The 239,698-nt window shown below is 38.6% G+C and overlaps 2 protein-coding genes across 3 annotated transcripts; one reads left to right on the forward strand and one right to left on the reverse strand.

Annotated features, from left to right (window-relative positions):
• The first annotated feature begins 13,706 nt into the window (after positions 1-13,706).
• On the forward strand, positions 13,707-111,463 carry LOC114049879 (integral membrane protein GPR137B). Of its 2 annotated transcripts, XM_027871321.1 has the most exons (7): positions 13,707-14,156; positions 69,525-69,574; positions 89,437-89,659; positions 91,983-92,132; positions 101,099-101,227; positions 106,503-106,627; positions 107,575-111,463. In XM_027871321.1, the coding sequence occupies exons 1-7, from the start codon at positions 13,788-13,790 to the stop codon at positions 107,684-107,686; spliced, it is 1,158 nt and encodes a 385-aa protein (XP_027727122.1). In that variant the 5' UTR covers positions 13,707-13,787; the 3' UTR covers positions 107,687-111,463. The 2 variants fall into 2 exon arrangements, with proteins under 2 accessions (XP_027727122.1, XP_027727124.1); XM_027871323.1 differs by lacking the exon at positions 101,099-101,227.
• Positions 111,464-114,578: 3,115 nt separating this feature from the next.
• Positions 114,579-176,233, reverse strand: LOC114049992 (ERO1-like protein beta). The gene is made up of 16 exons (XM_027871487.1): positions 176,135-176,233; positions 170,304-170,423; positions 153,408-153,491; positions 146,991-147,032; positions 142,332-142,414; positions 139,783-139,856; positions 137,770-137,890; positions 137,619-137,665; positions 135,416-135,427; positions 133,747-133,773; positions 132,616-132,708; positions 131,898-132,144; positions 130,638-130,707; positions 124,799-124,885; positions 122,403-122,536; positions 114,579-117,462 (listed from the first exon to the last, which is right to left on the reverse strand). Exons 1-16 carry the CDS (start codon positions 176,231-176,233, stop codon positions 117,402-117,404), a joined length of 1,401 nt encoding a protein of 466 aa, XP_027727288.1. The 3' UTR covers positions 114,579-117,401.
• Positions 176,234-239,698: the final 63,465 nt, after the last annotated feature.

Consider the following 239,698-nt stretch of genomic DNA (forward strand, 5'->3'; position numbering starts at 1 on the left):
ATAATTGTCTTGCATCACTCTCATTTCTTTCCCCAATTTTTCTTCTACCTCTCTTATTTGATTTTTAAAATCCCTTTTTGAGCTTTTCTAGGAATTCTTATTGGGCTTGTATCCAATTCATATTTTTCTTTGTGGCTCTGCTTGTAGTTGTTTAGGCATCGCTGTCATCTTCTGATTTTGTGTCTTGATCTTGCCTGTCACCATAGTAACTTTTAATGGTCAGTTTCATTTTTTTTATTATTGTTTACTCATTTCCCCAGTCTATTTCTTGACTTTTAACTTTATGTTACAGCTGGGCTCTGCTCTCAGGGTGGTGGGGTACTGTCCCAAGCTTCAGGTTTTTTGTGCTGGTGTGTTCAGGGTTAGTTTTGGAGGTCTGTGAGTTTTCAGTGCTTCCAAGGTGGTACCATCTAAGGAAAGGTGTGGTTATTGTTCTCCCGGTCTGTGCTCTGGTTTTTACCCAGGAGGGGACCTTGTTCCTCTGTTGCTATAAGTGCTAACTCCTCTTGGCCTTGGAACTGAGACCAGGTCCCCTGCTCTCCTGTAGCTGCAAGCATTAGTGCTCCTTTCTGCCTTGGAACTGAGACCAGGGCCCTGCTTCCTTGTGAGTGACTGCAAGCACTCTTCTACGTCCTGGAGCTATGACTAGGTCCCCTGCTTCTCTGTGGCCACAAGCATGAGTGTTCCCCTTTGCCCTGGGACTGCAACCAGGAATGGTGTATAGGCAATACAACAGGGTCCTGGACCCAGTGCCAGCAAGGGATCCCCTCCCCAACAATCTTTTTCCGACCAGTTGTCTAACCCCCTTACAATCTGTGGGCTGAGAGCTCCCAAAGTTGCTGCCGCCACTGATGCAGCCACCTGTGAGGCCTGCTGCTGGCGTTGCCTTGGCATGGCCTGAATTTTGCTTGAGGCCCAAACGCCACCCTGGTGTGATAGACCTTTCCTGCCAACCTTCTAAGTTCACTTTGGGCTAGAAAATCGTTTCACCCTAACTCTTTGTTGGTTCTGCAACTCCAGAATTTGATTTGAGGCATTATTTTAAAGTTGTACGGAGGGGAATTTAGGGGAGTTCAAGTCTTTACTCTGCCATCTTTGCTCCACCCCCTAGCCCTTCTAATTCTCTTCTTTTTAAAATTTTTTTTTTATTTTTAGGCAATTGGGGTTAAGTGACTTGCCCAGGGTCACACAGCTAGTAAGTATCAAGTGTTTGGTCTGAAGCCGGATTTGAACTCAGGTCCTCCTGAATCCAGGACCAGTGTTCTATCCACTACACCACCTAGCTGCCCCTAAAAGGACTAGGTCATGAAGGACTTTTTTTTTTAATTTTTAGGCAATTGGGGTTAAGTGACTTGCCCAGGGTCACACAGCTAGTAAGTGTCAACCGTTTGGTCTGAGACTAGATTTGAACTCAGGTCCTCCTGACTTCAGGGCCAGTGCTCTATCCACTGCACCACCTAGCTGCCCCTCTAATTCTCTTTTCATATTTTTCTTGCATCACTCCCATTTCTTTCTCTAGTTTTTCCTCTACCACCCATGTCTTTCTTTAAGTCTTCCAGGAATTTTCGTTGGGCTTGTGTCCAATTAGCATTTTTTTCTTTGAGGCTTTGGATGTAGCTGTCTTCATGTTGTTGTCTTTTGAGTTTGTCTTGCTCTTCCTTGCCACCATAGTAGGTTTTTATGATCTTTTTGTGTTTGCTTATTGTCCCAGGCTATTTGTTCACTTTGAACTCTATGTTAAAGCTGGGCTCTGTTCACCTCAGCATGGGGAGGCACTGTCCCAAGCCTTAAGCTTTCTCACGTTGCTGTTTTCAGAGCTTGTTCTGGGAATCTGGAAGTTTTTGGTTCCAAGCTGGTGTGATAGGGAGAAACGTGGGGTCATTGCTCTCCTGGCTTCACTCTGGTGTTTACCCAGGAAAGGCCCTAGCTCTTCTGCAGCCACAAGTACTAGCACTCCTCTTAGCCCTGGAACATTGACCAAGTCCCCTGCTTTCTTGCAACTGCAAGTGTTAGTGCTCCTCTCTGCTTTGGAACTGCAACACAGAACTAAGCATGAGCAATAGAGTTGTGTCCGTCAGTGCCAGGTCTACCTGGTGCCAACAAAGGTCCCCTGTAATCTCTTTCTGACCAATTGTCCTAGCACCTTAGCATCTCTGGGCTGAGAGCTCCTGAAGATGCTGCTGCCACTGTCGCAGATGCCTCCAAAACTTGTTTCTTGTCCCTGGATTCTGGGTTGGTCCCCACCCCAATGTCACGGATCTCTCCTGCTGACCTTCTACGTTGTCTTAGGCTGGAAAAATGTCTCACCTTGACCTTTTGTTGACTCTGCCAGTCCAAAATTCTACTTGAGGCATTATTTCAAAGTTGTTTAGAGGGGAATTGTTGGGAGAGTTTAGCTGGGTGTTGCTGCCTCCACTCTGACACCTTGGCTCTGCCCTCTAAAGAGTTTTGTTATTTCACAATCATCCTCTCTCTTCTCTCTCTCTCTCGCGCTCCCCTCCATCTCCACCATTGAAAATAGAAAAAGAAAACTAAATCACCTGTGACAAATATGCATAGCTAAATAAAACCAATTCCCATACTGGCCATGTCAAGAAATGTGTGTTTCTCTCTACGTATGTAGTTCATCACCTCTGTATGAGAAAGGCAGCATTCTAAATCATTAGTTCTCTAGAATCCTAACGCAGCACTCCACTGATCAGAGTTCTTATGTCTTTCAAAACTGTTCACTTTTACAGTGTTGTTATACTATAAATTATTCAGCTGGTTCTTCTCACTTCACTCTGCAACAATTCAAAGTAAGATTCAAACGATGCCTGTTCCTCAACCCTTTTTATTTGTTGTTTGTCCTTCGCTCTCGAAGAGGACCATGACATCATGAAGATGATGCCAGGACAGGCTAGCAAATTGGATTTAAGTGAGGGAAGACTCTGCAAAGTCACCAGCCTCACTCTCTCCTCTGGACCCATCTGGTTCCAGTGGCCCGATGCACATCTGGATGACTGGAGATGACCCTGGATGCAGTGGAAAGCCCTGGTCTTTTAAAGCTAAGGTCTTTAGCAAGTCTCAGTTTGACTGAGGCAACACCCAATTCAGTGATTAAAGCTAGATAAAAAATGAGGCAAAGAATGGCCTCTTTAACCTAGTCCAAAAAAATAAAATCAAACTGGGAGGGGAAGCTGCTCTGGGTGTCTGGCCAAAATAGAAACAATTCCTATTTACATTCACTGAGTCAATCAGGGCCCAAACAATGACCAAGTAGGATTTGGCCTGGGACCTAATGTTGGCCAGTCAGTGACAGCCAGAGTAATAAGCTTCTATTAGTACTTCCAATTATTTGAGATAAGTTTCTCCCATTTTTCCCTTTTTGTTCCCTAGAGAATAATTTTTCCACCTCCATTTCCTTTCTTCTTTTAGGATTGCCAGAACAGAGCAAAAATCACTCCCAGGCCCTCTGTCTTATTTGACACCCCCTGTGACCCTAGCGGACAGTATGGTTATCAGGAGATTCATGTATCAGCCCCCCCTCCCCCGCCCCCATCCACATAAGAATGCAAACAATCAATCAATCAATAAGCATTTCTTAAGTGCCTACTTTGTGCCAAGCACTAGGGATAAAAAAAAAAAAGGCAAAAGACATTCCCTGCCCTCGAGGAGCTTACAATCTAATGGAAGAGATAATATGCGAACAAACAAACATATACAAAGCAACGAAGAAAATTCTGGGAAGATGGTAGAGCAGGTCAGAAAACTTTTGGCTCTCGAAATTTCCTTCACAAAAAAGACTTTATCACCTCAGAGGGAACCTGGAGCAGTGGAAATAAGCAAAAGTTAGGGTAAAGCAGCTGTTCTCCTAAGAAAACTTGAAAAGACCCCCCCCAGGAAAGACCCCACCTCCTGGAGCAGAGGTTTGGCTTGAGTGAAGTGCGGACTCTTCTAGGCCAACTCTACAGAATCAAAAAACAACAAGCCCTGGGGGCAACTGGGGTTGGGAGGCAGCCTTAGCCTTAGAAACTTTCATCTCATAGGCAGTGTGGGGGTCTGAGGGCTGAGTAGGAGAAGATCGAAGGACCTTTCACCGTTTAGGGGTCTAGGGACATCAAGCACAGCTGTGCTGACCGGACACAATCTGGACTGGGCTGTTGTTGAGGGAAGAAGGAGCTAGCACACACCTTGTGAGTACAATAGCAGAGGGGCAGGGACTCTGATAGCTATGGGCACTGGCAGAAGAGCAGTCCTTGGTTTCAGTTCCAGGGCAGAGAGGACAGATTAGTTTGAAGTCACTGGAGGGACCACAGAGAGCAAGAGCTTTTGAGGGATAGTGTGGCTGGGGGCCCTAGCCATGGTTTAGGAGTGGAGAGAAGAGTCCAAGGCTGGGCGCCAAGACAGACCTCAGGAAACAACAGTAAGAAGAACCTGAGGCTTGGAGTATCATTCCTTATACCTCGGGACTAGAACTTGATTACACTAATAGCGGCTAAAAACAAAATAAAACAAAGTAATTGAATAAGCAAAGGAGAAAGAACCCATCCACAGATAGCTACTATGGGTATAGTATCTGGGTTTATATTCAGAGGAAGATAATGGAACTAAAAATGCCTTTCCTTTTTCAATGAGAAACATCAAATGGAAATGGTCTCAAGGACAAAAAGAGTTCTTGGAAGAACTTAAATAGGATTTTAAAAATCAGTAAAGGAGATCAAGGAAAAATTAGAAAAAAAACAGCAATCCAAGAAAATCAAGAAAAATATGAAAAGGAAGTCAACCAACTTGAAATAAGGAATCAAAAACTTAAGGAGGAAAATAATTTCTTGAAAACTAGAACTGGGTAAAGGAAAACTAATACCATTCTAAGATATGGAGAAATAATAAAACAAAACCAAAAGAATGAAAAAATAGAAAAGAATGTGAAATATCTCATCAGAAAAACAACTGATCTGGAGAACAGAATGAGGAGAAATAATATAACAATAGTCAGACTACCTGAAAATTATGATAAAAAGTATCTTGATACAATATTATAGGAAATTATTAAGGAAAATTGCCCTGAAGTTTTAAAACAAGAAGGCAAAGCAGAGATAGAAAAAATCCACTGATCACCACCTGAAAGAGATCCCAGGAGGAAAATTTACAGGAATATCATAACCAAGTTTCAAAGTTCCCAGGTTAAGGAGAAAATATTGGAAGCAACAAGAAAAGAAATTTAAATATCATTGTAGAAAATGTGGTTGGGAATGTTGCTTCTGAATATCACTGATCAGGGTGTGGATTAAGTCCTCAAAACCCCTTGATGAATAGCTGTTGGGGCATTGACAGCTGTAGGCTGTTGACTAGGAAATGTGGGGAGTGGGAGATGTAATTAGGGAAATTAGGTGCTTTGGATAGGCTGTAAACCCTGCATTACCCAACCAATGGGGAAACAGGGGAGGGAACTGTGATTCTGGCCTAGGAATAAAAAGCCTTGCTCTCCCTTCTGTAAGGTGTACCCACACTTGGGACATCTGGCCTTGCTAGACCATTAATAAGAGTTTTGGTTTTTTCCTGGTTCACCAATAGCTTCTTGGAACTTTTGCTGCTAACATCATGGAATTACAATAAGAATTAAAAAAGACCTAGCAGCTACCACATTGAAGGACCCTGAGATCCTTGTTTACAACCAAGGGTAACTTACCCAGTAAAGTTAAGCATAATCCTGAATGAAAAAAAAAAAGACACTTATCGAATCGGGTATTTTTGACAAAAACAGTAGCACTTAATGAAAAATTCAACATATAAGATCCAGGAGAAATACAAGGTAAACATTAAAGGCCAATTATTAAGAGACTCAATAAAGTCAAATTGTTTACTTCTTATATGTGAAAATATCAGTACTTTTATGATTGTCAACATTATTTGGGTAGTTTGAAAGAAAGGCTTTGGCTGAACTGAGTGTGAGGAGGTGATTCTAAAAAATAAAACTGTAGGCAGATACAAAAAGGAGTAATTATCTCATACAAATGAAGCATAAAAGGAAAAATTGGTGCAGAAGAAGCTAGTAGGGGGAGAGCAGATAGTGCTGGATAGTACTCTCATTGGGGATGGGTTAAAGAGGGAACAACATACATATCTAGAAAGATATAAAAGTCTTCTAAATTTAGAAAGAAAGGAGAGGGCAAGAGGATAGGGTAGGGGGAGAGGATAAAGGAGGGACTCTTGGAAGGGTGGATAAGAAGGCAAGGTAGAAGTAAAGTAGAGGAGTGAGGAGGAATAGGTGTAGGGTGAGGATAGTGAGGAAAAATAGGAAGGAGGAAAATACACAGCACGTAATTGTAGCTTAGAATGTGAATGGGATGAATTTACCCATAAAATGAAAGCTGATAGAAGATTAAAAATTTTAATTCAACAATATGTTGCTTTCAGGAAATGTTATGAAAATGAGAGATACACACAAAGATAAAATAAGAGTCAGGAGTAGAATTTATTATGTAAAAAAAGCAGGGGTAGTAATCATCTCAGACATCTCTTTTTTCTCTTTCCACAGGGTATCACACCCTTACAGCCAATGCTTTGCCCAAGGAAATGTAAATTTTAATCTCTGAAACTTTTTTTGTTCTGGTTTGTTCTCTTAAAGACCAGCCTTAACCCCAAATTACTCTGGTCTAGACCAAGTCCTCCTTGGTCACAGTTTGGGCCCAGATTGGCTCAGAATGAATGTAAGTAACAATTTCTGTTTTGGCCAAAAACCCTGAGGGTCTTCCCTTCCCAGATCTTTTCTTTTTTTAAAAAGGCCATTCTTTGCCACTTTTCTTATTAAGCCTTAATCACTGAATCAAACTGAAACCTGTTAAAGACCTGAGCTTGTAACGGCCAAGGTCCCCCATTGCATCTTGTGCCATCTCCAGTTTTCCAGATCCATATCTTGCTACTGGATCTAGATGGATCCAGTGAGGAGGAGAAAGTGAGGCTGGCAACTTTGCACAGCCCTCCATCACTCACTTAAATCCAATTCATTTGAATGTCATGGGATCACCATGTCAGAAGAAACAACAACAACAATTCTCCATATGGATCAGCACCAAGGAGATACTCCCCTGATCCAAAGCCAGTCCTTCCTCCATAAGGAGGAAAAAAAAGGATTATACCTTATACAGTCATCTATGTTATCATTTTAAAATCTCCATTCTTTATTAAACCCATACCTTTTACAAATCACATTTGGGAGGTACATTGTGTGGGATTCTTAGTCTTAGACAGTATTATAAATCATTGATTCACTCCTTATGCTACTTGCTAGCTACCATCTCCCCAGTGGAAGCAGTCTACTTCAACATTCCCCCTGAGGCAAAAAAGACTCCTTAATTTACAAGAAATACAGAAAGATTCAAAACCAATATTGCAGATATCATTTTCCCCCCTTCTCTCAGGTTCCCTACTTTTCAGTTGAAGAGGAAAGATTAAAAAAAATAATAGAACTTTGGCTCTTCAATTCCTAGGAAGCATCTCATTGTAGTTGTGTGTGGGGAGTACATTCTTTTCTTTATAAACAACAAAAGGGTTACTGTGTATGGCAACCAAAGAGGAAAAAAATGCAAATTAGACTCTGGGTGTGATTGACTCCCTAGGCTGCTGCTTAAAGTGCTAACTTGGCTTTTTCTCTTGGGGCCCAATCTCTTGTTTTCTATTGTGCATACCTAGGTAGTAAATGTCATGTCTTCAATAGAAGGGCATTGAAGCAAAGCCCAGAGTCATCCTTAAGTCTGCCATAGCTCATTCCTCTGGGAGAGGCAAAAAGGTAGAGCATTGTTTTCAGAATACCCACTGTTAAGATAATAGCTCCCATTAGATACTGGCAACCTGAGAGGGGAGACATCTCTTCCACAGAGTTACAGAATCTTAGAACTGGAAGAGACCTTTCTTAGAGATTACCTGGTTCAACCTCTGCCTGAACAGAGTTCTTCTATAAAAACCTGCAGTGATGGGGAAACTTTTCTCATGGAAATCTGTCTAAATATAACTTCCATGCATGGTATTTTGTAACAACCTTTGGTACAAAATAGAATATCTCTATGCCCTCTTCCACATAAGGGGAGATAGACAACTGACCAGTGATTTCATTGGTATAGGGAACTCCCAGATGAAGAAATTTTATCTACCAATGCAGACCAGCACTTTCTCTGCAACTTAAAGTCTTAAAAAGTTGCTTAAAGGAGTGGTGTCAAACTGAGATAGAAAGGCAGACACTAAACAATACATAAAGATCCCTTTGGGTAGCATATTGACTTAGAAAACTACACATTAATATTATCTATGTTTTATTATATTTTTATTTTGTTAAATATTTTTCAATTACATTCATTTGCTAAGTCAGTCTATCGACTATGGAGTATAGGCAGTGTAAAGGCTAGCTCATTCTAAGTTTACATTCAACTAAAATTCATACATTTTTAAGTGAAAGTTAACTCCTACTTTCACCAGCCTGCTGGCCCCAGAGGCCAACTACTTCTCCCCTCTGGGTTCTAGGGGTAACACTAAGAAGTTGCAAGACCCCCCCCCAACACACACAGATATGCTTCCCCTGTTCATTATTGAATGATATCAATTAGCTATTCAGAGTTACTTAGCTTTAGATATGAGCACAAGAACAGTTGGTACAAAAACATCCCTTGCAAATCTGGGGCACATTCTCCGGCAAATTTATACAGACGCCAGGGGAAACAGTACTGCACATGTGGCAAAGGGCTAAACTCACAGTGTTTAGTTGCTAGAAATTCTATTCTTCTTTTGTTGAGTCTTTGTGTTTCCCTTAATTATGCAGCTTTTGAGTGGATTTCATGTAGAGGAAAGCTGCCTTTCTTCCGTGTCTAGTTTGTCCTTGGCTCCCTATGTAGACATTACCATTCTTTTTTTGTTTGTTTGTTTGTATTTGTTTTTGTTTTTGTTTTTGCTAGGCAATGAGGTTAAGTGACTTGCCCAGGGTCACACAGCTAGTAAATGTTATGTGTCTGAGGCCGGATTTGAACTCAGGTCCTCCTGACTCCAGGGCCAGTGCTCTATCCACTGTGCCACCTCGCTGCTCCTAGACATTACCGTTCTGGGGAGATGGTTGGGGTCCCTGTAGGAAACCCAAAATTGCCTGACCTTTTGAAGTTCAGAAGACCGTCCTCTGGCCAAAGGGTGGCAGAGAGAGGCTCTTTTCCTGTCCCTCAAGCAACTTCCTCTCAGGGACTTGGCTTGAACTGTTTCCCAATGTACAAGTGAAGAGATAGAAGAAGACATCCCCAACTTATCCCTCTGTGAAAGTTCGAGGTCTGCAGGTGTTACACGCTGCATGTGTTTTCAGACTTTTTTTTTCAAGATAACAATATATAGGTGTTGAGGTTAGAGGTTTAGGGGTACTGGGACCCCAAAATCACGACACGCAGGTCCTGCCCAAATGAATTCGACCCCAGCTTTCTTTCAGCCAAAGGAAGGTTTATTAAAGATCAGCCATATTGGCCAGACTCTTAAGGAATCTAAGCATTTGTATTGCTAATGCAAGCAGGCCAGATCTTAAGAATCTGAGGGCTTGGCTAGATTTTAAGAATCTCAGCACCTTAATGGAGACAAGATGAATCTTATACACAGAAAGACTGTGGGAAGGATCTAGGTCAACTGGTCTGGGGTGACTGGAAGAGGGGTCTACCGGTGAATCAGGATGGGAGTGGTCAGTAAACTGGGGTGAACGGAAGACCAGGGACCTGGATCAGGTGACCAAGGGAAAATGGAGTCTAGATAGGATTAAGGGTGGGAAGTGGCCAGGGGTAATCCGGAGGTAACAGAACAGAATTGGGAGATGGCATGCAGTCACAATGAAAGGCCAGTGGAGTGGATTACAGCCTCAGGCAAATACCAGGGATTTGGGAAAAGTCTAGGGATTTTCTTTTTTGGGGTTCAGATCCCATCCCCAATTATAGGTAGTATAATCAATATATATTTTTCAATATATCAATCAGTTGCACTGACTTTTTTTTTTCCTTTCTAGAAAATACTATTTGTCATATGAGATGACTCTGAGAAAGGGTCAGAGAGGGATACATGGGATACTATAGTGCTATAGGAGAAACAGAAAATATCTACAAAACTTATTAAAAACAACAACAGTTAACTAACTACCTGTGTGACTATTGCTGGCTTTATATCCTTGAGCTTCATCTGTAAAGTGAGGTAGTTAGAACAGATGACCTCTTAGGCCCCTTCCAGATCGAGGTTATTCAGTGAAGCTACCACATTGGTTCAGGGGAGCACAGTTTCCTTGTGCTGGTCATGATGTCAGTGAGCCACCTCGGGGAGGAATTTGGAACTCCTTGTGGCCTGATCCTATATGACCAGGAATCTACATCAACAATTTGAGCAATGAGGTCTCTGTCCTTTCTTAAACTAAGGCGAAGGCCTTAGAAAAAACTAGCCTAATTCACATGGCAGGAACCTAGAAAATATTGCTTTTATCACAGGTAGGGTAGCAAAAGTCTGGAGTGGGAAGTACCGCTTAGTGAGAAGAGGCCTGAATAGAACTCCACATTGTGGTGGGGGTTGTGGGAGTGGGGTATGTATGGATGGAAGTTAAATCAGGAAACTTAGCCAACCCTATTACCCATCAGACAGAGAAGAGCTTCTCTTTCCTCTTCATACCAGTTATATCTTTTCCTATTTCTTCTTCTGACTTCCTATCTCTCAAAGTTACAAAATATAGGAAGGGAATATGCACATATCCTGGAAGATTAAGAATAATGGATAGTTTGTTTTAAAAAAATACAAACTCACAAATGGTTATTCTTGATTTGAAAAGGTTTATTTAAAAAGTATGATTTTAAAATAGAAAAGGAATTCCCAACCCTGTGAAATAGTCACTATAGCATAATTAATATACAGAGAATGGGGACAGTCATGGACATTGTATCACATATTTCATCATTTCGCTTTCTCTCACCTCTATGAGGGAGGGGATTATTGAGGTCAGAACATAGGAGTAGAGTTTGCAAGAAAGAGGGCAAAGAGAGTACGAGAAAAGATGAAGTGGAAGAGAAGGGATGGATCTAGCAGGTATTTTAGATGGTGCTATAGAATATGTCTCTGGTAAATTAATGTTGAAAATAAGAACATATAATTATTTTTCATTAAATTAGAGCTAAAGAGAGAAGATAAAAATAGAGTAGCTAGCAATGGATCGAGCATTGAACCAGATGTCAGTAAAACCCGAGTTTAAATCTAGCCTTTGCTATTTTAGCTGGGTGACCCTGGGCAAATCACTCAGCCCCTGTCTACTTCATTTTCCTCAGTTGCAAAATGGGATTAATAATAGCACCTACTTCCCAGGGCTGTTGAGAGGATAAAATGAGATAATATTTGTAAAGTGCTTTACAAACTATATATATACAAACATATATATATATATACTATATATATATATACACACAAACAGCATTTCACTTCCTAATTTTTTCAGTTGCAAAGTGAGTTAACAAGTCATAATGCTGCTCTGCTGAAGCAGTATTTACCAGTCTGCTGACTCTGCAAGGGACCCAGGCCAAGAGAAAACACAGCTAGTACTGCCAAAGAGGTGATAGTAATAGAAGGAGATGACATTTTTGTGGTGCCTTTAAACTTTACATTCTCTCATTTAATCTTCACAATAAACCAACAAGGTAGGTAATGGATGTTTTATAATTCCCATTTTACTGATGAGAAAACAAAAATTGAGAGGTGACCCAACAGGTAACAGAATCAGAGCTTTAACTCTGGTCCTTTCATTCTAAGACCAATGCTGTTTCCCTACTCTAAATCCCTGTTATCCTAGTGCATTTTGGTTTGTGCTTGGCTCAACCACTGAGGACAAGCTTCTGGTGCTAATTGGTATATCCATCACATATGCTTCCAGGAGTTAAGCAGTACTGCCTAGGACAAAGAGGCAAAGGCAAGAGAGACTGTTTTTCCTATTTCAAATAAACTGAGGCAAAGGCAAGAGAGACTGTTTTTCCTATTTCAAATAAACTAACAGAGGCAGAAATAGAAAACTCTGCCTTTGATATGGCTGAAAAAGCATTTAAAAGTGTTGAGGGAGCAGGTTTCCAGGGAGAAAGGCTAACCAGTTAACTCCTTCCCCAAAGATAAGCAGTTTCTTAAACTCTGCCCTTTTCCCCCTCACTCCTTTTTCCCTCTCCCCCACTGACAGGTTCTCAGTGTTGGAAAGAACCTCAGAAGTCACACAATCCCTTGTGTATCCATAATGGTGATCAAATCTACCCCCTCTTCTACATTCCCAACACAGGGTCATCTAACCTGTACTTGAAGACCTCCAGGGAGAGGAAACCCACTATGGTACGTGATACTATGTTACCATGTAAAGAACATTGCTCTTTCTATTGCTAGAAGACTTGGGTTTGAATCCTACTGCTGCAAATTACTTAACCTCCCCGAGATTTGGTTTTCTCATTTGTAAAATGTGGGCTTTGGGCTCCATGGCTTCTGGGGTCCTTTCTAACTCCATAGCAATGATCTCACAATCTCCCAAAGCAGCCTATTCCATTTCTGGACAGCTGTTTTCTTTTGAATTGAAATGAAATCTGTCTTTCTATAAATTATCATTAGAGCTGGATGGGTTCTAAGAGGTCATCTAGTCCAACTACCTCATTTTGCAGATTGACCTCAAGGAAGTGAAGTCCCCTGAAGTCACACAGGGAGTTGGTTACGTGGAATAAATAACGTTCAAACACCCCATCCTCAGACTTCAAGCCCAGCAAGCTTTTTACTGAACCACACCATTGGCTCCTAGGTTCTGCCTTTCGTGGTCAACCAGAAGTCTATTCCCTCTTTCACATAACACCCCTTAACCTACACTTACATGGTTTTCCAGCCATATCAGGCTTTGATGCCTGCCTTCAATTTGTCACCTCCCCCTTAATCTGTTATCAATAATAGCTAGCATTTACATAGCACTTCACGGTTTGCAAAGCACTTTATAAAGTGTAGGAAAGCTATCTTGTCCTAGGCAAAAGAGAAATTGAGTAGGCAACTAAAACAACAACTGATAGGCCAACAACCCTTCTCCGGGGTTCTCAATTAAGTAAAACCCAAAGCAAATAACCAAGAACGAGAACCCGTTCCCCTTGCTCCCTTGGGCTCTTGAGCAGGAGGGGGCTGTGCTGCTGTTGCCCCTGCTGCTGCTGCCGTGCGCCCCACCTCCCAACCCTTGGCCAGCAAACAGACTGATTGATGGAGAGGGGAAGGAGGACTGGTTTCTCGGTGGCTGCTTCGGGCTCTTGGCAGGAGGAGCCCTTGCTGCTGCTGCTGCTGCTGCTGCTGTCCCCTTCCTCCCTTCCTTGGCCAGCAGACAGTGACGGAGAGGGGAAGAAGGGCTCGTTTCTCGGTGGATGCTTCGGGCTTTTGAGCAGGAGAGAGACGTGCCGCTGCCCCTGCCGCTGCGGCTGCGGTTAAGTTGCCAATCGCTGACAAAGGCAGCGCTAATGAATCACTCAGGCAGCGCCGCGATCATGTGGTGCCGGGGCCGGAGGACCCAGGGCAGCCAAAGAGGAAGTGCGAGCTTGTTTTCTTTCAGTTTCTGAGCTCCTAGCCCAGCAAGATGAAAGGGGGCGGCGGCCGGAGCAGGAGCAGCAGCAGCAGCAGCAGCGGCGGCGGCGGCAGCGGCGGCCGGAGCAGCAGCAGCGGCAGCAGCAGCGGCGGCGGCGCCTGCAGCCTCCGCGGACGCAGCCCAGGGACTCCATGAAGTCCGAGCGGAGCCTGCAGCCCAGTCCGGCCGAGCCCTCGCTTTTCTGATGGAGGTCCCTCAATGGGACCCACTGAGAAATGACTCCCTGCCACCCACCCTCACCCCAGCCGTCCCCCCCTACGTGAAGCTCGGCCTCACCATCGTCTACACCATCTTCTATTCGCTCCTCTTCGTGTTCATCTACGTCCAGCTCTGGCTGGTCTTGCACTACGGGCACAAACGGTTCAGCTACCAGACTGTCTTCCTCTTCCTCTGCCTCTTCTGGGCCTCCCTGCGGACCATCCTCTTCTCCTTCTACTTTAAAGATTTCGTCGCCGCCAACTCGCTGAGCCCCTTCGTCTTCTGGCTGCTCTATTGCTTCCCGGTGTGCCTCCAATTCTTCACCTTGACCTTGATGAACCTGTACTTCACACAGGTGAGGCGTTGGGGTGGGGGGCCCGCAGCCCCCCGGGGGAGGGCGTGCAGAGAGGCGCTGGCTGACTTGTCAGTCAAACGGCATTATTCAGCATCCGTAATGGGCACTGTGCTAAGTGCTGGGGTTACAAAGAAAGGCAAAAAAAAGGAGCTTACAGTCCATTGGGGGCGACGACATGCAGACAGCTATGTGCAAGCAAGATATATACAGGATAAACCTGTCTGTCTGTCTGTCAGCCTGCACCTGTCCACCTTCCCAATACACCCTCACCAACCCAACCTCTCCTGTAAAACAGGAGCAAAGGGCATAAGGATTTCAGTTTCAAGGTTTGGTTTCTAGGACAGAGGAATGAGAATGTGAAAAAGGGATCTGAGAGTGTTGGCATACTATAATTCCACTGGGTAGCCCTTCTCACCTGGCCTCCCAACATTTTTTCTATCACCACTCCTTCCAGTCCTCAAGAAACTGAGGTAAAGGTGTGGAGTAGAGGTCATCACACAATACAGTTTACAGGTATAACCAATATTTTCCCCTTAACCATCACTCTGACAGCTTGGGCTGTTTCCCAGGACTAACCCCAGATTCTGAGCTGGGATAATTCTGGAGCATTTAGGTGCCTTTCCCCTTTTGGGAGAAGAGGAGATTCAAGGGTCGATTGTAGCTTCCAGAAGGCTAGAATCCCTTCTTATAAGTATGTTTTTATATCCCCCATAAACTATTTCTGGTTTCCATTAAGTACAGAATTCCTGCATGAAATCACTGTTGTTGGGGGAGGGGAGGGAAGGGGAGGGGAGGAGAGAAGAGAAGAGAAGAGCTGCTTGGATTTCAGAACCTGAGTAATTCCTGAGCAGGTGATTCCGAATTCTTCTCCTTGGGAGCATTTAAACACGTTTTACCAAAGGAATCTTAATGAATTGAGACCTACAGGCTCATTCCCCAACAATTGTTACACAACCCTCCATAGCAGTAAACACTCATCTCCATACCTAATATGAGGTTAGGCTTGATGCCTGATTAAGGACCTGGCTTTCTCATCTTGGAGGCCCAGGGAAAGAACCATAAAACTTGGTTGAGAAACTTTTATAGGAGCACAGGACCAATTTTTTTTATGAGGCATATTATTAATAGTCCAATTTAAGGACATTCTGGTTGGCTCTGCTACTGCTTTGACATCAATATAGAATTAATAAATGTCATTAAAAAGCATTTTGCAGACAGCATATAAGTTACTGCAGACAGGCTTAAGAGAAGTGACTCCATCATAACCATCTCCTATTATTTCTTTCATCGAAATCAGGCACTAAATTTCCATTTTGATTAAGAACCAGACCAAAGACAATGACCATTGTCTTCTGATGAGTTGTCAGAAGTTATGTTGTCTAGCAGGCTGAGCCTAGTCATGTAAGCAAGCCCTTATTTCGTTTGGGGCCACTAACTTCTTGACCAACTCTGTATCTTTAATGTAAAAACTATGGATGAAAATAGAACTTGTCATACCTGCCTTTTTTCACTGTCCCCTTTTCTCTCAACATCCCTTCCACTCTCCAGGTAGTGAAAACAATACTGTGAATATTTGGATGAAACATTTTTGTATGAAAAGTATAGCATGTTATGAATATTTTCTAGATATTAAAACCAGTGATCAAAATGGAACTCTTCTTGGTGCCTTTCACTAGTCTGTTCATTCATTCAGCCAATTCATTCATTCATTAATCAATCAACTAACATTTAAGTACCTGCTTTGTCAAGCACCCTAATTAGTATTGGGGATGAAAAAAAAAATCCTCGTTCTTCAGGAGTTTACAGTTTTTTTCTGGATATTTTTGGTTTGTTTTTTAATTTTAAATTCAATTTTATTTTCAGCTCCAAATTCAGGAGTTTACATTCTATCAGGGAAAACAACATGTACAAATATAAGTAAATACAGAATAAAGACAAAGGAAATACAAGGAATTTTTATTTTTGGAGGAGGGCCTGGTTGGGAGGCGTCATCTAAGAGCTGGCACGTGAACTGAGCTTTTCAGGAAGCTAGGAATTCTAAGAAGTTTAGGAGAGAGTGCCGAGTGGTGGGGGGGGGGAAACACAGCCTATGTAATGGCATGGAAACGGGAGCTAGAAAGAGTAGAAAGTAGGCCAGGTTGGCAGGACCAGATTATATGAAAGGGAATAAACACAGAGAAGTAAACTGGGCCCAGATTGTGAAGGGTCAAACAAAGGAGTTTGTATTTGATTCTAGAGGTAATAGGGAGTCATTGGCACTCTCAGCAGTGCCCGTCAATTAGATTATTTTTGTTTCTCCAAACGGCAAATACTTATCGAGCATCTGCTGTTTGTAAACTACTGTGATAGGTGCTGGAGAAGATTTTGTTGTTCAGTTGTGTCCAACTCTACATGACCCCATGGACATTTTGCATGGAGTTTTCTTGGCAAAGATACTGGAGTGGTTTGCCATTTCTTTCTCTAGGGCATCCCCATTTTACAGATGAGAAACTGAGGCAAATAGGGGTAAAGTGACTTGTGGAGGGTTACACAGCTTGTAAGTATCTGAGGCCACATTTGAACTCAAATCTTTCTGACTCCAGGCCCCGAGCTCTATCCCGAGCTTGCCATCCCCTACTGGAAAAGATACAAAGACTAATAATAACTAATGTTGATATGGTACTTTAATTTTATACAGTATTTTATATGCATTATTTCATCTGAGCCTTACCACAAACCTCTGAACAGGTACCACAGGTTTTACTGTTCCCAGGCTCAGAGATGTTACCTAACTTGCCCATGGTCGCACAGCTTGTAGAGTCAGGACTTGAACCCAGGTCTTCTTGATTTCAAGTCTAGCACTCTGCAACACTGAGGCCCTCTTGGAGTTCAGTCTAAGAGTGTTATATAATACATACAAAAATGAAAATTGTGCACAAATGAATAAAAGGTACAAACCTAGATGAGTTCCAAGGGTGGTAGGAGGGTCCTTAATGTCAGGGAAGGGGACCCTTAGGGTGGGCTTAGGATCATAGCTTTAGAGCTTAAAGGTCATCTGGTCCAACTCACTCATTTTATAGATGAGGAAACTTAGGCCCGTAGAAGTTAAATGACTTACCCAAGGTCATACAAGTAGTAATCGAGAAAACTGAGATTTAAACTGAGGTTATAGAATTATAGTTTTAGAGGCAGAAGAATACTGAGACGTAATCAAATCTAAAACCCTCATTTTATGGATCAAGACTCCTTTTTCTTGGACCACATAGCCTCCCTTTCATGTTAGAGATAGCATTTGAACTAGAGGAGATGAGTGGGGGAGGGAATTCCAGGTGTTTGAAACATGAGCAAAGGCCAGAAGGTGGAAGAGCAAGGGATCAAGTACACATTTCTGTGTCAACATATGAGTTGTACATTGTCCATTCAAATACTATGCAGTCTATGCAAGTTTGCAAATTAGGGTGTGGGACTTGGTAATCACCAGGGTCCCTTCTAGCTCGAAAATTATGTTTCTATCATAACAACTTTAAATGTTCTTAATATTATAGGCATTATAGACTTCTAGTGGAATTGCAAAATGAATTTAGGAAATATTGAGTTGGGTAAGTAGATGTTACTGCACGGAATGATGTATAGAGTGATATCCTTTCTTATTCATTCATTCAACAAATATACAGTGTTTACTATGTTTATAACACTATGGAAACTTAGGTACTAAGGGAGATGCCACAACTAGAGAGTTGGGGGTCCTAGATGCTAGGCCCTACTCTGTCACTAACAATGTTTGATCATCCTGACACTGGCCCAGTCACTTCAGTTCTCTCTGCCTCAGTTCGTTCCCTTGTCCCTAAAATGAGCAGATTGGATTAGACCAAAGCTTCTTAACCTTCCTTCCTTTCTTTTTTTCTTTCTATGTGTGTGTGTGATGGACCCCCTTGGCTGTCTGGTAAAGTCTATGGGCTCCTTCTGTGAATAATGTTTTTAAATAAATGAAACAAATGCTAAATTTCAATTACAGATTAGTGAAAATAAAGATGTCATTGTTTTTCCCCTCCACATTTATTTGTCCCCTGAACTCTATCAATGGACCCCGGAGCAAGGGAGGAGGTTCTGAGGATTCCAGATGTAATAGGTGATTTCTAAGGGCCCTTTCAACTCAATAAGACAATGACTCCTTTAAAAACACTTTGATTGGTGTAACATTAGACATGTAGTTCTTTATCCCTCAGTTTTTAAGGGAGAAAAAATAGTGGAAGGAAAAAACAGGAAGCTAAGGTTGCTTACTAATGATCACATATGCAAGGAAACCTGAAGCATGATGAGACAGAGCTTACAGGTCTTTGCTGCACCATCTGCTGGTTAATAAGTAAATACCTGGCAAAGGGAAGAGTTCACACCCATACTGTGCTTTCTTTGGCTGAAGATGTAGCTGGGCAACAGCTCTAGCCTGAGAGGGAGGCATGGGGGGCCATGCTTTTGACTCCTCTTCTCCCAGGTCTGCAGAAAGCATTTTGCCCAATAGCAAAGTACTTATCATCCTAAAGCCTAGAGTCCCTCCCAGATTAGAGGAGGCAGCATCTCTGACTTCTTACAAATCAAAGGCATTTCTTAGCTTTTTAAGCAGATAATTCAGATTGCTAGAGAGTTGTTTACAAGTACTAGGAAGAGGGTGGTTGTTGGTTGTGGGGTAGCTTTTCTTTTGATCTCCTAGCCCCAATCCTGGGTAGATTTTTGGGTCTCCACATAAAAGGATCATTATCTTATATTCAGAATAGAATAGAATTTTCAGAGTTTGAAGTGATTGTAGAAATAATCTGGTCTCAATACATACAATACATACCTCACAGTTGAGGAAAGTGAGGCCCAGAGAGATTCATTGCCCAAGGTCATTCAGTTGGTCAGTAGCAGAGCTGAGACTAGTACTGGTAACATTTATATAGTGCTTTGAGATTTGTAAAGCTCTGTATACATGTTATTTCATTTGATTCTTTTAACAACTCTGTGAGGTAGATGCTATGCCCATTTTACAGATGGGAAAATAGGCAGATAGAGGCTGACTTGTTCAGGGTCACACAGCTAATAAGTATCTGAGTCTGGATTTAAATTCTGGTCTTCTTGAATCCAATCCTGAATGCCACCTTATTAAAATATATGTCCATTTCTATAGATATATAGTGTTTTAAGATTTACAGAGTACTTTACAAATATTATCGCATTTTATTTTCACAACAATTTTGAAAGATAGGTGCTATTATTTTCTCTATTTTATAGATGAGGAAATTGAGGCAGATAGCAGTTAGGTGATTTGTCCAGGATCACATGTGGTCTGAGATTAAATCTCTGGGTCCAGCACTCTATCCTCTGTGCCACCTAATTGCCGATAATAGCATTTATGTAACTAGCATTCTTTACAAACATTATCTCACTTTATCCTCACGAATCTATTGTTACCCCCATTTCACAGATGAGGAAACTGAGGCTCAGAAAAATTAAGTGACTTACTTGGGATCACATAGCTAGTAAGTACCTGAGGCTGGATTTGAATTCAGGTCTTCCTAACTTCAGGTCCAATTCTATTCACTGTGCCACCCATTTGCATCAGTTCCTGATCTCCTGACTCTCAAGCTAATTAATGCTCCTTTCCATTATACTTCCTTTGCTTTTACTATCCTGTTTGTTTCCCACAGCTTTTAGAAGGTGAGTGGTGATAAACATTACTACTACTACGCATGGAAAGAAAACACTGAGGAGATGAAAGAAACAAATGAACATAATTTTCATATTCATTCTTTCAGCAAGTACTTACTAGTACCTTATCGTATGACCATCACATGGCAGTAAGTGGGAGATGAGGTCATAGGGGGGAAGAAACTTCGAGGGAGGTCAACAGACCCAGGTTCCAGTTCCAGACTAGCAGTGTGACTCTGGGCAAGTTATTCAAACTCTCCGAGCCGCATTTGTGAAATGAGAAGTGTGGATTAGATAGCCTATAAAGCCTCTTCCAGTGCTAAAAATTAAATTTCATTCTAATTGTATGACCTGATCCCTGGACCCAAAAACTACTTAGGGAGACAAGATCACAGTAAATGTTAAGAAATAATAAATGTTGAACAAGAAATAGTAAATGTTAAACATAGTTGATGCTGCAAGAGTTGGGAGAAAGCTCTATTGAGGTTGGAGCAGCCTCCTGAATCTAATATTCTATGACATTCATGTGCCATAATTTATTTAACTCTTCTTCAGATGATTGGGCATTTACTCTGTTTTCATTTCTTTGGTACCACAAAAAGTATGCTGAGCTTTCTGTCTTGGATTTCTTTGGAGTTATATGCCTAATAGTGGGATCTCTAGGTTAAAAAAAAAATGGGAACTTTGGTTACTTTTTGGATTTAATTCTAAATTGTTTCCCAGGTGTTGGAACGTGCTCCATCAGTAATATATTGATATGCCTATCTTCTTACAGCACCTTTATTTATTTTTTGTGATCTTTTCTAATATTCTTGTTGTAAAATAAAGCCTTGATTTGCATTTCTCTTTAGTTATTCAGAGCAATTTTTCATTTAGTAGCTAGTACTTTATAGCTCTTTTGAGAACTATCCATTTCATTTAACCACTTATCTGTTAGTGAATGGATCTTGGATTTATTTATGGATTTATGATTACCTCCTTATCTTGGGTATAAGACTGTTATCGGAGATTTTTGTTGCAGATTTTTTTCCTAGTTGACAGTTTCACTTTTTATGCTAGCTTGATTAATTTTGTTCATGCAAAATATTTTCAATTTCATGTAATCAAAATGATAAGTTTTATGTTTAGTGAGCTCCTCTGTCCCTTGCTGGGTAAAGAATTTTCCCCTTAGTCATAGTTGTGAAAGATAACTCTATCCATTTTCTTTGTTGTTATTGTTTTTTTCCCCGTGATTTGACCTTTTATGTTTAGGTAAAGTATTAATTTAGAATTCCTTGTTGTTGAATGTATGGTGTTAGGTGCTGTTCTAAACCATCTTTTTTCCAAACTGTTTTCCAGTTTTCACAGATGTTAGCAAATAGAAAATTGTTTACCAAATAGTTTGTTTTGGAGTTTAACAAATACTAAGTTACTTAGATCAGTTGTTTCTGGTTCTTACTTCATTGATCTAGTTTTCTATTTGTTAACTAGTACTCCTAAATTTTGATCATTACTGCTTTACAATATAACTTAAAGCCTGAAAGTGCTTTCCCTTCTATTTCTTCTTGTTTTATTTATTTTCCATGACAGTCAGGCCTTTTTCCCCCCTCCACATAAATTTTGTTTTTTTTTAATCTAGTTCAGTAAAATATCCCCTTAGTACTTTGATTGACTTACAATAAATTTGCAAATTAATTTAGATTTATTAGTCATTTTTAATTACATTGGCTTGACTTAACAATGAGCAGTGAATAGCCTTCAAATTATTTAAGTCATTATTTCTTTAAAGAGTGTTTCTGTGATTGTAGTCATAGAAGTCTTGAGTATGTCTTGATAGACTGAATCCCAGACATTTTCTGGATTTTGTAGTTTTCTGTTATTTCCTCCTGAATTTTGTTATTACTATATATAAATGTAAACAATTTTTGTGGATTTATTTTACCTCCAGGTACATAACTGAAGCTATTGTCCCATTTAGTTTTTTTGATAATCTCTGGGATTATGTGTATTTAAATACAAAATGACCAGTGAGTGCCCTGGGCATCCACATCAGTCTTTAGATAGCTCCTGATTTTCTTCTTCTTCATTGGGAGAGATTTTGTGTGTATCTTAAAAATTTCATTCTCAAGAGGTTCCTTTTCTTTTTTGTATACTTCTCCTGTAGCATTTTCTATCACAGCCTAAATACAAACCTTTACTAATACCTGTCTTGTCCAAAACAGGCTGTCACAGTAATGCCTTTAACTACTATTTAAACTGCCTTACAGGCAACTGACTATATGGTCTCCAACATGGCTTCACCTCAGGTTTTGGTTATGTTCTGAGAATGACTCAGACCAATATTTTTATCAAGTGGAAATTTTTTTTTTTTTTTATCATTCCTGTGGGGCAACCATTGTGGAAAGGACTCTGATGCAAACTTTAGCAGTCACTGGTTTGTTTCTTCAATGGCTACAAGTGAACCTTCTCCCCAACCCTTCAGACATAGTGAGTGTTTGTGAGACTGGATACAGCAAATATAAGTTGTGAGTCAAAGGAATGTGGTCGGCTTCCCTAAAGTCGGACTTGCCTTTAGCTTCAGGCCAAGTATGACAAGTTCTTGCCATTATAGGTAGTACTTTTTGAAAACAGTGAAAAGCTGAAAAATCTTAGTACAGAATGTGGAAGTGGCTAAATGTGCTAAGAGTGAGGAGAGTGAGTTATTTTGTTTTAGAATTTATTATCTATACACAGTTGCTGTTAACTGTTTATTTATGCCCCAGTGAGGTAATTCTAGTATTCTAACCTCTTTTTTTACAGATGAAATCACCAAAACAAGTTAAGGAAGGAAAAGTTAATTGTCTTTAGCTGCACAACAAGTCCATGTCTTATACCTGGGGTTAGAACTTGATTCCACCCTGAAGCCCAGTTCATTGTTTAGCCAGAGGTATCAAACTTAAATTCCCAATGGGGGGGGGGAACCTGCCCAAGTTCTTCAAAACTCCCGAGTGTTATCAAAATCAGATTAAAATTTAATTGGGAAATGTTTAACAAAATAACCATACAGCAAAGATGATGTTAATTTGTGGTTTTCTAAGTCAACATTCTGGCCAGCAGGGATCTAGGAATCACTTCTCATTGTTTGACACCTTTGGCTTAGATCACTAAGTCAAAATCTTTTGTCCAGATTCTAATTTCTGATTTAGCTTGTATCCAAACTTTTTTTTTTTAAACATAGTAAGCCTCAACTTGTACATCTATAAAAAAATAAAGCGGTAATTCTACTCTCATTCTTTTGGGAGGGTTTGACTAGTCCTCAGTTAAGAACATCTTCAGCCCTTGAATTCTAGTGCTGGTAAGGACTTGGAGATCACCTATTTTAGTTCCCTTATTTCAAATGAGGAAGCTGACGTCCTCAGAGCTTAAGCAATTTACCCAAATTCACACAGCTAACTGGTAGTAAATTTGAGATTAGAACCTATGTTTTCTGATTCTTATTTCAGCAATCTTATTATATCATGTTTCATCCAAAGGACTTCAAAGTAAAAGCTGAGTCATCCAGGCTATGTTATTTCTCACTAGAAGGAGTACAAACTAGGATTTGGAATTGACCTTAGAGATTATGTAATCTAACCAATCACCATTAGTTGTGTGAATACAGACCAGGAGTGGGGAGACTTCGGCCTCCTAGCCCTCTAGCTCCTCAAGTTCAGTCAAAGGGCTAAACTTGAGGACCTAGAGGGCCCCACCTGGCCTCGAGGTCGAAGATTCCACACCTCTGATACGGACCATATCTATTCTCATCTTTTGTTATCTTTGCCAATTTGCAGATGTGAGGTAAAACTTCAGGGTTGGTTTGATTTGCCTCTTATTATTAGTGATTTGGAGCCTTTTTTCATATGAATGTTAATAGTTTGCAGTTCTTTTTTTGGGAACTGTTCATATCCTTTGACCTGGCTTTTGGTGCATGTGTGTATGGGGATATGTATTGTGTGTGTACGTGTATATGTGTACACTATGTACTTACATGTATGTGAGTACATACATCTGTATACATATATTGTGTGTATATGTATGTATGACTATATGTGTATATACATATATGTGTATAGAAAAAATACATAGGTAAGTGTGTAATATATATCTATACCTACATACACACACATATATGTATATACACACATTGTTTATATATATTGGATACCAAACCTTTAGCAGATAAATATGATGTAATGATTTTTTCCCCCATTCAACCATTTTCCTTCTTATCTTAGGTTCTTTAATTGAATTCTACCCATATCAGCCTAAGCAAGTGGTCAACTTGAAAACCACTCTTTCACACAGGTGATAACCAATTTTGTTTCTTATCGTTAACTGATATCTTCAGCCTCTTTCAGCAGGTGTCTATGATACTGGCCTTCAGAAGGGTATCTATGAACCTTCTTTTTCCTTACACCAGGAAAAGGGAAACTCATGACCATAATAATAAAAGGTCTCTAGTCTACTACTCTTAGATAGCAGGAAGGATTATATTTAGGGCTCTTGGAAATTTTTGAACAATAGATAGAAAGAAGGTTTGGAAACAAACCACACCATGTTTCTCACCAAACTCACATTTTCAAATTTTCAAAGTGTAAGACTTCATAGGAACAAGGGAGTATCTTTCTACCTGCTACTGCCCACATTCTGTCTAATCCTCTGATGTGGGCCTTACCTACTCTCATTTGTACCAGTAATACAGAATAGGAAGGAGTAGGATTGCATTATGGAACTCCCATGGAAATTCTAGTTTAGATCCATCATCTTAACATCCACTTCCCTGACTTATTAGAAGCATTTTTAGCAATGCATCTCCTATCTTATTCTAGTTTCAGTGCTTGGTCCTCTGCAGGTTCTTTATACTCTACAGATTCTTGTGGCTTCACTGGGAATATACTCCCAGCAGCCTCACAGGAAAGGAAATTTAGCTGATACCTTCCGCATTCCTTGGAATACTCAAATTTCTTACTGTACCACCCAGAAACAAATCTCATTTCCCATTACAAATCCATTAAGTAAAAGCAAAGACTGAGAGCTGCCAATCTAATCACTGAAGGAAAACAACTAAGCCTGAGGAATTTATGCAGACCTTCATAGCTCATTCTCACTAGTGCTTACCTGTCTGCCCACCAATCAGGAGGTTTTTGTGCCTACATACCATGACAATTGAGGTGGAATTCTTTTTCCCTTTACTATGTTCTCCTGCTTCTCCACAGTGCAGACAAGTAAGAATCATTGTGTAGGATTGAAAGAGAGTCTTGTTTTGGGTTAACTATCTCAAAAGAGCTATGGCAGACCAATTTTTGCTTAATGTTAAAGTTCTGCCATCTGGCAGACTCTTTCCCTCCACCGTAACAAATAAGATTATTATGTTATTTTAAATTTTCCATTAGTCTGATCTTGATAAATGTCAGCAAACACAAGCATTTCAGTATACAAAGAACAGAAAAAAGAAGATTGTATACAAAACTGCAAATCTCCATTATGGACAGGGTTTTGTAAGTATAAACTAAATTCAGCATATTCATTCCCAATCTGTCCTGCTTACTTGTTTTTTTTTTCCCTCTCCTTCTGTTCTCTCCATTTCTAAAAATACTTCATTGATACTTTTTTCTTTCTCTCTTTTCCTTTTTGGCATCACTATCATTAACCCTCCCTTCCTAACCTCCCCGCAAAAACCCTCCTTTGTGATGCAGCTCGGTCGCGCAGGGTATGGAGTACCAACTCTGAAGTCAGGAGGACCTGAGTTCAAACCGGCCTCAAACCAAACACTTGACACTTACTAGCTGTGTGACCCTGGGCAAGTCACTTAACTCCAGTTGCCTTAAAAACAAACAAACAAACAAAAAAACCTCCTTTGTAATAGATCAAGCAAAACAAATCCACACATTGGCCATGTCTGAAAATGTGCATCTTATTCTGTACCTCTAATCCATTACCTCTTTGTTAAGAGGTGGTAAGGATGCTTCATCATTTGTCTTCTGAGTTATAGTTTACCTACATTAATCAGAATTCTTAAATCTTTCAAAGTTGCCTTTTTTTTTCTTTACAATTTTGTAGTCATTGTATAAATTGTTCTTTTGGTTCTGTTCATTCTTCCTGTAAAAACTGCTTATTCAGACCCAAGGACGGATACTGGCTTACATCAAAACCTATCCCTACGCTTCATTCCTCCTGCTTTCCATTGCCGTAGAGACCCCAGCTCCAGGTTTGTGGAAGTTTCTTCAGGTCTCCATAGCCAGCTTGGCCATAGCCCTGCAGGAGCAAAAGCCTGCTGAGGGCTGCAACCTAGAAGTACCAGTGCTGAGGAAAGCAGGCCCTGAACTGCTAGCTCCAGGTCAGAGAACTGAGAAACAGAGGGAGTGGGACAGATCACCAGGACAGGAAATCATATGTATGGGGACCTGCAGCACTCCACCAAGCCTGAGGTCAGGAGTACTGCATCCAGCTGGAGCCAGTTCTGACCACCCAGAAGTCCTGGGGCAGAGATCAAGGCTGATGAACCATGAATTGCCCGGTGGGAGGGAAGCTGAGACACTTTGAGATTCAGTCTCCATGGCTGCAAACTCAAGTAGTTAAATTTAACAATTCAATTCAGAAACAACAAGTTCTGCAAGCCTTCTGGAGAAAGATCTTCAAATACAAAGAAAAGGACATTTGAGTAATGCAAATCTATTCCATATTCACTAGAAAAAGGAAGAAGGAAAGGAATAATGTGTTCTGAAGAGCTGTAGAGCTCAGGATGCTGCCCAGGGTGACTTATCCTGAAAGTTTGAGCTTAACTATACAGGATGAAAGATGGACATTCAGTAATAAAGAAGACTTTGAAACATTTTTAGAAAGAAAATCAGAACAGAAGACATCATTCACCTCTTGAACATTCCAAACAACAGAAATGCAAGAGGAGTGAATGAATACAGCAGTTAAGGACAGTAATAGCAACAGAGTGACAATAGAGAGGCCAAGAAGAGACTTCTTTCTAAATGTACACAAGGAGACTGGTGAAGGTGGAAATCTGGCACAGAAGAGGCAGATGGGGTATTACAGGTAGAGCCTAGCAATATCCTGCCTACAGGTGAATCATTGCTTCTTTTGTGAGACTAGAACAGATTATAACATGGGAAGGTATATAAACATTGGGAAGGGGAGTAAGGCAATATAAGGAGTGAGTGATGCTCTGGGATCCAATCAAGGACTAATAATAAGAGGAGGGTGACCTCTGTGATCCCAGAAGGAGAAGAGCCTATGGGAATGAGTGAGGAGGAAAGGGAAAAGATTGAGAAGGAGGGCGAAAGGAAGGAGGCCTTGCTTTGGAGGTGGAAAGAGGTTCCACTGATGAATGTTCCTATGAGTGAAGAGAGATGGGTAATAAAAGGATATGAGGATTTTACGCTAGATGAAGTCTGGTAGATTTGGTACTTGAAAAGTCTACTTGTCCTGGGGGAGGGGTAGATAGAATTGGAACCTCTGGGGGCAACTGGCACCTGGAGGAGTGGGAAAACATGGAGGAAATTTCTAAGCAAATGTAGAAAGGAAAAAAAAGGTCAATAAGAGACAGTATAGAACCGTGGTGGACTTTATAATCCAGGATATGGCATTGAGGAGCCGTACCATGTGGCACCACTAGGTAGTGCAGTAGACAGAGTGCCAGGCCTGGAGTCAGGAAGATGTGAGGTCAAATCTAGTCTCAGACCTATACCAGCCCTGTGACCCCTGGCAAGTCAGTCTGTTTGCCTCCGTTTCCTCATCTGTAAAATGGAGATAATCATAGCCCCTACTTCCCAGGGTTGTTGTGAGAATCAAATGAGATAATGATTATAAAGCTCTTAGCACAGTGCCTAGCACATAGTAAGCATTATTGAAATGTTAGCTGCTGTTAATATTATTATTATTATTATTGTTAGACATTGTTCTGGAAATGGGGCACAATGGAAAAAGAGAATCCATGGAATGGGCCCTGAAAGGCAGTGACAGAAAGCGCCAGAGGCTCAGATTCTTATAATCTAGCCAACAGCTCACTAATGTTCAGATTCCTTAAGAGTCTGGCCAACATGACAGATGTTCTAATAAGCCTTATCTTTGGCTGAAAAAAAAAGCGCCTAGAAGGGAGACCCTAGAATGGATATCTTGGAAACTTTGATAGTATAAAGAATACAGAAGAATATCTCCAAATAATTATAGGAGTCATTAATCAAGAATAAAGGTCTAGAGTAAACAGAAAGAGAAGATGGATAATGAAGAGAATGAGAGAAATTCTTTTTGGGAAGGGGTATAAAAAACAAGAAATTTAAGAACTAAGGAACAGGATTAGCAGAAGGGGAGGAAAGAAGGGGATGTATCAGATGAGAAGGGGTGGGAAAAGGCCCATCTTAAAAAAAAGGATTAAAGTAAAGTAATTAATGGAACATAATATGGCATAATTGCATCCAGAATAAGAAAGGAAGTGCTCAAATGGGAAAAAAAAAATCTTTGTGTCAGATTTCTCTGATAAGGGCTTGATATACAAGGTATATTATTTATGTATGACTAATAGCCATTTCCCAATAGATAAATGGTCAAATGACATAACAGTTCTCAAAAGAACTGCAAAGTATTTACAACCACATGATAAAATTCCCCAAATCACTAATAATAAGAGAAATGCAAATTAAAACAACCCGGAGGCTTCAAGCATTATACCCTGCAAACTAAAAAAAATGGCAACACTCAATATTGGAGGGGTTGTGGAAGGACAGGCACACTAATACGTTGTTGGTGGAACTGTGAAATAGTGTGGCCATTTTGGAGAGCATTTGGAATTATTCAAATAAAGTGACTAAAATGCCCATACCCATTGAACCAGAGATTCCATTACTGAGTTTACACCCTAAGGAAGCCATTGATAAGAAAAATGTACCCACATACTCCAAAACATTCACAGCAGCATTTTTTGTGATAGCTAAAAATTGGAAACAAAGTAAATGCCCATCAGTTGAGGAATGACTACACAAATTGTGATACATGAATGTAATAGAATATCACTGTGCTGTCAGAAATGTTGTGTGTTATGAATACATAGAAACAGAAAGATCCATATGAACTAATGCAGAGTGAAGTGAGCAGGGCCGAAACCAAGCAAAACAATATACACAGTCACTACAACAATTTCAATGGAAAGAACAACATGCCAAAAAAAAAATCAAGGAACTATAAAGAATTCTAAAACTCAAGTGGGACTTGAGAGATATAAAGAGATATGAGAAGACATCCCCAATCCACCCCTTTGTGGAAGTGAGAGGTCCAGAGTTGTTGAATATTGCACATGTTTTCAGATTTTTTTAATGTATCAGTCAGTTGTGCTGACTTTTCCCTACTCTTCTTCTTCTTTAGAAAATCCTACTTGTCATATGGGATGGCTCTCTGGGACGGGGAGAGAGAGGGAAACATGGGATACTATGGTAGTGTAAGAAACAGAAAATATCAATAAGAACATTTAAAAAAAAGAGATGATTGGTAACTTTGGAAGCACTTCAGCTGAATGATGAGATCAGAAGCCATATTACAGAAGGTATACTCCATTATGATCATACACCAAAATTTGTTCAGCCAAACTCCCCAGCTGATGGATACCCCCTTCATTTACACTTCTTTACTAAAATAAAAAAAAAATTCCACTATGGATACTTTTGTATATATAGGTCCTTTCCCTCTTTCTTTGTTCTATTCCTTTGCTTTGGGATACATGTCTCAAACTAGTATCACTGTGTCAAAGGGTATGGCAGTTTAGTGACATTTTGGATATAACTTCAAATTGCTTTCCAGTGTAGCTGTGACAATTTTTAGCTCTACCAAAGCTGCATTGGTGTGCTTGTAAGGCAATTTAGGTAGTATTTTATCATATTGGCATGATTAAATCACAAATGATTAATTAATATCTTTCCTAATATTTAGGGCTATCTTTATTTTTATGAAGAGTATCTTGTAGTTGTATTCATATGATTACTGTGCATGTCTTGGTAGGTGGACTGCCAAATATTTTATATATTCTATAGTTATTATAAATAGAACTTTTCTTTCCGTCAATTCTGGTTGGGTTTTATTGGGAATATACAGAAAATTTTATTTGTGTTGATATATTTTATAACCTGCTACTTTGCCAAAGTTAATGTTTGAATTAATTTTAATTGATTCTCTAGGGTTCTTTAAGTGGAACATCATATCATTTGCATAAAGTAATAATTGTTTTTAATTTTTTCATATGTTTATTACAATTCTCATTTTTTTTCTTGTCTTATTACTATAGCTGGTATTTCTAGAACTATATCAAGTAATAGTGTTGATAATGGTCATCCTTGCTTTACTTCTGATATTACTGGAAGGGCCTCTAATGTTTTTTACACGTAATACTGACTCATTGCTTTAGATAATTACTAGTCAACATATTAAGGAAAGATTTATTGATGCCTGTGCTTTTTAATATTTTTAATAGAAATAGATGTGTTTTATTTAAAATTTTTCCTTTTGATATAATCATGTGATTTAAAAATTATTTTTGTTATTATTATGGACTATGTCTGTAGTCTTCCTAAATATATTGAATCATGGCAGCTAGATGGAACAATGGATAAAGCATCAGACCTAGAGTCAGGAAGACCTGAGTTCAAATGTGGCCTTAGACACTTACTAGCTGTGTGACCTATGGCAAGTCATTTAACCCTGTTTGCCTCAGTTTCCTCATCTGTAAAGTGAACTGGAGAAGAAAAGGGCAAACCACTCTAGTATCTTTGCCAAGAAAACCCCAAATGGGGTCATGAAGAGTCAGACATGACTGAAATAGCTGAACAACAATATTGAACCATCTATTCATTCCTGATATAAATCCAATCTGATCATAATACACAACCTGTTTAACATTTTGATCATTAGTAATATTTTATTCAGTATTTTTACATCACTGCTCATTAAGGTTATTGCTCTATAGTTTTTCTTCTTTAATTTGTCTCTCCATGGTTTGGGTATCATGACTGTATTTATATCCTAGAAGGGAGTTGGTAGGATCCCTTCTTTTTCTGTTTTTGCAAATAGTTTATGTAATGTTAGAAGCAATTGTTCTTTAAATATTTGATAGAATTAACTTGAAAACCCATCTATTCTTGGAAGTTTTCTCCTTGATTATTCATTTAGGCTTTTTTTAGTTTCTTCTTCTGAAATTAGGTTATTTAAATGGTTGTCTTTTTATACCAGAAAACATAGGAGTTTAAATTGCCTGAAAGAAATGAGGAGGTGGACAAGATAGGAAAATAAGAATATTGAAGGATATTTGTGAATATGATATTACTAAGATATTCTTGGACATTCAGAAATAGCAAAAAAGGTTGATTGTATGATCTTGTGATGGAGTTTCTTAGTTAAGTTTCTGATTAAAACTGAAAGGGTCTCTCCTTGTTTATGTAATCATCTTTAATGTTTGTGTTTCTAATATATTTATCAATTTTAACCAGTAATCATTTATTAAATACCTACTATGTGCTAGGCACTATGGTAGGCATTGAGGAAAAAAGACAAAAATGAAACAGTTCATACTATTAAAGAACTTGTATTTTAAAGAGGATATACGGTATATTCACTGATAAATCCATGTGTACATGTGTATTGTATACACACACACACACACATATGCAATGTATATGAAGTTTACAAAGTGAGTTAGGAGTTGAACATTAATAAGTGAGGGAATTATATAAGAATTGTTGAAGGAGTAGGCACTTGACCTTAGCATTGAAAGGAAGAAAAGGTATTTCAGAGGGAGGAGAGAGAGCATTTCTAGAAGGGAGGACAGACTGCAAAGATGCAGTACAGAAAGAAGAAATATTACATGCGGGGAACAGTAAATAGGCAAGTTTAACTAGAGCAGAGTATGTAATGGAGAGTAATGTGTAATTAACTTGTAAAGATAAGCTAAAGGCAGATTGTGAAGGGCTTTAAATGCCCTTCACAGAACGGCAGAATTTTGTGTTTTGACCTAGAGCCAATAAGGAACCACTTGAGTTTTTTGAACAGATTAAGTGACCTGGTCAGGAGAAGAGAATGGTTGGAGGGAGACCAATTAGGAGACTGTTACAACACTACAGGCAAGAAATGTTGAGGGTTTGATGTAGGGCAATGGCCATGGGAGTAGAGAGAAGAGAACAGATGTGGAAGATATTGAGTAGATAGAATCACCAAGACTTGGTGATGTACTAGAATATAAGGGATGAAAGTGGTAAAGAGTTGAGGATGACTGTGGAGTTGAGATCCTGAATGATTGTCAGGGGCCTTTCATAGAGAATGGATTTTATCTTAGACTTGTTGAGTTTGAGATGCTGAGGGGACATCCAGTTGGACATGTCCAGCAGGCACTTGGTGATACATGACTGAATGGAGCTCAGGAGAGAGGTGGTTTTGAGAAATATCTAAATAGAGGTGAGAATTGAATCCATTGGAGCTGATGAAACCACTAAGAGGGAGGTAACAGAAATAGATATAGAAACAGAACTCAGACCTGAGAAATGACCCTGGGAAGCAGCTTAAGTATTTCATGAAATAGGTTAACAGACAACACTGAAGTGACTTGCTAACCTTTCACTTTTCTTTTATTCTGTGACTATAATTCAAAACCATGTCACCTACAAGGAAGGATATAACCTGAGGGATATTTATCCTGCCAAAAAGGTGGTTTCCTAAGATTGCCTTCTGAGGGAAAAGGGATGGAGCAACACGCATATGTATCTGCATATACACACACACATACACACTTAGCTCCCATACCTAACCTGTCCTAGCCCAAAATGTCAAAAGGATCTCTGACCTAAGTTTCTTTCAGAGCTTTCAAACAAAGAGCATTATTTTTGTCTGTATCCCCAGTGAGTAGAGATTCAGCATGGATAGAAGGCAGTCCTCAGAGCCAGGAAGGCCTGGGTTCAAGACATGCCACCAAACCATGTAACATTGTGTAACACTGGACAAGTCACTTAACTTCTCAGTGATCTAGGTCAGTGGTGTCAAACTCAAATAGGAAAGGATCCCTGTGGGTGGCATATTGAGTCACATATTGATTTAGAAAACCACAAATTAACATTGTCTATACTTTATTTTATTTTAATTTATTTTGTTAAACATTTCCCAATTGTATTTTGCTCTGCTTCTGCTGCACCTGGGAGCTTTGTGGCCTGAGCCTGACCCGTCTCATTTTTTTTTTCATTTTTTTTATTAATTAATTTATTTTGAATTATCAACAATCACTTTCATAAGCTTCTGAGCTTCAAATTTTTCTCCCTCTCCTTGCTCATCTCCCTCGCAATCTGATATAGGCTATACATATACATTCCTATTAAACATTTTCACATTAGTGATGTAAGTAAGAATTAGAGCCAATAGGAGGAACTGCCAGAAAGATGAAAAAAAAACAGCAAATAGTATGCTTCGATCTGCATTCAAACTCCATAGTTCTTTCTTTGGATATGGATAGCATTTTCCATCATGAGGCCTTTGGAGATGTCTTAGATCCCTGTATTGCTGAGAAGGGCTAAGTCTATCAATGTTAGTCATTGTACTACGTGGCTGCTACTGTGTACAACATTCTCCTGGTTCTCCTCACTTCACTCAGCATGAGATCATACAAATCTTTCCAGGTTTTTCTGAAGCCAGCCTGTTCATCATTTCTTACAGCACAATAGTATTCCATTACATTCCTATACCACAACTTGTTCAGTCATTCTCCAATTGATGGGCATCCCCTCAATTTCCAATTCTTTGCCACCACAAAAAGAGCTGCTATAAATATTTTTATACATGTGGGTCCTTTTCCCATTTGTATGATCTCTTTGGGATACAGCCCTAGAAGTGCTATTGCTGTTGACCCCTCTCATCTTGACAAGTTTCTAAGACTGTGAGTTGCAGAAAAGTTACTGACCCACACTGGTAGACAGAGTTTCCTCATGGGGAATTCGCTATACCAATGAAATCTCAGGTCTAGTCCCTGCCTCTACCTTCCTCCATAGGTAGTACAGTTCCTAGCACATAGCAGCTACTTAATAACTATTTGTTTACTTGAATTGTGTGAAAAATTGGGCTCAGGAATTCATGATATAAAGAATATTTTCTACCAAATCATATAATGATCACAAAGCCTGCCACCGGTTTCATTCAGAGACACAATCCTGTTGCATTGGAAGAGGGACAAGGTAGCAGGAATGGGTGAAATGAACTCCAGGTTCCAGAATGGTGGCCCTGCATCAGGAAATGATACTTAAGGAAGACAGGGATTTCTGAGTGTTGAAGGAAAGGGTAAGGTATCAACCCACTATTTGTTTTTTCCTCTTTAAAGCAGCCCATACTTGACAGGGCATGCTATCTATATAACACAAAAAGCATATTGTAGGAAGCAATCCTCTTAATCAATTAATCCATCACTATAAACTGTTACTGCCCCTGACTTTGCAGGTGAATGACTCCGTATCCTGGTATGCGACACTGGGTTCTCACACTCAACAGCTGTCAGCTGATACGGCCTCCTATAAATGGCCATGCCCTATAATGTGTGACTGGCACCAGACAACTGAGGGAAGTGGGTTGTCTTGTGATCAACACTCACTCCCTTGAGCTATATGGCTGAAGGTCATACCCCAACTATCTTTTTATTCTGAAACCTAGATTTGTTTTCCCCTTGATTTGATAACTTATATCCATTCTAGGTCCATTCTAGGATTTCTTGGCTTTCTCAAATCATATTCCAAAATATTTTATTGCCTTTAAAATAAAATGAATGATGAAATAATGAAGTCTAGCAAATATACCAAGAAGGAGCAAAATTACTCAATTGAAAATATCAAAAGGATGACTGCACAGATAGTAAAGAGGTTAGGGTAGGAAGGGATCATTGGGTTCATCTTTTTTGGCCCGTTCAATATGAAAATGAATAAACTGAAGCCCAGAGTAATAAAGAATATTGCCCAAGGTCAGAACAGAGTCAGGATGTAAAGCCCAATCTTATAACTCAAGTTGAATTTCCTTCCTCTCTCCCTCCCTGGTACCTTCCAGAGTAAATATATTATTGATGTTATTTTTTAAAAAACAAAACCCAAACCTTTCATTTCCCAGTATTTCTGTCTCCCTTCATCCAACAGAGCTCTTCCTTGTAACAAACACAATTAAGCAAAACAAATTAACACCTTGACCACGTCTAACAACAAATGCCAAGTTTTGCACTTATGATCCACCACACCTTTGCTGAGAGGAGAGAGGTATGCTTTGCTGCCAGTCCTTTCAAGATACAATTGGTCACTGCGTTGATTAAGAGTCCTGATGATTTTTAGGGTTGTTTTCCTTTGCATTATTATAGTTATTGTGTAATTGTTCTCTGGTTCTGCTTCCTTTGCTCTGTTAGTTTGTGCAATCTTTGCCGAGTTTCCCTAAACTCTTTATATTCATCACGACTTATCATCCAATAACATTCTATTTCATTCCATAGGCCACAGTTCTTCAGCCATTTCCTAATCAATGGGAATCCACTTTGGTCCCAGTTTCTTAACTCTGAAAATAAACCACTGCTATAAATATTTTTTGTACATAGCTCATTTCCACAGGAAGTGCTTCAATCCAGCTCCCTCTTCCTCCCACATGTATATATGGGATCTTCTTCTCTGACTTTAACTTCCTTGGGGAAGTTTCCACTGTCTGGAAAGTTTTCAGTGGAAAGTCAAAGAAATGAATTTACTTCTTCAGCCAAATGCTGTCTCCTCTGGAACACTTTTTCATTTGGAAGCAAATGGTTTTTATACCTTTTAAAGTATGTCAAAGCCAGTTATAATGACTCCTACTTTATTTTCATTTCTGCATTGAAAATATCACTTTAGTATAATGAATACATTTCCAAATTTCAACCAATGATCCATATTTCAACCAGTATCCACTGCAAAGAATTTCTAATATTGCTCAATGGAATAATTCATATACCTCTGAGGTTCATTGTAGCAGGATCTAATGTGTACTTTTATGGAACAAAATGGAGAATTGTTGAGGTAGAGGATCAGAAGACAAGACTAGATGTTTGTTGGTTATTCCCAGCCATCTCTTCTGCAATTGCAGAATGTTTTTCTCCTTATGAACTCCAACTTCTATCTACTTTTATCTATGGTGAAGGCAAACTAGGTTATCTTTTGCCTCAATTTTTACCTAGCCTTTAACTACTGAATGGGTGTTACCTCAGATAAACCCAGACCTGGGAAAGACCTTAGCTTAAGAAGGCCAAGATCTCACACTGCATCCGGGGCCATCACTAGTTGTCCTGAACTATGTTTTGCTACTGGACTCTGTCATCTGACTCTGGAGAAGAGAGTGAGGCTGATGACTTTGCACAGCTCTGCCTCACTTAAATCCAATTCACTTGTAAGAGAAGACATCACTCTCCTAGTGTCATCGGTCCTCTTCAAGAATGAACAACCAAAACAACTTTTATCTATACAGCACCAATCTGATTCTAGGAAAACCTTGGGAATGTAAATTCAAATCGGGATTAGTAAATTGGGGATTGGGGAGGCGAAAGAGCACTCTCTTCTGGTCCAGAGCAGCCACAGGAATATTGAAATATCCCCAGCATCTGGGTAATTTTCCTGCCAGTGGGAGTGAAAGAAAGGAAAGGAGACACTATACTAAGTCTCTGCTTTAGGATTATCAGTCTTTGAGATTAGATCACGGATGGCTTAGGACCAGACCCAGCCTTGTGGGTATGCTTTAGATGATATTTCACTCTCTAGTCTACTGTGATGCAAAATGATGCCCTTGGAGTTGGCTACATCAGCAAAGATGTGGTGGATCATAAGTACAAAACTTGGCATTTGTTGTTAGATGTGATCAAAGGTGTTGATTTGTTTTGCTTAACTGTGTTTGTTACAAGGAAGAGCTCCCTTGGATGAAGGGAGACAGAAATACTGCGAAATGAAAAGTTTGGGTTTTGTTTTTTTTTTAATAGCACCAATAATCTACTTACTTTGTAAGGTACAAGGGAGGGAGAGAGGAAGGAAATTCAACTTGAGTTATAAGATTGGGCTTTGGAGTAAGGGAAGCAGAGTGATGCCCCATTAAATCTGATTTCTTGCTAACCTACCTTATCATTGACTAGCCTATGGCTCTAAGGTGACCATCTCACCTCTCATTGCCTGCTTATCTTCTTCTGTAATATTCAGACTAATGATTAACACCAACCTCTGAAACAGTGTTAAGTGAAGGTGGTAGCCTCTCTCTTATTGTGTCATGGATGAGAGATTGCATAGCCATGCATGGTACTGTTGGTATCATTGTATGGCTCACTGCTATTGCCACAATCTCAGTTATTAATTTATTCCCTTGTTACTTTTCTGGCTGGGCCCTACCCATTATTGTTCTTTCAAACTCAGAGGTAAAGGGCAGTGCTATCTTATTTAGGAAAGGGGGAAGGAAATAAGTGCCAGAAACTGTGCTAAGCATTTTCACAGATATCTTATGTGCTGTTATTATCCTTTGTGCCGGCCGCGCCGTACACTCTCCTCCTATAATGAGCAGGCTGCTAGAGTCATACTACTTACCAGTCTTCGGTGCCTACCCGGATAAACACACAGAGACGGAACCTACCAGGAGGTGCCAACACCCGAGCTTTATTCAGAGGCCATCACAGCAAGGCCAATCAGGAAGGCCATAGCAACAGAGCAGGAGCAAAGAGAGAGCATGCTCCCACCGACCGTTCCTAAATACCTACTTAGCCCCTCCTCCTCAGCCCGCCTGCTAGTCAATGATTGTAGGGTCAGATACCGGAAGGGGATGTCTGAGTTTAGCGCACCAAGGGAGAGGAAGTGACGCAGGAGGCTAGGACCGGATACAGGAAGGAGGCATCTGGGATTAGTGCATAGACAAAGAGTACGTGACCTAGGAAGTCAGGCCTAGATACCAGGCGGAGGCGTCTGGGGTCAGTGCTACACAAAGGGAAGGTACGTGACCCAGGAAATCAGGAAGGACACAGGAAGGAGGCGTCTGGGTTTGACATTGCATTTAGGGAGGGGACTAAGCAAAGGGAACTCGTCCTCTGCCGTCCCACTCCCACGTGGCACCGCCCCTAGCCTCAGGAGCACATGCTCCGGCTACTTCCTTGCACCCAGCTTATCTCACATAGCACTGCCCACTGCCTCAGGACTTCTCCGTATCCAGCCCATCCCAGTTCACCACAACTCCGCCTACCACAGCCCCTGCCTCAGGAGCGTGAGCTCCGGTTACTTCCAAATGCCCAGTTCCTACCCCAATCTTGCCACAACCCCCACTTGGCAGTAGCCAACATCAGACCAGTCCCTCACAATCCTTGTTTTACACTTGGGGAAACTGGGGCAAATAGGGTCACCTAGCTAGTAAGTTCTGAGGCTAGATTTGAACTCAGGTCTTCCTGAATCCAGGCCCAGCACTCTGGTCATTGCACCACCTAGTTTCCTATTTAAGACTTTCCTCTAACAATCACCTCCTTTGCCCTTCACCTCCATTTTCCAATGACCTGATGAATGGCCTCTGATCCTTAGTATATTAGAATCTAAAAGATAATTAGTAGAAGCTTCATGGAGGAGGTAGGATGATATGGAGAATGCACTAACCTAACAGGAGAATCGGGTTCTATTTCCATCTCTGCAACCAACTTGCGTCTGTGAATACTTCATCTCACATTGCTCATCTGTATAATGAAGGGGCTAAATAATCTCTAAAGTCCCTGATAACTGCCACTTTGTGACTTCTCAGATCCGCCCCATTTGAGACCTGGAAGATCTTAGTTTCCTCTGCCTCCCTTTTTTTAAATTTTTCCAAAAAGCAGAAAAATGATTGCTTTTTCAATTTTGATTATCTCTTAAACTTTTTCTTTCAATTAACAAACATTTATTTTCTCTCCCTTCTACCCCTCACCCCAATCCAATTGTAACAAATATAGTCAAGCAAAACAAATTTCTGCCTTTGCCGTGTCCACAAATGTATGTCTCCTTTTGAGTCTCATCTTGAGTCTGTCATGTCTCTATTAGGAGGTGAGTAGTGTATTTTCTCATTGGTCCTCTGAAATTAGGGCTGGTCATTCCATTGATCAGAATTTTTACAAAGTTCTGCTCACTTCACTCTGTATCAGTTCATATAAGTCTTTTTTTTTTTTTTTGGTTTTTTTTAGACAATTGGGGTTAAGTGACTTGCCCAGGGTCACACAGCTAGTAAATATCAAGTGTTGGTCTGAGGTCGGATTTGAACTCAGGTCCTCCTGACTTCAGGGCCAGTGCTCTATCCACTGCCCCACCTAGCTGCCTCGAGTTCATATAGTCTTCCCAGGTTTTTCTGGAATCATCTTTGTCTTCATATCTTAGAGCAAAATTGTATTCCATTACAATCTGATGCCATAATTTTCTCAGCCATTCTCCAATTAATGGCACCCCCTTTGTTTCCAGTTCTTTGTCACTCCAAAAAAAAAAAAAAAAGGTGATATGAGACAGAGGGAGAAACAGCTATTTAGAAACAAAGAAGAAAAAATGTGTGTGTGTGTGTGTGTGTGTGTGTGTGTACACACCCATCATTTTCTTCTTTGTTTATGGTATAGGCCTAGTTCTAGTATCACTGGGTCAAAGAATATACACAGTTTAGTTACTCTATGGGCACAGTTACAAACTTTTCCAGAATGACTAGACTATTCAGAGCCCCACCAATAATGCATTAATCTGCCTAGTTTCTCATAGCCCCTCCAGAATTTGTCATTTTCCATTTTTGTCATCTTCATTAGTTTTATTGGCATGAGTTGAAACCTTAGTTACTGAGAATTAGAGAAATATGTATTTATTAGTGATTTTGAACATTTTTTATGTATTTATTGATAGCTTGGATTTCTTCCTTGAAAATTACCTATTTACATGTTTAGATCTTTTTGTCACTTGGGAAATGGCGCTTCTTACAAATTTAAATCCAGATCTTTTATGTATTAGAAAGCAGACCTTTATCAGTGAAATGTGCAGCAAGATTAGAAGTAAGTCTTGGATGAATGAGAACATAGAATGATGACTTGGGGGCACTGTATTAATTATTTAGGGCAGAGAATAAAGAAAGTATGTGAACCATAGTCTACTTAATAGTATTTCTTTAGTTCTTTCATGTAATGATCCATCCTTTTTTTTTTTTTTTTTGGTAAGTCAATTGGGATTAAGTGACTTGCCCAAGGTCACACAGCTAGTACGTGTCAAGTGTTTGGTCTGAGGCCGGATTTGAACTCAGGTCCTCCGGACTTCAGGGCTGGTGCTCTATCCACCGTGCCACCTAGCTGCCCCCTGATCTATCCTTTTTTAAAGGCCTTCCTTCCCCATGTGATATGCTGGCAGAACTCTAATAATTTAGGCAGTTCTGTAAATTATTAACCAGTTCTTAACTGTCTGTTCTAAGGAAGGACTGCATTGCTATAGATCCTCTCCAAAGCTTTTCTAGTTTATTTTGTTGTTCTTTTCTAGTTTATTTTGACCCTCCTAGTTCGTCTTACTTAATTTCATGTCATTCCCCTTGGTGGAATCCGTGGTATAATAGAAGGAGTGCTGGATTTGGAATTGGGCATCCTGAGTTCAAATTAGCGCTCTGTCACTTGCTTCCTGTTGACTTTGGATAAATTATATGTATATAATATAAATATATAAATTATAATATATAATATTAATATGTATAATGTATAACCTCATTGGACCTTGGTTTCCTCCTTTCTAAAATGAAAACATTAGGCACACAATTTAGGGGTTCTGAATCATGGGTCCAGGAACTCATTTTTTAAATAAATATTTTGATAATTATATTTCTATACCATGGCTTGGTCCTGGGCCTTCTTCTCTTCTCTCTCTAGACTTTTTCATTTGGTGAACTCATCAGCTCCTATTGGATTTAATGACCCTTTCTATGATGATGATTATCAGATCTACTTATTTAGCCTTAACCTCCAGATTCACATCTCTAGCCCTATTGGAAATCTCAAACTGGATGCCCAGAAGAGAGAGGGATGAGAGAGGAAATATGCATTTCATAGCACCTACTATATGCCAGGAACTGTGCTAAATGCTTTTTAAAAATTATTATCTCATTTGGTCCTCACAAGAACTCTGGGAGCTTGGTGTTATTATTAACTCTATTTTACTGTTAAGAAAATTGAGGAAAACAGAGGTTAAATGACTTGCCTGAGGTTGCACAGCTATTAAGTGTCTAAGGCTGGATTTGGACTTTGGATTGCTGGTTATTCTTTCTAACTTAAATCTCTCCTCACTCCAGTCAGTCCTCCACTCAACTATCAAATTAATCTTTCGAGAGTTCAATTCTAACTATGTCAGGCCCCTCTATTCAATAAACTCCAGTGGCTCCTTATCACCTCCAGGATCAGGCCCTTTTCTACCTTCCTAGTCTTCTTATACCTCACTCACCCCCATGGGCTCTGTATTCTAATGACATTGGCCTTTGCTGTTCCTTGCACAAGACACTCTGTTTCTCAACTCTGAGCATTTTTGCTTACTGTTTCTGAGGCCTGGAATGCTCCCCTTCTCATTTCTGCTTCCTGGCTTCCTTGGCTTCCTTCAGGACCCAGTTAAAATCCTACCTTCTACACAAGAAACCTTTCTCAATCACCTTAATGCCAGTGCCTTCCTCCTATTGATTATTTCCAACTTTTTCTGTATATATCTTCTTTGTACCTGGCACATAGTAGGTACTTAATAAGTGTTTATTGACTGACATTGTAGATGGTTAATAAATGCTTGTTGACTAACTTAGTGATTTCAAAGTAATTGGTTTCTTTTGTAATCCTAGGTATTTTATGTATGCCATTTAAAAACTGAGAGAAGGTCTATAGACTTCACCAAATTGCCAAAGGGGTCCATTACCCAAAAACAGGTTAAGAAGCTCTGGCATAGATGGCCTCCAAGGTCCCTTCCATCTACAAATCTGAAAATATTTCACACCTTTAGGGTTTCTGGACACCAGTGACTGATCAGAGGAGATGGCCCTGGAGCCAGTTGAGTTAAAGGAAAAAAATCCCCTTGATATTAAAAATATGTCCTTCAAAGTGGAAAACCCACAGATGGCAAATTGAAAGTTGACTCTGTAACATCTATATATGTGTGTCTCTCTATATGTGCATAGATTTGGTTCCATGGTTCTTTGTGAACACCTCTCTGCTTAGAGGACGGACAGCAAGAAGAGGCATATTGCTTTCTATTCTTTAAAGCTTTCACAGAGATTTTTATTTGATCTTCACAACCACCCGGCAAGGCAGGCAGGACAACAATTATTTTGCTTGTTTTACAAATAATAATAGCTAACATTTATAGAACTTGAAAAATGTGAAAGCATTTTGTCTTATTATTTTATTTGATGAACCCATGAACCCTGTGAGGAGGGTGATACTATCCTCATTTTAAATATAGGAAACCAAGGCTCCGAGGGTCACACAGCTGATTAGTGTCTGAGATGTACCCAAATCTTCCTGACTCCCAAAGCTACAATTTAATCCAATAAACCAGACTGCCTCTCAGGTGAAAGAACTGAGGCCTCAAAATCCTAAGTCTCCTCTGAGGTCACAGGGCTAGCAAGTAGCAGAGCTCAGATTAAAACCCAGGATTTCTGACACCAAGTCAGGTGTACTTTCCATTTATGGGAAAACATATTTCAAAGTTCCAAGCAACCTGATTTGCAATAAGCTTTTGAAGCAAGACTCATTGGTAAATTGAGGACTGTTTATACATGGAGTCAGCATTATTTACTAGTGTGTACTTGCATATATCACCCATCTGCTTTTCCATAGTTTTTTTTGCAAGTGGCTCTGTAACCCAAAAGGCTGAGTAAGAATAAGGAGAGAGGGGAAAAAATATGTTGGTGGGCACCACAAAGTCCTAGAATGGAGAATTTGGGAAGACAGAATCTCTTGTATAAAGAAATTCTCTAAAATGGCCAGAGCTAGAAACATAAGGACATCAGGGAACTGCATATATCTGAGGAAGGAAGTGAAAAAGGAACCTTCCGTATGATTGAACCAGTTGAGCTCATCTCAGAGAGAAGCCACTCTTAGTTTATCTTCTAAATCAGGACAATCCTAGTGCCCATTCAGGTTTCTCTGGTTTAAAAATGGACTGAGGCTGAAACACCAGCCTTGTCTTCTATACTAGGTAGGTAGGTATGTCTGGCAAGTTGAGGATGAGGCTGTTCATAGAAAGGGCTGCTGGGACCAGCTGTCATTTGCTGAGTAGAGTGAGACAAGGAATGGAAGCTTATCAGGCTGAAATGCTTCGGGCATCCCACCTCTCATTACCATATCTAGCTGATGTCAGTAGATAGGACTTCACCGACTATAGAAAAAATGGCATCCTTTGGTTGTTGTTGAGTTGTTTCGGTCACGTCTGATTCTCCCCTGACTCTCCCCTGACTCTGTTTGGGGGTTTTCTTGGCAAAAATACCAGAGTGGTTTGTCATTTCCATTTTCAGCTCATTTTATAGATGAGAAACTGAGGCAAACAGGGTTATGGGACTTGCCTGGGGTTATACAGGTACTAAGTGTCTGAGGCCAAATTTGAACTCATGAGGCTGAGTCTTCCTGATTCCAGACCCAGTGCTCTATCCATTGCACCACCTAGCTACCCCTTTGGTATGGTTCCTTAAATTACAGAAACAAGTAATTTTATTTCATTTCTATACCACCCTCATTTCCAAATATATCTTAGGGTCCTTAAAAAACCTACCTTTGCAGTTTTCCAAAGACAATTCAACTTTGTCTCCTCCTGTTCAATCCAGGGCCCAGCTCATCATATATTTGCAATGTATGCCCAAGATACATGCACTGATGAACCCCTCTCTAGGTTGTCCAGCTGAATGTCATAATAGATAGACAGATTGATAGATAGGTAGGTAGAGCACGTATTAAGCATTTATTTTGAGCTAAGCACTGGGGATATAAATATAAGCAATCAAGGTAGTTCTTTTGCTTATATTCTTATGGGGGAAGACAATACATAAAAGGGATCCGGGAAGTGAGGGAATGGCGGAGTGGAAGACTGCTGGCAAAGAGGTAGAGGTGGATGGAAAGTGGATGGAACCAGATGGGAAATGATAGTAATCTATATAGTGTCTACAGTCTAAACAATACAGTCTTCATCCACTTGCTTTTTCCTGTGTGTATAGTTAGGCCCAATTATTATGTGATTATAGATATTATTTCAATTCTGTAATATTCTGGGTCTTGATGCAAGCAGCTCAGTATCATCTGGAAACAAAAGTATCTGGAGAACTTTGACCCCAAACCAATACACAGATAGTACAATAAAGGTTGTTTATAGTTACTTGCTATTACAAATAAAAATAGCAAATGAATATTTTTGTACAGCTATGAGCATTTTTATGTAAATAAGTTATAGTAATGGGGTTAATTACAAAAGGCATGATCAGTTTTATGACTCTTTTAGATCTTTCCAGATTGATCTCCAAATTATTTGTAGTAGTCTGCAGTTCTATCAACAATGTACAAATGCTTGTCATCTTGTAGCCCTGATAATGTTGTTTTATTACTTTTTGCTATTTTTGCTATTCTTGTGAGTATAAAGTGATATTTTAATGTAGTTTTGATATTCATTTCTCTGATTATTAGGAAACATGTCATTTTATGTGTGTTTTTTTAATAGTTTGTATTTTCTCTATAGAAAATTATCTGTTTATGTTCTTTGTTCCATTGTGGAGTGTCTTACTGTACTGTTCATTGTAGAGTTCCTCAGAGGCTCTGGATGTCAGAGCTTTAATTGATATATTTACTGAAAATATATTTACCTCAGTCTGTTTCTTTCCTTTTAACTTTATATTTATTGCTTTTTGTTGTGTAAAATCCTTTGTACAACATAATAATCTCTGAAGATTTCTTCCTCTTTGTTTGACTTATAAGTATATTCTTCTCTAAAATTGGAACAAATGTTATTCTAGTTTTTTTTTCCATTTTATTGGATAATTCAGTCCCTTACATTTAACATCACAATTCACTCATTTCAAAGGAAGAGCATGCATACTTTTGTACTATTTTTGTTATTAATTTAAACTTAACAAATCCACTATAAACAGAATTCTTCAGTCAAATTAATAACTATGTAGGTTTCTTTAACGTGGACTTCCTCTTATCCAAAGATAGGAACTTAGTTTGGGGATTACCCCCATCTTGTTCCCCTTCTGTTTCCCCACTTTATTCTCTTTTCTTGAAACACTTTTCTGTAAGTCTTATTAGATTTAGCGATTTAGCCAGTGCCATTCTATGAGTGTTCTTGCATTGTTTGCAACTGGTTTATCTTGATTTTAATTGCTTTGAGTACTTGTCTTTTTGGCTGGTAGATGCATGTTGGAATACTTACTTGAAGAGCTCCATTTGGCTTTTTGCAAACTTTTCATATGTCTATTTCTTGCTTTGAAACAATACAGTGTTTTTGCTTGGGTTGTTAATTATTGGCTTCCGGTATGATTCTTAATATTTTGTATGTAGTCTTGTTTTCCCCATTTGTCCCTTGTCTTCCTTGAGAAGTCATCTGTGATCCTGATTAATATTCCCAGGTGAGTAGTTCCTGTCTTTTCCTGGGAGCTTGATATATTTTCCCCTTAATCATATAACATTAAAGTTTAACTATAATGTGTCTAGGAATGTTGATTTTTGTGGTATCTCTTTTTCCTACTTCAGAATCCTGTGGATCCTTTATTTAATATATGACAGCTTGCTTTTGCTAATTTTAGGAAATTTTTTCTTTGATGTCAAGGAATATAGGTATTCTTTTCTTTTTTTAAATTAGTTGGGATGACAGAAATACTGACTTTTTGGCATTTTGACTGATCCTCCAGGTCTGTCATTTGATTCTGCATGTTTTCCAAATCTTTGTGTAATTCATTGATTTTCTGCACCCAGGTTATCTTCATTGACTAGAACTCTTTCTTCATACTACTTAGTCTGTGACTGGTTGATTCTGTTGATTCTTGAAATTTTCCTATCATATTGGCCATTTTCATACTTATCTTCTATCTTTTATCTTTTTTTTGGCTAGGCAATGGGGTTAAGTTACTTGCCCAGGGTCACATAGCTTGTAAGTGTCAAGTGTCTGGTCTGAGGTCACATTTGAACTCAGGTCCTCCTGACTCCAGGCCTGGTGCTCTATCCACCACGCCACCTAGCTGCCCCTACCACTGTTTTTTTTAAAGCATCTTTTAGTTCTAGTTTGTTTATCTCATGATTGTTAAACTTTCTTTTCAGTTTTTTTTAATTCAATTTAATAAACATTTAATAAGTCAACCTTCAAGGAGCTTATATTCTCTTGGGAAGAGTTTTGGTCTTGTTTTCTTGCCAGTGTAAATTATGGTTTGACTTTCAAAAAAAGGGTCATGCTTTACTTAGAGATCTCTCAGAATTTCTTCTATTGTTCCCTTTTACATCTGTGTTTGGTTCTAGCATTTTAGGTAATTTAACTGCTTTGTAGTTTTTGTGGTCTTTAAAATTGTGTTAAAATTCTCTTTGCTCATTTTCTATTTTGTATTTTTTTAAATATTTAGCTGCTCTTCTGTTTGTTGTTTTCTAGTAATTACTGTTTGAAAGCAATCTTTATGTCTCCAGGTCTTAGCACAGTGCCTTGCATAGGCCCCTAATAAATATTAACCTTTTTTTGAGGGGTATGTGAAGAACCTGGCTAACTTCAGAGCTCTCATTCTGTCATCTTATTACTATTTCTAGGAAAGGGGTATTATCTAAGATGAGACTTGAAAGAAGAGTGTGCTTTCAAAGGAAAGGTGGGGACTGATAGAAACATGCCTTAATCCCAAATCTGACTGAGATGGCTTAGGTATATTCTGCTTAAAGATTGGAAGATAGATTAGATGACCTTTTGGAGACAGCAAATGAATCGATGAAGTTATGCCTCTAGGATAAACTGAAAATTCTCAGTCTGGCATTTAAAGCCATCCATAATCTGTTTCTGACCTAATTTTCCAGTCTTATTTCATGTTTCTCCCCTTTATGTACTCCTCATTCCAGTTAAACTGGCCTACTAGCCTTTCTCTGTAACCAGTGTGCCATCTCCCAACTTTGTTTGTACCTTTGTACATTTCATACCTGGAATGATGAAATCTATGTCTTCTCTCTTCTGTCTCATAAGCTCAGCTCAGGTGCTACCTTTTCCTACATAAGGCCTTTCCTGATCCTCCAATAATTAGCAGTATCTCACTCAACATTATTTTGCATATAGTTCATGTTTACATATGCTGCATGTATATGTTGCATTCCCCTAGTACAATGTAAGCTTCTTGAGGACAGGAGCTATTTTTTTGTCTTTGTGTACTTAGCAGCATCCAGCACAATGACTTAAACAATGTAGGCACTTAATATATGTTTCTTAAATTTAATTAAGTTGTGGGGCAGCTAGGTGGCACAGTAGATAGAGTACCGGCCCTGTAGTTGGTAGGACCTGAGTTCAAATGTGACCTCAGACCAAATACTTGACACTTACTAGCTCTGTGACCCTGGGCAAGTCACTTAACCCCAATTGCCTAAAAAAAAAACAAAAAAAAAACCCCCAAAATTTAATTAAGTTGAGGTTTGGAAAATAAATGTTTGTTTCTCTTTCTTTTTTCCCTCCGTCCCTCTTTTCCTTCCCTTCTTCCTTTCTTCCTTACTTCTTCCTTCCTTCCTTCCTCTATCTTTTTTCTCCCTTTCTTTCACCTTTTCTCTTTATTTCTTTTTCTCTTTGTCCCCAAAATTTGTGATTTGATTGCCATTTCATTAGCATTTTATTTGATTCCTCTATTGAGGAAGATCTCACAACCTATATAGATCAGTACCTTCTCTATAATTTATTCTAAGATTCTTAAACTAAGGTCCATAGACTCCCAAGGGGTCCACATATAAATATCAGGAAGTCCATGGATTTGGATGAGAAAAAATTTACATCTTCTTATCAGTATAATTGATTTCCTTTGTAATCCTATGTATTTTATTTTATTTAAAACTATGATTCTGATAAGCAGTTCATAGGCTTCATCAGATTACCTACCAAAGGGGTTCATCACACATGTTGGACACTTCTGTCTTTGAGAATTGCCTGGAGCACTGAGAAGTTAAGTGATTTGCTCACAGTTGCTCAGCCAGTGCCTGTCTAAGGAGAGCCTTGAACAGTGGTCTTCTTGAGACCAGGCCAGTTCTCTCTTCATTATGCAATACTGCCTGTCTAATGAATTCCTTTTATAAGTATTATCAGCAAAGCTACAATTGAAGACCAAATAATCCAGCAGAAAGTTGTTGGACTTAGAGTGTAGAAAGTTACTTTCATAACATTCTTCATCAGTGTTCTTACTGTAAGAAGCCACATGATATAGTAAAGAGATCTACAAATTTGGAGACAGAGAACCCGTGTTTGTTCCCAGCCCTGTCACCTGTGAGACCTTAGGAAAGATGTTGGACACATCCTCTGTAAAATGAGGAAGTTGGATATTTAATATCTCCTCCAGCTTTAGAAGTCTTTCTATAGCATCCTGGGCTATAAATTTGAGAAGAGGGTCAATGAAAAAGATATATAACAATATGCTGACATCCTATAGTTACACAGTTCTGCTTTTGGTTAGACAGAGATAAGAGGTTCCCCCAAGATTTCCTCTTTTCGGAAAAAAAGAAAGAAAGAAAGAAATATCTTGTTCTACCTCTTAGATAGGGAAGGTGTGGAGGAGGGGGAAGGGAGAACTAATCAGAAATCATTCCTGTATACTAGCAACAGACATTTATTAAGCACCTACTATGTGCAGAGTATTTTGCTAGGTGTATATGTGTGTAGGGGGAGCTGCTCCAAAGATTAAATAAGACTATGTTCTTGTCCTCATTGAGGTTACAGTTTACTATATAGCGTGACATCAAAACAGATAGCTACAGCTGTTCTGTGCCTTAGGACATGGCAAATACATGAAAGAGTTGCTGAGTAAGGAATGAGGAATGCTACTGATTGAGGGTAGGCATCAGAATGGGCGTAACTATCGGAACCAGGGAAGGCTTTATGGAAGAGATGACATTTAGGCTTTAAAGGATGGGTAGAAATTCAGATGTTTAAGAGGGAAGAAGGAAGGAAGATATTTGAGGCATAGTGAATATTTTAAAAATATATATTATTAATGTTTTGTTTTTATATCATAGTCATTTCTGAAACACATACATACATACTTACATCCATACATACATATCTTAAATTGACCTCTACCTTATAAAGCAAAGACACATGATAGGTGACCTCATTGGATAGTGTACACACCCTTCTGCCCCCAAATTCCTTTTCATCCTTTATTCTCTAGGACCATTGCTGCTTTTCAGTCACTCGAAGTTCAACTTCTTTTTAGTGATCTTTTCATTATATCTCTATAGGCATTGTGCATATTTTCAGGGAATAGTTTGAACAGAAGCATGAAAGTACAGGTTGTGTTTGAATAGGTGTCAGCCTGTTTCATGAAAAGTCATAGAGGAAAGTAATACAAGATAAAGTAGGAAACATATCCTGCCTTTTTCCAAAAAAAGTTAATTTATATCTTTTTTTTGTATCCGTATCCCCTTCGTCTCCAAATGTATCTATCTCCCCTCCCTAGAAAGCCATCCCTTGTAACAAAGAAGAAAGAAGAAAGAAAAGTAGGTCAAACTAACCAAACACATGAGGCACATCTGTATATGTATGTATGCATGTATGTATATGTGTGCGTGTGTATATATGTGCATGTGTATATATATGCATACATATATACACATACATACATATATACATACACACATATACATACATACATACATACATACATACATATATATATTTCCATAACCACAATCCCCTACCACTACTAGGAAGGAATGTGCATTTTTTTTTCATCTCTTCATTGTGACTAAGCTTGGTCATTAATTGAATGGTTTTCAGTTTCTTGGTGATTTTTGTCCCTGTTCTTTCCATTTACACTGCTGCAGTCAGCCAGTATGACACCTCACTTTTCATTCTTTATTTTCGTGTCCCTCCTTCCTTTCTTGGACTGAGGGCAGAGTTGTTGGTGCTCCCACTGCATCTGCAACCCCATGGGAAGGAAGAACAATGAATTACTTCTATAGCAATCACCTGGTCTCGATGAACCTAGACTCTGACTTGAAAAGAGGGCAAAATGCACAGCAGAGAGCAAAAAAAAAAAAACAACAACAAAGAAGGAGAGAAAAGATGGACAGCTCTCAACACAACACAAAGTATTTATATATAGGCTTTCTTGAAATGGAAGTTTATTGCCATATATTTTGAATCCTCTCTTACAGTCTGCTGTACACATGACATGCTTCTTTTTTCTTATTTCATATTTAAGTTTCAACATGTAAGTTTATAATTAAAAGAGAGAAAAAAAGGGGAAAATGTAATGGTTAACCAAAACTTCCAGTCTTTGCAAGTTAGCTCCTTGTTGTTGCCTCATCACTTTTCTTCATAAACACGTATCCAGATTCTTAAAGAAGTCCTGTGCTTCAAACACCAAGGTACTGCTAAAAGAAGGAAGAAGTACTAGATTTAGATGAACTTTACCACTGACTGCTTTCTTACTCATTGTTCCTTAGTAAATGAAGATGAGAATCTCAAAGATTAAATGTTAGGTACGTATTGTGCTTAGGAAGTACTTGCTGATAGATGAAAATTGCCAGGATTGGCAGGTAAACTTTGACCTAGATGCTTATAAAATTCTCTTGAGACCAATCTTGTTTTAGAAGGAAGAAAACAACAATAATAATATTAATAATAACAACTACTATTTAAATAGTCAATAAACGTTTATTAAGTGCCCACTATGTACCAGACATTGTGCTAATGACTGGGAATGCAAAGAAAGGTAAAAGATAGCCTTTGCTCTTAAGGAGCTCACAATCTAATGGGAGAGACAACATGCCAACAACTATGTACAAACAAGCTATAAATGGGATAAATTGGAATGAATAAACAGAGAGAAGACACTAAAATTAAGGGAATTTGGGAAAGGCCTCTTGTGGATGGGGAGATTTTAGCTGGGTCATGAAAGAAGCCAAGGAAGCCAGGAGGCAGAGGTGAGGAAAGAGTATTCCAAGTGTGGGAGGAAGCCAGTGAAAATTTCCAGAGTTGGGAGATGGAGCATCTCATTTGAGGAACAGCAGAGGCCAGTGTCACTGGATTGCAGAGATGGAGGAATGGGGGTACAGTATAAGCATAAGAAGACTGGAAGGTTTATGTAGTATTTTGAATGTCAGAGGATTTTATATTTGGTCCTGGAGGTGATAGGGAGTCACGAGGTTAGTGAGCGAGCTGAGTCTTGATGGGAACCAGAGATTCTAAGAGGCAGAGGTGAGGAGGATGGCTCTCTGAGTATGGGAGAAATCTTGTGCAAAGAAACAGAGATAGGAGATGGGAAATTGTGTATGGGGAACCACTTCTAAGTCAGTTTGGTTTGAACACAAAGTACCCGGGGAGAGATAGTGTATATTATCCTAGAAAGATAGTTTGGGGCCAGATTGTGAAGGGCTCTAAATGCCAGGGAGAGAGGTTTGTTTTTGGTAGAGATAAGAAATCTTTTTAAACAGAGGAGTGACATGATCAAAGACCTGTGCTTTAGGAATATCAGTTTGGCAGCTGGTTGGAAGATGGGTCAGAGAAGAAAGACATAAGGCAGGGAGACCAATTAGGATCCTATTGCAAGAATCTAGGTGAGAGGTTAATGAAAGACTGATTAGGCTGGTATAAAATAGAGATGATGATGGTAATGATGATGGGCAACATTTATATAGCACTTACTACGTGCCAGACACTACGCTAAGAACTTTACAAACATTATGTCATTTGATCTTCACAACAACCCTGGGAGGTAGGTGCTGCTATTATCTCCATTTTACAGATGAGAAAACTGAGGCAGACAGATGTTGAGTGACTTACCCAGGGTCATACAGCTAAGCTCAGATTTGAACCCAAGTCTTCCTGACTCTAGGTCTAGTGCTCTACCCACTACACCACCTAGCTGCCATATGTAAGGAGAAAGACATGTCAGATGTGGAGGTAGAATAGGCAAGACTTGGCAAGTGTTTGAAAATGGGGAAAGGTGAAGGAAACTGAAGAATCGATGAATGAAAAAGCTTACTATGTACTGAGCACTGAGGTAAGCACTGGATAGATATACAAATACAAGCTAGTGAGATTATTCCTGCCCTCAGGGAGTTTATATTCTAATGGACACAGGTTACACACAAAAGGGAGCTAGAAAGCTGTGAGTGGTATTGGTAAGGCAACATGATTTGGAAATGGGCAGGAAATGATGTGTTGATCTAGTTCCAGACAAGAAGAAGCAAAAACTCACCTCCAGGGGCCCAGGGGCATAAGGTCAGAGTTCAGGTGCCAGTGGGAAGGGAATGAGGGAAGTCAGCCAGAGAGGGCAGGCAGCATGATTTGAAAGTAGTTAGGAAGTGACATGGAAGTCTAGATTTGGGCAAGAAGAGTTGAGGATGACTGAGTTTGTGTACCTGGGCAGCTGGAAGGATGTGGAGTTCACAAGAAATATAGGAAAGTGCCTATGATTTGCCAGATTCCGGCAAAAACTTGTGTTTAAGTCCTGCTTCAGACATATACTAACAGTGTGATCATGGGTAAGTCATTTAAAGTTTCATTTCCCCAGGTAGTTCAGTAAGCCAAAATGTCACCCATGATCTGGTGATCTGCATCTGTGAAGGGAGTTCCCACACCTTAGATAGTCTACCCTTATAAATGTACAAGTCCAGTTTCCTCCCCCTCCCAACCATGAGTGAAATGAATGTATTATGCTAGGGTTGGAGGAGATATAGAGATAATCAAATCATGGCCCCTGCCCTCAAGGAGTTAGCAAAGATTTTTGAGATTTCTAAAGCAAAATGAATAAGGTCCATAATTTAGAAACACTGTACTTCTTATTGAAACATTATCCACCTTTTAAAGTACTGACATGACTTCTAGAGACAGGAGAAAGTGCTTACATTTTCCTCAACACACAAAAGTTTTTCTTCACATCCTATAATAATGGCATCAGCTTTCATCAGAAATAGCCAAATGGCATATGTGTGTATGTGTGTTTGTATGAGTGTCTATGTATACATATACATATATATACACACAGATATCTATATAGACATGTATGTATGTATGTATAATTATATACATATAGCCAAAAGGAAATTAGCAGCTTAAAGTAAAGGGGGTGGGGTGGGTGAGGAGGGCAGGGAATGGGGAGGAAAAAGTACCAAGTGTGGATGAAATCAGTGAGTGACGTAGTGAACAGATAATTTGTTAGGTAAAAGAATGCCCAGCTCAGCAGTGTCTCTAAGTATCTTGACTTCTTTTCATGAAGCATTTAAGCAAGTCCCTCACGTAGAGATTTCTTAAGTCCATTTTCACTATCTTAAATACTGCAAGGATTTTGGATTACCAAAAGGATACCAAGCTGGTCCATGGTGAGAGAAGAGGAGAAGCTTGGCTGTTATGTTTATTTTGAAAGGGGTTTCATGGTTTAAGGTAGAAAAAAGAATAACATTACTTCAACCTTGTTCCCCATTACTCTAGACGCACATAGCCCAGTTAGGGGGACATCCACCAGCCCTGTCTTCAGTTCAACAAACAAGGAACTGTGAAACCCAAAATTAAATTTTAAATGATAATTAAAATGGATCTAGTCACTACAAAAGTCATCCAGTCTCCTTATCATTAACAGTAATTATGATTGGGCTTTTCTAAGAAAGACTCTGAAATCAAAGGGAACTTGCTGGTTCCCAGGGCTTAGCACAGTGCCTTACTCATGGGAGGCACTTAATAAATGCTTGTTCACTGACTGGTGGAGAAGATGAACTCCTCCTTTTCATAGGTATTTGAGGCCCTCCCACAAGGAGAGTTGTTAGGATTTTGCTTAATTTCTTTTAGCCTTAATATCCTCTGTGGAAAGCATAATGGCTGTGGAATCTGAGGGCCTGAGTTCAAATATTGCTTTTGATACTAACCATATGTGACTTTGGGCAAGTCACTCCTCATTTCCTCAAATGTAAAATGAAGCTGTTGGATTAGATTGTGTCTTGTGGTCCCCTTCCAGTTCTAGATGCTGGATGGGAGAGGGACATGTCTGTTGTGGAGTTGCTTTATCCCAAATAACTACAAAAACTCCAGGATACATCAGTGGCCATTTCTGACCTAAGGCCTTGTTGCCATAGCCATGGGAGCCATCATGAAAAATTTGGAGCCTTTTTTTGGGAGCAATTTGTAGGTTCTGAGGTTGAGAAAGGAAGAAGCTACTCACAATTAGGCTCTTATTGCTTTTGGGCAATCTTTTTTATTCATTTCTTAATTAAATTCCTGTTGCATTCACCACTGCAACTATATCAAACCTTCTCTACTCTCCCAAACTCTAGCTCATCCCTCAGCCTCATTTGTAGCAGATGACTTCACCTCCTGCTTTACTGAGATCAAGGCCATCCAATGGAAACTTTCTTAATATCCTGTCTCCCTAATTGGAAATTTCTCTGTAGTTCCACAATCCTCTCCTCCTTGCATATCTCAAAGGATAAGATGTAACTAATTCCTCTACCTGTGTCCTTGGTTCCATCCCTCCCACCTCCTCCAGAAACTTGTCCTATTATGTTTTTCTCTTGTTTCTTCATTTGTAACCCTCTCTACTGGAAGGGCATCTAGGTGGCACAGTAGATACAGCACTAGGCTTGGAATCAGGAAGACTCATCTTCCTGAGTTCAAATGTGCCCTCAGATACTTACTGTGTGACTCTGGGAAAGTCACTTAACCTTGTTTGCTTCAGTTTCCTCATCTGTAAAATGAACTGGGGAAGAAAATGGTAAACCACTTCAGAACTTAGCCCACACACATACAATGATCTCTTCAACGTCTAAGTAATATTACTTGCTAGGCATTCACTTTATGTGTCACCTCTACCTTTTTGTAGGCTGAGCTACCCTGGGTCTCACTCCTCCTTTGGTGTATGGCTTTCTCTCTATGACCTCCCTCAACCACTTTCTCCTGGGGGAGTCGTTTCCTTTCAAACTGGCCTCCCGGAAAAGAGATAATGACTGCTGAGCTCACCGGGCTGTTGCTCCTTCAGCGTCACTGACTCATTTTGATGCCAAAAATAACCGTGGTGAATTTTTCTCTTTGCTTTGAGAAGTTGTTAAAAATAAATCAATAACTCTCTCAGTATATGCTTTGAAGAAAAAGCCCCCAGCCAGAAATTTCTTTCTGGAAGATAAAGCAGTTTTCAATCTTTCTCCCCCTCTCAGCTCTGCCCTTATCCTTCCTGCTGAAGGCAACATTCAACAATACAACAAAAGCAGTTTAACATATTGGTTGATCTATAGCTTTATCACATTTACCTGGCTTAAGAAGTAAAGTAAACCCTTAAAAAAAAAAAGGTAAATACCTCTCAAGCCAATTACACTTAAAACAAAAATAATTCTCCTATCACCTTATTCTCCTTTCCTTTACCTCCAAATTGCTGGAAAGGATGATCTAAATTCCTTTGTTTTATTTGCTCATCATCCACTCATTCCTCATTTCCTTGAAATTTGGCTTTGTCCCTGTACTCCCACGAACCTTCTCTCTCTCTCTCAATTTCTCTCTCTCTCTCTCTCTCTCTCTATTTATTTATTTATTTATTTATATGTATAAACACATATGTGTATATATTTATACATATATACATGTACGATATAGATATAAATAGATATATATTCTTTCCTTGGTATTCATCAATCTGAGAAATGTCAGGAGGTTTTAGTGGATTATAAGTTCTTTGTGAGTCATGCAGCAACCAAGAAAGCTAATGCTATTGTAGGCTGCAAGGAGAGGCAATGCCCGTGACTTAGGAAAGTAGTAGTGCCATTGTATTCTGCCCTGGTCAGACCACATATGAATTGTGTCCAGTTCTGGGTGCCATATTTTAGAAAGAGCATAGCTAAGCTTCAGAGTGTCCAGAGGAAGGCAACCAGGACTGTGAAGAGCCTGGAGACTGGGTCATATGGGGATCACTTGAAGAAATGGGATATTTAGCCTGGAGTAGACTTGTGGTGTGAAAGGAGCATGTGATAGCTGTCCTCAAGTATTTGAAAGGCTGTTTCTTATGGAAAAGGATCAGTTTGTCCCCATAGGACATAATTAGGGGCAGTAGAATTTAGAGAGGCCTATTTAAGCTTGATATCAGGAGAAACTTATTAACTCAGAGAGTTTAGCAAAAGTGGAATGAACTGCCTTTGGAGGTAGTGAGTTCTTCTACCCTGGGTCTCACTTCTCCTTTGTTGTATAGCTTTCTCTCTAGGACCTTCCTCAACCCCCTTTCTCCTGGGGGAGTCATTTCCTTTCAAACTGGCCTCCCAGAAAAGAGTTACACTGAGGTCTGTAAACAAAGGCTAGGTGACTACTGGTCATGTGTGTTAGAGAAATCTTATTCAGGAATAGGTTGGATTTGATAGCCACTGAGGTCACTTCCAAGAGCACTGGGCCTGGAGTCAGGAAAATCTGAGTTCAAATTCAGCTTCAGACACTTACTAGCTATGTGACCCTGGGCAAGTTATTCAATACCTATTTGCTTCAGTTCCTCATTTGTAAAATGGGAAAACACTAGACAAAGAAACAGCAAACCACTCCTGTATCTTTGCCAAGAAAACCCCATCAGGTTATGTAGAGTCTGACACGGCTGAATGACGTCTCTCTATCGTCAATCTTTCCTATTTCAATTCCTCCTTTACATTGAAGGCAATGCAACCTTTCTAACAGTCCCCAGCACAGACTCTCAAGCAAGGATGGGCTAGCCTGCCCATGTGGTGGCTTGCCTTCTCAAAAAAAACTCTTTCCCTCCACAATGCCTGAATTTTTCTACTTGATTTTATTTGACTTCCTATAATTGCGGCAATAAGATTAATTTGTGTTAAATACTCAGGGCCTCCACTTCCTCTTTTCTCACTCTCTTCTGAATCCTATTCAGACTGGCTTCTTGCCTCATCACTGGACTAAAACTCATCTCTCCAAATTGAAAAACCAAATGGCTTCTTCTCCGTCCTTCTTCTTGACCTCTCTGCCGCATTTGACAATCATGACTATCCTCTCTTTCTAGATATCTCCCCTCCATGGGTTTTCTGAATGCTGTTTCCTCTTGGTTTTCCTTCCTGTCTGATAACTTCTTCTCAGTCTCATTTGCTGATTTATGATCCATGTCATACTCACTAACTTATGGATGTACTCCGTGGCTCTGTCCTGGGCTCTCCTCTCTTTTTCCTCTGCACTATTTCACTTAGTGACTTCATTAGGATTCAAATTTGAATACATAATCTATATACCTAAAACAGATCTATATATCCAGCCCTAGTCGCTCACCAGAGCTCCAGTCCCACATTACCACCAGCCTATTAGACATTTTGAATCAGATTTCCTATAGGCATCTAATATTCAACATGTCCAAAACAGAACTTAGTATCTTTCTCCCCACACCTATCCTTTTTCTAAATTTCCCAAATACCACTGAGGACACCATCATCCTTATAGTCACTTAAGTCCCCAACTTCATTGTTTTCCTTAGGATGCCTCTCTTGAACTCACTATACACACATCCTCACATAGCCACCACATCAACCTAATATAGACTCTTATCACCTCTCACCTGGACAGTTGCGATAGCTTCCTATTCATTCTCTTTGCCTCAACCTTCTCTCTACTCCAGTCCCTCCTACGCACAACTGCCAAAGTGATTTTCCTAAAATGCATGTATGATCTTACCCAACAAACTCCACTGGCTCCCTATTGCCTCACAGATGAAAAATAAACTTTTGTTTCATTATCTAAAGCTCTTTAAAACCTGGCCTCTTCCCAATCTGAACATTAACCCCTTTTTAGTCTGAACACTTTACTTCTCTCCTCACTCTCTGCAGTCTAGCCATACTGGCTTGTTTACTGGTCCATCACACTATGCTCTATCTTTTGTCTCAGTTCCTTTGCACTCGTGGAAATGTACTCCCTCCTTACCTTTCTTTGCCTCTTGAAATTCCTAGTTTCCTTCAAGGCACAGTTCAAGAGCCAACTTCTTCAGGAGACCTTTTCTGGTCTCACTCCATGCCACTACCCTCTCCCCAAACCACTTTGGATTCATTCTTTATAAATTCTGTTGTTGCATGTGCATATATTATTTCTTCTCTTAGAATCTAATCTCCTTGAGGGCAAGGATTGTTTCACTTCTGTTTTATCACCAGTGTTTAGCCGAGCACCTGCAACAGACTAAATAATAAATGTGTAATGGTTTTGAAACTTCAAAGACCTCTGGGAGGAGTATACTTATTTTAAATGTGTATGTTGTCTGTTGTCTCCCCCTATAAAATGTATTCTCCTTGGGAGTAGGGATTACTTCATTTCTTGTCTGTATCCCCAGAATCTAGCACACAGTAGGTTCTTAATAAATACTTGCTGATTGATTGACCTAATTCTTTTTTTTATTATTTTGATTTATCAATAATCACTTCCATATGCTTTTGAGTTTAAAATTTTTCTCCCCCTTCCTCCCCACCACCCTCCCCAAGAAGGTATACAATCTGATATAGGCTATGCATTTACATTCCTATTAAACATATTTTCACATTAGTGATGTTGTAAGGAAAAATTAAAACCAATAGGAGGAACCATCAGAAAGAGGAAACAAAATTCAACAGAAGAGAAAAAAAATAGCAATTCAACTTCCATAGTTCTTTCTTTGGATATGGATAGTATTTTCCATCACAAGGCCTCTGGAGATGTCTTAGATCCTTGTATTGCCAGGAAGGGTTAAGTTTATCAATATTAGTCATCACACAACATGGTTGTTATTGTGTACAGCGTTCTCTTGGTTCTGCTCACTTCACTCAGCATCAGACCATACAAGTCTTTCCAGGTTTTTCTGAAGTCAGCCTGTTTATCATTTCTTATAGCACAGTAGTATTCCATCACATTCATATACCACAACTTGCTCTGCCATTCCCCAGTTGATGGACATCCTCTCAATTTCCAATTCTTTGCCACTACAAAAAGAGCTGCTATGAATATTTTTGTACATGTAGGTCCTTTTCCCATTTGTGTGATCTCTTTGGGGACCTAATCCTTACTATTGTGTTTTTCTTAATCAGATTTCTTTCTAGTACCCAAATGAGAGAGGATCTGCATTGAGAAAATTAGGGGTTTTTATATAGGGTGAGGGAAGGAGGTGATTTTTGAGTGACCTGGGTAGGGTGCCTACCACAGCAGGGCTTAGTGCTGTAGCATTATGAGTACTCTGGTTTAGTTACAAGTTAAATAAGTTTTGTGCACTAGTCTGGGAATCCTAACCACCTCCATAGAACACTATTTCTATGAGTAAATGCATTTGGAGTTCCAAGCAACCTACATACAAACTAACTTTTGGAACACAACTGGTTTAGAAGTTGGAGGTTGCTTGTATTTGTATCTGGCCTCATTTGACCTTTAGTCACTTAGAAGGACTGTGTTACCTTCTTCAGTATTGCTGGATTTTTGTTTTTCTCGTGTGTGTGTGTGTGTGTGTGTGTGTGTGTGTGTGTGTGTGTGTGTAACATTTTATATTGATTGAAAAAGAAATTTAAACTAAATACTGAAAACAGCTGTTGGAACAGTATAAAATATTAAAAAGTAATTCTCTTTGTCTAACTCACTCTTTCCCTCAGAGGTGGGGCTCCACTCTTTCCTCTTGTTTTGGAATTCTTGCTGATGTCAATGAGGGGCAAATGCCGAGTATTCAAGAGAGATCTGGGAGTCTGATAAGAGATTGCCTGGCAGGCCCAGAGAGAAATTAAAATTAGTCCCAAGAGACTCAAAAGAACTAATCAATCTTTAATGAGGTCACTGGGAATCCAGTCAATCCACCAAGTGAAAAGAACACTATATTTTAAAAGATTCACTCCAAAACTTTGATGCCCTTTTATTTTCAAAGGCCAAAATGGCACAGAAATAAAGGGATTTGATTTTGTTGATACTGTGATTGGACAGTTCAGGAATTTTAAATAGACCTGCTAATAAACAAAAGCAGAATTCCTAAGACATTTTGAGTAGGTAGTTGAATGGATGAAATACTAGTGAAAAATTGTAACTATTAGAAGTGAATAATGATCAGCATGAGGAAGGGTTTTTTTTTCTTTTTTGAAAGAACAGTTATTCTTTTTTATTCTGAAACTTTCATCTCATTTCTCCACCCTGTAGCTGAGATAAAGCAAATTTAATATTAGGCTACCACCTTATCTGGAGACTTCATCTTTTCCCAGAAAAGGGATATGACCTTGAGATAGAATCAGCTGGGGCTTGGTTTGGGTTCTGATGTTAACTTCTAGCCCTTTACTTTGTCAGAGCCTTTCACAGGGTGGTGGGAACACAGCTCCTTTGCAATGAAATCACAGAATAAATTTGGAGGTTGCACATAATTCTCATTCAATTTTATCTATATGTATCCAGCTTCTCTTAAGACATTTTTTTCCATGTCAAGGGTTGAAGCTCATAGAAACAGTCCCTAGTAGCTGCTTTTCAGTACTAGATATTTGTTGGCTGGGGAGAAGAATCTTCTTCAGTTTCCCAGGATGACTTATTGAGGTGTCCAGTCTGGACTTTAAAGGAGCCCTGATCCTAACCCAGCTCATCAACTGCTGAACATGTTAGAGTGGAACAGTGAGAGTAGAAGTAGCTCTCAAAAAGGAATTGTAGGAGGGTTTTTTTCTTTTTTTCCAATGGTAGGGGAGAGATGGGAAAGAGAAAAAAATGAAGACTCAATAGGGTTTAAAAATTTAATTAAAAATAAGAAAAAAATAAAAAATAATTATGCAAAAGAATTGTAAGAACTAATTAAGATACAGATCTCTTTCTGAAGTATTGTTGTTGAGTCATTTCAATCATGTCTGACTCTTCATGACCCTGTTTAGGATTTTCTTGACAAAGATACTGTAGTGCTTTGCCATTTTATTCTCCAGCTCATTTTACAGATGAGGAAACTGAGGCAAACAAGGTTAAGTGACTTGGCCAGGGTCACACAGCTAGTAAGTATCTGAGGTCATATTTGAATTCAGGTCTTCCTGACTGCAGGCCAAGCACTCTTATCTACTGTACCACCTAGCAGCCTTTGACTTTGATAATTTTATTTTTTAATTTAATGATTTTTTTCTTGATAATTTAAAAAATTAATTAATTTATTTTTAGTTTTCAACTATCACTTCCAAAAGCTTTTGAGTTTTAAATTTTCTCCCCTTCCCTCCTCACCTCCCTCTTCATGATGGCATGAAATCTGATACAGGCTCTACATGTACATTCCTATTAAACATATTTTCACATTAGTAATGTTGTAAAGAAGAATTAGAACCCATAAGAGGAACCGCAAGAAAGAAGAAACAAAACAAAACAGAAGAAAAAAAAAGAGCAAATAATATGCTTTGATCTGCATTCAGACTCCAAAATTCTTTCTCTGGATGTGGACAGCGTTTTCCATCATGAGACTTCTAGAGATATCTAGATAAGTCTATCAAATTTAGTCATAGCACGACATGGCTGTTACTGTGTACAACGTTCTTCTGGTTCTCCTCACTTCACTCAACATCAATCCATACAAGTCTTTTCAGGTTTTTCTGAAATCGGCCTGCTCATCATTTCTTATAGCACAATAGTATTCCATTACATTCATATACCACAACTTCTCCAATTGATGGGCATCCCCTCAATTTCCAATTCTTTGCCACCACAGAAAGAGCTGCTATAAATATTTTTGTACGTGTGGGTCCTTTTCCCATTTTTGTGATCTCTTTGGGATACAGCCCTAGAAGTGCTATTGCTGGGTCAAAGGGTATGCACATTTTTATAGCCCTTTGGGCACAGTTCCAATTGCTCTCCAAAATGGTTGGATCATTTCACAACTCCACCAACAATGCATTAATGTTCCGATTTTCCCACATCTCCAACATTTATCATTTTCCTGTTTTGTCATATTAGCCAATCTGATAGGTGTGATGTGGTACCTCAAGCTGTTTTTATTTGCATTTCTCTAAACAGTAATGATTTAGAGAATTTTTCATATGACTATAGATAGTTTTAATTTCTTCATCTGAAAACTGCCTGTTCATATCCTTTGACCATTTATCAATTGGGGAATGACTTGTATTCTTATAAATTTGACTTAGTTCTCTATATAGTTTAGAAATGAGTCTCTTATCAGAGACACTGGTTGTAAAAATTCTTTCCCAGTTTTCTGCTTCTCTCCTAATCTTGGTTGCATTGGCTTTGTTTGTGTAAAAACTTTTCAATTTAAATGTAATCAAAATTATCCATTTTGCATTTCTTGATAATTTTTAAAAATTCTATTTATTTCCAAATATATCCTCTCCTATATTGTTCACTACTCAGCAAGCCCTGAAGCATTTTTTTAACCCAAATATCCATGACCTTTCATCATCACAGCTTTACTTCCAGTAGGCATTAGCAATCGTAGGATCAAAAATTTTACAACAAAGATTTAAAAAGAAAGGTAGGATAAAAAGCAGAACAGCAGAACTAACCAACATGTCAACAGTGTCTGACAGCATTTGCAGAATAAATATCTATAGCCCCCCCATCACTGAAGAGCGATAAGAGCGCATTTTGTCATGAAATAATATATTTTTAAGTTTTCTACTTTATTTTTATAGGAAGATTTTAAACTTGACATGCTCATTTCAGTTTGCAATGAGCTTTTTACAGATCATGTAATAATGGTGTCTTTTATATCCCAAGAAGACACACCCCACTGACATACTATTGTTAGTAGAGTGTGGGACTTGAGGTATTTTTTTCCTATGGGATTTGCACTGATGACTCAGTGCCTCCCATATGACCAAGAGCATTTGCAAGATGGGTGGCTAAGTTAGGGTTGTAATTTAGGACCATAGAACAGAGAGAAGCTATTTGGCCTGCTTTGGGACAGAACCGTCCGAACCTGAAGTTTTCTTTACCATCGTGTTCTAACCAGCTGAGCTAATTTAATTTATTCATTCTGCTTAAGTCCCACTCTTGGTAGTACTTGGTGTTCTGAGTTCCTGAAGGCTATGGCAGCAGAGCACTTGCCCAGACAGGTCCGACCAAGCAGGAAGGTGCCGCCATGCTGACTGTGTGTCGTTTGTCCCTGGACTCACCTAACTAAGTTTAGAGAGGACTTATTGACAGAATGATAGACTTGACTAAGTAATGGATTGTGTTTGTCTTTGACCATGAAGATTTATGAAGACTAAGGTGTGAAGAGTTATAATGTGATAGAGCATCAACATCCTTGAAATCATAGACATACGAAAATATTTATTCATCTACTTAGTAGCCTATACCATGTGTTTTGGAATTTGAATATTTCCAGCATTGCATTTGTGTGACACACACACACACACAAAAACCTAATGTTGAGGTGGTTAAATTTTAAATGTATTCTACATGCTTGACCCCATGTCATCTTCACAAATGCCTTTGAGATAAGTACTAGCGGTATTATAATTCCCTTTTAATAGATGAGGAAACTGAGGCTCAGAGAGGTTAGTTGACTTGACCATTGTCACACAGGTGGCAAATAAGATTTTTCAGCTGTAAAGTACCTTAGAGATCACCTAGTCAACGACTGTCGTTTTGAAGATGAGGAAAATGAGTTTTAGAGAAGATGAATGATTTGTCCAAGATCACATACATAGAAAGTAGCAGAAATAAGATGCAAGCCAAGATCATCTAACTCCCGATTGAACACTTTTTCTCCCATTCCATTTTGCCTTTGTGGTTCTATAAATGCCAAACTTATCTCTTCAACAAGATCGTAAGCCCTTTAAGAGTGGATATTGTGCCATATAGATTTCTTTTAGTTTCCGCATATATGTAGCATAATACTGGGCACATAGCAGACACTAAATTCAATTCAGTTCAGCAAGTACATACTAAGTGTCTGCTATGTGCCAGTTACCTTGCTAGGTGATTTGGAATGTAAAGACAAAATGAAATAGCCCCTGCCCTCAAGGAACTTAAATTCTCGGTCTAGGAAGGGAGTGGGAATGGGGAATGAATGGCATGTACAGAGTTGATACAAAATGTTATTGTTGACCCTGGGCAAGTCACTTAACCCCAATTGCCCCCCAAAAAAATGTTGTTGTTTAGTTGTGTCCCACTCTTCATGACCCCATTTGGAGTTTTCTTGGCAAAGATACTTGGAGTGGTTTTGTCATTTCCTTCTCCAGCTCATTTTACAGATGAGGAAACTGAAGGCTAAGTGACTTGTCCAGGGTCACACACTTAAGAAGTATCTGAGGCCAGATTTGAACTCAGGAAGGTGATTCTTCCTGACTCTAGGCCTGGTCCTCATGAGCTACCCCTAATACAAAATACTACAAAGTAAATACAAAGAATACTAAACTTAGAGCTATAGGACCTGAAATCTCTCTCATTATCTGTGTGACCTGGTCCAAATCATTTAACCTCTCCGAGCCTCACTTTCCTCATCTGCAAAATAAAGGGGTTGGACTAGATGACCTGTAAATGTTTCTATCATCCCTAATTTCACGGGGCTGAAATGAGTCTACTATGAAGACTTGAAGTAACTGAGCTCAGTTGCGGCTGATGGGGCCTATGAGTCATGGTAGAAACTTTCCAAGAGATAGTATGTGTTTCACTGGCAAAGGTAAAAGATATATCGTGTTTTGGGTTTTTTTTGTTGTTGTTGTTACTGCTCTCTGTCTCTTTTTGTCTGTCTCTGTCTCTGTTTTCTTTTGTTTTGGGCTAGGCAGTGAGGTTAAGTGACTTGCCAAGGGTCACACAGCTATTAGGTGTTATGTGGCTGAGGCTGGATTTGAACTTAGGTCCTCCTGACTTCAGGGCTAGTGCTCTATCCACTGTGCCACCTAACTGTCCCTTGTCTCTGTCTCCCTGACTCTTGTCTCTGTCTCTCTCTGTGTCTCTTTCTGTCTCCTCTCTGTCTCTTTCTCTCTCTTCTCTCTCTCCCTGTGTCTCTATCTCTTTTTGTCTGTCTCTGTCTCTCTCTGTCTCTTGTCTCTGTCTCTCTCAGTCTGTCTGTCTCTCTGTCACCTATGAACCTGTGGAATATTATTTCAGGCATCAAAAGCACCCAGCTGTTTAGCTTGTAAAGCTCACTTTGATATTTCCACAAGTTCATGTTACATTTCAGTAGCACAACTTTGCAGTCGCATATATTAATACGTTTAGGTTCAGTTGCTTGGTAAATTGACTCCATTTTTACAGGCAGCAAAGGAAACACCAAGGGATGAAATAATTTTCTTCACGCTGTGTGGTTTGTGGGGGGGCAGATGGAATTGAACTTAGCTTCTACACCAAAAGCCTTTCGATCACGTCATCTATCACTAGTAACAAAATTAGTCTGTCAGCAACAACATTGTTTCCTCAGAATGACTCAGTGTTAGGTGGGCAGCATATCGGAGCAGATTGAATACTAGACTAAAAGTTGTTGTTCAGTTGTTTTTCAGTAGTGTTCAGCTCTTAATGACTGCATCTGGGATTTTCTTGGCAAAGATACTAGAGTGGTTTGTCATTTCCTTCTCCAGCTCATTTTACAGATGAAGAAACCAAGGCAAACAGGGTTAAGTGACTTGCCCAGGGTTGCACAGCTAAGTGGCTAAGGCTAGATTTGAACTCAGGTCTTTCTGACTCCAGGGTGGGCAGTCTATCTTGCACCACATACCTGCCCAAGTCAGGAAGTCCGGGATTCAAATCCCACATCAGATACTTGCTGATAAGGGCAAGTCCTTAATCTTTCTGGGCCTTCATTTCCTCAGCAGCTAAATAAAGTTGGATTTCATAACTTCTAAGGTCCCTTCCAGATATAAATCTATGATCCTATGATCCCTAATGCCTACTGGAGGTAAAGCTCTGATGGTGATGAAAGGTCATGAATATCTGGGTTAAAAAAAGATATTTCAGGGCACTATTTTTTATTCCTAAAAATAAAAAAAAACAACACCCTAGTATTTGCCAAATGACCCAGGGGAAGACAACTCAAAGGCATTTCCTTCTTGTTCTGGTTCCCTCCTGCAAATCTATTTTTTTTTCATTCAGCAGACATTTGTGGAGCCCCTACTCTGTCTAGGACCCTGTCCTGGATGCTCCCCTGAACTGGTGTATGACACTGTACAAGGAATGACTGTACCCTAGTTTCCCCCATTAAGAATGTCATGATAAAAATACTCATCTTCCATCATGCCTGGAATTTCCCTTTGTCTAGGATTTTCTCCCCCTCCTTATGCCCTCAGTGCCCATTCTTCCCTCGTCTGAAGAGTTCTTGAAATTCCACATTCTCAGTGAAGCCTTCCTTAACAAGCTGATGGTCGTATGGCAATGACCCTTCCCTGTTACTGAACTCTGATATATGGCCCATCCCCAGCAGACAAAGCCCTTTTGTACTTTCAGCCCAGTATAAAGCTCACATATATCTTGTGGTCAGTGGGAGCTTGGGTCTCACATGTGGGTTTCTTCAAAGCTTGTGTGGTAGACTTGGTGACAAGAAGAGGGGAAGGAATGGGAACAGGGGTTGGGGGAGGGGCTTCTCTTACTCTCAGGCTTAGTGACTTTGGGCAAGTCATTTCACTCCAGGCCTTAGTGTTCCTTATCTGTAAAATGAGGGGTTTGGATTAAATGGGATCTTAAGTGCCTTCTGGCTTTGAAACTCTCAGCCTGTGGAATATGACTTTTACTGCACCAGAAAACCTAATACATGTGGGTGTGCACTTATAGCTAACTCTGATTCAGGGGCCAATTAATTAGTCCAGTATTCATGTGTACTTTACTTTTCTGCAAAATACTTGCAGGGCTCATTATTAACACCACTGAAAGTCAATTTTGCTGTTTGTTAATAGGTTTAGGGTTTTTTTTTCTCTTTCTTCTAAGGATTCATTGGGGGAGAAGGAGTGTTAAGTAGCTAGAACTCCAAATCTCTTTAGATCTTTTATCTGTCATTATCAGCTGTAAATTAACCCTGAATAATATCTGATAATGATCTAACATCCTAAGGGTATTAGTGATTGCAAAACACTTCAGAACTTTGGGTCTGATATTCATTCTTTCTAGATATAAGACTCTCTGGACCTCAGGCTTATCTCTAAAAACACATACTAACAAAATAGAGAAGGGTCAGCGAACTGACAATGCATTTAGAAAAAATTAGAAAATATAAAAAATGTCCACAGCTGCTATTGCCTCCATAAAAAAAAATCACCTTGTATTTCTTTTGAATATACTTGTATGTGTATGTGTTGTCTATCCTGATAGAATAAGAGCTCTTTAAAGACAGGGACTATTTCATTTTTTACATTTTATCACCAGAACCTAGCACAGTGCCTGGCACATAGTAGGAATGTACTAAGTACTTGTTGGTTGGTTGATTGATTAATCAATTGGCTCTCCTACTTGCTATCTGTGTGATATTGAGCAAGACACTTAAACTTTCAGGACATCAGTTTCCTGACATCTATAAAATTCTCATTTGGATTGGATTAAATAGCCTTTAAGCTTTCTTTTGGATCTAAATCTATGGTCCTAATGCAGTTTAAGGGCTCAGGGGTACTGGGACCCCAAAATCACAACACAGGGATCCTGCCCGAAAGAATTTGACCTAAGCCTTCTTTCAGCCAAAGACAAGGTTTATTAGAACATCCGTCATATTGAGTAGACTCTTAAGGAGTCTGAACTTGAATAAGCAGTGGCTAGATTATAAGAATCTAAGCATCTTAATGGAGACAAGATGGACTTTATATACAGAAAGACTATGGGAGGGATCTAGGAGTGGCCAAGTAGTCTATGAGGTAATAGAATTCCAGGGACCTGGACCACCTGGGCAAGGGAGAATGGAGAAATGACCTGGGGCCATAGGGAGGTCCACAATGAAAGACCAATTGTTGGGATTATAGCCTCCGGGGAACGCCAGAAATTTGGCCTTGTGGGAAAGTCCAGGGTTTTTCCTTTCTGGGACCCAGATCCCAACCCCATCACTTTGGTCCTAAGTACTATGCTAAGTGATGGGAATACAAAGATAAATATGAAATCATCCCCCCTCACAATGAATTTAAAGTCAGTCCTGTGATTCTGTACATGTAATAAGTATAAAAGTATCCAAGGCAAGGTGCTTTTGGGAAATTTTAGACTAGAGAAGTTGAAAGGGGTTTCAGGAAAGACCTCATAAAGTAGGTATTTGAGTTGGGCTTAGAAGGAAGGGAGAGATATAAACAGATGGTGGCTAGGAGTCCATTCCAATCTTGGAAATCTCTGTGATCCACAGAGACAGGAGAGAGCAGGATGAGAAGGAATGGGGGTACAAGATGGGTTGGAACACAAAGAATATGAAGGGGAATAGAGAGGCAAGCTGGAAGTTAATTGAGGAGAGCTATGAATACTGGGGTCAGGAGTTGGTACTTTATTCAGCAGTAAATGGGGAGTTGCTGAAGGTTTTTGACTAGAGTGAAATAGCAGATCATTATGAGGGTTGCTCAGGCAGGATTACGGAAAATATATTGGAGGCAAGAAGACCAATTAAGAGCTTATTGCCATAGTCTGGTTGAGAAGAGATGAGGATTAAAGTGGGTACATTGAGAGTGGAGAGGGGGGAGCTTATAAGGGAGAGACTATAGAGGTAGAAATGACATTACTTAGCATTTGATTGGCTTTGTGGCTTAGAAGAATTCTTGCTCAGGTATAAGTTGGCCTAGATGGCTCCTGAGGACCCTTTTAGTTTTGTGATTCATGACGGGGAAGAGTTAATGATGATTCCAAGTTTCAGACCTAGTGATATATTGAGGACTTGATTCCAAGTTTCACACCTGGGTGATTGGGAAGGTGACCCTTACTAGCTGTGTGACCCTGAGCAATTCTTTTAATCTCTCTTAGCCTCAGTCTCCTTCTCTGTAATATAGGAATAATAATAGCTCCTACTGAACAGAGTTGTTGTGAAGATCAAATGAGATAATATATGTAAAGTGTTTTGCAAATGTTAAAGCAACACATTAATTAATAAAAATTAATTTAATTGATACAACAATTATTATTACTATTATTTTTATAGATTTGCCATATGCAAATGCAATCTTAGCTTAAGAACCAGGCAGAGCTTACATTTCTCCCAAAGAAAATAATCTGCTTTAAGGGCACTGAAGTCAGGAAGGTTTTTGTTATTTCAAAATGTGCTATGAGGGATGAAGAATGGGCTGACAGTTAAATCACACTGAAATAACAACAGCCTGAAATTCCCACATTGGTTTGGTGACCGCTGTTGCACCCACTTAGGTCAGTGAGAATTTTGAGTTCAGGTCAGTGGTAGAATTTGCCTCTACAGAAAGCACACAATAAATTTGGAATCCTAAAATGAAAGAGAAGTTGGCAACCTATAGTTTACTCGAAATATTGCTTTTACAGTTTTCACCCTGTATAAAATGTTTAGCCTGAAATACTCAAGAGTCACCTCACAAAATTTGAGACATTGTCTTTTTGGCTATACAAGCCATGGGTTTCTCAGTGCCTCAAGATCCATGTTAAAAAAAAAAATGTACAGGAAATTTCAATTGATGCCATAGTTTCTGCTGCTGTGGGCCTCCTGCACACTCAATGATGTCATTTTTCTCTGTCGTTACAGGTGATTTTCAAAGCCAAATCAAAATACTCTCCAGAATTACTTAAATACCGGTAAGTACTTTTCTGAAGCTTCTCAATAGCACAAAGTAAAATCAGGCATTTTTTTTCTTTCAATAAACATTAAAAAAATTGTTGACGTCTTTAATTTTTTATTATTTTTAATTCCAAATATGTCCCTCTCACTCCCTTTCCTAGTGAGGCTATTGGTATCACAAGGAACAAAAAAGGAAGAAAAAAAGTTCAGAAAAATGACTACTACTACTAATACATATATATTTGTATATTTTTATAGTATTATTTATGTAGTATATATATATATTATATAGCATTTATATATTACTTGAGGGTTTTCAAAGTGCTTTACATATATTATCTTGTTTGACCCTCACAATAATCCTATGAAGTAAGCGCAATTCATGCCCTCCTTTTACAGATGAAGAAAATGAGGCTGAGAGTGATAAGTGACTGGCTCAAGGTCATGCAAATACAAAGTATCTGAGACTAGATTTACGTTATTATGTCTATAGTTTTCCTGATTCTGCTTACTCTATTTGTATCAATTCAAATAAGTCTTCCTCTGTTGCTCTGTCATTATCATATTCGTTATTAGTTCTTGTGATTGATCTTATGGCATAGTAATGTTCATCTATGTGGCACAATGTATAAAGCTCCTGACCTGAAGTTTGAACTTGAGTTCAAACCTGGCCTTAGAAGCTTACTAACTGTGTGACCCTGGGCAAATCACATAACCACTATCTGCCTCAATTTCCTCACCTGTAAAATGGGAATAATAATAACACCTATTCTTATTACTAGGTCATTATGAGGATAAAATGAGACAACATTTTTAAGACGTTTTGCAAACCTTAAAACACTTTATGAATGCTAACTTTTCTTGTTATTACCATATACCACAATGTTTCCATCCCCCAATTGATAGACATCTGCTTTGTTTCTAGTCTTTGCTCAGACAAAAAAATTGTGCTATAAATACTTTGATGGGGGTGGGAGGTGAGGGGAGCCTTTCTTCCTGTGTTTGATCTTAATTTAGGGGTATGGGTACAGCCATGAGATCCCTGGGTTAAAGAATATGGAGAAAGCAGTCACACATTAACTCTCATGTCTGCATTTCTGGTTAACACTTATCAATCATACACTAATATTAGCTACCAGGAAACAATCCCCACCACATCAATGTTTGACCAAAATTATCAGTGTGCCCATCTTCCAGTAAAAGTCTGCTCATTTACTTATTACTTACTTGGATTTTTGCAACAAGTAAATACTCATAGGGGTATAAAGAACTAGAGAAATAGAGAGCCCAGGTCTTTTCATAGCCCGATGAGCAGGAGAATCATGAGCAAAAGTAGGCAGGCATTGTTAAGCATTATCCACAAGCCTGTCTGGGAGATGCTTTTGGAAAGAGTTGCAGAACCTGCCCACCGAAGACACCATGTGCAGGAATAGATTCTGTCCACGTGCTCTTTTCTTTTCCTCTTTAACTCTTGGTGTATCTGGTACCCATGTTCAGGAAGAGCAGCCTAGCCTCTCATTACACTCTGTTAAACTGGTCTTTCCTTTGTTTCTCAGAATTCCACAGCTTTGCTCTAGTTCTTGAAGCTATGCTTTCCTAAGATCCTCACAACAAACAAAAAAATGAGGGAAACATAATTTTAAAAATGAGATAGTGTGTGTAGAGTGCTTTGCAAACCTTAAAATGGCTTTATGAATATGAGCTATTGTGATTAATTATTATTTTACCCTTTGCTTCATTTTAGCTGACTACCTATCAGCCTATTGGGCATTCATTCATTGATTTGTCAGAGACTTGTTAAACATCTGTGTTGTGCATGGTACTGTGCTAACGATAAAGTGAATTAAGGAGACATTTTAGTCACTCTTCAATCAACTAACAAGCATTTATTATGCACCCACTGTATGCCAGAAACTATGCTATGTGCTGTGCATGCAGAGACAAAAATAAAACAATCTCTGCCCTCAAGGAGTCCACATTCTATCATAGGAGAATACATGTACACATTTAAGTATGAGCAAAATAAAATACAAGTAGTTTGGGGGGACGCACTGGTAGTTGAGGTAGGAAGTGGGAATTACAAAAGATGTTATGTAGAAGGATGCATTTGAGCCAAGCTAACCCTTGTACATACAAAGAGAGTTAATCATTTCATTAATTTCCTTTGGTACTATTTAAAGTATAATATAAGAAGTTATTAAGCAGCTACTGTGTTCAGTTCAATCAGTCAACAAGCATTATTAAGTACTTACAATACGTGTCAAGCATTGTGCTAAGTGCTAGGGAGAAAAAGAAAGGTAAAAGCAAACAAACGAAAAACTTTCTCCTGCCCCCAAGGAGCTCATGTTCTAATGAAGGATACAACATACAGATAACTGTGTACATACAAGATATGTTCAGTGAAAATGGAAGGTAATCTAAGAGAGAAGGCACTAGAGAAGGAAGGAAAGACAGTAGGTAGGACTTGATCTGGATCTTGAAGAAAATCTCTGAAGGAAGAAACAAAGGTGAGGATGGACGGCATTCCAGGCATGCAAAAGCGTGGAGGTGGGAGACGAGTGTCAGGTTAAAAGAGGAGCGAGTAGGCCAGTTGGTGTGGTAGGACTGAGGCTCAGGAGATATCAAGGCTAAATATATAGAATGGGAATCATCAACAGAAAAATCATTGAATTCATGGGAACTAATGAGATTGCCAGGTAAGATAATATAGAGGGAAAAGACGTTAGGACCTAGGATAGAGCCTTGGGGTACATTCATGATTAGTGGGTACGACCAGGATGAAGATCTAGTAAGAGGCAGAGAAGGAACAGTCATACAGTAGGAGGAGAACCAGATGAGAGCAGTGTCAAGAAAACCTAGAGAGAGGAGAGTGTCCCGGAGAAAAGTATGATTGAAAAGGTCAAAGACTACACAGAGGACAAGAAGGAGGAAGGTTCAGAAAAGGCCATTAGGTTTGGCTGTTAAGAAGTCATAACCTAACATAACATAATAGGCTCTGGAATAGGGACTAGACCTTTGATTTCATTGTCATTGGAAACTTCCAGATGAGGTAACTCCTTCTATCTGTGCAGGTACCGACCTGACCTCTGCAATGTCTAGCCTTACAGAGTTGCTTGGGGCACTGAGAGGTTAAGTGTCTTGCCTAGGGTCATAGAGTTAGTATATATGAAAGGTTGTCCTGACTCTAAGACTGGCTCTCTATGTACTATATCACTCTGCCTCATACATTGTTATACAATAATAAATAATGGGGCAAGTAGGTGGTGCACTGGGTAGAGTGGGGCCCTGGATTCAGGAGGACCTGAGTTCAAATTTGGCCTCAGATATTGGCTATGTGACCCTAGGTAAGTCACTTAACTCTATTTGCTTCAGTTTCTCATTTGTAAAATGAGTTGGAGAAGGAAATGGCAAACCACTCCAGTATCTTTGCCAAGAAAACCCCAAACGGGGTCATGAAGAGTCAGACACAACTGAAATGATACAACAATAATAAATAATAATTTTTTTATTTATTTTATTAATTAAATAATTTATTTAATATAAATTACATAATATTTATGTAATGCTTCAAGCCCTTCAAAATACTTTATGTAGATTATCTCATTTGATCCTTACAACAATCTTGTGAAGTAGGTGGTATTATTCACCCCATTTTATAAATGAGGGCACTGAAACTGAGGCTGGAGAGGTTAAGTGACTTGCCCAGGGCCACACAGCTAGCAAGTGTCTGAGGCCAGATTGGAGCTCTGGAAGATGAGTCTTCCTGACTCCAGGCCCAACACTGTATCCACTGTGCCACCCAGCTGCCTACCTTCCTTTTCGTGTACCCACACTAATTTAGGTAGTCCCTGCCGCCTCATCAGGAGGATACGTCTTCTAGGGAATCAGAGTAGAGAAAACAGAGATTCAAGCAAAGAACGAATGGTAGTGGAGAGGGAAATGAAAGGAAGGTATTGCTGATAGCTTGGCTGATTCATGGAAAAGATTTGCTATCTGGCATGAGTTGGATTATAGCTGGGGTAGTTGGTTCCCCTGTAGTAGTGGACTATGCAACAACAAGCCAGTCATAGGAAGATTCTGTCAACTGAGAAGACTCACTCCTGCTTTGATCATAAGCACAGGAGTAAAGGTTTTCCTTTAACTTCAAGGGATAATTAGCTGTGCTAGATTAACTAAAATCCCAGTTGCAGGGAGATCAATCAACTTGTCTTATTTGTGGAAAAGCAAAATGGAGGTGGATGTTAGAATGGGGAGGATTGACCCAGACAAGGTGGGAAGTTTCTAGAAGCCAGGAGACTGGGGTGGAGTTGGGGTGGGGGAAGCTAGGATTGTTATGATCCAGTAACATGGAAGCCAAGTATGAGGACATCTGAGGATTTATTCATGTTCATTCATATCCTTAATCTCATCCATTCAGCTCCCCTACCATTTCATTTAAACTAGGCACCAGGATGGATGTTTTGTCATGATTCACTCCTGGCCATGCTTTGATATGTTACCCTTGAAATAAATACAGTAGCTTATCCAATTCAATCAACATTCAATTTAAATGGAACAAATGCATTAGTCTGGAATGTTTGAAGCTCTCCAAGCTGGCCCTATAGCAATTTCAGTGTTCCTGAAAAGGTAATTTATGTACAGGCCAGCCAGCATATCCTCATTTTTCACTTAATTCCTCTTTTTTTAAATTATTATTATTATTAAGTGCATCTGTTCAGAATGTTGGAGTCTGTGCTAATTTAATTAGGCTTTTCTCCTTTAAATCTTTTCTTTCTAATCTCTTCAGTTTGGAAAAAAAACAAAATTCATGCTCACAGGCGATGGATAGAATTGCCTAACAGAGCTTTGTTTCAGGTGTTTTTGACAATTTTTCAAATGTCTCCTTTTCAGTAAAATCAAAAATTCTTTGGGCCAGGTTCTGCTTTTTCTTTTTCTTTAGGAAAGTCATGTTATTCAGAGAGAAATGTAGCTTGCCTGTTTAGGATTCATCCTTCACACTTCAGCCACAAAGTGTGACTTTGAAAGAGATGCTTTTGATCTCTTTTTCCATAAGTAATTTAAAACTCGAATTTTCTTTCTTTCCAAAAGAAAAAAAGGGTCATTTATCTATCTGTGGTGAGTTGTGATATCCTGCCCCATCTCTCTCAGTAAAATTGTTGAAGAGATGAGCTTACATGTTCCCATTCTTAGAACTAAAATCAGGTTTGGTTTTGTTTTATTTTGTTTTTCTCCCTAAGAATCAGGGTTACTGGCATTCAGAACAAAACACAACCAAAATACTCCCATGCAAATATATTTCATTTGGTTATAAACAAAAGGAATACCCCAAAGATAGTTTTGAAACTGAATAAAGGAATCATAAATGTCTTCTTACTCTTTATGGCTTCACTTGAAGGTATGCTAGCATATCCACACTGAGTTCCTTCAGGTAGGTTAGTTCCCAGATTGGGCCAGTATTGATCAAACCCAAGGGGATGTGTTGACTCTGGATCCAAGTGACTCAACACAAACAAAGAAGGAAGGGCAGTTACTGCTGTTAAAGATTGTCTGGAGTGTGCTTGTTCTGTGTTACAGTGAAGATGGGAGGCTCCCTTTTCTCTCAAATTAAATACCCTTTAGCCATAGGAGTAGGGACCGGACCTGTTGGTATGGGGATCATCCAGGGGAGGAAACTTCCATTTTTTTGAAATTCATTACCTTAGAGAGTTTCCTAGAACACAAGGTTAAGTGACTTGCCCAGGGTCACATAACCAATATGCATCAGAGGCAGGATTTGAACCTACATCTTCCTGACTTTCAGGACAGCTCTCTATCTATCCATTCACTATTCCACGTTGCTTCTCACACCTTTCAATTACAAATCTTTATTTTAATTTTTCTATCACTCTCTTTTGTTTTTATATCAACTTCATTTCTAAATATATTCCTTCCTCCTCTGCTTCCCAGGCAGCACCCAAAGCAAAGAATAAAAAAAGAAAATGAATAAAAACACTTCACCAAGACGAACCAGCACGTCAACCAAGTTTGCCAATTAATGTAATGTTCTGTGCCCATAGTTTTCTACTTTTGCAAAATGATGGTATCAGTGAGGGGGAATGTGTGTGTGTGCCTGAAAGAAAGAGGTAAGGGATGGATGTCTTATATAAGTGGCCTAAGAACTGTCCACAGAGTATGGACATTGGATTGTGGTCACAAGTGCAGAGGAATCTCAGAATCCCAGAGCTGGAAGGGACCTCAGAAGCTGCAGAGTCCAAGCTGCGTGAACAGCAACCTACCTTATCCCCAGACAAGTGTTCAGTCACATGGCTTCTGCTTCAAGGCCTGCACTGAGGTAGAATTAGCTCCCCGCTAAGGCAGTCCCTTCTGCTTTTGAACAGCTCTGTTAGGAATCTTCCCCTAGCACAAAGCCTGAAATCTGGCCCTCCACAATTAACTCATTAATGCTAGATGGTCTTCCAAGTAACTAGTGTAATTATCCCGTCTATCAACTCCCCTCTCCCCCAAGGCAGTATATTCTTCTCCTAAACATTTCCAGTTGCTTTAGTTGATCTTTGTAAGGCCTAGCCTTGAAGCCCTTCCTTGTTCTGGTTGCAATTCTTCTGGATATGCTCCAGCTGCTCCTTCCTAAACTGTGGTGCTTCAGACCAAACATAGCATTCCAGTTGTGGTCTGACCAGTCAGCATACAATGGCATTACCAACTAGCTCGTTCTAGACAATATACCTCTGTTAATGCAGATCGCATTTGTCCCCTTGGTCGCCATGTCACACAGTGTTGGCTCATTCAGATTGCGGTCAGAATCGTTTTCACTTATCTAGCCACACAGCCCCAATCCTGTTCTTGTGAAGAGGATTCTTTAAAATACAAATAAAGGCCTTCAGTTTCTCCCCATTTTTATCTTATTATATTGAAATAGGAGCTAATATCTTACCTGTTGTAGACAGTCTATGTCTGGAAACCCTAATCCCTAGTCATTTTATGGGATTATTAAATAGATATGTTTAACTTTACAACCTATACCTAGGAATGTTATAGCTTAGCATTTTAAAACCAAGAAGCAGGTTGTGAAAGAGATATTCCCAGATATGTGTGTGTGTGTGTGTGTGTGCATGTGTGTGTGTGTGTGTATGCATGCATATGTATGTGTATGTGTATATACACACACACAAGGTATACTTATATATTATATGTATATCTCATGTATAGCATTGGTATATAATATATACTATATATTATATATGCACATATACATATATATGGGTTTTTGGAAACACTTTTATTACCATTGTCCTTCTAAGTAGGTAGCTTATGTATTATTGTTCTCATTTCACAGTTAAGGAAATTGAGGCTCAGACCTGACTTGCCCCAAAGCACACAGTTGGCAAGGTAGCAAAGTTAGAATTCAGGCCCTGGTCTACAGAGTCCATGTCCCAGCCTCTTTCCCCTATGCTTGATTGACAGCTCTTTGAAATAGGAAATTGTGATTCTATTCCCAGAGATATTTTACAGCTCCTCTTTTATTCCTGGGCTATCACTCTTGCTCTGACTTCATTTTGTCTCTCAACTATGGCTAAACCCATTTCAACACTACTCAATTCCCATCCTTCAATCTCTCACAACCCTATGATTTTTATTGTTCCTATCTTACTAAATAAGCCCCCGCCCTGGAAAACCAGTTATCTGCCTTTTCTGCTTCAACTCCCAAGTCGGCAAACACTGCTAGAAAAATTCAGGAGATCATAGTGTTGGGTGCCTGAGAACTTAATAATATCTTCCCTCATCTAGATGCCACTACTGTAAACCAATTCTTTTCTGCTCCTATTATCAACTCTCCATCACATCTTCCCATAGCAACTGGTTCAGACTTTTTTGACCTTTCTCAAGTGCCCACCTCCACTTCCTTCCCCTTCACTCATAGGCAATAACCTGTCTTCTGCTTAACTTCTACTTCTACTTAAAAAAGATACAGGTCATTCAGTCTAAACTTCTTCCCTCCTTTGTCCATTGAAGTATCTTTGTCTTGGCCAGATTTCCTATCTTCTTGTCTCAGTGGAAGAGATAACCTCTCCAATTTCTACCTGTCTCCTGGCCATCTCTATGCTTTTACCCCAATTATTCCCCCTTTTCTCTACATCTTCAATCTTTTTCTCTCTGTTGGTTCTGCCCCCTCTTCCTATAAACATACTCTAGTCTCCTGTGTGTTGGGACTTGGGGTGGGGAGTGAGGTGGAGGAAGAAAAAGGTAAGGGAGGAAAAAAAATAAAAAGTGCACAGCGGAGAACAAAGCCTAGCAGGAAGCACAGAAAAGCTAGGTTGCTTTGAAAACAACATGTAGGATTTATTATATAGGTTTTCATGAAGTGGAAATTTGTTTTATATTAACTCCTCTCATGTTCTGCTATGTACATGGAAATGTTCTTTTTTTTTCTTTTCTTATTTTGTATTTAAGTTAAAAATGAATAAAAAATATTTTTAAAAGATAAAAAAGAAAAAGGGACGGGATGGAGTTATAAAACTCTTTAAAAACTTTTACCCTGTTGACATCTTAAATTATAATAGCCAGAATTGTCTGTGCTGGCTGCCACTCTCTACCCACCACAGTGCAGATCTCGTTTCCATCACTTCACTCAAGTCCATCTCTGAAAGGTCTCCATCTTGTGGCCCTTTTCAGTCTTCACCCTGCTTGACTCCGCGAAGCGTCTGATGCTGCTGGTCCTTTGCCTCGTCTTATGCTTTGTCCCCCCTCAGCTTCTGAGTCACTGTACTGCCCCGATTTTCCTTTTACCTCTCTGAGTGCTCCTTCTGTGTCTTCACTAGCTTATCTTGCTCCTTCTCCCACCTGAGGATGAGCATCGCCTGAGACTGTTGCCTTTGCCTTTTTTTGTTCTCCCTCTGCACTCTTTTCCTTTTTTCTTTTCTTTTCTTTTTTTTTGGTGAGGCAATTGGGGTTAAGTGACTTACGCAGAGTCACACAGCTAGTGAATGTTACGTGTCTAAGGCCGGATTTGAATTCAGGTCCTCCTGACTCCAGGACTGGTGCTCTATCCACTGTGCCACCCAGCTGCCCCTGCACTCTCTTTCTTGAGGATCTCATCCTCTCCCACAGTTTGTTTTCTCCTCTGCAGTGATAACTTGGAGAACTGGATCTCCAGTCTGACATTTCTCAGGGTTCCAAACTTGAATTTTTAAAATTTTCTTTTTTTTTATTATGATCTTAACAATCATAAATAAACGTGAGCACTTCAGCTTGCAGAGAATGAAAAGGCGGATTATATAAGAAAAGAATCCAAAGAAAATGAGAATGAGTAAACCTGTTACATACACTTTTTAAAAAGTTTATGTTAAAGTTACCATAGAAATAACAAAATTACCCTTGTTTGTTTCCTCTTCAAACTTTGTTTTAGTTTCTTCTGCCTATTTTCTAGACCTATTTTCAACTGCCTTGTTAACCTCTCTCCCTGGATGTCCTGTCAGCACATTCAACCCGGCATGTCCAAAACCAAACTTAATCTCCTTTCCCTCCTCGCTTCCCTTCTCCGTTAAAGGCTTGTCCCAATCGTATAGTCTGGAAACGAACGCCATCTTTGATTCCTCCTGCTTCTTCACCTTCTCATATCCAATAAGTTGCCAGATCCTGAGTGTTTTAACTCTTCAGCCTTCTCCTTTCTGCTCCTAGTCCAGGCTCTCATTATTTCTGACTTGGATTATAACTGTAGCTTCCTAATGGCTTCCAGGCTCTCCTGGGTCCAATTCTACAGTCAGAGATATAATAGGAATTCTGGCACCTAGAGTGCCATAGTGGATGACTGGGTAGGGAGGAACCCTTGGGGAAGGACAACAAGGCTGTTTGTTGCCAGAGGAGAGAGCAAGGTAGGGTTAGGCTAAGGAGGAACACAGCTGGAGTTAATAACTCCTTTAGAGCAATTCTCAGTCTGGCGACTGTTGACCTTCAAGGGTCTGTGAACTTGAATGGGAAAAAAATATATTATTATTTTCACTAACCTCTAACTGAACATAGCACTGACTTCACTTATGAATGTCATGCCCTTTTTTAAGTGTACTTTTTGTCTTTTGCTTTGAGGAAAATCCTAAATTAGCCAGATTTTAGGGCTAAATAGCAGTTTCTCCCAGTCTTACCCCTATCCCATAGTATAACTTATTTGCATTGCAGGCAGGATGACTGGAAGTGTTGGAAAGCCATGGAAAGTAGTGTTAATTGCAAACCAGACATGCTGTAGCTAGCTCGTAGCTCATGCTCATTTAATTGATTTTTAAATAGCATTCATGATGAGACTTATCCTTAAAGGATAAAAAGCCCAGATTATTCTATTTCCAAAGGCCAGTTTGGGTTACAATGGGCTACATAAAAGCATTTGTGCAGGCAGTGAGCTAGCTTTTTGTATGGAGACAATGAGGTTGATTCATAAGCTCGACCCATGGCTTCTGGATGTTTCCAGCTTGCATTCTTTACTAAAGTGTACTGTGTCACTAAAACTCATTAGTAAATAGTGCTTTCAGGACATGGACTTTCAACACGTCTCCAAAAGCACTGTGTTCCTGATCCTACTACTGGCATGGACTTCAGTGTATATGTTTCAGTTATGTTAGATTATTCATCCACCATCAGTGTCTGCTGCATAAGAGGCACTTAATAAATTATTGTGGAATAATTGACTGATCTTGTCATTATACCTTTGATCACATATTAGGCACTGGGGAACCAAATGCAATGAGTAAAGCCATTTCTACTTGCAAGAAGCTTACATTCTAACTGAGGATAATTAGAGGAAAGTACATGTATGAATAGATGCAGAATAACTATAAAGAGGATAAATACAAAGTAGTTAGATATAAGGTAGTTTGGGAAGGAGGGCACAGTTGGGGGGATCAGGAAAGGTTTTATTCCTATGTGCACTCATACCTGCCTTCTCTGCTTGCTAAAATCCTTCCCATCCTGGAAGGCTGAGTTGAATTGGCATCTCCTCCATGAAACTTTCTCTGAGCAGTAATGCTGAGTTAAGAGTCAGAGGACCTGATTCTACCATTTACTAACTCTTGGCCTTTCAGCAAGTCACTTAATAGGTCTGAGCCTCAGTTTCCCCAACTGTAAAATGAGGGAATTGAACTCAATGATCTTGAAGGTCCCTTTATCCCTAAATCTGAGATCCGATCATCTCCCTAATGTCTCTCTCCCTGACTCATTGATTGTACTTTGTGTACAATTACCTTCCCTTACTAACTATATGACCATGGCAAGTCACTTAAAATACAGATAATAATAACACCTACTTCATAGGGTTGTTGTGAAAGTCAAATGAGATGATATCTGTGAATCATTTTGAAAACCTCGAAGAACTCTAAAAATGCTAATTATTATTGTTGATGTTGTTGTTTTATTTTAGCTATTATTCCTAATATGTGATCTTGTACACAGTAGGAGCTTAATTCATGTTTGTTGAATTACATGCATTAAAGTTGGGATGCTAGGGCTGGATGGAGGGAGTGAAAATAATAGGATCCAAGTACTGACAACGCATAGCAGCAACCAGAGAGAGCATGGCACAGTCTGGGTCCAAGGAACATAACAGCAATACAGGGAGCCGTACAGATGTTGAACAAACATAAATACTTTATTTGTATTAAACATAAACAAAGGGCAAATTATTTTGTGGGTTGATGGGGAAAGAGAAAATTGTGATTTTGACTAGGCAATCAACCATTCAATCAATGGGAACTTATTAAATATCTACTATGAACCAGGCACTGGGATACAAAGAAAAAATGAAATATTCTCCTCCCTCTAAGAATTTATATTCTGTTGGGAGAAATGACATGCATATTTAAGCATATATAAAGAAAAATGCAAGATAATTTTGAGAGGAGGAGGCCCAGGGATCTTAGGAAGATTAGGAAAGCCTTCAAATAGAAGGAAGAACTTGCACTAAGTATTGAATGAAAGTAAGAAGGAAAGGATTCAGAGGCAGGTAGGTGGTGCAGTGGATGGAGCACCAGTCCTGGAGTCAGGAGGACCTGAGTTCAAATCTGGTCTTAGCCACTTGACACTTACTAGCTGTGTGACCCTGGGCAAGTCACTTAACCCTGATTGCCTTGAAAAAGAAAAAAGAAAAAAAAGAAAAGTCAAGAGGAGATAGAGGAGACTATTGGGAGCAGTCAGGGTAGGTCTGTGCTGAGAGCTGGGGATACAAAGAAAGATAAAAGAGAGTCCCTGCCCTCAAGGAGCTCACAATCTAATGAGGGAGAGAACATGCAAATAACTATGTACAGACAAGCTATGTACAGGCAATATATAAAAAAGGAACCAAAAAAAGCATTTATTAAGTACCTGCTGTGTGCCAGGTACTGTGCTAAATAAATTCTTTACAAATATTATCTTATATGATCCTCACAACAACCCTGGAAAGAAAGGGCTATTATCATCCCTATCTTACAGTTGAGGGAACAGAGGCAGGCAAAAGTTAAGTGACTTACCTAGGGTCACACAGCTAAGCAAATATCTGAGGCTGTATTTGAACTCAGATCTTTCTGACTTGAGGCCCAGAGCTCTCTCCACTGCTCCACTTAGCTGCCTCTAGATATATGCCTCTATAAATACATGACTGACTATAAGCGTGGGGCATGGAAGTTTCTAGTATGGAAATATCTAGGTGTAGACAGTTTCAGCAAAGGACAGAAAACATTCAAGAGGATTAAGGGGCAACTCCAGAGCAGAGGTAACCTGCCACAAGAGAGGCAAGGTCTCCCAAATCAGGAAGTTCTATGGACCATAATACAAGGTCAATGATTAGGTCTCAGTGCCCACTGATGTGAGCACTAGGAAGACAGAAGAATGATACACCCAGAGATACAGAGTTGGAAAGGACCTCAGGGGCCATTTTTGTTTTGAAGCATTAAAACCATTCTCTAAGAGTAGGTTACTCCAATAAAGTCCTACTCCAGTGTCTCAGCTTGTCACTATCCAAATGTGACCCTGAGCTCTCAAAAATTATACCAACGGAGCACAAGCTTTCACAGGTTCTACCAAAACATGAAGGATTCAAACTGAAGTCCCAAGTTTTGCCTTATTTTTTAAATGGAGCCCACAATCCTACTTCCTAACTTTTAGTTCCTCAATTTTGGGTTGCTTCCTCACAAGAAAGGAGATTTCCTTGGTTTGATGCAATGCGTATCTAGCAAACAAAAGCACTGTTTGAGCCCGTGGCTAGGTGAATCAAGTAATCTCTTTAGGATCTGAGTCACAGGTGCCTGAAAAGCCTCTAATTCTTTTCAATCTCTCCAGTTTATGATAGTTTTATATCCAGGCATGATTCTTCAGTTCTATCCTTTGCCACTGAGGAAGACCAGCTCTTGGATTTCTGCCCATGCTACTCCATTTGATGACACAGCATACAATTTTTTTCAGGAATAGAAATCCTTAAGAATTCAATCTGAAGCCATTTATTAAGTATTAAATATTATCAAAATGTTAATTTGATATAATAATTAATTTGTAATATTAATGTTAATTTTTAAAGAATCTCCAAGATAATTTTGCTGCTCAAGTATGGATGTATAGTTGACCAGCAAGATGCTTTAATTGACTGTGCATCCATCAATCAAGTAATGTATTAAATTATGATTTTTTAAAAAGTATGTTTACAAGAAGGAAAATACAATCCCTTTTTTGTACTTGTTATCTAGAAGTAAACAGCTTGCTCTCCTTGTTAATTTATTTGTCATCAAGAGAGTGTTTGACCTATATGAGAGCTGACAGATGTGCAAAATATTTATTTGGTGAAATTATAGTTGGTCATATTTGTATCTAAGTCACCCTTATAAAATATCTGTACTTTTAGAGTTGCATGCCATATAGATTTGTGGCTATGAATTTGCAACTGAAATTTATTTTACTGATTATCAAATCTATGGCTTCTAATTGACAAATTATAAAACCACTGTATGTTTGTGTTAAAAACACTTTTTACTAAAAACACAACACTAGGAGTGTTGTGCACTTACTTAACCTATTTACATGAGATCAATCAATTAACAAGTAATTTGTTGAACATCTATTGTGTGCCAGACTCTGTGCGAGTTAGGCAGTAGGGTTTCAAAGACAAAAAAGAAACAGTTCCTGCCCTCAAGGAACTTCTATCAGAGAGATTAGCATCAAAGTAATTGGCAAAAGGTCTAGATTCCTCATTTGTACTTATAACAACCTGCCTTGTATTATATTTTTTTTCTGCATGCCTTATTTTCAAAAAAGAGGCAAAAGACAGTCCCTGCCTTCAAGGAGTTCACAATCTAATGGGAGCAAATACAGATGTACAAACAAGCCCCTCCACCCCATAAAAGCAGTGTGTGGATCATTTCATCTTTGTAACCCCTAGGCCTCGCACATAGTAGGTGCTTAATCAATGTTTGCCAAATTGAAATTGAATTACATAAAAGAAAAATATGCTGTTATAGAGTGCTTTTATCTTGAACTGTCTGAGACTTTAGAATCCTCATCTAGTGATGGGCATTAGCTATTAGCTTTATCCTTTGAAAATGGAAAAAGTGAGACCCAGAAAAATTGGTTAAAATTTTATTTTGTTAGAGCCACTGTTTTCAATCAGCCTATTAGTGGGCTCACATTCTCAGCTTTATAAGGAACTCCTGTTGCAGCTGTATAGATGTGTTACCTTTCAAGCTTGCCCACTGCTCTATGAAGTCATTACCTGGAAAGTCAAATTTATAGATTAAACCCTGGCTAGTGTAAGTGCATCATTCTTTATACTCAACTACTACTGTCTATTTACAAGAACTGAAAGTGAAAAATGAAAAACTTCAAAAGAAGCTATGCTTCCCAGGAGCTATTTGAAAAACTTTCACAGGCTTTGATTTTCTAGGCATCTAAGAACAAAATAGAACCCAACCCTTCAGAGCAGCTGCAGAAATTCCCTAGAGGAGAGAATCCAACATGGCAGCCCCTACCTTCTGGTAAAAGGCCAATAGGCACCACAGAGTCCTTTTTGTTTGACCTGGGGATTTTTATTAGATGTGGCCAGTGATAATTTTAGGCTCTGAATTTACCCACTGACTTTCTTTAAAGTGCTCAGAGAACGTTGTCTAATTCCTCCTAGAAAGAATAAACTCCAGTGACACCCTATCCCTCTGGGATCAAATACAAAATGCTCTGTTTGGTGTTCAAAGCTCTTCATAATCTAACCCCCAACACACATACTTTTCCAGCCTTCGTACACCTTAATCCCCATCATGTACTCTTTAATCCAGTGACATTGACCTCCTTGCTGTTCCATGAACAAGACACTCCATTTCTCAGCTCTGGCCATTTTCTCTGACTCTCCCCATGTCAAAAACACTCTCCCTCTTCATCTCCCCTTACTGGCTTTTCTGACTTCTTTCAAGTGCCAGCTAAAATCCCATCTTTAACAGGAAACCTTTCCCAACCCCTCTTAACTCTAGTGCCTTTCCTCCTCTAATCATTTCCTATTCATCCTGTATGTAGCTCATTTGTACATCTGTGTTTGCTTGTTGTATCTCCCATTGGATTGTGAACTCCTTGAAGGCAGGGACTGTCTTTTGCCTCTTTCTTGTATACCCTGGGTGGTTAGCACAATGCCTGGCACGTAGTAGGCAGTCAATAATTGTTTATTGACTGACTGACTGAAATCCTGGCTCTGCTACTTATTTATGTGACTGTGAGCAAGTCATTTAATATGTTTTCTCATTTATAAAGTGGGTATATTGGACTCAAAGTTCCCTGTGAGCTCCTTTCCAGCTCTCAATCTGTGAACCCATAATCACATGACCAAAATTCAGCTTATTACCTTTCCCCCAAAACCTCTGTATCCTTTGGACTCCATGTTCTTTTTCAGTGCTAAAACATTCATTCAGTCTCCCTCTTTGGTGTTGTTTTTGACTGCTTGAGGGAGTGAATTGTTTTCTGTTTTGTCTTTGTACCCACAATACCTGGCACAGTTCTTGGCATATAGCATGACTTATTGGACTATTATCTCTTCCTTACTTTATTTTATATTTATTTTTAATTGTTTGGAGGAGTTAACATGGTGCAGTGGAATGGTTGATGAACTTGGACCTCAGTTCAAATCCCACTTATTCGTGGTATGACCTTGGACTACTGACTTAACCAATCTGGGTCTCATTTTCATCAGTTATGAAATGAAGGGACTGGACTAGGGGACCTCTAGGGCTACTTCCATAGCTCTAGTGCCATAGTTCTATGAATCTATTGGCAATTAGGTTGTTGGCACCAGACTTGGAGTCAGGAAAGCCTGAGTTCAAACACTGCCTCAGATTTCCAACTGTGTGACCTCTCAGCCCCAGTTTCCTCATCTGTAAAGTGGGGATAATAATCATACCTTACCTCCCAGGGCTGTTGTGAGGATCTAACAAGAAAATGTACATAAAGCATTTTGCTAACCATAAAGAACTCTATAAGTATTAGCTATTATTGATTCTATCTCCTCAATATCTCTTACACCTATCCTGACCTTTCCATTCCACTGCCACACCCCTAGTATAGGCTGTCATTATGACCTTACTGGACTATTTTAATAACCTAACAAACTATACTCCCTCCTTCCACCTTCCCCCATGATATTTGCTTTCCTTTCCAGTCCATGCTTTACTGTCGATCTTCCTTAAACATAGGTCTGATCATTTTACTCCTTTCCTCAAAAATCTTCAATGCCTCCTATTATCTGTTGAATAAAGTTCACTCTCTTCAGCTTAGTCTTCAAGTCTTTCTGCAATCTGGTGCCTCTCTATTTTCTAATCTTATGTAATAGTAAGGGCAGCTAGGTGGCACCACAGTGCATAGAGTGCCAGGCATGGAGTAGAGAAGACTCATCTTCCTGAGTTCAAATGTGGCCTTCGACACTTACTAGCTGTGTGACCCTGAACAAGTCATTTAACCCTGTTTGCCTCAGCTTCCTCATCTGTAAAATGAGCTGGAGAAGGAAATGGCAAACTACTTCATTATCTTTGCCAAGAAAACCCCAAATGGGGTCACAAAGAGTCAGACACAACTGAAAAATGACCAAATAACAACAAAAACATAATAATAAAATACAATAATAACATATGAAGATGAGAATGCTGATAGTAGCTAGCATTTATGTAGAGTTTTAAAGTTTGCAAAGCATTTTACAAATGTATTTAATCATTTGGTATTTGGTATTACTGCCTTCTACACATTCTTCACTACAACCAAAATGGATGATTTTTCTCCTTAATTGTCCCATGCTACTCTATTCCTGTGCCTCTGTTCTTGATGCTTCCCATACTTGGGAATTTTTTTTTTCCCGGAAAGGCTTTGTGATGTAGTGACTTGGAGTCAGGAAGATTTGGATTCAAATCCCACCCACCTGAAACACTGAGTAGCTGTAAGACTCAAGGAAAGCTATTTAATCTCTCTAAGCCTCAATTTATTCATTTGTCAAAGGGAAATAATAATAATAGCACTTATAGGGATTTTGTAAGACTCAAATGAGATAACATATATAAAGTACTAACCTAACATACTGTGTAATTGTGAATTTTTATTATCCTCCTTCCCTTCCATACCTGTCGAATTTCTTTTTCCCATCCTTTTTTTTTGTACTCAATAGTTTTTTATTTTTTCCAATTACATATAAATACAGTTTTCAACATTCACTTTTGTAAGATTTTGAGTTCCAAATTTTCCTTCCCTCCGTCCCCCCCATCCCCCAGACAGTAATCTGATGTAGGTTATACATGTACAATCATGTTAAACATATTTCCATATTAGTCATGTTGTGAAAGAAGAATAAGAACAAAAAGGAAAAACCATAAGAAAGAAAAAAAGTAAAAATAGTATGTTTTGATCTGTATTCAGACTCCATAGTTCTTTCTCTGGGTGTGGATAGCATTTTCCATCACGAGTCTTTTGGAATTGTCTTGAATCATTGTATTGCTAAGAAGAGCTAAGTCAATCATAGTTATTCACTGTATAATGTTGCTGTGACTGTGTACAATATTTTCTTGATTCTGCTCATTTCACTTTGCGTCAGTTCATGTAAGTCTTTCCAGGTTTTTCTGAAGTCTTCCTGCTCATCATTATAGCACAGTAGTATTTCATTACATTCATATACCACAACTTGTTTAACCATTACCCAATTGATGGGCAACCCCTCAATTTCCAATTCTTTGCTACCATGAAAAGAGCTACTATAAATATTTTTATACATATGGGTTCTTTTCCCATTTTTATGATCTCTTTCAGACACAGATCTGGAAGTGGTATTGCTAGGTCAAAGGGTATGCGCAGTTTGATTGCCCTTTGGGCATTTTAGCCATCCTTTAAAGCCCATCCCAAATGCCACCTCATCAGTACTACCTTCCTTGATTCCTCTTATCACTAAGGACCTTTCATCCTTTGGATCTTATATAACACTTTATAATATGGTACCATTATCTCATACGAAATTGTATTAAATCTCATTTGTGTGTCTGTCATAACCTGCCAGTAGATTAGCAGTTAGTTGGCATAGTGGATAGGTTAAAATCCTGCCTTCAGACACTTACTATCTGTTTGACTTTGAGCAAGTCCCTTAATCTCTCTCAGCCTCAATTTCCTCATTTATAAAATGGGGACAATAACAACATCTACTTCCCAGGGTTGTTGTAAGAATCACATGAGATAATAATATGGGTAAAGCATTTTAAAGTCCTTAAAGCACTTCATGGGGTGTCCCAAAAGTCTTAGTTTAAGTTTAAACTATCAATGCTTAAAATTGCACTAAGACTTTTGGGACATCCTATATAAATAAATATTAGTTGTTATTGCTGTTGTATTGAGCTTCATGAGGACAGGGTCTAAACCTTTTCTCTTTCCCAGTGCAATGTTCTTTACTTAGTAGTCACTTAATAAATGCTTGTCGAATTAAATTATTGGAATTTAATTGATCCCTTCTGGGCAGCTTTTAATTGTAGTCATTACCTTCTCAGGGATGTATTGTAGGTTACTGATGTTTGTTTTCATGAACCCAGTGGATTCCCTATTAACTTCATGCATGGTGCTCCAATTTTTTTTTTGAGGCAATTGGGGGTTAAGTGACTTGCCCAGGGTCACACATCTAATAAGTGTCAAGTATCTGGTCTGAGACCGGATTTGAACTCAGGTCCTTCTGACTCCAGGGCCAGTGCTCTATCCACTGCGTCACCTAGCTGCCCCCATGATGCTCCATTCTTATCACTGTGATTTTACCTAGGAGGTTTCCCATGCCTGGAATGTACAACCTCTTCCCCAGCCTCATAGAATTCTTCTCTTCCTGACACAATTAAAATTCTAGCTTCTACACGAAGCTATTTGTGATTTCCCGTACACAACAGTCAGTGCCCTCCCTCCTAATTACATTCTATTGAACTATTTTCTAGCTGGTTTGCATTTTTTCTGTACATATATACATACACATACATATACATATGTATACATACATGCATGTGTGTATATATATATATATGTATGTATTTATATTGTCAGCACTTGGCACGGTGACTGGCACATAGATAAATGTTTACTGATTAAGATTGAGTGACCAAACAGCCCCCATAGCAACTCTGTATTCTCTATAACATACTTGTATAAAATTTCAGGGAGAATAAACAGTGGGAATCTTTCCAGCTCCTGGGAGGGTCTATAACAGATTTTTTTTTTTAAGCCCATCAAACTGTGGTGCTTACAGCTATAAAATAAGCAGGTACCAAATAACTACTTCCCAATCTTGCTGTGTCTGTTGTAAGTAGTTAGCTAGAAAAACTTTCATTATTTAGCTGAACATTTATGTAACATGGAGAAGACAGTGCTTTAAATTTTTCTCATTCTTTTTTTTCAGACTTCCTCTCTACTTGGCTTCCCTCTTCATCAGTCTTCTTTTCCTGTTGGTGAATTTAACCTGTGCAGTGCTCGTGAAAACAGAAAATTGGGAGAGAAAAGTTATCGTCTCAGTTCGGGTCGCCATTAATGACACACTCTTTGTTCTCTGTGCCATCTCACTTTCCATCTGCCTCTACAAGATTTCCAAGATGTCCTTAGCCAATATATACTTGGAATCTAAGGTAGGGTGGGAAGCATTTCCAACATGTACTCAACTCCTTCCAAAAAGCTCATGCCAGAAATAACAGATTGACTGGGAAACAAAAAATACCAAAATGTTTCTCATGCCTAACCTTTCAGTGAAAGTTAGTAAAGCTGTTGTTTAAAACAAAAGACTGAGGCATAAGTTCAGACCACCAATACCCCATCCACTTGTGTTCCTGAGATGTCCTTGTGGCCAGACAGCTAAAAGTACATTAACTAATGTTCAGGGTAGAGTCTGAAGAGAATAATTTATCTGCTTGAAGAAAGAGAATTGATTTTGCCTCCATACTATCACTGTGTATGACAGTATGACTTGGAATCATACAGACTCAGGCTCATATCTTGCCTGTGACTCTGAGGTAGCCTTATGGTCCTAGATAAGTCTCTTCTCTGTGCCTCAGGCCAGTCATTTACTAGGAGGAATCTGCTAAATCAGAGGCAGATTTTAATCTATCTTGATGGAGTATTTCCCCCACTGGTAGTTCCTACGTGGTTAAAGTCACACATCCTTCCTGTATTCTCATATTTAGATTTTTTAAAGGGGCATTGGGAGTTTTTTGGAGGTCATTTGGTGAGTCATGGGGAATTCAGGGTGATCTAGCTTCCAAGCCCACATTTTTCCCCTTGATCTGCTAGGTGATTAGGGCCTTTCTGCTCCTTAGGGCCGAGTGCCCACAGAATCACCCTTCTGCCTATCTTTTAGCCACATGGTGATTTCTTTTCATAGGGAAGAGATCAGAATTAAAGTCAGGGAGGAAGTTATAAACCCAATCAATTCTCTGCTACTGTCTTCCACCCTAAAATTATCAATCCTTGCCACTTTGGGTACCTGGGAGAAAAAATATAAGCATGTTTAAGACCACAGGACTAAATTTGCCTAAACAGCTGGTATAGTTCTTTCATAAAGCAGATTACTGAGCAAAGGAGGGTTGTGTAACTCCTGGCAGGATGGAGTATTAACATCAGAGGAAGAGGGCCAGGGCCCTACTCTCTCGTCTGCTACTGATTTGCTAAGTGCTCTTAAAACCCATTTGTTTAATCTCTTTATTCTGAACACTGGGGCCAGGCGATGGGGTTTGTGTGGCACTGTGTGCCAATCTGCCAGTGCTCAGAAAGCACCCAGTCATGACAAATTGAAGAATAGCTGCCAACCCTGAGGGCCTAGGGTGGAAGATTCCTTATAAATCCAAATCTTTGCCACCAAGCACCATTTTGTTTGCTGACATTACCCTGGAGAATCGAGGCCTGCAGTTAGTATGCTCGGGCAACTTTTCATTCACATGCTTTGCAGGGAAATGTCAAACTTGATTTTGTCTGAATTCCCTTGAACATAATCTCTCCTCTATGCGAGGCAGTTGGGGATTTTAAAAACAGGGAGAGGAAGGATTAAATTGTAGCTTTCTACTGAAACACTTTTCAGACCTCCCACAGGGAAAATAATAAGCATAATTAACAGCCATTGAAACAATTTAATAACACCTTGGATTTATTTGATAACTCCTTCCTGAAAAAAATATCAAAGCACTCTCCAGATGTTCAGGTACATTAGCTAATATCCTGTTTATCCCGTGGTTTTCTGATTGGTTAGAAAAACCGATCATTTATTAACAAGAGAATTTTCATAGCTATTGACAAGTACCAAGTCCAGGCAACAAGTATTTATTAAACACCAAATGTGTTACTGGTTCCAAAAATCCTCCAGCAACTGAGCTCTGTCCACAAAACAACCCCTTGCTGCGTGCTTAATCATCTCACTGGGCAGAGTGGCCGAAGCAAACAGAGACTGAGGGGGAGTTGGTGGCCCCTGGGACTGTTTACCACTGAGCTGGCCAGTAGTGTTCAGGGAGAATTAAAACAAAGGTCCACGTCACTTGTATACTCCTACCCAAGGGGCCCTAAAACAGCACAGCATACAGGTTTTGGTCTCTGTCTCTGGTTTGGACTGCATGGAAGTATTTCCAAACTAATATTGCTGCTGTCTCCTGTGCTAGAATTTTCATGTCCCTTCTTTTTTAGATGCTTGGAAGGAAAAATAAATGCAAGCAGATTTGGGACTGTATGACTAGATTCTTAAAATTGAATATACATTTAGAGGGTTACTAATATCTTGAGATGTCTGACTCTTTCCAATAGGGCATTCAGATGGGGTTTTGGAGCATGTGAAGGGCTTACCTAGCCAGATACAGCTAAGCAATGATGGATGCTGAGGAGGGACTGAGGGATGACGGTTGATGGGGATGGCATGGCGTTGATCCTTCCTGGAAGTTGGATTGGACTAAAGCAAATTTTCCTCTTTTCCAGGGCTCATCCGTGTGTCAAGTGACCACCATTGGGGTGACAGTTATCCTGCTTTATGCATCCAGAGCCTGTTACAACTTGTTCATATTAACCTTTTCTCACAATAAGAATGTCCATTCCTTTGATTACGACTGGTACAATGTATCAGACCAGGCAAGTGAGGAGTTCTTCAACAAGGGATGTTTAGCTGAGAGAATTTGCTTTGAAAACTGAAGGGCCTGTGAATTAGAACCAAGGATGTCCAGATTTTTCAGTATCTCAGAACGAGCTCTGCTTATGAGAGACATGGTAGTATACTAGGCCGAGCTCTGTGCAAGAAAGTAAAAGCCTGAGTACTTCCAGTCTGGCTTGGTTCTGTTGACTCACTAGTCTTATGACCTTGGGCAAATCGTTTTACTTTTCTCTTCCAGGGGCCTCACGTGCCACGTGTGGTGATAAGCCCTGCCTATTTGACATGCTTGTCATGAACAATTCCTTTCTTCCCAGAAAGCCAACAAGAATGAAATAATCAGACTGATATGGCCAAAGCCTTTTCAGATATTTTGGAAATGTTAAAGTGTTATTAAGAGTTGAGGTTTGTGATGAAAAAAGGAATGAAAGAAGACTTACTCAGATATCAGAAAACACATGCCTGAAGTTTTGTTGAGTGCCAAGGTGTTTTTAAAGGTGTTTTAAAAATTGCTAAATATGTTTAGATGGGTGCATAGTGAATAGAGAACTGGCCTTGGTATCAGGAAGGCATGGGTTCAAGTCCAGCTTCTGACACATATAACTTTGTGACTGTGGGTAAGTCATTTAATCTCTAAGTGCCAGGCAACCCTCTAGACAAAACTGCCAATCTTTCTTTCTTTCTTTTTTTGGCTAGGCAGTGGGGCTAAATGACTTGCCCAGGGTCACACAGCTAGTAAGTGTTATGTGTCTGAGGCCGGATTTGAACTCAGGTCCTCCTGACTCCAAGGCTGGAGCTGTATCCACTGAGCCACCTAGCTGCCCCTAAAGCTTCCAATCTTTATCAATAGAGGAAGTTTCCTTATCAGGATTCATTTCAATCCAATTTAATTCAATAAACATTTATTAAGCACCTACTATGTGCTGGGCAGGGCAATTAGGTGGTGCAGTGGATAGAGCACCAGGCCTGGAGTCAAGAAGACTCATCTTCCTGAGTTCAAATCTGGCCTCTGACAGTTCCTAGCTGTGTGACCCTGGGCAAGTCACTTAGCCCTGTTTGCCTCCGTTTCCTCATGTGTCAAATGAGCTGGAGAAGGAAACAGCAAACCACTCCAGTATCTTTGCCAAAGAAAACAGCAAATGGTCTTACAAAGAGTCAGACAGGACTGAAAAATGACTGAATAACAATGTGCCAATACAAAGAAGAAAAAGAAAAGCAGTCCCTACCCTTGAGCAGCTTACAATCAAATGGGAGAGGACAGCATACAAAAGGAAGCTGGAAAGGAGTTGCCCAAACAGCCACAATAACAAGTCTGACCCTCCCAAGACAAATACTTGGAGCATTTGAAGAAACCTCTATTTAAAAGAGGACAGCTGAGATTTTAGGCTTCAATAGAACTCTCCATTTTCCGCTATGGTCCTAGTCTACTGCCCTTTTGTCAAATCCATTCTTCAGATCACAGGAAATTTTATATATTCCCCCTCCCCCAGGTGATATGTATTGGACTCCAAATATAAACCAAAGCAAGCACAGAAATGGTCAGCAAAGAGGACAACCCTCATCGAACCTCTAGCCCAGGGGTGGGGAGCCTGTGGCCTCGAGGCCACATGTGGCCTGAAACATTCTGTCAAAAGGCCGCACTTGAGGACCTAGAGGGCTAGCCTAATAAGAGCATTACACAGGGTCTCCCAAAAGTCAGTGCAATTTCAGGCTTGAATATCTTAAAGGGAATAATTGAGCATCTTTAGTAGCTTAAATTTTTCAGAACACCTTGTAGAATGCTTTAAGTTTTGGAAAGGTCTTTCGTCACCATATCCCTGTGAAATAGGTGTTGTCATTATTATAATCCCCATTTTGCTGATGGGAAAGCTGAGTCTCATCTCATATAACTAAACAACAGAACAGATGGTGGGACCTGCATATCTGCAGCCTACAGAAGCAGGTCCAGAGACCATGGAACCTGGACCAGGCCAGTGACATGGATAGAAATGTGGCTACAGAAAATGGATATTCAAACCACCCCGGACACTGCATACAGAAAGACTGTTTGATGCTCATTCCCTTGTGACACACTTAGCCTCCCCAAGTCTGAGAGTTACAGAAATTGTGTATTCCTTCCATCTCTTGGGCTTCCTGAATTCATTATGAGATCACATGGTAAGAAAGAAGCTATAGGAGCATTCTGTCTTCTGCAGACCCAGGCTTTCTGTGACCTCTGTCATTCCTTGTGCTGACAGAGAATACTTTTGTTATGGAAAGGCCCAGAAGAGAGAATGATTGAGCTTTTCTTTTTAGCTTTACTGCTGCCTTTTGTTTTTACATCACATTCATTTCTGAGAAGATGCCTCCCTCCCCTTCTACCCAGCCAGCCTTCCCTTATAACAAAGATTTTTTTTTATAATCACATTTCAGCAGAACTGACCCATACATCAACCATGTCTGTCAACATATGTAACATTCTATACCCATAGTTCCCTACCTCTCCAAAGAAAGGAGGGAGGTTGAGTGATTGATGTTAGTTGAGGGAAATCTTAAATTTTATTTCTTGTTTTGGTTAGGTCCAGAGAACCACAGAACTGGTTGAAATTCCACCTGATCATCCAGTCTAACATTCAGTGGATGATACTATTTATGAGCTTATATTTGAGGGGCCAGTTTGGCATAGTGGAAACAGTGCTTGATCTTGAATTAGTAGGAGCTTGGATTCAAATCCTGCTTCCATTATTTACTAGCAGTATGGCCATAGGCAAGTCATTTAATTTCTCTTGGCCATAGTCTCTTCATCTTCCAAATGAGAAGAATAATTCCCATAATATCCTAAATAATAATAATAACTAGCATTTATATAGTATTTTAAGGTTTTCAAAGTCCTTTATATACGTTATCACATGTTATCCTCCCAGCCAACCTGGGAGGTAGGTACGATTATTATCCCCATTTTACAGATGAGGAAATTGAGTCAAATACAGATTAAATGACTTGCTCAGAGTTACACATCTGCTAAATGTCTGAGGCCAGATTTGAACTGCAGGCCTAGCACTATATCCAATGTGCCACCAGCTGCTATGCTTGAAAAGGCTTTTGAGAGGATCAAATGAAATAATGTCTGTAAAGTGCTTTGTAAACCTTTGTTGTTGTTGAGTCATTTCAGTCATGTGCAACTCTTGGTGACCCCATTTGGGGTTTTCTTAGCAGAGATACTGGAGTGGTTTGTCATTTCCTTCTCCAGCTCATTTGACAGATGAGGAAATTGAGGCAAACAGGGGTAAGTGACTTGCCCAGGGTCGCACAGCTAGTAAGTGTCTGAGGCCAGATTTGAACTCAGGAAGACGAGTCTTCCTGACTCCAGGCCCAGCACTCTATCCACTATAGCACTTAGCTGCCCCTTGTAAACTATGAGACACTATATAAATGTCAACAATTGTTTTTACAGAAAGGTAGTATTATAAGGAATCTTAGAAGTCATCTGGTCCAAATCTCTCATGATACATATGAAGAAACTGAGGACCAAAGGGTTCATAGGATCATAGATTTAGAATCGAAAAGCATTTTGTGGTTGTCTAGTCCAGTACCTTCCTTTTTTGCAGCTGAGGTAACAGGCCTAATGAGGTTAAGTGAGCCATCCAAGGCTATCCTCCAGCTCCGTACCTTGTGCTTTCCACTCCACCAGCCTAAGTTGTTCAAGATCACACAGCTGGTTAGTGCAGGAGCCAGGACCCAAATCCAGTTCTTATGACTTCTACTCCTCTTAAAATTTATAAACTATTTTTTTACAACTATAGTGTAAGGCAAGTAGTGAAAGGATTATCTCCATTCTTCTAGATGAGGAAACTGAGGCATAGGTCAATTTTCTCTGTCCCAGAATGGAATGGATAACTTGTCCATGGTCACGTAGTTGGTTAATGTAGGGCCAGGATTTGAACCAAAGTTCTGTGTTTTTTCTTCCAAAATCCACTGACTTTAACCTCGAAAAGGAATAAGGACAGAAAGGAAATGAAAATGAGGACCCCCTCTCCCTCTGCTTCCAAGGTCCCAGGTGACAACTAAAGCATATGAGGTGCAATCTCAGAGCACAAGTGGAAAAACTTTGAGGAACTCAATTATCATTCAGGGGTTCCTTTGCTCAGTGCTGGACTCTCCCAACAGGATTCAGATATGTTCTTTTGTTTGGTGTAGTAATTCTTTGGTTTAAAGAGGCAGTGTGGCACAGTGCATAGAGAACCAACTTCAGAGACAGGATGACCTAGTTTAGAGTTCTCTGACATATCCTGGTTGTATGACCCTAGGCAAGTCACTTAACCTCCTAGTGCTCTGTGAAACCCTCTAAAATTGCAAGTTTCAGAGAAAGTGCCAACTTGCATTGCTAGAAGGAGTTTCCTAGACTACTTTAATCATAGGTCTGGTCCCTATCCCTGTGGGTAAATGGTACTTTATTCTTGAGAGAAAAGGGAGCCTCCTATCTTCTCAGTAACATAGAACAGCACCCTCCAGACTGGCAACTACTAGGAGCAGTAATTGCCCTTCCTTTTTGTTCATTTTGAGAACCTGGGAGCTCCCTATAATCAATAAAATCACAGGGCCAGTGTCTATCCTATCCCTTTCTTTAATGTGGGGTTTATAGTCGTCCTGTTTGTAAATGTGAAATAAGGTTGGTGAATTACACTAATGAAAATAGTTGGAAACACAGAGATAAGGGCAGTACACGCTTAAACAACAAACAGATGTAGAGAAGGTAGGCTAGGCCCGACGTCCTTCATGTCTCAGCTCAAATCTCACCTTCTGCAGGAGGCCTGTCCTAGTCCCGCCAGCTTCTGCTACCTCCCCCTCTGAGATTACTTTCTGCCTACTCCAAATACAGGGCAGGTAGGTGGTGCAGTGGATAGAGTGTCAGACCCGGAGTCAGGGAGACTCATCTTCCTGAGTTCAAATCTGGCCTCGGACACTTATTAGCTGTGTGACCCTAGGCAAGTCATTTAACCTTATTTGCTTCAGTTTCCTCATCTGCAAAATGAACTGGAGAAGAAAATGGTAAACCACTCTAGTATCTTTGCCAAGAAGACCCCAAATGGGGTCATGAAGAGTCAGACGTGACTGAAAAATGACTGAATAACAACTCCATATAACTTATATGTACCTATATTTTATCTCCCCATTAGACTGTGAACTCCTTCAAAACAAGGAGGGGATTTTGCCTTTTTTTGTATCCCCAGCTCTCAGCACAGTGCCTGGTTCATAGCACATGCTTAAGAAATTATTATTGACCAACTGGCTTGCCCCACTTTAAGGAAACCAAACATGAAAATCAAGTTTTGCATTATATGTAAATTGGAACTTGAGTATATTACAAAAAAAGTCTTATTTTTTTTAAAGGATTCAATTTTAGGTGCAATGTATAGATAACAGATAGTTATATAACATTTAAACATATATAGACTGCAGACAGTCTATGTAACATTTAAAATGTAGTCAAGTTTATGAAAAGTTGATAATGTTTAGGGTATATTTATTGTGTAAAGTCAAGTCCACCTGAGAAAAATAGGAGGTAGGTTGGGACGGCAGAGAGAGAGAGACCGACACAATAGTTGACCACAAATTCCCCATGAGTCATTGCCATAATGCAGCTGTGGAAAAAACCAGCAGAACTTTGGGATGGATTCCAAAGAAGCATGACATACAGGGATTGGGAAATTATTCTCAGCAGAGTAATGTAACCAGTTTAGGTAACTATATAATAATAATAGCTAACATATAGATAGTGCTTTAAAGTTTGGAAAACATTTTACATGCATTATCTCATTTGATTCTTACACAACCCTTGTGAGGCAAGATATTATTATCCCCATCTTTAGATGAGGAAACTTAGACATAGAGAAGTTAAGTAATTTTTCCAGAGTCACACAGCTAAAAACTATCTGAGGCTGATTTTGAATTCAGATCTTCCTGATTCCAAATCTAACACTGTATCCATTGTGCCATCTAGTTGCCTCAATATTAGAAAACAAGAAAGAGAAACTGGAAAAGGTCCATAGAAGTTTGATAGAAATTTTAAGAAAAGGAAAATGTGTTTTATGAAGATAGGTTAAAGGAATTGGGGTGTTGATTCTGCAAAAGGAGCTAAGGGGTGACTGTTACATATTGCAATCAAGAGTACAATGGGCTTTAATAGAGAGGATACTAAGTAAGGTTTTGGGCATGTCTCCAGAGTTAAAGAAAAAAAACAGACTGGAAATCAAGCAGGATGATACTAGCTGTGTGACCCTGGGCAAGTCACTTAACCCCATTGTGTCAAAAAGAAAAAAGAAAATCAAGCAGGAAGATTCCACTTGGACAAAAGGAAGAATTACTTTTGAACCACTGGAATTGACAAACTGAGAACAAGGAGTTTCTATTCTTTTTGATAATTTTAGTTACATTTTTTCAATTGCCAAGTTTATTTTTTTTCTCCTTCCTAAGTCCCCTCTTCCCTCCTGGCTGGAGAAAAACAAAACAAAACCTTTGTAACAAATAGGCATAGTCAAGGAAAGCAAATTTCCATATTGGCCAAGTCAAAAAATGCATAATTCATTATGTGTACTGTCTTAGTTCATCCCCTTTCTCTTGGGAAGTAGGTAGCATTCTTCATTATTAGTCCTCTGGAATCATGGTTCTTCAAAATTGCTAGTTTTTGATTGTTGTCATTGTTTTAACTATAGATTGTCCTCCTGGCTCTATTCACTTCATTCTGTATCAGCTTATTCAAGTTTTGCTAGTTTTTTTTCTGAAACCATACCCTTCATCCCTCCTTACAGCACAATTGCATTCTATTACGTTCATATACCATGATTTATTCAGCTGTCCCAATTGATAGACATCCCTCAAAAGAGCTGTTATAAATATTTTTGTACATATAGGTCCTTTTCCTCTTTTTTAAAACAAAATCTCTTTGGGATATAGGACTAGGATCAAAGAGGATAGCTTGGTAATTTTTGGAACATAGTTCCACACTGTTTTGCAGAATGGAAGGACTAGTTTATGGCCTCATTAACAATACATCAATGTACCTGTTTTCCTAGAGCCCACTAGCATTTATCATTTTCCCTTTTATCGTCTTTGCCAAGCTGGTGAGTATGAGGTGGAATCTTAGAGTCTCTTTTATTTTCATTTCTCTAATTATTAGTGAAATGGAGCATTTTTTCCATATGACTATAAATAGCTTGGATTTCTTCCCTTGATAACTCCCTGTTCATATCCTTTGACATTCATCAACTTTTGAATGGTTCTTATTCTTATGGATTTGGATATGTTTCTTCTATATTTTGGAAATGAGATCTTTATCAGAGAAACTTGCTCCAAAGATTTTTTTTTTTTACCAGATACCTATTTCCCTTATAATTTTAACTGCATTGAATTTGTTTGTGCAAAAAATTATTTAATTTTATGTAAACAAAATCATTCATTTTATCTTCTGTTGTCTTCTCTATTGCTTTTTTGGTCATGAACTGTTCCTCTATCCATAGATCTGAAAGGTTGTTCCTTTAAATTGATTATGATATGACTTTATCTAGGGTTATGTATCCATTTGGAGTTTTTCTGTATGGTGTGAGATGTTGAGCTAACCCTAATTCCTGCCAGATTGCTGGTCTGTCCATTTTTCCTGAAGTTTTGTCAAACAGTAAGTCCTTATGCCAGTATCTGGAGTGTTTGGGTTTATCAAACACTAGGCCACTAAGTCATTTGCTTTTGTATATTGTGTACCTATCTGTTCCACTGATTGACCTTTTTTAAATTTTACAACTAGTACCAAATTGTTTTAAAGATTACTGGTCTGTGGTATCATTTGAGATCTAGTTCTGCTAGGCCCACTTTGTTCCCACTTTTTTTTTCATCATTCCCCTTGAGATTCTTGACCTTTTGTTCCTCTAGATGAATTTTGTTACTTTTTCTAGTTCTATAAACTACTTCTTATGGCAGTGGATAAGCATATTAATTTAGGTAGTATTGTCATTTTATTATATTGTCTCAGTCGACCCAAGAGCAATTAATATTTTTCCAGCTGTTTAGGGTTGTCTTTATTTCCATCAGCTATATTTAGAAGTTGTATTCATGTAGTTCTTGTGTGTATTGTGGTAGATAGATTCTCAGGTATTTTCAACTTTCTGTAGTTATTTTAAATAGAGTTTCCCTTTATATCTCTTTCTGCTGGGTTTTATTGATAATTTACAGAAATGCTGATGATTTATGGATATTTACTTTATATCCCAGAATTTCGCTGAAATTATTGTTTCAATTAACTTTTGTTGACTTCCTAGGATTCTCAAATATGCCATCATATCTGCAAAAAGAGATAATGTTGTTTCTTCTTTATGCTTATTTCTATGCTGATTTCTTTTTCTTGTCTTAATGCTACAACTACCATTTGCAGGATTAAATCAAATAGTAGTGGTGACAGTGTACATCTGTGGTTACACTTGATCTTATTAGGAAGAATTCTAATTTATCCCCATTACATACAATGCTGACTTTTAGTTTTACATATATACTATTTACCATATTAAGGTAAGGCCCATTTGATTCCTAAGTTTTCTAGTATTTCAAGGATATTGTATTTTGTCAAAAACTTTTTTTTGGACTTAGTGAAAAAAAAATCATACATTATGTCAATGAATATAGAAAAAACTACACATTTTTTTTGAACACTTGATATTTAAGAAGGATGACCATTGAACATGAAAAGTTCAAATGATCATCAGTGTCCTTTAGGAGGTTGGATAAGATGACTACTTAAGGTCTTTTCTGGCATTATTATAAAAGATCTCATGGTTTAGATGTGTATATTTTGGGGGAAAGAGGTTTAGGAATAGGTTCAGAATTATTATGTAGTACTCACTTCTAATTAAGCACAATCTGCCTTTTCTTCTGTGACTTTATCCGGTATGATCAGGTCCATTTCTCCATTCTTTTGTTGTAACAGGCAGATCTGAAGAGTCAGCTTGGAGATGCTGGATATGTAGTGTTCGGAGTGGTCCTTTTTGTGTGGGAGCTTCTGCCCACCACCTTAGTCGTTTACTTCTTCCGAGTTAGAAATCCTACAAAGGACCTAGTAAGTAAATTGATTTGTATTTCATTGGAGAGAGGGAGGAAGGGAACATTTATAACATAATAGTGAATACTAGAATTTTGTATACTAGTATATACTGGATATATATAATAGTGTAATAGTGAATACTGGAATTTTTGGTTTGGGGTTTGTTTGAGGGTTTTTTGGCTGTTCAGGGTCTCATTTTTAGACTTTGAAATTGTTATAACAGAGAGTAATTCACCATCACTTGGGATGTTAAAAAGTTCTGCCTGCTGGCCATGGTGGATCATGTCTATAATCTCTCCTACTAGGGAGGCTGAGGCTGGTAGAGTACTTGAACACAGGAGTTTTGAGCTAAATTCCATATTAAATCTAGCACTAATGTGGAAAGCCTTTGGAAGCAGGGTGGAGGTGGGGGCAGGACATCAGGATGCCTAAGGAAGTACAAACTGGCCTGGGCCAGAAATGGAGCAAGTCAAAGCTTCCATGTTTATCAGTAGTGGGATTGGCCACTGGCCACCACAGCCAGGGCAAGATAAAGAGTCCCATTCCCAAATAAATAAGAAAACAAATATATATACACACACATGCATGCATACATATTTGAACGAGGCCAGAGAAACTAAGTCAGAAGGGAGAGCATTCTGGTCATTGGGGGACTGTTATTGTCTTCCTTGGGGCAGCTAGGTTGTGCAGTGGATAGAGTGCCAGGCCTAGAGTCAGGAAAACTCATCTTCCTGAGTTCAAATCCAGCCTCAGACACTTACTATCTGTGTAATTCTGGACAAGTCACTTAACCCTGTTTGCCTCACTTCCTCTTTTGTAAAATTAGCTATAGAAGAAAATGGCAAACCACTTAAGTGTCTTTGCCAAGAAAATCCCAAATGGGGTTACGAAGAGTTGGACACAACTGAACAACAACAAATTGTCTTCCTTTCCCCCAATAGCTCTGAAGTGTGCTTTCTTCTCAGGCATTTCATTTTGTTTTGTTTTGCGAAGGCATGAAAACGAGTTTAATTCTGTGAGGACTGAAGAGGAGTGAATGTTTTCCAGTTGGTAGCCACTTCATTGTCATTAGAACACCAGATCTGAGCCGAGAAATCTGAATTTGCCATGTTATCTTCTAGCAAAGCAAACCGTTAAGATGGGAATACAATAGAATTCAACTACCCTTCTACCACCCCCTGTTGGCAATGGTTATAACCACTATTGCAGTGCAAATGTCTTCTGAGAGTAATGGATATAACTTGTCACTGAAAGGGATACAATGCTGAAGTATCTTAAAAGTGTTATGCAGACTCTTTGAGTATGTTTGGGGCCCAGTTGACTTTTGGAGAAACATCCACAGAGATAGGATGGACCAATACAGAACAAGGCCAAGGGGAGGAGAATTTTGGTAGATCAGAGACTTGTTATTTGACTGGAGAGCCAAGGAGCTCAATGTTCTTTCCTAGTTTATATTGACTACCTTCCCAAGTGCTAGGAATTAAGCCACCAATATTTTGTCCCAATTGTAAGGTATCGTTAATGGTCAGTCATCTATGGTAAAGTAGAGATGACAGGGAAATTTCAGATATGATAACCACAAATAATTAAAAGTTGTCATTTCAGCCAAGAGTGTAACTCTTCTCTGAACCAAACTGGAAATCTGTCCCAGCACCAAGGTTTCCTTAAGTTTTACCACTTTTCCCTTCCCTGGGTAATTTGACTAATGACAAAGTTAATGAGAAAAGGCAAGATAGTTGCTAGTTATAGAAGCCAAGGGGCCTTAAAATCTGCAACCTGGGTAGTTAGCCATAGAACTGCACAATACTAAACATTTACCAAGTACCTGTTCTGGGTCAGTATGGTACAGTGGAAAATACATTGAAGTTGGAGTTAGAAAACTTGGGTTTGAATTGATTAATCTTTCTGAACCTCTGTTTGTCTACAAAATGGGTATAATAATTCTTCCACTGTTCCACTAACCTACCTCACATGGTGGTTATAAAGAAAGTACTTTGTAAAGTGATTTCTGTATGTGAGCTATTTCTGTTTTTTGTATGCAGAACATTGTACTTGGTACTGTGGAAAATATAAAAATAAGACATAGTCCTCCCCCCTTAAAAAGTTTGCAATCTAGTGTTTTCCCCTCTCAAATTACCTTTTACCGTCTCTGTATATATTTCATATGTACCTAGTTTTTGCCTTTCATTGTACCCCCAACACTTAGCACAGTGCCCAGAACATAGTAATGTTTTTTAACTGACTGACTAGGAAGAGATAAGACATATATGTAGATAACTATAACACAAGACAGGTGCACATTGTTCTGAGAGATCAGAAGGGTCACTTCAAGATGAGAGGATGGGAGAAGGCTTCATGAAAGCAGAGAATTTGTCCTGAAATTTGAAACACAAGAAGAGATCTAAACAGGTATAGTTTGGAAGGATGGGGAGGATTGGCAGGTTTTTCAGGCCTAGGGAATGATATAAGTAAAGGCATGAAAGCAGGAGAGCACAGGATGGATTTAAGGCCAGGCTTTACAGTTTACTATTTGAGCTATTAATTTCATCTCTTGGGCCTTAGTTTCCTCATCTGTAAAATTACAGATGACCTCTAAGATCCCTCTCAGCTCTAAATCTGTCATCCAAGAATTCTGTGTTGTTGGGGAATAGTGAGTCATATAGTTTGACCACAACAGAGAAAAAATAAAAGGGTGCATTGGGAAGTAAAGACAAAAAGGTTGAGTTCAGTCTGTGGAGAACCTTCAATGCCAGGCTAAGGAGTTTGGACTTTATTTTTTTAGACAATAAGGAGCTACCTTGACATTCTTAGTACTTTGAAGGCAGCTAGTTAAGTTTTCTGGGGAGGCTCTTGGACTGGATCCACAGACAGAGGAGGAGACTTAGTGGGGCAAAACTTTAGCCTCCAGAGGTGGCCTCACTATTGACTGATAACAAATTAATGCTAGTTGATTTGACTCCTGTCAATCATTCAACTGACTTTTATTAAGCTCTTACTACATGCCAGGTACTGTGCTTTGGGAATACAAAAAAAGGCAAAAACAATCCATGCCCTCAAAGAGTTTACATTCTAATGGGGGAGACACACGTATGCAAGATATATGCAGAACAGAGGGGAGGTCATTTGAGAAGGGACTCACTGGGAAAGGCCTGTGGTTGAAGGTTAGACTTGGGCTGAGTCCTGAAAGAAGCCAGAGAAATCAAAAGGTGAAGGGATGGGATGGGGCAGAGCATTCTCTACATGGCAGGGCAGCCGGTGCAAAGATGGGAGATGGAGTCCAAGTACTACAAATTGACTTCTTAGTTTTAAATATCCTTTGCTTCAGTGGGAAGTACCACAAGATTGTTCTGAATATTCCTCTGGACCTCAGGGTGATAATAGCCTTCCTTCTTGGATCACCTCAAATAGGACTTTATTTATTTTTTTTAACTTTCTAATGATTTATCATGCAATATTGTGTGTTACACTTATCTCTGTTGAGGTCTGACACAGGTACTATGGCTTTTTGTTTTGTTTGTTTTTTTTGTTTTTTGGAGTTTGGTTTTTTTTTTGCTTTTTGGTGAGGCAATCAAGGTTAAGTGACTTGCCCAGGGTCACACAGCTAGTAAAGTGTCAAGTGTCTGAGGCCAGATTTGAACTCAGGTCTTCCTGATTCCAAGGCCAGAGTTCTATCCACTGTGCCACCTAGGGACTGTGTTTTATCTAACGTTTTATATCTCCTAGTGCCTAGCATATCGATCTGTTTGTTAAATGAATCTGTGAATATCAAATGAGATAAAGTATGTAAAGCAATTTGCAAACCTTAAAGTACTATATAAGGGCTAGCCACTCTTTATCATTATCATTATTATTAATTATTATATATAAAAGCTATGAAGATTTAGAAGCAAATGCTATATTTAGATATACTTTAGTTCCAAGTCATTTATTAAATATTTGTTGAATGGAATCAAATTGATCAGTTTACACAACCTATACATATTTACAGCTTAATCTGTGCCCCCAAGTTTTGTTACCCAAGAGAAATTGTTGGCCATCTTAATCATATTTCATACAATGTTTGCTTTAATAGCTATGCTATACATTTACCATTGAATGTATTGCCAGTTTCTTAGTGGATTTCTTATAGCAAAACTGTCCCCTAGTGGCCTGAAGGGACATCAGCACCTAATTTATTCACAGCGAGGGGCACAGGTGGAGAGGAAATGTTATTAGATGTCATTTTGTTTGTGCTGCACTCAAGAAGTCATTTGGACACAACTCATTAATGACATTCCACTCTCAGCAACTGGACTTGTATGGCAGAGCACAGGTAGGGCTGTTAAGATACCTCTGAGCAAGGCTACCAGACAATGACTTCCCCTGGGATCATAAAGTTTTAGAGAACAAATTAAATTCCTAAAAATAGAAGGACTTATAGCCTGCTAATGTGGATTTTGCTCAGGGGAAGAACAGAGTCCAATTTCCTTAATTTGTATTAGACTCTGTATGGGAAAGAGTGGTTTGCAGGTTGTCTCATTCTCATTGTCTTTTAAACAACACATTAAAGTCACATAGTAGAGGATTGGGTCTCCCAGTTGGGTCTCACTTGGGTTGGAAGTGCATTGGCCACTCACCCACAGGCCTAATCCCAGTGCTGATTGGCACAGAACATTCAGCCTGTTCATTTTTCAACTCGGGCCAGTTCACCCCTCCTTAGGCAGCCTGGAGTTGTTTAGCTTTAGCCTTCCTGCTGCTCAAAACTGCCAAATTCAAGAGATCTACCAACTTCCCCTTGTACCAGTGATTATAGGCATGGTGCCTTGGTTCATTTTGGCCCTCTTAATGCTCAATGTGATTAACTTGATTGCAGAAACCCCACTCAGTCAGATTCATAAGAAAACCCATTCAGGGGGTAAAAAACAAACAAACAAACAACCTACATATATAATAAGTGTTGGAAAATATTCTACAAGGACTCAAATTTTTATATATAGCAGAAGACAGATCATAGGAATCAGTGAGTTGCATGTAGGAACAGCCCCTATTCAGATAGGAAGGAGGCCTAAAGTCTCTGGTGACTCTCTGTTATTTTTTAAAAAATGATGATACTTTAAAAAGCATAACAATTACTTCCCAATTCTGTCCTTCCATTTCCCCCATTGGAATCTTCCTTTGTTCCAGAGAAAAACAGGTAAGGTCAACAAATAGTTGTTAACCATTTCTGTCAGCTCATACATCATTCTGTGCCTAGCATCCGTTGACACTGCTGAGAGGAGAGAAATGTTTCATCATCTGATTGTTTTTCCAGACGAATCCTGGAATGGTCCCAAGCCATGGATTTAGCCCTAGATCCTATTTCTTTGACAACCCTCGAAGATACGACAGTGATGATGACCTCGCCTGGAACATCGCCCCTCAAGGGCTCCAGGGAAGGTGAGAGGAAGAGAATCTTCTTTAGGCAGGGGGTGAATGAGAAAGAAAAAACCTTCTCTTACTGCATTGAGAGACCCAAATTGGAAATTCAGTTTATACAATCTCTGAGGACTAGGTAGATGTGATACATGAAATGGATATATAGGTATAAGGAGCTAAGTCCTCCAGTGCGGCCCTTTGACTGACTCCAAACTTCACAGAACAAATCCCCTTCACAAAGTTCTCCAGGTTCCAACCATAGCTACCATCCCCAACCTCTCCTTTCTCCCCAAACCACTCTTTCCCATACAGCCAAGAAGATCCTTCTTCTATAAGGCTGCCTTTAAATACTTTAGGGTAGACGTCATGTCCCTTTGTCAGAATGGCTCAGGTGTAACTATTTATAAGTTGAAAACCGTCTACATACACACACATACATACACACACGAATGGAAAGAAGGCACTTTTCTTGAAACTTCATGTTGGGATTCTGCCTTAAGTTTATCTTTGGTCACAACCTTTCTGAGCCTGAGTTTCCCTCATTTGTGAAATGAAGGGATTGATTTGAACGACTTCTAAGTTCCCTTCCAGCTCTAAATTTATGACCCCATGACTATACATATATAGTCAGTAGAAGTGATTGACTAAAAGTACATCTGGCTATGAGATAACCAGATATTGTACCAGGTAAGGCTGAAAAGAAGCCGATATGCCCAATTACTATATTCATACTATTAGGGGAAAATAAATAGGCTTATTTCCTAGTACGGTGGCAAAACCTGAGTGTAAACAACATTTTGGTTTGTGTCTGGGGAAGGGGAGTGGGAAAAAGGGTGGGGGGCAGGGGGTGAGAAGCACAGGGATGTGTGTGCCTTTTAAATATCAGTCCATCTCTAAGTAGCTGCCTACAAACTGATAGGAGAAATGTAAAAGAAATGTTGGAAAAGTATTTTTTTTTTCTTTTTAAGCTTTGCACCAGATTACTATGACTGGGGACAACAGACTAATAGTTTCATGGCACAAATAGGATCACTGCAACAAGACTCGATGTTGGATCCCGACAAATCCAGCAATGGGTAGCCTCTGTTAACAACAGGATTACAGAATTTTACTCTGCAGTGAAAAGTTTCAGAAAAACAAGCTTGGGGACAGCTGGATGTTTAGGGCACTGTCACATGAGAAATAAATAGGATTTGACCTTGTTGATGGCTCCAGTGGGACTAAGCAATAATTTAGATGGATAAAACTTTATTTAGTTAGTACGAAAGAAATGAGCCTGGCTATTTCCCTAGGCATAATTTAATTTTTTTTATTTGTCCTTTTACAGAAGACATATTTTATATAACTTAAATGATAATGCTAAAGTATGTTAAGGTTCTCTCCCAAGAATTTGTTGATGCAATGTATTTTTTAGTTTGCACAGATATTTTTATGTATAATTCACTTTACAAGTATACAATATATAGTTTAATGTGTCCTGTGGCTTGTTATAGATGCATTTCTCAGATGATTAAAATTATTCCAATTTAATTAAAAAGGCATTTGAAAATAGATATCCTTGTTAGATACAGAAACCTTTCTCAGTGCTGCACAGTAGAACCTCACAACTTGATTACCCTGATGTGTAAATGTCTAACTAGTTTCCATTCTCAAAGTTGCAATTGGATAGACTGTTGCAAGCCTTCTGGACAAATGGCTTTTTCCAAGTGTTAAAACCCTGATGGGTGGGTCCTCAAGCAGGATTCAGCTTTTTTTTTTTTTTTTAAGGAAAAAGGCCTTAAATTTTGCCCCAAATTTTGTGCTTTTAATAAGGCAAAATGTGCACAAATTAAATGAGAACAAATTAAAACTTACATTATATGTGCTAATGCACAATCTTGAACTTTCTCTTCGGTAACCATAAGGATTTTTGCAAAGTTTTCATTCAAATTAGAATCTAACATCCATAAATTTAGGACCTGAGCCTCCTAGGGCTCTTCCACACATCTAATGCCTTTTACATTCAATTAGATGCTATAGGTTTCTTAAAGGGGATTTACAACATCCCTAGTACTGTAGCTGAAGTCAAGGACCAATTTACTTTGGGCCCCAAATAGTTTTTTTTCCATCTTAGACCAATGTGGAAAATGTTAATTTATTTGAACTGATTTTAAAAACAACATAATGAAAATTGATTGTCCAGAAGGTAAGTAGAGTTTATACATGTTACAGCATGACACATATGCCTCAGCAAGGGGCACCTTCTAGAGAATTATCTATCTCCGAGGTGGAAAAACATGCTGCAAAACCAGCTTCATTTGGAAAATGCTGCTAACGTTACACACTCCTCGCGTGGGTTTTTTTCATTGTAAAAAATCCCTAGGGGAATGGAAGATTGTCAGGCACATATCTTAGCAACAGGTTAAATGGGCAGGTTTTCTACAGAGCCAAGAGCCAGAGAAAATTCAGATGTCGTATAAAGAGATCATTACTCAGCAAATCCCAAGTCTCAGGGCAATAAAATGGGCAAAATGGAAGGAAATTTTATCTGTACTCTTGTTGAGTAAATCCTACCTGCAATACAAAACTGTTCAATGATCCATGGTTTATAATTTCATTCTCCACAAATATTTTCTGCTTAGCAATCCAGACGATTTAAACCTCTTAAGATTAATTTCACTTCTGTTCTCTTGATGCTATGTAATTGCCCCATTTAACTAGGGCAAAGGTGTCAAACCAGACTGTGATGTGGATTTTTCATGCAATTTGAATCCCTTGACCCCATGAAATCCAACATAATTGTGATTGACTTAGAGCATTCTAAATTGATGAAGGTCTTTGGACAGAAAGGAAACCTCCAATGATTAGTTCTACCATCTCAAAAACATTTGCGATGATGAGATCAAAATCTTAATTTTCCCAATAGCCTTAAAAATGACATGTCACTGTTTTTCTATCTTTGAAGCCAGTTATGTATTCTTCATAGCGGAATATTCTGCAGTAAAAAGGTCTCTAGGCTTCTTTTTCTTTTCTGTAAGGTAAAGGGTCAGGGAGGAGGAATTGGCAAATATAAACTCAAAACTTCTACCAGTCACCCTTTAGGGTTCTAGAAGAACTCTTTTAAATTAAGCTTTCATGTAGGCTCTGTAGAATACTTTCCTTGTCATTAGGACAGCTAAATATGTTCATTCAAACTGGATCTATGATCTCATTGATGTGGCTGATATAGGTTGCAACATGCCTGCCTGTCCTGTAAAATCCCTCTTCATGGCTTCCCGTAAGTTTGTCAAAGAGGGCCCACTCATCATGCCAGACCTTTCTCACATTCTCTTGGTATCATGAGGATACCATGAAGCCCATGGGCCACTTGTCAGTTATCATACTCATCACATGACCGTGCCACCTTCTGTTTTGATCATATATTTCTTTGATGGTATCCTTTGCTCCAGAGTAAATAGATTTAAAATATTTTAATATGAAAAAAATCATATCCAATCATATTACTAAAACCAAGTAATGATCACAGCCTTATGCTATAATCTAAAAACGTTGCTTATACTTCTATGATTTTAGGCAGAGAAGTTTGAAATGCTCATTATCTCACCATTGCAAGCCATAATTTACCTTTATATTAAAGCTGCTAATATTTCATGAAGATGAATTGGGGAAGAGGGGGATAGTGATGCACTTGGTGTCTACTTAATATACTTTGTGTCTTAACTTTTGTTTCTGTAGTAATGTCAAAACAGTGACAAAACCCAAGTCTTGTAAATGCCCACCTGCATATGAAATGTCTTAATTAACTTGGAATCTGTACTTGAATGTACCAAAATGCAATCTTTCTCTGCTAGTAAACGAGTATGCATACATTTCTGAAAGACACAGGGGTGGGAGGAAAAATGCAGTTTTCATTTAGCTTCTTAATTTATTTTTGACTGTTAACTATAATGATGAAGCTGCTTAGTTTATAAAATCCTTTAAAAAATACTAAGGAAATTAAAGGAATAGTTATCACTGGCTCTAAAATATTCCTACAGGCAATATTTGTTTTCTTTGTGTCAAAGCAATATAAAACAAACTCAGAAAATTAAAAGGTAAAGGAAGTGGACAATATTTTAATAAAAGTTCTGAGCCAATACATATCAAAGCCTGATACAATACCAAAAGCATATGCTTACAATGCTGTTTTTATATTAGCATATAGAACATAATTTGCTTAACCATTAAAAAATAATATCTATACAGGCACAATAGTTTTCTTTTTCGTAATTAACCTCAGAAGAATTCTGTTGTACCCATGTGGCAGACATTTTACTATGGCATCTTATAGATAGCCCGTTTAATTGGGCCAGTTTAGAAACAGACACAGACACATGCAATCATAGTGTCTTAACATAGTTATGTCTGAGATGTTGCCAAGAAATTTATGCCATAACAGACAGCATGGACACATGTTGCATTTGAATGAATGAATTTAGGTATTGCTACTTACCTAGTACTTTGCACAGTACCTGGCATATAGTGGGTGCTTACTAAATGATTGTTGACTTATTGGACTTGGGATATATTTAATATCTATGATGGCTATCAGAATTAGCTTCTTTGATCAGTAACTTCTAAGACTGGGACCAAATTGAAAAGCTTCATCTTATGTTAAAATTAAGTTTGCAGAAATTATAACTGTCAAATATTAAAAGTTACTCCCTATAAAGGTAAAAAAACAAACAAGCATTCCCATGTCTAAGAGCTCTGCCAAAAAGGAGTGCTACAAGAAATACAATCTAATTTCTGACAATACAGTCAAATTTATTTTAAATTTATATGGGTCTATGTATTTGAAGTTATATTGAGAATGCCAATAAAAGATACTTGGTAAAAGCCCCGTGCATGTACTCCTTTCTTACTAATCCACCATGAGAAAATAGAAACCTGTAAAAGATACAACTTGAGAAACAAATACATTTGTATTATATTCTTCTAGTCTTTCTACATCATAAATGAAAATAGCATGGGTTTAGAAAAAGTAATAGTACAACTAAGATAACATTTCAATTCTACTATTTGGGATAGTGGAGCTTATGTAAGGACAAATCATCAGTTTCATCTCTTTAGCCTGGGAAGATGAAATCTGAAAAGGAATATGACGCCTTTAGAATGAGGTATGGTTGTATCCACATTTATGAGATTATAGATCAAAGTACTGAAGTAAATACCCCTTCAGTTTGGAAAGATAATTTTCCTTAAGTCTAGGTCTGATTATGTCACTCCCCCAACTCAATAAACTTCAATGGCTTCCTATTACCTCTAGGGACAAATATAAACTTCTTTGTTTGGCCCTTCATAACCTAGCCCCTAGCATTCCCGTCTTATTATACATTACTCTCCTTCTTACACCCTAGAGCAAGGCCAAACCCATTTCTCTCTGTTCCTCCCCTAGAAGTCTCCATCTCCCATCTCCAGATTTTTGCACTGGTCATACCTCATGCCTCTAATGCACTCCCTCCTCACTTTACCACCTCATAGACTCCTTTACTTCCATCAAGAACCACCTCCAGTTCTGCCTTCTACCTTAAGTCTTTCCTGATCCCCTCAGTTGCTTGTGCGTTCCCTTCCCAAATCACCTTATTTTTGTATTTGTACATACTTCTACATTGTCTCCCCTAAGGAATGATTTCTGAAGGGAGGGACTGTGTCATTTTTGCCTTTGCATCACCAGTGCCTAGCACAGTACTTGGCATACATAAGTACTTAATGTTTACTATCTGAAAAAAGAGATGTCCGTAAAATAACAAAGAATGAACTGACACGTTAAATAAAGAGAAAGAAGCCATTTTCTTCCCTCTTTCCATGAAATGTAAACCCTTGCCTTCACTTTCAGACTCAGCTCTGCTTGATCAGTGCTCTGCACTAATCCTAGTTCTGGACACAAGCAGGGAGCCTGTTAGGAACCTAGCCCTGTTAAAGGATCGGGGATTTAGACACAGAAGGGAAGTCAGAGTCCATTCAGTTTGATCTCATGACGACCTAAGGTCACAGAGGTAGTACCTCAGAAATGGGATTTCAATCCAGGTCTTCTGACCTCAGAGCTGGTGTCCGGTCCACATTTTTAAAAAATCCAAAACATTCTAATAGTCCTCTGCCTCTTTACCACGAAGCAAGACATGTTTCATTATCTCTTCAGTAGGACCTTCATCAGTTTTTTATAAATTGACTTGGTGGTCTTTTCCTGTTTTATAAAGAAAAGCATGGGCTTTGGAAATCAGATGACCTGGATTTTAATGCTGATTCTGCTACTTATCATGTCTGTTGTTCAGTCATTTCAGTTGTGTCCGACTTTGTGATCCCATTTGGGTTTTCTTGGCAAAGATACTGAAGTGGTTTGCCATTTTCTTCTCCAGCTCATTTGACAGATGAGGAAACTTGAGGCAAACAGGGTCACACAGCTAGCATCTGAGGCCAAATTTGAACTCAGGAAGATGAGTCTTCCCGACTCCAGGCTCAGCACTCTATCCATTGCTCCACTCAGGTGCCCACTATTACCTCTGTAACATTGGTCAAATTATTTCATTTCCCTGGGTCTGTTTCCCCATCTATAAAATTAAGAGCTTCCAGCTTAAATGTTTTAATCCTGTGCCTGGGTTCTGATTCTGCTCTCCATTACTTAACACTGCCCAGGACCAGGAACCACTACTGATCTGGCAGTACTTTGTACAAGATAGGTGCTCGGTAGATTAGTTGAACCTATGACCAGCACTTGTGTCCAATTTCTTTTTCAAATAGCCAAGTTTCACTGGGTGAAACTTTCATAAGATTTAGATAGGTACTCAATATGCACTCTGACTGTGCTAAGCAGATATATGTCCTCTTGGCAAGCACCATTCCCTTCCACCCATACTCCAAATTTTTCCATTTGGATCTCCACTACTTATTCACCATCTTTACTTGCAAACTCTAAATTCCACACTGAGCAGATATGCCTAGAACTTGTTTATGCTCTCCAACTAGAACCCTTGATAGCACACCGCCCCTCCCCTGCTATTTACCTGACCTTCTAGCCTCTGCAGTACTCACATGTCCTTTTGAGTCCAGAGGATACCCACATTTCTATTGCCTAGAATTTGGATCTCAATCATTTCCATCCATCTACTTTAGCCTCTCCTTTTCCCTCACTTAGGATTACATCTTAGAGCTCATATGAAACAACTCTGGGACAAGTAAAGTACCTGTATTACTTTCCTTCGGGGAATAAATTTGCAACACTTGTTACCTCAAAAGGTGGTAAACAAATTATAAGTAGTCATAAAAAAAAGATCTAATTCATGGAAAACTATACAGCCATACTAAGAGGAAATATGAATATTAAAGATGCGATTAATTTCTGAAGTTTAGGCTCTATCTTGACAATATTGTTACTTTATTCATCAATGTTATAGTTACTCAAGACCTGGAAAACAGAGTTCTTGCCCTCAAAGTCTTTGGATTTATCAAAGAGAAAGGGGCAGCTAGGTGGCGTGGTGGATAGAGCACCGGCCCTGAAGTCAGGAGGACACGAGTTCAAATTCAGCCTCAGACCAAACACTTGACACATACTAGCTGTGTGACCCTGGGCAAGTCACTTAACCCCAATTGCCTTTAAAAAAACAAAACAATATAAGAAGGAGGTTTTATCAGTAGAAATATATATATATATATATTCTGAGACATGGTAGTTCTTATGCCTTTTTAAAAAATGGAAAAATAACTGTTTTAATATCTTTTATATGAAATATTAACTCAATACTCCTCCATGACAATTTTGTTTCTGTGTTGGGTTTAATTTTAATAGACAGAGGTTCAGAATGTTGGAAGTTTTTTTCATTTTTAAATTCCTCCCTCAAAATTTTTATTATACCCATTTAAAAACTGGTGCTAATGTAATATTACCCATTTTCTGGAAGCCATTAAGGGGAAAAAGAATTTGTCTCAAAAAAAGAAAAGTCTTTTAAACACAAGAAACACTGCAGAAACATTTACTTTAATTCAAATTTTACAGAATCAAGTGGAAACAACAGCAAACAATACAGTATCACGTTCAAAATCAAAGGTGTTGTATACTCATGGCAGAATTGTACAAGTTTTGTGATTTATCATACACACAAGTGCAAATTTAGGTACTTCTACGAGGTTTATTGTGAATCTCCTAAATTTTCACATAGACTCAAGTGTTGGTGATGAAATTTAATAAAGACTTTTTTTCATACTCAAAATTATATCCAAAGTTTAAAAATATGGCACAATATTTCATATATGCCCAGCAATCATACATGACTATTAGATAAATCACAATGCTAAATGCCAAAATAAAATGTTTTGATTTATCGAGTTTCTAAACTGCGTAAGATTTTTACTATTTTATTTAATTCACCTCAAAAAATGGTCGAGGATCCCCAAATCTAAAATAGACAGTAATGTTGACATAGACGCCACTCAAAAAAGTAACAAACTCAAGTCAAGGGAAGAGGCCTATTTTCCCTTCCTTTCACATTTTTATTACTTTATCAACTGGTACAATCATTTCTGTCAGTTATACCATCAGGGCAGTGTTTTTTATTGTTATGAAATAAAAGGCTGAACTTAGGCAAGCATATGCTTCTGAAAATGGTATATAATCAACAGTGCTGTTAATTATAGAACTAAGCAACAAAAGGAATTAGACAATTGCCTGACATGTGAGTTGAAAAAAAACACTATGCCATTAGGTTCACAGAATAAAGATTCTCACAGGCAGCATATACCAGTAATACAGTCTCCTAAAAATAAACATGGTCAAGTGAACGCTGTCACCATATTATTTTCCAATGACAAACTACTATGTTTCATGTATTCTTCTGCTAATGAGTAAGATTTAGAAAATAATTTTCTACAACTAGAAGGTGTAAACGCTTTCATTTCCAAAAACTCTAACATATATACCTGTCTCTTTTTAAAATATTGAAACAAACCACAGGAATTAAGAAGGGTAATTGCTCGTAATAAGTAAGGATTCACCCCCAGTTAAGAGTGAAGTAACATTCCTAAAAAAGAAACTGATCTTAAAGATTACTGTACCACAATAAAAATGTGGTATCAGGTTAAATTAGGCTTTGAGCAGTAGCTTACAGAGAACTGATGTTGATTATCTGGCATACTTACGTCAACAAAATTATTAATTCAGTTTTTAAAGAAGCTTGCCTTAAGTTTTCTTTCCATATGCAATATTTTCAGTACTAAAAGAAATGGCTGCAATCAAATCCACCCATTTATAATAAAATTAAATACCACTGTCAGTTGTCAAGGGATTCTATAAAAATTAGAAATTGGGTTTGGAAAAGAAACGAGTCTGGTACAATTTCACCCCTCATGTATAAGGGTACAATGGTGGAGCAAAATTTAAACAATTAGTTCCACTATATCATTATTAAACACATTTCAGACTTTGGCAGGCTAAAGTATGGGCTTAAGGGCACTTGTTATTTACTCGGTAAAAAATTGAAGGTCTAATAAACAAAAACTTTAGGACTCTTACCCACGTTACTACCACACATATACAAACTTCCACATTGAACACCAACATTACAACTACCAAAGTTTTAAAAATTATCAAATAGCTAATCCTGGGCAAGGGTACTTTAATTCTGGATTTAAAAAATGAAAGTTCTTTACTTCTGAGTGGTGTGGTAGCATAATGTCCAAGTTGACCACACAAAGTATCACATATATACAGTGAATTTATATATTCTTATTAGCATGTTTAAATAATCTACCTAAGAAAGTTAGGCTGAGAGTAGTTAGGGGATTGCATAGATAATTTTTTTGAAAAATAAAGTTTTTTAAAATGGTTTTTCTTTTTCTATTTAAAACAAATTTTTGGCCTGTAACATCTGAAAACAATACTGTAGATTTACATAATCCCAACAGAATCTGCTTCAAAAAGTTACCTGCTAGATTTATATTTACTACTCTAATGAAGGATATGCACTATCTTTTTTTCTTTAAGGAAAGGGAAATGTATACATTGGTGTCTTGGTCACAAGTTGGGCACTTTTTCTTTTTTAAGATAATGTTTAGGTTCTAAGAATAAGAAAATTCTTGGACCAACTGAACAGACATAGAAATGGTTGGGAATCAGAGAGAAAGCATCTGTCCAACTCTGCCAGAGGAAGTTCCCTTATATCAATGAAGAGAAAAAGCAAATAGGAGGATCTTGAATACACTTAAGAAATTCCTTGAATTACACATTTGAAAGACTGTTACGTTTATAATTCTGCAGGAGAAACAAATGAATTCACACAAAGCTAGGCACAAGTATAAAGCAAAAGTATGGGGAAAAGACATGGAAAAACTTATCACAGTATCAGCATTTTTCTTTACTAAGTACAATATTTGTTCCCTAGTTCTTTTTCCCAACATACGGGATTATAACAATGCTATTAGATGGTTACATAATTTAAGATTAGACTACTGCCTGGGAATAACAGGACAACAAAATGAGAAAAATAAACTCTAAATAAAAGGTGGCACACTAGAAACATTCAATAGATGAAAAAATACATGAAATTAAACAGAGAATCAATATAATTTACATGTTCCAAAACTATACTTCATTTATAAATAGCTCTAATTGATAATTTCCTATTTTAAGGATCATAAATATTCAAGTTGGTGTCTGAATGTTTCCTTCAAGAGTTCAAATTCTTGAAGGTCAGGAAGATCAGTCTCATTTTGCTGAATGTCCAAGACCAAAAGTCTTTACACAATTATTTTATGGTTACCTTTAACAAGTGTGTGAAAGTCTTTATTATCTACTGTGTTTCAATAAAACTTTAAAATTCTGCAACTCTATTACACTTGTGGAGAGTCTGTAAGAAAAAAGAATATGTGTATTAGTAGAAGTCTGATGGATAGATACTTAAAATTTAAATTTTAATTAGTTAACATATTTAACATAATATTTAACATAATATTAAAATAGGATTATGTCTTTTAGAGACCTATTTAGAAAAGTAAAATTCTTCATGCAGCAATTTAATTTATAGATGAAACTGCCAAGAGTTTTAAAAGAGATTATTCAAAGTTGACAAAAACTCAGAGTTAAATCTCTGTATTTGTTGTTTTCTGGTGGCAAATTAAGAGTCAGCTCAATTATTTATACTATGGGGAGGAAAGCTATAGAAAATACAAAACAGTAGGGAAGCTAAAATCATTTACATTTAACTTTTAAGGCACTGCAGGGTTTTGGGTTTTTTTTAGCCTCCTATTGAAATGATCATTCCTTGAGTAAACACCAATTGGCAGTATGAGAAAGCTGCCTGTGACCATGACACCTGGCAAGGGAAAAGGCAGGCTAGGGCTAAAATCTTGGAACAAATGATGCACAAAAACCAGATAATCACCAAACGGGTTAATTGAATGGGTGCTTGCTCAAAAATTCTGTGGTTCTCTACTGTCTCCTTACTAAGGTACAAACACTTTTGTCATCCAAGACCTTCTAGAACCTGGCCTTTTACCTTTCTGGCCTCATCCCATATTATTCCTTTCCTCACACTCTATGCTCTAAAGGGGTTTTACTCTTTGCTCCCAAACCATAATCTGTGCTCTCCCACCTCTCCTTTGCTCTCACTGTTCCCTACATCTGGAAATATATCCTTCTTGCTAGGCCAATAAGAAAACACGGAGTTGAGAATGGTGGGAAGCCCCTAGTATTTAAATCTCTGGCATAGGGGCTGAACTGGCTACCTGGAGGAGTATGTAGTTGCCTTATTTCCCAAGTTGGCAGGTGAGGGAAGGGAGGTTCAGACCGGGGACGAGGCCTTCAGAGCAGTGGTAATTATGCTGGATGGTGGTGACAGAAGAGAGGAGAGCATTAGACTGTCAACCCACCATCCCAGAATGACCCACCAGGCCTAACTAGCACCTAGTTGGCAAGAATAATTTGTTAAAACAGGAAACTACCTTTCTATATTTCTCCTTCCTTTCAGAGCCAAACTCCAAGAAAAAGCTGCCACATTCTGCTTCCGCTTCTTCTCCGTTTTTTTCCCCAATTCTTTATTATCTGGCTTCTGACCTCACTGCCACATTTAAATTGTTCTCTCCAAAATTACCAACAATATCCTAACTTCCAAATCAGATCAGACTTTAAAAAATTGTTCATCTTCTGGATGAGTTGGTAGTTTTTTACACCAATGATTCTCCTAAAAACTGTGGACTTTGAAGTATCCTGCTACAGTGTTCCCCAGCTTGTTCTTTTACTTGCCTACTTCTCAAGTCTCCTTTGCGAGATTATCATATATGGCTGGCCTGCCCTCTCACTAGAGGTGTCTTTCAAGGCTCTATGTTAGGTCCTCTTTTATATACTTTCTATACACTTTCTTGGTGATCTCATCAAGTTCCATCAGTTCAAAGACCTATTTGCACATGATTCCCAGCTCTCTATATACAGGGACTTCTTTGAGCTCCAGTCTTCCCATCAATCACTGACTGCTGGACATCTCCAAATAGAGGGCCCACTAGGCTCTCAGTCTCAACATGTCAAATTAATCAAGTATTTTTAAGCAGATACTATGTGCTAGGCCCTGTTCTAGTACAAAAAATGAAATAATCCTTATAAAGTTAATACATAAGTATGTATGTATACACAGAAGAGCTAAAATACAAGGTAGTTTGGGAAGGACAGCAAGAGTAATTAGGGTGATAAGGAAAGGCTTCATGCAAAATATGGTGCCTAAACTTCATCTTAAAGGAAGAAAGGGACTCTATGAGGTCGAGGTAAGGTGGGAGTATAGTTCCAGACATAGGAAAGGATGGAAGAAAGAGATTGGTGTGTTATGAAAGGAACAGAGAGAAAATCAATTTAACCAGACCACGTGGCACAGGAAGGTATAACGTCCACTGAAGCTGGAAAGACAAATTGAGGCCAGGTTGTGAAGAGCTTTAAAAGCTCAACAGAGAAGTTTACGTTTTATCCTACACGCAAGAAGAAGCCATTGGAGTTGAATAAGACATGGCTGGATCTGCACCTCAAGAAAATTCTTTGACAGCTGTGTGTAGGACGGACTAAAGTGTGGGAAGCTTGAGATAAGGAGACCAATTGGGAAACTTGCAATAATCTAGGGGAGAGGTAGTGATAAACTAAAGTGTTGGTTGAGTGAAGGGAGAGGAGGGGCTGGACACAAGACACTTTATGACGATAAAAACAGTAAGATTTATCAACTGATTGTATATGTGGGATGAGGGAGAGCGGGACATCCAGGATGATGCCTAGATATGAACCTGAGACACTGAAAAGATTGTGGTACCTTTGACAGAAATAGTGAAGTTTGGAAGAGGGAAGGGTTTAGGCTAGGATTCTTAACCATTTTTGTGTCAAAGACCCCTCTGGATAACTGGTGAAGATTATAGATCCCTTCTTAGAATGTTTTTAAAAGTATAAAATAAAATAAAATAAAATACATAAGATTACAAAGGAATCTAAATACACTGAAATACAGTTATCAGATATTAAAAATAATTCTTGGAACCCAGATTAAGAGCCCCTGAATACAGGGAGAAGAGAGGCCTAGGACAGAACCTTGGAATACACCAAAATCAGGTAGCACAATGTGGATGATGCACTAGCAAAGAGCACTGAGAAAAATCAGACAAGAGAAAGCAAACCAGGAGAGAATATAATATCACAAAAGCCCAGAGAGAAGTGAATATCCATGAGGAAATGGTGGTCAATAGTGTCAAATGCAGCAGATAGTTCTGAGAATGAACTTACCACTTTTCCCTTTAAGCTCACCATTCTTCTCCAAACTTTTCTACTTTTGGTTGAGTGCTTTATCTTTCTTCTAGTCACTCAAGTTTACACTTCTACGTCATTCTCCCCTTCCCTCTCCATAACTAATCAATCTGCCACATCAAAACAATTCTTCCCCACAACATCTCCTGCATTCATCTTCTTCTCTCCATGTGGCCAACATCTTATTTCAGGCCCTTGCCACCTTTTGCCCAGACTACTGCCACAGCCTCTAAACTGGATTCCTGACAAGTCTTACCCTTCTCCAATCTGTCCTCAACAGAGCAGGCAAAATAATTTCCTTAAAGCAGTCTGGCTGTCAAACAGGAAAATGATAAATGTTGGAGAAGATGTGGGAAAATTGGAACACTAATGCATTGTTGGTGGAGTTGTGAAATGATCCAACCATTTTGGAGAGCAATTTGGAACTACGCCCAAAGGGCTATAAAAATGTGCATGCCCTTTGACCCAGCAATAGCATTTCTAGGGTTGTATCCCAAAGAGATCATAAAAATGGGAAAAGGACCCACATGTACAAAAATATTTATAGCAGCTCTTTCTGTGGTGGCAAAGAATTGGAAATTGAGGGGATGCCCATCAATTGGAGAAGTTGTGGTGTATGAATGTAATGGAATACTATTGTGCTATAAGAAATGATGAGCAGGTAGACTTCAGAAAAACCTGGAAAGACTTGTATGGACTGATGCTGAGTGAAGTGAGCAGAACCAGGAGAATGTTGTATACAGTGACAGCCACGTTGTGTGATGACTTAACTTTGATAGACTCAGCCCTTCTCAGCAATACAAGATCTAAGACATCCCCAAAAGTCTCATGATGGAAAATGCCTGTGTATAGACTACTTCCCATGCTAAGAATGCATTTCTTCCTCATCTCAATTTCTGAGGATCTGCAGCTTCTTTTCAGAGGCAATTCATGTGCCACTTTCTACAGGAAGCCTTCCTTGACATTTCCCAAAAGTGCTGATACTCTCTTCCTCCTTAAAATACATATCTGTTTCCATGTTCTGTTGCCCTAGTATAACATAACTTGTTTAAGAGCAGAGATTTATTTTTTATTTCAATTTGTATCCATGATGCTTTACACATAAGGTGTGTTTGACAATAGATGATTTTTGGATTAGATTGGAAGCATCTTCCCCAGTCTACTCTGTCCACTTGACACCTCAGGATTATGTCTCAGGATATCTGTCTCTTCCTCCCCAAATGAAGGAACCTTCTTTCTTGCTTCTTGACCCATATTTTTTTCTATGACTATTAACTATATGTCTATGTGGGGAGGGGGATGGAGGCAGGGTGATCTTTGAAAATGTATATAGGAGGCAGCCTGGGGTAGAGAATAAGCCAGGAAGAACAGGATTCAAATCCAGCCTCAAACACTTGCTAGCTGTGTGATGTTGGGCAAGTCATTTAACCTCGCTAAGACCATTTTGTCATCTCTGTATGAAGGGGTGAGCCTCTAAGCAAAACCTCACTGGGCTCTAAGGCCCTTCTAGCTTTAACTAGAATCCTGTGATATGACTGTGTGGTGCAAACCAGTGGTAGGCCTTTACACACATACACTGTATATCGCATATGTCTCTTGACGTGTGGTGGATCTCTGTTTATGGGGGGACAGCAGGTCTTTGGATTACGGGGCGGGTATACACATGGGGAAGGATTCAGGGCACTTATGTCTCTCTCTGTATTGGTGAGGGAACACAATAAGTGTGGGTATTGCTGCCTTCCATCCTTAGTGTCTGGTGGGTTGAGGCGTCCAGGGTAGTTAGCAAAAGGAAGGCAATCATACAAAATACAATTAGTTTCCACATGTAAAATATACATGCTGAAGTCTGTAATTCCCTTCCATGACCAACTCTTTCTAGCTTCTTGGTGACTCTGATACTGGGTCTAGAAAAAGTGGCTTAGTTTAAGTTACTTTACTAGAAATTATCATCATTTTTGTAGCTCAAACTTATTTAAGTGGTGGTATAAGCAAGATCTGCATTATGAAGAAGATTCTTACCTTCCAAATGCATTTAAAAGAGCAACTATTTCTTCACGAGTGAGTTGAAAACCTTTAGATGGGCTATTCTCTGGAAGATTTTGAATTTCTTTTTCAGAAAACAGTATCTTCAAAGCAGTTCCTAAACCCTGAGTCTAGATGAAATAACATATATTAATTTTATTTTGTACATAGATAAAAAGTATTTACTTAGACTTTTAAGATAAGTTTCAAATCCCCATGATGACATTCAACAAGTTAGTATCTAATGGGATTAATTTTTATTTAATTAACAAGTATAAACTCTACAAAAAGTATACATTTATCCAGCCAACATATTTTAAATTAAATTATAAAAACAAAAAGTGCAAGCCAGCAAAGAGGAAAAAGCCAAAACACTAAAAACTTCACTTTCTACTTTTAATTTATCTACAGGATGAATTTACCAGGGATAAGTTCAATATGAACATATATAAATAATTTAAATATATGAAAACAATTATCCTATACACATGCAAGTATGTATTTGTATATATGGGCATGTGAATGTGTTTATACACACACACACACACTTCAAACAATTAAAAAACTTTCAGCCTAAAATAGAAAACATTTCTTAATGTAGTCTAGGAGATAGGTGAAGAACGATGTACTTGAAAATCATACTTGCTTGCTTTGATGTACAATCTTAAAATTTTATAAGCTAGCTCCCCGGCACAAATGATAATGAAATGCTCACATGAGAGTATTATCTATCTTTAAATTTGTTTCCATTTTAAAATGTTTGTTTTAGTACCTTACTATCTTACATTTGCTCCTACAAAATAAATACCATTAGTTTAGTGTCTAGGAATGACTCAAATTTACACAGTACTCTACTGTTAGCAGAGCATTTTACACATTTCATCTCATTTAATCTTCAAAATAGCCCTGTGATAGCATTGCCATTATACATATTTTACAAATAAAGCCTTGAGTTTAAGTCTCACTTCACCTACTGAACAGCTTGTGTGACCCCAGGCAAGTCACTTACGTATGTATATGTGTGCAGGATAATTTCTCTCAGTCTCAATTTTTTCATCTGTAAAATGGAGATAAGGTCTGCAACCCTTACTTCACAGGGCTTAGGTAAGGTCCAAATGAAATAATGCATGTAAAGCATTTGGCAAACCTTAAAACATTAGATAAATGTCAGATATTATTACTGGTTTTTTTGGGTTGGTTTTTTTTTTTTTTTGCTCCAAACCTGTTAATTCCTGCAGCGTAGAATGTCTTCACTACTGCAGATCAGTAACTTACCTGCAACTCCACAGTGGAGCTGCAGGGGGCACTCAGAGGCTAAGGGACTTACAAAGGATGACAAAGCTAGGAGACATTAGGGGGCTTCCCGAGTACAAGTCTAACCCCCTGTGCACCATCATCATAATTATGGCTTTATTACCCTTTGAAAAAAGTAAAGAAAGAGAGGGCTTGTCATGTTCATAAGGTAATGCTTTGAAACTGGATGAACCTTTTCTCCACTAATACTTGGTTTAAAAAAAATAAAAATAGCAGCTAACATTTATATAGTACCTACTATGTGCCAGGCACTGTGCTAAGCACTTTTACAATTATTAACTCATTTGATCTTCACAACTATGCTGAGAGGTAGATGTTGTTAACATCCCCACTTTACAGTTGAGGAAACTGAGGCAAACAGAGGTTAAATCACTTGCCCAGGGTCACACAGCACAAGTGTCTGAGGCTGGATTTGAACTCCAGGTATTCCTGACTCCAAGCCCAAAACTCTACCCACTGTACCACTTCGCTGCCTAAAAAGGACTGAAATGGAAGGTTTGAATGACTTTTAATATTTATATCAAATATAAGAACAAATTGTATATATTATGCCTATTAAAATGTTTTTATGATTTCACTGAACTGGGTATTACCTATTCCAATCTAGTAGATAGTCTTAATGAATTGCCAGGATCGAAAAACTTCATCTCCTGGTAAGCAACTTCCTTCCCCTAGGGATAATATTCTCCAAAGTTTAGCTAAGGCTTATGCTGGGGTGACAGATTCTTTCTGGACCTACACTCAAAGTCTTTTCCAATTACGAGGACCTGCCAAAACTTACACTTAATTCCCTGGCCCAGACCTTTAAGGCTACTTGCTGTATCACAATGAGGTTGCAGAGTAGGGCTTTAGTGGAGGTATTTAACAAGTAAATATTTTCCTATTTGTATACATATAATGTAATAGTGTATAGATTCTTCACATGTTCAAACAAGGACACTATCATTTTCTTTTGCCTGTATCAAAGCTTTACTTTGAAAAGAATTTTAAAAATTTATAAACAGCTCTGAACTGCTTAGTGGAAGGCATTCAGTATAGTAGTAACAATACCAAAAACAAAGAAACAAAGACATACATACCTGTAGTTTTCCCCATAACCTGCATTTGTCACATCCAACACAGTCCATTATACGTGATATGTTCTTGAAATGCAACCGCAGTTCCTCCTGATAGATAGAAAATACTTCCACTATGGTTAAACTAGACCTTTAACTATATTTAGCTGAAACAATAGTAAATTATCTAAAAAACAATCCTTCAAATAAAATGTATGTTCACCAGAACTATGACGTAACTGCAAAGGGGAAAAAAAACCCCACAAATCAAAACAAACAGTGATCGCAGTCTTCAGAGATAAGGGCTGGGGCTGCACCTCTGATGTCAGTGGTAGGGGAGCTCCCCATCAGGGACAGGTCATTACCATCTCTGCAATTTATTTTCTTAGCTAGCTGCTCAGAGCCCTGAAAAGTTAAATGATTTGCCCAGGGTCACACAGGAAGTATGTATCAGAGGCAGAATCTGAACTCAAATCTTCCTAGTTCCTAGGCCAACTCTATCCACCATGAAATGCTGCCTCAGAATGCAGTCTTAGGTTATATTAACAGAAGTATTGTATCAAGAACCCAGACTAATGTACTGTACTTCAAACAACAAACCTCACTCTAAAATGGTCAAATTATATTTCAAGCATTACTTTTTGTTTAAGGTACCATACTTTCGGAAGGATACTTGACAAATTATGGAGCATAATAGAAGTAGTATGGTTGAAAGGGGTGGGGCTCAACACCAGGGCAATATAAGAAAAGGCTGAAAATAGTGGGACATTTTATTTGAAAGAAAACCTCAAGGAAGAGTATGATAGCTGCCATAAAATATCTCAGGGGCTCTCATGTGAAAAAGGTCATTCTATATGGCTCAAGAAAATATAATCAGAACCAATGGATTAAGTTACAAGAAAGCAACTTTTAGCATATGAGGAAAAGGTTTCCAGCAATTAGTTTTAAAATAGAATAAGCTGCACTATAAGGCAATAAGCTTCCTAATATGTATGCACAGGGTAGCTGACCATCTGTTGGAGAGGTATCTTGGTTAGGTGGAAAATTGGGTTAGATGACCAACCTCTTAGGTTCCTTTCAAATTCCATAACTGAAGGGGTACTAAACTGACAACTTTATACAATCAATTAGCATCACCGCCAACTTATAATATTTACCTGAAGAACCTTTATTGAAGGCAAACTTTGTACAAAGCACTCCATGGGGAACCATGAGAGATTCACAAGTAAATATGTCTTAAGTCCCTGTCTTCAAGAAGCAAGCACAACTATTATAAACATCTTCTGTGTCTGGCAAAGTATCTATGCACTTGTTTTGCACTATAATCTTCTTTATGTTTTGCTATATATGTTTCAGTCAATAGCAGTTCCAGAACACAAATCCTTTGTTCCCTCAAGTTTACATAACTTTTTCATTAGAGAACTCAGATGAATACTTCACTGAAAAATGTGAGGCCATATGCCATAAGCTACCTCTTCTCTTCAACTCTACACTCCAAATTATCTCAATATCAACCCTGATTTTTCTTCTTTGTTCCTGGCTCAGAAGAAGAAATGGCCTTTCTTTGTGCAAACACCAATTCCTCTATTTATATCCTTCATACTAACCTTTCTCCTTTCCTCTGGGAGCTTACCTTTTGATAATTCTCTTTCCTTAATTTTCAATCACTGCTTATTCTATGGTTTCGTATCTAATGCCTATAAACATGCAAAGACCTCTCCCATCCTTGAAAAAAATCTTTACTTTATCCTACTACCACATCAGCTTATCATCCTATAGCTTTCCTCTCTTTCACCGTCAAATACCTAAAAAAAGCCATCTACACTTGTTGCATCCATTTTTCCTCTTCACACTGACTTCTTAGTCACTTGTGACCTGGCTTCTTTCTGACCTCATCACTTAACTAAAACTTCTATCTACAAGGTTACTAATGTTCAATTAATTGCCAGCTCCTTCTTAGTTGCCGCTGCTGGATCACTTCAAATATATGGGGTGCTCATGAGAGTCCTATAGTGAACTCTCTTCTTTCTTTATGCCTTCTTGGTGATTTCATCAGTTCCCCTGGGTTTAATTAACTTCAGATAGCTTCCAGAGCTACCCAGCTTATCTTTCTGAATTCCAGGACTACATCAACAACTGCTTATTGGACATCTCCAACTTGACTGTAGTTACTAAAACATGCCCAAATCAGAACTTATTTCCCCAAAACCTTCCCTTCTGCATAACTTTCCAAAGTTCTCAACCTCAAAGTGATCCGTGATTATTTTTCCTTTCTCTTACCCTTATCAGCTATCAAGTTTTACTGATTCCATCTGCATGATATATCTTGCATTCAAGCCTTTCTTTTAACTCACACAGCTACCACTCTAATTTAGGGTCTTAACACATTTCACCTAGATTACTGCAACAGCCTATCTGGCTGATCTGCCTCAAGGCCCTCCCCTTTCCCAATTATCCTCCAACAAAACTGCCTGAGTGATATTCCTAAGGCACAGGTATGACCGTGACACTCTCCAAACTCGAGAGGCTCTCGCAGCTCCCTCCTGCCTCTAGGATCACACACAAGAAGGCCTCTGTCTGGCTTTTAAAGCCCTTCACAACCCGGCTGTACTCTCCTTTCACACACTGCAATCCAGGCAAACTGGTCTTCTTATTTATCCTGGCCCATGACATTCCACCTCCCTTCTCTGTACCCAGGCTATTCCCCCAAGCCTGGAACAAATGCCCTCCTAACCTCTACTTTACAGAATGCCTAGCAGATTTTAAGGGACATCAAGGCAGCAAAGTAGATAAAGTGTTGTTCCCTGGAGTCAGGAAGATTTGAGTTCAGGCATTTACTATGTGTGACCTTGGGCAAGTCACTTAACACAGTTTGCCACAGTTTCTTCATCTGTAAAATGAGCTGGGGAAGGAGATGGCAAACCACTCCAGTGTCTTTGACAAGAAAATCTAAAATAGGGTCATGAAGAGTCAGACATAACTAATCAACAGCAACAAAAAAATAAACTTCAAAGCTGTTCAATATTACTCCCTGCATGATACTTTTCTTGATCCCACACCCTCCCCATCAGCAATTTAATTTTTTTTTCTTTATATATGTACAGGTCATTTACTCCTAGAAAACGTGAGCTCCTTAAATGCAGGGACTGTTTCATTTTTGCCTCATTATCCTCAGTACCTACAAGTGCCTGGCACATAGCAGGCACTTAATTATTTCTTGTTGATGTACTGATTGGCTACCATCATACTAAGCTTGTGGTACACAAAATCCCCCAGAACTTTCTCAGAAATACTGTTAACCAGGCTTCTTTCATCTTGTACTTGTGGAATACAGTCTCCTGAATCCAAATATAAGACTTTACATTTATCCCTATTAAATTTCACCTTATTCAAACCAGTTCAATGGTCTAGTCTATCAAGATCTTTTTGAATGACTTCATTAGCTATTCCTCCCAGCTTTGTGTCACCTGTAAATGTGATAAGAATGTCATCTATGTCTTTATCCAAATCATTCATGAATGAATGAAATGCATTTATTAAGCACCTACTACTACATGCCAAATACTATTGTAAATCATTGAGAAAAATATGAACGCTCAGGACCAAGCAGATTCTTGAAGCCTTTAATTGGAAACCTTCAAGTTGACACTTACTCATGAGTACTTAGTGTGACCAGTTAACCAGTTCCTAACCCAGTTAATCATCCTATATTGTCTACCTCACATCTCTTTTAACTTGTCCATAAGAATACTACAAAAAATTCTTATCAATTACAATGCTAAAAATCTAGGTAAATGGTAATTATAGCATTCCCCTAGATCTACCATTTTATTAATCCTAGAAAGGTAAAGAAGTTAATCTGGCGTACTCAGAGAATTACCTGAAGCAAAGCTTATTTGATTATTTTTTATACACCCTTGAAAAACAGTAGACAAATTTTACTTTATTCATTCACTTAAAATGTAATTTCAACTTGCATTTAAAAACAAATGCAACAATAATACTAACCTAAAATAAGACTATATCATGACTATTTCCTTACATAAACGCAAAGACACCTACTCCCACCAACATAGACTCAGCAGCCTTTAGCTTCCTTTGTTTAGGAATATCAGAAGCAAATTTTTCCACTCAATTCCAAATATTTTTGTGGTAACATAAAATAGGGGACATATTTACCATCATATATGTTGAGTTAGCAAAGGCAGATGTATCAAAGAACTCTGAATAGCTAAATTAAACTACTTATTACCAAAAACATGCTCTCCTTTTGCTATCACAAATAACAAGTAATTGTCTATTAGTCAATTAGTCAATAAGCAAACAAATTTAGTTTGTTAACCATGTGATAGCTAACAAAAAAATCTAAAAATGACTGGCAGTATGTTTTAAGGAAAGTGAAAGGCCTCATACCTTCCAAAGCTCTCTATCAGTAGCCCACTGCAATACTACATTATCAGGGCCCATGGGTGGCACAGCGAATAGAGCACTGGCCCTGGTTCAGAAGAACCTGAGTTCAAATGCAGACTCAGACACTTACTAGCTGTGTGACCCTGGGGAAGTCACTAAACCCTAACTGCCTCAGGGAAAAAAATACTAGGTTACGGAATTTATAAAAAGGATAGCATCATACCGAGTTAATTGGATGAAATAACCTATTCTTCCCTTACAAGCATGCCATAGAACTCTAGAAATTTAGAAGTGCTATGAATCACAGATATATAGTATTTATATATCCTCTCTTTCTATTTCTAATATTCTTCTAAATGTATGCTCACTTGGAAATAACAGTATTTCCCTACTAGGAAGTAAAAAAGCCATTAGGTGACAGATACTGAACTTGAAATCAGGAAAAATGGGTTCAAATCCTGGCTCTTCCATTTCAGCTATGTAGCCTTGGCCGTTTCTTAACAATTACAAGTCTGAGTTTTTTCATCTGTAACACAGGTGGGGCTGGATTAGATGACCTTTAATATTCCTTCTAATTCAAAGTCTATTCTATCATTCAGTGAATTTTAAAATTGTTGTATATAAGTATATTCTCATGAAAACAAAATGCTTATTTCATCAGTATTTAGGTATGGATTTTTTTAATTGGATGAATATCTGGTTTAATTCCCTTCATTTCCTTCAATGATGTTACAAACTAACACTCATAATTTCCATTTAAACAAAAGGAACATAATAGAAAATTTATCTTTTAGAAATATTAGGTAATAATATTTTACATAATAATTTTTTAAAAGAAAACATAATATCAGTGAACTTGAAAATGGATAACTCAGGTCACAATCTCATAGAACTGCTCAGCTCTTCAAAATCTTCTGATCATTTTAAAAAAACATTTCCACATCACACTCACAGGACAGAATTACCAAAAATCTGGACAAATCAGAAAGTAGAATATAACTAGCAAAAATAGGAAAGGAAATGAATATATTCTCTTCTCTGTTCAGTAATAGTGCCACAATATCCAATCAATGGGAGCAGCTAGGTAGCGCAATGGATAGGGCACCTGAATCAAGAAGACTCATCTTCCTGAGTTCAAATGTGACCTCTGACACTTACTAGCTATGTGATCCTGGGCAAATAACTTAACCTTGTCTGCCTCAGTTTTCTCATCTGTCAAATTAGCTGGAGAAGGAAATGGCAAACCACTCCAGTATCTTTGCCAAGAAAACCCCAAATGGGGTTACAAAGAGTTGGACATGACTGAAAAAAATCCAATCAAACTGATTTCAAAAAGTGAGAAAAATGGTTGAGAATCAAAAGAACAAAGGTCAATAGGAACTGAAATAGGACTAATTTTAAAAATTAATTTAAAGTTTATTTTGAAATGTTAAAGAAATGTTACTGACATTACCTTCAATGATTTAGCCTCCTTTTGGTTTCCTGCAAACATGGATTTCTCATCAAAATGCATAGGGAAGGACCTGATCAAATAACAATTTTATGGTAAAAGAAGGATGAAAATTTATATACTGTGCATTAAAGCTACATAGTTTTTATCACTACAGATATTTTAAAATTCTCAAATGACTTTATGTTACTATCATGACTTAAACCCTGAAGGAAAAATGTCAATTAATGTGGAGACTGCTCAATAAAAAACTAGATCAAAATGACAGATGTATTATTATAACAGATTGAAACAACTAAATGAAATTATACACTAAAAGGTCATCATGAAAAATAAGTGATTAAGTGAAGCATGGTATAAACAAAAGCATCTAAAAATTCAAGAAAAAAAATTAACTTGAAATTTTTCTAACTCTAACTTTTTTCCTGAGTCTATCTGAATATTCAGTTTAAGCTGAGTAAGTTTGAGATTTTCAGGGAGGACACTGTGCCACAATTCTATTTTATGTAGGAGGCAGTATAATGTAACACTGGACTACACATCAGAAGCCCTGATGGGTTAGAGTCCCGGCCCAATCCATTCATTAGTTGTATGACACTGGGCAAGCCAGTAACCTCCCTGAGACTCAATTTCCTTAGCTGTAAAATAGGGATAACAATATTTACATTACCTACCAAGGCGTAGCTGTTGTTACAATCAAATCACTTAACAGATGGAAAGTGTTTTATAATTTTAAAGTACTATATAAATGTTAGTTACATAAAGCACACATCTTTAAGGATTAGTTAGGGTAGTTTATCCTAATTTCAAACAACAAAAATAATGGTAAAAAAAAATACCCTACAAAGTTAAAATGGCAATGGGTTGAGTAGAGATTCAGAAAGTGAGCAAAACCAAAAGCAGACAAAGAATGACAATGTCTTGACAAGCTAGCACATGAAGAATGGCATTCCAGACAGAGAATGTAACAAAAGGCTGCTATGCAAAACTCAAACTTACAGACTTCTATTTTTTGAAATAGAAGTAGTAATAATTTCTTAATTGTGAAGCAGTTTCAGCAACTGAGATGTCTAGAAACATTTTTAAATTTCATTTCCAGAAATATTTTCAAATAATGATATTCTAATGATCCTTTAAAAGTCTAATTCTGCCTTTCTTCACTGACTTTTATATTAATCTCCATTTTTCATTTCAATTTACACAAAGGCTATCTTTTATGCAAAGGTAAGAAATAACTTCAAATCACTGAGATTCAATTCTTACTTTGTATCTCGAAAGATCTCCAACAAAAGGGTTTTTGTCTCAGCATCTTCTTCTGCGTTTCCAGTGTAAAGGTCAACAATTGAACGCTCAAAGTACGGGGCAACCTTTGATAGAGCTCGGAGTTCAATCAAGTACAAAAAGTAGAGGTTCTTTAACCTTCTAGGCCCTTCCCCTTTGGTCTCCACAGGGTCAAAGCGGCGCTTAAACTCTTTGATGTTGGGTCCCCAACTAGGTTTTCCCCAAGTTTCTAAAACAGAAAGAAGTAAAAAAAAAAATTTCCTGTGTATATGGATTACTTATAACATGGGGAACGTGTATTTTCTTTCTTTTTTTCTTTGCTTAAATACTAGGTTTCCATGTCTCACTCAGGCTGAAGTGAAGAGGCTATTCCCAGGCCTAGTCCCACTATTGCCTGGTGCAGATTTGGCCTGCTGTTTCAAACATGTGCTGGTTTGCTCCTCCTTAGGCATTAGGTTTAATACCCACGAACCTCCCCCCACTCCCACCCCAGGGGCTCAAAGTATTGAAGCTAAACTTAGTGCAGATACACAACTGGCATAACCTGATACGATTCAGAATTCCTGAACTTAAAAGATCCTAGCCTCCCCGGAAGCTGGGATTATAGTCTTGCATCGCTATACCCAATCCATGCATTTTCCACAATTATTTTATTGAGTATATACAGAATGTGAAATGTAATATTTAAAAATCTGATTACCTTCCAAAAGATATTTTGCAGACAGATGTAAGTTGATGCTAGCATGAAGCCCAGAAATTAGTTTATAGAATACTCTTTTCTCCAGACACAAACCTATACAGGAAGACATTGTGGGATATATAGATAGATAGATAGATAGATAGATAGACAGACAGACAGACAGACAGACAGACAGACAGACAGATAACAATTGTAAAATTACAAGTCAATGTACAATCCAAAAAACTTTAGGAAGGCATTTTGTCATTCATACTTTGTATATCAGGGGAAAAAAATCACAGCGAAAATCCATTGCCTTTCTTGATTCATACTCTAGCAGAGTGGCCTGAGCCTAGCAAGCAGATATAGAGTTACATCAAAGAACAATCTGTACTGGAGATATATGCTAAGGGTGGTCAATAACAGAAGGCTCTTTTTCTATACTTATATACACACTAAAACACTCATAATAGCGACCCTCATGTTGGTAAAAAGAAAATGGAAATAGCACGAGTTCTCACTGACTGGAGAACACATGATGGTATAAAAATGTAATGGATTATTACTGTACTGTAAGAAATGATAAATAAGGAATTCAGATACACATGGTAAGACTAATTGTATGAAGAGTTGTGGAGTTAAACAAAGGAAATATATGAAATGATTATAATAATATAAACTTGAAAACAATAAAAGTAAGATGAACTCTAAACACAATGACCAATCTAGGTTCTGGAGAACTGAGGATGAAATATACATCCCTTTCTTCAGTAGAGAGATGGGTTTGGGGGTAGGAGAAGAAAGGACAAAATGGTGTATATATTATATGTATAATAATTACAAATATATTATAAAAATATATATATACACACACATAATAGTTGCTTTGTAGGTACAGTTTAGCTTAAATGTTTTCCTGCTGAAGTGGATTATGTAATACTGTAAATTAATGTGATGTTTTTTCAAAAGGCATCAATAAAAAAAAAATGGAGGGGTGGGAAGAATGATACAGACATGGCATCCTTGATCAACTTTTTTTTTTAAACACAAAGTTGCATGCTAGTCAAAAGCAGACCAATTGTAAAGGTAAATACTAAATATATATGAAAATATGCAGAAGCTGCTGATAAATGATGTCATTAAATTATTTACCTTCTAGCCATTTGTAGAATGATTCTCCTGAAAAGAGAGATTTTAGTTAAAACTTTTTAACAGTCAAACAGAAACTAGACTAAATTAAGATGATAGCATTTAGAGATGGAAAGGTCTTAGACTATCCAGTCGAACACCTTTATTTTACAGAAAAGAACTGTGAAGCCCAAATAGTTAAGTGACTTGCCCAAAGTCATACAGATAAGCAAATTGCAGAGATGAGTATTTGAACCCAGGTTCTTTAGACTCTCGATCTAGCGCTTCTACTGAATCCACTAATAAAATTCCAATTTAAAAACTGTCCAATATCTACAGTATGTAGAACACTATGCTAGATATGGCAGCAAACACAAGTAATACTTGTGTGTATTGCCCATAAATAACTTAATTACTTAAATTAGTTAGGAGAATACTTCTAAACAAAAGTCTCCTTGAGCGTATTAAAAAACTGTTAGTAAATCTTCCAAACAATTTGACAACTTAAGTAAAAGTAAGAGTATCCTCTATACACCTTATCTTCTCTAAGCTAAACATCTACAGTTCCTTCACATAATCCTTAGGTGCCTCAGTCTCCAGTCCTCTCATTTTCCTAGTTGACCTCTTCTGGAGATAATCCAGCTTGTCAGCGTCCTTTGGTGTCCAACTAGAAAGCCTCTGGGGAATTACTCAGTTATTACACTCCTATTCATCAAAGAGATGTATACAACAGACTACATATTCCAAATCTAGAAAAGCTAAAGACGTTACAAGGAAAATCGCCTCAGGAAGGTACCTCAATGTTCTCTCTATATGACTATTTCTCAGAATTTCTATCTAGAGAAAATATTGGGGGAGGGGAGGAGTTGCAAGAAACTGAAGGTGGAAGCAATATGATATCATGATTTCTTTAATCAACATAATATATAAAACTAGCCCTTTTTTATAACCCAAATTTAACAGGATAGCTTTATATTGTACTTAGAATCCTGATTTTGTTGTGTTGAAAAAATTCTTTACTTATTAATAAGCAGTTACCTAACAATGAGAGTATAAAAAATATCATGTACATTGATTATACATATAATATATATGCATATACATACATACATGTATGTATGTGTATGCATACACCTATACCTATATCTGTATCTATATTTATATGGATGCTAGGTGGTGCAGTGCATAGCAATGCATAGAGTGTCAGGTTTCATCTTCCTGAATTCAAATCTGGCCTCAGACACTTAGTAGCTGTGTGACCCTGGGCAAGTCACTTAACCCTGTTTGCCTCAGTTCCCCTCATCTGTAAGATAAGCTAGAGAAGAAAATGGCAAACCACTCTAGTATCTTTGCCAAGAAAACCCCAAAAAGGTGGTCATGAAGAGTTGGACATGACTGAAACAACTAAACAACAAATAAATGTGTGTGCATATACATGCATGCATACATATACATTCGCTGACAAAACTAAGAACGTGATTTAGACAGAAAAACTGAAGCTTAGTGTTTGTTAGGCTCTCTTTTATATACAGTCTAATTTCAGAACCAAAAAAATGCTTTAAAAAAAAAGAATATCTTCTCTTAGGTAAAATGTATAAATTAAAAGTTGTCAAAATTTAGCCATTTGAAAGAATTCTCTATCAGCTGTAGCTCCAAATATTTTCATTTCTTAAAATATCAAATTTTAACTTACCATCATCCTTTCCTGGAGAAAAAAATAACAGTAGTTATTTCAAAACATGAAAAGTATTTCAAAATAATTCAAAAAACTCTTTCTATACACATTAAGTATGGGAAACAAAACACATACTATAGTATGCTATGCTAATTACTTTGGATATAGCACAAAGTAAATAAGACACCCTGAACATGAATTGTTTATCCTGAGGTACTATGAGAAGAGTCCAATGAATAAAATTTAATCTATAACATGAATACATTAAGTAAATAGCATTATTAAGGGCATACTATATTCCCTGCTGGGGAACTGCTGGGGATACAAACAAAAATCTAAGAGTCCCTTTCCTCAAAGAGTTTACCCAGTAGGGGGAATACAACATGTATACCAATCATGTGCATGGTCTATATTGTATGAGTAAAAATATTTTGAAGTCATATCGTATGGACTAAATTTTCTTATAGAGTCACCACAACAGGACCTAGCTAGGCAAAGAACAGGATGGTCACTTGAGGAATTCTTTTTTCATGGTATCTCATGAAACAGAGGAAGATAACAAACTACAATTTGGTCCTGTTGTGGCATCTTCTCCATGACCGTGGCAGAGTATTATGAGGAGAAGAAAGTGCTAAGAATCATTCGTTTTAACATATAATAAATACAAAACAGCACTTAGTCTTGTGGTGGCAACTGCTGCTTCTGCAATAGAAGCAACAAGAGAAAAGGAGCAGAAGGTGCTAAGAACTACCCAGTTTGTAGATCATCTATAAAATTTAACAACAGTTGCTATGTTATGTCAGCTATAGGTTACTGGGCCAGGAGTCATGAAGTCCAAGGTTCAAATCTGGCCTCAGACATTTCCTAGATATGTCCCTGAACAGGTCACTCAACCTCTACCTGCCTCAGTTTCTTCATCTGTAAAAATGTAGATAACAGTTCCTACATCCCAGGGTTAAGGATAAAAATATAACATTTGTAAAGCACTTTGCAAACCTTAAGGTGCTATGTAAATGATAGCTATTATTATTTTATTACTATGTGTGAAATCCTTATCCAATCATTGAAGGGCCACAACTATTGGAGAACTGAATCGTATCAATCTTGATACTTTTATCATAAATGAAACCAGGAAACAAAAGTTAAGTTGCAGCTGAATGGAAAAATGACTCATAGGTTCTACATGGAGAGGGAAATAAAGGATTTGGCAGAGCTGCTAACCTTAACTTGCGATAAGCATTTGCCAAAATGAAATAAAACCAAAAACCTTTGCAGGGAGTGAGGAGGTAGAAATATTATAAGGCAACCTTCTAAATTAGATCAACATACTTAACGACTACAATGCAAAGCTTGATATAAAGGAGGGTGGCATTATAGAGAATATAAGGTAGTCTCTATCTATACCTAGGAATCTTTGGTTTAAAGTTCTATTAGAGCTATAAATTCAGTGGAGATAACAAACTCTCAAGAACTAAATTCTGAAGACACAAAAAGAAACAACTGTGAAGAACAGGAGTGAATGGAAGTCAGACTGCTTACAATGGAAAAAATATAGGACAGTCCCAAGAAAGTTGAGTTTAATTCCCAATGGAAAAAAAATCAGTAGCAGACGTAAATTCTAGAATTGTTCTGAGGGCTCAGGCTTTTCCCAGTACAGGCCTATGCTGGGAACAGTTGTCTCAGACATAACTGTACCTAAACCTTTACAACAAGCCTGCAACCAACCTTATTTTCTATGAATTCTTAGGACTAAGAATAAGTGGAATTGATGAGCCAGCGATAGCTCTAATTGTCCCAAACCAGTGACCAAGTGATAACACTTGCTCTGTGCAAAGTCTACTCAAAATGGAAACAAAACATTAGTTAATTCAAGTAGCCTGGAAATTGGCTAATACCAGAGTTATTAGAAAGAAAAAAATGTTTAACATTCTATGTTTAGGATTTTCAGTTTTGTAAATGGATCTTTAAGAACCATATTCCTATAAAGTTTTTTCAAGATACTTTGCTATGAAACAAATTTGACCTCTGATGATTTTTTTAACTTATAGATCCAGTTTTTATTCTATATAAATTATGTGGTGAAATTTACTATAAATTTATAACAAAAAGTGTATACTTAATGCATATACGGACAACATAAAATTCAAGGGAAGATTAGCTGTATAAAAAGGTTTTGAAAGTAGCCCTAAGTATATAGATGCAGATATTTTTAAAAACCCACCCCAGCTGGGTGCCAGTGGATTCAAAGGACGATACACAGATCGAGGCCTGGAAGAAAGAAAGAAAATGAGTTTTGGAGAGCATAAAGTACTGTTTTCAAAACACATACACATACAAATAACTACCCTCCCTTCTCATCCCTTGACCATTACTTGAAACAATTTTCTTCATAGATGCTATTCCACACTCTCCACGCAGACGGCCCTTTGTATCCCGTGTAACGCTCTGGGTTTAGCAATAGGTCCACATACTGGGCGGCTGGAGATCTCTCGTCTGAAAAGGAAATAATTCTGGATTATAAATCTCATCTCATCTCTTGTTTAAAACTTAGTATCACTACGTTAAAGGGAAGGTAAATGTTTAAAATAATAGCCCCAAGAAATAGTAGTGATGGGGTGCTTGGGTGCTTGTGCTTTACTTGGACCCCAATTTCTCCCTAGTCTCAGAAACACCATCTCTGACAATCATTCCCCAGCCCAAGGTCACTGTGCCTAGCAATTACTCATGTGTGGGCCCCAGCAAGACCCTTATCTCTCTCCCAGGTGCAGCTACACAAAGCTGGGTGAGAGAGTGCTGGGCTGCTCAGGCCCCAGCTCTCAGATCATGTCTCTGGAAGCCTCCCAATTCCTTAATAAGCTCCTTCTTGTGAGAAAGCTTTCCCTTGTTGCAGAGCATTCTCTCGTCAAGACAGAGAGAAAGGGGTGCCTTGCCCAGTCCAAGGAGTTTTGTCCTTGGCTGGCCCAAGGACTCTTCCTCCTGCCAGACTCCCAAGATCCATACCTCTGATATCTCCCTCCCTGTCTGGTATACTCCCTGTGCTTTCCCATCCATAGCTCCCAAAGACATCTGGACCTTTGGATTACCTAATCTGTATCTCTGGCATTCCTTTCCCATGCCCTTTTCCATATAAACCCTAGCTCTATCCTCAGTCTCTTGCAGGTTCCTTAAGAATCCTTGCCCGCTGAAAAGCATAACAATAAATCTTTGCCACCTTGACTTAAAGAATGCTTGAGTATGTGAATTCATTCCAGACAACCCCATCCTGTACTCCAGTCTTTGGGGGGATCTCAACCTCTCAGACCACAACAGTAGCAGAATATGAACAACTGTGATATAGAAGCATACTTATGAATTAGCATAACTTAATGATAAGGAAAGAAGTCACTATTTTCCTCTGAAAATTATGTTATTCTTTTTAATTGTATAATATTCCCTTCTACTACTAGGGATTTTAAAAATAAGTTCATAAATTTTAAGAATACATACAACTGAAAAGATTTATGAGAGGCAGAATCTACCTCAATTTTTCATATTTATATGTATATATTATAATTTTTAGATTTTTCTCCCTTAAATGTACACATGCCTGAATAGGTAGTCTGGAAATGATTAGTCTGTGTGACCTATGCACACTAGATACTTAATAAAAATTTATCATTGCTGTTATTAAAATTTGCCTCTCTATCTTTGGGCTTATTCACTAAACAGATAACTTTTGCTAGAAGACTATAATTTGAACTTATGTAAATGTTCAATTTCAAATAAAACCAATGACAAATGTTACCGATTTTTCCTCCTCACACTGACAGAATGAAGTGATTTTCTCCTTACGCCAAAATGAAAAAAATTGAATTTCAGTTTCCTTTTACCCTTCAGGAAACTCTGGAAGAAAGGACAGACTATACTGTTTTCTGAAGGCTGAATCCACATAATGTGGATTTAAAGTATATTTTTATTTAAAATACCTTGTATTTTATTTTTACTTATTTTGTTACATATTTCCCAATTAAATTTCACCTAGGTTCAGGCATCACTGAGCTTGCACTGAGTTTGACACCTCTGCTTTAGGGGATGTGGACAGGGACTATAGCTGATTTCACTGATACAGGGAAGAGCCAAATGAAGAAAACCTCTTTAGCAATGCAGGCTGGCACCTTCTTAAAAGTTTACTGTCTTAAGAGACCTACCTAGGGCGATGAGAGGTAAAGTTACTTTTCAGGGTAAATGAGCCATTATGGATCAAAGGTGAGACTTGAATCCAAGTTTTCCTGGCTCCAAGAACAGTTCTTTATCCACTTCACCATATGACCCCTCCTCCTTTTAATCACTTACTTTCTAAAGTGAAAATTAAATTTGACATAACTTAAACAGGCGTATTTTATTACCATCAAGTTCACAAAAGTGGTCCTGTGAATCATCGTATCTTGCCCAATCAATGAAAGCTTCTTTACTTTGAATACTACAGGGAAGAAATCAAAAGAAAAATAATTTAGATTTGAAATTTTCCTTGTCTCTCAATCAGATTTTTGAGTATAATTTTAAAAAGGCAATTTCAAGCTACAAATTCATCCATTAGTTGGCCTGTGATAAACTTGGGTAATAATAATAATATGGTGAATAAATAAATGAATAGTGAATATAAAATAGTGAATAATGTATTTTACATGAAAATATAGTAAAAAAACTTTTATAATATAAAGAAAACTTCTCGTAAAGAGCTGTAATAAAAATATCACTGATATAAATCAAATAATAATTCACTTTAATTGGCAGACTTCATTTTACCATATACATACATGCACAATTCCTACCTACCTTTCTAGTCCTCAGTCTTCTTTTCTGGCTCATCAACCTTGAACCCTAAATGTGAGTATTCCCTAGGGTTTTATCCTAGGCCCTCTTCTTCTGCTGTAGAGATTCTATACTCAAAGGCTCCCATATGTTTAGGCAGATCGCTCAAAGGCCTATATATCCAGCCCCAGTCTCTCCCCTGGGCTTCAATCCCTTTCATTACTAGTTATCTATTACACACTTCAAAAATAGATGTGCCACAAACATCTTAAGATGTTTAAGATTCTTAAGATTCTAAGAAGTTGAAAACTGAACCCATTATTTTTGCCCCCAAATGTTCAACTTTTCCAAACTTCCCTGTTTCTATTGATGGTACCATCATTCTCCCAGTAGCATAATCCTCGTTCTCCCTCACTCCACATATCCAATCAATTGCCAAATCTTGCTGTTTGTACCTTCACAACATTCTCCTGTCTCCAAACCCTTCTCTCTACTCACATAGCAGCCAATTTAGTTCAAGCCCTTATAATCTCTCATTAGTGCACCAGCCTCCTAATTGGTTTCTCTGCCTAAAATCTGACCCCACTAATCCAATCTACAAACAGATGTGACTATCCTACAGAACAAACTTGAGTGGATTCTTAATTGCCTCTAAGATAAAATATAAACTCCTCTATCTAGCTGTTAAGACTCTACACAACCTGGTCTTAACCTACCTTTCCAATCTTAATGGACATTATTTACTTCTACCACATTCTACAACCTCGCCAAACTGTTCTTCTCTACTCTTCATTTGTGACATTCTGTCTCCCATCTACCTGCCTTTGTTCCTACTGCTGTCCTCCACACCTGGAATGCACTCTCTCCTTACCTATGCTTCAGCATCCAACTTTTCCTTTAAGATTCATCTTAAAGGATCATGATTTTGCATAAAGCCTTTCCTGACCCTGACTGCTGTTGTTCTCCCTCCAAAACCACCTGGTATACAAGCACTTCATATATATTTGTATTTATTAACTTTATATTTATGCTGTATATATGTTTAAATGTACTTACCTATCCCATTAGAATCTAAGTTCATTTAGAGTAGAGATTCTTTGTATTTGGAGCCTTCATACCTAATATGTGACACCTGATAGTATCTAATGCCTGGCACTTCCCAGGTGCTTAATAAATATATGGATGTCACCCTTCCAGTCTCCCAGGTTTATCACCACATCATTATCCTCGACTGCTTGAGCTTCCTTACCTAATATATCCAATCAGTTGTCAAATCAGTTGTTTTTACCTCTGACCCCTTCTGCCCATTGACAACTACTGCATTTGTTTAGGCCCTCATTATCTCTCATCAGCTTACTGCAACAGCATCCTAATTGGTCTCCTACTCTCATCATACTCTGGTCCCCATCACACTGCCTGGCACACACAGCAGGTACTTAAATGCTTTTTGATTGTTCTGTTTGTTTTGTTGATCTGCCAATCCTCAATTCCAGTGACTTAATGCCTCAGAATTTAACACTTATTTACTAGTTTTTTCTTCCTTTTTACCTGCTAAAGGTCTCTTGCTAACTTGCCAATTTGTGAATTGAGGACTCTTCTAATCTGGTAGGCCTCTCTAGCCACTGACGAGAAGAGACCTTTGAACTAGGCTACTGCTGCCACCTACTGGTCCCAGTGAAACTGGCAGGCTCCTCCCGGCTATCTTTGGACCTTTTCAGCTAATCCAAACATCCAAACAACCCAAAGTTAGAATTCATACTTTAGTCAAAACAGCATGTACATGTGTACGTCACACATAAATACACACAAGCAAATCAAAGGAAGCTGTTATTAGATATGTTGTAACCTCTTCTACCATTCTTTTTTCTTTTTTGGTGAGGCAATCAGGGTTAAGTGACTTGCCCTGGGTCACACAGCTAGTAAGTGTCAAGTGTCTGGTCTGAGGCCAAATTTGAACTCAGGTCCTCTTGACTCCAGGCTTGATGCTCTATCCACTGCGCCACCTGTCTCTCCTTCCATTCTTAAGTGTTAGTTGGCACTTTAACGGGAACCTTAATTAGACCTTGACAAAAATTCTTGAATACATCACAAGAAAAAACAGATTACTGATATAAAAAGTAATGCTACTTAAAATACAACTTGCCTTAATGTGCTGTTAACTGCTCCCAGCTTATTAGCTTGTTCACAGTCTTCTATTTCTTTGGTGGTATTTGCTGCTTTTGAATACTGCAATGAAATCCATGGGTAAATTTAGCAATAATTATTACTCAACATTTTTAAACAAATTTAAAATGTATTCAAGCAGAATAAGTTTCCCAGTGTACAGAATTATGGGACCGAGTTTAGTATCATTCTACAAGAAAATCTCAGAACAAAGTTAATCATAACATGCCTGCAAGAGAATATAACCTGACAAAGTACAGATTTATCTTGCTAATCCTGTGAGCTGATAGAGTTCTGGCCCAATTTTATTTTATTTTATTTTATTTATTTATTTTTTGGTGAGGCAATTGGGGTTAAGTGACTTGCCCTGGGTCACACAGCTAGTACGTGTCAAGTGTTTGGTGTGAGGCCGAATTTGAACTCAGGTCCTCCTGACTTCAGGGCCTGTGCTCTATCTACTGCGCCACCTAGCTGCCCCCAATGGCCCAATTTTAAAAGTAAATGTTCACATTACAGAGGTTTGGGTGGAGGACATTCAACTTTGAGGGGAAAAAAAGAAAACTGAATGCCCGCAAACTAGGTAATCCATGTGGAAAGTAGAAAAGAAGTAAATATTTAGAAATTCTCAGAAAATCTATACATTACATCCATTTGAAGAGTATCTTGCTCAAAAGATACTGACAACTAGTTACGACTAATTACAACTTTACCTTGGAAATAACAGGTTGATTAATTGCAATGGAAGACTAGACTACAACTGGATGACAGGGGTTACCTACTGAGTTGGCAAAGTGTCCAATGTTTTCCAGTGACAAGGTGGATAGCACTGAGTTCCACAAAGAACAGTAATTCTTTCAAGGGGTACCAGAAAGTCAAGCCTTAGTAACTTCAAAAAGCTTATACCATTTAAGGAAATAAGGCAAACAGCACATTATTTCCACTAAATATGACCATTGCTTAAAAGGAGTTTTGGGGGACAGAATTACTCTTTTTAATCTTTTTTTCCCCTAAATTCTGAGTTCCAAATTCTCTCCCCTCATCCCCTTCCCCCTGCATTGAGAAGGCAAGCAATTTGACATTGGTTTTACATGTGTAGTCACACAAAACACATTTCCACGTAAGTCATTCTGTGAAAGAAAACAGAGAAAAAAAAACCCAAGAAAAATTTTAAGAAGTAAAGAAAAAGTATCTTTGGTCTGCATTCAGGCTCTACCAGCTTCTTCTCTGGAGATGGATAGCACCTTTCATCACTATGTCCTTCAGAACTGTCTTGAATCACCATATTGCTGAGAAGAGCCAAGTTATTCACAGTAGATGATGATACAATATTGCTATTATTGTGTACAATGTTCTCCTGGTTCTGCTCATTTCACTTTGTATCAGTTCACCTAAGTCTTTCCATGTTTTTCTGAAAACAGCGTGCTCATCATTTCTTAAAGCACAACAGCATTTCATCACAATCATATACAACTTATTCAGCCATTCCCTAATTAATGGACAACCCCCCAATTCCCAATTCTTTGCCACCACTAAAAGAGCTGCTTTAAATATTTTTGTACACATAGGTTCTTTTCCTTTTTGTTTTTATTTCTTTGCGATACTGACCTAGTAGTGGTATTGCTTGGTCAAAGGGTATGCATGATTTATAGACCTATGGGCATAGTTCCAAATTGCTCTCCAGAATGGCTGAAATCATTATACAACTTCACCAATAGTAAATTAGCTTTTAATTTTCCCACATCCCCTCTACCATTTGTCATTTTCTTTTCTGTCACATTAGCCAATCTGACAGGTGTGAGGTAATAGCTCAGAGTTGTTTTAATTTGCATTTCTCTCATCAATAAAGATTTAGAGCATTTTTATATGATGATAGCTTTAATTTCTTCATCTGAAAGCTGCCTGTTCATATCCTTTGACCATTTATCAGTTGAGGAATGGCTCTTATTTCTATAAATTTGACTCAGTTTTCTATATGTTTGAGAAATGAAGTCTGTATCAGAGAAACTCACCATAAAAATTTTTTTTTACAGTAATGATTACCAACTACGTATTTCCCTCCATCCTATTTTCCCTCTGTTTATCCTACTCTCCCTCCTTTTACCTTGTCCATTCTCAAAAGTGTTTTCCTTCTGACTTTTACCTCCCCCAAACTCCCCTCCTTTCTATCAGCCTGCCCCTACCCCTTTCTCTTATTCCCTTCCCTTCCTACTTTCCTGTATGGTAAGAAAGATTTACAATGAGTATGTATATTATTCCCTCTTTGAGTCAATTCAGATCAGAGTAACGTTCATGTGCTCCCCTCCCTCTTTCCCCATTTTCCCCCTCCACTATAAAATCTCTTTCAGACCTCTTACGTCAGATAATTTATCCCATTCTGCCTCTCCCTTTCCCCTTCTCCCAGTGCATTTTTCTCTCTCATCCCTTAATTTTTTTTAGAGATTTCTACCATCACATTCAACTCACACCTGTTTTCTGTCTATGTATATACTCCTTCTAACTGCCCTAATAATGAGAAAGTTTTTAGGAGTTATAAATATCATTTTCCCATGCAGGAATATAAACAGTTTAACTTTATCAAATTGCTTATGATTTCTCTTTCCTGTTTACCTTTTTATGCTTCTTTTGCATCTTATATTTGAAAGTGGAATTTTCTATTCAGTTCTGGTCTTTTCATCAGGAATGCTTATAAGTCCTCTATTTCATTGAATTTTCATTTTTTCCCAAAGGATTATACTCAATTTGCTGGGTAGGTAATTCTTAGTTGTAATCTTAGCTCCTTTGGCCCCCGGAATATCATATGCCAAGTCATCTGATCCTTTAATATAGAAACTGTTAAATCTTGTGTTATCCTGACTGTGGCTCTACAATATTTGAATTGTTTCTTTTTGTCTGCTTTCAGTATTTTCTCCTTGATCTGGGAGATCTGGAATTTGGCTATAATATTCCTGGGAGTTTTCATTTTGGGATCTCTTTCACGAGGTGATTGATGGATTCTACTTCTATTTTACCCTCTGTTTCTAGAATATCAGGGCAATTTTTCTTGATAATTTCTTGAAAGATGATGTCTAGGCTCCTTTTTTATATCATGACTTTTGGTAGTCCAATATTTCTTAAATTATCTCTCCTGGATTTATTTTCCAGGTCAAGTGTTTTTCCAAAGAGATTTCACATTTTCTTCTATTTTTTTCATTCTTTTGATTTTATTTGTTTCTTGATGTCTCATAAAGTCATTAACTTTCACTTGCCCAATTCTAACTTTTAAGGAATTATTTTCTTCAGTGAGCTTTTGTATCTCCATTTCCAATTCTACTTTTTAAGGAGTTGTTCTCTTTAGTGAATATATCTTTTTCCATTTGTCCAATTCTGTTTTTCAAGGTATTCTTCTTTTCATTGTATTTTTGTACCTCTTTTACCATTTAGCCTATTCTGTTTTTTAAGGTGTTATTTTCTTCAGTATTTTTTTGTGCCTCCTTTACCAAGCTGTTAACTTTTTTCATCACTTCCTTGTATCACTCTCATTTCCCTTCCCAATTTTTCCTCTACTTCTCATACTTCATTTTTAAAATCCTTTTTGAGCTTTTCCAAGACTTGAGACCAATTCATATTTTTCTTTGAGGCTTTGGATATATGAATTTAGACTTTCTTGTCTTCTTCAGAGTGTGTTTTGATCTTCCTTGTCATCACAGTAACCTTCCATGGTCAGAATTGTTTTCTGTCATTTGCTCATTTTCTAGCCTATTTCTTGACTTCTAACTCTTTGCTCAAGTGGGACCCTGCTTCCCAAGTGGAGGAGGCGCTATCGCAAGCTTCAAATTTTTTGTGCAGCTGTTTTTCAGAGGCGATTCTGGGAACCTATAAGTTTTTGGTTCTTCCAAGGTGGTATGGATCTAGAGAGAGATGTGTTTACTATTCTCCTGTACTGTGCACTGGTTTGTGAGCAACCACAAGCACTCTTTTGAACCCTGGAACTGTAACCAGAGTCCCTGCTCCCCGGTGGCCACCAGCTCTGTTGTGGGCTGGGACTAAGACAAAGGACTGCAACCCAGAACCAAGTATAAGCAATGCAACAGAGTCCTGCCCCTGGTGCCAGCAAAGGGACCCCTGTAAATCTCCTTCTGACCCATTTCTGATCCCTTACCATCTGTGGGTTGAGAGATATGGAAACTGTCACTGCTGCCCCTGCTTCAGTCACACTGAGGCCTCCTCATGGTTCACTGGGGCCTGCTCTGTATTTTGATGGCCTGCATCAGTCAGCGCTCCTCTCTCATCCTGGAGCCACAGACTTTTCTTGCCAACTTTCTAAGTTTTCTTGGGCTGGAAAATTGTTTCACTCTGTCTTTTTGTGGGTTCTGCAGCTCTATAATTTGTTTAGAGCCATTAAAGATGTTTAGAGGGGTATGGGGGGAGAGCTCAGGTGAGTCCCTGCTTTTACTCCAACGGAATTACTCTTGCTGAAATCCTTTACTTTGTATGTGTCAGTCCCTTTGAGATATAACAGGAATATGAAGCAAAATTTCTCTCTACTGTCCATTAACTTTGTAAATTCCAAAAGTTGTCACTATTAAGATAAGTAAATAAGTGAAAGATTTACTCAATGAAAAAAACTGGATCAGTTCAGAGAAAAAAAAAAATCACTCACCTTATTAGAACTCCCAGCTTTAATTCCCATTGGAACTTTGCTCTTAAAAAGAAAAAAAAAAGCAGTATATTAATTTATTATATATTTTCAAAAAATATATTTGGTTCACATTATCAATATTATCTGGTCCTAAGTTCACAAAGCTCCTTTCTTCAATGGAGAGATTAAAGTTCTTATGGTGTTCTGTCATCTCCTGAAGCAGAAAGTAACATGTATAGTTTCTCATTTAGCAATATGCAAGTTAGATAGGTATGTAAATGACACACTTAAGGGCATAAAGTAGTCACAGTGAGACCAGGTATTCTAATTTAGTGCCTCAAGTTCTTTCTAGTAGGCTGCCATTCTCATATTTTAACTACTTGAACTTAAATTAGCTTTATTTATAAATATTAAGTTTCTTACCAAAAGGTGGGGTTATTTAAACTACCCTCTAAACATATTGGAAATCTAAAGGAGCTGAAAGTTTCTTATTTTTTTTTTGTTTGGACCTATTATTTTGTGAGTGTGGGAACTCTCAGTGAAGAAACTCCCTCTACCAATAGAGATAAGCTACTATTGTGCAACTTATAGTCTTAGAGAGTTATCTGAGTTACTAAGAGGTTAAGTGGCTTGGTCAGGATCACCCAGTTAACATGTATCAGAGGCAGAATTTGAGCCAACGTCTTTCTGACCCTGCGATTGGCTCTTTTTCCAGGAAGACATGCTACCTGTTCAATTTTTATTTATACTTATTTTATTGCTAGGTATGTTTTTCTGCTATAAGAAATTAATTATATTAGTTGGTATTGATGGTCTCAACTTAGTAATTTGTCAAACAAAGTTATAATTTACTAACTAAATAAGCAAACTATATAAAGAAAAAAGAAAAAATTAAGAAAACTGGATCAAATTCAGTTCCAAGATTTCTTCATAAAGCTATTATGAGTTTTTAATACCAAATGAACAGAACTATGAATTATAACTAATTTTTCAAATATAGTCACTTTTAGCTAAATTATATGCTGTCGAGATGACAAGTACAGCAAGTTCATCCTCCAAACTCCTCCAAAGAGATGTAGTAAATGCACCAGATTAAATCTCCGAGGGGAAATCCAAGATAAAGTTACCAGTGAGTCATTTTTCAAGCCCAGGACGGCACAGAAAGACAGAGAGGTCTGGGGATACTGATGATGGGGGGGGGGGGAATCTTGTCAGGAGTATGGAGCTTGGCAGAACACTCCAGCTCAAGGGAAAAGCCCCTGAGAGGCCTTCAAGAGGAGGCCCAGACCTGTATCAAGACAACGTGAGCAGGGCATGAGAACAGGTGCCATGTGGCAGCTTTACTGCCCACTACCTGTCCTGGGTCACAGCTCCAGCATGGAATGAGGAGAGGACCTATGCCCATGCATGACAATGGGTGGTAGGGTGGGGTCACAGGCCCTAAGAGGTATACCATAAGAGGGACAAATTTAGAAGCAATCAAGCAGCAGTGTAGCTCTAACTGGAGATATAAAACAGGGTCTCACTTCCAGCTTCTAGTCCAGTTGGAATTAAGCCTGCAGAGGAATACCCCAAATGAAAGAAAAGCCTATAATTTTGTCCCTCTGAACCACCAGAGCCTTCCAGATGGCTGATAGTAGCTGAATCCAGCACCCGTCTACTATTGCTCAGATCCAAAGCTAAGTGAAGAACTGATAGAGCTCAGACCAGGGGGGCAGCAATCAGGAAGGATGCAAGAAGAATGAGCAAATTAAAAAAGTCTCACCATAAAAAAGTATTATAGTGACAGGTATGCTCAGGACACAAACCAAAAGAAGTGAATAACTCCAAAACATCTATAAGCAAAGCCTTAAAGAAAAATACAGACTGGACACAAAATCAACTAAAATTCCAGGAAGAGATGAAACAAGAGGGTTTTGTTGTTGTTGTTGTTAAAGATTTTTATAAATGAAAGAAGAAATGAGAGGGCTAGAAAAAACTGGAAAAGACATGAAAGCCATGGAAGAAAGAACTGGAAAGCGAATTAACAGGTTGGTAGAAGAGGTTCAAAACTTTGCCCAAGCAACAAACTCCTTCAATATTAGAATGGGCCAAAGAGAAACCAATGACCTTTTGAGACAACAAGAAAGAGTAGAACAAAGTCAAAAGACTGAAAAGAAAAAAAAAAAAAAGGAAAACTATTTCATTGGACTACTTGAAAACACGACCAAAAATAGAGCCTATATATATCTCAAGAAATCTTCAAAGAAAACTGACTAGATCCTTAGAATCAGAGGGAAAAGTATCCTACTAATTTCAGACAAACTCCCTCCAAATCAAAAAGCTAAGGACAGTTTCTGAACTCTGTGACCTAAATGAATTCTCTAATCCTTCCATCATCACTTAAAACAGAAGTTCCTAGTTTTAGGTATGGATACATGGGGTGGGGAAAGGAATGTGTGCAGTGAATCTTGTCAAGGGACTATAGGGAATATTTGGTAAAGAAATGTTATCTAATTGCAATTAGTCTCTATTTCTTATGTGAACATGCATGGTAGAATTAGACTGTATTTTGTTGCATACAGAATGGGGAGCTTAGGAAAGTTTACCGAAAGCCAAGACTGAGAAGCTCTAAGTAACTTTTTCTCAAATTACCCAGTATACCCAGACATTCTCTCACACTATTAAAGAGAGATCTAATGCAACCATCCAGGGTCACCACTGAGGAATACCTCAGCCCCCATGACCACCAAGGAGCAACTTCACAGAGAAAGTTATTATTCTGCCTGGAAGCATCCCCAGGTAACTGGGTGGTTCGTAAGACAGAGAACTGGGCCTGAAGTCAGGAAGACCTGAGTTACAATCTGGCCTTAGATACTTATTAGCTGTGTGACCCTGGCAGAGTAAATAAATTTCTGGTTGCCTCAGTTGCCTCAACTGTAAAATGGGGATAACAGCATCTATTTCCCAGATTTGATGCAAGGATCAAATGAGATAATGTAAGTAACCACTTTAGCACAGCACCTGGCACATAGTAGGAACTTAGTAAATGTTCATTTCCTATAGTCAGCATGTTTATAGGCAGTAAGGAAACAGCCAGTAGACAAAGAGAGATTAAAGTTAAGTGAGGGTTGTGATGATAAAACGGGCAATCTGCTGGAGAAGAAGGGATGGAACAAAATCGCTTGTGCATATAGAAAGGTTTTCCTTGGCAAGAAGAGCTGCTACCTCTTCATGTGAAACTGGGGTTAAGGAAGAGATAATGGCAGAAGGCATTTAGATGATATAAGATGATGAGGGCTGCTAGGTGATGCAGTAGATAGAGTGCCAGGCCTGGAGTCAGAAGACTAATCTTCTTGAGGTCAAATCTAGCCTCAGACACTTATTAGATATATGACCCGGGGCTACTCACTTAACCCTATTTGCCTCAGTTTCCTCATTTGTAAAATGAGCTAGAGAAGGAATGGCAAACCATTCCAGTATCTCTACCAAGAAAACCCCAAAAGGGGTCACAAAGAGTCAGTCATGACTGAAAAATTACTGAACAGCAGCAGCAGCAAGATGAGGAAGGGAGAGCTCTTGGCAAATGCCAAATTTTTTCAGGGAAGGCAAGGTTCTTGCTGAGAAGGCTGGGGAGTAGGAGCTGTGGAAAGTTGAAGGAGGGATAAAAGTTTTGGAAGAACCAACGTGATGAATGGAATAGTTAATCAATTAGGGAGGTGTAAAAGGATTGCTTTGCTGCAGTGATGGTTCAGCTGAAATTATGTGACAAACTTAAGGTGGAATCAGTTAACACAGTTTGGGTTTGGAGGTCATGGTGACCATGAAGAATAGGATTTAGAGCTGCAAGGCAGAGAGAGAGGTGGAATGACAGATTACGATCAGATAAAGAAATTTCAGACTCCACAAATATGGAGAAAATGAGGGAGAAATCTGAGCACTTTAAGAACTCCTGGGTGTTCCCTTAGTTTCCTCTTTTCAGGTCTCAGAGGGAAGGATATGAAAGTTTATAATCACTATACCTAAACCTGAAGTGTGAGAACTCCCTTAAGTTGAACAGGCCAGTTCCCTAGGCAAGCTTTTGTAAGACCAAAAGTCTGCCGGAGCAGGGTCATAAAGGGCCAATAACCTCAAAGAAGAACCCCTAGTTTAGTGTGGCAATTAGAGAAGTGAACTTCCTCTCAGACAGAAAAAACTATGAAAGCTTTTCCTTCTGTGATAAATAACATACAGTGAACCCAATGAGTACAAGATTTTCATCAGTAGATCGTTTTGTCCTTCTCTGGACAATGTGGGAGCTAAGAGAAAGACTGACCATAGCTTGGGCTCAGTTACAAAGAACTAAAAAGGTTGTAATAGAGAGCAACTCTTAGTGACACCTTCTGCAGACAAGAGCAAATGGTAAGAAAAGGAACGGAAGGGAAAGACAAGGGAACAAGCATTTAAGTTTTATCACATGATAAGTACTTTACAAATATCAGCTCATTTAATCCTCAAAACAATCCTGGGGGTCCTATTATTTTCCTCCTTTTACAGATGAGGAAAATTGAGGCAAACATAAGTGACTTGTCCAGGGTAACATATCTAGTGTCTGAGGCCACAGTTGAATTCTGGTTTTCCTGACTCCAGGCCCTGTGCTCTATCTTTTTCACCCCTCGGCTGCTCTGTGCCTAACTAAAAAAGAAATGACAGACAGAAATATCCAATTGGACTAGAGAAAGAGTCAGGCACTAGGCCCATACTTAAAAGCTTACAAAACCTATAACTTTTTGTTCTACTGACAAAGGCTTTGAGGTCACAGAGCAACCTCTGTCGTGATAAAGTAGTGAATTACAACTTTTAAAACAAGCAAAGGAGGTAGGTCAGTCAAGTAACAAGAACGAGGAATGACAGATGCACACTATGATATGCTGGTCCCTCCAAGATACTAAAACAATGAGAAGATATCCAGTATTATGGAAAATTATGAAAAGTTATGGACAAGAATCTAACAGTATCAGTAAAGGTAGTAAAGTAACAATCTGCAAAGGTAGATTGAAGTACCTAGATTGATGGAATCACAGAGCTACCCAAAAAAAGTGCCCTGTGGATTCTAATTTGTTTTATAGCAAAAATCAATAAATCATAATGCCAAGCATTAAGATCCATGGCATCCTCTGATTCTTAGACCTGGATTTAGGCTTCTGATCATCCCTAATCCATTTGAGGAAGATGAAACTAATAATTAAAATAAAATCTCTGGATTATCTGTGTGCTTTATGCATGATGTAGTAGCTAGGGTACTGGATTTAAAATCACACAGACTAGGTTCAAAACCTGCCTCAGACATTTAATGTGTGATCCTAAGTAAGCCCTTAATCTCTCTGTACCTCAGTTTCCTCACTTGAAAAACAAAGGGGACCAGACTCAATGGCTTCTAAGCTCTAAATCTATGATCCACAGTATCACTGCTATCTAATAGTGTGAATAATAGAGAGCAGAATGTAAACTTCAAAATAAAGTTACTTTTAATTATTCAGGCCTGGCCATTTTTCTTTATACCACAAAAAGCAAATTCTGGCTTAGATACATTGTGAAAATAAGCAACAATAAAATGATTTTCTAAACTGAGTGAATCAAAACAAAATTTTCATAACTATTTAAATTACCAACGGTATTTTAAAACATTTTTAAAATATCTAAATATTGAAAAGAAATATCCCACCATGGATCTATTTTTAAGAGGAGGCAGACAAGAACACTAAAAAAAACACATGAATAACTTGAAAATGCGTCTTCCAGATAACTCTGGAGGAAAGAATAGGAGGCAATAAGTTTTCTAAGAGGTCTCTCTGTCTCCCCCGCCCCATATTTATACTCATCTTAATATCCTTTTCCTATTTTCATGGAAAATAAACCAAGTCTGAGAGAAAAAGTACAAAAAGGAAAAACTGAGATAGGACCATATCTTTTAGCTAATTAGAGGCTGAGGGGAAAGAATTTACCTGCTTGTGATAGATAAGGAAAGACAAATTCTAAAATTTGTTCTTAATTATCTTTGCATATTAGTACTTTAGTAAAAATTTTGGATGCTCGAGCAATTCCAAATCTCTTTTCAGAATTGAATTTAAGAACCAGATGTCACTACTGAATTATTTTCTTTTGCATATAAAATATATTAACTTCGTAGTTTAAATCAACATAGTCAAAATTATTACTTAAATCCCTAGATAGGCAGTTAGCTTCTGTTTGAAGGACACACACTACACTCCTAATTCTAACCAGCTAGTATAAATATTTTTCTTCCTTTTTTTTTTTTAACAAGGAGGGAAAAAGGAAATAAAAGAGACTATATAATGGATCAGCCTAAATCCATAACTTTTAACAGAAAAATAATGTCAAAGACTGATGCTTTTTGATATCTAAGTAGAGCTTTTTATATATGGAAGACAATACTTTATTTCCCACTTGGTTGTATACCTCTGGGCAGGGTTCCACATGACAGTCTTTTATAGAACATTGGCCATCTTCTGCCCAGAAAGGGCATGGTCTCATCAAATTAACCTTTAAAAAATAATAGAGACAAAGAAAATAGAAAACATTAGTCAAAGAACAAAACGTATACATCAAATTAAATTCATGGGTCTTATTCAAAACAATACTTAATTTAAGACAATGTTCCCAGTCAACTAGATAGCCTAGCCTTTTTTAATAAACATGAAGAAAAGAAAATAGAACAGAATTTTTTTCATTGTATTTTTCAAAACAATCTACAAAGCCAAAAATCTTAAACTTCATCACCATATGTAGATAACCCTGACTTCTCAAAGGCTCAGCCAGTAGAGACTAAATTCTGGCAGGTTCTACCACGCTACCAAGCATATCAGCAGTAAAATAACCACCTGATGATGATTTTTTTTCTAGCCATGGATACCCATGAAACTCAGTCCATGTGGCTCTTTTCTGACTCTACAGTAATAGTGGCAGAGTGAAAGGAAAGGGGTTGGAGGTTGTTATGGATTGCACAGTAATTTTTAGACCATCAAGAGACCAAAATGACTGCCAGCACTCTAAATCTAAGGTTTTTGTCCCATGACCAATGAGTGTACACATTGCTGGAGGAGGTGAATAATAAACAAAACTTTAGAGGGGGGAAAAAAGGACATTAGAATCAAATTAAAGAATAGGTCACAAGTACCCTTTGAAGGAAAGAAATGTGTTCACAAAATGTTTCCCCCCAAAGGAAACAAGAAGCATTATTTTAACGGATTTTTGGTCATCACATAATATAAAGTAAAGTCTTTTTTTAACTACCATGAAAACAGCTGCAACTTAATCACTGTCAGTTGATGAGATGAAATGGTAAAGAAATTCTACAAAGTACTTGATAAGACCATCCAAATCAAATACACACACATCCATACACACTCTGATACTTGGTGACTTCAATACAAAAGTAGGAATAGGTAAGAATGGGGAGAAACAGGGGAAAACATGGTTGTATAAGAAAAGAAAGAGGCCAAAGACTTGTAGATTATGAACTCCTCACATTCCTGTATCATGAATATACATAAATATAATATGGTCATGGCAATCACTAAATAATGCCATAAAACATAAAATATTTTAACAGGTAGGAAAACACTTATCACTGATGTGGGATTTATCTCTGAGTCAGCTGTCTGTGTATAGTAAAAACATCAATTCCTCCAAGGATCAGAGTTAATTTTTTTAAAAAAGAAAGAATAATGAGAAAAAGACATAGTATACAATTTAAATGACTTAACCCTGAATTATTTCAATAACTAAAAATAAAAAATAAGAAATGAAATAAATGACATCAACACTGACTATAACAACTTCATCCATAAGTTTAACCAATGTTTAACATTCCATCTCCCAACTTTGGGAATTTGTCACCGGCTGCTCTCCACACTTGGACTTCTATCCCTCCTCATCTCCACTTCCTAGCTCCTTGGGCTTCTAGTCTTAACTAAAGTTCCATCTCCTGATAGAGGCCTTTTCCCAGTCCTTCTTAAACTTAGTGCCTTCCTTCTGACATTACACCCACTTTGTCCTCTATGTATCTTATTTGTGCAGTTATTGGCATGTTGTCTCCCCCATTAGACTGTGAGTTCCCTGTGGTCAGGGCCCGTCTTTCCTTTTTTTTGTATGCCCAGCACACAATAGGTGCTTAATAAATGCTTGCTGACTGAATGATTTATAATAAGGATGAAAAAGTATGTTCGGGCCAGGTTTGAAAGGGGATTAAAAGGAGTTTATATTTTATCTTACTGAGTACAGGAGTGAAGGGGTCAGACCTGTCCTTTAAGAATTCATTTTGGTAGCTACATGGACAATGGATTGGAGAGGAGAAAGATTTAAAGTAAGGCGACCAATTAGGAGGCTATTGGAATGGTCTATGCAAGAAGTGACGAGGGTCTGAACCAGGGTAGTAGTCATAAGAAGATAGTCCCATCAGTGGAGACTAAGCTGAATGACAGTTCTTGAGTCTGTCTTCCTCTCGCAGAAAGATAGTTGCCCTGTGAGATATGAAACTAACCAAGGTTTCACCAAGTGGTGGTCAAAGAGAACAGCCAAGACAAACACCTAGAGCTATCCTCCAGAAGCAGCCAAGGACAAAGAAAGCTATCCCACAACACGGCACAGTGACTCCTAGCATCTAGCACCTAGATTCTAATCCAGGTTCTCCTACTTCCTACCTGAGTGATCTTGGATAAGTCCCATAATTCTCTGTACCTGTTTCCTCATATGTAAAATGAAGGTTTGACCAGATGACCTCGGAGATCCCTTCCAGCTCCAAACCACTGATTCTATGATCCAGTACAGCCATCAGCTATAGCAGCCAGGAAGCAGTGAACCAAAGAAAACCGACTTAGAATCTGGGGAGGGGAGGAGGGCCACAGGGCTCAAGGAAAGACTAAGGGGTGGACGAAGACAAGACCCATAAAAGACATTAATGAAAAGAACTATACTGGGGACTATAAGTGACTGGGATTTTACACAGGTGATCTTTGAGCCTGATAGTTATAAAATCAAGGACTTCCATTTTTTCCTTCTTTCCTTTTTTTAATTAAAAAAAACTTTCTTCTGCAGTCCTGTAAACTGCAATCTTTCAAGTGAGAAGTCTCAGAGATCTTCCCAGGTTTCCTGGGTAGACAGAAGATGAAAATCTTCCGAAATATACATTACCTTTCATGCCTTAGGAGTCTTTGACAAAAGAGTTACATTTAGATTTTCATTTGTTTAATTGCCTTAGTACCTAAAATAAGGTAGTTGGTCCTATATTTTGATAGTTGCCTTGGTCTATAAAAATGTTATTCTGCACATATGAAAAATGTGGTATAAGCGCTAATACACAGAAAATATATGGTCAGAAAAAGAGGTGAGCCAGTTATTTCTCTGTCTTTCTCTCTCTCTCTCACACACACACGCGCACGCACACACACACGCACACACACACACACACACACGTCAGGCATACAGACCAACTTAGAGGAAGGACTTTGGCAAACTGTGTAGACTCTATAGAAGACTTACGCAAGGACACAGTCAAGAATGACACTGGATAAGTAAGCATCAAAAGCAATTGTAATTTATACCATTCAACAAGTATCAAATCACCTATTCGGGCTAAGCACTGTGCTATACACTGGTGATAGAAATTCAAAGAAACAATCACCACTCACAATGAGCTTACATTCTAATAAGGGAGACAAAAAGTACATAAAACATATGTTCTGTAAATATAATTAAATATAAGGTAGTTTGGGAGGGAGGACACCAATAGTTGAAAGCATAGGAAAAGGCTTCTTGTAGAAGATGGCGATAGAGATGCATCTTAAAGGAAGAGGGACACTATGAGAAAAAGATAAAAAGGAAGTAGACTCTGGGCATGGAAATACCAATGTTTCCATGGAGAGAGGAGATATTAATGAGGAATTGAGAAAGATAGTTGGCTGGATCTTAGAGCACGGTAGGGGAGTAAAGTCCACTGACGTTGGAAAGACAGGCTGGGACCAGGCTGTGTAGGAGGAGCACTCTGGAGGCAAAAGGAAGTCACTTGAGTTAGCTGAATAAGATGATCCCAAGATCAAATCTGTGCTTAAGGAAAATTCTTTTGGCAGTAGTGTGTAAGATAGACTGGACTGGTGAAAATTTTGATCTGTTGAAACAAAATACATGAAAAAAGTTCCTTCACTTTAGAAATTTTAAGATGCCACCTCAGATTATGGAAAAACACTGGCTAAATTAGAAAACTATCTCATCTTCATTTGACCTAAGAGTAAGTAGGCAAACTTACAGCTATAAATACCCGGTATAATTCCAAGGTCCCCATATGGTTAATTGTGATATCCAGTCAGAATTGCCTTTTAATATTCAAAGAAACTAATATTCTGAAAACAATCACATCTCATACAAGCAAGAGAAAGTGTGTGCGTGTGCGTGTGTGTGTGTGTGTGTGTGTGTGTGTGAGAGAGAGAGAGAGAGAGAGATCTTTTAATATTCAAAAGGAACTAATATTCTGAAGATAATCACTTCTCACATGGGGGGGCTTTGTTTTCATCATTCACAATCAACAGCGACTTGATTTAAACAATGTTTCATTTTTTAAAAAAAATTTTTTTTAGGCAATTGGGGTTAAGTGACTTGCCCAGGGTCACACAGCTAATAAGTGTCAAATGTTTGGTCTGAGGACAGATTTGAACTCAGGTCCTCCTGACTTCAGGGCCAGTGTTCTATCCACTGCGCCACCTAGCTGCCGCCCAACGTTTCATTTTAAAAAAAAAAAAAATAAGGAACTGACAGCAATTCACTGGAGCAAAAGCCATCTCTAACAGTCAATGGATATGAAACAGCAGCTCCAACAATCACATGGAAAAGTTGCTCAAAAGCTCCAAAAATCAGAAAGACACTAATCAAAAGGTTCCTGAGACAACCACAAAGTCATTAAGACAAAAAAAGAACTGAAAACACTACCAAAAGAACCAGCTTATCAAGACTAGGAGTAGACCTTTCTGGAGGCCAGTGGTCAGATCTGGTGTGACCGCTAAAGATTTTCTCTCTTTAATTTTATGACCCTGTTAACTGTGATAGTTTTATCTTTCTTTAATAAATTACCTAAATACACAAATACACGTGCAATGTCAGAATGTAGTAAAATTATATGGAGTTATGGATTTTTCCTTAAAATGATAAAAAAAAATCTATCTAAAACCATCAGAAAGCATTATTTGTAATGTGGATAAGCTAGAAATACTTGGAAAATCCTAGAGATTCAACTAAAAAGTGAGTTGAAACAATTTTAGCAAAGTAGCAGGATATAAAATAAACTCATATAAATACCAGCATGTCCATGTATCATCAACAAAATCCTGCAAAAGAGATAGTAAGCAATATACCATTTAAAATACCTGTAGACAGTAAAAAACAAACCACTTTTTACACAAATAAAGTCAGATTAAATAATTAGAGAAATATTGTTCCTGGGTGAGCTGAGCCAATATAATAAAAATGGCAATTTTAAACTAATATTCAATTCTGAGCTAATATTCAATGCCATCTCAATTATTTTACTGAGCTAGGAAAAATAACAATATTCATTGGAAGAATGAAAGATAAGAACATCAAAGGAATTAATGGGAAAAAATGTAATGGAAGGAGATTTAGCAGTACCAGATTTTAAGCTATAAGGCAGTAAGTACCTAAACTATCTGGTACTGGCTAAGAAATCGAAAGGCGGATCAGTAGAATGGAGTAGTAAATGATTATAGCAACGCTGTATTTTTGACAAAAAAGATTTAAACTTCTGGGATAAGAAAACACTATTGGGATAAAAAAAAAAGTTGATGGAAAGCAGTCTAGCAGAAATTGGGTATAGACCAATATCTTACACCATTTACCAAAATAAGCTCAAAATGGATACATGAACTAGATATAAAGGGAGATATAAGAAAATTACAATATGGAATACATTACCTAACAGACTTACGGATAAGAGAATAATTTATGAATAAATAAGAAATAGAGAGCATTGAGGTATAAAATGGGTAATTTTGAGTACATTAAATTTAAAAAGTTTTGTGCAAATAAAAATAATAGAGCCAAGATTAGAAGGAAAGTTGAAAATTGGGGAAAACAATTTTAGAAACAGTTTCTGAGATAAAAGTCTCATACTTTAAATACATAGAGAACTCTGTTAAATTTATAAGAATATAAGTCATTCTCCAATTGATAAATGGTCAAAGGATATGAACAAGCAGTTTTTTGATGAAATCAAAACTATATATAGTCATATGAAAAAAATGCTCCAAATCATTATTGACTAGAAAGATGTAAATTAAAACAATTTTGAGACATCATTTCACAACTCAGATTGGCTAAAATGATAGAAGGGGAAAATGATAAATATTGGAGGGGATGTGGAAAAATTGGGACATTCACACACTATTGATAGAACTGTGAATTAATCCAACCATTTTGCAGAGTAATCTGGAATAATGTCAAAAGAGTTATAAAACTGTGTATACCTTTTTGACCCAGCAATACCACTATTAGGTCTGTTTCCCAAGGTGATCAGTGAAAAAAGAAAAGAACCTATATGTTCTAAAATATTTACTGCAGCTCTCTTTGTGGCAGCAAAGAACCGGAAATTGAAGGGATGCCCATCAATGGCTAAACATGTTGTGGTATATGAGTGTGCTGAAATACTACTATGCTATAAGAAACTACGAGCTGTTTGATTTTAGAAAAACACAGGAGGATTGCATGAAATAATGAAGAGTGAAAGCAGAACCAAGAAAATATTGTATACAGTACTGTTTGTTTGGCTTTTTATTTTTGCTAGGCAATGGGGTTAAGTGACTTGCCTAGGGTTACACAGCTAGTAAGTGTCAATTGTCTGAGTCTGGATTTGAACTCAGGTCCTCCTGACTCCAGAGCCTGTGCTCTATACACTGCACCAGCTAGCTGCTCCTATAGCAATACTGTCTGAAGAATAACTGTGAACATCTAAGTTATTCTGAGTTAATTATAATAGTTATCCCTTCCACATCGCAATTTAGGCAATAATACAATCAAGATGGCTTCAGAAAAGATGGGATGGCTAGACTCAAAAAATAGTTGTTAATGGTTCAATGTTAATGTGGCAGGAATCTTCACTGGAGTATCCTAGGAATCTATACTTGACCTTTGTTGTTTCAGTTTTTACTGATGACTTAGACTAGGGGTGGGGAATCTGTGGCCTCAAGGTCACATGTGGTCCTCTAGGTCCTCAAGTGTGGCCATTTAAACTTCACAGAGCAAATCCTCTAAATAAAAGGATTTGTTCTGTCAAGTCTGGATTCAGTCAAAAGGCTGCACCTGAGGACCTAGAAGGCCACATTGGCTTCAAGGCCAGAGGTTCCCTACCCCTGATTTAGATAAATGCATAGGTGTTATCCTTGAATTTAAAGAGAACATAAAAGAAAAGCTAATACAATAGATCACAGAGTGAAGAATGCAGGAAAACAAAAAGGATCTCAAAAGGCTACAGCAAATTGGGTTGAATCTCATATAGATGAAATTCGGTAGGAATAAATAAAAAGTCTTGAACTGAAGTCAAAAGATCAGCTTCATAAGTAATAAGATGAGTGAGAATGCACAGACAAGAGTTGTTATTAAAATATTTGGTGGTTTCAGTGGATTGCAAGCTCAATATAAATCAACAGTGTGATGTGACAGCCAAAAAAACGAATGCTATCTTGGGCTGCAGTAAGAGGGATATGCCCCTCTAGCACTACAGAAATAATAGCTACACTGTACTCTACTTTCTTCTTTAGTATTGTGTTCAGTTCTGGATGCCAAAGCTTAAAAAGGACAGAAACAGAGAGTAACCAGAGGAAGGCAACCAGGATAGTGAAGTAGCATTAGCTCGGGTCATATTAGAATCATTTTAAAAGAATTGGGCATATCTAACTTGGAAAAGGGAAGATTCAAGGGTGAGATGACAGCCACCTTCAAGTATATCAAGGGTTATTATTCAAAGGAGGGAACAAATTTGTTTCATTTGGGTCCAGAGAGAGAAACCTGGAGTATGAGTGGAAGTTGCAAAGAGGCTCAATGTTAGCAAAAATTTCCTAACAATTTGAGCTGTCCAAAAGTAGAGTGGGCTAGAGAGGTGGTAGGGTTTCCCCTTCCTTGGAGTTCTTCAAGCCAGGGTTGAACTACCATTTGTAGGATATGTTATGGTAGAGATTCTTCTGATGAACAACTGGACTAAATAGCTTCTAAGGTCCCTTCCAATTCTCAAATTCTGTTATTGTATGATTCTATAATTCATGAAGAGTGCTGGCAACTGCCAGTGTAGTGACAGAGATAAGTATCTTATTACTAGAATAAAGCTTTAAAAATAAGAAGTTATTAATGTCTGTTTAATGGAATACTGTTGAAGAGATATCCATGTGAGTTAGGCATTAGACTAAAATGAGCTTTTAGTTTTAAGCTCTGAGGTGGGAAGTAAATAGAAGACACTGACAGTAAAGAAGAGATCTAGCACCAGAGACAGGAGTAAAACTAGTCCTTCAGTATATGGAAGGGCAAATAGACACTTGTACCTTAAATGCCCTTTAATTCAATTTAGTAAATACTTATGTACCTACTACATTCCAGGAACTGTGCTAGAAACTGGGGATACCAGATTAAAAGTAAAAATAGTCCTAGCCCTCAAGGAGTTCATATTGGAGGAGATGTGTATGTAAGTATAGGCATAGGCATGTAACAGTTTTACTATGGTCACATACAAAAGACAGAAGAGGTCACATAAAAGAGTACAAATAGCTATCTGTGCATCAGTAGCATGTAAGAACATCAATCGGGCACCATAAAGCCATACTTGTCAGTGAAATTCAGTGGGGAGGGAGGCGCAAGGGTGGGGTGAGGGCTAGAACCATGGGACTATCTGTATATAATTGTACAAAGACCACTCCTATATTCTCTTCCCTCTAGAGCTATATACAACTCAGAAACCTCATATCTTTATATCATCAATACCTTAAGAAGACAGCGGGCTGACTTCCAGCCAAGATGGCTGCCTAAACAAAAGGTAGCCTGCCCAGCTTCCACATGTGCTTGAGCAAAACCCTAAACTGTGCACCAGACCAAATAACAATCAAGAAGGCCAGTGAAAAACCATAACAAATAAAAACTGTTGTCCCAGAGCTTCACAAAAGGTCAGCCAGAAGCCTACGGTCGGGGTGGGTTTGGGTGTCTCTCAAAGTTATGTACACATTAAAATGACCAGAGACTGGACACTGAAGTCAGTCAGGCAGCAAGAGTAAAGAGCTCCCCTGAGAAAGCCCCAGGATGAGGACTGAAGCCCCAGAGGGGAAAATATAAGGGAGGGTGGGGGTGAAGGGTAGGATTATCAGCAGCTGGGCCAGCACAGCACTGTCCAGTACCATAGGCCCAGGGGGTCTGAACCTCAAAGATCCAAGGAGGCCTAACCCATAGAAGGTGTCAGCATAAGAACAAGTAAGGCCAAAACCCTCTCCCAAAAGTATAGCAAGGAGCTGAGTATGGTGCTAGCATAAAGCTCCAACTTACAAACTAAAGCTGGAGAGACGAAATGAGTAAACCAAACGTCAAATAAGTATCAAAAATTACTGCAAATCTAATTCCATAGTAACTAAGTATCAAAAATTACTGCAAATCTAACTCCATAGTAACTACAAGGATTCAAAGGGAAAAAAAAAGAATTTTCCATAAGGACTACACGAATGCCTAGAAGAAATGAAGCAAGAGATAAGAAAGAATTAGAAGGAGAATAAGTAGCTTAGATGACAAAGTGATAAAACTGACTCAAGAAATGGAATCCCTGAAAATGAGAAAAGAATGAACAGAAATCAATGACTCCATGAAACAGCAAGAAATATTGGAGCAAAATCAAGACTGAAAAAAAAAAATTAACAGGAGAAAGGAGAGGCTAGAAATAGTGATACAAAAAATTTAAAGGCCCATTTAATATTTTTAAATGCATAGAAAAATAACAAAGAATTCAAAACAGAGGACAGGCAAACAGCATAGTTTTGTAAGCTATGTGCAAAATTGTTCTTTTTTTTTTAAAGCAACTGGTTTAAAATGGAGTATTACTTTTTTCTGTGTTCTGTTGTGTGTATGGAAACGCTTTTTTTGATATTTAAATTCAGAATAAAAATAAAATAAGAAGGACTAGCAAGGATATCATGAAAAACAAAATCAAACAGATCTTACAGACAGGCAGCAACTGATTAGAAAAGCAGTAGTCATTTCAGAATCAATTGTGTATGTGTAATCATCTCAGTAACTAGTTAAAGGTGAAAGTAAAAACTACATTAGAAGAAAAGCTAAAGATGAGAGAACACTGATTGTGACTGCAGCAGTTCCAAGCTATCTAAACAAGCTGCTTTCTCCAAAAAAAAATGAGAAATGAAGTAAAAACACTGACTATTCTTAGTTTCTAGTAAATTAAAAATGTCTAAAATTCAACACATGAAGGCCAAAAGAAGCCAGAAACTGCCTCATACCTTTTATCTATTTGCAGAAAGAGACATGATAACCAAACACAACACTGATTAGAACATAAGTTCATTTGCAAAATATTACAAAGGGAAATGAGAAAAGACTATAAATAGTATTAGCTTCTAGAAAAGTACTTGAGGTTAAAAGAATCTGTAAAGATGTTGCAAAATATAAATCAGATCACCCCCAAACCATGTGTAAAGGAAAACAGAAAGACAGACAAATGGTAAATAGAACAGGTCAGCCAATGTCTTTACAGAGATCTACAAAAGAGTGGGACCACATGCTACCTCAATAATCCACATGTTACATAAGAAAGCGGTACTGTATTTTAAGGATATTGGAAAGAATGTCTGAATCTAATACATCCTATATGCGATCATTTGAGAGGCATTATCTTCAGACTATCTCAAAAGGGGGAAAATTCCAAAAGAACAATAAAGATGATGCTTTTATTCTTCCTTCCCATCCCTCCCAAAATGATGAGAAAACAATAACCATTCATTTGTCTACCTTTTCATCTTAAATGTTTGATAATAGTCTATATTTACATTGAAGGTATCCCTTGATCAAAATGTAAAAAATCTACAGTCAGGTTTCCATACTATTTTTTCCAGAACACCATATCTTTGTTATTATACAACTAACTAGGAGGTGTAGAAAATTCAATTCTAAAGCTTTTAATAAGTGTTTATATGTGCTAGGAACTATGTTAAGAACTAGGGAAACAAAGATAGAAAAAACTAGCACCTGTCTTCAAGAAGCTTACATTCTTTTAAGAGGAAACAACACATACATAAAAAATTAAACAAAGAATATTCAAGATATCCCAAAAGTCTTAGTACAGTTTTAAGGTGGGTTTTTTTTTTGTAATTTATTTATTTTTAGTTTTCAACATTCACTTCCATAAGAATTTGAGTTTTAAATTTTCTCCCCCTCCCCAAGACGGCAATGTGATACAGGCTTTACTTACATATTCATATTTAACATATTTTCCCATTAGTCATGATGTAAAGAAGAATTAGAACTAATGGGAAGAACCACAAGAAAGAAGAAATAAAACAGCAAAAGAAAAGGAGAGCAAATAATATGCTTCCATATGCATTCAGACTCCAAAGTTCTTTCTCTAATCATGAGACTTCTGGAGAGGTCTTAGATCCCTGCATTGCTGAGAAGCTAAGTCTGTCAAAGTCAGTTATCGCACAACATGGCTGTTACTGTGTACAATGTTCTCCTGTTTCTGCTCATTTCACTCAGCATAAGTTCATGTAAGTCTTTCCAGGTTTTTAAACAACATATTGTAGCATTATGGTTCTTAATCCACTCTGCTATCTGCTTCTGTTTTATGGGAGAGTTCGTCCCATTCACAGTTATGATTACAATCTGTGTCTTTCTCTCCATTCTATTTCCCCCGCCCCCTGTTTATGCTTTTCTCTTTCCTTTCTCCCTTTCCCTCATTAGAGTTTTGCTTTTGACCACTGCCTCCCTCTGCCTCCCCTCCCTATCTGCCCCCTTCCTTTTCTTCTCCTTTACCCTTACTACTTCCTCCCTCCCTTCTATTCACCCCCTCCCTTTTCTTTCCCCTCTCCCCTCCTACTTCCTATAGGCTAAGTCAGATTTCTATACCTATCTGATTATGTTATTCCCTCTTTGAGCCAAATCTGATGATGGTAAGGTTCAAATAATACTCATCTCCCTCCCTTCTTTCCCTCTACTGTAATAGGCTTTTGTGCCTTTTCATGTGATGTAATTTACCCATGTCTGCCTCCTCCTTTCCTCTTCTCCCAGAACAATCCCTTCTCACTTAGATTTTTTATCATCATGTCAAAATCAACTTATACCCACGCTGTCCATGTATACCCCTTTTAAATGTTCTCAAGATACAGTTCTCAAGAGTTAGAAGTGTCATCTTCCCTTGTAGGGATGTAAACAATTTGCCCTTATTAATATGTTGGTTTTTTCCTTTCCTGTTTATCTTTTTATGCCTCTCTTGAGTCTTGTATTTGAAGATCAAATTTCCTGCTGAGCTCCGGTCTTTTCATCCAGAAGGCTTGGAAGTCCCCTATTTCATTCAATGTCCATCTCCTCCCCTGAAAGATTATGCTCAATTTCGCTGGGTGCTTGATCTTCGGTTGTAATCCAAGATCCTTTGCTTTATGGAATATCGTATTTCACACCCTCCGATCTTTTAACATAGAGTACGCAAGGTCCTATGTAATCCTAACTGTGGTTCCATGACATTTAAATTGTTTCTTTCTGGTTGCTTGCAGTATTTTCTCTTTGACCTGGTAATTTTGGAATTTGGGTACAATATTCCTTGGCATTTTCAATTTGGGATCTCTCTCAGGAAGTGATCAGTGGATTCTTTTGATGACTATTTTACCTTCTGCTTCTAGGAACTTGGGGCAATTTTCCTTTATGATTTCCTGAAAGATGCTGTCCAGGCTCTTTTTTTCATCATGGTTTTCAGGTGGCCCAGTAATTTTTAAATCGTCTCCCCAATAAGGTATTTTATGTTTTCTTCTATTTTTTCATTCTTTTGTTTCTGTTTGACTGATTCTTGATATCCCATAGAGTCATTAGCTTCTAGTTGCCCAATTCTAATTTTTAACAAATTGTTTCCTTCTATTAGATTTTGTACCTCCTTTTCCATTTGGCCTATTTTACTTTTTAAGGAATTCTCCTCTGTGAGTTTTTGAGCCTCCTTTTCCATTTGGCCAATTCTACTTTTTAAGGAGTTGATTTCTTCAGTGTACTTTGGCCAATTATATTTTTTAAGGACTTGTAGTGTGCTTTTTTTTTTTTAAAAGGTGATTGGAGTTAAGTGACCTGCCCAGAGTCCCACAGCTAGTGTTACGTGTCTGAGGCTGGATTTGAGCTCAGGTTCTCCTGACTCCAGGGCCAGTGCTCTATCCACTTTGCCACCTAGCTGCTCCTAAAGACTTGTTTTTTACAGCCAATTTTTGTCCTTCCTTTTTCAAGCTACTGACTCTCTGTTTCACACTTCTCATTTCCTTTCCCAATTTTTCTTCTACCTCTACGATTTGACTTTTAAAAATCCTTCTTGAGCTCTTCCAAGAAAGTTTTTTGGGCTTGAGACCAGTTCATATTCCCCTTTGAGGCTTTGGATGTGGGTACATTGACAATGTTTTCCTATTCTGAATCTGAGCCTTGATCTTCCCAGTCCCCATAGTAAGAACCTATGGTCACTGCCTGTTTTTGCTTTCTGCTCATGGTATTTGTCTATGTCCTGGCTTTTAAAGTTGAGCTCTCCTGCTGGAGCGCAGGAGGCACTGACCCAAGCTTCTTGTACTGGGAACCTGGGACCTGGTTACTGGATTTGTGTGCTGGGACCTCAGGTGCTGGCAGCTGGAGGCTATAGGGGTCTGGCAGATTAGCTGGTGCTGAGCTGGGGTCAACAGCACTGGTGTTCTCAGAGTAGAGGTGGGGAGTCTGGTCCCCCGAGGACACCTGCTCACCCAGGCTTCTTTAAAGCACTTGAATGTTTGGCTGCTGGAGGATGTCTGCCAGAATGCTGGTGGTTTTCCAAGCTGGTATTTACCTGTTCCCCTGCCTGTGCGCTGAGGCACTGGGGTGGGGGGTGGGGTGTCCTGGCTTTGGCACTTGCCTGCTCCACCACCCTGGGGATCAGGATCTCCTCCTGGTTTGCTGAGGTGGGGCTTGCCACTGGCTTGCTGGAATACCTCCTGTCCTGTACTGCTCCCCCTCCCCCAGAGGGAGAGGGGCCTTTCCCATTAATCCCCCAAGCTTCCTGGGCTACAAGACGGCTGCACCCTGTCTTTCTGCTGGCTCAGCTATTCCAGGGTTTTTCCAGAGGTGATATTTTCTGGGCTTTCCGAGGTCAATAAGGGAGGGTGAGAGTGACTTCTTCTTTCTCTGCCATCTCACCTCTCGGAAGTCCGTGTCAGTTTTAGGTTTTAATAGCTTAAATCCTATATGCCAAATAATTTCTCAGGAGGAGGGCAATGGTCTAATATGAAAATGAATTAATAACAGAACAAGGATTTCATAAGACACAATGTAAGAAGAAGGTAGAATGGGATAAAGATAAGTGAAGCTATTATAAATGGGCAGGTAGGGGTAAGGAGTGGTAGCCAGGATGGGGAGCTTCAGCCTAGGCCTCATAATCACAGACTCCGAGTTGGGGCACTGTCATGCCTATCACATCAACAATGGTAATATTGATTTGTCAGTCAATAAACATTTATTAAATGCCTACCATGTACCAGGCACTGTGCTAAGTACCAGCAATACAAAAAGAGGTAAAAGATAGTCCCCTGCCCCTCAAAGAGTTCATAATCTAAAGGGGGAGACAAAAAGCAAAGAAATATGTACGAATAAGCTATATACAGGATAAATTGGAAATAATTAACAAAGGGAAGGCACTGGAATTAAGAGGGGTTGTGAAAGGCTTCTTATAGAAAATGGGATTTTAGCTGAGACTAGAAGGAACCTAGGGAAGCCAGTAGGTAGAGATGAAGAAAGAGAACATTCCAGCCACAGGGGACAGTCAGAGAAAATGCCTGGAGCTAGACATGGAACGTCTTGTTTGTAGAACAACCAGGAGGTCAGTATCACTGAACTGAAGAATATATTGTGGGAAATAAGGTTTAAGAAGACTGGAAAGATGGGGAGGGCTAACTTATGAAGGGCTTTGAACATCAAATAGAGCATTTTGCATTTGATCCTAGAAGAGAAAAAGAGCTACTATAGTTTATTGGGTAGAAGAGTGATATGATTGCACCTGCATTTTAGGAAAATCAACTTTGGAGGGTGAATGGAGAACAGAGTGGGGAGAGACTAGAGGCAGGCAGATCTACCATCAGCCTTCTGCAAAAGTCCAAGTGTGAGTTATAAAGGTCTGTACCACGGTGGCAGCAGTTATCAGAGAAGATGTGACTATCAACTCCTATAAACAGATATAGAATAAAAGACAAAATAAAAGATCCTGCTGTTTCTACTTAGCTTACTAATTTTTGCAAAGCGCTTGACTGGAAAAGACAAATGTACTCTTGAAAAGCCTACCCAAACAAGATGTCTCAACACATTAAAATTACACAAAAACCCCATGACAGATGTTGACTATGATCATTTTGTTCAATAAGCCATTGATTACTGACATCAAATGAGGTGTAAAACAAGAAGACATGCTTGCCTAACAAAGGTCTTTTGATAGAGCTATAAAAACTTCACAAATAACATTCTATTAATTACATCAAGCTTGGAAAAATTATAAAGCCTTCTCAGTGAAATACACAATAATGCGATTAAGACTGGCCTAGCCATTCACACTGAAAAAACAAAGTGGATAAAATACAGCTGGATAAATACAGTGGATAAAATACATATATGTGTGTACGTATGTATATGTATATGTATATATAAACACACACATCTTGTATATGCCTGTATATATGTGTCTACATACATATATATATATCTACACACACACACACATCTATCTACATATATCTTGAAAAGGCCCTGTTCAATGACAATGAAGTGAGTGTAAGTCAAGAACTAAGGAGAATATTGAAGGGGATCTTATTTTAGAAATTTCACAATATTTTCAACAATTCCATACTGCTCAATGACACCAAAGGATACCTCTTGAGATCAATATTTTTAAGTGATACTATACAAGTGCAAAACAGCAAGCACTCCAATCTAAGAAGAATCAAAATTACAATTTATTAAAGGGCAATGGAAAGACATATAGCAGGCATAAGTAGGTTGTAGCAGATGACCAACAATGACTTCTTTGGGAGTAACATAAAAGACATCATTAAAGAAATGTGACAGCAGAGATATAGGTGAGCCAGCCATAGAGTAGAGACAAACACAACAGCTAGACAACACAAGTGCAACACTGGTATCTGTATGGCTCCACAGCAATCCCCTGGAGCAAAGAGGGCATGGCTGGCATGAAGTCAACACAAGAAAACAAATTCACCTTGTAGATGCCCCCCTTTCTGAAATATTCTATAGTAAATTCCCAACTTTTAGAACAGCTGCCATGAACTTCATCTCCTTTCCACCTTGCCTCCCCACCCAGCCCTGATTACAGTTTTTCCTCTGTACCAGGAGGACACTTCCCAATGTTTGAATGCCTTCAAATGTCCTATTAATTGGCTCAGGAGCCAGGCATTAAATCCAAGATATTAAAAGAAGAATAACACAGGATAAAAGAAACTGGAGGGAGGTGCTATGACCTTTCTAATGAGATCATGAATTCCAAGTGTCAAAATGTCTAATCACAATACAATAACTAATATTCATAATGCTAGACCTGAGTTATCGAAGAAAGGTTAAATTACATTCAGTACATTGTCTAAGGAAGTATGGAAGTACTTATAAATATATTTTTGAAAGAATCCCATCAATATGTTAAAATGTAAAGTCTGGGGCTAAGGGTTAAATCCTTGACTATCCAGGGAGGAAACATGTTCATTTTTTTAAATGCTAGCAGGAAGAAAAGTGTCTTGGATTGTCTCATAACACCTCTGTGATAGAACTGTCCCTCCCTATTGTCCTCAACTTCTGGACAGGAAAATTAAGATACAAAGGAATTTCACAATATACCAGGATTAGAATCTGAATTTTGAACTCTCAGTCCACAGCTTTTATAAAATTATAGAAGTTTTTCCAAGTATAGATAGAATTAATATGGCTCAAGGTTTGAAATAAACACTGATTGCCATTCATTTTCAGAACATATTAAGATTTAAATTTCTGAGGAGAAATTTAGAGGTTGGCTCTTTGTACGGCCCATCTGTGAGTTTTTCTAAGCAGCCTTACCTTATAATAACGAAAGTAGTCCCGTTCTAGCAATTTCTGTATTTTAGGAAAGATCTTATAGGTGTTGAAGCTATCAATGCTTTCTATATCACACAAGCAATCATCGAGGACTCCAGAGAGCTAAAACAAACAAAAAAAACAACAAAATAAACATTCAATACAAGTTGTTATTCAAATAAAGTAAACAAATTTGAAGTTTCATGTTATGAAAATTGTTAATTTGTTGATTCATTATTTGAAGTTCAAGATTTGAGCAGCTACAAAAGTTATAACAACTTTTTTGGTTATGCAATGTACATTTGGTATTAAGTACAGTGAAGAGCTGGGATAACCTAGGGCCTACTGGACAAAGAACGGCCATTAGGTGCCTCTTGAGAGAAACTTGGAATAATCACAGAATGACAAGATAATTTAACAAAGCTGTTCCCCTCCCCCCACTCTCCTTTTTCTGAGTATTTCTGACAAAATGGGAAAGGAAAGCATAATCTTTGAAAAGAGTCACATGATACATAAGCAGAGGTATTATGGATAGTGACATAGGAGAATATTTTGTTTCAAAATAAACTGCAGGTCAACTTTAAATCTGTTTCAGGCAGTTAGTTACCTTAACAAATTGGATGCTAAATGTCAAAACAATTATACTCCCTTGGATAACGAAATATTATTTACTATTTTTACTAAATATTGCTAAATATTTACTAATTTACTAAAGAAAGTCTTCATAATTATTTTTATAAACTCCTTCCAATATTTCCACACCATCTTATTTTATAATGATGCTGCAGCCTCAAATTGGTATGGGTACATACCATGAAGATCTTGAGTTTTAACCTTTTTGTCTCTCAAAGTAAATACTACACATTAATAATAGTATATTTATAGATATTTTCCCTATATGCCTTCTATTCTAATGTTATTTAATAGTAGGCTCTTAAAAGCACTTTTTTTTTTTGAGAGGCAACTGGGGTTAAGGTCACACAGCTATTAAGCGTCAAGTGTCTGAGGCTACATTTGAACTCAGGTCCTCCTGACTACAGGCCAGTGCTCTATCCACTGCATCACCCAGTGGCCCCTTAATAGCACTTATAAAGAAAATTTGGTAAAGAAAAAATAAACTGTCAGTAATTTAGAAATACTCTCAAGACTTCTCTAAGGTACCTTCCAGCTCCAAAATTTTAATTTTATCAATGACTAGTACATAACACTTATTTACCTATGTACTCATATATACTATATGCTAGGCAGACGGGAAAATACAAAGATAAATTTAAGATGTGATTCTCAAGGGCCTGATAATCTAATTAAAAATACATGTACAAATTACTAATAACAAAAAATGGAAATAATAGTACATAAGAGATAGGGAAAGAGAGTTAGTTAAAAAAAGGCTCTGTAGAGAGAGAGACTTTTTAACTGAACTTCAAAGGTTACAGAAAATTTCACCAGGTTGGGATAAGTGGCATAACAAAGTACCAAGAAGGCTGGCCAGAGAGGCAGGAAGCCTCTAGGCTCAAGTCCAGGTCCAGCCTCTGACACATACCGGCTCTGGGCAAGTCCCTTATAACCTCTCAACACCCCTGGATAATCCTTTAAGATTATAAAGTTGCAGAAGTTTGCTTATCTGGAATGGCAGAGTTTCCTCACTTTACTCACAAAAGGAATTCTGTAAGCCAATGAAATCATCAAAGAACCACCTCACTCAACCCACCCAAAAAAGAGGCAGAAATAAAGATGGGGATGAAGGAAAGTAAAAGGTATGTTTAGAAAATAGAGAATAGTTCAATTTAACTGGAGCTCTGCTACCACCTACATCTATCTCAAAATTACAGGGCTCTATCTTGGTTGATGTCTGCTACCAAAGCCCACCTACAATAAAGTCCTTGCTGCTGTCCTCTGCCACAGAAACCCACTTCTCAGTAGGTGATGTTGGAAACCCCACTCTTTTGCTATTCCCCAGCTACCAGGTCCAACAATACCAGCTTCCCAGTCCCCAGAATTTTCAAGCCCATCTCCCAATTCAAAGTTCTGAACTCAAGATTCAAAGTTCAGGTATAGGGTTATTATCACTATTATTTTAATTACATCATGGACTAAAGATAGTTTTATATTTCACCCCAAGAACCTAACCATCATTTATCTATTTTCTCTATAAGGAAAAAAAAAAACATCTGAGTCTTAGTTTCCGATAATGAACATTTTTACAAACTTTTGGAAAACAATCTTTTCTAAGTTTAGGACTGCATAAACTATAATATGGTACTCAGTGCAAATATTTTTGGATACCACAATGTAGTACAGGCTATTGCAACTGCCAAAGTGTCAATCCAGGAAATGCTTATTTCACAAAGCAAAGTTCTAGGTCACAAACATCAAACTCATTTTCTTTCACATCCTGTCTACAGGTTAACAGCTTGTTCCTGAAAATGTCATGTAATCCAATATGCAGCTGACAGAAAGCGAAAAACTGCATTTTTATCAGGATGACTTATACTAGTGAATTTTTCCTTATGCCACAACTAAATCTTGTTAGCTTAGCAGCTATGTGGCACAGCAGATGAATCTGAAGTCAGGAAGAGCCGAGTTCAAATCCAGCCTCTGACACAATAGCCATGTGATCCTGGGCAAGTCACACAAGTTTCCACAACTGTAAAATGGGGATGATAATAGTACCTACCTGACAGGGTTGTTATGAGGATCAAATGAGTTAATATTTGTAAAGTGCTCAGTACATTGTGTAGCACATAGTAAGCACTATATAAATGCTAACTATCATTATCATTATTATTTTCTAAAGAACAGCCTTGAATGAGGTTCTAAGACTCCTAGAGTATTAAAACAAAAGCCAAAATGCTAACTTAGCAACAGTGTGTGGAACAGTTGCCTCCTTCACCCCAGGGCCACAACCCTCCCAACCTGCTCCCTCTTAATGTTGTCTTTTCTCAGATTTTTTTAAAGTACTGTATGATAATTACTTTTAAGGGATTCCATAAGATAAAGGAGGAAAAGAGGTTTTTGGGAAAGTTTCTTTATTCTACAATTATTTAGATAAGTGCAAAATTTGTTGCTTTTCTTTAATCTTCTGAGTAAAATGAAAAGCTTAAGTGTTTATGTATAAGCATACACACACAAATACAAATAAATGAAAAATCTTCAGTTGTAATTTTGTCAATTCAAGATCTCCAAGTTGCTCAGTCTCTATCAGAAATCTACAGGTACACCTGATTACAACCCAATCTGAGAGAATGGAACATTCACATTTCTTCTTTACAGAAAGATTACTAGCTGTATTCACAGTAGCTTCAGTACAGGCTGCTGCATTCCGCTTCAAAACACTTTTGCATTTAATTTATAATCAAGTGAAACAGAAAAGAGTATATTGAGATTTATTACACAATGGGAAACAAATTTTGCCTTTTCCTGGCAAGAAAGTGAAATATTCAAAATTATGTACTGGATTCCATTAAATAGTTCATATCTTTGGCTCAATGCAAATAACATTTTTAAAAATATAATTTCTCTCCTGTCACTTAAATTGTTTCTCTCCTAACTGAATGCAATGGAGAGAAAGGAAGAAACTGAACTAAATATTTTCAAATTCTGGGCCTCAATATTTATGTATATTTCCTTGCTGTATAAAGGAACAGTTTAAATTAAAAAAAAAACCCATATTTTTATTTACTTTAATGGACTAGTTTTCAAACCCTTCACACTTTAATGCACCCATAGATGACTTTAACTGTTGACCTAACAGTTCAGATATCACACACATGTTGAAATGTGCAAATTTCATGTTTTTATAATAATCAGGAATATGTGAAGAGTCATAAACTAAAGTTTCTGGGTTGGTGCTTGTATTAGAAGCCCAAAATATGTACTATATTTACTATTTAAAAAAAGATTTTTTAAAAGAACACAAAGAACTTTAGAAAAACCTGGAAAGACTTGTATGGTTTGATGCTGAGTGAAGTGAGCAGAACCAAGAGAACGTTGTACACAACAACAGTCACATTGTGCGATGACTAATATTGATAAACTTAACCCTTCTCAGCAATACAAAGATCTAAAACATCTCCAAAGGCCTCATGATGGAAAATGTTATCCACATCCAAAGAAAGAACTATGGAATTTGAATTGCTATTTTTTTTTCTCTTCTGTTGGGTTTTGTTTCCTCTTTCTGGTGGTTCCTCCTATTGGTTCTAATTTTTACTTACAACATCACTAACGTGAAAATATGTTTAATAGGAATGTAAATGCATAGCCTGTATCAGATTGTATGCCTTCTTGGGGAGGGTGGTGGGGAGGAAGGGGGAGAAAAATTTTCAACTCAAAAGCATATGGAAGTGATTATTGATAAATCAAAATAAATTAATAAAAAAATTTTTAAAAAGAGCACAAAGAAAATCTTACATATACTATATTCCCATTGGGAAAAATATCTTATTAATAACTACAAACTGGGAAATTAAATTGCCAAATATAATTTGTATTACAAAATTTTATTATATTCTTCATCCTAAATTAACTTAACAATGAAGAAAAGATGTTATCAGCTGAAGAAAAGCTCACATATTCTCATAATACATATTATCTCATATTACCTAATTAATAAAAAATGTTACAACTAAGAGGCCAAGCAAAAGCTTTGCACCAATTTAAGGCATATGTTTAAAACAAAAAAACCAACAAAACCCTAGTCAGGAATGAAAACAAACTGAACAAAGAAAACATCACTATGTTACATAAATACTAGCTATTATTTTACGTACAGCCTGGCAGTCATAAGCAGATCCTACTACAAGCCTCATGAAAATTAGTCCCCGAAAAATGTCAAAAGCACATGTTTACATTCACAACCTCACAATTGTGTTCCATTTTCAGGTGGCAATGTGCCTTAATTGCTACCACCACATCTCCCCTCATTACAGGACCACCTGGGACACCTTGTTTCTTTTTCCTCTTAGTAGCTTCGCCACTTTTGCAGCAGGTGCAAAAAAACAAAAAACAAAATAAAAACAAAGCCTAAGAAATCAATTGGCAGCCCACTCACTACCCACCCAAATGACAAAAAGAAGGAAACGTCTCTTTGGAGCAATGTGTCACCAAGCTCAAGGACGCTAAAACAGGACCCACATAATAAATATTGGGAATTTCCACATGAAGGATCCTTTTCCCACCCTGCTGCGGAATGTGATGCCCCTGAACAGCTGGGGAGTCCCTGGGGAGCCTCACCCCAGCCTGGCCAGGCCGCCTTAAACCTCCTGTCTCCTGATGCTGAACCCACCGCAGGGACCCCTCACTGCGTGGACATCACCACTAGCGAAGCTTCGGGCGCCAGAGCTGGGCTGGGGGCAAGATACCACTTCTCAACTCCAGGGGGTCAACCACCAACTAGGCTCGAGTCCGCAGAGGCTAAGACCCTCTCGAAAGATAGAGTTGACCAAGGGGCAGCCCTCCGCCTGCCTGCCTGCCGCCTGCCACGTTCCCCCACGGGGGCTGTCACCAGCTCCGCTGGGGGCCGCGGGATGGAGATGGAGGGAGGAGCGGGGAGGAGGGGGCGGTGTGGTAGGGGTAGTGGGAAGGGAGGGGGGCAGTTCCATCTCCTTTTCTCTCCTTCCTCCTCTTCCAAAAAAGCCATCCTAGGAACTCAGCCTCTTCCTCCTCCTCTGGCCGCCACCCGCCCTTCCCTCTTCCCCCGGGGATGTCGCCATCCTCGCATACAGCAGGCGCTCAATAAGGAGGCTCCGATTCTCGAGCTCTGCTCCGCATCTGGAGGACCAGCCCTCCCCGACAGGGGTCCCCGGCCCGCCCCAGCTCCCCCCGTCCCCGACTACCTGGGCCTCAGCGACGGTGCTCAGGCAGCTGAGGGTCACCCACAGCTGCACGGCGGCCACTGCCCCGGCCCGGCTGCGCCGGCGGCCAGCTCGGCTCATGCTGCCCTCGCCTCCTTCCTTCTTCCTTCGCCGCGGCCGGGGCCGGGGGGCAGGGAGAGCCGCGCCTCGGCCGGCCCGCGCCACCAAGGCGCCGGACGACGACGAACGACTACGGAGAGCCCTGGAAGCCCGGCGGAAGAACCCCTCGCTCGGCGGTCAACGTCCCCCCGACACCTGTCAGGCAGCTGGAAGCAAGTCTAGCAAGCCGCCCACTGGCGGCGGAGCCTAGCCCCACTACCCTCTGGTCCCCTCCCCTCCCGCAACGGGGCCCCGCCCCCTGCCTTCCCGTGCTCTTCCCGGCCGCTCCCCGCCCGCGTGCGCTGTGCATTATGGGACTTGGAGTTCCCTCCCGTCCGCAGGGATTCCCTAGGCCCAGAGCCGGAAGGACCCTCCGAGGGAGGCCGGGAACTACAGAAGGGGTGGGAATTCTGCGGTCGGCGGGAGCACGAGGCCCCGCCACGGCCTATCAGGGAGGACCACGCGAGGCTCCAAAACAAGAGGACGTGGCCGCAGGGGTGGTGGGAGGCTTACTGGCTATTGCGTGAGAAGCCCGAGGGTGGAAAATACCCTTCGTGGCCCCCCCCCCCTTCGGCTGGAGTCATAGCCGTGATTAACCCTCCTGTGGAGCTTGGGGGGAAAAGGAAGCTGCTGATTTTGTAGTCACCGAGAAGCTCGCCCCGGGGTCCCCGGGGTCACTCGTTCCTGAGTTTGACCCGGCTGTTTTTGTTGTTTTTTTTTTTAAACAACAAAACAAAATAAGCTTTTCGTATGTTGTCTGTTCAAAGCCTCAGCATTCGCCTCTCCCTCCAACTAACTCAGGGTCTCGCTAAAGCCTCCTTAGCCCCCCAAGAAGCTCCTCCATGCCTCATGTCCCAAACCTTGAAATGGGAAACTAAAATGTTACTACCCAAGAAGATGAGTCGAGAGTTGACTCTCAGTTTGCTATTTGAGTTGTGGGAACCCTCCTTGACTCCATTAAACTGTGAGCTTGAGAGCAGGGGCCCTGTTGGGTTGTTTTTGCCCTCTGGCCTTTAGCGTGCTTCCAGGCATATGGTAGGTGCTTAATAAATGCTGGTTGAAGTTGTGGTATATGACAGCGATGGAATGTTGTTGTTTGGTCACCAGATGAGGAAACTGAGGCAAACGGGAGAAGTGACTTGCCACCCCGGTAGTAAGTGTCTGAGGCAAGATTTGAACTCAGATGAGTGTTTTGGAACTTTGAACATGATGAGTCTTCCTGATTCCAAGTCCAGGGCTCTATCCACTGAGCCACCTAGCTGTCCTCTGTAATGGAATGCTAGTGTAGTGTAAGACTTGGCAATGAGGATGGTTTTAGGAAAACTTGGAAATATTTATATGAACTGATGCAAAGTGAAGTGAGCCCATGATGAAAAATGCTGTTCACCTCCAGAGAGACACCTGATGAACCCTTGAGTGCAGATTGAAGCATACTTTTTTTACTTTATTTTTCTTGTGTTGTATGTGTGTGTGTATGTTTTCTTTTTTGATGTGGCTAATGTGGAAATTTTTTTAAATGCTTGTTGACTAACCAATGACTGTGGAAGTTTTCTTTTTTTAAACACCCTTTTAGTTTCTCTGGAAATATTAGGAAGCAATATTTTTCCACCTTAAAACCCTTTTCAGGCTTTTCCCTTTAGGAAAGTGGGAAAAACAAAAACTAAGGCCTTTCTTTGAAATGAAAAATTGATAAGGATTTGAGAGTTGGCAAAGGGATAGTTCATAAATTGGTTATCACCAACTTATCCCTTATCTAGATAAAATCAATGCCTGAGTGATTGCCTTCTAATCCCACTAAGAATTGTCCGCTTTTGAAATGCTAAAGAATTCTTCAATCCTAAATGGGAGTGTTCCAGAAGGAACTGAGTGGTAATTCTTCTGGAATCATATACAAAAATATATTTCACCAGGTCAGCAATGACCTATGTCTAAAACCAGTGGATTTTCTCAATCTGCGTATCTTCTTCTTTTGATGCTGTTGACCAGCTGCATACCCTTTCTTTGGTTTCTCTGATACTTTCCTGGTTCTCCACCTCCCTTCTTTGCCTCACTTGTTGTCTGCTTTTACTCCTCCAACTCCTTCACTGGGAGTATTATCTAAAGGCTCATTCCTCATATGCTTTTCTTTCTTCATTTACTCTCTAAGAGAGGAAAGAAGAAAATAGTATGCTTCAGACTGTATTCAAACACCATCAGTTCTCTGGAGGCAGATAGCAAAAGCTGAGCCATTCACAGTTGTTCATTGTATAATATTGCTGTTACGGTGTACAATGTTCTCCTGGTTCTGCTCAATTCACTTTATATCAGTTCATGTAAGTCTTTCCAGGTTTTTCTGAAATCAGCCCATTTTTCTTCACAGTCGTATACCACAGTTTGTTCAGCCATTCCCTAGTTGATGGGTATCCCCTCAATTTCCAATTCTTAGCCACCACAAAAAGAGCTGCTATAAATATTTTTGTACAAGTAAGTTCTTTTCCCGTTTAAAAAAAATCTCTTTGGGATACAAGCCTAGAAGTGGTATTGCTGAATCAAAGGGTATGCACAGTTTGATTGCCCTTTGGGCATAGTTCCAAATTGTTCTCCAGAATGGTTGGATCAGTTCACAACTCCACCAACAATGCATTAGTGTTCCAATTTTCCCACATCTTCTCCAACATTTATCATTTTCCTTTTCTGTCATATTGGTCAATATGATAGGTGTGAGTTGGTACCTCAGAGTTGTTTTAATTCGCATTTCTCTAATCAGTAGTGATTTAGAGCATTTTTTTTTTTCATATGACTATAAGAAGCTTTGATTTCTTTGTCTGAAAATGCCTATTCATATCTACTTACCAGTTGGGGAATGACTTGTATTCTTATAAATTTGAGTCAGTTCTCTATATATTTGAGAAAGGAAGCCTTTATCAAATATTTACTGTAAAAAATTTTTTCCCAGTTTTCTGCTTTCTTTCTAATTTTGGTTGTATGTGCAAAAATTTTTTAATTTTATATAATCAAAATTATCCATTTTACATTTTATAATGCTCTCTGTATCTTTTTGGGTCCTATATTCTTCCCTTATTAAAAAATCTGGCAGGTAAACTATTCCATGCTCTCCTAATTTGCTTATGGTATCACCCTTTATGTGTAACTTATGTGCTTAAGGTATAACCCTTCATGTACTTATTTTGACCTTATCTTGGTATACAATGTGAGATGCTGGTCTATGCCTAGTTTCTGCCATACTGTTTTCCAGTTTTCCCAGAAGTTTTTGTCATAAGAGTTTTTGTTTCAAAATCTTGGATCTTTGGATTTATCAAACACTAAATTACTATGGTCATTTACTGTAATATATTGTCATTTACTATGATATATTGTGTACCTAATCTATTCCACTGATCCATCACTCTATTTCTTAGCCAGTACCAGATTGTTTTGACAATTACCAGCCAGCTACTAATATTATTGTTAATATGATTACTTGAGCAACTGTGTTGGATTATGGGGGTGGGTATTCCTATCCTCTTTCCAACTCCACAGGTAGTCATTCTTTCCTCCCCATTCCCAGTGTCTAATAGCTTTTAAGCTCTCTCTTGCCAAGAGGCAAGAAAAACTGCAAGCTCTTGATTTAATTGGATTGTATGTGATTTCTGAATTAGGATGAGCATTCATATCTTGAGTACAATTAGGAACAACAGGGATCCACCATGGACATCCAAACTGTCCTGACCCCAGGGCAGCTGCACTGTTTGTCCTAGAATTGACCTATTTGTTTGAGAACACAATTTTTAATGGGCAGATGGCTTAGCACCACAATGATAATTTCCAGATGATTATCTACAAAGAGGATAATTGATAAGGAGCTGAGAGTTGGCAAAGGGTTGGCTCATAAACTATGAAATAAGACCCTTAGCTGCCAGGAATACTTCACTGGGGCCCCATGTTCCTTTTCTTCCCCACCCCCCCCCACATCAAAACTTACCTCTTCTGTGTCCCATTCCTTTAGCATCCTTATTTCTCTCAGGTGGCAGTGAGTTCTAGTGAATTAATTAGAGAAATCAATCTGTGCTAACATGTTGGCTACCTAATGCTGTATTCCTTTCATGTAAAAAAGTGTCTAAAGCCCAGTTAAAATTCACAATTCTCCTGAAGGTCTTTAACAAGTGATGTGAATTTTAGACACCATGGCTGGTAAGGGATATATTTTTGGTCAGCTTCCTGAGAGTAGGACTGTCTAACTTTTTTAAAATTTGTATCCTAGGCTTAGGATAGTGCTTAGCACTTAATAAATGTTCTTCATTCATTCATTATTCAGCACCACTCAAATCATGACATATAGGTGGTTCTGTATTTTACCTGCTCTCAGGGCAGGCTCTTTTGCTTGGTCCAGACACATGATTTCATTAGCCTATAGAAAATCCCACTACCTAGGTATTGCAGATCAGCAACTCATCTATTCCTTACAGACACAGAGAATTTCCTGGATCATGAACACCTTAAGAGATTTGCCCAAGGTCACCGAATTTACCATTATAATGTCAGCTCCCTGAGTTCAGAGACTAACTTTTGTCATTGTATCCCTAGTGCTTGGCACATAGAAAGCGCTTAATATATATTTTCCATTCAGTCATTTATTCATCCACTAAAATAATTCTGCCTGTCCCTGATTACACATTACTAATTGCATGTTTATTAGGGAGACTGGCCAATAAGGTCCCAGTTCTCTGCCTGCTGCCAATTCCCATGGAGGCTTGATGAGCCTGCTTCTAGAAATGCAGGATGGAAGGGCCCTTTCCCTCTCCTATTAAGAGCATGGGCAGGTATCCTCTGATTATTTCCTGTGAGCTTACTATATGGTGATGAAAAACCTTGGCTACTGAGCGGGAACTGAATGGACAAGTTCTCAATCTCTTTTCTAGTGGTAAGCAAGGCAAGAATTGATGTGAGTCCCTGGGTAGGGCTGGCTCACTGGCAACTACATGGCACAGTAAATAGAGCTCTAGGCCTGGAGTTAGGAAAACCCAACTTCAATTCTAGCCTTATACACCTAATAATTATGTACTTGGGCAGGTTATTTAACCTCTGGCTCAGTTTCCTCAAAAGTAAAATGGAATAATAATAGATGGAATGGAATAATACTCTCCAGGGTCATTGTGAGGATCAAATGAGATATTTGTGAAACACTTAATACAATGTCTGGCACATAATGCTTAATAAATGCTTGTTCCCTCTACCCCAACTTGCACTCATGATTGTAAGTCTGGAGGTGGAATTCCAGAATTGGCAGACTTATCATAGCTACCACACTGCTACACCTTGCTATACCTGCTTAGTAAATTCCATTTCTAAAAGTTAACTCTGTCTTTTGGAAGCACTCTGGCAGGGCTAATAAGCTACAGTACTGGAAACCCTAGGAACTCTCAGCCTTATCCCTTGAACACTAAAGGTAGTGGTAATCAACCATCTTCTAGGTAATCAGTCTGTAAATTCAAGTGCAGGTTTAGGGAGTGAGCCCAGAAGGACTTCCTCCTGTTCTCCTGAAGATTAACTAGTCATACGTCTGACTACAGCTACTGGAAGTTCATTTCCTGGAGCTGCTGGGGAATAGAATACGTGTTCTTGTATCACCAAATTTTTCCAGGTGCCAATCTGGCACAGTAAGTTCACCTTACCTGCTTGATTTCTGAATTCTGTCTCCCTCTCCTCCCCACTCCTACCTCTAAACTTCTGCAAAATTTTCTGCTAACAAGGATCCAGAATCCATTTTCTCTCTTCTCCCTTCTTTCCTCTGTGTCAGAAACCTAGGCTTGAGACTCACCCCTTTCTATACAGGGGCCTCAAAAAATATATGACCAAGGAAGTATCTAAAATAAACAGGGGAAGAAGAGAAGAAAAGAGTAATGGATAAATTAGATAAAATCTTAGTGTAATTGGATTCTAACTTGAGGCAGCTTGTGTTTGTACCTGGGCTTGGCAGGAATCCACCAATTGCTAATCAAAGGCAGCTGAGTGAGATAATTTTATGGTTATCATATATGAGGATGGCTGAAGGAACTGGGGCTATTTTGTCTAACGAAGAAAAGATTTAAGAGGGAACATGATGGTAGTCTTCAAGAATTTGAAGGATTTTCATGCCCTTGGTTCCCAAGGGAAGAGTTAGGAACAATATTTTAAATATGTGTAAGGAAAAACGTTCTAATGGTTAGGTCTGGCCAAAAGTGGAATGGGTTATTTTAATCAGCCTGTCTGTTTTAAAAGCCAATACTGTTTACCTAGAAGTGAGAACCGAACGTGAAACAACTGATTGATTTAAGATTGAAAAAGGAATACAAGAAGACTGTATATTGTCATCTTATTTACTTAACTTGTGTGCAGAGTACATCATGCAGAATGAGTCAAAAGCCAGAATTAAGTTTGCCAGGAGAAATATCAACGATCTCAGACATGCAGATGATACCATTCTGATGGCAGAAAGTAAAGAATTAAGAAGCCTCTTGATGAGTGTGAGAGGGAGAGTGTAAAAGCTGACTTGAAGCTTAACATGAAAAAAACTAAGATCATATCAACTGGTCCCATCACTTCCTAGAAAATAGAGAAGAAATAGAAGCAGTGTCAGATTGGGGCTCAAAGATCTCTATAGATGGCGACTGCAGCCATAAAATTAAAAGATGCTTCTTGGAAGGATAGCAAATCTGGAAAGCATACTAAAAAGCAGAGATATCACCTTACTGACAAAGATCCATATAGTCAAAGCTATGTTTTTTTCTACTAGTAATGTATGGCTATGAGAGTTGGACTACAAGGAAAGCAGAGTGCTACAGAATCAACCCTTGCAAACTGTGGTGCTGGGGAAGACTTTTGAGAGTCCCTTGGACAGCAAGGAGATTAAATCAGTCAATACTTAAAGAAATTAATTCAAACTATTCATTGGAAAGACAAATACTGAAGCTGAAGCTTAAATACTTTGGCCACATAATGAGAAGAGGGAAGTCAATGGAAATGACCCTTGATGTTGGGAAAGATTGAAGGCAAAAGGAGAAGGGGATAGTAGAGGTTGGGATGGATAGATGGTGTCATGAAAGCAATGAACATGAGCTTGGGTAAACTTTGGGACATGGTGGAGGATAGAAGGGCCTGATGTCCATGGGGTCACGAAGAGTTGGACACGACTGAATGACTGAACAACAGCAAACAGCAGTTTCTCTAGGGATTTTTCCAGCATTGGCAATAATATGATTGGTAGATAGAAAGGTATTTAATCAGAACTATGAAGCATGTGGATTCTTGGGAATTCTTCTAACTTAATAACATAAAAACCCACCAAAATGACTTCTTTAAATTGATAATAGCCAAGAGTAAAAGCATGGCAAAGGAGATAGAGAGCTCTGGACTCAGAAGCTCAGGACCTGAGCTATGATCCCACCTTTGAAATATATTGGCTGTGTGACCCTGGGCAGGTCACTCAATTTTTCACTGCTTCAAGCAACACTTTAAGACTGTAAGATGCAAAATATCTGCCTACCTGCATTGATAGAGAGTGTTTTCTCACAAGGATTTTCCTACATTAATGATATCACAAATTCAAAATGGAGGGGAAAAAAAGATAAACCACATTGAAAAAAACCACTCTCTAAATAGATAAGACACACAAATAGGAATTTATTTTAAGAATAAAAGAAGGTTAGAAATATGTTACCAAGTATTATTACTATTAAATGTATTGCATGTAAAATGTAATTAACAGATTCCTTTGCCCATCTGGAAGAAAGAGCAGGAATACCTGGAATGCTCAGTTTTGTACCAACTACTTTTATTATGCTACTTAAAAGAGTTACTTTCTAAAAAGTTACTTAAAGCTGATGAATGACCCACAATTGATAATCTTGAGGGATTAGGAGAAGCACACCAGTGGGGGGCTTAAGTTAAAAGCTTTAGAGAAGAGACATTTCCAACACTAGAGACAGCCTTAGAAACCAAACCTGAATTGGTTATCTAGCCAGTCTAGCCAGTCTAGTTCTGGGAGCCTGACTCATCTGTGAAAGTGGAAGCTGGAATAAGAATGGCCAGAGCTTACGTGGGTTTCAGTCACGTCCAACTCTTTGTGACTCCAATTGGCACTTTGTTGGCAAAAATACTGGAATAGTTTGCCATTTCCTTCTCCAGCTCATTTTACAGATGAAGAACTGAGGCAAATAGGGTTAAATCACTTGCCCAGGGTAACACAGCTAGTGTCTGAGGCTGAATTTGAACTCAAGAAGATAAATCTTCTTGACTTCGGGCCAGTCCACTACACCACCTAGCTGCCCCATGAGTCTACACCTGTGTCTAAGTTCTGTGACTACTTCAAGTCAAATCACATGCTACCATCCCCATTTCTGCTCAGTCTTGTCCTCTTAAGGGCTGGAGGCAATATCATGCTTTATGCATTTCAAGCATTGGCAGATCTGAAGGTCAGTGAAGCTGTATATATTTTCCAAATGAAAATTTCTAAATCAAAAGAGTACTATACTGTTCACAAGAGACTACTGCCTCCTTGAGCCAGTCAGTGTGACTCTTTGGTACCCTGTATGGTTCTGGCTGGAACTCCTCCCCACACCATTCCAAACAGCTAAAAGGTAACTTGGTACCAGCTGTTAATTATAAAAATGCCAGAGATAGGGGCAGCTAGGTGGCACAGTGGATAGAGCACCGGCCCTGCAGTCAGGAAGACCTGAGTTCAAATCTGGCCTCAGACACTTGATACTTGCCAGCTGTGTGACCATGGGCAAGTCACTTAACCCCATTTGCCTCACAAAAAAAAAAAAAGATGCCAGGGATAACTAAGTGGGCAAGCTCCTAACATACTTCCCCTAGTGATCTGGTTGATGTTACCAATCACTGTACCCACTATATTGAACATGACTGGCATCTATCTAGTTGCCTATGGGTTTGCAGATGTGAAGACAAAGTAGCTTAGTTTCAACTAATGACAATATTGTCAAGGACAGACAGGCCACTAAACCGGTGGGGGGGAGGGGCTATTAAAAGTAACCTCGGGACATAGTTGGTCCTCCCTCTTTGGAGATTTATAAGTAGACATTGAATGACTACCTATCAGAGATATTGTAAAGAAATTTTTATGCAAATACAGGTTGGATAAAATGGCCTTGAAGGTCCCTTCTACTGCTGAGATTTTGTGTGATCCCTTTTATGTGATGGTAGGTGTGACAAGGGGAGAGGACTGAGTTGGGAGATGGCACCAAGGTGAAAACAGGATAGTACATGAAGTCTGTATACTGGGAGATGCTTAAAAAGCCTTAATTCTTAAAGAGTTAATACAGGGCCTCTATGTTTTAATAAGTATAAACGTATGTGATGATGATGGTGATCATGGATGATGATGATGTTGAAACTGTGGTGGTATTAAAGAAAATATAATGTCAATATTGTTTATAGTACTAAGGGAACTAATAAAGAAAAGAAAAATTGTAAAAACTTGGTTTAACTATATGAAAGTATATAAAAACCATGAATATGAAGTTGCCACCCTTTTTGTTTAATTACCATATATTACTATGACAATCATGCATGTAACTAATGTGTCAGATTAATTTTAAATTTTATTTTTTCACAACACTAAGAAACAACATGATATCATGGATTAAAGAACTATCCTTGGAGCCAGAAAGAGCTGGGTTCAAGTCTTATCTATGCCACACACTAACTGTAGGATACTGGACAACTCTCTCAACTTCTTAGTGCTCTGGGTAACTCTGGTAAGTTGCAGAGGAAGTGCTGATCTATATTGCTAGAGGAAGTTGCCTCACTTGAGAGTTCCTGATAACAATGAAATTACAGGTTCAGGCCCCCTACCCCTTGTCTAGAACACTGAACTCTGTGTGTGTTCAGTTTTCATATTTATGGCTCATGTAGCAGGGCTGTCTACTCATCAACTCTCAACTTTACAGAATTACAAGGAACACTGGCTAGTGTTCATGCCTCTTAGAGATAGCTGGTTTTTACAAAGGTAATACTAGTAGTGGCATCAAGAAATCCAACTCAAGCTCATTTTAGTGAATTCTGCAAGGTGCTGGTCTCACCTTCCTAGGCCATAAAAACCACACATATACCTGCAACACACCGAGTGGAATATTGGCTAGATTGTTTGTTAAACTGAGACCTTCCTCATTCTCTATCAGAAATTTGTGCATGGTCCTAAACCAACTGTCTTTGGCTGCTTGCTGAACTTTTGCTCCCTTGGCCTTTCATCTCCTTCCTCTAGGCTCTCTGCTTGGCATCCCATACTTTTGCTAACTGACCCTTGAGTTTGTAAAATTCATTGTGCTTCTGACTCTTCCTTCTCTTTCTAGCTTTAAGAAGAATCAGTCTGTGCCATGAGGCACACCATGCTTCAGAGGATAAGAAGAATGAGGACTAAGAAAAGGCCATCAGATCTGACAGTTATGAGATCACTGTTACCCTTAAAGACAGTGCAGTTTCAATTGATGAATAAGGTCAGAAGCCAGATTTGTGAGGAATTGAAAATTACTGAGAAATGTGTTCCCTGTAGGTAAAAGGATTGGTTTTGTTGAGGAGAAGGGCCACCTCTTTATCAAAGATTGGGATAAAGGAGAAGAGCATGGGGAAAGATGCCAAAAGTTTCCAACATGTAGAGTGGAGGAAAGAGGAAGTTCCTGGTGAGTGGGTTCTGTTTTCTCAGTAAAACATGAAACAAGATCCCTTGCTGAGTGGGAGGTGGGGTAGATAGTGTGGGAGGAGTTAAGAGAGAAGAAGAGGACTTTGTCTCTCAAGATAAAAGGGATTATTGACCCATCATCTATCCTCCAGGATCAATATTGTCATTGAAATTAATCCAAGTTTAATGTTTTCATTTACATTATTATAGTCATTGTATATGTGGCTCTCCTGGTTTTTCTTTCTTTGCTTAGTATCTGTTCTTATGATTCTTCTCATGTCTCTCTGAATTCTTCGTAGTCATTGTTTCTTATAGCGCAATAGTATTCCACACATTCATAAGCCACTATTTGTTTAAGCCGTTAGTCTATAGGCACCCATGTATTTGCAAATATAACAAAGATCAAGCAGTTTGTAATTGGCATCAATTCTACCTTGACAGTCAGACAATGGGCAGATGGAAGTGGAGGGGTAAGGAGGTGGATTGCTGTTAAGCAATGATGGCATTTGCCATGATAAAATCTAACTGACATCATTACTGACTGTTTATCTCAGGTCTATCAGCTTATTATAAAAAAGCACAAATAAAATGCTGATGACAGGTAGAAGACAAACATTTCATATATATGTATGTGTGTATATATATGTATATATATATATATATATATATTTGTTGTTGTTGTTTTTTGGCAAGGCAATTGGGGTTAAGTGACTTGCCCAGGGTCACACGGCTAGTGTCAAGTGTCTGATATGTTAAAGCAGATAGAAGGGAATAATTTTTTTTTTTTTTTGGTGATGCAATTGGACTTAAGTGATTTGCCCAGAGTCACACAGCTAATGAGTGTTATGTGTCTGAGGCTAGATTTGAACTCAGGTCCTCAGGGCTGGTGCTCTATCCACTGGGCCACCTAGCTGCCCCGTCATATTTTTTCAAAGTTATGCAGATGTACTTTGTCCACTGCAGATAACACCAAAGTTTAAGAACATGGGAAACGTGATGAATAGTGGTATCATGTAAAGAATAGTGAAGTCAAAAAGAAGACTCAGAGGAAAGAACCTTAGTGGTGGATATGCTGATTTGGAAGTATTGTTGGGACCTCCAGGTGCATGTATTGGTTTGGAACTTGGGAGAGAGGTTAGGCATTAGAACTACAGATAAAGATTTGGACATAATTTGGATAGCAGAGATACTGAAGCCATAAGAGAATATGAGAGCACCAAGAATATAAAATAAAAGAGGGCCACGGACAGAACAGAAAACTATATTGTGAAACATAGATATCAAAAGCGGCCCCAATTAAATCTCACCTAGTCTATGATATCATTCCTTGTGGGTTAATTCTAGGATAGGAATTCCCTCCACAAATGCAGACCCAACTCCGTGAATGGCTTAGTAGATAAATCCTAGGAAGTTGTCTCAGACACATAGAGGTTAAGGGATTTCTCCAGGGTAACATGACAAGTGTTCAGGGTGGTATTTGAAAGTAGATCTTGACTCCAAGCCCAGCCTTCTTTCTAATTTGCAGCATTCCTTCTACAAAATAAAATTTATTAGAGATGGTTATAATCTTTGGTTAAAAACAACTTAAAAGCAAGATTGGAAGGGCATGGCTAGACAACAGTGTATCTGAAAAAAAGATTTGGTGATTTTAGGGGAGTACAAGTTCAATATGAGTCAGCAGGATGAGATGACTGCCAAGAAAGCTCATGCAGTCTCAGGCTGCATCATGAAAGGCCTGGTTTCAAGGAATAAGGAGTCCCTCAGTACTTTGCCTTGGCCAGACCATATCTCGAACATTATATTCAGTCTGGGATCTGTATTTTAGAAAGGACATTGATAACCTGAAGAGTATCCAGAGGAAGACAAAAAGATTGGTGAGGCTATAAGTCTGTGCAAATTTAGGATCATTTGAGGGAAATGGGTATATTTATCCTGGAAAGGGGGAGATTTAGGGGAAACATGAGAGCTGCCTTCAAGTATTTCAGAGGCTGTTTGTTCCCTGAAAAGAGAATTGGACTTCATAGGAGAGAAAAAGCAGAGGGAGGTGGTATCCAAGGCTTGAGATTTGAAGTGATCAGCTTATCCTGGGATGGGTATCTTATTTTATGGAGTTGAAATCAGGCAGAGATGAAAAAAGTGGAGCTGTTTTCTAAATCCTTGAAAGGTCTTCATGTGGAAAAGGGGTTAGACTTCTGTTTGTTCCCAGAGGGCAGAACTAAGAGGAAGGCATAGATTCCAGAAGTTGCAAATATAGGCTTGATATCAGGAAAGACTTCCTAAAAATTAGAGCAACCCAAAAGTGAAATGTGCTGCACCAATAAAGAGTGGTTTTCCTCTCAGTGGAGATCTTCCAACAAAGGCTAAACAGCCACTTGTCAAATGTGTTGTTATTGGGATTCTTTTTCATAGTGAGATTAGTTGAGGTGGCCAGTGAAATTATATCCAACTACTAAATTCTGTGATTCTAGCACCTAACACAGTGCCTGGTACATAGTAGGTGCTTAATAAATGTTGATTAATTCTTTGTGATTTGTCCTACATGGTCCCAGAGGACAGAATTAGAGGGAATGAGTAAAAGTTTCAAAGAGGTAAATTTAGGCTTTAACATCAGGAAAAATGCCCTACAAATCATAGTTTCCCAGCAGTGAAATGAATCACCTTAAGAGGAAATAGTCCTGTTACTGGAGATCTTCAAAGCAAAGTCTTACTGATCACATGTTACAGAAGTCTTTCTTTTTCATGCATGGATTGGACTAGAGGACTCTTGAGATCCCTTTCTAAGCTGAAACTCTGTGATGCTGTGATTGACATTACAATCCAATCTTCAAGGATCTCCAATCTGTAGGTAGAGCTCCACAACCTTTCTTTCGAAGAAATGGCTTTGTTAGGCAGGGACATTCATGGAGAAAGGAATGTAATAGAAAAAGGTGACACTGGTATCTTTCATTAATGAACTGAATGATGACAGTTTATATAAACATATTGTTAGGCCATCAAAAATATTGTTAGGCTGTCTGAAGGTTTGTCAGATATGTGTAGTCGATTACTGGAATATGGTCAACAGAAGGTTGTTTATAAGCATTGTTTAAAACATCTATAGCTAATGATGCTTTTGAAAAAAGAGAAAACAATTTGAAAATTGCCTTGCTTTGTAATCTGAATATCTAAGGGAATGTATGAATAACCCAAATTGCCCTCTGTTTACATTTCCATGATACAATCAAGTGTATTGTTTTTCTACCACATTTTTATGGTTTCATTAACTTGCCCTTCTAACTTGATTTATTGATAGTTTATATATAGTTGAAGTCATTTGGGGAGAAATTTAACAGCCCAATTGATGTGTACTTATGATAGCTAGCTGAACTATGATTAATGAATCTATTATGGTATTGGCAACAAGTCATATTTAAACAACTATGTTTGTAGATATTATTACATTGTGTGTTGAAGGCCATTGGCCAGACTGGTGATTTATTTACTTGGGCCTGTGCTAGGAACTTGGCCATGAAAGGTAATTCTTGCTTGGTAATGGGATTTCTGACTCATATTGGGTAAGGGGTGTTCTTTCTCTTCTTTTGACAGACAGCAGGATAAAAAAGACATCGGAATAAAAGAAAACCTCCATGGCCCATGGCTCAGTTGTTAATTCTCTCAATGGTGTGCTTTGTATTTCTTTGCACACATATTTACTCAGCTGTGAAAATCTCAACGGTTTTCTCTGCTGAACTGCATTAGACACACTTGAAAAAAGAATGATTTCCATCTCTCAGAGAGTTTACATAGTGAGAATTGTAATTTGGAGAAGAGTGTTTAAAAAAATACTGCCAACAAATGGCTGCATTAGAGGTTAATGCATAAATGTATACTGGAGAAATCAAACCTAGTAAAACTAGCATCATTATTTCTTCTTCTTTCTACAAATTAAATTCTATAGAGTATTCCATCACATTTCCTCCAAAATTCAAGGAAGAGAAGAAATATACAACAACTAGCATTTTATGGTTGTTTTGATGCTCAGGTCTGTCATAGAATCTTTGAGTTGAAGGAATCTCAAACACTGTCTAGTCCAACCCCTAAGTGATCAGTGACCCCCATTATAACAGCCTCATCCAGGGATCATTCAGCCTCCACTTAAATACCTTCATGATAGGGAACTCATTCTCTCTCAAGGTAGCCCACTGCACTTTTGGACAATTCTAATTGTTAGAAAGTTTTTCTTATAATGAACCCCAAATCAACTTCCCTGTAACTTTACTTCATTGCTCCTTATTCTGGTCTTTGTGCCTGACAAAACAAGTATAATTCTTTCTTCACATAACAGTCTTTCAGACATTTGAATACGGGATCATATCTCCACCTCCCCTCCACTAAAACTTTCTTTTCTCTAGGATAAACATATTCAATTTCTTCAGTCCTGTCTAACCTGGTAGCCATCCTCTGAATGCATCCAGGAAGAGTATAAATCCCGGTGGGAAAAAATACATACCAGGTTCCCCTAACACTCTTTGCAGATGATATCTTTTTTTTTTTTTTTAATGAACGGTAAGGCAATCAGGAGGAGGCAGCAGGGGATGGTTTGAAATTATGAGTTCAAATAAGGAAGGAGAAAGCATTGGTTTGTTGGTAATGGTAGGAGATGCTGGGAAGGATTGCTACATTTTGATACTAATGGGCTGCCTTCTTTTTCTCCCTCTCTGTCTTCTGCTGAGTCACTGCTCAGCTCTGACTGCTTGACTTCGATTGCATCAAGTGACCCTTCAAAGTCCAAGGCCAGGAAAGTCTGACTAATTTGCCCTGATATAAGGATAATATCTTCTTACACCCTCATTGACCTTTTTCCTCTCATTAATTAATGCTGGTTTCAGAATTTTGCTAGAGATAAGAGAAGGGGAAAAGGCATCACAGAAGTCTGTAGAGTTATAAGATTTTTACTTACTGTGGGAAAGAAAGGGAATAAGCAATTTTATATGCCACTTATTATGGGCCAGGCACTGTGCTAAGTGCTTTGACAAATATTTTGTCATTTGATCCTCATAACAACTGTAAGAATTAGGTTCTGTAGTCATCCCCATTTTACAGTTGAGGAAACTGCGATGGACAGAGGTCAAGTGATTTGTCCCGGGTTACATAGCTAGTAAATGTTTAAGACTGAATTTGAACTCAAGTGTTTCTGACCCCAGGCCCAGGGCTGTATCCTTTTGCACTTCTGTCTCTGGTAACAGCCTCCAATCCTGCCTCCTCCTATTTTTCTGGTGCAAGGAGAGTAAAGAACTCAGATCACTCCTTACTGGTTTTTCATCTCTTGTGTAGTTTAAAACAGGCCAGACATGGAGGAAAATGCCTCTGATGGGTACTCCTCACTTTTCATCTTGAGTTCCCTCTCTACCTAGGGTCCTAAAGGCCTTCACCAAAAAAACGGTTTTGAAAAAATGTATTTATAGATCGGTAAAATAAGGAAGTATGACTTTTGTAAACTGAATAAATAATATGTCACATATGCATGACAATTACTGAAATGTATGCAGATACTGTAAAATCAGAAAGGTGTAATATAGAGAGGGCTGCCTAGGCTTGGAGTCAGGAAGACCTAGATCTAAATGTCAACTCTGACACTTATTAGCTAACCTCTGTGTGACTCAGGTACCTCCCTAGGAGTTACTAAGTCATAAATGAATAGCAATATGGCATTGTTGAAGAGAGGTCCCTAAGAAGAAGTTTTCTGTGCCAATGAAATCACAGATCCTTAATGGATTCCCTTATGTAACTACTGCTGTGATAAATAAGGTGTAAAAAAATTTATAATTATTATGGAAATCAGAGCCTTTTCTCATGATTGATTTTTCTTAATGGATTCTAATCCAATAATTTGGGGACCCTTCTGAACTAATGAAATTCCATAGTATGTACATGCATACAGTATCACTGAGAGAACATTAGTCTTGAGAAGATAGGATTTTTATGTTAGTAAAACACTGATTACTTTAGTCCCCTCTGCCTAGAGGCCAGGTGTGTTACCTTTTATTTCTTCCCCCAGGGCTCTTCAGTAACCTTAAGGGGGTTCAAGGGCATGCATCTAGGCTCTCTGTAATTGGCTCTGGTCCCCACTGATGGTGTTCCCCTAATTATAGGAATATCCCCTGCACTGCACTTCTACTTAACCACTTAATAATCACATTAGTTTTTACGAAGGAATATTTATATTTACTTCAGAGCAGAATAACCACACAAATACTCCCCCCCTCCCCCTGCCAATGCCTGGAAGCATAATTCTCCCCACCCTCTTGTACCACCTCATACTCTGGTGTGGGGAAGGCTACTAGATTTACCACTTAGCTCAGTTATTGCATAGCACAGACTCAAGTTCCAAGTCCAAAGCCACCCTGGGGTTGAGTCTCAGGCACCCTGACTTCTCAGGGCTTCCCTGCTGGGCCAGGTGGCTGCACATCTGGCCTGGAATCCTGCTTCTAAGGTTGTCATAGGTCAAATTCACCACCTGCACCTAGATTTGAAAAGGACAGACAAAACAAACTAAAACAAAGCCTCAACCCCAAGATCATTTTGGAGGACCACAGTGTAAAAAGAGGAAGGAGAAAAGGATAGCCCTTCCCCCTACCCAGTTAGTTCATGACATCCTCTGTCTTTAGACAAAGAAAAAGAGAGTGTCCCAGTCTGGTTGTTTTAAAGAAGGCTGTTCTGACTACACAATAAATTAAAACAGGCTTCTCCCAATCACTGGTATAGAAATGTACCATGTCTTCTCTCAGAAGCATGGTGCCTCCATGTTAGGTGATCTGGGAATGTGCAAAGCCTACTTTACACTTCAAAGTAGTTTGAGATCGTTGAAAGTGCTCTGTTTTCTTTGTGTTCAACCATAGGCATAGTTCATTTACCATATACAATGCAAATCCAGGATACCTTTTGCTCCTGATGGGCTAATTCAATGAACAGCACCCTCATTTAGCAATGCATTGACAAAATGCATTCTTCAGCCACTCAGTTTTTTTCCTGTTTTGAATTTCAGGCAGATTTTTAAATGGCTGAGTATTCCAAGCCTCAAGGCATACACAAACAGGAACATTTGAAGGACCTCATTATCTAGAGTTCCTTCTAAAACCTCCATTGAAGGAAGGCACCCAGGCTAGCTATCTCTTCATTACCCACCTGGCTGTACTCTTTTGGACTTCATACCCCCAGGGGCCTTGTAATCCTGCAAGCTCGGGTACTGACACTAATTCACTTATTGTGAGAATAAGCATTTATATGCCACCTGTTAGCCCTGTACTAATACCTTATCAGTACCCTCTGTCCTTGGGACCCCCAAATTGGAGGGCAGAGTAGAGAGCTCCTCCCAGAACCTCCATTAGGATGAAGAGAACGTCCAGGCCAGCTGTCTCTTTATCTCCCTCCCAGCTGTACTTTGGACTTTGCCATCATGCCCCTGCACCAAGTACCTTCTTCTCTCACCTCCTTCTCAGCTTCCTTTGGTGTGTTATCTTCCCTTCCATTAGAGTGTAAGGTCCTTGATGTCAGAGACTGCCTTTCTTTTTTATATTTGTATCCCTAGTGCTTAGCACAGCGCCTAATACATGTTGTTGTCATTCAGTCATTCAGTCATGTTTGGCTCTTCATGATCCCTTAGGGTTTTCTTGGCAAAGATATTGGAGTGGTTTGTCATCTTCTTCTCCAGCCTGACATATAATAGGTACTCAATAATGTTCATTGACCTACTATCTAAAGGTAATCCTTTTCTGTGACAGTGGCATACGCTTTTGGCAGGCAAACTTTTTTTTCTTTTTTATCTCATTTTGTATTGGTAATTAAAGGATTGGTTAAATTATCTCTGATTTCATTGATAGAGGAATATTGTGCAGTTTTAATATAAGCATAGACAATGTTGTTCAGTGCTGTCCATGTTCAGTACCTTCTGATTGTCTTTTTTTTTTTTTTTTTTAGGCAATTGGGGTTAAGTGACTTGCCCAGGGTCACACAGCTAGTAAGTATCAAATGTTTGGTCTGAGGCTGGATTTGAACTCAGGTCCTCCTGATTTCAGGGCTGGTGCTCTATCCACTGCACCACCTAGCTGCCCCAGGATTATCTTATTCAAGAAATATTCATACTACATAGCTACAAGGCTCCTGAATACAAGTTTTTGGGTTCTTATTTTTTCAACGAGTGCATGGCAATTTCACACACAAAAACAAATTAATAGTGTTTTGGGCATTAATAGAAGTTTAGAAAGAGGTATGGTTATTCTTTAAACTTATAGTTAATAAACTTAGTGGCCCTACTCACCAAAGTTTCAGGGCCAGGGCAATGCTAGAAAGTGTTAAAGATCAGGCTATGTTGGGACTGGCTTGGTGGGGAAGTGATATAGTCTGGTACACAAGACTTTTCAAGGAGAAAGGGCTTGGAGACAAAATGATCATTGATACAGAGGCAGCATGGTTCTGGACTCATATCCATTTTCCTGTGATAAGATTTTGGACTTCAGTAAGCTCTGGGGCAAGCAGTAAATGTATGTGGTGCCCAGGAATGGAAGCTGACCAAGCAGCAACCCGAACCAGGCCATGTGTTGCCCAGAGGAAGAGACAGTTTCCATTCTGGATTGGAGTGAAGAGCTCCTGAATGCCATATATTAAGAAGGATATTAATGCATTGGAAAATGGCCAAGAGGAGACCAAAACCGTGAAGAGTCTGGAAACTATGTTAAAGCAATTGTTAAAGTTGCCGCAAATGGTTGTCTTGTAAAGAAAAGACTTAGGATAACAGTCTTCAAATATTTGATGAACCATTATGTGGAACACGTAACCTGTGTGGTTCCATAGGGCAGTTCAACCAATAGCACCATAAAAAAGAAATTACGTATTTCGGTTGTATAGAAGGAAAGAAATTGTAACAATTAGAGTTGTTCAACAATGGAATGTGCTGTCTTGTGATTTAGTGAGCTCCTCATCACCACAAGTATTCAAGAGTTGTTGGTTGCCTGTCTGACAGGGATATTGTAGATCAAATTCCTGTTTTGGGTAAAAAGTTGGACTAGATGAACTTGAAGTTCCCTTCCAGCCCTAACATTCCAAGAGTCCTTGTCTTGGTAAGCCAAGAAACTAGAACCAGTTGCCCAATTCCTTGCTTCTATAGAACTGACCTCTGACATTATCTAACTTTACATTATGATCCAGTTACTCCTCTTACCAGAATTCCCATAAAGCAATCAATACAAATAAAATAAACAGTTCCTATTTATGTAGTATTTTATACTTACATATCACTTTACACACATCATCTCCATCCTCATGATAAGTTTTTGAGGTAAGTAGTACAAGTATTATTATTTTCATTTTACAAATTAGGAAACTGAAGCTCAGAGAAACTTCAGTGTCATAGAGCCCATGACAGGGCTGACGAGCCAATGACGAACCTAAATCGAGTGAACTATTCTAGGTTTTTATTTTCTAACTCTGAGTCCGGTGCTTGTTTCATTACACAGTGGTGCATATTCCTTAATAAATAATTAAGTTCTTGTTAGGAATAAACAAGCTTCCATCTCGACCAAATTAATAAACTAATCCAACAATTCAAAAGCATTTACTAAATACTTAACGATGCATCAAGCACCGTGCTAGGCTCAGGGATACAGATATAAAAATGACAGTCTTTGTTCCCTAAGGGGTTTATATTTGATTGGGGTAGACAACACATATAACATGTGTAAAAAGTACATCCATAAGTATATACAAATAAATATAATGTAATTTTGGGGAAGATAGTAGCAGCCGGGAGGAAGAAAGGTCATCAGGAAGTTTATATGAAAAAGATGGTGTCCAAGATGAGATCTGAGGGAAATCAGGGATTCTAAGAGGCAGAGGTAAGAAGGGGGTACAATATAGCTATGAGGAACAAGCTACGCAAAGGCTCGATGCTAGGTGGTGCAGTGGGTAGGTCTGCCAGGCCTGGATTCAGGAAGACCTCAGTTCAAATCCAGCCTCAGACACTTATTAGGTATGTGACCATAGGTAAGTCACTTAACCTTTGTTTGCCCCAGTTTACATGTATGTAAAACGGGGATAATAAAAGCACCAACCTCCCAGGGTTGTTGTGAGGATCAAATGAGATAATGATTCTAAAGCGCTTAGCACAGTGCCTGGCACATAGTAAGAACTCCATAAATGTTAGCTGTTATTATTAGTAATAGTATCCGGGAGAAAAAAGTAGTCAATCGTGTCAAATGCTGTGAAGAGATTAAGAAGGGTCAGAGTGAGAAATGGCCATCAGTTTTGACAATTAGGAGATCATTGGTACCTTTAAAAAAAACAGGTTCAGTTGAGTGATGAGGTCAAAAGTCAGATGGCAAGAGATTGAGAAGTGAGAGGAGAGGAAGAGGAGGCAAAGAGTGCAGATAAATTTTTTTCTAGGAGCTTGGCTATGAAAGGGTGGAGAGATATAGGATGAAAGTTTCTTCAAATATTAGGCAAGGCCAAGACAGGGTTTGTTTTTGTTTTTGTTTTTGTTTTTAAAGAGACCTGAGCATGCCCTTAATCAATAGGGAAAGAGCTAAGCACATTAGGAGAGAAAGAGATGATTGAAGGGACATGGGCATGAGGAAAATGGGATCAAGAACACAAGCAAAAGAGCTGGCATTGGAAAGAAGTCTCCTCTTCATTGGAAACTAGAGTAAAGAGAGGATAGGGGAGGGTGTCGAAAGATTTTGAGATATATAATGGGAAAAGAGAGAGCTCGCTTCAAATGGTCTGTTTTTCTCAGTATAGTGCAAGGTCTAGTCTTCTGCTGTAAGGGTGGAAAGGTAGTGTGAGAGACTTGGGGGAGAGAACTGAAGGTTCATAACAGTTGCCATGGAGAACATGATAAAGCATCTGTTAAGGAGCAGTAAAAGGATTGCCTTGCTATAGTGATGGCTCCTGTGAGAATAGATAACATCAAATTGTAGTGGACTCAATTTGCACAGTCGTGTGACTTCCTCCAATATTGTTTAACAGAACATAAGTGGAGCAGAGGCAGATGGTGGGAATAATCCAGAGTTGGAGTTTGGCAATGCATGAATGATTTTAGGACAAGGGGGAAAGGAATTCAAAACAGACAGTGCAACATTGAACCTGGTAATTATAGTGTCAACATTAGGAAAAGGATAAATGTAGATAGACCAACAGCCTGGGAAAGTACTGAGCAAGAATAGATTTAGGAGAGAAGCATGGGGAGAGATAGAATGAAAGGAGGTCACAATCCACTAAGGAAAGGTTTTATTCATACATTTCCTCAGTGGACTGTCACCTCCTTTCATTCCAGGTCTGGAGGTCTGAGAGAATCAAGAACCCAAAGAGTAGAGCCTAGGTGAGGACTCGCAATAGAAGTAGAAAGAAAGACATTGGAGAGAAATTAGAAAGAGTAAATTGGAAAATCCTTCAACATCACAGAGACATCGAAACAAGCTAATAGAATAAGAAGTGGACTTAGAATCAGAAGACAGGGGTCCAAATCCCAGATTTGATACTAGCTGTGTGACTATGGGGGAGCCAGTTTAATATCTCTGACCCTCAGTTTCCTATTCTATAGAATGGGATAATAATACTTATACACTTTACCTCCCAGGGTAGTTGAAAGAAAAGTACTTGATAAATTTCTGGACTTTCACTGCAGTCCTGGTCCCTTCCTTGACTGAGGAATGCAGTGGGGCAGGTATTCCACTGAGTCTTTTTATTCTACCAAACTTATCCACAAAGCAGAAAAATTTAAGAATTCTTGGTCTAGTGCAGTGATGTCAAACTCAAATAGAAACAGGGGCCACTAATCCATACATAAGGATCCCTCCAGGCGCCATATTAACTTAGCTTAAAAATGTAATGCTATCTATGTGTTATTATATTTTTATTTATTTTGTTAAATATTTCCCAATTACATTTCAGTCTGGTTCAGGCAGTACTCTGGAGTGCTGTGGCAGTGTATTTTGACACCGCTAGTCTGGTAAACTTCTCTAACTTTTTAGAATGTAAAATACTGTCCATCTAGGCAAACACTGTCTATTTTGTGTTTCTGTTTCTGAGTCCATGTGGTATGTGGATGGTGTAAAGTGTGTGGTATGTGGGTGGCATGTGGTATGTGGGTAGTATGTAGTGAGTGGGCTAACCAGCCAAGTTGCCTACTTGGCTTAGGAGGCCCACACTCAGAGCTGTACTGGAGCCAGTTCTTAGCTACTCTGGGAGCTGATTGTTAAATTCTCAGTGTGAGCATTTACAAAAATCAGCAAACACTGTATAAGTCAGGGCTTGATTTATTGTTCGGTTGAGTGTCCAAACTTAGGTAAATAATGGAGAAAATGCTAATAATGCAAATTAAACTTAAAAATGTATCATGTGTACATTTTTTTCTTTTTTGGAGAACTGGTTGTTAAAACATTTACCAGCACACTACTATACACAAAAAACTGGGCCTAGGCCTAAGTGTAAGTAGAATCTTTGACCTGCAGGAGCTGTGTTATAAAACACAGCCTGTCCAAAACATTTCCTAAAATTCTCACCATTAGTGTCATTCTGAATTTGTCAGAAAAAGCAAGGGACATTGCTCCCAGAAAGACCTTGTTAAAATGAAAATATATGACCTGGAAGGGGAAGGTGCCCTCCTTTCAGTTCATCATAACTAGTTATGCCTTTGAAGCCAAAGAAAACCAGTCTCTCAGGGAACTGAAACTTCAGCACAAGATAATAAGTTATAATGAGCATAAAATACAGTAGATAACAACAGCGGAGTGAAGAACGAGTTGCTCGCTCATCAGGGACCAGGGGAATACAGATCTGAATGTGTCTTCAAAGCTGATGGGCTCTTCTCACATTTCTCTCTCCCCATCCCATTATTTTCTTTCCCCTTTTCCCTTTCCCTTATCAACTCACTGACTCCTCTCACTCTCCAGTTTCTTTTACAATGGTAAAAACAGTCGAGGGTGGCGTGAGGGAGAGCTCAAGAAAATAATGAATCAAATACTGGTTCCATTGCTGACTACCTGTGTCTGTGTCATATTGGGTTATAGGGTTGTCTCACGTACAAAGTCTTCCCATGGCACTGATCTTGGAGGCCATTCATATGTGTTCCTTAGCTGGGGAAAAAAAAAACCCTTTCCCTTGCTAATACATGTTAAAATTTATATGGGAAAAGAGCAATCACCGGAACATCTGAACAACTAAAACCCTGGCAGCTTTCTGTCTGAGCCTGTGGAAGGCCCAATCTACTTCCTCTGACTTGCTATCATCAGTTACGTAAATACTTGCCAAGTCTGTCCTCAGTTCTGCAGGATTTTAATTATTGAAATTCCTATGCACTAAAAGTCAACTTGAATTGAAGATTCTCCCTATTATGGTTGAAACTGAGACACGAGAATGTATGGAGGAAAGGCTCTCTAGAAATTCATGAAGGTAGAACAAAACATAACTGATTCATGCATGAATTACCATCTGAACATTCACTGACTGATTCAACCACCTTTTCTTAAAGATAATCTAAGTTTCTAAAATAAGACTTGAGAAACAACTTTGACAAGAAAACTAGTGGGTATTCCTAATATGTCTGTCAGGTGATGCATTTTGGAAATTCAGTATAATGGAAAACCCTATAACCATAAGCTGCACACTCTGAGAACATGCTACATCCTGAAATATCTTACTACCTACTTACTTGCTGCTCCCTAAAAATAAAATTATCAAAACTTAGCTCACTACCTTGTTCCTGCCTCTTGCCTAAACTCACTTACAATAATATTTGCACTTAGGCTCATAGACTAGAAACCTCAGTCATCTTCGACTCATTTCTTTGTTGTATTACATCTTATTTCCCTTGACAGAATGCAAACTCCTTAATGGCAGGAACTTTTTCTTCTTTATCTTTGTATTCCCAGTGCTTGGCACAGTGCCTGGTTCATGGCAGGTGCCTAATAAATGTTTGTTCATTGATTTATACTCCGTAGCCAAGCTGTCGCTAAACCTTGCCCATTCTTCCTTCAAAATGTTTCTGAGTTATAGCTCCTTGAGCTATAACTTACCTAGCTTTGTGCCTTTTACAAAGAGAACAGTGCTCTGTACACGGTCACCATTTAATAAATGTTGTATGGGATTGTCCTCACAGCTTCAAATTTTTAAAAATCTCTATAATTTTGACCAGACTTACATATTCAATTTTATCACTATTTTTAAAATGAACTCTTTACTCCAGTTTAGCTGTTTCCTCATTGCTCCCACCCCGTGTTCCTCACTTTCACTTTGCTAACTTCTCTGTCTTTTCCCCATACCATACTTTACAACCTATTAATTCTTCTGTCCATTCCTGAATGTTTTCTGCACCACTTTCAAACTATCCAAGTCCTTCAATGCCAAGCTCAAATCACAGTCATAATATTTTAGGGCAGGAAGTGACCTTAGAGACCATGTAGTCTAAGGATCTCATTTTATGGTTAAGGAAATTGAGGTTTAGAAGGGTTTAGTGACTTGTCTAAGACCATATAGCTCATCGATGTCAGCATTGTAACTAGAAGTCCTATCCCCACTATAAAGTATATTCTTAACTCTAGTAATCTCTCTTCTCAATGAATTCTTACTTAAAATTTATTACATCATTCACCAGTTGGGAATGTGGTGTTATTGATAGTTCTGTTTCATGTGTGTTAATTCTTTTGTTCCATCTACATTCTAAGTTCTTTCAAAACAGACATTACATCTCATGCTTCTCTTGAATCTATTATGTTGCATAACGTAGAGACTGACACACATAAACACTTGGATTGATTGAAACACTTCTCCTTTCTTAACCTTCCCACCATCATAGTCATTTCCCTATTTCCTCAGTATTCCAGTATACTGATGAATCTATGAATTCAGAGATGTGGGTTTTCCCTCCAGAGTTACAGACCACAACATAACCATGACTGCCCATCATGTGTGACCCATGTCCATGCCCTTCCCTTTGAGGTTTCTACCCCATTCAGCTACTGTCCTATCTTTTCTTCCCCTTCATCAATAAATTTGAAAAAAATGCATGTATTTAATGCTTTCACTTTCTCACTATTTATGCCTTCCTCAAGACTTTATAGTCTGGCTTTAGTCCTCTCCAGTCTATGGAAATTGCTTTCTCAAAAGTGTAATGTCTACTGTACATGTTGGGGGTAGGTGTGCTATTGAAAGTGAAAGGAGAAAATGAAAAATTTTGAATAGTTACCAATGGTTAAGATAGGAATGAATAAGGGAAGAATAGAAGAATTGTTGAGCAAATCCACTGACATTTTTAGTATTCATCTTAATGTTGTTAGACACCTTCAATGAGGATGAAAACGGTATCAAGGTCAGCTACCACAATGATGGTAAATTATTTAACTTGAAAAGGCTATAAGACAAGACTAAAATGGAAGCAAGTAGGTACATGATTTTTTGTTTGCAGATGATTGTGCACTCAATGCAGCCTTTGAAGCTGGGATACAACACAATATTGATCGATTCTCTGCTGCTTGTGCTCATTTTGGCCTAACAATTAACACCAAGAAAACACAGATTCTCCACCAACCAGCACCACACCAACTATATGTGGAATCATTGGTTACAACAAATAGAGAAATTTTGAATACTGTGAATAAGTTCACTTACCTTGGCACTATGCTTTCCAGGGATGTACACATAGATGATGAGGTTGATGCAGGTATTACTAGATCTAGCTTAGTGTTTGGAAGGCTCCAAAGGAAAGAGTGGGAGAGAAGACGTATTAGACTGACTACCAAACTGAAGGTCTACAGAGCCCTTGTGCTGACCTCATTGTTGAATGCCTGTGAAACCTGGACAATATACCAGCACCATGCTGGGAAACTAAATTGCTTCAATTTGTCTTGTGAAGACTCTGAAGATCACCTGGCAAGATAGGGTACTGAACACTGAGGTCCTTTTCAAGCTGAACTGTCAAGCATTCAAACTCTACTGCAGAGAGTGCAACTCCAATGGGCTTGACACTTTCTTTGAATATCAAACATACATTTGCCTAAAAGACTATTTTACAGAGAAGTCACACAAGGCAAGCACTCACATGGAGGTTAGAAGAAGAGATACAAGGACACTCTCAAGGTCTCTCCGAAGAACTTTGGAATTGATTGTATAACATGGGAGACACTGGCAAAGGACTGCACAGCATGGCATGCCCACATCACAGAAAATGTTGTACTCTATGAGTGAAGGGGAATTTCAGTAGCTCAAAAGAAATGTGAGATGTACAAATTTAGAGACATCTCCACTCCAGATGTTCATGTGGACTATTTGTGCCCAACCACTGGTAGAGCCTTCTGAGCTCATATTGGCCTGATGGCCACAGACACACTATACCTTGACTCTAACATAGTGAAACCATTTTGGTCCTCTTCAGGAATGAAGAACAACAACAAATCATCCCACTTTCATCTTTTAACAGTGACAAAAAGCCCAAATAGAAGAGAGATTCCCTATTGATGGCAAAGCTCTCTACATGTGCTTATCTATAGATAACATGGTGCTGATTGCACTGAGCCCCAAACCATTACAGAACCTCCTTAGTGATCCTTAAGCCATTTGAAAAAGGTCAAATTAGCCATATGCAATTAAAAATTAAAATAGATGAAAAAATACAGGGTGTCCTGCAAGTCTTAGTGCAGTTTTAAGCTGTGAGGGCTTAAGCACATAAGCACTAAGACTTACGGGACACCCTATAAATTTTGCTCAGATAATAATATGCAGTTAGGTTCATAGTCACTTGAGTTAGTCCATCAGTTCATCATATCTTGGACTGGTACTATAGATAGATAGACAATGAGCTGGGTCCAGAGTTGAATAGAAGGAAGAAATTGGGCTAAATCATATATAAAAAACTATGCTACACATTCAGTGATCCCAAACAGCTCATTGCTGCAGAAACCCATCTTTTTACAATCTATATTCCTTTAGTAATGTTGTATGGCTAATCAAAGACCACAGTCTCAGAAGAACCAAAATTCCAAATAATCCAAAGAGCAATGGAGAGGAATATGGTGGATATAAACAAGTTGCATCATATTATCAAAGATAACACTTGATGGGGGGGGATGGCATAAAAGGCATCATGAGATAGATGATTGACAAGAAAAGGAAATTAGCTGGTTGTAGAGTGAGAACAAGGGATGTTAAAAGAATCTGAACTAAGGTCCCCCTGCCTCCAGGGTGGGCACTCTATCTACTGTACCACCTAGCTGCCCTATGGTGACAATACCTACACTAATATAATAGAACCATTAGCATATCAAAGATATCCCCAGCTTCTTTCAAGACAACTCAAATCCCACCTTTTGCACAATGCCTTTTCTGATTCTTCCCATTGCTAGTTTCTTCTCTCTGAGATTACTAAACTACTCTCTCCAAAGTTACTTAATTGCTGAACTTAATGTTCTTTTCTTAATCCTGATCCTTCTTGACCTCTCTGCAGCCTTTGACATGATCAATCTCCCTCTTCTCTTCTCCTTGACATTCTCTGCTCTATAGGTTTTTAGGACGATGCTCTCTCTTGTTTCTCATCCTATCTTACTGGTCCTTCTATGTCTCCTTTGGTGAATCTTCATCCACGTCACTTCTGCTAACAGCAGAGGTCCCTCAGAGTTCTGTTCTGTGCGCTCTTCTTTTTTTCTTCTATACTATAATCCTTGGTGATCTCATCAGCATCTATGGTTCAAGTTATTACTTCCATTAAGATGACTCTCAGATCTACTGGTCCAGCCCTAATATCTCTCCCAACCTCTTGCATCTCCAACTGCTTTTTAGACATATCAGACTAGATGTCTCATAGACATCTTAAATTCAACTTGTCTAAAGCTAAACTCACCCTTCTAACTTCATTATTACTGTCTTTTTTTTTTTAAAGTAATAGGGGTTAAGTGATTTGCCTAGGGTCACACAACTAGTAAGTGTGAACTCAGGTCCTCTTGCCTCCAAGGCCAGTACTCTATCCACTGAGCCACCTAGCTGCCCCTTTCCCTATTACTGTCAAGGATACTACCATCCTCCCAGTCACCCAGGTTCACAACCTAGGTATCATCCTCAACTCTTCACTCTCACTACCATACCCAAGCAGTGGTCAAATTCTGTTGTTTGTACCTTTATAACATCTCTCTTACATGTCCTCTTCTCTCTTCTGACATGGCAACCATCTTGTTGCAGGTCTTCATCATGTCATGTCTAGACCATTGCTACAGGTGGTCTCCCTGCCTCTGTCCCTATTCCAATTTATCCTTCACTCATCTGTCAAATTAATCTTCCTTAAACACAGATCTGACCATATCACTCTCTATTCAGTAAACTCCAGTGACTCCCTATTACCTCCAGGATGAAAAATAAAACCCTCTGTTTGGCTTTCAAAGCCCTTCATAACCCAGTGACACTGGGCTCCTTCACATAATTCTCCATCTCCCAACCCCATGCATTTTCACTGGCAATCCTCTATGCATGGAATGCTTCCTCTCTCATTACCACCTTTTAGTTTCCTTAACTCTTTTCAAGTCTCACTTGAAGTCCTATCTTCTTCAAGAAACCTTTCCTAGTCCTCCTCAATTGTAGTATCTTCCCTTTAAGATGACCTCTAATTTATCTTGTGTATGTTTTGTTTGTACATAGTTGTTTGCATGTTGTCTTTCCCATTCTCATGATTAGACTATGAATGCCTTGAGAGCCAGGCCTATTTGATTTTTGCCTCTCTTTTTATCCCCAGTGCTTAGTACAGCACCTGGCACATAGTAGGCTCTTAGCAAATGGCTATTGATTGACTAACTGACTGAAGTAAAAAACAAAAAAACAAAATCAGGTCATTGTTGTCTTGTTCAAGGTTCTCAAGCCCTTCCTAAGCTTTAAGAGTGGAGTCTAAGACTGATGCCGTGTCAGAAATGCAGTCCTCAGATATCTCACAGAGGCTTTATCATCAGACTGACAGAGTGCTGACTCCAGTTGGGGTAGTACCAAGCACAGCTACATTGCACACAATACCAAAGGCAGCGTAAAGGGCATCTACTAGGAAACTCCACTGCGCAACCACAACATGCCCCAAACCCCAGAAGCTCACCAGGGTCTGAGCTGTCTTTCCAAGGTCACTGAAAAAAAATAAAACTTGGTGATTATCTTCAAAATCCTGGCAATGACTCTCTACCATTCTTCCTTATTCAGTCCCTGGTTGTATTTCACCAGAAAGTGGTAGGAAAATGAAACTGACCTGCAAGTCATTCTAGGCAGTTCCACTTAAAAGCTAATAGGTTTAGGGTTGCCCTAAAGTCTAAGAACTAACCCAGCTGTTCCAAGAACTAACACTGTGCCACTCCTATTCCTCACCTCCCCTTCCTCCATGAGAAAGTGTTTGGGGTCTCTCCAGGTATTTCTTATGAAACTCCTAAACCAGGGAACAACAACAATGATAATACTTAGCATTCATGTAGTACTTTAAGGTGTGCAAAGTACTTTACAAATATTATCTTTTTTTATCCTCACAACAACCTAGGGAAGTAGGTGCTATTATTATTCTCATTTTACTGTTGAGGAAACTGGGGTATATAGAAGTTAAGTGACTTGCTCAGGATCATACAGCTGTCAAGGCTGGATTTGACCTCCAGTCTTCCTGCCTCCAGATCTGACACTCAATCCACTGCTCCACCTCGCTTCCAGAGAAGAGGCAAGAACATCTTCCCCTAATTCTAAGACAGGATTCACTAGGTCACATCCTTTGCAAACAACTGATATTATTGGCCTACTTCTGCCAGCAATCCAGGATCTCCTGGACATTGTATTCATTCCTCACTGCTACTATTTATATGGGGGCAGAATGCTCTTGAGGCTGCCATGAGAAATGGAGGGAGGAAAGGTAGGATCTATGCATTCAAGGCATGATAGGTGAACAATGGATGGGTCATCCAGTTCTGGGATACCTGACTGGATTCTGTTGTCAGGTGATGGCAGAGGATCTGACTAATTTTAAATAAGCTTTTCCTAAATTTGCCTCTTTACAATTCCCATCCAATCCTTCTAGTCTTGTCTTCTGGGACCATGTAGAACATGTTCCATGTGACAGTCCTTCAAATGCCTGACAATAACTAGTGTATCCCCTCCCCCAGTCTTCTCTAGACTCAAAAGCCCCAATTCCTTCAACTAACCCTCCTATGCAAAGAACAAAGGTCATTCCCCATCCTGGCTGTCTTTCTCTGGATCCTCTCCAACTCATCAATGTCCTTTCTAAAATATGATGCCAGGAACTGAGCTCAATATTACAGATATGGTCAGTCTAGGGCATAACAAAGCAGAACTGTCACCTCTTTATCCCTGAAAGCTGTGCCTGAAGTGGTTGCCTTTGTGTTTATAGCTCTTCTCTCAGCAGCAAATGGATCTCCTTTTTTCATCTAGTTGTCTGCTGATTTTAATGATGAAGTCTATCACCCGGCTAAGTCAGGAAGGACCAAATACCCTTAATGGCCTTTAACTCCTCATCCAGTCATTTCTTCAATAGCTCCATTAGTACAGCTTCATTCCACACCAGAGTTCCCTGTACTTGATGAAACTCACTGATACAAGTAAGCATCTAGTTTCTGGCTCCCTTTTTGGAGTTCTAGTGCTGATGCTTCTGCATCTTGCCTTTAATTTGGGTACCCAAAATGCTTCTTGAGGCAGGATGGTGTAGTAGATAGAACTCTGGTCTTGGAGTCATGAAGACCAGAGTTCAAATTTGACCTCTGATACTTACTAGTTGTGTGGTCTTGAGCAAGACAATTAACATCTCTGAGCCTCAGTTTCCTTATCTGTCAAATGAGGAGGTTGAACTAGATGGCCTCTAAGGTCCCTTTCAGCTCTAAAACTATGATGTATGTGACCATATGAAATCATTTGTAGTGACCCAGAGACTAATCTTTTCCCAAACTTCCTGTCACAAAAGCAATTTGAATTTGATCAGTAGCAAAGTTTAGTTAATTAGTCAACAAGCATGAATTATGTGCTTGTTATGTACTATGTAGTGTAGTAGTATAGTGTGCTAAGCACTGGGAATACAAAGATACAAAGAAAGGAAAATGGTCCCTGTCTTTAAGGAACTCACATTCTAATGAGGGAGACAATATGCCAAAATAAAATTGCATGCAAGAGATATGTACAGGATAAATAGAAGATAATATCAGAGAGAGTAGCAATGATAGGATGCAGAAGGAACCAAGAGAAGGTGGGATTTGAACTGAGTCTTAAAGGAAGACAGGAGACAAAGGTGGGGGGAGAGCATTCTGGGCATGGGGGATAGTCAGTGAAAAGGCTAAGAGATTCAGTGTTGTGTCAAGAAACAGCAAGAAGGTTAAAGTAACTGGATCACATAGAGCATAGAGGAGAGTAATGGGTAAGAAGACTGAAAAGGTAGGAAGGAGCCAGGCTGTGAAGAGCTTCAACAATCAAAAAGAGCATTTTATATTAGATTCTGAAGGTAATAGGGAGCCCCTGGAATTTACTGAGGGGTGTAGTGGAGGATGACACGGTCAGACCTGCATATTAGGAAAATGACTTTGGTAGCTGAGTGAAGGATGGAAAGGAAGGACTATTGCAAAAGTTCAGGCATTAAATGATGAGAGTCCGAACCAGGGTGGCAGCAATGGGAGTAGAAAGAAGGGGATATATGCTAGAGTTGTTGTGAAGGTAGAAATAACAAGATTTGTCTCCAGTTTGGTTATGTGGGGTGAGTTCAAGCGAGGAATCCAGGACAGCAGTGAGTATTTGAACAAAGGTGTGAAGGTGAGTCTTCAAGGCAAATTCAATCTGCTCCCAAAAAACCAAAACCTGTGGTTGATTCTCATGAAGACAGGTGGTGATAAAATAGCATGTTCAGGTGGGGCTGGGGCTAGAGCTCTTTACAAAACCAAAGGACCAGCTAGAATAACAGGAATAGGTCAGTCCAGCTGTAAGTACTTCAGCACAGACACACCAGAACTCATGCAGCTATTTTAAGCTGTTCCACACCTGTGCCAGCCCCTGCAGAGTGATTGGAGGTGGCCAGTAGGAATATGGAAGAGTAGAATCCATGGTATCAATAGAACCATTATATTCCAGTCTCTTGGGTCTTTCCCAAGGCTGACAAGATAAGGCTCAGAACAGTGCCAGTCCTGAGACATAGCCTTTGGTTCTCTCGGCAAGGCTTTGTCATTTCAGACTTTGCCATCACAGACTCAGAGGAAGACTGAACCCAGCCAATTGGGTGGCACCAAGTATAGCCACAGCACAGAAAACACCCTCAGGTCTGGGTGGACATAGACAATACACAGCTCCCTGGGCCATTTTCACTGAGGTTGGCATCTTATGGGATACAGACAATAACAAACCCCTAGAGAAACCTTCAGAAAACCTGACCATGAAACCATACTCTTCTCCCAATCCTTAAAATCCACTGGGTTCTGAGCTACCTTTCTAAAGCAACTGAAAAGACAATCAAAGTCCTTAGTAGCATCCAATTTCCAACTACCAGAAGGGAAGCTCTGTTGCTCTTCTTTAAATCTCAGCCAGGTAAGTAGATGGGGCCAACTGGGAAGCAGCCCCTTAAGAACCAAATTGCGAAACCAAGGCTGAGAGTTTTGTTTGATGTCAAGTCAATCCTAGGCTCATCTCTGACCTGCTTTTCTCTTATCGGCATATGTCTACCAGCTCTAGATTTAGAATCTCATCAGTATCTGCATTTCCTTCTTTCCTGTTCCCTAGGCATTATCAAATTTAACTTCCTGCTCTTCCCTCCCCCCATTCTCTACCCCCACTGGCTGAACAGATAGAGAATCTAACTTATGTTCTGAACTATCTTCATGACTAGCATCTATACCTGGCTTCTATTTCAATTCAGTTGGGACTAACACCTAGAGCTATAATTAGCAATTTTGTAGACTGTAATAGTCAGCAAGGAAGATATCCTCAAATCAACTATGCTAGGCAGAAGGAGACAGATACCCCCTTCCTCAACACCAGGGCAGATTCTGTGACCCCATGAGCCTCAGGAGGAGCAGAACCAGGCTGGGTAGGAAAACATTCGCCTGGTAAATTTCCAGCCATACTGGAGGTACAGATTTGAAGAGGAATGGAAGTGTGCCATCTGGTAGCTTCCTAGTTTAATTATTCTTGCTAACTAGTTTCTATGCTGATGAAGGTGTGAAAATGTGAAAATGAAGGTGCTATCAAAATATAAATATGAATAGAAAATTAGGCAATCTTTTTAAATCTTTATTTTAAAAATTTATATGCTAACTTTTGGTGCTTTACAGCAAAGTTCCAGTTTCACCACCCTAGTTGCTGTTCTACAATCACATCATTTACTGTGAGTCTTAAGTGAATCTCTTTATGGCTTTTTCGGTCATTAGCAAAACCCATGGACTCCTGACCATTTTGCTTTGTTAACCCTATCAGTCCAGGAGCTTACCAAATGGGGCTAAGACAAAGTATTAATACTCCTAGGAAAAGTTTGGAGAGGTCACCTTATCTTCCTCTCTGTTAAATGACAACATGAACATAATAACATATTTTAAAACACTGATTTATTCCTATTTAGTGATGTAGTATTAGTAACAGAAGAAATTCATGGTTATTTATATAAGGTACAATTACAAATCTAATAATTATTAAAGTATGAATTTCCCTGTTTTAATGCTTGCAAAGTCATTAAATTCTATCATTGAAATAAATGCACATTGTAGTGTCAAATTAATAGAAATTATCATTAGATTTGACAAGCATAAATTTTACTATAGATGACCTTAAATAATTTTAAATTATTTTCAGTTGCCAAAACGTTTTTCAGATGATACAATAATAAAAACCAAAGTGAAAAAGATGCATCATAATGTTTCTCTGTTGGGATAGCAGCCCCCAAAGGCATAGCAGCTTGCAAAAATGAATTATTGCTGATTCTGTAAGAAGCAGTAAATATTGGATACGATGCTTGAAGTTTTCCATGTCTAATCAGCATTCTGAAGCATCAAAATCTAAGATTTATTTCACAGCTAAATGACACTCTTTGGATTTAGTCAATTCTACATTTGTGATTGCAGAACCAGAATGTAATTACAAATCCCATGATATTTTCCTAACAAGTTGAACATAAGCCTACAACATGAGGACATCACCAAATGAAGACTCTGATTGATGGGGAATATTCCATAGTGTAGACATTTTAAAACAGAGCTGTGTGGCATTGATGAAAATGAGGGAGAGTAAAGATGTGGGAGAGGCATGAGTGGACACACTAGAGACAAAACAAAGAGGTTAGAATGTGAAGGATCACATGCAATGGAGTCATGGCTGGGCCAAGCTGACTCCAGAGATCAAGTGAGATTTCCAGGGACTCCAAGACTCAGATGACACTGTTTGTCATTGGACCTGTGAGTCCTGAAATGACTGTCTCCTAGTTTTTCATGTTTTGAATTGCGTTCCTTAATATCTTTATGCTTAATGTAGATTACTTGGAGGAGAGAAAGGTTATTTATAGTGATTGTCTTCAACGTGAATTCAATGGCTTCAGTGTGACCCCTTGATTTAAGCTTAAAGCCCTCAGTCTCTATCTGTCCTTGGCATGCATTAAATATTTATACTTATTGAGATCAAATTATATTTTAATATCTTTAGAGAACGATTCCTTAAGATAGAGAAATCGAATCACTTTTTGGTGGAGCCATGCAGATTGATGTCATCTACGTATATTAAGCAGTTAATAAGACGTTTTGGTCTGATACTTCCTTTAATTTGGAAGTCAAACTTAGTTCTATTTGGGTGAAATGATAATGGATTCAAGGTTAGACAGAACCATTAGAGTAGGGAAGTGCATGGTAGAAGCATCGGTAGACATTCTGTCAGGTTAACTGTGTGGTAAATAGCAGGCTTTGGGTTGTCTGTGGAGGCTTTCAAAAAGGATTAGCAACCCAAACCTCGGCCATTCTTCTCTTTGGCTACTCTCTGCTGGTGGTCTGACGCCACTGATGGCATCCAAGGAGAGACAGCGCTATAGAGGAAGAGGCCTTGGGCCTTCTCTCCTCTGAGGCCAACATGTGGCCCCATGAAAATGGCGTGTGATCCTGTTGCCTTGGCATTTGTCATTCTGTTTTAGGTGACAAAGATTAATCTCGAGTGTCTAACCTTGTGAGTTTTAAAAGGTAAGGAAAGCAAGCTTCTGGAATTCTGGGAGTCAGAGTCTGTTCTAGGTTTTAACAGCCAGCCCAGCATCAATATTCCAAGGAGCAAGGAGTGACCTTTGGAAGTGACTTTCAGTAGCAATAGTTAAGATAAAGACTCATCTTAACTATTGCTATTGAAATTAAATCTAGAATGGCGAATCTTTTCCAGGAGGTTTTCAATTTACCCAAATCCATCACTATCTAGATGGTAGCTATAGCCTTACGAAATGTATTTCTTAAATAACAAGACTTGAAAGTAAAAATTACTCCTTGATCCATGGGCTGCAGAATGGATGTTGTGTTAGTAGGCATGAAAACAACATTAATGTCTTTATGCATCTCCATCAGAGCTCTTGGGAAACTAAGTGTCAATGAGCAGTAACATTTTGAAAGGAATTTTTTTTTTCCTGAGCAGTAGGTCTCAACAGTGGGCTTAAAATATTCTGTAAACCATGTTGTAAACAGATGTGGTATTATCCAGGCTTTGTTGTTCCATTTATAGAACAAAGACAGAATAGATTTAACATAATTCTTAAGGACGTAGGAATGGTAAATGAGCATTGGCTACAACTTAAAGTGACTAGCTGCATTAACCCCTAGCAAGAGAATCAACCTGTCCTTTGAAGCTTCGAAGCCAGGCATTGACTTCTCTCTAGCTATAAGAGTCCTGGGTGGTATCTTCTTCCAATATAAGGCCACTTTGTCTACATTGAAAATCTGTTTAGTGTAGCCACCTTCATTCATTATCTTAGCTAGATCTTCTGGATAACTTGCTGTAGCTTCTACAGCCCTTGCTATTTCAACTTGTACTTTTATGTTATGGAGATAACTTCTTTCCTTAAATCTCATGAACCAACCTCTGCAGACTTTTCGTCTGCAGCTTCCTCACCTCAAAGTTTCCCCAGCCTTCAAAGAATTGAAAAGAGTTAAGGCCTTGCTCTGGATTAGACTTTGGCTTAAGGGAATCTTGTGGCTGGTTTGATCTTCTATCCAGACCACTAAAACTTTCTCCATATCAACAATAAGGCAGTTTCACTTTGTTAACACTTTGTGTTCACTAGAGTAGTACTTTTAATTTTTTTCAAGTACTTTTTCTCTGCATTCACAATTTGGCTAACTGTTTGGTGTAAGAGGGCTACCTTTTGGCCTGTCTTGGTTTTCCACATGCCTTCTTCACTAAACTTAATGATTTCTAGCTTTTGACTTAAAGTAAAAGACTTGCTGACTCTTCCTTTCACTTGAATAAGTGGCGGCCATTGTAGTGTTGTTAATTGGTCTAATTTCAATATCATTATGTCTCAGAGAGTAGGGGGCCTGAGGAAGGGAAGAGAGATGGGGGAACAGCCAGTAGGTACAGCAGTCTGAATAAGTTCACCATCTTACGTGGGCAAAGTTTGTGGTGCCCCAAAGTAATAACAGTAGTAACATCAAAGATTACTGATCACAGATCACCATAACCGATATAATAATAATGAAAAATTTAATATTGTGAGAATTACCAAAATGTGACACAGAGACGTGATATGAGCACATGCTGTTGAAAAAAATGACTCCAATAGACTTTCTCGACTCAGGGTTGCCACAAACCTTCAATTTGTAAAAAAAAAAAAAAAAAAAAAAAAAAAAAAAATGCATTATCTGCAAAGCACAGTAAAATAAAGTGCAACAAAATGAGGTATGCCTGTACCTAATCTGTTCCACTGATTGATCTCTATTTTTTATCCAGTACTAAATTATTTTGATAATTTCTGCTTTGTAGTAAAGTTTGAGATTTGACACTGCAAGGCCTCCTTTATTCCTATTTCTTTTCATGATTTCTCTTGAGATTCTTGGCCTTTTTTCCCTCTCTATGAATTTTGCTGTTATTTTTTATAATTTTATAAAGTAATCCTTAGGTAGTTAAATTGATATGGCATTGAATAATGAAATTAATTGAGGTATGATTGCAGTTTTTATTATATTGGCTTATCCTACCATGGATAATTAATATTTTTCCAATTATTTTGGTCTATATTTATTACTGTAAATAGTTGTTTGCAGTGGTATTTATATTGTCCTTCTGTGTATTCTAGAAGGTAGACTCCCAAGTATTTTATATGTTCTATAGTCATTTTAAATGGAATTTCTCTTCCTATCTCTTCCTGTTTGGTTTTATTGGTATAAATGAAAATACTCATGATTTGTGAGGATTTATTTTATATCCTGCAAGTTTGCCAAAATTATTAATTGTTTCATTTACTTTTTACTTGATTTTTTAGGGTTCTTTAAGTATACCATCATATCATCTGCAAAAAGTGATTTGTTTCTTCTTTACTATTTTTTTGTCTTATTGGTAGAGCCAGCAATTCTAATACTACGTCAAGTAGAAGTGGTGACAATGAGCATCTTTGTTTCACCCCAGAATTTAGTAAAAAGGATTCTCTTTTATCTCTTTTAAAATAATCATAGCTTTTGGTTTTAGATAAATACTATTTATCATTTTAAGGAAAGGTCCATTCACTCCTAAGTTTTCAACAGAAATGAGTGTTGCATTTTGTCAAAAGCTTTTTTTTTGCATCTAATGGTATAATCATCTGATTTTTGTTGATTTTTCTATTAATATGGTTAGTTAAGTTTATTGTTTCCATAATAGGCAACCAACTCTGTATTCCTGGTATAAATTAAACCTGGTCATATGTGATGTGTTGTTTTAGCCTTCTTACTAATATTTTATTTAAAATGTTTGCATATATGCTCATTAAGGATATTGGCTTAGAGTTCTCTTTCTGTTTTGATTCTTTCTGGGTTTTTGATAATTTTGTTAATTTCTTTAATTTATAGTATTTCTATATTGGTGTTTTATTGGGTTTTTTACTTTTTTGGTTTTCTAGTATTTTTTTGTTGCATTTCCAATTCATCAATCTGTTCTTTCTCCTTTTTATCAATAAAATTATTTAGAAATACAGATTTTCTCCAGAATGCTTTGATTACATCCCCCAAATTTTGAGATGTTGTCTTATTGTTATTATTATTTTTAATGAAATTATTTATCATTTCTATGATTTGTTTTTTGACCCAATGAATCTTTAGGATTAAGTGACTTAGTCACCAGTTGATTTTTTAATACTTTTTCAATGGCCCTTTATTTAATATATTTTTATTGTGTTGTGATTAGTAAAGGATGTGTTTCTGACTCTGCATTTGTTGGTAAGGTTTTTGTATGCTAAGGCATGATAGAGTTTTGTTGTGTTTTGTTTTGTTTTGGTGAGGCAATCAGGGTTAAGTGACTTGCCCAAGGTCATACAGCTAGTATGTGTCAAGTGTTTGGTCTGAGGTTGGATTTGAACTCAGGTCCTCCTGACTTCAGGGCTGATGCTCTATCCATTGCACCACCTATCTTCCTCATGATAGAGTTTTGTAAAGGTGCCATACATAGATGAGATTGTGTACATTCCTTTTTATTTCCATTTAGTCACACCTAATTTTTCAAAAATTCTGTTCAGGTCCACAATATTTACTTTTAGCTAGATTTATATAGGAATGATAAAGGAAAATTGAGGTCCTCCATTATTATGGTTTGATTGAATATTTCTACTTGGGATTCATTTTGGTTTTTTTTTCTTTATATATTAGGAAGCTATGCCATTGGGTGCATGTGTTATGTATTGAGATCAATTCATTTTCTATGTTATCTTTCAGCAAAATGTAGTGAGAAGTAATCTTTTCATAGTTCAGAGTTCATGACAAATTTGCTAGGTGAACAGGAGAAAATCTCTTAGAAAAAAACTAATATCACAGGAAATCATTTGATGAAAGAAAGAATGCAAACCTGGATTCTTCTCACAGTCAAAGGAGTAAGTAGCCATTCTATTGTAGCAGTTTTTACTGCAGTTTTTTTAAATAACCACAAAGAAAAGTTAAACTCATTCAGTATTATTTTCAGTACTTACATTTCATAGTCCTACTTACATTTCCCCTTCAGTTTCAATTTATAATCTTTGCCGTTTACTTCCTGAGTCATGAACAGGTGCCAGTAAAATGCTTATCAGATCCCTCCTTCAAAGTGGTTTTGTTACAGGAAAAATGTCTCAAATTGAGACTGTTTATAAAGGTTTTATAACTAGAGTTCCTTTCCTAAGTTTCCCAGAGCTCATATTTGTACCAACATTTAAGGCAACTGTGAAACTTTTTCCTCACAACCCTGTGAGGTAAGTGTGAATGGCCCCTATGCAAAAGGCTCTGAAAGGAACTTATCAATTGGAGAAGGGGACAGGCCTTTCGAAGGGATAGTCTAGGTCGAGCAGGCTACAGGGGATAGTGGACTGCTCCAGGAGAGGAAGCACCAGCCACTGAGAAAAGGTGTAGGATTAGCCAGAAGAAGCCTGACTTTTTGGACTTCAAAACCAAAACTTCTGGCTACTCCTGACGCTGCTCTCAGTAACCAGAGCCTCCTTTTCCTGAAATAGCCTACCATTCATGTTGCCTGCTCACCCTGGAATAACCCTCTACCAGACCCCACCCCCACCCTCACCTTTCTCCCACTCCTCCTGAAGCCCCCATTTTGTAGAGGGGTCCTTAATTCTTGGAGTTTCCTTTTGTGTATTGTCCTCCTCCCATTAGAATGTAAGCTCCTTGAGGGTAGGAACTGTCTTTCTTTTTGCTTGTATGTGTATACACAGTGCTTACCACAGTGCTCACCACATAGTGACTGCTTAATAAATGCTTACTTCTTTCCTTATAATTGCAAGCATATGTGAATATTGGTATTATGAAGCAAATAGGTGGTAATCTTGGACTGAGCGCTGGTCTTATAGTTAGGGGGTTCTGAGTTCAAATCCTACCTCAGACACTTAATAACTTTCTGACTCTAGGATAGTCAATCAGCTCTCCTAGGCTTAGTTTCTTCATCTATAAAATGAAGATAATAACAGCACCTACCTCACAGGGTTGTTGAGAGGATCAAATGAGATAGCATATATATAGCACTTTGGAAACATCAAAATGCTATATAAATGCTATTATTATTCATTCCATTCTACAGATGAAGAAACTGAGGCTCAAGAAGATTAAGGGACTTTCTCATGATCTCACAGCTCATAAGTGTCTGACTCCTGATTCCAAGTCCAGCACTCTTTCCACTGTATCACATTGCTTCTCAATAATAATAATTAAAATGATAGCATTTATGAAGTGTTTTCAAGTTTGCAAAGTATTATACATGTATATTGCCTCATTTGATCCTCACAACAACTCTGAAAATTGGGTGCTATCATTCATGTTCTATATATGAAGAAACTGAGACAGGTAGGGTAAGTGATTTGCCCAAGGTGACACTACTAGTTAGTATCTAAAGCAAGATTCCTCCCTCCAAAGAGAGCACTCTATCCATGTGCCACCTAACTGCCCAGAATAGGGATAGTCTAGGTTGATAATGTTTGATAGATTGGACTGAACTGAATTCAGGAGTGCTTGGAATGTTCCCATTCAGCATCATCTCTGAGCAACCCTACAACATAGGCAAGTTTAAATTTGGACCCCCAACCTTCTTTTTCTAGGCCTTTTCCCATCTTTCAGTATGTTTTCCCCTCATGCAGCCTTCAGAATCAGAATTTTAGCTGGGGTTGTGGGGACTTGACCTTCATCAGGAGGTTGGAATGGAAGAGTATCACACAGAAGATGAAGAGAAGAGAAATAAAAGGACAGCAGTATACTTGAATCTGAAAACAGAAACAACGGCAAAACTGATACTCTTCCAGAAATGAAGGGAGCTACATGCTCTAAAGAGTAAGATTTTTATCCCCTAAGGAATGATAAAATAGAGTGAGAGAGCCTACTAAGTCAGATATCATCCAGTAAATAGTAATGGCAGTTGGTGTCTCCCTGCTTAGACAGACAGACAGGCAAAGAGAGAGAGACAGACACACAGAGACAGAGAGAGAGACAGAGAAAGAGAGAGAATTTAAGTACTTACCATGGGATAGGCACTGTGCTAGGTGCTGGGAATACAAATATGAACAAATAAGATAGTCCTTACCCTCAAAGAACTCACATTCTAATGGGTTAAGACAATACCTAAACGGGGATGGTAGTGAGAAGGGAAGGGCATCATCTTGGAGGTACTAAGGCTGCTATTTGTTAACATAACAGCCATAGAGAGGACTGTTCTTTTCCAAAGGTCTATAGCAAAGACACAACTTCTCTAGACTTGTCAAAATGGGTGAGTACTACACCTTTCTGGGGTGGTTTGTCTTTATGTGAGTATAAAGATACTGCCATAAGGAACATAGAAAGTATTGCCAGTTATGAAGAAACTGAAAATGATCAAGACCCAGATGGTGTTTCCATGACTGTTGCCCAATGAAGACTGGGGATGCAAAAGAGAAAAATTTATTTTGAAAATGAATACCTGGAAAAGAAGATGATATCTAAGAATAGCATTTAGATTTTTGGACCATGGATTAAAATATAAAAATGATAGGCTCCTCGTCAGGGATGAAATGCACGTAGCAAAGAATGTATTTACTTGGCTTCTGGCAAATCTAATCAAAAGGACTTTAAAAAGAATGGGCAGAGAGAAAACTGACTATGTATATCCACTAAGCTAAATATTATAGAAAGCAACTGTAATAAAGGAAGGAAAATAGTAGTCATGACTCCTAGAAACACTTAAGACACAGAAATCTAAGAAAAGAGCCATTAGTCAAACCCATGCCCTCAAATGTCTACAAACAAATGCCCAAAGTTTAACCAACAAGCAGGATGAACCAGAGATCCTAATGCAAAGAGGCAATTTTGACTTAATAAATGATATTGAGACTTAGTGGGATGAAATCCATGGCAGAAATATGTCTCTGGATGGGTATACATTAATAAAAGAAGAATAATAAAGTAAAAGGTGGTAGGATTCAGTAGCATCATATATTAAGAATGCCTATTTATGAAAGGAAATTGAGGGGGTGACTATGGTGGAGAACAATTGTTTAAAGTTTAATTGAGGGAGAAACAAGTGATTCTTGTAATCAAAATATACTAGAGGCAGAAACAGATGGGGAGTTCTAGAAATAGACCACAAATTTAGCACAAAAGAATGATATCATAGTGATGGAGAACTTCCATTATTCAGACTTCTGTCTGCTAGAGATTTCTCTGTTTCACTTTCTGCTAAAAGTAAAGGAGCTACATAACCTTACTGATAAATTCATCCTTCAAAAGGTAGAAAAAAACAATAAGAAAATCTTCTGTTCTGGACCTGATTCTCATTCACATAGACAAACTGATTGCTGGAGTGAAAATGATGAGAATCTTGTAGGTTAAGTGACCACTCCCTCATAGAGTATATTATAGAGAAAGAAAGGAAAGGTGGACATAGTTTTCTTGTTGTTTTTAAGTCATTTTAATCATGCCTGACGCTTCATGAAGTCATTTGGGGTTTTCTTGGCAAAGATACAGGAGTGGTTTGTCATCCCCTTCTCCAGTTCATTTTACAGATAAGGAACTGAGGCAAATAGAGTTAAATGACTGCCCAAGGTCACACAGCTAGTAAGTGTCTGAGGCCAGATTTGAACTCATGAAGATGAGTCTTCCTGACTCCAGGCCTGGCACTCTATTCACTGTGCCACCTACCTGCCCTGGACATAGTCTTACATGCATTCTATATTTTAGAAGAGCATATTTTAAAGAGTTCAATGGAAAAATAGATAGGACCCCTTGGAAACCAGCCTAGAAAAGATGAGAAACTCTCAAAAATGAACTTCTGAAGACATAAAGGGAATCAGTTCCAATGATGACCAAAAAAATGAGAATTGGCTGAAGTTACCAACACAGGAAACTTGCCAACCAACTCAGATTTTTAAAATTATGTACAGAAGCATAGAGGCAAAGTCAGGTAGAGAATGAAGGTAAGAGGGCAGTGTGATCCTGTCAATATAGGGTTAGGAGTGCATCAGCAAGAAAAACTAAGGACAAAAAAGGGAGTTAATTTTGAAAAAGGAAAGAAAAAATGATCAAAGAAGAGATAGGACTACTACTTTTTTGCATGGGATAATGATGACTGAAAACAGAGAGAAGGCAGCACTGCTTAATTCTTATGTTTCTTCCATTTTCTTTGCTAAAAATAATAGCTCTTTTTTTTTCAAATGTTTTATTAATTTATTTTGAATTATCAGCAATCACTTCCATAAGCTTTTGAGTTTTAAATTTTTCTCCCCCTCCCTCCCTACCTCTCTCCCCAAGACAGTGTGCAATCTAATATAGGCTATACATATACATTCCTATTAAACATATTTTCACATTAGTGATATTGTAAGTAAGAATTAGAACTAATAGGAGGAACCACCAGACAGAGGAAACAAAACACAGCAGAAGAAAAAAAAATAGCAAATAGTATGCTTCAATCTGCATTCAAACTCCATAGTTCTTTCTTTGGATATGGATAGCATTTTCCCTCATGAGGCTTTTGGAGATGTCTTAGATCCTTGTATTGCTGAGAGGGGTTAAGTCTATCAAAGTCAGTCATCACTCAGTGTGACTGTTACTGTGTACAACATTCTCCTGGTTCTGCCCACTTCACTCAGCATCAAACCATACAAGTCTTTCCAGGTTTATCTGAAGCCTATCTGTTCATCATTTCTTATAGCACGATAGTATTCCATTATTACATTCATATATCACATTCACAATTATGATTAATATCTGTGTCTTTCTCTCTATCCTTCTCCCCCTCCCCCGTTTAAAGCATAATAACTCTTGAACTGGGCATGACAGAACAAAAATAACTAACAGGAAGTTGAAACCCAAGAAAAATAGGGAAATAGTTAAAAAAAAGCAACTAGCTGCCTTTGATGAACTCAAGGGCACTTGGTCCAGATGAATTATATCCTCAGGTACTGAAAGAACTAACAAATGAAATTGTTAAGTTACTATTGACAATATTTGAAGATGGTACAGAACAGAAGAACTGGAAGATTTAAGAAGGGTAAATGTCCCAGTTTTCAAAAAAGGAAAGAGAACTATCTACTCTAGGACAGAGATCTTGACTTTGATTCTTGGGAAATTATAGAATGAATCATTAAGGAGATGAAAAAGAAGCAGGAATTACAAAGAGTACACATAACTTCATTAGGAACAAGTCATGCCAGGTTATTAACTAGTAGATGAACGGAATGCAATAGATATAGTTTGCCTAGATTTTAGCAAAATGTCTAAGAAAAATTCTTATGCTATTTTTGTGGAAATGATGGAAATGTTGGAAAAGATGATTATTTAACTAAATGAACTTGGAATTGGTTCAAAGGTCAAATTCAAAGAGTAGTCTTTATAACTATAAAGACTATAAAGTGCCCACGAGGGAGAAAGTGTCTAGTGGAGTGCTCTGAACACAAATCTGCATGGGCCTTTGTTATTTAACCTTTTTTTTTGTTATTTAACAAATTTTGTTATTTAACAAATGAATAAAGGTAAAAATGACATGTTTACTAAATCTTCAGATGACACAAAACTGGCATTGCCACACTACATAACAATATCTAAAATATCTTGACAAGCTGCAGCACTGAGCTGAATTTAATAAAATGCAATTAGTAGAGACATATGTAACATCTTACTTTTGGATTTAAAAAATCAACTTCTCAAGTGCAACATGAGGGAGGCAAGTTTAAACAGCTGAAAAAAATCTGGAGATTTTAATGGACTACAAGTTCAATATGAATCAGCAGTATGATGTGGCAGCCAAAAAAATGTAATTTGGGGTTGCCTTAAGAGAACCATAACTCCCAGAAATAAGGGGTTATACTCTCCTCTGACCACAGGATGCTGCAGTTTAGCAAGGATGTTGATCAGCTGAAGAGCATCAAGAGGACAATCATCAGAATGAAAAAGGACTTTGAATATATGTCATATGAGGACTGGTTCAAGGAACTGGGAATGTTTAGCCTGACAAAGAGAAGACTCTAAGGAGACATGATAACTGTGTTCAAGGACTTAACGGGCTGTCGTTAAGAAGGATTGTTGTTGAATCATTTCAGTCATGTCCAACTCTTTGTGACCCCATTTTGTGATTCTCTTGACAAAGATACTGGAGTGATTTGATATTTCCTTCTCCAACTCATTTGATAGATGAGGAACTGGGACAAACAGGGTTAAGTGACTTGCCCAGGGTCTCACAGCTAGTAAGTGTCTGAGGCCAGATTTAAACTCACGAAGATGAGTCTTCCTGATTCCAAGTCTACACTGCACCACCCAGCTATCAGACTTACTCTATTTGGCAAAAGAACCAGGACTAATGGGTATAAATTGCAAAGAGGAAAAGGTAGACTTGATATCTGGAAAAAACTAGATAGACCATTAGACCTAGAGCCGGAAAGATCTAAGTTCAAATCTGGCCTCAGATACTTATTAGTCATATGACCGTGGGCAAATTACTTAACCTCTGTTTGCCTCAGGTTCTTCATCTGTAAAATGAGCATAATGTCGATCTACTATCTATCTATCTATCTATCTATCTACTACCAATCTACTATGAGGATAAAATGAGGTGATATTTGTAAAGTACTTTGCAAAACTTAAAGCATATAAATGCTTAAAGTTAGCATGTAAATGCTAGCTATTATTATTAATAATGATAATGATAATTTGAGCTTTTGAGTTTTCCAAAAGTAAACTGGGCTACCTGAAGATGTGGTAGGGTCCCCCATCGGAGGTCTTCAAGCTGAAACTGAATGACCACTTGTTGTGCGTGTTGTAGTCAGGTATGGGTTGGACAAGATGGCCATTGGTGTCCTCTCCAACTCCAGAATTATGTGGTTATATAAAATCTTATCCCTCTTACATATGCCAGGCCTTCAAGTGCTTGGAGACATCTACACTTCATAATGTAGATGACACAAATTCTTCTTTTCTTCATTCAACCAGTCAGTCAACAAGTATTTATTAAATGCTTTCCATGAAATAAGTGACCAGGGAAAGGGTTTTTGTTTTGAACCCCTAACCAAGCATCATATCCCTAGACTTCAAATATTTGACATGTAGATTAAAGAAGTTTTTCTTTTGCAATTTTTTTTTTCAGTCAATCAGACAATAAGCATTTAAGTGCTAAGCACTTGGGATATAAAGAAAAAGCAAGAACACAGCCCCTGCCCTCAAGGAGCTCATATTCTAAGGATGGAGACAACATGCAAACAACCATGTATATCCAAGATATATCCAGAGTAAATAGGAGATCATATCAGAGGGAAGTCATTAGTAAGGGTTGGGAAAGTAAGAAAGGAAAGGGAGAAACCAGGAAAGGCTCCTTCTAGAAGACAGCATTTAAGCTGAGTCTTTAAGGAAGTTGAGTCAGAGATGAGAAAGAATGTTCCAAACATGAGGAACAGTCAATGGACAACTCCAAGTATGGAGTTGGGAAAGATGGAGTGTCAAGTTTGAGGGACAGCAAGGAGACCTGTGTCACTGGATATTAGAGTATGTAGAGGAGAGTAAAGTGTAAGAAGACTAAGAAGATGCAAAAGATAGGAAGGGGTCAATTTGTGAAGGGCTTTAAAAGACAGAAAATTTTATATTTGATATTGGAACTAATGAAGAGCTGCTAGAATTGATTAAGTAGATGGTCAGACTTGTGCTTTAATAAAATCATTTTGGGGGCAGCTAAGTGGCACAGTGGATAGAGCGCCAACCTTGGAGTCAAGAGGATCTGAGTTCAAATCCGGCCTCAGACACTTGACACTTGCTAGCTGCATGACCCTGGGCAAGTCACTTAACCCTGATTGCCTCACCAAAAAGTTAAAAAAAAAACCCCAAAATCATTTTGGCAGCTAAGTGGAGGATTCATGGGAATGGAGAGATACTTGAGGTAGGGAGTCCAACCAGAAGATTATTACAGTAGTCCAGGTGTGAGGTGATGAAGGCTGCAGCAGAGCAGCAGCTATTTGAGTGGAGAGAAGGGGATAGATATGAAAAGGTAAAGGTAGAAATAAAAAGACTTAGCAATAGATTGAAAATGTGAGGTGAATTGAGTGGAGTCAAGAATAACACTGAAGTGGTGAGCTTGGGTGACTGGGTGGGTGGTGGTACTCTCAACAGTAATAGGGAAATAGAGAAGAAGAGAAGGTTTTGGGGAAAAGAGAATGAGTTTAGTTTTGGACATGTTGAATTTGAGATGTCTGTGAGACATCCAGCTCAAGATGTCCACTGAAAAATTGATAATGTGAGACTAGAGGTAGGGAGGTTAGAACTGAATAAATAAATTTGAGAATTATCTACATAAAGATGATAACTGGACCCATGGGAATTGATGAGATTACAAAGTGAAATACCATAGAAGGAGAAGAGAAGGTCCCTTAGGGTCCCAAAGTTAGTGAGCATGATTGGAGGAAGATCTGACAGAAGAGACTGAGATGACTGAGGAGAGAACATTATCACAAAAACCTAGAGATGAGAGTATCCAAGAGAAGAGGGGGATTGATAGTGTCAGAGGATGCAAAGAGGCTAAGAAGAATGAGGATTGGGAGAATGAAGAGATAATTGGTAACTTTGGAGAGTACAGTTTCAAGTGAACCTTGAAGTAGGAAGCCAGATTGTAGAGGGTTTAGAAGACAGTGAGAGAAGAGGAAATTGAGACACTGGATGTAGACAGCTTTCTCAAGGAGTTTAGTCATGAAAAGGAGGAGATACATAGGACAATAGCCAATGGGGACTGTAAGATCAAGTAAGGGTTTTTTAAGGATGTGAGCATGAGCATGTTTGTAGGTTTCAGGATATGAGTCAGTATATAGGAAGAAGTTGAAAATTCAATTTCTTTCAAGGGAGAGTAGGGATGATAGAGGGGGCAATTTGCTAAAGAAGATGGAATGCAGTAGGATCAAGGGTACAAACAGAGGGGTTTGCCTAGACAAGTAGAAGGATTACCTCTTTATGTAAAACAGGAATGAGGAAGGAGATAGTAGAGGAAGACATCTAAATGATATGAGATTAGGAAGAGGGGAAAGAGGGAGCTCTGGAAGAATAGCTTCCATTTTTTTCCAGTGAAGTTTGGGGTGAAGTCCTCAGCTGAAAGATCAGGGGAGAAGTGACATGGAAGGTTTGAGGAAAGGATGAAAAGATTTTTGGTCTGTCTAGGAATTTGAAGGAATGATATATACGTGACACGGAATATCTAGTCCAGGGGTGGAGAACCTGAGGCCTCGAGGCCACATGTGGCCCTCTAGGTCCTTTTGAGTGAGTCCAAGTTTTATAGAACAAATCCTTTTATTAAGGGGATTTGTTCTGTGAAGTTTGGATTCAGTCAAAGGACTGCACTTGAGGACTTAGAGGGCTACATATGGCCTCGAGGCCACCTGAATTCTAGTCCATATACAGCATGAATTTATTTAGACACAAATGTTCTGGGATCTGGTCTATTTTGTGTCTGAGAAGAATATGATTTTCAACTTTAAGGAGAATAGGAGTGCTGTGGCTGCGCCACCAGTATCCTCGCAATGGAGGGACAGGCAGGGTCTACAACAGCTGTGGCCGAGTGATCATTTTTTCACTTTTCTGCCTCCAAGAAAGGGTACAGCCAGTGCTTCTGTGACACTTGTTTTGAAAGCACAAATTTGTTCCAATGTGATTGATAAGTCAGGGAACAATTTGAGCACAACTAAAAATTTGTTTTTGCATATCATGAGAAAGTGAGAACACATGTAACAGTACCACTTCACAATAACTTACATTATAACTCTTCTGACTCCCACTTGCACAAGCAAATTTCAGATCTGTTCCTAGGTAAAATGCCATATTTATTGCACATCTTCTGGTACAGTGTGAGCTGTGGGCAGAGGAGGGCTAGTCCACATGATGAATTCCATTCCCCACTCCAACTCCCCCCACTTCTGCCATGACCTCAGCCTCTGCTTCCCAGGTCCCAGAGTTGTAGGCACTGAAGTTGCTCTCTCAGTAGCCATAGACCCCAGCCCTGGCTCCATGGGAACTAGGGGCAGGCTGCCGGAGGCTACAGACAGAACTAAGATTTACTGTAGTATTTTATGTATTTTGTGACCATTTAAGATGCATTAAACTACCTTTCTTATTAGGTTCCTCTCTTTTCTAATGTGTCACTGACAAAAGTTTTTGAGTACTGCGCCCTGAACTTTATTTTTCCCATTAGTCATGCATTTTTTATTTTGTAATTTTGCATAGCATGATAATTTTTAGGAACACAGACATCCCATTACAGAGAATGGATTGTACTGAACTAGAATTATATGTATCTACTAAACCTTAGATATTTGAAGTCTAGGGGATATCATGCTTGTTTAGGTATTCAAAATAAAAGCCACTTTCCCTGGTCATTCAAAAGGTGAGGTTTACAGTTTTCTTACCATTGGTCAGTTTAGCTCCTTTCCATCAAACACAACTTACACGAAAAGATAGTAACAAGTGGAAAGCAATTGTATTTATCAGGACAAACTGAAAAAAAAGTTGGGAAAGTTATACAAATTAGTGTAGATGGTAGAATGCGATGAAAAAAAGGAACTCTTCAGCTGAGAAGTAAGATAAAATTCTAATTCCACTGAGAAAAGAATAGTTTTATTGGGGAAATCTGCTCCTATCTGTCTTGGGGCATAGTGATGCCAAGAATCAAGGGACGTGTTGTGCGACCAGCTTCCCTATATGTCTGGAGCTCTGGAGTCTCCTGTTAGCCATTCAGAAATTCATCCTTTGCCTCTGTACCATCGCTCTCAAACTCCACTTCTCTTTCTCCCAAGCCTCTCCACCTTACACAGGATTACAGGCTCAAAGGCCTTTCAGCTGATCAGGAGTCATGTGTCCCTCCATAGATACACATCATATCACAGGGCTATCCTTCAGGGATTGACCCCAGGGCAGGGGGAGGAGGTGGGGTGGAAGGATATTTCATTAGGGGGAGGAAGGAAGTAATTGCAGAAGAGATTGCAGAATCAGAATGTGTTTTTGTCTATGAAATCACAGGGATGGTAAGGGGGACAATGGGGAAGATTATCGTGTCTATTCCAGAAGCAATGATGGTATTAATTTAATTAGAGTTCTCAGAGCAAGAGGTATATAGCAAAAGGCTGGTGTAAAGTGAAGACTGTGGTCTCAGAATAGGCATTCAGAACTAAGTGGCATACTTCCTCCTGGGCATAATCTCTGGAGATCCATTTTGCAGGGTTTAATTTTGTAGTTTCCTATAACTGCAAAATTAAAGAACAGATCTTGCATATAGCAAGGGGAAAAAAACCTTGTAGTTGCATGGTGAAAAATCAGAATCAACAGATTAATCAGTCAACAAGTATTAAGCATCTATTATGTGCAAGACATTGTGCTGGATGCTAGGGAATACAAAGATAAAAAAAAGTTTCTGCTCTCAGGGAGCTTACATTCTATCAAATGTAATAGCATGAAATTATTCAATACTTATAATGCTAGTATGTGGTACATGCAGAGGATGTCTCCCCTATCTGTTGTGTCTCACCACTGCCCCATAAGTATGTAGACACCTACTTATTCTCCAGGCTGGCTCACTTACTACAACCTGCCCTTAAACTAATAAGATTATGTTCCCCACGAAGGACCACAACCATAAGGTTACACTCAAATTTTCTTAGTGTCCTGACCTAGAGGTAACTTTATAGTGAAGGGAATACAATACCCTTTGAACCATGTTAGCTTTTGAGCCCCTATCAATGTATTTCCATTCATACAAACCAGTCATTCCCAACAATGATACTTAGCTCTTAAATATAAATATGTACAGCACTTAGCAATTAAGCAAAAATACCACAGGCATTCATTGTAAAACAAATGCAGCAATAATAAAAACATAATCTACTCATAAACCCAAATCACACTTTCCCCACAATGTACTTAATATCTCTGGGGAAGCACATGAGCATGAAAAACCCACATTCTGAAGGTAATTCTGTACTTCAGGTTTTGATTTCATTGGTCCATTCAGGAAATTTTGTATGTTGATCCTCATTGCACTCCAGCTGGGCAAATTCTCTTCTATTCCTGAACATAGTATTTATAAGCTTTCATCTTACAATCTCCCTTAAAGGAACATTGGAAAATGTTACCTCATAATTTGCATAGCAGTTCACTTTAAACCAGAGAATGACAATGCTGGGTAACTGGTCAATACAGACTAGAGGAGTCAGCTATTCACTTCCCAGGATGCTGTGTTGTACAATCAAATTGCCTCAAACAGAGCTCATGGCAAAACAGCTCAGGTTAACTGTTGAACAAAGCAAACCAACCTATCTTGTCAGATTTTTACTCACCAGGGCACTGCTCTGTCAAGTATATAAATAAAGTAAACCAATGTCAAGAAAACAAATTACAAACATTGTTTGTCTAATTAGAACAGATTCAATCTAAGTATCTCAGGCTGGCTTTTTGGGCAAGGCAAACCAGCCTCATCAGCTCATCATTCACTAGGATTCTACTTCATCCAATTAAATCTCAGCATCTCTTCTCAGCATTTCTGAGAAGCCTCACCTATCTTAAGCTCTAGGGGGTGCTGAAGAGCAATATGTGGAAAAGAAGCTTATGTCCAGTGATGTGGAGCTTACCTCCAATTAAAGCCTTCTGTTAGCCGCTCTTAATTCTAACTACTTTCCTATTCCCAGTCTTTACTTTCCATGATTTTTACTTATCTCCTATGTCTTTCACTGGCTTAAATCATAGCCTCCTGGACTTCAGTGATTCACTTTTTATTTAAAAGATAACAAATTACCAAATTTCCCCTACAAAATCAACAAACCTTTTAAAATTACCCCTCAGTCTCCAAATAGTTATATGAGCAAAGCATTTCTTTTTGAGTTTTACTTTCTTGTCTTAAAATGGTTATATGCAAATGAATGGAGAGATCAAAATGCCCTGTAGCTCTAAGTTCTCAGCCCAGATCAACATCCCATTCTGAGTCTTTGAAACTGTTTCTTCACATTCACTTTTCCCCCAGTTTCTAATAAATAAAGAATTCTTTCTCTGTCATCTGCAAGCCATCAAACTGTTTGCATAGAAACAAAAAATAGCTCTATAGCTTTCACAAGGTGTTTGTCTTTATTTTATATGTGTATAATGCCACATTAGATCTTCTGCCCCAAACTGCTCAAATTCCATCTAACAACTGTTTCTTCTTCCACATATAATACAATTTTTATTAAACCAAACTTCTTTGCCTGTTCTTTTCTTCCCAGTTTTTCCTCTACTTCTCTTACTTGCTTCTCAAAATCCTCTTTGAGCTCTTCTAAGGCCTGGGGCCAATTCATATTTTTCTTGGAGGCTTTGGATATAGAACTTTGACTTTGTTGTCTTCTTCTGGTTGTATGTTTCGATCTTCTTTGACACCAAAGAAAGATTCTATGGTCTGACTTTTTTTGTGAGGTTTGCTCATAATCCCAGCCAATTACTCGAGTTATAAACTCTTTGCTAAAGTAGGGGTCTGCTTCCAGTGTGAAGAATGTACTGTCCCAAGCTTCAGGGGTTTTATGTAGCTGTTTTCAGAGATACTTCTAGGGACCTGTAAATTTTCAGTTCTTCCAAGGTGGTATGATAAGGGGTGAGGTGTTTACTCCTTTCCTGGCCTGTGCTCTGGTCTGTGAGTGACCACAGGCACTGTTTTCTGCCTTGGAACTGTGAGGAGGATTTCCTCTCCACCACCACAAGCTCCATCATGCCAACACTCCTCCTCGCCCTAGGACTGCCACCCAGAACTGTGACCCAGGTCCAAGCAGGGCAAAGCAAGAGAATCCTGCACCAGCAAAGAGATCCCTGCAATCCCCCTCTGATCAGCCACTCAATTCCCCCTTAGTTTGTGGGCCAGAAGCTCAGGAAGCAACTGCCGCCCCAGGGCCATGTGCAGGGACTGGGGCTAGGACCCAGCCTCTCTCTCACTGCAGTCACAGACCCTTCTAAGTTGTCCCTGGCATTCATGGATTGAGAAGTCTGGAAACCACCACAGCTGCCCATAATTCAGTCCTCTGAGGGCTGCTCCAGGTTCTCTGAGGCCTGTTTTGCCTGCGCACCCATGCCAAACTGTGTTCCTCTCCCTGCCTGGAGCAATATACTTTTCTGATCAACCATCTAAATTGTCTTGGGCTGGAAATTTGTTTCACTCTGTCTTTTTGTGGGTTCTGCTGCTTTAGAATTTGTTTAGAGCCATTTTTTACAGATATTTGGAGGGGTTTGGGGGAGAGCTCAAGCAAGTCACTGCTTTTACTCTGCCATCTTGGCTCTGCCCCCTGCCTATTCTTTTCAAGCATCAAAATGTTCATCCTTATAAAAGCAATGTCTTAAATCTATTACCAGTTGATATACTACTCTTCTTCTTTACTCAAAAGTATTTTCCTGCTCCTTTTAGCATAAAACTATTCTATGAGGAAAAGGCATCACCTTCAAGGGACAGTATCTTACACAAGAAATCAAAGGAAAATTGGAATATGATATTCTGAAGAGCAAAGAACTGGTTAGAACTCAAAAATAATATATTCTAAAAATCTGAGCCTAAATATAAAAAAGTAAACTGGAATCCAATAAAAGGGAAGAATTTGTATGATTCCTTTATGAGACCCCAAAAATAAGCAGAGTATTCAACTTGTTAAGTGACCAAAAAGCTAAAATGTTAAACATTTAGATAGTGATGAAAGATCAAAAAATGAAATGTTTATTTTCATGTCACTTGGGTAGGATACAGATATAAGCATAATGGAAAGGGGAGTATTTCTATTTGATTTTTTTTTAAAAGAAAAAAACACATACAATGTCTAAGTGACTATAAAAATGGCAAATAGAGCACCAATGGATTAAATAATCTGAAAAGTCAAAGGTATAATAGGAAAAATTAGGAGGAATGTAGCAGGAAGTGAATTAATATTTCAGAGGAATCAAAAAATTCATACCCTCATTACCGAATCAATATTATGTATCTCCATTTAATGAGAGAGCTCAGCTCAGACCTCTCCTCTTTCTCACTTGGCTATACTACGATGGAACTTCTCTGACCGAGTACTCCATTATGCCCCAGAAAGCTCATTATTGGGGTAACCCCAACAATCTGTAAGATATCATTAACCTGTATGATCTTATCAGCTGGTTGATTGATTGATCTGAATAAAAGAATTTATGTGCAATTCAGGGTCCAGTTAAGTTTATAGTTGAAATTGTGGTGGATCCAGTCTTTCATTTTGTGATTTACCCTATCAGTTTGCAGATGCTCAAAAGTGGGAGCTAAGAAAGAAAATGGTGGCAATGATCTAAGATAGAGGATCAGAAGGTCCTGAACAATGTTCAGATAAGGTATGAGTGATTTATAGATTAAGAACAGGGCCCTATTGAACTATCAAGTCACGACTGGGAGGAAAGTGAGGGCAGAATAGGAATAATGGCCTCGGAGAAGGAACGATTGAGGGATCAGATATCAGGTTTAAAAGGAGTAGAAGAAGGGGAGAAGTGAATGGACAGAATAATGTAATCAATAACGAAAATTTCAAGAGTTCAAGAACTTGGATGGGGAAGCAGTTTGGGCTGATGGTGAAGTATGACAATCCCTGTGGGTAGCTGAGTAAGATTACAAAGAGACTATAGGAGTTGTGTGGCGGTGGGGAATTGTGGAGTGGGGAAGGTGATAAACTGAGGGTAGCATCATCTATGTGAATAACAAATCAGCAAAGATAAATGTTGGGGTGGAAAATCAGAGTGTGAGATAAGTACTGAATTCATTGAGGAAGAAGGGAGAATGATTTGGAAGTCCATAGATAATGGCATTAAGAATCTGGACAGCATGACATAATTGGACAGTGCAAACTTCAGAAGAAGAGGGATAGAAAAAGAGAGAGTCTGGAAATGAAAGTGAGGAGAAAGGAGTATGCCAACTCTGCCCCTTTGCTTGGTGAGGAGGAGAGGAACCTGAAAAAAAGGAGCAGCTGGCACTGAAGCAGGTGTTAAGGGATGAGGAGAAAGCCAGGTTATCAGTAAGGGCCAGAAAGTTGAAGGAGTGTGAGAAAAAGAGATTGAGAATGAAGGAGAGTTCATTAAAGTAACCTGGGTCCCAAAGCCCACTGGTACAGGGCTCTCTCCTCACTGCGTATGGAAATCAGTGTCCCACACCTGCATAAAGGGCAGAGTGGAGCTGGTAAGAGCAGCAGGGAGAGAGGTTGCTCTCTCTCTCTTTCTCTCAGACTTTCTTTGGGTCTCAAGAGTCTCTTCAGGTTCATCAGGTTTTGTAGTTGCTTTGGGCGCTTCTGCGCACTTTTGAGAGAAAAGCTGGAAAATGCCAACCCCACTTCAGGTTGCTGAAGGGAGACTAAAACTATGGGAAGAAGCTGACTTGAGAGGAGCTAGTAGTCTCCATTATGTCCCTGTTCCCAGTTTACTACACTAGAGAGTTCAGGGAATTTTCCCTTGGGTGAGATCTAAGATTTTGTCTCTTGGTTGAGCTGAGTTAGCTTCATCCCAATGGGAGAGCTCCTTCACTCTGAATTGTCTGGTATATATTCTCTTATGTATACTTTTTCTGATTTCTGTTTTGCTATCAACTTGGATAAATGAGTTTCTTTGCTACCTGCTATGTGGGTTCACTGTGAAACATATTTGGCGGGAAAGGGGTCAAGCCTTGAATATAAAGCTTTGGTCTTCCTTTCCCCATTAAGAAACATCCGATCAGAAGTTTAGCTTGAACCTGAAAACAACATCCCTTAGACTAATGATATTTAAGGGACCAGATACATATAATCCTACCCTGGTATCCCCTCCCTCTGAGGAGAGCAGAGTGGTCAAGCAATTGACCCCAACTTCTTGCTTCCCCCCCGGAAGGAATTAAAGTCTCCCTTGGTGAAGGGTTGGGAGAGAACAGGTTAGAGAAGCCTATTCTGTTCCCTTGATGCCACAAGGACACCTCCATGATACATGTAGGAGGACAGTCTCGATACATTAACAATAATGGAGTTGAGGATTATGTAGAAGTTATAGTGGGAATAAAAAGCAGAGGAAAATAAGGATAGGAAGACGTAAAGCTGAGCTGGATAGGTATGAAGGTGTTTTGTAAAAAGATATCGAATAGGACATATCTTCAGGGACCAAAGACTGAGCCCAGTTACCCACCAATAGAGATGCCCTACTACCAGTTGAACAAAGGAACACATGGAGAATAACAACTCTGAGGTTTCTTTGGAAGTACTTTCTTAAGTCAACAAGCATTTAAACATAAGTGCTTAATAAGTACCCATTGACTTATAGTCTCTTCATGTCCCGGATCTTCTTCCTCTTCTTTCTTCCTACTGGCCATTCTTGGTTCTGAGTGTTTTAAATAATATGCTGTACTAAGAATCAACCACAGATTACCTTCCCCCTCTGTGGCAAAGGAAATGCAGGCACTGTGGTTTCCAATTTGACTGTGCCCCTGCAATGAGTAATTTAAAGTAAAAAGGTATGAGTAGGCATTGGAGATTTAATCTGCTATTACTTAGAAAGGTAGAAAGGCTCTTTAAGCCTTTCAGTATCTTTAGAGGAAAGTTACAAGCTTATCTAAGAAGAATCAAGTGGTAAAACTCTTGGCTTGTCAACTTAATGCTTGAAGAAAAAAACAGCCATTCCATTAAGTGTACTTAAAGTTTTCAGGAATATGAATTATCCCACATTTTAAAGACTAATGATATTAAGAATTCACAATTAAATAGCATTTAAAATTTTATGAACATGGCTATTTACTCCTAAGCCCAACTGCCATACTAATCTTCCTAAAAGATTGGTTTCATCAAGTCATTTCCCTTCTGAAAAATTTCAAGTATAGAATAAAGTCCAAACTCCTCAGGCTGGTAGTTAAGGCTTTCTATAATCTAGTCCTAACCTACTTATCTTTTGTGACTTTTGGCAAAATATTTAGTCTGTGGGCTTTCTTCAGTTTTCTTACTTGTAAAAAGAAAATTTTGAACCTTCACAATCCTGTCCTGTTCTAAATGTATGATCTATATATGATCCAGCCTCATTGCCCACTATTATCTGCCCCCAGCCCCTGTACTTCTTTGAAGCTGGGCACCTCACTGTGGCCAAAACACAGCTATGTTAATTTCTAACTCTAATCCTTTGCTTTTGCTCCTCCTTTCCCTTTTCACCTTGTTGCCCTTCCCCCCCCCCCCCAGCATCCCCATATCTACCTATTGGGATATTGTATAGGACAACACTCTGAATGTTTAATTCTTACCCATCCTTTAATGACCAGCTCAGGTTCCATCTCATCTCCAAGGTCTTTCTGGCTCCAGCCAAAACTAGTACCTGCCATCTTCAAACTCCTATTTTTAGTGTTGCTTCATTAGGAGTCACTGGGGCTTTCACCCATATGCTGCCTTGAACTATTACTTATCTGTTTCACATGCAAAGGACTTGTCTCTCTCTGAGACACTGGAAGAAACAGATGATATGTTTTTAAATTAACATGCTGTTGATGCTTTTTAGCCCATTCTGCTGATTGGTGACTCCAGATCATTTCATGAAAATCCCCAGCCATGGTCCCTTCCTTCCCAATTCAACCTACCCTCTGGACTTCTTCATCTTCTTGCCAACCACCTTGCCCTTGCCTAGGTATCCTGCTCCCTGATAAGTTCTTTTCAGTTAGCCTTTATATATTGTCTTCCCTCAGTAGAAGGTAAGATCCTTGAGAGTAGGGACTGTGTTGCATGCTAGTATTTATATCACCAGCCCTTAGCACAGGGTTTGGCATATAATAAGTGCTTAATAAATGTTTGATCTATCTATCTATGTATCTATCTATCTACCTACCTACCAAAATCATAGTCATTTTGAAATATTTCCCTCATCTCTGTCCAATGAACCTTCCCTTGTAACAACGAGAGAAAGTTAAGCAAAAGTCAACTAACACAAAGGCTGTATCCTATAGTATATACATCTATTCATATAGTCCTAAAAGGTGTACTATATAAGTACATTTATTTTATATCCCTCTCAGGGCCTCCCCTTTGAATATGTAGCCTATAGCCTTGAATATGTAGCTCAAAAGATACATATTGAATGAATGAATTATAGTACATTAATTTATTCCACAAGCGTTTATTCAGTATACTCTATGTACTCTAAGCACTGGACTTACAAAGACAAAAATGGAATAGGCCATGGCCTGAAGGATATTAAATTTTATGGGAGAAATCTTTATTTTACTTTCTAACAACTTCTTCAAATACTGTTTCACAAAGGCCTTTGAAAATGGTGCCAATGTGTAAAGCCATCCTGGGTGAAAATTAATTCTGGGATTTGGGTAACTTCACAGTCCCCAAGACCCCACAGCTACTCCTGCCACCAAGGTGTACTATACCAGTAGAAAAAATATGTGTTTGTTGAATAAATAGACAAACAAATACACCTAAACTAGCATTACATTCTAGTTTGACACCTCCTTTATCAAATGCATATTCACAAAAGTGCTTTTTGTGTTAGACGTAAATGAGATATAAAATTAGTCAGGCTTACCACTAGAAATTCCAAGTACCTAAATTTACCTAGTCTATGTGTGTTGCATACCACACTATCCCATCTGCTACTTTAAATTTCAACAGCTCTCAACAGAGCTATATTATTTGAGACTTCCCTAGTGTGTTTTAAAAATTTTTTTCTGCGAAATAACAATGCACTTCTAAGCCCTCTTTTTTTTTTTTTTTTTTTTTGCTGAGGCAATCGGGGTTAAGTGACTTGCCCAAGGTCACACAGCTAATAAGTGTCAAGTGTCTTAGGACAGATTTCAACTCAGGTTTTCCTGACTCCAAGGCCAGAGCTCTATCCACTGCACCACCTAGCTGCCCCTAAGCCCTTTTTTCCAGACGTGGGAAACTATGGATTTGGAACATTGCATATATTGTTGGATCAATCAATAAACAAGTATTTACTAATAACCTACTATGTACTAGGCACTGTGCGAGTAGGCAACAAGGAATATAAGAACAAAGAATGAAACAAGAAGTTTACTGATAATGGGAGAGACAACAAAGTATAAATATATAGCATAGAGTGAATAAATAAAATATATATACAAAGTAGTTAAATCTAGAATAGAATAGAACAAAAGCACAAGCAACTGGGAGAAAAAAGAGACTTCATGCAGAAAATGGTGCTTGAGCTTCATCTTAAAGGAAGAGAGAGACAGAGGGAGTGAACTCCAGGCATGTGACCTTGGTTGTTGGACTTGGTTGACATGTTGGTAGTTTTGCTGAACTTCGCCCCCCAAACTTTTCTGTTTATTCTTTATTATAAGAATATAACAGGGTAGAAGCAGGGAGAGAGTTATTGGAGAGTGAAGGTGATATAAAAACAAAAGATATCAATAATTTTTTTTAAAAAATAAGGTATTTCTTCTGTTTCCCATTATATTTTAGTCTTCTCCTTAAAAGTTATTTGGTGATCTTTTTATTCCTTCTTTGATGATTTTGTTATCCCCTCTCACTAAGTTGAGAAGTACTGTGATAAATATTGGTTCAATTCTAATAAAAGAATAAAACTAACATGTGATTGTTTCACTAGTCAACCAGTCAATAAACATTTATTAAGCACTTATTTTCCAGGCACTCAACTCTTACCTGTGGCTCTAAGGAGCAGTAGCATGCATAGCAGCTACAACCCAGTGAAACCATCACCATTGATAGGCTAAACCTGGCGGGGGGTAACAGGGCACAAACCTGTCCATGAATTAGGGGGTGCCTACCCAAAGCATATGAAGACTGCTTCCAGTGGAATGGGTGGATGAGAACAATTTGTTCCAAAAGCCACAAAGGCAGCTGAAACTGATGCTCTGGAGCCCTTAGAGTTTGGTCAGACATCAAAGACAACAAGGTCATCTGCTGCATCCACGGCCTTCACCGTTTGTCCTGACTTTTGTCTTGCCACTGGACTTCTATGACTTTGGAAGAGAGAGTGAGGCTGACAACTTTGTGCAACTCTGCTTCACTTAGATCCAATTCATGGGCAAGTCAAGACATCACAGTATACCCAGGGTTTCATAGAACCATGGTGCTATTCAAATGCAAAGGTAAACTATATCTAATGTCAAAGAGATGATGAACATCCCTGGTGAATCTATGAGGTATGTCTCAACTTATAGACTGAGCTCACTGGAGTTCCATTGACAAATTTTGAAGAATCAAATTCCATTTAGAAGAATCAAAATGCTTGACTAAACAATCAAGTTCTTTTAGTCAACAAGTCAATATTGATTCGACAGACATCTGTTAATTGTCTCTGCTTGCCAGGCAGTCAGCACAAAGGAGGTTCAAATGAAATTAGGCATAGGCTGTGCTAGGAAGAATCAATGGAAATAAAATGCTTAACATAGAAGAAATGGAGTGCCATCAACTTGAGTTTGTATAAAAAAACCAAATTCTTAGGGAACCCCAGTGGATCAGAAAGGTTAAATTCAAGGAAATTTTTTTTGCATTGACTGATCATTTTGTCCATTTTTAGTGTTCTCAAGGGAAAGTGAAGATAATTACAGTGTATCTGTATGCAGTATTTTATTTTTGCAATGATTTATATCACTGTTATTCTTTTTTAAAAACACCTAGTCTAAACTTGACAAATACTAACTTTTCCATATATAAAAAAATAGAAAGAAGATTGTATATGAAACCATGAATATTTGTGTAAGGCTCCCTAACCTTTTGTATGTCATGGACTTCTTTGGTGGTCTAGTAAAACCTATGGACTCCTCAGAATAATGTTTTTTAGTAATGTTATATAAAATGAATACAGAGGATTACAAAGGAAATAAATTATATTGAAATACAGTTATCAGAATATCTTTTTAAAAAAACAAGTCCAGGGACCCCAAGTTGAGAACCTTTGCACTATTACATATTTATTTATTTATTTATTTGTAAAATATATAATAAAGTCAACACATCAGTTTCATAGTTATCTTGCTCTTTTGTCCCCCCCCCCAACCTTTTCCTGTTGTGTGAATTTTTTAATTATTCCAATACTCAAGCCACTGTTAGTTTCCTCTTTCATAGTGACCCACATGGTGGTTTAATTATTATTATCCCTTTTAGCATTCTGTTTTATAAATGGTGGTACTGAGACCTGAGGAAGTTAACAGGAATCAGAGGGAATTGGAAATACTAAGGTTTATCCTTGATCCAATCTTCATTTAAAAAAAAAAATGGTCATACATTCCCTCCCCCCTTACTAGTTTCTACTTGACATAATAAGGCATCAGAGTTATCAATAAGTGAGTCCTAATCCAAAGTTTGGGATTCCGGTTATAAAATCTTTGTTTTTAGAGGTTTATAGTTGTGAGTCAAGGCAACCAAAAGAAGTTTCTGGGTGTCCACTGAGGTTGTATTGATGGCAAGATCTCCTGAGTTGATTAGAAGTAGTTTCAGCTGATTTATCTCAAAAATTAGCCACTTTATGAGAAAAGCAGAACCACAATACAAACTTTCCAACCAGTCAACAATAGAAAATACCTATTTCAAAAATTTCCCTTTCCATCATTGGGCAGAGGGAGAAGAAGTTTGCCTTCCCACCCACAGTTTCCCCAGAGACATTTCATCTAGGCTGTTTTATTTTCCCTACACAAAGGATTTTCTTCCATTTTTAAAGCCTCATCTCTTCGAGTAATGTATTGTTTCATCCATGGCACATTTCTGAGACTTAAGAAGACATCTTCAAGAGTGCTATGGGACTCAGGACTACAAAGCAGCCTGGGCTAAGGAGAGAGCCACTCCCTGGGCACCAAGCTAGTATGTCAGTCATTTGCTGGTTATTTTTAAGCAGATCAGACCAGGTGATTAGGTCAATGCCAAGCACATAGTAAGTGTATGAAAAATATTTGTCAAGTGATTGATGTTAAATATGTACTTAGTCTGTGATATTAACAATATCATACACTGCTGCAAAAATGGTACAAATCCCATTTTTAGGCAGTGTTCATCCTTTGTAAACAATTTCTTGTGGTAAAGGGCAAGAATTCAATTTCATCCTCTTTCTAAATATGAATGGCAGGGAATATTACAATCCCTCCAAACTTCTATTTACTTCAATGTCACCACATGTGTGTGGAAGCTTTGTGATTAATAATGGGTTTTATGAATACATGGAAATGTAACTAATTTAAGTATATCCTTTATATATACATACATATATACTAGTATAGCTTATATACATACATGCACATATGTATGTACTTATGCATAAATATGCATATGTCTATTTATCTGTATGTATATCTTTCTATCTATCTATGTCTTTCAGCATCATGGTTTAACTTAGGACTTAGGAAGACCTGAGTTCAAGTCTTGTCTGTGACCTTTGATGCATATTAGCTTTGTGACCCTGGGTAAATTACTTAACCTCTTACTACCTCTGGCAACTCTGAAAATGCAAGTTATGGGAAATTTTCACACCAAGAGTTCCCTATACCAACAAAATCATAGGTCCAGACCAAAATACACTGAGTTGATTCAATTCAGCAAACATTTATTAAATGCTATTTGCTAGGTATTGGGGATAAAAAGTTAATGATCAAGCAGTCCCTGACCTCCAAAAGCTTACATTTTATTGAACATGTTTGGAGAAAATTAAATACAAAATATATACAAGGTGATTTTCATCAGAAAGCTATTAGCAACTGGGGTC

Source organism: Vombatus ursinus, unplaced genomic scaffold, assembly GCF_900497805.2.
Source record: "Vombatus ursinus unplaced genomic scaffold, bare-nosed wombat genome assembly UNPS02014798.1, whole genome shotgun sequence".
Taxonomy (NCBI): Eukaryota; Metazoa; Chordata; class Mammalia; order Diprotodontia; family Vombatidae; genus Vombatus; species Vombatus ursinus.

Excerpts from the sequence above, each read along its gene's own strand:
- LOC114049879 (XM_027871321.1), top strand. The coding sequence starts at position 13,788 with ATGGAGGTCCCTCAATGGGACCCACTGAGAAATGACTCCCTGCCACCC. Across the intron at positions 89,660-91,982 it reads ATATATACTTGGAATCTAAG|GGCTCATCCGTGTGTCAAGT; the intron begins GTAGGGTGGGAA and ends CCTCTTTTCCAG. Across the intron at positions 106,628-107,574 it reads CCTCAAGGGCTCCAGGGAAG|CTTTGCACCAGATTACTATG; the intron begins GTGAGAGGAAGA and ends TTTCTTTTTAAG.
- LOC114049992 (XM_027871487.1), bottom strand. The coding sequence starts at position 176,233 with ATGAGCCGAGCTGGCCGCCGGCGCAGCCGGGCCGGGGCAGTGGCCGCC. Across the intron at positions 153,492-170,303 it reads ACTACTTTCGTTATTATAAG|GTTAATTTGATGAGACCATG; the intron begins GTAAGGCTGCTT and ends TATTTTTTAAAG. Across the intron at positions 130,708-131,897 it reads GAGATCTTTCGAGATACAAA|GTCCTTCCCTATGCATTTTG; the intron begins GTAAGAATTGAA and ends TTATTTGATCAG.